Source organism: Eublepharis macularius, chromosome 5 (genome assembly GCF_028583425.1).
Source record: "Eublepharis macularius isolate TG4126 chromosome 5, MPM_Emac_v1.0, whole genome shotgun sequence".
NCBI lineage: Eukaryota > Metazoa > Chordata > Lepidosauria > Squamata > Eublepharidae > Eublepharis > Eublepharis macularius.
Genome location: NC_072794.1, coordinates 109,914,469 through 110,196,759, shown reverse-complemented (window position 1 = coordinate 110,196,759; position 282,291 = coordinate 109,914,469). Strand labels below are relative to the sequence as shown.

At 42.6% G+C, this 282,291-nt stretch overlaps 2 protein-coding genes across 3 annotated transcripts; one reads left to right on the top strand and one right to left on the bottom strand.

Annotated features, from left to right (window-relative positions):
- Positions 1–56,722: 56,722 nt before the first annotated feature.
- Positions 56,723–220,077, bottom strand: FOXP4 (forkhead box P4). Of its 2 annotated transcripts, XM_054979224.1 has the most exons (17): positions 219,989–220,077; positions 170,405–170,612; positions 139,774–139,863; positions 118,631–118,753; positions 114,308–114,394; positions 105,952–106,102; positions 103,088–103,277; positions 99,743–99,847; positions 96,275–96,362; positions 93,142–93,225; positions 90,214–90,415; positions 90,026–90,102; positions 86,497–86,598; positions 72,338–72,459; positions 69,924–69,990; positions 68,595–68,761; positions 56,723–66,236 (listed from the first exon to the last, which is right to left on the bottom strand). In XM_054979224.1, exons 2-17 carry the CDS (start codon positions 170,594–170,596, stop codon positions 66,092–66,094), a joined length of 1,992 nt encoding a protein of 663 aa, XP_054835199.1. In that variant the 5' UTR covers positions 170,597–170,612; positions 219,989–220,077; the 3' UTR covers positions 56,723–66,091. The 2 variants fall into 2 exon arrangements, with proteins under 2 accessions (XP_054835199.1, XP_054835200.1); XM_054979225.1 differs by lacking the exons at positions 139,774–139,863; positions 170,405–170,612; positions 219,989–220,077 and adding an exon at positions 127,185–127,277 and having other exon boundaries at positions 103,088–103,292.
- A 40,583-nt stretch (positions 220,078–260,660) lies between these two features.
- Positions 260,661–262,187, top strand: LOC129330392 (uncharacterized). Its single transcript, XM_054980420.1, has 2 exons — positions 260,661–261,248; positions 261,477–262,187. Exons 1-2 carry the CDS (start codon positions 260,661–260,663, stop codon positions 262,185–262,187), a joined length of 1,299 nt encoding a protein of 432 aa, XP_054836395.1.
- The last annotated feature ends 20,104 nt before the right edge of the window (positions 262,188–282,291 follow it).

Below are 282,291 nucleotides of genomic sequence, written 5' to 3'. Positions count from 1 at the left end.
GCATCATTTGTTGATGCAGTTTTGAGTGCTTCAGAATCTCCCCAGCTTTTAGAGATTCTTATTTGAGGTTAGTTAATAAATATGATACATAGAACCTTAGAGATGAAGGGAATAATGATCTAGAGTGTCCAATTTTGCTAAAGCAATGGGATAAGGCCTTGAGACATATACCTGTTGCTACTACGGATCTTAAGTTGCAATGTACTCAGCAAGAAATTATATTTAGGATATATTGGACACCACAGCGCCTCTTTACTAAAGGTTTAAGCACAGTGTCTAACTGTTGGTGATATAATTCACAAAATGCATTTCTTAAGCATATACTTTGGTCATGTTTAGTCATTCGGCCCTTTTGGGAGGAAGTTATTAGTCATATTAATTTTGTGTTAGAAAAATTTTGAGGATGTTAATGCACTGTTAAACTACTTGCCTGTCTCTTGGAATCCAACCAATGGTCAATGAAAATGGATCCTCCAGGCCTGTACAGTTGCTAAAAGACTTATACTTCAACACTGGAAAGACAAAAACTCACCTCCTGTAAATCACTGGATTGAAGAGCTTAATAAACTTATCAACATTTGAACGTATCACATATAGAAGGCAATTGCTCATGGACTTATTTTTAAATATTTGGAAATCTTTTATAGATATCTATGTAGAGATTTGCTGATAGCGCTTTTTGTAACCAGCTCTGTTTTCTTTTTTTCTCTTCTGTTTGCTTTTTAAAAAATTGGTTTTGCACTAATAAGATAAAAAATTAAAAACTAAAAAAGACCTTACTTCCTTTTTATATTCTAAGGCTGATGGATTGCAAAACATCCATCTCCGCCTTTGTGGTTTCAAGCCCTGAGCTATATCTCCAATGTACGTGAATCAGAAATATTACAGTGATTTATCACAATGAAAACTGGCCTGCCTTTAACAAGGCAACAGCCAGAATATTTTTTTGGTTCTAACTGTAAGCAACATTTAGAATATATACTAACACTGCAAAAACCTTACGTGCATAGGCATGCCAATCCTTAATCACGGGAACAGCAGAGCACACTTCAGTTTGCCGCTCAGCACAAGGCATGGCTGTAATAGATGGAATGGTGTTTGGCCAGAGTTTATGCCACAACCCCCTAATCTGTCTAGCATAATTACCATCCTTTGCACACATGCAGAAATTGCTAAAAACAACAACATTCTCAAATCACTCTATTCAAGGAGAGGTGGGGCTATAACATGGTGTGGTTTGCAAGTTTCTAACTGAATAACTCCACTGTTTTACATTTTCAGCTCAAAGATTTGATGAGTCACAAGCTATTTCAGAAAATATTGAAGCCAAAAGAGAGGAAACAGACCTTAACATTAGTCTTTTTGAAAGGGAGGGGAATTTTAATAATAATAATAATAATAATAATAATAATATTAATAATAATAATAATAATAATCGATTTATATACTGCCCTTCAGGACAACTTAATGCCCACTCAAAGCATTTTACAAAGTATGCCATTACTATCCCCACAACAATCATCCTGTGAGGTGGGTGGAGCTGAGAGAGCTCTGAGAGAGCTGTGACTGACCCAAGGTCACCCAGCTGGCTTCAAGTGGAGGAGTGGGGAATCAAACCTGGCTCTCCAGATTAGAGTCCTGCACTCTTAACCACTACACCAAACTGGCTTTATCCCTAGTGGCTTTAACACCAGTATTGATCATTGGAGAGGAATAAAAAGAGCTACCATCCCCTACCCCACAAAAGGCAAATTAGTGTTCTGGTTAGAGTTGAAAATTGGGCTTGAGATTAATTGGAATATCTCTGAATGAAGTAAGCTTTAGATCTGGTTCCACTAAGAATTTCTCCTTTACTCATTTAATTTGATGTGCCACAATGCCAGTCTAATTGGAAACTGAGACATGAAGACAGCAGCAACCACTATGCCACATTTATATTCAGGTTGTTTGAGACCATATTGTTAACTGAAGCAGTTACTGAAGTGGCTGAGAGCAGGGCTGCTGAGGTCCACCAAAAGCTTCTGGGAAACGATTCTCTCTAGTGCTTCCCATCTCACTCAGTCAGAAAGCATACTTGTTATGATGTCAAGCCAAATGAAGTGTGAAAGAAAGCCACTAGAGGTTTCTAGTTGTTGATGGAACCCTGAGATTACAGATATCATGATGTGTGATAGCATGACAGCTAAGGTGGCAGGTAGATTTATCAGAAGCCCAAGAGCCACCCAGACCCTGGGGATTTTGTACCTCCTAATCAAGAAGTCCTTCATTCAAACTTTGCCTCTGCCAAGAATTCACTCAGTAACCTTAGGCATGCTGCTTCCTGTCAGCCTATCTGCAATAGGGGCATAGCAAACAATGGTGGTGGTGGAAAATGCTGTCAAGTCATAGCTGACTTATGATGCCCTGCTGGGGTTTTCAAAGCCAGAGACTAACAGAGATGTTTCACAATTGCCAGGCTTTGCAACCCTCGTCTTCTTTGGAGGTCTCCCATCCAATTACTAACCAAGGCAGATGCTGCTTAGCTTCCAAGATTAGGCCAGATGCAGCTTGCCTGAGCTATCCAGGTCAGGGCTAACAAACCATACTGCCTCACTTTTAAAGATTGCTGAAAGATTGTGAGACTCAATGTGACAGAGCAGTTAGGATATCAGAGTAGGATCTGGAACCCAGGTTTTAATCCCTCCTCTGTCCAGGAAGCTCACTGGGTGACCTTGGACTAGTCACTATCTCTGTCTAGCCTACCCCCCAGGATAGTTTTGAGGATAAAACCAAAGGAAAGGAGAATGAGGCTGTAAGCAGCTTTAGGTCTCCATTGGGAAGAAAACTGGAATATAAATGTTCAGATAAATATTCATTGAACTTAAAAATGCTCAATAAAAATGCTAAATATAAGTGTTGTTAGTTACATTAGATGTATAGGAATATTTGATACCAATACTCAGTTTAAGCAGTGTCTTCAACTCTGAACTATTTCCAGTCCCTGCAGATGTTACAGATAAGAGGTCTCAGAAGGTGAAGGTAGACATTATATAGTTTTCAACTTGTGTCCACTAGGTCCACAATGAGTACTTTCAAGCAGACATGTGCCTCAGATTCCTTATTGGGAGCTCAATTTCCAAACACATGGGGCCTGATTCAGATCAGGAGTGTAGCATATGAAGAGAAGGGATTCTCAACCTTTCTCCTCATGTCACTTTCCTGAGACCTGAGACCTGAGATCATGTCACTTGGCCCTGAGACCTGCCATTGAGGAAACTTACATGTATCCCATCAGTACACGTGGTGTCCCCTGAGGGGCAAATGATGTATCCACAAGTCTATTTCAGGTATCAGTCTGAATCAGGCTCTCATACATCTTGAAGGCATGGACTGTCAGGACCTGTCTGCCTACCCAGTTTGGGGAAAGTGTGTCATGTTGCTAATCTCTCAGTTGATTTGCCTTTCTCCAGCAAAAAGCAATAATATGCACCACTCCCTCATGCCCCATTGTATCTAGTACTCATTACTTACATCTTAATCTTACCATCTTAATCCTACTCAAGTTCATTAAGAACATAAAACCCATTATTTTATGGAACTTACTTCCAAGTAATTGTGCACAGGACTGCGACTCCATAGTGTAATCCTAATCATATGTATGCAGAAGTAAGCTCCACTGATTCCAATGTTTCTACATTATTTATTGAGAAGCTTATTTTATACTTTTTGACTAGACACCTCAAAGAAATGGGAGGCTAACAACATAAAGACGTTAAACATTTTAAAACCACCAATCTCATAACATCAAGTCAAAGGGAGCATATAAATAACAGCTAATTTATAAAAATATATAAAGAAACAAAAGTCTATTTAAACAGAAATGTTTATATGTCCGCCCTCAAAAAGCCAGCAGCAGATCTGAGAGTTCCTCAGTCAGCAGTCCACCACTGAAAAGACCCTCTTATCAAAACCAACCAGTCTCACTTCTGCAGGTGGTCTCATACAAAGAAACAATTTTCAGGAAAGTATATATAGGAGAGGATACCTCCTCAGGCTTCCTGGACTCAGGCTATATGGGGTTTAAAAGCTTAAATCCTCAGATTCAGCTTCTCTCCTCCCAGTTTCTGGCTGCCATCTTCCCTGCCTGTATCCCTTCTCTCTACCATATAATCAATCCATCAATAAGGAATTGGTCTGCCTGATGATGCTCTCACCCTCCTGGTTTTCCACAAACTACAAAGCTGATTTATTCAAGAGGGATTTTTTACACAGGAAATAGGGCTGTACTGTAACAAAATGGTTCAATAAGAAGCTTTGAATAAAGACTAAAGAACAATGGCCTATATGACTGTGTACAGTTGTTACTTGCTGATGGTGTAAGTAGGTTCCTACTATATAATTTTTGCATCACTTAATGCATCATGTTAATACTTATGCTCTGCTTTACCTCCATTTCATATTTCTGGTTGGTTCCAGATTTCTACAAGTCAAATCCTATTGCTCCCTTTATTGGATGTTCCATCCTGTATTGTCTTATTCTGTTTAATGTACTTTGAGTCCCAGTGAAAAAGAGAGACTAGGGATGATGTAAATATTTTTAAAAAAATAAATATGGCCTTCTTTCCTGCCATTATAGTGTTACTGTATTCTGAACCAGCTACAGTCTCCACTCTATCTTCTAAGACAGCTCCCCACAAAGCATGCTTCAGTAGTCAGGAAGTTTGCAAGGCACGCACAGCTGCAGTGTTCTCCTGAAATGGCTCAGTTGCCAAAGGCAGGGGACCAATTAGACTGGTTCTCTCTCAGAGGTCGATGGATCCAATTGGTTTCCAGAGTACTCTGGGAACCTGAACAATGACTCTGCTGAGGCCCTGGTCAGACTTTCACCCTCCCTGTCTTCTCCCACCCTCCAGTAGGTCTCATGGTTTACCTCAATGTTGAGAGATTTGAATTACATGCTAATGTTTAGCTGAGATATTTCAGTGATGGTTTACTAATTGAATTTTAATAACTTCAATGGTACCTTTCTCATGTATTGGAAAATGAAATAAAATATTAAAAAATAGACAGTGGCATTCTTCTCATAACAAATCTGACAGAGCATACTATAGAGTCCATTTAAATGCAAAGAAAAAAGTAATACCATTGAATCATGTCCAACTCAGTTATTTATTTTTTATTATTTTAATATTTACTTATTTATAATCCATTTTTCTCACTGAGAACCAAGGCTGATTACACAGTGCAAGTGAAATACAATATAGTCAACAGTGAGGTCATTCACTGAGCAAAATACAATGTGGTTCAACAGTTAGGAATATTCAATGAACAGATACAATAGGGTGTGGTAGCAAAATATTTGAAAACAAGCTTAAAGCTGAGCAAAGAGATGAAATCTTTCCAAAAACAAAAGCATAACTTATTAACATGACATCTTTAACAATGTGGAAACTCTCCAATAGGAGTATATCTATAATCAGCTGACAGTACTCAGTGGCATAGTCTGTAGTCCCTGTCCCTACAAAGCATCTCTCTGAGCTATTTCTGATGACACAGCCCTATAATTGAGAAGAAAGTCACCCTGAATAGGAATATGCACTGAAAAGTTCCATTTTCATTTTGGTTAGAGGGGTTTTGGAATAGAGGGGTTTTGGTTAGAGGGGTTTTGTTCCATTACTAGTTTGTTCAGGGTGGGCAGGTGCCAGCTCAGATCTAACCCATTTGGGGGTTTTGGGGTTTTTTTTTTTTTGAAATCATGAGTTTCAACTTGTGTGTGTGCAAAGCAGCCACTGGCCACACATGCACAGAGCTACACTATTCTTCTTCAAGCTGGCATGGGGAAATGAGGCTCTGGAGCAGCAGTTTTCACACACAATAATATCAAAATCGCACAGAACACAGTCCTCCTCCTCAACTATTGACCCACCAAGTTTGACAGCATACAACAACAGGGTTCCATTGGGGAAGGTGTGTGTCAAGATGAGTGTTGGGCAGCTGTACACTGTTCTTTTTGGGGGTAGTTGGGGAGATGAGGCTCTATTTGTGCTTAGAGAAAAAACATATCTTCCAAAACCTCATCAATCCAACAAAATTCCCCTCAAGCACATGAAAACACACACAAAAATGGACCCCAAAAGTAGACAAGCGTTGGTGGGTGCATGCAGTGGAGGAAAACTTACAGACAAAGCAGCACCAGCATGGCTCACTGGCACAGTGCACGAGCAAAAGAGTGCTCCATTGCCAATTTGCACAGCGCAGTGAATTTTTTTTTAAAAAGTGCTTTAGTAACAAAGTCAAGAAATTATTACCTTTGGGCCTGCTGTTATGCTATGTTTCCCTGTATCTTGTGAGCAAATCCTCACCTAATCTTCCCTGCAGCAGCCCGGAGCAACCTGTTTAAACCCATGAAGATACTACTGGCTGCTGGCCGATCCTTGAATTGTGCGTAAAAGCTGGCAGAAAGAGAGGGCTAGATGTTCATTTTTCCTTCAATGGAAAGGAAGTAGAGGGAGGATGGCCCTCTTTCCCCCATATTTTTTACTAGTAGAAGGGGTGTCAGGCCTGGCTAGGGGATTCTCTCAGACTCTTCACTTCACCAAACACTGTCGCATGAGTTGAAGGTCTTTATTCAAGACTACTTCCTAGAACTGCACATGTACATAGAAATTGTCTGGAATGCTGAAGCAAAGTCTTCCCTGAGAGGTTATACCTCCAGTCCCCTCCCCCCAGTCCAAACAAGTCAGTTGAAGTCAGCGAGAGCCCTGAAAAAGATGCAAAGCTGAATTTCCCACAGTCGGTTCCCAAGCCAGACGTTCCCAGCTGTCTTGATAATTCCTCTCAGCCAAGTGACAGTGAAGGAAGAAAGCTACACTACAGAAAGAGCCCGCCCACCCCCAGTAGATATACATCCAAAGTTATGGCAGCCAGGCTAGCTTGCCTGCCCGACAGTGGGAGACTGGACAAGTTGCTGGCTGCAAGTCTCCCTTTCCAACTAAAACAATTAACCCAGAATTGAATTAAAATGAAGAAGAAACAACGATGGGCAGAGCTGAATGAGAGAGTCCTGTTGGTATGTCCAAAATAAAAGATCTGACTGGATCATTCCTTCCATGTGGAATACTGATCTGGAAAGACTTGGCTGTGCATGTGTGCAAGTGTGCAATGCACATGCCTGCTGCATCCGCACCATTTAACTTTAGGTTAACTCTTTTAATCAGAGAAGTCCCCAAAGCCAAAAGGCTTTCCAACTAAGATGAAATTCTTCCTAGTGCTCCTTGACTCACTATTTTAGAGGACTTCTTTGGTCACCATGGTGGCAGTGGCAACATGGCACCTAAGAAAAGGGCAGTAGCAGCAGAAGACCACTGAATGGGCATCAAACAGCTCCACATGCTTGGGACCTCCTCAGTATGGCTCGAAACTGTATAATCAAAATGAATGAATACAAGAAAGTAGGGGAAACTATATAGTAATATACAGAATATGGATCAAATTGATTGACTTATGCTTAAAGTATAAAACAAAGACTAATATATGGAGTATGGGTTAAATTGATTGACCTATATTGAAGGTATGCAATGTTTATAATGTACTTAAAGTTATGTATAATGAGGAATAAATTGTTTGTTCAATATAGAGGAGATCAGAATGAGTAAGATAGAGTACAGGTTACCAAAATGATTATTGAAGAATATATGCCAGAAATGTATTATCTAGTTGTTAAGTTAAATGGAAAGGGAAATGAGACAGCATTGTGATATAATAGGTAAGCTTAGAAGAGAGTGAAAGTATATGTTTAATAGGTAAAATAAGTTTGAAATGAGTAGGGGAAAATAGATAAGGGGTTGGAAAACTGTTGGAAGTCAACAAAAGGGGGGGGGAAGGGAGGGGGTTAGAATTGGAATTTTTTTTTTTAAAGAAATTGATTGTAATGGACATTAAAATATTTCTAATCCAATAAAAAACTTTAAAAAAAAAAGGATGACTCTCATAGGCAACCGAAGAGAGAGAGAGAGCCTGTCCTATACTCCTCACTTTAGAGAGCAGGGCATAGAGTCAGGGAGAGAGAGCCAAGGGTGCTGTAAACTTCCCTTGTCCCCATTTCTAAGGCTACTTGGGAGCTCCTGCAGAGAAGGAGGAACACTAGAAGGTGAGCACAGCCCAGGTGCCAACTCCCTTGTGATGGAACCTGACAGAGTGATATACATGCTCCATCTAGCTCCTGAGAGTAAACGAGCTGCAGCATTCTGCACCAACTGAAGTCTTCGAGTCAACTTTGAGGAGAGACCTATGTAAAGTGCATTACAGTAGTTTAGTCTCAATTAGAGGTGGGCACGAATCAAATTACAACCCAAAAAAAATGCACGAACCTGGCCAGTTTGTAGTTCGTTAACACACGGTTCATATTAATGAACCCCCACAGGGGTCTGGAACTCCTTGACAGAGGGGTCTGGAACTCCTTGACAGAGCCGTGTGTTAATAAACCCCAAAACTTTTTCAGGCCCAGTTAGTGCAGATCGTGAGCGTTGGTGACCCCAGACAGGGTGGTGCCACTGAGGAGTGTGTGAAATTGACAGTCACGTTCTCCTGCCACCAGCGAGCGGCAGGAGAAGGGGGCTGTCAGTTTCACACACCCCGCACCGGGTTCAGCCCATGAGCTGAAGCCGGCATGGGGTCTGTGAAGCTGACAGCCCCCTTCTCTTGCCTCCAGGGAGCAGCAGGACAATGGGGTTATCAGGTTAACGCACCCCATGCCGAGTTCAGCCCCTGGGCTGAAGCCAGCACGGGGTATGTCAAACTGACAGCTCTCGTTTTCCTGCTGCCCTGAGCGGGAGGAGAACAAGAGCTGTCAGTTTAACTCACCCTGTGCTGGGTTCAGCCCATGGGCTGAGGCCAGCATGGGGTCTGTCAAACTGACAGCCCCCATTCTCTTTCTGCCCAGAGCTGCATGAAAACAGGGACTGTCACTTTCACAGACCCTGCGCTGGCCTCAGCCCATAGGCTGAACCCAGCGACGGGTCTGTCAAACTGACAGCTCTCGTTCTCCTCCTGCCTGGGCGGGAGGAGAACGAGAGCTGTTAGTTTGACAGACTCGGCACCTGGTTCAGCCCACGGGCTGATGTGGGCTGAACCCAGCACAAGGTCTGTCAAACTGACAGCTCTCATTTTCCTGCCACCCTGGGTGGGAGGAGAATTTGAGCTGTCAGTTTCACAGACCCTGTGCTGGTTCAGCCCATGGGCTGAGGCCCGTGCGGGGTCTGTCCGTCTGACAGCCCCTGTTTTCCTGCCGTCCTGGGCGGAAAGAGAAGGGGCGCTGTCAGTTTAACAGACCCTGTGCTGGCCTCAGCCCATGGTGTGAACCCACCACCGGGTCCGTCAAACTGACAACTCCTGTTCTCCTGCCACTTGGGGGACAGGAGAACAGGGCTGTCAGTTTCACATGCCCTGTGCCAGCTTTACCCCATCGGATGAAGCCTGCGCGGGTGTTCTGAAACTGACAGACTTCTCCTGCCACTTCCAGGCAACAGGAGAAGGGGGCTGTCAGTTTCAAACACTCCACACCGGCTTCAGAAGCCGGTGCCAGGCGTTTGAATTCCACAAACTACAAACCATGAACCAATTCATGAACTTGTACAAGTTCGTGGATTTTGTGGTTTGTAATTCATGGAACAGTGACAAACCACGAATCAGGTGGTTTGGGTTTTTTTCGGTTCGTGCCCATGACTAGTCTCAATATTACTGTGCCATGAATCCAGGTGGCTAGATTGGCCGTGTCAAGGTAGGGGGCCATCTTCCAGGCTAATATGAGTTAGAATAAATCCTTTCTTTCAGCTGTTTTTACTTGCTTCTATAGCAGCAGTGCTGGATCCAGTATGACCCCCTAGGCTCTTAACTGAGTCAGCCAGGGTCAACTGAACCCCACAAAGGTCAGAAGCAGAATGCCCTTTAAGATCTCTGCTTTTCCAACCATCACTTTCGTCTCATCTTGGTTCAATTTCAATTTGTTTGCTTCAGCCAATTGATAACAGTGGTCAAGCAGTGACTCAGTACCTCTACTGAATCACCAGGGGATTTAGATAATGAGATATAGATCTGGGTATCATCTGGATATTGATGGCAGACCACGGTTCAGGCTGAATCTCCAATCCTGAAAGAAGACCTTTTCTCAAAAGCTCAGAGCAGAGGATTAAGTCCAAGTTGTAGCTTTTTCATACTTGGGGCCCATCACTATTTCAGGGCTAGGGCTGCCGAGGAAGCTATGAAATCCTGGGCTGGCTCCAACATGGAGCATTCAGATGGATATTGAAGTCACCCAGAACTATCAGTTGAGGTATCTTCATCACCATGTCTGAGAGCACCTCTGCCAGCTCAGAAAGCTGGGGAATTAGGTGGCCAGTAGACTAGCAGAATACTCAATCTATTCTTAGTTCCCTATGTAAGGAGCATACAGTCAATTCCTGCAATAGTTTGTACTGGGAGTCTGCAGAAGTTGAAAGTCTCACAGAGCAACACCACCTCCCCTGCTGGCTGTGCAGTGTTCGTGGAAGACCACATAATCAGATGGAGATAGCTGAGACAGGTGCACCTGCACCATGTCATTTTCTTCCAACCATGTTTGGGTCATGCAAGCCAGATCAATTTACTCCTCGTATAACAATGCAGTCAGGTGGGCAGATTTGTGTCACACTGATCTGGCATTGCATAGCATTAGTGATAAAGTAGAGGATGAAGAGGGCAAGCACCCTTGCCTGACATTGGCCATATTTGATTAAACTCATTGCCATATCTACTATCTCCCATCTGTACCAGAATATATATCATACATACATCCAGCTCTAGGTAGAGATAGCCACCATAATAGTAAAATATACACTCCAGATCCTTCTCATTCAACATGCTAGTAAGGAATGGATACCATCTGTAGATTAGATCCTTGTTCCTCCTCATTGTCCTCCTAGTAAAAGATTGGGAGCTAGGGGTGTATGTGTTTGTATTTGAAAAAAAAAGCATTAATGCTTCTCTGGTCAAAGAGAATTTTTCCATATCTTTGAAAGAGGCAGTGATTTGCCTATTATTTTTTTAAAAACCTTACATCTAATGAAAAGTTGCTGGCTAATTACAGACTGCAGTGTCTAATCTGCCCTTTTTAGGGAAGACAATTGACTGGGTGATGGATGAGCAATTCCTTTTTTCCTGGGTGACTCATCTGCCATTGACCATTTTCACTCTGGCTTTAGGCCTGGTTATGCCACAGAGATAGCATTAGTTGCTCTGGTGGATGACCTCAGCTTGCAGATTGAAAGGGCAATGCCTTCTTCCTAGTTTTGTTAGGTCAGCTCATTTTGATACTGAAGACTATGAAATTTTGTTGAATTGTTGAGTAGAGATTAGAAGAATAGGTGGTCTTTCTGTGTGACTGTTCAGAAGGTGGTTACAAATAATGCTAAATCAGTGGTATGGGAACTTTCTTTTGCAGTTCTTTGAGGCTCTGTATTGAAAACCATTATTCAGTATCTATATAAGCCCATTGAATGAAATAATCCAGAGCTCTGGAGTTGGATGTCATTAATATGCTGATTATGTTACATTGATATCACCATAAATAAGCCTCCAGGAGCAGCTGTCTCTCTGTTAGATCAGTGTTTAGACATCATGGTCAAGTGACTGAGGAGAATGTGCTGAAGCTTCGTTCTCACAAGACAGAAGTGATGGTGCCTGAGAAGGATGAAGTCCTGAATGGAGCAAGTCTATCTTTGACAGACTCAGTTAAGAGACTAGGGTACCTGGCCTTTTTATTAAATAAGCATGAGTTTAGTGACGAGTAATTTTTTTCAGCTACATTTGACAGAGAAATCGTAAAGTTGTTCATCTGACCTGCAATACATTCTCAATTACCTCTGATTTTTCCAAATACAAAGTTTGGTTGCCATTTGACCGAGGTAGCTGGGTGGAGAATCTCTGTAAGACCCCCCACTTCCCAGTTGCTCACATATACACACAGTCTCCTGTAGGAGCAAATGGAGCATGGCCCTGACAGTGCTGAATGGAGCTTAAAAGAGTTTTGCTTTGCAGCAACCTCATCCAGCTTACCTGAGAGTGGAATAGGGTTGCCAGCCTCCAGGCAGTGGCTGGAGATCTCCCGGAATTACAGCTGGTCTCCAGGCCACAGAATCAATTCACCTGGAAAAAAAGGCTACTTTGGGTGGTGGACTCTATGGAATTATGCCATGCCGAGGTCCTTTCCCTCCCCAAACACCACTTTCTCCAGGTTTCACTCCCCAGATCTCCAGGAATTTCCCAACTTGGAGTTGGCAACAGTAGAGTGGCTGCATGATTTTGGGTTTGTGTGGGGTTTGTATGAGCTCCACTTTGCTGCCTGCCCAGTTGCTTCTGCCAGCAGCTAGAATGATCAGAGTGTAATCATATTGTATTCCTTGTAGTGTGGCTGGCATCAGTGGCGCTTAGAGGAGTGTAATGAGCCACTCACTACTCCCAGAAGGAAACAGGATCATATCATTTCCTGAACAGGATAGATGGGCCAATCAAGAATGGTGTCTCTGCAGGACTTTGTGATACAGATTTTATTCTACTTGACTTCATTTATTGAATTTCTATCTCTCCACATCCAAACAATAAAAACAAAGCTTTTTTTCACTGTGAATAATGATAGTTAAAATTAACACTAAAACAAAGAGAATTGTACAGTATGCCAACAAAGAGCCAGGATTGGGTTGCCAGCTCCAAGTTGGGAAATTCTTGGAGATCTGGGGTGTGAAACCTGGAGCAACTTGGATAAAGTGGGTTTGGGGGAGGGAAAGGACCTTGGCATGGCATGATTCTATAAAGTCCACCCCCCAAAGTAGCCATTTTCTCCAGGTGAAGTGATCTCTGTGGCCTGGAGACCAGTTGTAATTCTGGGAGATCTCCAGCCACTACCTGGAGGCTACTATATCTATTTCTCTTCAATGTCAAAATACAAATATGTTGCTTATACAAACAATACAATCATGCTCATAAATACAATCATTGTACATAGTATGTAGATGTGGATTAGCTCCTCTGCGTCTCTCCAGGGTATGTTGGAATGAGTCAGCATCAGGTGAGCCACCAGTCCCTGAGGAAGTCGTCCTGACAAAAGCTGCAGCTAAGCCGGTTGCAGTTAGGACTGTCAGTGGCTGTTTGACTTCTGTACCAGCTTTGGGAAGATTCTGTAATCATAAGAAACAACATGAATTACAGAAGACTTGTATGAATGCACTTACCATCATACCATCCTTTTCGCCCTTGGAGTACTTACCTTGCTCAAAGAAGAAACAGAGTGGGGTGTGGAGCCCCCTGTGATTAATGAACTGATTCAAAGAGTTGTGGAGATTCAATTAGTACTATGTACAATGATTGTATTTATGAGCATGATTGTATTGTTTGTATAAGCAACATATTTGTATTTTGACATTGAAGAGAAATAGATATAGTAGTTTTGTTAGATATCCGGGTGTTTGTCACTCTATGTATTGTAATTTGTTGCGGATATCAGGCTTATTATTTGCACTACCTGGAGGTTGGCAACCCTAAGCCAGGATCATACCCCAAGAAAAGAGGCCTTCCTGATCAAGAAGGGTCTTCAGCAGTCTTCTAACCATCACAAGAGAGCTTCCCTCAGTGATTTCTCAAGAAGAGTTTCAAAATACAGGTTCTACCACTGAAAAAAACTCCTCTCCTTTTTAAATGAATCTGAGATTGGTTTGCAGTGGACAGAGATGTTGCCAGCAGCCTGCAGCCTGAATGAATGAGGCTGGCCTTTCCCCTAAATTCTTAACTAATTAGCAACTGAGGTTCAACAAGATTCTGGACAAAGCTGAAAGCATGGGTGTTGCTGTTTTAGATTCTTCCACACCCACAGAAATGGTATACACATCTGCAGGAAAATCAAAGATGGTAACACCCATAAGAAGATAGAAAAAGGCCATAAACTGAAAAACTGGGGATGTGAAAAGAGAAACTATTTCAATAACACCCTGTTCAGTCTAAAGTTAGCTGGGGTGGGGGTGGGGGTTGGAATAGTTCAGCCCATCCATTATATGGATAGTTTAAAATTAAACAATCTCTTTCCCAAAGACTAAACATTTTGGCATTTCAAACTTCAATTTGGCGGGGGAGGGGGGATTATACCTAGCACAAAATTAAGAAAGATAACATTGTACTAATCGATGAAATACTGTTGGAAAATATTATTTAGTGTTAATTCAATAAGGACATCGAGAAAATGGGTGCAGTACCTATTAAACAGGAACAAACAATAGGAAACAATGGAAAACTTGATGTGTCCAGAACAATGATCTCTAACATAGTGCCTAGCCTGCTGATGTGATGTGAAGGGGCCCACTTCCTTCTTATCCAAAGCAAAGAGCCAATCCTGTCTTTCCTCTATGTCACTGGAACAGGAACTGCTTCCAGAGAGGCCAGCAGGCATCACTGTTGTGCCCGCAAAGAACACCCATTTGGAAGCAGATGCTTCTATCACAGGAAAATGCTTGGCTCAAAGCCTCTTAACATTTTGTGACTAGTCACAGTGCCATTTTGTGGTGGTCCATGTACCCCCTGCCCCCCCATACACACCTTGGCAGCCATTTTATGGTGGCATTTGCTATTTGTTCTAGTCTCAAAATCAAGAAGGGCCCAAAGGCACAATAAAATTGGGGCCTGTGCGGTAGAAACTTTCATGTCTACTCTACTGGATATAGAGCTTCCTGGAGTTCTCCAGGAATTACAACTGATCTCCAGACTACAAGGATCCATTGCTAGGTTTGCCAGCCTCCAGGTGGGAGCTGGAGATCTCCCGGAACTACAACTGAAAATGGCTGCTTTGGAGGATGAACTCTATGACATTATAACCCACTGAGGCCCTATTGCCAGAACTGCTATTTATGGGGAAATTAGCTGCAGTCTGTCAGGTCCAGTGTATGTTTGAACTGTACTGACTCCATTTTCTAACGCTTCTAGTGTCTAAGTGCTTTCCCCGCAGGTGCACCAGTTCCCAGGCAGCTTTCCCACCGGAGGAGACTGTTTCGTCTAACACCGTTCCACCAAGCATTGGCCTTGACGGAGAGCAGCTTCCCAAGACTGAAAGATGTTGTTTTGAGAACTGTGGGGGGAGGCTGATGCAGATGGGAACTGTTACTCTGTACCTCATGCTTTGCCCTTCATTGGTAACAATGACTGTGTACCATCCTGAGTCTTCTACTCAGGACAGTGGACTATAATGGACCTTTTCTGCAGTAAAGTTTCCTTATTCAATCAATGGACTCTTGTTTGCTTTTGAAAGGGAACCTGTAGGAAGAGCCTTATCTAGCCACAAGCTGACATTTTGTTACCAATCATGCCTGAGTCGGGCCCAGCGGAATCCAAGGTAGTCCCGGACAGGGATCCTTTGTTTGATCCGTATGCGTCCCCCGACAGTCAAACAGCGCAACCCCAAGACTCTCAGGAACCGGTGCCAGCCGGGGCCGGAGCTTCGACTTCTACACCGCCTCTCATCGACCTCGGCAGTGAGGGGACAAGGCCGACGGCTGCCGCTCTCCCCTTGATCTCGTTACCCACCCCGTCGGAGTGGGGAGCCAGACCCCGAGAAACGCGAGAGCGCCGGGCCGGAGGACTACATCCAAGAGTTTCGATAGACGGGCGCCGAAGCCTAGAGACTGTCCCTGAGCTGGATAGCAGCCAACCGTGGCTGTTTTGGAACAGGACGACCGAACAGACGGACGGGAACACATCCCGCCGCGGCGCCCTGAGTTGGGATTATTCGGAACTTGCCCCATGGAAAGAGCCAACGGAAGTTCCTGAACAAAGTTGGGTGCAGATGCAAAGTCGCACCCATGCTGTAGATTCCGGCATCTCGGCAGTGACGGGTCTAGCCAAAGGAATTCTAGCAGCGAGATCGCGAGTCGATCAAGGAGATCCTCCGCCTTGGGGGCCGTTTTCCCCGGTGAGTACAACCGAGGGAGGTTCCGTGATGGGGCAACCGGGTCCAAGCCGAATGCAACAGTTGGAAGCTAGGCTGATCGATATGGAGGAAAGTTTGGCTCATGCCATTCACCTAATCTCAGCGATGGGGGCAGGAGAGAGACTATCACCTGAAGAAATGGCTGTACAAATAGCCACCCTCCAAAGCGTTATGTCCTATCCAGTGGAGGACACCCCGCAGCAGCCGCTGCCTTTGGGAGAGGAGGAATCCTACCCTGGAGAACCGGGAGAACCGCCCGCGGAACTCCCTAGATTAGACGAAATTCCGCCTAGCGGGGATACTCCAGCCGAGGTACCCGGAGAGACTCCTACGGAACCCCCTAAATCGGACGGGGATCCACATCCCGAGGAGACTCCAGCTGAGGTGCCTAGAAAAGGGGAAGAAGGGCCAACCCGTCCAACCGAGACGACGGTGATACCCCCTCCTGCTTCTCCAATAACGGTTCGGCCGGATCAGACGGAAGAGCCTCCGGCTCCTCCTGGGGAGGAATTGCCGCAACAACCGCTAGAAGTGGTCCCCATTCAGCAAACCCCGAGGGACGGTCTACCGGCACCACAAGACCAGCCTCTGCTTCCCAGAGTCACGACGCCGGGAGGGGCAAGCCCGCGCGGCCCACCACCCATCAGGCCTTCGCCGCTGCGGCCCCTTCCGCTTCGACCGCAACTAACCCCTTTGCAGCAACCGATACGTTTGCCACTTGATCAACCCGTATTACCACCTCCGAACCAACTGGTGGGGCCTACACCACTACGACCCCACCAACCCGCCCCTCAGCGGCCGGTCGTTACTCAACCGCACCGGCCACCTCCACCTCAACCGCTACTGCCGGCACCTCCGGTATTGCCACCACCAGCCCGACCAAGGTTGCAGCAGCCTGCCCGGCCACGGCTACAGCCACCGGCCCAGCCGAGGCCACCACCGCCAGCCCAGCCGAGGCCACCACCGCCAGCCCAGCCGGTGATGCCGCCGCCAGCGCAACCAGCGCCGCTACCACAACCGGGTCCCCAACCACTTCCCCTCGTACCTCAAGTGCCATTGATGCTTCCGACGGACTTCTACCCAGCACCGGCTCCGAGGCAAGACCTCCCGATGGGCTGGGTGAAACTGGAAGCTACTTTTGATGGGGATCCCTCCAAACTGGGATTTTTCCTAGTGCAAGTCGTGCAATTCTTCAACCGGTGGGGACACCTCTTCGGCAGCGAGGCCAGTCAAATTGAGCATCTTGGCTCCCGCTTACAAGGCAAAGCAGCGGACTGGTATGTAGGTCTATACAATATCGGGGCCCCGGAACTCAATACTCTCCAGGGGTTGGTGGATGCTATTCGAGCACAATACGAAGACCCCTTAGAGGAAACCAGGGCCCGGACAGAATTGCAAGCCATTAAACAAGGCAGCATGTCGGCAAGGGACTATATTACGAAATTCCGACAATTAGCTGCCAAATGCCCTAGGTGTGAGGAGTCCACCAAAATCATCCTGTTCAAGCAAGGGCTAAACCCGAGACTTCTGGACAGAGCCCTTATGCAGGACAATCCTCCTACGTTGTTAGGTTGGATCCAACTTGCATGCGAAGTCGAAAATCGCATTTTGGAAGTCCGTTTGGTTGAACAACAACAACAAACGGGACAAAGAAGACCCTTGACCTTACAGAAGGGAGGACGGGGAGCTGGATACGCCACTCGTGGAGCGAGAGATGCTAGATGGCAACAAGGGCTGTGTTTGCAATGCAGACAAGCCGGTCACTTTGCAGCACAATGCCCCTACCGGCCTGTGCAAAGACCTCCGCTTCAACTACGGCGTCCAACCCTTGCTCCATTTCCTACTCTCCAACGCCCGATTCCCGCGCCACGAGCGAACAGAGGCCGCAGCGCTTCCCAAAGGCCCGCCTCAGAAAGAGGGCTGGAAGCGGAAGAGGTTATGGAATACGACCCCGCTTCCCCAAACGCAGAGGTAAATCCAGAAAGCCCCCAGTCGGGAAACGAGATGGATCTGTCGTAAAAGGGCCCAAACGACAGATCCACCCCAAGCCCGTCCCTGCGCGGAACCGGCTACCTGGGTCCATCTTATTCATGCCAGTGACTTTACTTAACCCGGATAGGAAGATGCACATCCGAGTGCAAGCCCTCATCGACTCGGGCTGCTCAAGAGACATCATCGCCCCAGCCCTAGTCAACGGACTAGTTCTACCAACTCGTGAATTGCAAAATCCAGTAATTTTTGAACAAATGGATGGCACCAATATGAACCCTGTTACTACCGAAACCATGCCAGTAATCACCGGCATGGGCCAACACTGGGAGAAAAGGTCTTTTGTCATCAGCTCCACTGCCAAATACCCGTTAATTCTAGGCAGTAAGTGGCTATGTGATCACAATCCCTACATAAATTGGGCAGAAGGATGCGTCACTTTCAGTCACGCCAACTGTAAAAACCATCGTTGGAACCAAAACTGGGGTAGTGATCCAACTCACACCGAGAAAGCTCTTCTCACCCAAGAAGAAATAAACCAAATACCCGAACCGTACTGGCCCTTTCTGAATGCTTTCTCCGAAGAAGAAGCTGATACTTTACCCCCGCACCGACGAACTGACTGTGCGGTGGAAATTGTACCTGGAGCCTCATTGCCCAAGGGACGACTCTATCCCATGAGCCTCCATGAACGAGAGGAGCTCCGAAAATTCATCGACACCAATCTTCAAAGAGGGTTCATCCGCCCAGCCAATAGCCCCCATGCAGCTCCGGTACTCTTCGTGAAGAAAAAAGATGGGGGACTTCGGCTGTGCACGGACTTCAGAGGACTTAATGCTGTGTCCACCAACAACGCCTATCCCGTCCCGCTCATCCGAGATCTTCTCAACGTCGTGGCCCAAGGTAAGATCTTTACAAAATTAGACTTAAAAGATGCTTACTTCCACGTCCGTATCAGAGCAGGGGATGAGTGGAAAACCGCATTTAATACACCCCTCGGACAGTATGAATATTTAGTTATGCCCTTTGGATTGGCGGGAGCCCCGTCTGTATTCATGTCCATGATAAATGAAGTTCTACACGAATTCCTCTATAAAGGTGTAGTGGTGTACCTTGATGATGTATTAATTTATTCGGACTCGGAGGAGGAACACATCCAAATGGTGCAAAAAGTCCTGTCCACTTTGATGAATAATAAACTACCCATTAAGTTGTCCAAATGTGAATTCCACAAAACTGAACTCACTTACCTTGGATACTGTATCTCCCAGGAGGGGTTAAAAATGGATCCAGCCAAAATACAAGCGATCCAAGAATGGCAAACTCCCGCCACCCGCAAAGAACTGCAGTCCTTCCTGGGTTTTGCCAACTTCTATAGAGACTTTATAGCAAACTTTGCCCAAATCACGCTCCCCTTAACCGAATTGTTACGGACTAAAAATAAAGGGGACCAGACTAAAAAACCCTCCTCCAAGATACAATGGACATCCGATTGCCAAACTGCTTTCGAATGCCTGAAAGAGCAATTTGTAACAGAACCCATCCTCTGCCACCCCAACGAAAATTACCCTTTCATAGTGCAAGTCGACGCCAGCGATACGGCGATAGGAGGGGTATTATTGCAGAAGGGGGAGGATGGGAAACTACGGCCTTGGGCATTCCTGTCAAGGAAATTTTCAGAAGCAGAAAGGAATTGGAATGTGTGGGAGAAGGAAGCTTTTGCAGTAAAAGCAGCCCTCACTAACTGGAGACATTGGCTGGAGGGGGCGCGATATCCCTTCGAGGTCTGGACAGATCATAAAAATCTGGAGGCCCTTCGAAGCCCTCGCAGACTGAATGCCAAACAATTACGATGGGCAGAATTCTTTTCCAAATTCAATTTCACTTTAAATTACCTCCCGGGCAAGACTAACTTTCTTGCAGACGCCCTATCGCGCATGCCCCAACACAAGAGCAAACGGGAGGAGACTGTAGACACGGTCTTCTCACCTACGCAATTGGGAGGCGTGGTGACTACCCGCAGCCGCGCAAGCCAGCCCCTCCCGCATAACCAGGAGTGGAAATCGAAACTTAAAGCTGAGGTGGCAAAGGAGGGGGATAAGGCGCCTAAAAGCAAACTGGCTCAATCCCCACAGGGGGATTGGCTAGCGGGAAGCAAATTTTATGTCCCGGACAGCCTCCGACGGGAGGTATTACAACGATGTCACGATGCCCCCACTGCTGGTCATTATGGGTATCTGAAAACGTTGCATCTAATACAACGGCAATTCTGGTGGCCGGGCATGCGCAAAGACATTTCCCAATACGTTAGCTCCTGCCCCATTTGCCTCAGCGCCAAAACCCGAAAAGGGAAACCTCCAGGCCTCCTACAACCATTGGAAACGCCTAACAGACCGTGGGAAATAATATCTATGGACTTTATCACTGATTTACCCCTTTCGAAAGGACATAATTGCATTTTAGTCGTGGTAGATCTGTTCTCCAAACAAGCTCATTTTATTCCGTGTACTGCTATACCCACCGCTCGGAAACTGGCGGATTTATTCTTGAAACACATCGTAAAATTACATTCTTTTCCGTCCAAGGTGATTTCGGATCGCGGCGGACAGTTCGTTGCCAACTTCTGGCGGGAGCTTTTGCGAATGTTGAATATTGAGCAAGGAATCAGCTCAAGCCACCACCCACAAACCGACGGACAATCCGAAAAAACTAATCAGATTTTAGAGCAGTTCCTTCGTTGCTACATTAATTTCCAACAAGATAATTGGGTGGACCTTCTTCCTTTAGCTGAGTTCTCATACAACAACAGTGTGCATGCTTCCACTGGGGAGGCCCCTTTCAAAATTGTATATGGAGCTCACTTCAATCCCTTCCCATTGGACACTCCCCCTCTCCATTCCTCTAGTTCACCTGATGTATCTTCCTGGTGGGGGGAGGCCATGCAGCAATGGACTCTCATTAAAAAACACCTCGAAAAGGCCAAACTGGATTACAAAAAGTACGCAGATCGCCATCGTGCGGCCGAATGGGATTTACAACCTGGAGATCATGTTTATATTTCCACCCAAAACCTGAAATTAGCTCAGACAAGCCGCAAACTAGCGTTAAAGTTCCTTGGGCCTTTCCCCGTGCGCAAAGTAATTAATAAAGTGACTGTTGCTATAAATTTACCCAAGAACTTGCGCCATGTTCATGATACATTTCATGTCAGTCTCCTTAAAAGAGCTCCCACCGACGACAAGTGGCACATCAAAGCTCCACCCATTCCAACTTTGATAGACGATCAAATACACTATGAAGTGCAACAAATTTTGGACTCTAAACTCAAACGGAATCAGCTTTTTTACCTCATTAGGTGGAAGGACTTTGATTCTGGATACGATGAGTGGGTGAACTCTGTACATGTTCATGCTCCTAGATTAACCAAAGCTTTCCATACTCGTTACCCATATAAACCAGGGGGGGATCTATTTTAAGGGGGGCAGAATGTCAGGTCCAGTGTATGTTTGAACTGTACTGACTCCATTTTCTAACGCTTCTAGTGTCTAAGTGCTTTCCCCGCAGGTGCACCAGTTCCCAGGCAGCTTTCCCACCGGAGGAGACTGTTTCGTCTAACACCGTTCCACCAAGCATTGGCCTTGACGGAGAGCAGCTTCCCAAGACTGAAAGATGTTGTTTTGAGAACTGTGGGGGGAGGCTGATGCAGATGGGAACTGTTACTCTGTACCTCATGCTTTGCCCTTCATTGGTAACAATGACTGTGTACCATCCTGAGTCTTCTACTCAGGACAGTGGACTATAATGGACCTTTTCTGCAGTAAAGTTTCCTTATTCAATCAATGGACTCTTGTTTGCTTTTGAAAGGGAACCTGTAGGAAGAGCCTTATCTAGCCACAAGCTGATACAGTCTGGGTTTAATTACTGTGGATCTTAACCAGCTATACCAGAGTCCATTTTCCAGATTACTCGTGCAATAAAGAGGCAAGACTAATAAAGGTAAAACGTGTTTTACTAGTAGTGTCGCGTATGCCTACAATAACACACACAAGCAAGATACATACAAGAGCTAAGAAATAAAGAGTAGGAAAAGTAGAGCCATTTGCATGAGCAGGGAACCCACTTGAGATCGATGAATAGGGGTAATACGCACCTGGTCACAGCGTGGAATAAAGATGTAGCAGCGAAGCATGGCGATATCTAATGCCTGCACTAGACACACAGAGAGGCGGTCGGGGTTCAAGATAGGAATGGCGCATGCACCTCATGGCAGGGAAAGCCTGCTTGAGTACCCAAAAACATACCCTGAGGTGAGTGCCTTCCATGTGGTTCTCAAAAGGGGAAACAGGTTTAATGGGTCTACAACTATCACTAATGGGCCACTTTAGTGTCTGAATATATGATTGTGACACCTTGGGAAGAGGGACAAAGGAGGGGAGGGGTGTCCCTGGTGGCTTGATTGAATCTGCCAGGAAGATGGGGTTGTCTTGATGGCATCAGCTCTGGAATGTGGTGGTTGTATTGAGATGCGTCCATTAGGTGTTCTGGACAGCCGGCACATAGCTTCCATTCCAGGGCGGCTTCCAAGATATGCATAGCAGGGCGAGGCTGGCTGCTGTGGACGTGACAGGCATGTGTTCATGAAATGGCAGCCTCAGAATAAACTGTCCATGTTGATTCTTTGCTGCCTGGGAACATGGCTTCTTCCTTGGCACATCTTGGGCTTGCTAGCAGGCTTCCTAGTGGTGAGGGCAGACCCAGAGACCATCCTGCAAGGGGCTCTCCATGGGAACTGACCAGGGGGTGCCTGGCCAGGCTTGTGGAGACTCCCTCCAGCTGGCACTGTGCTGCTGGCGGCGTGGCTCTGGGCCCAGGTGAGGTAAGTGTCCAATGAGGCAGTAAACAGGCATGGGTGGCACAGTCTATTACAGCATGGAGAACAGGAAACAGGCATGGGCAATGCTGCCCCTAAACAGAGTCTTTGGTGGATCCTTAAAACAGCAGTGCAGGAAACTGACACAGTTCGTGGCAGGCCCCATAACAGGAGGAGGGGGGTCCCTGGCAACAGCCCCTCCCCTTGCCAAACCCTCTCCAGGCTCCACTTCCCAAATCTCCAGGAATTTCCCAACCTTGAGCTGGCAACCCTGGAGGAAATGGCAGATTTGGATGGTACACGCCAGGTAGGTTTGCCAGTCCCCCAAACCCCCAGGTGGGAGGTCAGAGATCCAGCACCTACCTTTTGGCTTCCTCTTCGCATGCATGCATTCCCGACCTGTGTGAGGATATCACTTCCAGGAAGTGACATCATCATGCGGGTCATGTGCTGTTGTGGGAGCACTCTCGTGCTCTGCAGGGGCAGAATTGGCCCAAATTTGGGCTGAATCGGGCTGCTGTGGAGTGCCGGAGTGCTGCCAAGCTTCGCAGTGGCTCGATTCCAGTCAAATCCAGCCCAAATTGGGCTGCTGCAGCACACAACAGAGTGCTGTGCCACTGTGCACAATGCAGGAGTGTGCCCAGGAGGCACATTCCCCTCCGCTGGCCAGGTAAGCAGGGGTGGGGGTGGAGGGTTGGAGCAGGGGATCCCTGCCCCCAGCAGGGGACTGGCAACCCTAACTCCAGGGCATCATAACCCTGCTGAGTTTCCTCCCTTCCCAAACTTCACCTGCCCCAGGCTTCTCTTCCAAATCTCCAAAACTTTCCCAACCTAGAGTTGACAACCCTGAACTGACAGCCTCCTGCTAGCTGTAGCTAGGACAAATTTTGCTGATGGCTATCTATTATTCTTAATATCTCATTCTCAACAGGAGGTGTCTCCGTGGAGAATTAGCTTGGTTAGCAGTAGTTCTCCATTACCAGAAGTTCTCCATTCATTCCTTTCCTAGTAAAAACTAGCAGAATGTGCTTAGAAAAGCAGAGTCCTCAGGGAAGGACAGTAGGACTCTATGAAAAAGTCTCCTTGTCCTTCCGGTCAATATCTCAGCCATATGTGGTCAACAGCAGGAATCACTATGACTGTGGTGACTATATGAGGCTGACAGCTGCTTTTCTTGGTCCTGACTCTGAGTCAAAAGTGCTCACTGAAATGAAGCTAACAGTGCCTTCTGTGAACGAGTGGGGAAAGCATTAAACAAACAAATATTTGACTCAGGAAATATTTTGCAATGTAAGGTAGGGAAGAGTGTTGGGATGGAGTTCAGCAGTGCTGGGGCTTTTTACATTTCAGTCCCATTTTGTAAAGGAGAGCTAAGCGGCTTTGTGCTCTGCAAGTTTCAAGTCCAATAGCACCTGCTCTGCAGTAACCACAGCTGGTTCTTTCTTAATCAAAGTTTAGCCCGAAGGAGCACGTTCCATTTCCCACCACCCTCCTAACAGACCACTCAGTTTCACAGCCTGTCCTGCTGCAGAGAGCTCCTCTAAACATTAACTGCACAGCCTGCTGGGAGGCCTGATACTAGTCTAGACTTTTGATCCACTTGCTGGCAAGACTTGGAGTGACCTGTGGTAGGCTCAACTGGACTCTCTGTGCTGCTTCCAGCAGACAAGAAGCCCTTTCTTCTCCAACCCTGCACACTGTGCTTTGTAAGGTGGCAACTGGCCACTAGCATTTATTTGGGTAGTTTGTTTATTATTGCATTTTGTTATTATTCTATTTTTGAAGCGGGCTTGATAAACTAACGCATCCCTCAATTTCAAATAACTAGTTCACCTTAAAACTTAGGGTGAGGGGAAGGGGGCTTAACTACTGAAAATAAAGATTCTTCTTTCAGTCTCTCAATTATGCTCTTGCTTAGTTTACTGAAAGCCCAGTATATCATCACTGCCTGGAATGACTAAAGTTGTTTGGATTAACTCTGGTAAAGCTAATAATAAGGATTCATCTTACTATATTAAAGGCAAACCATGTTGCCGATGACTCACTTCTTATCCCCACACATATGCAGTACAGTGTGCATGCATAGTGCTCATGGATAAGAAGTGAGCAGGGGCAAAACAGTTTGCCTCCCTGCTGCCTCCATAGGCCCAGAAAGGCCCAGAGTGGCTTTCAGAGGCCCAGGAAGACCTGGCCCAGTGACAGGAAGACCCAGCACTGCGGCGCTGAGCCTTCCCACTGCCAAGGAGCCCGCCACTGGCCACCAAGGAGCCAGCTGCCAAGGTGCCTGCTGTGGCATGGGGCTGTGTAGCTTGGCAGCCACTGGTGCACTGTGGTCCAGCCCAGTGGCCCAGCCCGGCAACCTGCTGCAGCCCAGCCCGGGAACCTACTGTTGCATGGGGCAGCCTGGCACAGCGGCCCATTGCAGCACAACCTGGCCAGTTGCACAGTGGCCCAGCCTGGCCTGTAAGTGTGCTGCAACCTGGGTTGCTTGGCTCATTCTGGTGCCGGATGGCCCAGCCTGGCCTGTTGGAATATGGCCTGCCCTGGCCCATTGCAGTGCAGCCTGGCCCATTATAGCACAGCACAGCCTTGCCTGGCCTGGCAGTGCCACAACACTGGTTTGCCATCCCTCCCCTTCGCAGTGCTACAACACAGGCTGCTTGGCTCATTGCGGGGTGCCTCAACTCAGTGCCCACTGCTAGACCCTTTTGCTAATACAACAGGCCGCTGCTGCCCCTCCTTGCCTGCAGATCAGCTTGGCAGGGAGAAAGTGGGTTTCTTGCAGGTGAGGGGAGGTGGTGGGAGCAGCATTTTCTAGCACCCATTTTTTAAAAACGGTCTCTGTTACTACTAGTATTATAAGAGCAAAAAATAAAGTTGTACATTATTTGTTTAGATATTGAGAACAATACTCAGTTTCTTGTTAGAACTGATTTGGACCTGTATATTAGGAAATCTTCTGCAAGAGGAGAGGAGGCTGCCAAAGAGTGAGGGAGAAGAGCAACCACCTGCCTGCCTGTGAGAGAGAAGCCAGCCTCTCATCCCCACCCTTCTCTGTGCCTGAGGTACTTTAAGAACATCTTGAAGTGCCTCAGTTGCTTGAATTAATGTTGTGCTCGCCTGCTGTTGTGGTGGTGAATGGAGAGTAAGTTGAATGATAGTGGACATAAGGAGGAGGGCCGGCGTGGGGTCAGGGACCTCAGTCCTCTGGGGACATGGGAGGTATGACAGTGGGAACTGGTCTCAGTGGAGAAGGGCATGGAGATATGGAATGGCTCGGTGCCCTTCTAACCTGCATCCCATCCTGAGAAACGTTGGTGATAGAGCTAGGAAAAAGAACCTTTCTTCAACACTGATGTTGTGCAATGCCAGGTCCATAAACAATAAGACCACAACGCTGCAAGATCTCTTTGCGGTGAGTGATGTGGACCTGGTATGCGTGACCAAAACCTGGGTAGGGAGGATGAAACAGTTGCCCTGGGAGAACTGACCCCCCCTATGATATTTGGTCCTCCACCAGTTCCAAATAGGAGGTTGGGGGGGGGTGGCAATCCTTGCCCGAGAGTCTTTCTCCTTCAGGGCCTGAGATTCCCGCCCCTGAGATCTCTGGCATTGAATGTGTAGGCCTGGTGTGGGGTGCCGAGGAGAGTTTGGCTATCTATCTGGTGTACCAACCACCTAGCACACCTGTCGTGCCTGCTAGAGGTGGTAGCAGGGTAGGCCTTGAAGTACTCCAGACTGATGGTGCTGGGGGACTTCAACATCCATGTCGATGATGCCTCCTCTGTGCAGGCTGTAGACCTGGTGTCTTCCATGGCAGCACTGGGACTCTCCCAATGTCTGTCAACCCCTACGCATCAAGCATGCCACACGCTAGAGTTGATCTTTGGGATGGGGTTAAATGTAGATCTGGAAGTGGTAGAACCAGTGCCATGTTCAGACCACTCGGTCCTGAAGGCTCGACTGGGGATACCACCACCACCCTCGCAAGGGCAATGAGCTGATTTATGTTCGCCCATGGAGACTTATGAATCCGATTGGGTTCCAGAATGCTTTGTGGGATCCAATGCTCCACTGTGGTTCGTTAGATGAGTTGGTGGAGGACTGGCAGTGCTTGATTGAGCAGGCGGTGGTGCCAATTCAGGCCCAAATCAGGCCAGATTGAGCCCGAATCAGACCAGATCAGGCTGCTGTGGAGCACAGCAGTGCTCCTGCGCTCTGCAGCAGCCAGATTTGGGCCAAATCCAGCCTGATTCAGGCCTGATCCAGCCCAATTTGGGCCCAAATTGGGCCAGATTGAGCGCGAATTGGGCTGCTGTGTAGTGCAGCAGTGCTCCCGCACTACACAGCAGCTTGATTTGGACTGAATCAGCCCGAATCTGACCTCATTCCAGCCCAATTCAGCCCCCTGCAGAGTGTGAGAGTGTTCCTGGGGGTGGCTGTGGCCCATAAGATGACATCACTTACTAGAAATGATATCCTCATGCAGGCCGAGTGCTATGCACACAAGTGCACATGAGGAAGAAGGAAGGAAGGTAAGTGCTAGGTCTCCCACCTCCCACCAGGAAGCCAGGGGGACCTGGCAACTCTAGAAGTGCCCAGCACTGGGATGTAGGGAGCATTGCCAAGCCTGGCCAATGCTGGGATATGTGGAGCCCAACCATGCCCAGAGGGAAGGGGTAAGAGGATTTGCCTCAGGGGATAAGGGGATTTGTTTGGAAGGGAGAGGTTTGGATAAAGGAATTTTCTAGGAAGATGGGAAGAAGGTAAGGGTGGGAGAAAAGAGACGAATCTTTGAGAAAGGGGTAAGAAACATGGAAGGATCTTTGGGACTGGGGTCGAGGGAGGAACAGGGAAGGAGCCTTTTGAAGGGAAAAACAAAAGAAAGAGGAATGGGATTACCCCTCCCTGCAAGTGCCCTACCTCAACCCAATGTCACCACCCCCACCACCCAGGACTGCTGGCATTGCAAGACCCAGTGCCCCCTCAATGTCACCCTGACACAATCCACAACATTTTGTTGTGGATCCTTCACTGTATTTACTAACTACCTTGGTTTGATGAAGCCCACAGCATAAAGCTGTAAGCAGGGCTAGCTTTTGTTGTTTTCAGCCTCCTCAGGAGGGAAAGTATGATCACCAGATGTTGCTAATTATTAGACTGGGCAAGCAGGCTAACAAAAGGTGGGTGGAAGAAGGCTCAGGGAGTTACACTGTAGGGCAGGACTGAAAGGGTGCTGGGGAACAAGGCCCTGGTGTGTGGTTGTTGCTGCAAAGAACTCCTAGTGACTGAAGGGATGTAAAATACTGCCTGTGTGAATGATCGATCGATCGATCGATCGATCGACCGATCGATCGACCGACCGACCGAGTGAGTGAGTGAGTGAGTGAGTGAGTGAGCGAGCGAGTGACTGACTGAGTGATTCATTCATTCATTCATTCATTCATTCATTCATTCATTCATTCATTCATTCATTCATTCATTCATTTGGTTTTTATATCTCTTCTCTTTGGTGAGGATCTCAAAGGGGCTCATATCAATAATCAGTTTACATCAGTTAAAATTTATTTATTATTTATTTATATTTTATTAATTTCCAATAAAAACTCAACATATATTTTAATTTTCAATTTAGGATTATACAGATTGTCACCAAAATGCAGCCACCTGAGGGCAGCAAATGAGTGCCATAAGGAAAGTTGAGATGAATTCCAAGCTAAAGTTAAATCAATATTTACACAGCTACACTGTCAATTTTTTAAAAAAAGGTTTATACTATTCTTATTTTCACTGAAACAGTGTGACATACAACTGACAGAAACTCTACCCAGCAACTCAAATCTGTTTCCTTCTTAGTTAGCAGGGAAGGTGTCATATATAACCACTGGCTGAGCTTCAGTTTCTCAATCTGTAAAAACATGTCCCTCTAAAAAAAAAAGACTAAAACCATTCTATCTCCAAAGTGTTCAAGACATTTCATCCTGCAGAAGCAATTCTAATCATTATGACTTCTGTTTGCTTTTGATTAGAATCATTGTGTCTTTTGCAAAACTGCATTCAAGGCACTGGGAGTACATAATAGCAATACAGAGACTTGTTGTGTGCTCATTTCCAGAATCCATGGTGGGATAAGTGGTCCTCCAAACTTGCCATAGCTGGAATGTGGTTGAATTCAGCATAGCAAAAATAGTTTCACTTTCTACTTCCGGGCAGTTTCGCTGTTGCTAGTTGGTGGCTTGGTTCAGTTCAAGATTCCCTCCTGATGTACCTTTGTGGTTGTAATAATGTTCCTTTTGTATACAGACTTTCTGTATTGCCTCCTTTTCATCATATAGGCTTGCTACCCTCCCGCCCAGGGTGGGGGAGCCTTCACCCCCTCCAGCCACCCCCTGAGCCTGCTTACCTGACCAGAAAAGGGGGAAGTCATGGAGGTGGCGAGAAGCATGTACACTGAGACCAGGGCCTCCACCAGCTGAAAAATGAAAAACAGAGAAGTATAAAATCTGAATCCCTCCCTACTAAGGTTGTCCACCACCTTATTGTGTCAAGTTGTTTCTGCTGCTATTGATTGCCGCCATATATTTTATATATTATATGTCAGTCTATGGAAGACAGGATACATTGAGGCTGGCTCTAACCCCTTGCAGCAAGAAATCCAGGCTCTTGAGTAAATGGGTTTTATTTAGATAATTAGGGTTCACCATACATATGTCCATAGGATACACAGAAGCAAAATAAAGGCGTCTGGCTGTACACAGGCTCCTTGTTAGGAATGATGCACTGAGTACATGATACATTATATCTATCCCTCTAAATGTTCCCCGCACCCTCATAGTCCAGCAGAACCTAATCAATAGCGGGACGGAAGGAGTTGTCCCAAGGCCGCTGCGGCAAGCCATCCGAGATAAGGGCTCCTCCGTACTGGAATCTGGAAAGCCACAAGAGAACAGGTGCACGAGGCTATTGCAACATATATCTAAGCTGGGTAACAACATGGAGGGACTGTGGGCAACGGACCTGACATTATATATTATATATTATATATTATATATTATATATTATATATTATATATTATATATTATATATTATTGATATATTATTATTGATTATATTATTATTGATATATTATATTTTTAACAATCTATGTATGGTTTTAACTGTATAAATTAATTTTAATGTGTTTTAATATGTTGTAATCCGCCCTGAGCCCTTCATGGGGAGGGCGGAATAGAAATCCAAAGAAAATAAATAAATAAATAAATAAATATGCTCCCACACTCCCCATTGAATCGGTGATGGAGGAATCACAGCGCGTGCTTAAGCACAGCTGAGTGAAACTGCCCTTTGGAGGCAGTTTTCATTCAGCTCCGGTTCAGAGCTCACAGCAACTTTTCCATCGTGCTCATTTTCCGATGTGACTGAGCAATCCCAGTGACTGCTGAAGCAGAACTCAGTGAAAACTGCCTCTAGTGGGCTGGTTTTCACTCAGCTCCACTTCAGTGCACACTGGGATTCTTCCATCCTGGAAGAAAATGACATCATTTTCTGGTGCTACAGGGGGGCATGTGCACATACAGGAGGTGAGTACCCTGCTGTCCCCCACTCCCAGCCCCCTGCATCCCTGCTTGGGCCTCTGGGGACCCTCACAGCCCTATCATGATACTTAACACTGGCAGACTTCTGAGACACAGAGATTCTTTATAGACTAGAGAAAATAAAAGTTAGAGGATTTTGACCAGACTAGAGAAAGTAAAAGTTAGAGGATTTTGACCAGACTAGAGAAAGTAAAAGAAGATTTTGGTCTAGTGTTCTGAGCTGTAAGGAAATCACTTCAGAGCACTTCAAGCCAGTGGAACGATCTTGTGAGACCGAGGGGGAGATCAACGAATTTAACTCTATGTGCCCTAGCAAATGGCAAAACTATGCAGCTAGACTAGTTTAATTAGCAGCTAGGCTTGCTAGGCCTCTTGCTATGGTGGGAGACTTCTCCCTGGCAAGTCCCTTTACCTGCCACTGCTTGGAGCACTGGCAAAAGAACTTGAAGATAAAAAAGCAGCGATGTTGCTATGTCACTCTTGGACAGCTCTAGGAATTGCTGGAAGCTCTATGGTTTTACCACAGAAGTGATGTATTTTTTTTTAATTACTAACACTACAAAAAGGGAAAAATGGGAACAGGGGGAAAGGGAAAAAACAACATATAAAAACACACACACTACATCTACAAGTATTGCTTTCCCTTCATACTACAATTGTTTAAAGTTAAAACTTTATAATATGCTATTAGATTGGTAGATCTTATAAAATACAAACTACAATCAGGATCAGGTCTTCTTCCCCCCCCCCCCCGCGTCTCAGTCGCAGCTCTCTCTGAACTGCTACAGTAGCTGTGCTCGCTCCCTCCTCCCCCCCTTCAGCTTCTAAGTCCTCTTCTTGTTGGAACTCTTGATGATTAGACACAAAGTCCCTTAGCTGTGCTTCAGATATTATCTTGTAGGCTTGGTCTTTATAACTAAACCAGATACCTTCCGGAAATAACCATTTGTATTTTATTTCACGCTTCCTCGGAAGAGCTGCAAACCTTGTATATTTAAATCTTCTTTTCTGAGCTAAAAATGGAACGTCCTTCAATATCTTAACCTTGTTACCCAGAAAGTCCAAATCCACATTGTACGAATTGTATAAGATGGTGTCCCGAGTCTTCTTAGATGAAAAGTCGATAATGATCTCGCGAGGCAGCTGACGCTTCGTTGCATATTTTGAAGATGTCCGACGGACTTCCAAAATGTCGCTTTTTAACTCTTCTTTAGTTGCCTTTGCGGATGTCGCCAGAAGTTCCAACACCAAATCCTTTAAGTTTTCACTTTCCTCCTCCTTCACATTCTGGAGACGCAATACCGTCTGAGCACGATCCACTTGTAGCCCTATCAGTTGATTCTCCAAAAGCTTTACTTCTTTGTTTGTTGCCTTCATGAGTTTTGCGTTTTCCCGAGCAGACTTATATAAGATGGTGTCCCGAGTCTTCTTAGATGAAGTCGATAATGATCTCGCGAGGCAGCTGACGCTTCGTTGCATATTTTGAAGATGTCCGACTGACTTCCAAAATGTCGCTTTTTAACTCTTCTTTAGTTGCCTTTGCGGATGTCGCCAAAAGTTCTGACACCAAGTCCTTTAAGTTTTCACTTTCCTCCTCCTTCACATTCTAGAGACGCAATACTGTCTGAGCACGATCCACTTGTAGCCCTATCAGTTGATTCTCCAAAAGCTTTACTTCTTTGTTTGTTGCCTTCATGAGTTTTGCGTTTTCCCGAGCAGACTGCTCTGCCCCCGAGGCTGCTTCCTTAATGGTTTTCACTTCACTCTCAATTGAGCCAACCCTTTGACCAATTTCATTCAGCTTATCAACAAAGGGCTTTATAGCTTCGACGACCGACCACTTAACCAGCTCTTCAAGAGACTCTCCTTTCCCCTGCAAGGCAGCCGAAACAGATTTGCCCATAGCAGGGCTCTGCTTTTTCGTCGCCATCTTAGGGGGGGGCGGAATCTGCCAACTAAGTTCCAAGACTCAATGAAGGGGAAGATATCCGAACCTTCTTAGCTTCAACTCCCACCAATCCTTCGCATACGCTTGAAATGACAGAAGGGATTCGCTACTTACAGGTTTTCACCTTAAATCTGCTTTTTGTTGTTCTCCATGGCCCGGCAGCACGCGATGTGCTGCGCAAGTCTGCCGGCCTTCATAGGAGCAAATGGGCAATTTACCCCCTGCATCGACTTCAGGGGGCTCTTCCAGGCGCGCTCCAGACCCTGACCCCCTCACTGGGAGTCCTGGGGGTTAACCCTCACAGGTCAACCGCCCGGTCAGGCTGCTCAGGCGCTTCCTCCCGGACCTGCGGAGAGGAGCGTCCGACATGGCCGGGAAAATGAAACCGAATCCCCACAGAAGTGATGTATTGATGTTGCCAATGTTAGACACCAACCTCTGTGTCCCCACCCTCAGCTGCCACACTATTAGCCGCCAGGGGCATTACTGAAGCAGACAGAAATTGTGTTGTACTACTCATTGTTTGTTGGGCAACCCAGGCTCTCCTAGCACCAGTTCAAATGGCTTAACACTCCTTATTAGGATTATCCTAACTTAACAGAGCATTTCTGATCAAAAGCTCTGAGGTAGCATAGAAAGTGTACATATATTGCTGAATTGTGGCACCTGGCAGAGTACAACACAGCAGTTTCCCAAACTCGGAGGAGATGCTCAGTGGTCCTTGTACCGTGGCTTGCACAATGAAGCAGAGGTGCCTGTTTGCAAAGCCAATGTCCTCACTTTTCAGAGTGTACAAGGTTGTTATGAGGAGTGGAATTTCTCTTTCCAAACTGATAGATCAATATGGGTGTTAGTCTGTCTGTAGCAGTAGAAAAGAGCAAGAGTCCGGTAGCACCTATAAGACTAACAAAAATTGTGGTAGGGTATGAGCTTTTGTGAGCCACAGCTCACTTCTTCAGATATGTATATTTAGAAGAAATAACTTTCAAACTAGAGAAATTAAATACATAAAATATTAACAAGAAAAGGAACTACAGAAAGAAAAGGCAATTTTCAGATGCTATTAGAATGCTTTGTATTAAAAAATTGTAATAAATACACTAAAGGCTAACATATAGCTATTAGCAGTCTTTAAAGAATGTTTGATTTTTACAAGCCGAATAAAATAATTGATATTAATAAATATATTAAAGAGAAAGAGTGATTATTTCATAATAAAAACTGAAATAAAAAAATTCTCTGCAAGGGTGGCGAGCAAATTTATACTTGCCCGCAGAGACTTATGGATCCGATTGGCTTCCAGAATGCTCTGTGGGAACTGATGCTGCACGGCGGTTCGTTGGATGAGCTGGTGGAGGACTGGCAAGTCCGGCTCTCTGAAGCCATCGACAAAATCACCCCCCGTTGCCCTCTTCGGCCCCATAGTCAACGAGCCCCTTGGTATATGGAGGAGCTGAGGCAGAAAAAATGGGAGCTTAGATGGCTTGAGCATGTGTGGCAATGATCTTGGGATAAAGAGGGAAGAACATCATTGGATCCTGCCGACTCGGTAAGTTACCACCTGGTTTTGAATCTCCCATTTCTGGGTAAGGTGATTGAGTGGACGGAGGAGAGACAGCTGCAGAGTTTCCTGAAGGAGACCTTGACCCTGGATCCCTTCCAGTCGGCTTTTGCCCAGGACTGCTGGTTGCCCTCACAGATGATCTTCGCAGACACCTGGATCGAGATGGATCGGCACTGCTGATATTATTAGACCTTTCAGCAGTGTTTGATACGGTCGATTATGAGCTTTTGACCTGCTGCCTCGCCAATATGGGGATACAGGTGATGGCACTACAGTGGCGGGTCTCTCCATGGTCAGGGACAGAGGGTGGCGCTGGGGGGAAATTGTCCTCTCGCCATCCGCTGGTATGCAGTGGGAGAAATTGTCCTCTCACCACCCACTGGTATGCGGTGTGCCGCAGGGGGCAATACTCTCCCCATTATTGTTTAACATCTGGTGTGAAGCTTCAGTCTTGGGTGTCACCAGTATGCTGATGACACCCAGTTATATCTGTTGATAGGTGGCTGGCCTGGCTTGGCCCCAGATGTCCTGGAGCATGCCTTTGTAGCCATAGCTGGGTGGTTGAAAGAGAGTTGGCTGAAATGAAATCCCACGAAGATGGAGATCTTGTATTTGAGTAGCTGGCACGTGGATTTGGGACCCCAGCTTCCTGTTCTTGATGGGGCGGTACTTGTACTGGCCCCGAGAGTCAGGAGCCTGGGAGTGATCCTGGATGCCTCCTTGAATATGGAGGCTCAGGTAGCTGCAGTTGCCCAGTCTTCTTTCTTCCATCTTCAGCAGATTCTGTGGTTGCAGCTGATCCAAAATGCAGTGACGTGTGTCATCACTGGAGTGCCGAGAAGTGCACACATTACACTGGCATTGCCACGCCAAATATTTGGTGTGGCAATTAAAGAAAAAGAGAGAGAAAAGAGTAATAAGTAAGATTACAGAAGAGGGAAAGGAATTATATGATCAAGGATTGATTGAGAGAGCATTCTACAAATATTATGCCAAGTTATATCAGAAAAAAATAGTGGATCATGAAAACATAAGAGACTACTTTGACAGGATTGACTTACCAAAGGTACCGGAGAAGTTGAAAGAGAAGCTTAGTGCTGAGATATCAATAATGGAAATGTTACAAGCAATACAAGCTACTACAGTTGGTAAAGCTCCAGGACCAGATGGAATTACTGCAAAATTTTATAAAGTGATGGCAGAGGACTTGAAACAACTGATGCAAAAAATGATGACTGGAATATTGGAAGGGGTCGAGATGCCAGATACGTGGAATGAGGCTAATATTACATTGATACCGAAGGAGACATTAGACTTAAGTAATGTTAAGAATTATAGACCAGTATCTCTAACTAATAATGACTATAAAATATTTGCAAAGATACTAGCGGAAAGACTTGGCTAGTGGAATTTATTGGTGAAGATCAAGCTGGCTTTTTACCGGAAAGGCAAATAAAAGATAACTTACGAGTGTTGTTGAATGCTATTGAGTATTATGATAAAAATCCAGGGAAGCAGGTTGGTTTTTTCTTTGTGGAAGCGGAGAAAGCGTTCGACAATTTGAACTGGGATTTTATGTTTGCAACAATGGAGAAGATGCAGTTGGGAGAGAAATTTATACAAGCAATAAAGACAATATATAAAAACCAATCTGCAAATATAATTGTTAACTCGGATGTAACCAAAAAGTTGGAAATAAGAAAAGGAACAAGACAAGGGTGTCCGCTTTCCCCACTTCTGTTTGTAATGGTACTGGAGATTTTACTCAGGCAAATAAGAGAAGACAATTCAATAAGAGGATTGAGGACTAAAGGATTTGTATATAAAGTAAGAGCTTTTGCTGATGACATAATGGTGATAGTGGAAGATCCAATAGAGTGCATGCCAAAATTGATGAGAAGGATTTTGGAGACGTAGCGGGTTTTGTAATTAATAAGGTGAAGTCCAAAATACATATAAAAATATGACTAAACAACAAGAAAAGGAGCTGATGGACAAGGTGGAATGTGAAGTAGTGAACAAGGTTAAGTATTTGGGAGTGGAAGTGACAGTGAAGAATATTGACTTATATAAGAATAACTATGATAAGTTATGGCAACAAATAGAGAAAGATATGATTAGATGGAATAAAATGAACTTGTCATGGTTAGGACGTATTGCAGTAATTAAGATGAATGTTCTTCCAAGAATGATGTTTCTACTACAGACAATACCTATTGTTAAAGACAGTAAACAATTTGAGAAGTGGCAGAGAACGATGTTAAAGTTTGTTTGGGCTGGAAAGAAACCTAGAGTTAAAATGAAATACTCTATGATGCGAAAGATAGAGGAGGACTACAATTACCAAATTTTAAATTATACCATGAAGCGATATGTCTGAACTGGCTAAAGGAATGGATAACATTGAAGAATTTGAAGTTGTTAGCACTGGAAGGATATAATAAACTATTTGGATGGCATGCATATCTATGGTACGACAAAATAAAAGCAGACTCTATGTTTTTACATCATTATGTAAGAAGAAGCTTGTTTGCTGTATGGACTAAATACAAGAAATATATAGAAGAGACTATACCAATGTGGATTATCCCTGCGGAAGTAGTAAACCCAAGAACAGAATATGCAGGGGAAGACTAGTTGACATATAAAGAAATTCTTGAGATACAACAGAATAACTATATGCTTTAAGGTAATGAAGAATTGCCATTCCAATATGGATGGTTTCAATACATGCAGATAAAAGACCTATATGAGAAAGACAAAAGAAAAAATGGTTTTAGACTACAAAACTGAGATTGAGGAGTGTTTGCTTCAGGGGGGGAAGAAAATAATTTCTAAAATATATAAGATATTACTGAAATGGTTTACGGAGGAGGAAGTTGTTAAAGTTCAGATGGTCAAGTGGGCAATAAACTGTAATAAAGACATTTCAATGGAAGCTTGGGAAAAGGTTTGGAAAAATGTAGTTAAGATTTCAGCATGTACCACTGTGCGTGAAAATGTATATAAAATGTTGTATAGATGGTATTTAACACCGAAGAAGTTGGCCAATGGTAATAGCCAGGTGTCTGATAAGTGATGGAAATGTAAACAGCATGAAGGTTCATTCTATCATATGTGGTGGACATAATGTTTATGTTTGTAAACCCATCCAATAAAAATTCTTCTTCAAAAAAAAACATTACACTGGTATTGCACCAGCTGCATTGGTTACCAGTAGAGTACCAAATCAAATTCAAGGTTTTGGTATTAACCTATAAAGCCCTATGCGGATTGGGAGCTGCGTATCTTCGGGACCGCCTCTCCCCATATGTGCCCCAGAGGACACTTTGATCTAGTGATAAACAGCTACTAATGATCCCTGGCCACAGGGAGGCTCACCTAGCATTGACCAGAGCCAGGGCCTTTTCGGTCCTGGCTCCAACCTGGTGGAACGCTCTGTCTAATGAGACCAGGGCCCAGCAGGATTTGTTATCAATCCACCAGGCCTGTAAGACAGAGCTGTTCCGCCAGGCATTTGGCTGATGCTGGGTAGGGCCCCCACTGGCCAAAATAAGATAGAACGGGGCTCTCCCTATTAGAACATCCACCTCCAAAAAAGAAGTTTCCTTCTTCTTTAACTATTTTTCAGTGATGGTTGGAAATGGATTACTGAACTGTTTTTGCTGCTTCTGTTTGTTTTTAAATATTTATACTGTATTTATTATGTTTTAAATTGTGGTTGTAATTTTAATGTATATAAATGTGATCCATCCTGAGCCTGCCAGTGCAGGGACGGCAGAATACAAATTTAAACAAATAAATAAAAAAGATCTCTTTGCACGGCAGGTGCAGGTGGTAGAAACAAAACCTGTACAGAGCCTTTGCAGCAACTCTGGCATTGCTTTAGCACTCCACACGAACACAAGTGTGTGCAAACTCTGGCTTTATGCAGTTAAAATTTGTTTCCAGTGAGTGTTAAAGCAATCAGAACCATATTCTTTTTGTACCATTTGACAGCTGGATACACCAGAGCACCCCTCTCAACCCAAAAGCTGTCACGAAAGTGTATTTTGTAACTGTACACCATTATGCCACATGCAAAGTGTGCCAAGGGCTGCCAAGGAGAGAAAATTTGCCCAGCTAGTTTTGAGGGGAGAAAACCATCTGGAGGATGTGCCATGGTCCCAAGCAAAATCAAGTACTCCATGTACAAGAACTGAGGACCGCTCACATCTGACTGTTGTACACAGTGGGGAATTCTGAATCAACTGATGTACTCTATAACATGGGGCCTGTGTCAATTCTTGCTCCTTCCCATTTCCTATCCTAATACCCCAAACTGACTTGTGCAATCATCATTGGTTCATTTATGTAGGGGGGGAAACGTGTGCACACATGCACACACATAATAAACCTTCTCTGCCACCCAACAAGCAAGCAGTGGCTATAAGAGCTACCAGGTTCAGACTCATGCATGGGAAACAGAGAGCTATGTGTAGTAAGGCTCAGAAGGCCTCCTCAGTCTCATTACGTTTTAGGTATATACCTATCAAGTGTGAATGTGTTACAGGTATTGGAAAATATAGGTTGCACATGCGCTGTACCTGCCTGCTGAGTTTACTGTTGGTGGCAGTCCAACATTTATTGCTGTGTAGTGTCAGAGAAGGCCCTTACCATGAAGAAATAACAAATAAGTAACTGGTGGGAATGTCACTGTATGATTCAGGTTCCAGGCCACTCAGGCATCTGTTTACATACAGATATCAACAATAACTCTAGGATGCCAACACAACAGCAATGAGTCTTCATAGGAAGCTTTTGCAGAAACCACTGACATTCAAGCCTTTCAAAATGCTCCTTCAACCAGACTTCCCTGTGATTTTGTTGAGAGGAAAGCATGCTTTGTACAGCAGATGCTTTCTCAATGAGCAGAAAAGGAGTTCCCTGTTGCTTTAAGACAGGGTCATTGAGATCATGTTCTTGCAGGCCAGGACCACTGTGAAAAATTGATATTATCCAGCTCCATATCAAAGGCTTTTATTTTATAAGCACATTCCAGGAAATATGGGATTTATTTTTAAAATCTGTTTTAAATGCAGTTGCAGGGCATGGGGGAAGTTTCCCATAGACATAAAGATCCTGTTGTCTTATACCACATAGGTAGCAGGGGTAAAGTTTTCACTGAGATGGTATACCCATGCCTGTGTCACTTCAGACATACAAAAAATCCCTAATTTTAGAAAAGTAGAGAGGGACCTTGAAGGGTTCTAGCTGAGCTCTCTTCTTGATAATTTAGGTTTATGCATGCTTTTTGCGAGTAGGGGGTATGGAGTAGACATGGGCACGAACCAAAAAAATGTAACAGACCTGCAGATCGTGGTTCGGTGCCGACGACGATCCCGAAATAACAAACCGCAATGAACATCTCGCGTTCCCGAACCGAGCCGGCTTGTGGATTGTGGAGGCCAAAGTGGGGCACGCTGGTATTCCCAGCTATGTGGGAAGGTGGGTGCTGGTGGCGGCCACCGGGCTTGGCAGGCACAGAGAGACGGCGATGAGCCGCCTCCCTTCAGGGGGCGGGGGGTCTGGCTGCTTGCCGGCGGCACCCCCCATGTGCCCGCCCGCCAGGCCGAAAAGGAGCGCGTTGGTATTACCAGCAAGAAAGGAAAGTGGGTGATGGCAGCGGCTGCTGTGCCTGGCGGGCACGGGGAGGCGGTGACGAGCCGCCTCCGCTCAGGGGGTGGGGGGGTCTGTGCCCGCCCGCCAGGCCAAAAAGGAGCGCGCTGGTATTCCCAGAGTTGGTGGGAGAGGACCTGTCATCATGAGGAGGGGGAGGGGGAATATCCCCCAGCATCCGCGGGTCCTCACCTGAGGGTCCCACCAAGGAACAGTGTGGCAGAGGCAGCCAACAGTACACACCTTTCTGCCTTGCCGGAAAGGATGGGAGGGAGAGGACCTATCATGTGGGGGGTAAGTGGGAAGATCCCACCCCCAACCACTCCCAACTCTACATTCAGTTCTCCAACCATATACCATTCTCTAACTAACATTCATTCTCTAATGTTTGTGCATACATTCTAGTGTCTTTTGCATTACTCTGATACATTCTGTACTGTTTGTCTCTTTCTCTGTTTTTGATTTTCAGTCTTTTCTCCATGGATGTGGCGTGTTCTGTTCTATTCTATATCTCCTTGATGCATTCGCATTCTATTTCTACTTCTAGAACGGTTGATATCTGTGTGCCCCTTTCTATCTGTTTCTCTGTTTCTCCCTCTCACCATCTGTTTGCAACTTTCGATCTTTCTCTGTCTCTTCCTATGTGATTCCACCACTATTTATCTGAATCACTCTCTTTCTACATATATATCTGTCCTTTATTATTTCTTTCCATCTCTAGCTGTCTTTTTTTCTCTTTCAATAACTATGTTGTTTTCTATTTTCCTTTCTCTATCATCATCCATCTGTAGGCTTTTGTGTCCATCTTTTTCCAATGGGTTTGTTGTTGTTTTTCAAAACATCTTTCTATCTGTATCTGTCTGACATGAGGAGGGGGAGGGAGAGGGGGAAGATCCCCCAGCAGCTACGGCTCCTCAACCAAGGGTCACACTGAGGAGTAATACGGTGGCAGCCAACAGTACCCACCTTCCTGCCTTGACAGAAAGGACGGGAGTTGTGAGAGACATTCCCACCCAGCTGAAAGAGGTCCCGTCAATCCCGTTGACAGGGGTGCCGCCACATTGTCAACCGACTGTATCCATACACAATACAATCGGCTGCACGAGCACAATCGAGCTGTGTAACCAAGGAGGGAGCAGTAACAGGATAGTCCCTCGTGAAGCAGGGCCTGACCTGATCCGCTGTCCTGCCATTGCGGAAAGTAGGGGATGGGCAGGGCAGGAGGCTTTGTTTGGATGGGTCAGAGTGGTTCCTGAGAGGGGGAGATGGAAACATGACAGCAGCAGCAGCAGCAGCTGACATTGGCTACCTTCCTGCCTTTGCGGGAAGGACATCAGTCGGGTGACCCATTCCCCCCTGCTCAGAGGGCTCTGCGTTTGCGATGGATGGGGGCACCGCATGGCAGAACTATATGTGCAACAGTTCCTGAGCTGCTGCGCAAGTGCCCAAAGGAAGCTTCCATCAGCAGCATCACCCACCTTCCTGCCTTGCCAGAAAGGATGGGAGGGAGAAGACCTGTCATGTGGGGGGTAAGTGAGAAGACCCCCCCCCCCGCAACCGCCAGGCCAAAGAGGAGCGCACTGGTATTCCCGGTGTGGGAGGGAGAGGATATGTCATTTGGACTGGGGGCCTGATCCCCCAGCCACCGCAGGGCCTCACCTGAGGGTCCCGCTGAGGAACAGTGCGGCGGCAGCTGCCTCCTGAGCCATCAGCCTTGAGGTTGTAAGCGGCGCTGTCCTGAACCCAGAGGGGACAACCTCCACCAGCGCCGCCTGCCGGAGCGCTCTGCTCTCACCAGCATCACCCTCAGGGCAAAATGATCCTCCCACTGACCCCCACTCAGAAGAGCGGGTGGCCCCCTTTCTCCCCCAATGGATGTTTCACTGGGTAAGGAGGGAGGCAGGCTCGGGTGGTGCCTCTTCAGGTCCTGAGTCAGGGCCGTCGAAGACAGGTGCTTTGGGTTTTTGTCCCTGCGCATCAGGACATCACAGGCACGGCACCGCACCACACGGGGGTCATCAGGAAGGGCCCAAAAGTGCCTCCATATGGAGGCCTTGTAATGCCAACCGCTAACTGTCCCAGGGGAAGGAGGACAAATGGTTACAGGCTGCGCTGCGGGGCTGGACACGGACGACGGGGTGAGGGGTGGACTGAGGGAGGGGTTTGGGATAGGGATGGGAGGGATCTTTCATAACACACATACCATTCCTCCAGGGATCCATCGCCCACCCACCCCTCCTCAAAATGTTGAGAGAGATTCTCTCCCTCCTGCGCAAAGACCTCTTGGGCCTCCACAGCCCACATAGGTGAATTGGGGGGAGTGGGAGGACTCCCTGCGGCCCCCGAGCCACACCCACTACTGCTTTCCACAAGTGAACCCGGAGGACTGCCATCGCACTTCATCCCACAACCATCCTTGACAGCCAACACAGGAAGACTCATTGTGCCACCAAACTAGAATTAAGGAGGACAGGAAAGGAGATGACTCTGTGTGCCCTCCGCCGCGGTGCCCACTGAGCTCGGCCCCAGGGCCTGGCAGCAGCCCTGGCACCAGAGGGAGGGAGGAACGGACTAGAGCCCTAGCCCACCGCTCCCACAGACCTGAACAGATCAGGCACTAATGTGAGCCCTCAGCCGAGGTACCCACTGAGCTTGGCCCCAGGGCCTGGCAGCAGCCCTGGCACCAGAGGGAGGGAGGGACTAGAGCCCTAGCTCACCACTCCCACTGACCTGAACAGATCAGGCACTGATTAATAATAATGTGAGCCCTCAGCCGAGGTACCCACCGAGCTTGGCCCCAGGGCCTGGCAGCAACCCTGGCACCAGAGGGAGGAAGGGCTAGAGCCCTAGCCCACCACGCCCACAGATCTGAACAGAACAGGCACTAATTACACTGTGTGAGCCCTCAGTTGAGGTGCCCACTGAGCTCGGCCCCAGGGCCTGACAGCAGAACTGGAACCAGCGGCTGGGGCTACAGCCATAGCCCAGCACACCAAGATGCCTGGGCAGAACAGGTACAGTGACTAAGAATAATAATAGTAATAATAAGAATCATAATTAAAATGATTAGGATTGTGATAATAATACAAATCATTTGGTAAGCCCTCAGCTGAGGTACCCACCGAGCTTGGCCCCAGGGCCTGGCAGCAGCCCTGGCACCAGACGGAGGGACTAGAGCCCTAGCCCACCACTCCCACAGACCTGAACAGATCAGGCACTGATTAATAATAATGTGAGCCCTCAGCCGAGGTACTCACCGAGCTTGGCCCCAGGGCCTGGCAGCAGCCCTGGCACCAGAGGGAGGGAGGGACTAGAGCCCTAGCCCACCACTCCCACAGACCTGAACAGATCAGGCACTGATTAATAATAATGTGAGCCCTCAGCCGAGGTACTCACCGAGCTTGGCCCCAGGGCCTGGCAGCAGCCCTGGCACCAGAGGGAGGGAGGGACTAGAGCCCTAGCCCACCACTCCCACAGACCTGAACAGATCAGGCAGTAATGTGAGCCCTCAGCCGCGAGGTACCTACTGAGCTTGGTCTCAGGGCCTGGCAGCAGCCCTGGCACCAGAGAGAAGGAGGGACTAGAACCCTAGCCCACCACTCCCACAGACCTGAACAGATCAGGCACTGATGAATAATAATCAATGTGAGCCCTCAGCCCACTGAGCTTGGCCCCAGAGCCAGGCAGCACCCCTGGAACCAGAGGAATAGATCCCTATCCACCAAAGCCACGCTCAATTGTACTTTGGAGAGTCTCTCTCTCCAAAGGCTAGCAAGTGGCAAGCAAGAGCTCTGTCCCACTCCACTGCTAGCAGAAAGTGAAACCCAGCCTGGGAGCCCATGGCTATTTATAAGCATGGGTCTCATTCAGCAACACAGGAGGTCTGTGTTTGGCCATCAGGGCTGCCTATCAGGGTTTGCAGGGATGAGATTGGAGTGCCCATGGCTGCAGAACACCCCCTTCCCCCTCCCTCCCCTGGGTGTCTTCTCCCAACTAGTAACTGCTTTGCAGCTCTGTGGTTGGAAGGAAGCCCTGCTGATCAAGGAAAGCTGGGCTTCCATTTGGGTTTCCAGGGTGACAGAAGGAGGGCAGACAGAGCTCAGGCATTCCCCTGGCTCCGTCGCCAGGGGAATAGATTGCTGGCGCCTGAGTGTCTGGCTTCCCGAACCGAGCCCGAACGCCCCGAACCAGGCCTCTCCCGACCACTGGTTCGTTGGCCGTGGCCGACCACGATCCGCCAGGTCACAATCGTGCGATTGCCATTTTCGTGGGTCTTTACGGTTCGTAATGCGGTTTGTGCCCATCTCTAGTATGGAGCTCTGTGAACCTGCAGTTTGAAGTGGTGCAGCCCGGGCATAGGTTTTCTATCTTGGCTGTTTAATCACTTACCTATTCCATTAGGTCACTGGAGGATAGAACCCTAGTACAATCTATCTGAGGAGAATATTAGGAAACTAAGACCTCTCTCCTTTCAGTGCTCAATGGCTATGTTGTTTGATACCTTCTTACCTACAGAGAGAATCATCATTTCCTGTGAAAGAGGAAGAGTGGAAGACCTTAACCCTCCCATTAGGGCTGTCCACCATCTTGCTTTTGAAGTAGTGCTTATTGAACGCTGCCATCTGGTTATTATATTGTTGCCCTTTGTATGATTGAATGTTTTAAAAATGTTTTTATATTGTATAAATTATCTTCAATGTGTTTAAAATTGTTGTAATCCACCATGAGTCCGCTATGTGGAGAGGGCAGAATAAAAATCTAAAGTAAATAAATAAATAAATAAAAACAAATTCATTTTCCTTCCTTTCTTAAGAGAACAAACATTCTTACTCCACATTAATCACAAATAAATAGCACTGGTTTTGGCACTGACATTTAATTTTAAAAATAATAATAAAGTGGCTGAGGCAGCTGGTTAGGATCAATATTTTATATATAAATATATGTTAAGAAAAGCCCTCCCACCTCAATCTTTTCTTACTCTTTGGTCACTTGCACTTGCATTGTGACTGGACATGAGGGCAAATCACATTATGCTGCAAATTAATCTGAGCTGAGCAATCTTTCACATTTACTCTGAAAGTGACCTGCCAAGAACTCAACCTCTACCGGTATAACATTATTATTAGCTAGTTGGAAGCAACATGTTTTCTTTGCACTTAGGGGCCAGAGTGGAAGGTTGGGGAGGAAGTGGGGAGGGGATTGGAGATCACAGATACCATAACCCTTGGTTAACACAGTTGTCACTACCACACTTTTTGTACTTTTCCATCTCTCAGAGTTAGAATACAGTACCAACATTTCCCTAAAAAATTGTGTAAATCCTAGACTACATGGCTTTGAAGGACCTACCATTGCTAACATAAAATTGCACTCCTTATTTCTACTCATTTCAACTAATAGAAACACAGACTGCTTACGACAGGTACCATGGTCAAATCCAACACCACCCTCTGGTGGTCAATGTTGGAGAAATGGGCTGGTCCGAAGGTAATGGGTTTTTCCAGTTAATTGTTCACAGTCAATTGCAGATTGATCCTCTTAAAGTTATAGAAAAGAACGGTGAGAAAATAATTTTGCCCAGATTTTTCAAGTTAAAATACTACTTCATAAATTGGTGGAGGAGAAAGACGGCAGGTAAAAAGAAGACATGCTGCTTTGCTGTTTTAGAATAATAGTTGAAAGTCAAGGAGGGGGTCAGTATACAAAGTTACTATTGGAGCATACTTTAGAAGGAGAAGATCTTCTAGTGTAATATTAAGAAACAAAAGATATAAAAAGAAATGGCCAGGTAAGAGGTGGCCTTAGGAAAACACAGGTCTATAATATAGCAAGTGTGGAATAAGTTTAATGTATAAGTAGTGAGTCAACTGGGACTGGCATTCTAAAAGATGCAGGGGGGAAAGAGAGTTTCAAGTGGGTAGTGCGAAGACACTATGACTTTAAGTGAGTGGTGCTTAACAGGTTCTACACATCTCAGAGGGCTTTGTAAGAAGGAGTTGAAAGATCTGGCTAAGGCGAGTTACTTGTTCTCTTTCCAATACATCCAGAGGAGTTAGCCGTGTTAGTCTGTAGTAGCAAAATCAAAAAGAGTCCAGTAGCACCGTTAAGACTAACCAATTTTATTGTAGCATAAGCTTTCGAGAATCACGTTCTCTTCGTCAGATGCATAGTACAGAAATTGGTCAGATATAGAAGAGGAGGGGAGGAAAGAGAAGATGCAGTTAGGGTTGCACCCTCCCCCTGCCCCCCCTAACTGCATCTTCTCTCTCCTCCCCTCCTCTTCTATATCTGACCAATTTCTGTACTATGCATCTGACGAAGAGCACGTGATTCTCGAAAGCTTATGCTACAATAAAATTGGTTAGTCTTAACGGTGCTACTGGACTCTTTTTGATTTTTCTCTCCAATACTGCTTTCTAAGTTACGTAAATAGTGAATAAAAGTTCATCTTATGTTGTACTGAATCCAGAAAGTTATTCATAAAGAATGTTATAGGTAGCTGTGTTGGTCTGTGTAGAATTGCAAGATTCCAGTCTAGTAGCACCTTAAAGACGTACCAGATTTCCAGGCTATGAGCTTTCAAGAGTCTAGAGGTCTGTGAATGGTTCTATCACTGTGGTTTAACCTGACAAAAGAACCATAACGTACCTTGATGAGCTTTTGTCAAAGGCCTGGAATTGGTCTCTTTAGCCTTTGGAATGGGACATCCTTCAGGAAGTGGGAGAGACAGTGTAACAGTGTGTAGAAATTCTGAACTGAGGACAGACAGAAGTAGAGAGCTGAGAGTTTTTAGCTGGACTGGAAAAATCAGGAGGTTCTATGGAAAGCTGGTACTCTTTGGGAATCTCATGCAGGATCAGTGCTGTTTCTGCCTGTTGTAGGAACCTATTGGTTACCATTACACTCTATATATTTACAAATAAATATTACAAAATATATGTTAAGTCCAGTGTTCTTTATTCAATTAAAATGAAACTCTTCAGTGTTGATCTAGACTTCTTATACAGGAGAGCGGGGAGCATTTAATCCTGGTATCAGAGATGACAACTATTCCAGGGACAGAAATGGTAAGTGAGCAAACAATAACACTTCTGGCAAAAATACCAGCATGGCAAGAACAAACCCAGTGCAGAAATGAGGCTTCTCAGTGGCAGTTTTACAACTACCTTAAAGCAACCGAGAAGGAGCCTGGGAGATGTGCATGAAGAGGCAAGAGCCCAGATGAATAGCAGGGACAAGGGGGCAAAGCTGACCCAGAAACCCAGCTGGGAGTGGATGGAGAAACAAGAGGCTGAAGAGCAGCTGGCAAGACCAGCCTATGGAATGTTGCAGTTGTTAGCTGGGGGGAGTGAGAAGATGGAGGACCAGTCTCTGGATTGGAAAGCTGCTGAGAAAGACTGCAGGAGATGAAGAAAGAGAAAGTACAGCCCACAATGGAAATAAGTGGTGGTGTGTGGGGGGGAGGGGTGAAAGCTACCGCCTAGACCTAAATGTGAGGAAAACCCTTTGTATGTTTTTTTATCCTATGTGATCCCCAGGAAGGCCTTCATGAGAGAGATCAGGCCTCTACAATTTCCATACCTCAAAACCAAGTCCTTAGAGAGGCTTAATCTAGTAGCTATTAGGGATGTGTGCTTCGTGCTTTGGGTTCGGTTTAAATACCCGAATCAGGCTCGATTTGGCTAGATTCGGTATTCCTGAATTGGGGCCAGCATGCTGGCTCCATTTCAGAAATACCGAAGCAGAGCAACCCAAAGTGATTCGAGTTGCTTCAGGTCACTTTGGGTCAACCGGGAGTACTTTGCTGCCTGTTTGCAAACAGCCAGCAAACTTTTGCAAAAGCTTCTTGCTCTTTCTTAGCAGAGGGGAGGGGGAGAAGGAGTGAGTGACTCATTACAACCTCCTCCTTCCCCCTTGCATCTGGCGGGAAGCTTGAAAGCAGCACTTTTCTTGCTCTTTTGCAAACTTGAAAACAGCAAGAAAAGTGCTGCTTGCAGAGATTCCTTCCAATTTCACAGGATGGGAGGAGGGAGTAGTATAAGGGGGAGGAGGGAGGGAGATCAGAGAAGGGAGGGGGGAATTAGGAGTGTCCAATCCCACTGTTGCATCCTCCTTCCAGCCAATGGATTTTCTGGAAGGAGATGCAGCAGGGGATTTAAATTGGAGGCTTGCCTTTGGGCCAGCCTACTTTTTTCCTTGGCCTGGCCTACACAGAGACATTGAGAGACTTCTACTGCTAGATAGACTCTCTGCCTCCATCTTGGCTGGACTTCTGGACTCTGGAGGACTGGACTGCGAGGAGGACTTCACCTGGAGGATTCCCTGCCTGGGTGACTGACTCACCGCTGGACTTCAGGACTGGTGAGAGAGTGACTCACTGGGTTTTCTCTGTGGGGGGAGGTGGGTTTGTTGCTTGTCTTGGTGAGTGGGTGGGTGGGGGAAGGGAAGGGATTTTTTTAAGCTTTACTTTTGTTTACTCTTTATTAATTTTTGTGGAGGTGGATTCTTGCTTTTGTGGGGGGGGGCTTTTTTGCTTTGAGTGGCTGCTGGCTGGGGCATTTGTTTATGGCGAGAGGCTGGTCTTGTTTTAAAGTTATTGTTGTTGAGGTTTCATTTTTCAGTTTTTGGTGGAGGACTGCTGTTACAGTTTTAAAGTTATTGTTGTTGAAGTTTCATTTTCCAGTTGTTGGTGGGGGCGGGGGCTGCTGTTACTGTTTTAAATGTAATTGTTGTTGGGGTTTCATTTTCCAGTTGTTGTAGGGGGGCTGCTGTTAGTATTTTAAAGTTATTGTTGTTGGGGTTGTATTTTCCAGTTGTAGGGGGAGGCTGTGTGTGCTAGGGAGGTGTAGGTGGGCTAGAGGGGGGCTGCTTGCTTGGGGCTCTGCTTTCCTTTGCTGAGCTTCAGTGGGTGGGCCTGAGATCTCTAATTTCAGTTTAATTTGTGTTTTGCTTCTTTGCCACAGGTTTCTGCTGTGTGTGTGTGTGTGCACGTGCGTGCATGCTAGGGTGGTGCTGGTGGGCTAGAGAGGGGCCTGCTTGCTTCGGAGTCTGGTTTTCTGTTTTCTTTGCTTGATTTGAGGGGCTTTGTTGGCTAGTTTTACAGTTGGTGTTTGAAGGTGGTTGGCAAATTTTACAGTTGGTGTTCGGACTTTAGAGTTGGTGTTTCTTAGAATAGTTGGTGTTGGTGTTTTAGTGTTACAGTTTGTTGTTTACTGCTGTTGTTATTTTGTTGGTTGGGGGTGGTGAGTTATAGCCGCTGTTGAGTAATAGCAGTGTTTGGGTAGCATTACTTTGGGTTTTCTAGAACCGTTTAGTTTTAAATAGTGTTTTTATAAGGTAGGCTAGCTGTAGGCCTTTGTCATTCTTTTGCCCTCTAAAGTAAATTGTTAGGGAATCTAGGGTAGTTTTCTCCATTTAATAGGCTTTTGTAGGAAAAGATTCAGTGAGAGTTGGGTAAGGGTCTGTTCAAGTTATATTCATATAAATAGGCTGCTCATTAGTTCTCCCTTAACTAGGTTTTCTCTGCCCACCTCTGGCACTCTTGAAGCCAGGCCGGGCACTGTTTTTGTAATAGGCTTCCATTTATATCAGGGTTTAGGGCCAGCTTGATTCCTGAAGAGGAATTCAGCTGTTTGTGTAGGTTTAGGTTCACAAAAATAAATAGGGCCATTTAAAAAGAGATTTCTGACCATCTCCAGGAACAGACCCACAAAACAAAGATCTAGGACAGGTAGATAGGTCTTGAAACTAAAGCTTTTGGCTTGTTGCTTGGGGGGTTGTTTAAAAAACTGAAGAGCTAGTCAGTGTAGGTTCAAGGAGGGGAACAGAATGAGTGACAGGAAAGCTGAGAGGGGCCCCGGGGGAAAGGCTAGGGCTAAGACTAGAGGGGTGGAGGGGAGGGGGAGTGCTGCAGCTATCCCCCCATCTGAGTGGAGGAAGCCCTCCCCTGAGCTGTTGCCATTCACCAGCCTGGCTTCTGGTGACAGCAAGAGGGTTCACAAGGCCTTCTTTCCTAAGGCAGCTGCTGGAGGGCCACCCCCAACCTAGGTGTTTGAGGCAGAAGCTGGCACTGGGCAGGGGCCTGCTGCTGAGGCTCCCCCTTCTCCAGCAGTTGAGACCTAGCTGCTGGAGGAGGGGCAGCATTTGGTGGTGTCTCCTGGGATGGATGTGGGGCACGTGACTTTTCCGTCCTTCACGCTCACCCCAGGGACCCGTTGGATGTTGGAAGACCTGCAGGAGGAACCCCCTGCTGGGCGGTCCTCCCCTTTTCTCTGAGATCAGCAGCAGGTCTCTCATGGCTGTGCAGGAGGAGAGAGTGCTGGAGGATGAGGAAGAGAGTGTGGTGGAAGAGCCCACATCTCTGCCCCTTCATCCTCATCCATCTGTGACTGCCCAGCCCAGCCGAGGCACGGTGGGTTTGCCCTGATCACCTCACAGGAGGTGTCTCCTGGGGGGCCCGTAAGCACCTCCCTTGTGTGGCATGGGCCCCCACTACCTCCAACATCTGGAATCACTTCCAGAAAATGGAGGACCCCAGGTTTGCCCAGTGCAAGCATTGTAGGCAATGGATCAGTTGCGGGAGGGATGTGAACTATCTCTCCATGACTGGTATGAGGAACCACCTGAAGAGGCAACATCAGGGCTGTTTCCACAAGGCTTACCTTGTTACCTTATCTCACAGATAACAGCGTCTTCTCATGCGATTTCATACAAGATTTTGCTGTATTCCGGAACACGGTAAGCCATGTGGAAATGGCCCAGTGGTGCTTCTTCGGGGGGGGGGGAGTTCAAGTGGCACCACACGGATGCCAGCTAGCCATGTTCTCCCCCCATGGGTTCCTGTAGGGCATGAATGCCAAGCATCTCTGACAGAGATGCTTGGTACACAGGGCACTAGTGTGCCCAAAGTGAGGATCCAGAAGGCAAGCAGGCACGTCATGTGCCATATCATCAACATGATTGCTGTAGATGGTCAGCCGTTCTCCATAGTTGATGACTTCGGCTTCCAGGGGCTGCTCCATGATGCCTACCCCTGGTACACGATCCTTGCTTGCACGACGTTGAGCAGGACCACGGTGCTCTCGTTTTACAGGGCTGCCAGGGACCACATGAAGGCACAGTTGTCCAGAGCTGCTGGGACAATTGTGCACTTCATGTCTGACATCTGGACTTGCTCTAGTGTGCAGCATGTGTACCTGTCACTTACTGCTCACTGGTGGCAACCAGAGGACCTTCAGGGTGGGGTGCCCAGTTTTAGGCAGGGATGGATGGGAGACCGCTGTGCTGGATACTGCAAGGCCAAGGCCTTGCTCCACGTCGAGGTTCTTGATGAGGTGCACATGGTAGAGAACATCGCGGCCACCTTAAGGAGGGAGCTGGCTGACTGGGTAGGCCAGGGAGGCATGTCCATGAGATGCATGGTGATGGATGGTGGCCACAACATGAGGGTAGCGGTGGCACTAGTGGGCCAGGAGCGTATTTACAGAGCAGCCCACAAACTTCACCTCATGGTGAAGTCTGCGCTTGGTTTGGGCTCCCCCAGGGAACCCCAGGACCATGCAACTCGTGAGCTCTAATGTCTCCTGCAGAAATGTTGGAGACTCACGGGTCACTTCTCACGCACCATGAAGTCCATTCACGAACTGTGCCAGAAGCAGGCCAGGGCAGGTGTGCCAGAGCATTGCCCAATCTCTGATGTTGTCACTCGCTGCAACTCCACCTATGCCATGCTGGAGCACTTGGTGGAGTAGCAGGCCACCCTCAAAGTGCGGCTCTCAGAGAGCGATGTTTGGAGGCAGGAGGGTGAGTTCAGCCAAGTGAACTGGCTCACCATCTCCCAGAGAGTGGAGGTCCTAAAGCCCTTCAAGGACTTCACTGTGGTGGTCTCATCTGACACAGCAACCCTGGGTCTGGTCAGGGACTACCTTGTGGAGCCCTGCAAGTTGCTGCCCACTGATCCGCTGAGCTACTGGCTCAAGGAGGCAGTCTAGCTGGACCTCTCCCTCAAAGCACAGCGGCTCCTCTCTTGCCTTCCAACAAGCATGAAGAGCGGGCACATCTTTTTTTATGTGGGTGACATTATCAGCTCACATCTCACTTGCCTTCTCCCATGGAGAGGTGAGCAGTTGATCTTCCTGAAGGTCAACATGCAGCTCTTCAATTTCTCAGGAGTAGACTTCCAGAGTGACTGAGGTGAGTCCTCCTTGTGGCCTGCATTATCTGTGAGTCTAGGATCTGGGGAATAGCACTCTTCCCATAATTAAAATTAGTTAGAGCACCAGTAGGAGGAGGGTGGAACTCAGCAGCAGAAGGGATGCACCCTGCAATTTGGCCCCCCCCCCAACCACACACACACAGAGAATGCATCAGCACTGGCCCAGTCCCTATGATTACAAATTTGTTCTGATAAATGTGAATAGAGGCCCCAGAAATGTTGATTGCCACTGGAATGGGAAGACAGGGAGAGACAGGTTAGGTTAGGTAAACTACAGTTTACTGTAGAAGGACACATGGAAACCCAGAGAAGAAGCCCCAAACTAAGCTATTTACTGTTGTTAAATATTTTAAAATTGCTGTTGTTATATGTTAGTTAATTCTCTAAAATGTTCAAATTTGTTGATTTTAAATGCTGATATTGATAACTGCTATCAAATGTTGTTGTTGAAGAGGTGGGGGGAGCGGGGAGGAATGGTGTGGGTGGGCACCAGCTGATGATGAAGGCTAGATCCCAACATTGCCTCATAGGCAGTGTTCAGCCTGAAGCTGGTGTGTGTGTCCGTGTGTGGGGGAATCCTTTGCAACTGTGGTCCACAAATGCCATTGTGTTGTGCTTGTGGCTTGGTACGGTCTGGTTCTGCTCTGTGGTGTTTTTCCACTGGCTGAACTCAGAGCCTGGCTGCAGGAAATGACAATGGTTCTGCTGGACTAAGTTGTAAGAGTGTCTCCCAGTTGAATTTGGTTTGGGTGGAATGAATGATGTGATTAAAATCCAAGAAATAAATTTAAAAAAATTTTTCAGACTTTTTTTTGGTGTGTGATTCTCTGGTGTGATGTTATTGTTTGGCTCAAATTGGACTGTATGTTGTGATTTCAATGTGCCACTAATGCTGTTACACACACCCTCAGCCCACTTGTGAGGAGGGAGGGCAAGGAATCCAAGAAATACATTTTTAAAGATTTTTTGTTGTTGTGTGATTCTCTGGTGTGATGTTATTTTTTTGGTTCAAACTGGACTATATGTTGTAATTTGAATATGTAATATAATGTAATGTACTGCTGTAATGTAATGTTAATAATGCTGTTGTATGGGAAGGGAAGGCAGAAAGTTCAAGAAATAAAGTTTAAAGAAATTATTTTTGTTGTGTTTATGTGATTTTTTGGTGTGATGTTGGGGGGTGTTTTAATCTAGGACTGTGTTGTGATTTAATAGTGATGATGTGAATTGATAGTTAAGTTAATACTGTTATTAAGAAATAAATTTGTTTAAAAAATTATGTGTGTGTGTGTGAATTGTGAAGTTTAATACTGTTGAGAAATAAAAAAAATTAAAATTATGTTTGTTGTGTGTGATTCTCTGGTCCGATGTTGGGGGTTGTAATCTAGGACTGTAAGTTGTGATTTTATAGCAATGATGTGAATTGATAGTTAAGTTAATGCTGTTATTAAGAAATAAATTTGTTTAAAAAATTATTTGTGTGTGTGTGTGATTCTCTGGTGTGGGCTGTTGTAATACTGTAAGTTGTGATTTTATAGTGATGATGTGGATTGTGATGGTTAATGCCATTATTGAGAAATAAAATTTAAAAAAATATTTTTGTTTTGTATGTGATTCTCTGGTACTGAGATAGGGAAGAATGGAGAGTGGCTGGCCAGCCAGCTCTGGGGGGTGATGGAGGATTTTGGGGTGCATGTCTTTGCTTCTGCTTTGCTTTCTCGGGGATGAGCTTGCATCAGGGGAGCATGCCTGTGCTGTGTGGCACCCACCCTGTGCATAAGTGCCCCTGGGAAGAAAAATTTTAAAAGTTCTTGTCATAGGGAAGAATGGAGAGTGGCTGGCCAGCCAGCACTGGGAGTGATGGAGGATTTGGCGGTGCGTGTCTTTGCTTCTGTTGGGCTGTTGGGGGGTGGTGGATTGTGAGTGGGACTGTGGCTGCAGCCATTGGCAGCCACAATCCATGAGTTTCTGCTGTGTGGGAGTTTTCCCAATAGTAGAAATATGGTGTGGGATGGAAACCACTTTTTTTGGGGGGGGGGGCAGAAAATGCCAGCCCAAACAGCAATCTCACTGAAACTTGGGGGGTGGGGGGTGGGATGAGAAGTAGGAGCAGGTCCCCTGAAAATTAGGTGCATTTTGCTTGAAAAATACCACCCCAAGCCCCCAAGAAAGCCTCGTTTTTCCCCATAGGGAATGATGGAGAGTGGAGGAGGATGGGGTACTTTCTTTGGGGGGGATAACATGCCCCCCCAAAGTCCAATCATTCTGAAACTTGGAGGATCATTAGAAAAAGGTCCCCACCAAGTTTGGTGTGACTAGGAAAGAAAATGGTCCCCCCAGGCTCCCAGAAACCTAGGAGCATGTTCCCCATTGAAAATAATGGCTGAATCTTTCCTAATCATACCAGAAGCAATATGAATCACAATTTCTGAAGCAACTTGCTGCTTCGGGAATCGCTTGATTCCAAATCTTTTTCCCGATTTGGGTAAACTGAATTTGGAAAACCAAATCACCCTGGCACTGCACATCCCTAGTAGCTATACATTATGGAAGTGAAATCGACTAGGAAATCTCTGTCCCAGCTGGAATGATGGAAAAGGAATTATTGGCAGCCAGCCTGGGTGAATCCAACCCAACGTAATATGTGTATGTTGTAGTCTGTCAAGTCACTTCCGAGTTATGGTGAACCTATGAATTACTGACCTCGAAAATGTCCTGTCCTTGACAGTCTTGCTCAGGCCTTAGTGTCAGCACTATATTCACTAGGGCAAGAAAGATGAACTATGCAGAAAGGGTCCGAGGCGTGATGAAGTCTGGATATATAGAGGCACCAATGAAGTCAGACAGAAGGCACTGACACAGGCCCATCTTATTGAGAAATTATTTATTGTGTAAGCTTCAGGGAAAGGTGCTCAAAAAGCCTTTGGCAAGCAACAGGAATTGCTATAGAAAATAAAGTCCATCTATGCAGCTCTCAGGTAAGAAGTATGGCTCATCCAGCAAATGGTACTGAGTGTAAACATTTGTAATAATTTGAAGGGGGGTATTTAACAGTCTAACTAGGTATCGAATGTTTTGAGGTTTTTTTCATTCACTTTCTAACTGGGGGTGGGGGAGGAGTGGGAATCATCCAAGATGAAAAATTTTGCCTGGTGGGAAAATTTATCCATGATGTGGATGATCTTTTTGTGTGAAAAAATGGTCCAGAAATATTTTAGTGAATAATAAATATGCAAATACTGAATTAGATATTCATTTTGTAGGTGTTACCTTCTTTTCCCAGAATCAGCATATGTTCTCTAGAAGTTTCCTAGGGACTAGAGGTGGGCACAGACCAAAATCCCATGGATCACCAGCCCATGGTCCATCAATTTTCAGACCACGGACCATGAACTTTTCATGGACCAGCCCCATTCATGGACTGGTTCATCGGTCCATGGTCCATCAGTTCTGGCAGCCCTGGCTCTGCCCCCTTCACACCCAGAGAGCCCAAACTCACAGAGAATCTTCAACAGCCTCTCTTCCAGCCACCCTCCAAGTTTGGTCAAGATTACATTTCGGATGTCCGAGTTACAGACCCCAAAGCAGCCGCCCCCAGGAAACTTCCAGTAGATACTAGAAGTTGCAAATGCCAATTGACTTGCATTGGCTAGCAGCACCAAAAAGTTGCAATGAGGCAAAATCAAACAGAAAAGGGTGGGGGAAGAGCCCCCTCACTCACCACACAGACACCTTCCCAGCCATTGCCTAGGGAATTAATTCTTGCTCTTTGCTCAAATAGAGAAGAATGGGAGCTCTCTGGTTGGCAGGCAGAGCTGTCTATCAAGGTTTTGAGGGCTAAGATTGGCTGCAGAACGTCCACCCCTCCATTGCAGAATGGAAGCTCTCTGCTTGGCAGGCAGAGCTGCCTATCAAAGTTTTGAGGGCTAAGATTGGCTGCAGAACGTACACCCCTCCATTGCAGAATGGGCGCTCTCTGCTTGGCAGGCAGAGCTGCCTATCAAGTTTTTAAGGTCTGCAAAAGGTCTGCGGATGTCCCCTCCATTGCCTAGGGAATTGATAGATTGGGACCTGGATGTCTGGATTCACAAACCACGGATCTGCCAAAACGGACCAAAATTCGTGAAAACGTGAGTCCCACAAACCGCGTGTTCATGAACCACTAACTGGGCTGGATTGTGTCTAATTTAGGTCAGTTTTCCGGACCGTACCCACCTCCGCTAGGGACCAATCCTTTGTTTGGTGGGGGGCGACTTATTTAGGTCTCTAAATAAGGAAAAAGAGAGTGGTTCCCTTTAAACTGCTGCTGACAATTTGAGCAGAACACTTAGAACTGCAAATGGTTACAATGATGTCAGATTCAAAGGAGGGAAATGAAAGGCGACACAAGCAGAAAGCATAATTCATTTAACCTCTAAACAGAAATGAATCAATTCATATTTTCCATGTGCGATTTCAGGGGGCGACAATTACTATTCCATCTGTCTCAGGTGGGCTCATTGTCCAACAACACTGTCCTTCTTTATGCAAGTTCCCAGAAGAACAGATTAATTGCAGAGGTCCAGATTACACAAAGCAATTAAGCAGAATGCAGTTATAGCTCAACATAGAGACCTAAAGGGAATCACTACCTGTTGAAGATGGTGGCTCCCCCCGCCCTCCACATATATATATATATATATATATATAGATAGCAGGGAGTAGCAGGGAGCCACCATCTTCAACACACTATATATATATAGTTACAGGAACATTAAAGTGCTAAGCAATGGTGCAAATATTTTCAATAGGCTAGAGAAGCATATAGAGAAGCTCGCAAAAACATATGGAAAGAGCAGTAGAACGGTCTATTATGGGGGACTGAAGAAGAAAGTACTTTTTTAAAAAGTCACAACCACCTCATAGGTAATTTAGTTTTATTGCATTTTATAATGCCATTGTCCATACAGATTACATGCAGCTAGATCTACTGTACAAGGGTTTACCGTCTGCCAGAGCAGACACACAGAAGTCCAGAGTACAAATACACAGCAATGCTATTTCCTTTGTACAGGATGGGAAAATGGCAGTGTGAAGCAGTAGAGGAGGATGGTTCAAAGGTTTAGACATCCTCCTCCCTCCCCAATAGCCTTCCCTTCACACTGACCTACCACCTGCCAAACGGAGGATCACATCAAACCAACAAATGGGAGGAAGAAAAATACCCTCCACAATACTAAGGTCATTTCATGTCCTGCCCTTTACTTGTACCTTCCTGGGTACCAGAAGGTGAAAAGACAGTGGATAAGGGCTGACATGCCACATTCCCCCACTCCTCCCACCTTATGTTGGGGACCAGGATGAGAGAAAAGAGATCCATTCACAAGATAAAAGGTTTAATTAGAAAAAGCCCCTGAGGGCCAAAGTAAAGTATTACAAATGAGCAAATCAGGTCATTTCTGGAAACGTGTTAACCTCTCATTTCCATTTAAGGAGATCACTGACCCCTCCCGCCCATGGCTCATACTGAACTGCTTAGTTGATATGATCTCAGAAATCACTAGTCATTGGTTCTTGGGTGTTTTCCTGCCACCTGAGATGCAGTAAGAGATTTGGAAGACAAGACTGTCAAGTGATGAAAAGCTCAGAGAAGCAGAGCCTCTGCTCTTTGGGAAGGTCAACAAGAAAACTGCTCCACCCAGCATATTATCAAGGGTGAAACAATGGGCCCCCAGCATTTCACTCCAGTCACAGAGCAGCAGCAGTGCCATCCATAAGAACTCCAAGTTGATAATTCTTTCAGCACTTCAGAATGGTCTAAATCTGAACCCTCCCTGCAAAAAAAAAAATGCAGAATGGCAACATTTCTGTGTAACTGAAGACCTGGATCCTGCACCTTTGACTTTCAGGGGATGGATAAAACAGAACAGGATCCTGTGGATTCTTCTGAGTGGGATTTTTGTCTCTGTCCTTGAAAAATACCTAGATTAAAATTATGTAAACAAAATACAAACAGAAACACGCACCTTTGGTTTAGTACAAAGTTTTTTTTTCTGATCCTACTTCTCCAACTCACAATATGCAAGGAGGGAAGAAAAAGGATTACATCTGTGTCCATTTTTTTGGCAATTGTCTCTCTGGTTCCTCCCACCCTCACCATTTCTACCAGCTAGTTTACAAGGGGGGAAAGCCCATAGACAACATAAGAATTGGAACAGCATCCAAGTCAAGTCAAACAGAGAGACAAGAATGGCTTCCTAAATTCCAGAACAAGGAAAACAAAAACCTTTCCTAAAATATTCCCTGCATTAGTTTCATCACAGGATAGTTAAACAGACAACAATAAACTACTTTTAGTAGGTTTTTAACCAGCATATATATCAATATATACATACACGCACTATCCTGCCACAAGTTGTGTTTGGTCTTTCCCACATAACTCCTTTAAAATCCATTTTGAGGTAACAACAAAGCCATGATATATTTGTAATGTAAGTATTACTTGTGGTTTGAGTGAAATGGTGTATTGTGGAAAGATATGTGTGAAAAGTTGTGTGTGCGAAAAACAAGTGTACCTAAAAGAAAGGTTAGAAATGTCATATTTGCAGGCAAAGAAAAGACCGCTAAGAGGCATGCTGATGGTCCAACAATTGGTGTGTGTGTGTGTGGTTCAAGCCAAATAAAACATACATCTATTCGATTCTGTCAAGATGACATGTGGAACAATAGCAATACAATATGAATTTCTGATGATGTAGAAAAAACCATAGATGCAACAGGTGTTTAAAAGATCGTCTCATATATTAATATTTGGACAGTTCCATGTGTGTACTTGTGTTTGCATATATTTGTGGGATGTATTTTTAAAAGTGGCATTGCTGAACAAGTGAAAATTGAACAGAAGTAGAATAGCACTTGGAACCTGCCACAAGAAAACAAAGGCTAGTTAGTCACAAATCTATGGAGAAGGCAAACACTTTTTCACTGCTAGACAAAGAAATAACCTTGCAGATGAAAGCATAACTTTGGTACAGGTTTGGCCAGAGGATTCAATGGGATATATATATCATTGCGTCTCCCATTTTACAGCCTTATTTTGTCAGAAAGGGGCTAGAAAAAATTATATTGATTGCCCAACTTATTCTACTAATACCGAGGAAATCATATCCTTCTATTACCTGGAATCCCTGGGGGCTCTTGACCTCTCAATTTATCTGGATTTATGCCAGTGTAATCGTTCAAACCCTACCAAAGAGCAGGGTTATTGTGTGCCCTAGAATTACTCGCACATTAACTATGCCTAATGTTGTTGATTGGTGCTAAAGAGTTTGTTATCAGTCTGAAAAGCCCCTTTATTAAAGTGTTCTCAGAAAGGCTGAACATTAAAGAAAATTTTCCTGGGTTTCAGGCAAAAGAATTCTAGAACATACAAAGCCCAAGACTGGACATAAGAGATTATGTAACGTAATTTGAATCAGGTTTAAACTACAGATTACAAAAGAAAATGTTGCTAATCATAGCCTTAATCTCTTTTTAAATGGTTTATACAATAAGAAAACCATCACAGTTAAGTTTCCCTTCTTTAAGGTGAAGTAGAGCCCAATAATTTTGAAAATCAAAGAAAGCCTTTGTGACACCTTGCATCAGTGGTACTGAACTACATTTTCTGGTCGGTGTCCCTTTAAGAGTTGAGTGTTAATCAAGTTTAAGCCAAATGAAAGAATATCCTGCTTGTTACTAGAGAACTTTCTTCTGTGAGAAGAGCAGACCATAGTCTACTGACAGGGACAGCCAACAGAGAAACCTGCCATTGATATGAATAAATCGGAGGTCTGCTGCTCTGTTGACAGTGTTTGCAGTTCTACAAGAGCTGAGCCTTGTTGTTTAATATATGTAAATAGCCAAAAAAATACACATGGAAACCTAATCAAAGGGGCCTCCATATGTGTGTGACAGAGTGTGTAGATGACCAAGAACTTATAAGGCAAAGATCAGAACACTCTTGCTTTGCAGTACCCTTTTTTATGGGGACAATGCAGTACCATTTTACAATGGTAAGCAATGTAAGAGAGCAAGATGAAATCAAATTCCAGCTGTAAAAAAGTGCTTGCCAATAACAAACCACAGCATGGGGACGGGGGAGAAATAAAGAGGAACAGCTTTACATTAAGTCATTTGAATGTCCACAGGTATAAGCTTGACATATTGTGACCCACTCTTCAAGATCTCATCTTTTATTAGCCAAACTTCAGAGGTACATGCTGGTTCCCCTCAGGACCAGGAATTGATTCAAAAGCTAGAGAGGTTTATGCCAAGCCTGTAGCAAAATCCTGGCTTCAACATGCAAGACGTATGTTTGAAAACAGCACATTCAATGTTTGAAACCTTGTTGATTGCAAAACAGGATTACATGCCAGTCTGGCATTCTGTGAGGCAGGAATTACTTGCTGAAGGAACCAAACACTAATAATTTCCATCACAGATGAGCATACATAGTTCTCCTTCTATGATTAGTTATATAATGGCATAGCTTTCACTGACATGGTAAACCTGTGTCTGGATTGAATCTTCTCAGACTGTATGTGGGTCTGACTATACAATGCCTGACTATACAAAAAATTGTTGCATGTAGAAAATGAAGTATCAACGAGAACCTTAACACTATCGTTTTCTACAGGAAGGGAATGTATGTACATTGTGAGGCCTTCTCCTCTAGTTTGTACTATGGCCCAGACCACAGGATTTCAGTTCAGCGAAAACTTGGTCTAATACTATTTTCTGAATATGTATACATTAATACTGCTGCATGCAGAGGAGCTATAATTGACAGAGAAGGGAAACAATGTATCATGGACTGGAAAAGCTTTCTTTTGGGTCAGGCCTTGGGATCCCTAAAAACACTGTACTTGTGAGTGGACACAGATCTTGCTTCTACTGGAAATGTAATACGTTGCCTAATCCAATGATATAGACATTATTGGTGGGAAAGTCAATACCATTGCAATGTAAGTTATCTGAAACCATCATGGCTTTTCCAACTGCAATTCAGTCCCTCTTTATGTATACTCTGATTCTGTTGGAAAGCTTTACAATGCTACCCACTTTTAAGCTGCAGGTATATGCGTATGCAGGAGGGGTGTTGCATGTCTGAGTAGCTCCCCTCAGAAGAAAAGTAGCAAGTTAGGGAAAAGAGTTTAGCTTAGATTTCTCCCTGACAATAAGCATATCCTGGAGTTCCCCCACCTCGCCCCAAAATCAGACAGCATTCAAAGATGGATTTCCTATCTGCAGCCTCAAGTGACACAATCCAGGCAAAGTTTTACCATTTTAATAGACTGGCTATCAGATAACCAACAGTAAAGGCATGATTTGTCAGTTATTTCTCTTCCTACTGGTTTGGGATAGTGGGTGGTAAACATATTACCCATGAGCACCATGTTCCCTTTCCTTGGACCTCTCCTTTTAAGTAGGTAAGGCGAACAAACCCAAACAGGAAGGCAAAGGTTTTGGTTTAAACAGAGACAATTATATTTCTAGAGAGATAATCCCACAAGGGGGAATGGTTACAGTTCAGACCTTGACTGTACACAGTACCAGGAAACACCATGTCAATACTGGCAGAACAACATATACTGGGCAGCCCAGGACCAGCTGCAGATGCCCAACACACAGAATCAATATTGTACCAGGTAGAAGTATAAACAGACTGAGGTCAGTGAGTCAAGATGGCAGCCTCTTTGAAGAGATCAAACTAGTAACTAAGCAGCTGCATCAGTAGGAATGGATGGAAAGGAAGAAATTTATAACAATGGGGAATAGCCACTCCACTTTGGGAGTTGTTTGCAGAGTAACTGAACAGAAGACTGTCTTGATTCATCATGATTCAATGGACCTAAGTTTATACACTGCACAGAATGAGATGGTAGATTTCTGGAATGTGCTATCTCAAATTGTAGGGATGTGTGGATGTCAATGTTTTCATGCTCACATGAAAAATTCCATATATATATATAATAAACTACTGCAGCAGGAAGACAACTACCAAGTTTTCTTCCTGCGGCACTAGTTAAAAGCTATTGAGCTTTGGACAAAGGTGAGGCATTGGAAGAATATGACATTGCCCCTCCACACATACCCCCTACAGTCCGAAACAGGGCAGTTCAAAAGTCCATTATTTTATTCTATGCAATGCATAGGGTGGCATGAGGAACTACAATGAGTCTGCTATTTTTGAGCAATATCTTTGTCCAGACAATGCCTCAAAGAACAGACATGGATCCCAATTATTTTGGAAGATGAGGAGGAGGGATAAGGATAACACCTTTTGTAATTAAAGAGACAATGACTGAAAATAAGAGAAAAATACCAACTGGTGCAGAAAAAAATTGCTGAAGAGCTGAAATGAAGGTAGTTATGATATATAAAGGAAGGATAAAAGTGTAGTGGGAAAAGGTTCAGAAGTGACCCATGGAATGCAAACTCTATCTAGAGTCCACAGGGTACCCTTGATTAAGAACAAACAGCAAACAAAGCAGCAATCCATGATTCTGGCCTACCTTCATTAGAGACGTACAAAACAGCACCTGTAAACTTTGGTTTAAATAATAATTTAAAAAATAATCAAAAGAAAGTGACAAAGGGCTAGGGGGTGTAGGATCTTTGTGAATTTATCTTTTTTGGCCAATGTCGGAATAAATCAGAAAAAAGCACCAGACAGAACAAAATAAAACAGAAGTGTTTTGGTTTATGCTTCTTGTCTAAGAAAGGTCTTTGGTTAATGGTTAAGCCAATTGTAAAACATTCTGTAGAGAGTAGCTAGGGAGGCATTTAAAAGTGGTCCCAAGAGGAAAAGTGAGGTGTGATGTGTGTTCAGACTAATGATGGATGGCTTCTGGAGTTGAGTTGGACCTGGAGTGATAGATGGATAAGTCATATAGGGCTTTGAGGAGTTCTCAGCTTCTATGTGGCAATCTTGGCTGAAGATCAATTGCTGGCTGTGGATAGTCTCTCTGAAGACCTCCTATATGCTTCTGCAATTTGATTAACATATCTTAAGCATGGTCGCCTCCAACTTACTGCAGCTTAAAGATTGCTCCTTTTTCACTATAGGTATATAGTCCACTTCCCTTCAAATTAGAGCCACTCAGTTCTTATAGGTGATGTCTCTAATTCTGCTATCTATTGGAAAAACTAGGAAACAGTAGGGAGAAATGTATGTTCAGCGGAGACCTCTAGTGTAGGCTCCAGGAAATGGAAACTCCAAACATTGGTAGTTTTCTGAATGAAGACTATGATATTCCTGCATTTGTGCAGCTGTAATTCAATAAAGAAGGGGGACTATTTTCACTCAACCTGCTTTTGACTTTGTTTAGATCTGATAAAACCCAGACCAATTAATCATGTTATTTGAAGGAATGCTTTAGTGTGGAAGTACAATTCCTTTGAGTTACACGGCAATACAATAGTTTAGATAAAAATAATCTCTGAAGCATAAAGCAACAATAAACTGCGACTTAAGGGTTAAACTCCTCTTCTATTAGTCAAATCCTTAAGGGAAAAAAGGGAGATGGGCCAAGAAGGTGGCAGAGATGGTGCCATGTAGCATACTGGAATTTAAGACAGAAATTTGTTAGCACGGTTGACTGGGGAGCCTTCTAGAAGATGTGTCCATGAGGAAAATGGAGCAGGCAGACTTCAGAGGACTCTGCTAAATGGCTTTAGAGAAGTTGCAAAGACTTCTTAGGGAGCACCTTTTACTAAGTGAGGCATCCACTCTTGATTCCAACCATTATTCATCTACCACAGAATCAGGGGTATATAGGAAGACTGCCATTAAGAGAAGGTAAAGTAGAGGTTAAAAAACACAAGGAGCACAAGTTGATTTCTTGTCATTCTGTGAACTAAACCTGGGAATTAAAGAGGGGGGATTATCATGGTCTGTCAGCTGTTGAAAGTGCACTTTAAATAGGAGTTTCAACACCATTAGAATGCACTGTATAGGGAGAAACAGACATCACTTTGAGTAGCTGAACTACCTCTTTACCCAAAATGCATTTATCTTCACTCTACTAAATACCCCCTGAATTGAATGGTGCTTGGAGCAATGAACAAGCATTGGGCAATTATAAAACACAGAACAGTGCAAAGGATTCTTAAGACAAATTAATTAGAAATATGATGTAATGCCCTCAGGGGCCTTAGAACAGGGAGAAATATCCAGCAAACTGATCTGTGCTTAACTCCAGTGTTCAAGCATGGCTGTGGCAGTTTACTGTTCTAACACAAAGGGCAGAAAATCCCATGCTGGTTTGGAAATTAAACCAAGTTGTCAAGTGCCAGCTAGTAACCAGACTATGCATTTTGGGTGAGCCTTCTGTAGCCCAAGTAGACCTTTAATGCAGGTTACAGATGAGGCAAAATACACACGGGCCTGCTTTAGAATCAGGAGCACAGTACCCATATTTCTTCACCCACCATACGCAAGCCCTACAGTCACTTCTGATTTACCTCAGCTTGCCAGTCTCAGTGGCAAAAGGAGGAAGCTTTTGGAAGCGGCAACAAGAAAGAGTTTGCCCTCTTGTGGAGGGAGGACAGAGGAAGCTTTGGAAACCTGTTGCTGTCTTGTGATAAAGAAAGCTACAAGGATATTTTTTCCCATATATTGTGACGCAAGGCAACGCACACAAAACTGGCAAAAATTAAAAGATGCAGGAAAATTTTTGGTTAACACTGCTTGTTCACCTGAATGATGTTCTTGTTCTACATAATATTTGGGAAACTTCTTGTTCCCTCTCATTAGTACCTTCTGTCTCTGTACTAATGACTAACACATTGGTTGTGGGGGCCGGATTTGTTTGCACTAGACTTCCTAATGGCTAGAAGGAGCAGACTGCTTCATCATAGCTTTGCTGTGTTTGGTCACAAATTAAGGTTTTGTTGACCTTACATATATAATCTCTCTCTCTCTCTATATATATTTATATATATATTGCTTTGAGTTTTGCATGGTCAACCAGCTCTTAGTTTGTTTCTACATCCACACACATTGGCCTGTTCCTTTTCCCTTCCCCATCCCACCCCAAGTGCTTCAGGTTTTGTTGACTTTGTGAAGACAGCTTCACTCACACCTACTAGGCCTTTTCACTTCTCACCACTTCTCCCCATAAACAAGCAATAGTCACACATTCTGGCCTCATCCTCAGAGAAGTGTTTGTTGTTGTTTTTTTAAATGGAAGGGACAGAATGGAAGCTGAAAGGAAGAAGCAGAAGCTGCAGAAGTTAGTCACACCCTGAATTCAGTCTCATGCGGGACCTCCATCAGCTTGATTTCCAATTGTCAAGGTATTGGCTTCTGGTAGTTTCACAATATGTGATGGCACAGAATGGGTATTCATCCCTGGGCTTTATTGATGAGTAAAATTTTGGACTGAAGACCAACTGTCCAGCATGACTGCTTCTTGAACTTGAAAGAGAGATGCACAAACACAGGTTGGAGAAAGAATAACCGAGTGATTTTGCATGCAAGAGACCCTTTGGCTGCTTGCTGACTTACAATGTGTGAAGTACACCCAGTTTGGGATTTTTTTTGTCATTGTTTCTCTCTCAGTCAGAAAATGAACAGAAATATCATGGCCACTGCAGGGGTTCTTGTTTCCAGCGGTTGTTCCAGAATGTATAGATCGTATTAGATGGATCATGGTGTTTGTGTGTGTGAAAAGATTCCTCCTAGTGCAAAGTTCTCAGTGGGATGAACTGGCAGGCTATTAGAAATGTTTTCCAAGGAAAAGTGGGGAACATTCACAGAGGCTCATGGCTTGGATGCTGCCCCCCGTTGGACTGGATGCTTCCAAATTCTTGATTTATGGAAACACAGCACATGAGCTGAAAATGACAGAACACAGAGCAGACAATACGAGACATCTTCTTTTTATCCCCATAGGGGTGGGGTGATGGGAGAGGGGAAAACAAAGACGTTTTCGGACAGAAACAACCTACCATCCTCGTTCACCAATTACAAATCAAAAAAAAAAATTTAAAGAAAGGAAGGGGAAAAGCTCAACTCTGGTATTTTTGTCTTTGTACATCCCCCTCTGTGAATGTCCTTGTAAGAGTCATTGGGATGTAACAGAAGAGAAAGAAAGGTGTGCCTTCAGCAATGGGTAGACTCAAGGAAACCCTTTTGCTTTGCAGAAGTGCCTTAAACAAGATAATGCTGAAGGTCACCTTGAGGAGGTGGGAGCCATTGCTTTGTCTCTGGGGAAGTGCGAGGCCCTAGTGAGGGGGAAAGGCCCTTAAGACAAGTCTTCCACTGGCAACTCCTCCTCCAGGTCTCTCTCATCAGGAATCGTCACATTCTGATTGGTTGTGGCCATAAGTGAAACAGGTCTGCTGTCATCCTCTGTTTCGGTCGGTTCTTCCTTCACATGGACTTGATGGCTGAAGAATGGGAAAACAGAGAAAACAAATAGAATCAAAACAGTACTTTCCTTAAAAGAAAAAGTTATTCAGAAGTCAAGTAATGAGCTTTCTGGGGGACTTACGTGACCAACTCATAATAGAATAAGCCAGTCAGAAACTGAATTTTGGCCAGTGAAATATAGATACTACAACTTTTTTTCAAATTCCCTAAATATTCATGTCTTAATAAGTTTCCTATGGAACAGAAATCTTTGTAGAATTTAGTTCAACTAAATAAGCAGTGGAGAGCTTCATGGGAATTTTAGTTCACTGTATTTCTCCAATAGCAATCTCTTCCAGAGGTTTAAAAGAAAAAGCATACCAACATGATGTACAAGCTTATTTATTTGTTCCCAGTATTATACTGATTTGACAGCATTAACATGTTCTATGTGTTTAACAAGAAGAAATTATTCACCAAACAAATTAGTTTTCTGGCTATCATTAATTGGAAAGAGTCCCCTTCCAAACTTTACTGCCCTTCGGTGGTCTGTAAAAAATGATTGTGTGTTCCTAAAGACACTCCAACAAAATTACACACAATACTAAAACTGGGCAAATTCTTTCCTCTTATTAGGAGCATACAATCAGATACTGGGGATCCTAAAAGACATCCAGCTACCCAGCATCCAGCATCTGAGGCAATCAAAGGATCCAGAGAATGACTGCCAGATCTGGTAACATCATGAAATAATTCTTGGGAATTTAAGAGAACCTGCCTGCCTGCTTTTCAAATTTTTAAAAGGTTCTCTCCATTGTCCAGGAAATAGCATGTCCCCCAGCCAATCTTAGCCCCAGAACCAAACAGGAGAAGGAAATTCTAAACTGCAGCCTTCCATTTACATTCATCATTTTGCACAGCATGTGTAGTGTGCTGCTCCTTGCATCCTGGAAAGGCACCTTTCTTGGATTATGCTTAGATGACTGAATGAATCTTGCGCAGGCTGCCCTTCTTGACAGAGTGGACTGATTAATTTATTACTACTACCTAGCCTTTCATCTGCCCCTTTCCCCCAGTAGAGGATTAGTCAGGAGGCACATTTGGTAGCTGGGTGGTAGAGTTCAGGAAGAGTATTATTTTCATTGTTGTTTGGGGTTGCATGGTTAAATATTTGGTCTGTTTTGATCTTCTGTCTTACTGATTTTGGGAAAGATCACATTTTTCATTGCTTAGGTTTGGATAGATAGGCTCCCTTTCCTCTCCAATGCAACTGGCAGGGTGGGTGGGTGACCCACTACACAGATACTCTGGAAGGTCTACTTTTACTTACAGTTACTAAGTTTGGGGGGGAACACTGCTCTAGAAAATCAGAGGCCATTTTTTCACAGCTTTTTCCACTATGCAGAGGGTTGCTAGGGGTACCTTATTCAAATGGCTGTTAAATTGGCCCAATTCACTTGAAACTTGACCAGTCTTTAGAAGAGAGGGTGCACTGGGTTCCCTAATATTTTAATAGAATTTAGAGAAAAAAGTCCTCTCAGGAAAATCTGCTATTTTCCCTGCATTCGAAACAACGGGCAGACATTTAATCTACTCTTAACAAAAAATGGAAATGGAACCTGACGAGCCTTCACAGCATGACAAAAACATTTCTGAGAATTCTTAAAACCAATACGTCTTCTCTTTCTTAAATTACAATATATAATTAAAGTGATAATTTTTCCAGTGCACACCTCTACCTCTTAACACCATAGTAGTGCTTAGGCACTACAACAGGAAGATATCTACATGTCAGCCTGTGCTGAAGGAGGAATCTAATTTATAATAATAACATTCAATTTATATACCGCCCTTCAGGACAACTTAACGCCCACTCAGACCAGTTTACAAAGTGTGTTGTTATTATTCTCATGACCCTGTGAGGTGGGTGGGGCTGAGAGAGCTCCAAGAAGCTGTTACTGACCCAAGGTCACCCAGCTGGCTTCAAGTGGAGGAGTGGGGAATTAAACCCGGTTCTCCAGATTAGACTCTTGTCACTCTTAACCACTACACCAAACTTAAGTTAAAGTGCTTTGAGTTGCAAATATGACAAGAATTACTAGGAAACTAACTTAAAATACCAGATTCATGTTTGCTCATTGACATTAGAAGCTGTCCATCTGTAAATTTACTTATATTTTGACTGTAGCCATTATAAGTTCAAAGTCAAGTTCTGTCATACTGTTTGGTCAATACTGTAGTTCATCTCTTCCATTTCAACATTTCTGGATCTCCATTTATTTTCCCTTGGCTATATATCAATGTTTCTTCTTGCTATACACCATACTTCCAAACTACATATTAATCTCCAAACATGGCAGCAAGAAAAAAGCAAGCCTATGAGAAGCAGTGCTTACCTATATTGTTGTGGTGAAAGTCGGGGGCTATTGCTGCCGTTACTGTTGACTTGTTCTACAGTGCTGCTTACGTCATCGTGACCAACATGCAGCATGCCACTAGTGGAACTTGTGTTGATCATGGTGGGGCTGTTCAGAAGAGGGAAGTTACTTTCTGCCAAGGCTGCCTGAAGACACACAGAATGCTACAGTAAAGCAACCACGCTACAGTAGCATTTGCTGATTACAAACTTATGAGGGAAAAGACATACTGTGAGCATACTCAAAGAGGAAAATAATGACTTCTACTCAGCTTTAGTTTTTCTAAGTAAACTTCAGCACATCACTGACGATGGGTTTGCAAGATAGTCTCGTTTCCCCTGAGACACTGAAAAATACAAGCTGATTGTAAAGCTCCTCTAGTTCTGGAAGAGCTCAATAAATTAGGAAAATGAGAACCAGGGTCTTATGAAAATCTTGTCAATGGACTTTCTTAATCTCAGTTTTATTGTTATCTAGAATAATGGAACCAGACCCTTGGGTCTAACTGTTTAAGACCGATGTCAGAAGGTGAGTTTTTGATGAGTGCCGATTAGGATCTTCATCTCATTGGCTCACGGTGACCAGAAGCTTAATTTGTTAGGACTGATTAAATAGTACCAGGTTAGGCTCATGTCTTAGAAAACATGCCAGCATTTTGTTAGTATTCCTTAATCCATCACTCCAGCATCTTTACTCCATATTTGGATGTTGCTCTTATTCATGTTCCTATCATGATCTTTCATCTCGCTAGCCTGTTTAGCCTGTTAAGCCAAGGCCCCCAACTTTATTATTCTAGAAGTGGTTTTATTCTATAGTACATTTTTGGGGAAATGGGATAAAATTTATACAACAGTTTTTTTTAAGTAATGCTTTAAAGTCACAGATAAAGTTCAAATGCTCGTCCTATCCAGAAAGGTTAAAACAAAAGAACTCCAAACCCTGCCCCAAATGTATATGTAATCATAGTAAAAGGGGCTTTCCTTTTAAATTTATGTAGAAAAGTAAAATTTCTTCCATGTTTAGAGCATCATGTTGGTGGTCATGACAATAAGCTTAGATGGCTTTAAGAAAATATCAGACAAACCCAGACCCATGAGGTCTATCAATGGTTATTGAGCTATAATAACCAAATGGAACCTCCATGTTCAGAGGCAATAATCCCAGGGAAGGTCCTTATTCTCGTTCTCTGCTTATGAAATCCCAGAGGCATTGTTGAGTCTAAATTATAAACACAGCACTCTTTCTGATACACTTAGTCTAATGGGAGCAGCATCGCACATAAAATCGTCTTCAGTAGTGAGGTCTTACCTGGTAGCTGGCATTAAGTGCTCCATAACTAAGGCCAGAAATCATGTTTTTGACTAAAGTTGGACTCCTATAAACAAAAGAAGCAGCTGTTAGCATTTCTATCCAAGCATAAGATTGGGATAAACAGAGGGAACAAGGAAGGAAAAGCAGCTGCAGACGTTCAGTGTTCTGTTTTCCAGACAGTGAAAATACATACTGCTGATGGTAAAAGATTGCAATTAGTCCTATTTTTTTCCCTTTTCTCATCTATTACTACCTAAAACTTTAATTAGTGCCAATAATGTGTTAAGCTCTGTTACCATCAGCCTGTTATGTCATCTCAGGCATGTCCCCAGACTGGATGTATTACTGTCAGGAAACTGAACATCCAGACTGCTACTAGAGGACAAATGCTGTGTTGCCATGCATTTCAGACTCTGAGTTGCAGTATTGTTACAAATGCCAGAGATTTCTTAACCCTATTGCTTAACAGCTGAGAAATACTTCCATTTCATATCATTTCTCTGTTCATTTCATGTAATCATGTTGGTTATATCAACACTAAATGCAACAGATTTTTCATAGTTACAGGATTTTTCATACCACCAGTGTAAACTACCAATTGCACACTATGTTGTCTATGCGACTGTGACAGATTGCACATTTTAAAAAGCCTGGAAGTGCTGTACACACATAGCTGCAAGACTGTTAAGGGTTAATCCCTCATAGAGTCAGAGAGCTTTGAGTGACAGGCTACTCCAAGGGATCTGATTGGGTAGCCTGAGCTGGAAAGAGGTGGGTCTGTTTTCAATCCTAGCAGAGAGTGAGTGTGAAGAGTTGGGAGATAAAGTACTAATGGAGAGTAGTTTTAACACCAGCAGGAGAACTGGGGAAAGTTGGCATGGAAGTTTCAGAAGTATGTACAGACTCCCAAATGGGCCAAAGAAAGGAGATAGATCATCTAGGGAGAGGAGATTTTCCCTACCCAGTCAAACAGGGAGGTAAGCTCTGGAGAGTGAAGAGATCCCTGGTCAGGTGTGGTTGGAAATTGCCTGAGGAGACCTTCAGATTCAGTTAATGACTGAGGGAAAGCATTGGTGTGTGAAGAGAAAAGGATTGGGGTACTAGTGTTGGTACTACCATTCCTAACTCCAGAAGAGAAAGAGAATACTAAAAGAAAGTATACTAGAGTGCCTGGGGAAATATAAGAGAACCAAAGCCTCAAAACAAAGTAAATAAACTAGTTAGTTACTTTTGGAATTTTAAAAACGCCTGTGGTGCCATTTCTGCTGTTTAAGGACAAGGGAACATCACAGAACCCACCAGTGTTATTTCCTTGCAAATGCATTCAGAAACTGCATAAACCACATGCAACATTGACACCAGTATTCCTTATTGCTATTATGCTTAAATATATAGACCTAAAATGATTTACATCATGAGTATACTAATCAACCAACGATGAAAATGATATCTGTAGAAGAAACAGGGTTGTCAGTTTATGCATTTCCCATCCCCTCCTCTTCATTTTTTCCTCCAGCCTTTCTTCCATTTCCTATCGAGTGCACTTCCCTCCTTGTAAAAGCCAAATGTAAACCTCCTTGAACAGTAACTCTAAACAAGTGGTCTCTAAATGAACGACAATAAAGACATGGGGAAACCTTTCTCTGCAACCCAGAAACACGTTTACTGACAATGGGGTTGTTTGGGAAAACAAGAGGAATCTGTGTTTGCACTGCACAGCTACCATCACACAAGGGATTGTGAGAGTGGTGTCCTATGTTAAAGTTCACTTAGACATTGAAACAGGCAATGAATGCATTAATGGATGAAGCAAAAACTGAAACGTGGCTCTAAAAAGTCTAAACCTACAATGGTCCCCTGTAAAAGTAAATGACCATGCAGCCCTATTCCTCAAGTTTAAAAAGGTTTGCACATTTTTCACATAATGTGTTATTCACTGCTGCAAGATGGGGTAATGACTGTTAGCTTCAATATCTCTAAAGAAGGAATGCATAAAATCATGTAGGAAGCCTATTGAAAACAGTTAGCCAAGATAGCGATATTTTACCTCCACGCTCAAAATACCTCCAAATACAAGATGCTGAAGACAAGCCTCAAGATAAGGGCTGGTGCTTTTGTTCACTGCATGTGAATTTTCTAGAAGCTTTTAGTGTATTACAGTTGCACAGATTATTGGACTATGTTGATATTTGGTAAAATCCAGTGGGGCTGTTGCTTAGTTTTGTGCTATACTGAGTGTGCAGTCCATAAAGGAAGGCTCATAGTGGAAATTTTGCTAGTCATGTGCTGTAGCTCCTTCATACTTCCTCTCTCCCCCTCCAATGCAGAAAGACCTTGGACCAAGTCACCCTGACACTGAGCTGTAGCACTTCTCTACCCAAGGAATCTGACTGGCAAACTGTTAGACACACCCTGTCATCTTTGGTGGCCTTCTCTTTTGGTACTCAAGTTCGTCTACAGTCCAGACGGCTCCCTTGACATTTTCCACTCGCACAAAGCACTTATGAAGGCTCAGGTTGTGGCGTACAGCATTCTGCAAGTAGGGAAGAAAAAGAAGGTCATCAAAATGGGTGAGTCTTGCACTGGATAATTTCTCTCCCTTCAAAAACTTCCTAAACAGAGTTCCATGTTAGCAATCATTTGGTTTCTACAAAGATCCTGTTACTAGCCTGACATTAATATCCTTAAATCTTGCTTTTAAGTACAAATAGTGAGGAGATGCTCCTGCCTTGCCATATGCTGAAAACAATATATACAGTGTAATAGCTGCATTTTTAATCTGATTGGTCCCCACTGTACATACTTTTACAGTATTATTCAGTTAAAGTTGTGGCTGACTCAGCACTGCCTCCTGAAGGCTGTCACCTCTTCATGTACACTTGCTGTTCCTCAGACCAAGTAATGACGACTTTTGACAGCATGTGAACATGCCTATGTGCTTCCTTAAAAATATGATCACTGGAATTGAGGTCTCTTGACCACAATGGGGAGGGACAAAATAACAATGGATGGGGAAATAAGGCTTCCCCGCGGACCACACACAGGGGCAGCAGTAGCTGAAGAAAATGTTACTCAAACAAGGAAAGGGCTTCTGTGTGGTAGAAAATGCTACAATACAGTTATTTAAAAAGTCAGGAGGAACACACAAGGAGGAGGAGGACCATTCCACATCAGGCACTGGGTCATTTGCTAACAAGCTGTCACAGAAAAAACATTTTGTGAGTATGGATCTTGTACACATTTCCTACTGAAGTCAACTGACAATGGTTGGCTGGTCTTCTTCTACAAACCAACCTACGTAATCTCTCATTACTGGGAAAATGTGGAGAATGGGAGGGAGAAGACAAGACGAGCAATGAATCCCCAACACTGCAATGCTTGGAAATCCTCAGGGTTTTTTTTTTTTTTTAGCATCTTGCTTGCAGCCCAACCCTCCTCTTTATTCTGTGTTGCCCATCTTTACATTTCTAAATGTAAAATAAAGAAAATGCACGTACACAGGCGGTGTTGCCCCGAGAGAGATACTGGCTCCCTTTTCCCCCTTCCAGTTCCCTGCCATTTGCTACTGCCCCTATTTCATTACCAATTTTAATTTGCCTCTAATTAAATCCTGTGTATTTTTCCGACTCACTTGCTAATCCATGAGGGAGGCAGGAGGCTGGAGTGGAATCTCTCCGAGCTATAATTACAAAGGGCCTAATCACGCCGGGGCTCTGCCTTTGAATAAATTTCCTTGCATTAAGGTTCTCAGATTCTCTGCCTTGCAAATGAGAATGACCCCAATTTCAGGATGTTGGCCTCAGAGGGTTTTTTTTTTATTTCGAGTCCTGATTCGTGATGAGAGACTAATTCGTTACGCTAAAACATTAACAGCAATTTAAGAGGTCGAACGGGGGCCGTATAAACAAAAGAGCTGGCCAAGACAACAAGGCAAAAAAGAGAGATGGGGAACAAACCCCCCATCTCAGAAAGTGTTACAATTTTACAAACTCAACAAATTGGACCATCCCTTACATTTTTGGTTACAGTTCATTTTCCAAACCAACATATTCTTCCCTCCATCTTGAATTATTTACCCAACCGAATATTGGCGATGATGCAGTCGTCCCTCTTCTGTCATGTTTTGGAGGACATGGTCAATGAAACATCCTCTCTCTACATTTTTGTTAAGATGGCAACAGCTTAGCCCAGAACTGTATGGGGCCTAGTGCTGTACACACTTCAAATAAAAGCTACATTAGCCACTAGCATACTGTTATAATTAAGCATGTCTAACAGTGGAGGAAATCCACTGTTATATAGTTATATATAGTTCACAAAGACCATATGGACTGACAGAAAGGCCAAGGGCATTCTCATGCTGGGTGTGCCCATGAAAAGTAATGATCGAGACATTGCATGCCATTTTCCATGGCCATTCATGTCACAAGTCTGTCCACAATTCTAGAAACTAAAGATTAAGCAACTTGAGTCATGGACTGCTCTGCTGCTGCCGGTTCAGAATACTGAATTGTGTTGATCTTCCTGCACCACCTTTCCAATGACATATGAATAACTCATGACGCTTCTCTTTCTTTCTGTGACACTGAAGTGGCCGCAATGAAAGATCCAAATAAGTCCTCAGATCTCAGTGGATCCATCAGAGTCTCACAGTTTATCTGACTCATGTCACAATAGTGTTCTTTTCGAAGGGAGTCTGAAATGACTTACCAAGCTCCCCAAAGGGAGCCTCATGTAAGAATGAGCAGTCCTGCAGAACGTAAGAGGAAGAGCTCAGGGTCTCACTAAAAATTCTGTAACCTGATGTTTTGACTTTTGGTAAAGCAAACTCCTGTATGGGATTGTAATTGCTGGAAACCACATTTGCTTCTATTACAAATGACCGCCTTTTATTATTGGCCCTGTACTGAAAAAGTTTTAAAACCCCAGCACTCTCTAGTACAGAAATCAGCAGATTAACAGGTAAGAGAGCATTTTTTAAAAACCCACACTGGGGATAATTCTAACTCTTATTTTATTAGTGTGGCTCTGCTACTGTTGGGCAGATGACTCTCTTAAAGTGTGTAGCTTTTTGTGTCTTTAATTTTTCCCTTGGCTGATGAGGTCCATGATGAACTCTGAGATCTCCCCCTGCCTCTCCCCAGAGCAATAATGAATTTTGGTTCCAAGGGGGTTTGTGCACAATGTTAACCACTGATCAGAGGGCTGTTGTAGCTGCTACCATTTAAGAATCAAGCATGCTTTTCTGATCAGACCCACAGATCCAAACTCAGGCTGCCTTAGCACCTGCCTTACTGGTGTTTTATTGGTCTAGGTCTGCACTCACAATTGAAAATAGAATCCGATCTTATCATATACATGAGGCCAGAAAGGAAATGGAGGAAAGGCAAAGATTTGCCCAAGGTCACACTATATGTGCCAGTGAGCCTTCCTTGAAAATTCCACTTGAGATTTTATGTCAAAATCAGCCATGTACGGATCAGTCCCATCCTGGTGGAAAATTCTTTTTCAGAATCAACCTCTCTGTTCATGGCTATTCTGGTAGCATTTGTTCTTCTGAAGAACCTAAGCTTCCCAAGCACGTTGTGTGGTACATGAACTCCTAGGCACCCCGCTTGATAGAAATAGAATGGTGCTAAAATGTCTTTTCTTTGCCTTGCTCCTGCAGTCCCCTACTCCAGGGGGGCTTCTTGCAGGATTTTAATGCGGCTTTTGTATTTTGACAGTATTTGTTTAATGCCAGGCTTGGCTGCTGTGTTTGCTTCTTATCTTTGCCTTTTCTAATGATGTTTGCTTTATGCCCCTGGCCCAGGCTTTCAGCTCCTGCACCAACCATTCAGCATTTCTCTCGGCTCCCTGCTATGTGTGCTGCGGCTGTCATAACCAACAAAATCCTCCTCACACCGGCCTCTTTGCAGGCACCTCTCGCTTTTCCTCTTGGCACCTGTTTACTTTGCACTCATCCAGTTCCTACTGCCCAAGTACCTCAGAGTGTTCTAAAAAGACAGCTATAGATTAAATCATCATAAAAAAAATAAAAACGCTTTCTTTGACAGACAGACAAACTATTTTTTTTTCTGGAACATGCCTCACTGCTTCACTTTCCTCAGCACTTCTCTAATAGCATCATTTTTCTTTAATTTTACCAAAGAGGAAAAAGAAAAAGTGTAACACATCTGGAATTTTTTTCTGTAAGGAAGAAACAGCCATTTTGAAAGAAATAAAACATATTTTAAAGCCAACTTTCATAGTAAGAGGCTTCTAAATAAAGTGTTTCCACCTATACTAGTAAGTTAACATTTCTAATTTACACAAGATATGAAGTACAAGTGAAATGTGCAAAACATCAGTGACAGATGCAGTAGTAGATATTTCTCTAGCCACTATTCACTGTTCTCAATGTCTGAAGCAGAGCCTAAACATTTGGATTCCCAGCCTATGACATTACCAGTATTCTAGTTATACATCTTCTGTGAGGGCACATTATTTTAAATAAGACTGACACATCACATCTGAAGAACAAGCAGTGGTTAGCATGTCTTAAAAATGTGGCACTGTTGTTTCTTTCTAGTGGACTCTGTTTGCATCATACACAGGTTGAATGTTTTTATGAATGTGATGTATTTATATGTAATGCTCTACCTCAGCCATTAGGGGGACTCAGTGTTTGACACACCATCTTCATAAGCTCTAAAGAAGATTGCACTTGCAGCCTTCAATTTGTTTAGAAGTACCTTTTCACAGACACCCCTCCTTGTTAATACTGTGGTTAATACTCCTTGTTTAGTAGAGAAAATAACTTTAGACACGTCTTTAGACACATCTATGATTCTATGATCTTTCCCTACTCTAAAACACAAACGTTCACAAGACTTACACACTTAACGGTCAAAGTACAAGAATCTAAATAGAGTCACAATAATTAACCTTATAATTCTTCACATCTAAGAGGGAACAGGTACTGCAGTCATGTTAATGATACACTCTTTATATGTTACTTTTAAAGCTATACTCTAACTCCCATGTAAAAAAAAAGGATGCAACTCAAATGTGTGCACAAATGCTTTTTTACTGTTGACGTATGTGGAGAAGCGACTAGCCAGAGGGAAAAAAGAGGCAGAGACACAGATGCTATAAGTGCCATTCATACATGCTAGGCACACACTTTCACTACGCTGGTTTTTAAAGAGCCGCACATAAAATAGTCTTTGGAAGGTCTCAGAGGGTTAAGTAGGCAAGATGAAGGTAGTGAAGCCAGAGGAAAATTCAGTGGTGCAAGACACTGGAATGAGAGAATGGGAGACAGGTTGGGAGCAAAGGTTCCAGACAGAGAATGAAATGAATGAGTGTATAGCAGGATTGTACCAGTCTTGCACATCCATTTGTCGGGGGTGGGGGAACTGCCAAGACAAGCTTTTGTTGAGGATCCGAACTATGGAACAAAAACCAGCTTATGAAAACTCAGAGGATGAGCCCAGCCTGGAACCTGGAAGCCATACAAAATTAAGTTACAGGCGAAGCAAGGCAATGGTTCTCATGCTGGGGACATTTAAGCTATGCATTTCCCTTCCCTGATGCCATTGTTCATGGCCGGCCACCCAGACACAGGCTCAGCACAGCAGCAGGAAAATAACTTATTTGGGAGCCCAGGGTCTGCCAACGGAAGGGACAGCACTTTTTTGGAACATGCAAGCAGGGATTCATTTATTTACAGCACTGGCATGTAAAGGGCTCTCAGGAAAGCCTGTTCACCTGTAGGGAACATAGAGTTCACATTGTGTAAGAAGCAAAAGCAGTATGGTTTCTGTCTAATGAAAACAGGTTTAATTCACACACACACACACGGATATGTTTTTTATGAAAGTTGAGACACAACACCCAGGGCAAGATTGGAATTCACAATATTCCAATCTTGTTGAATCTAAGCAGTTATGGGGATAGACAAGAAACCCCGGGAAACCATATGTATGCTGCCCTTAATTACAGGATGGAAAAAAGGCAGGATATAAATGTAACAACAAACAAATACAAATGTGGAAGAGATTCAATATATTCTCTGGATCAACAGCTGGAAAATGTAATGTACTAAATATAGGTCTTCCATCTAAGTTAACTAGAACACTTCAATTGGTGCAAAATGCTATGGTGCGACTGTTATCAGGAGTGAGCAGGAGCATGAACATCACCCCTATTCTGCAGTCACTCCATTGGCTACCTATCAGTTACCGTGCTCAGTTCCAGGTATTGGTTATCACATACAAAGCTCTTCATGGCCTTGGTCCAGCATGTTTACAGGACTGCCTATGTGCCTCCACAGCAATCTGAACAGGGTCTCCTGCAGGTGCCAGCCTGTACATGGGCTTTCTCTGAGCTAAACTACAAGAGACAAATTACACAAGGATGCTCATGTGAAGGGAGTTGCAATGTTAGTTAGGAAGCTGAGTTTTAAAAGAGATCGGAAGGCTCTGTCAATTTCCCCTCTCTACAGAGCCAGCAAAGATCTCCTCAGAGAGTTTATTTCTTCTTTGCCTCCTAGAAGGGGAGGTAAAACTGACAGAGCCTTGGGGAGGCAAAGAGGAAATTAGCAAACCCTCTGAGGAGCAATCTTTGCTGGCTCTGTAGAGGGGAAATTGACAAAGGGTTCCAATTTCTTTTAAAACTCATCTTCCCAGCTAACATTGCAACTCCCTTCACGTGCGCATCCTTGCGTAATTCTTCCCTTGTAGCTTATCTGTGGTGGCCCCTACCCTGTGGAATGGCCTTCCTGAGGAGGTCAGGACAGTCCCCACTCTTCTAGTTTTCCACAAATGATGTAAAACTGAAATATTCAAAAAGGCTTTTGTATCGTAGTGAAGGGGACTCAGATGCTTCGCTAATGAGTTAGGGACCATAGACTTCACCACTATGTTGCTTTACGTACTGTTGTTTTATATATGTGCTTCATGTTGTCTAATGTCAGTCCTAGAATTGCTTATGTTCTGTTTCAACATTTCTTCAACTCTGTATTGGATTCTTGCTAATGCTATGTCCTTGTAAACTTGTGTTTATTTATCCTATGGCTTTGTTTATGGAAATGTCCTTGATATTGACTGTACTAATCTCACACTGTGTAATCTGCCTTGAGTCTCAGTGAGAAGGCGGACTATAAATGACATAATAATAATAAATAAAAAGCTATACACCAACAAAAGGAGATGAATCACTCCAGGTTTCTAATGTGCAGAAGAGAATGATGGAAGCTGCTTTGAGACTCCAACAGGGAGAAACATAGGATATAAATGAAGTAAATAAATAATGTATTCTGTTTCCAACACACATTCATTTGAAGCACTTAGCTCTAGCTGCTGCTAGATGCAAAGTACTGCACTACATAATTGTCTGAGGAGTCTGGTTTTGATATTTGTTGAGTACACATACAGAGTTTTAGGCCTTCTGTCCTTTGCTGGCTCACCCATAAGGACATTTTGAGGTTCAGAGAGGCCATGACTATATTAAATGGCATGAAAGCGCACAGAACAGAGGACTTAAATACCTCTGGACAACAAAATTCTAGAAGTACATCTTTGGGGAAATCAACATTGCTTTAATCTATACATGCTGCTGTCCTCTCCTAATAGTATGCAAAAGACAAACAGTACAGCAGTTAAGGAGAATTAGCTAGGATTTCATTTTATTAGTAATGGAGTGATATCTATTTTATATTACATTTATTTAAAATTACTTTCATGCTTTGCATGTTTTTAAAAATGCTTTAACTTGGCCTCAGCATCAAGGAAATGGGTAGGATAAAAAGCCAAAGAGCACTAGTGGGAGAGATTACACTGTGCTAATATATCTTACCTAGGGTGGCTCAGAGTACAGCTGCAAGCGCACTCTCAAGACCTGCACTCTAAAACTGTAAGCAAAACATACCAGCACAATACCCTGTTAGTATCACAGCTAAGCACATCACATGCTGCCTGAAAATTTCACAGCGGTTGTATTCCCTGAAGCACTTTCGTATCTGGTGTTTTGAGAATGCGATTATAGCATAGCATAAGCTATTATAGCTAAAATTTGTTGTATTGTAAATAATTACATAGTAGGAAAAATTCCTCCTCTGGCAGGTGAATTGACTAAGTGTCAGCTAATAATTGTTTTCCAGACTCTAGTGACTAAGATTATATAATTCTTGAACAAGCAGGAGTGAAATTTCTTTCAGGTCTTTCATTTTGCACTTGAATAGGTTAACTATCTGCCTCTGTCTATGGGCGAAGTTCCATGATGTGGTGAGAAAAGCCTCAGCTCCAAAGCTTTAAAAAGATAACAATATTTTACATAGGTACAACACTGTACTGTAAGCTTATATTAACCAGAAATGCAAGAACCTTTCCCCTTCAGATCATTATTTGCAGTCCCTTGCTTTTCTAAAAAAACACGTTTTTATTGCAAAAGAAAAATGTTTTTATTGTAGTCCCTTGCTTGAGTAAATTTTTTTGGTATTTTTTATTTTCAGCTTCTTCCCACTGTTTTGTGGCAATATGCTGCTCTTCCTATTTCTGGATTCATAGGCATGATGGCACCAATTTCAGCTGCTGAAACTGGACAGGTGTGCAGCACAGCCTCTGAGGTGCATCTTTCAAAATGCATGCATCAATGGGGAGCCAGGATGAGCTACAGCTCCCTAGCCAGACACTCAGGTGCAAACCCAAGTTTCCTGCCATTTAATGTACTAACATTTGGGATAATTAGTGATTATTATAATTATATATATATAATTGTAACAATATATATATATTGTGTGTGTGTATATTATTTTATATTATTTTATATATATGTGTGTGTATATGTGTGTGTATATGTGTGTGTGTGTGTGTATATGTGTGTGTATATTATTTTATATATATATATATAAAATATATATATATATATATATATATATATATATATATATATATATATATATATATATATATATATATATATATATATATATATATATATATATATATATAAAATAATTGGAGAGAGAGAGAGAGAGAGCCAAGTTGAGCAGAGAGGTAGTGATATCAGACATCAGGGCAAAGAAAGATGGTAAAGAAGTACTTTAAAAAAAGTTTAAACAGTAAACATAAGCAAAATATATAAGAGGTACTGAAGGGGGGAAAGGTTATAAAGATAATGTGGCAGAGATTTATTAGGATGAGAAGCACATGAGTAAGAGAGTCAGGGTTACAAGTAGAGATGGGCACGATCGGTATTACGATTGGAAAATACCCCCGATAATGGCGTTCCCGCCATCGGGCCCCGGCTGATCGGTGCCGTCCACGGCAACAGATCCAGAGGTCGGGGGGAGGGGCGCTTGTTCGGGTCGAACGGTTTCTGTTCGGGATGCAGACACTCTGGCGCCAGCAATCTATTGCCCTGGCAACGGAGCCAGGGGAATGCCTGAGCTGTGTTTCCCCTCCTTCTGTCGCCCTGGAAACGCAAATGGAAGCCCAGCTTTCCTTAATCAGCAGGGCTTCCTTCCAACCACGGAGCAGCAATGCACTCACCAGTTGGGAGAAGAGACCCAGGGGAGGGAAGGGGAAGGGGGTGTTCTGTAGCCATAGGCACTCCAATCTCATCCCTGCAAACCCTGAGAGGCAGCTCTGATGGCCAAACACAGCCCTCCTGCATTGGAGAATGGGACCCAGGCTTATAAATAGCCACGTGCTCCAAGGCTGGGTTTCACTTTCTGCTAGCGGTGGAGTGGGACAGAGCTGTTGTTTGCCGCTTTTGGAGAGAGAGAGAGAGAGAGAGAGAGAGCGAGAGCGAGAGCGAGAGAGAGAGAGAGAGAGAGAGAATACAATTGTGCTGGGCTTTAGTGGCACCACCCACTGTTCCTGTATCTCTGGGAACAGCGGGGTGCCCTCCCGCTTTGGCCTCCCCAATCCCCGATTGGAAACAGGAGTTGATCGGTTTGGATCGGTGATTCGGGGTTGTCGCCGGTGCGGATCCATGATCAGCTTGATCGGTATTCTTTTTTGGATTGTGCCCACCTCTAGTTACAAGTACACCTGTGGGGCTACAAAGAGAAGAAAATTAAGGACAAACTAGATGAGATGGAAGGAGATGTTGGTTAGTCTCTTCACCTTTTAAAAGGTCTAAACAACTGGGGGCAAGGGAGAGAGAAAGTGAATTGACTGAAGGGATTGCTGGCTGAAAGAAGCATTTAACCCATCTTCCTCTCAATTCTTCTAATTTAAATTTGCTATTTGCCCTGCACAGATAAACTATTGCTCTTCCTTCTGTGAGACAAATAGCAGCAAGGGGAGAGGGGATTGAGGTCTAGAAAACAGTACTGTTTCCTCAACCCACTCCCCTTCCTCTCCCCTCATTTATTTATATTTATTTATTATAACATTTTTACCCCACCTTTTCTTATAGGTCAAGGTGGCTTAACAATAGCACATTAAAAACATTTACATTTACAGCTTTGACTTTTAAAAGAATCCTGAAGGAGCCCTAATTATGCTTTTCCTACCAACACACCTAGTTTGGCCCTGAGTACTGTGGTGTGCAGACAGATGAGGGCATAAAGAGAGGGGGGGAAAGCATGCTATGATGTGAGAGCACTATGAGGTAGGGAGAGAAAAAGTTTAACAGTACTCTTTTACTCCTGATACTGTATCTTAGCAGAAGTGAAGGAAATGGGACTGGGTATCATGTTGCATGGGGAGAAGCATGCTATACAGGATGCATAAAAGGAAACAAGTTTAGGCAAAAATTATATTGAATTAAAAATGGGACAAAAATAACTTTCCACTTTTAATTTGCAGTATGGACTTCTTGATTTAACAAAATGTGCTTTATTATAATAAAACATGACCCTTAGGCAATTTGTGAGGTCACCCCTGTTACAAATCAGGACAGACACAAAAAGGCACTAGCCATTTCAAAGAATTTGTTGCTTAAATATGCAAGAAGAATGAAGGGAGCTTTGCTTCCTATATTCCTGATTCAGTTTCTTAACACGTAAGTAGAAGTGGAGGAAATGGGATCAGGCACCATGTTGCATGAGTTTGGACATCTTTCTTCTGTGTGGATTCAGTCTCCCACGTGGATTCAGTCTCCCACAGTGTATACACAATTCTCCAGCTATGTCATACATACTACTGGGAAAGCAGACGAGCAGTAGTACAATTAAACCAAAATCTTGGGTATGCAACTTGAATCTTGGGTGTGCTGTTTAATGCAAGTCATCTCATCCTCTATTTAGTAGTCACACTTATTCTTAGGATCATGCACAGATCTTGAAAATTATTGCGAACGACATTAACCTCATACCGTAAGTACCAGTTGTTATGAAGGCTGGGAAATAACTGGTCATCCCTGCCTCGCCCAGCCCATATACAAGGGCCCTGCTGTTGTTTGTTGTCCTCCTAAGGTGAGGGAGGAAAGGAAAGATAGCAACAAAGAAGCGAGTGGAGTTTTTTTCCCATTTGCTTCATAGCTTTTAGACTCATTTTCTGAAGCCCAGTGTGTTCACATGCTTCACCAACATGGCAGGATTTACATGCAAAACTTGTAAAGGAGATAAAATGTGACAGAAAAACAAGACTGTTTGGCCTATGTTGAATTTAAACACTTTAGGATTAGAAATATCTCTCAGTTTGTATCTTCGGCGATTGTGTAATAGGGATACGGGCTGCGGTTCCATATTCTGATATAGTTAAACAAACAAAAGGAGCAGTCACGGGCAGCAACTAACAGATCAACCATCATTTTGCCGCCAGGCACAGGTAGTCCTAGGCAGCAGCATCTCAGAATCACCAGGATCCTTGCCCTGCTCCTTCTATTTTAACAGACCCCATGAATGAATCCAGTGCCTCATCCTTGCAACTCCTGCATGCTACCACAGAAGAGCCATCTCTCCCCAAAGATATTACAGGCAAGCTAGGATTCCCAACATCCCCCTTGGAATTGTTCCATATTAATTCACTCCCTTCTCACATATGCTTGATGCCACCACAACCCCCTTTTTCACTCTCAGAAAGTAACTCACTTGTCTCATGACTTACATTCGCTTAATTGAGCAGCAAGCTCTGCTTGGCTGTTATCAGAGTTTGATGGCTACACAATGACTCTGGCTTCCTGTCTGAGCGAGCGATTGTATCAGGACTTGCGTGTGACACTTGCAGAATTATGTCATGTCTGGAGGATGGAATCTTATCAGGGCTCCCACTGAAAGCCAGAGATGCGCAGCTGCAAAGACATGGCACCCCCCCTGCCCATGCTAGAGAGAGACAGAGGGCACTCCCCTCAGCTCTCTCACCCTTCTCCTCTCTCTTGCATTCCAAGGAGGATTTGTCTCTTCTGCGCTCCAGCTCTAACTGGATGCATAACAGAACAAGAAATGGGCAAGCACACAGATTGAGGCCTCTTTTTTCTTTTAAACTAAAAGGCAAAACTCCGGGCTACTTCACAGAAAGCACACACATACACATATGCAAAATACACTCAAGCAGACTTTTGCATGTTAAGAAAAGCCAAGTTCGGTGTAGTGGTTAAGAGCAGCAAGAGTCTAATCTGGAGAACTGGGTTTAATTCCCCACTCCTCCACTTGAAGCCAGCTGGGTGAGCTTGGGTCAGTCACAGCTTCTAGCTCTCTCAGCCGCACCCACCTCACAGGGTGTTTGATGTTGTGGGGATAATGACATACCATAATAATGACATATAAATAGAATGTTATTATTATTATTATTCATACTTTGTAAACTGCTCTGAGTGGGTGTTAAGTCATCCTGAAGGGCACTATATAAATCGAGTGTTATTATGTTATTATTAAGTATACCATTAAGAAGTACAGTTATATGTTAAGAAGTATTTTCTGTCATGGAGATTCATCATCAAAAGGGTTTTTTAAGGCAGTGGTGTAATTTAGAGACTAATAAGACTGCTAGCTGCCAAAAGAGAGAGAGATAACAAGATGAATGATAAATAAATAATATGGATGAAAATAAAGATACACATCATCATCATTATTATAGCAGCACTCAAGATCACAATTGTGATCTATGATCACCAGCATCACATGTAAACTTGAAACAGAGGGAAATAACTCCTTCCTGTTGACTCACAGGGAACTGGCTTGAGATTTAACATTCCAAAATGAATCTGAATAGGCCACATGTGAATGAGTTGGTGCCCATGAGCCCTGTTGGATGCACAAGCTCTTTTTCTGGGGCAAAGATTTTCTTCATCATGTTCTCCTCTCTCTCTCTCTCTCTCTCACTCACACACACATACTCACACTCACTCACTCACACACACACACACACACACACACACACACACCCTGGGGTAAACTCCCAGTGCACTGGACAGCCAGTCTGAACTCTTGATGCACTGGGAAGCCAATCTTCTATTTGCTACCTGCAGCAAAATATAAGCCCCCAAGTTGTCATTAACCTTATTTTCTATTACTAGCATCTCTAGCTTCCTTTCTGCTTTTCCTGTAGCCAAACCACATAAATGCAGGTACAAACCTATTCTGTAACCTTACAAGGGAACAGACAGGTCACACGTTGCTGATACCCACTCATACTTTCTATGTCCCCATCTCAGAGGACTGAAAGATTCTTGTAAAGGATGGATCAGCGTTCTTTGCTGTTTTACCACCCATGAAGAAGTTTAACTTATTTTTAGTTGAATGAGTTAGAATGACAAGGCCCAGTACAGAGAGCAACATTAGCCAGGGACTTTCCACTAGCACTTTTTGCATTCAGAAAGCTGGCAACCATTAAACTCAATTTCTCCCCCGAGCCATAAAAGTAGTGAAAAATGGATGCAGAGTGATTTCCCCACATCTTGTATTGACTGAACAGTGCATTTGTGCACAGTGCATCTTACATGTAGCAAGTTCCAAATGTGAATGGGATGGGCAGATCCCAGAAGGGAGCAAGCTCTCCCTTCAATTACAGGGGAAGAAAGAATAACAGATGTACAGGTAACTCACACGTTAATTTACCTGCCTCAACCTAGATTTGAAGCCAGCTTCAAGTATATACAGTACACTACAGAAGACAGAGCAGCACTTTTTTAAAAAAATCTGATTCCTTCTCTGCCACAGTATCTGAGCACCTTACCATAAGTTCTATCTAATGCTAAGTGGAACAGGAAACTGAACTTCAGAACAGCATCATATAAAGGCAAGAATGACTAGATCATCCTTTCTTCCTAAAATGAAACAGTTGCTAACACATTCTAAACAATTCTTGTATCCAGTCATACTGCCTCCTTAGAAATCCTTAGAATGTGGTACTGAATAAAAGCCTTGATGTCTGTCATTGTATATTATAACATCTGCATAATTCCCAAAATTATGCCCCTAACCAGAATGCAGCCATGATCCTGCTCAGACATGCAGCTGCCAAGAAACTCATTGACTCCCATCTTCTGGAGTTTCTGTTAATAAAAGTAGCTCTCATTTTGCTCCCATTGTCCAAACCTAGCATTTTGAACAGGTTTCCTCATTAAAGACAACAGTATTCCAGGGAAAGGATGTGTGCACGTTGAAACTATGTTAAAATCTTAGGCTAAGCTTTACCTTCCAGGTAGCTGTGTTTCTCCTGAAGTAAGCAAACATCCGTGTGAACCAATTGTAGATTTCATTCAACGTTAGCTGCCTGTCAGGTGTCTCGAGGATAGCCTGCATTAAAAAGGAGGGAATTAATCCCAGAGCATCAGCCCAAGCAGTCCTGGTTAAGTGATTTGAAGGCAGAAGGAGCCAGAATACACAGCAGGGCTTTGTACATTGTGTTTTCAACACATGCTTCAAAGTGCTGGACTAACAACAAGTTCATCTCTGTTTCCCACTGAATGACTGGAACATCAAATGACGACTTGCATATGTGAAACAGCCATCACAGATCCAACTTCATAGATTTCACATTGCAGGCTGTCACCTCATTATCTTATATATTTTCAGTGAAGGCGGTTCATTAATTCCACGAGAATCAAGTAAGTGAACAAGTAACATGCTTACATGTGTGAATCAGTCCAGCTGTAGAACCCAGATACCATACTTACCCCATGGCTGCAGACCAAGCAGTAAACACCAGAATGGACAGGCATTATGAGCGGAACAGCCAATGCTTACTTTTAAAGAGAGGGAGCCCAAATGTTTGGAAACCACAGTTTTGGTATGTCGGATCTCTACTCTTTTACCCAAATACACTGCAGCTGGTTTGGTAGACACTTAACACACACATTCTGTATGTGTGACACCCTGTTCCCCTGCAGAAAACAAGACCTGGTGAATACTACCTAATCAAGCAAACACTGGATGGGGATTTGGCTCACTCTGCCCAAATTACAGTTAGCAGAAAAGACACTAACTACCATGTTGCAATGAGGGGATAGTAAAAGTGGGAGCTTCCCAAAATGTGGAGGAATAGAGCTGATTGGCTGAAACAAACTAGGAATTCCACCAGAACAATTTATGCTAGAAAGCACCTATTCGTTCCTCCACAGAACTAGATTGAAGCTGGTCTTTGCAATCTTATTCCCAATTATGTAGATCAAGACAAATAATTTCATCCTAAACAGGCTTACTCCTGTCTCTCTTCCTCCTAACCAAGGTCACTGAGTTGACAAAGGCAACAGAGAACAGATAGCCAGTTGATTCGCTCATCTGCTACCCAACAGGGAATGCTTCAGGCACCTGGCATCAATCACATTTGAAAAGAGCTTCCTTAGTATCGAGAAGATACCATTACAGGAATAGAACCACCAAAGGTATGAAAGAACATGAGAGAGATTTATAAAACTGCAAATAATGAGGACAAAGTGCACAGAGAATTAGTCTCTGTCTTGCAGAACACTAGAATTTGAGGTAATGCACTGAAAGGGAATAGATTCCAGATACATTGCAGCAGCTGCTTTTTGAAAAGCATTTCTTCATGCAGTGCATGTGAATTTAGTGCCACAAAATGTAGGTGGTGGCCACTAGCTTAGGTGGCTTTAAAAAGGATTAGATAAATTCACAGATGCCACTGTGAGATTTATTACCACAGAAGCCAAAAATGATTCCCAAATGAAGAACAACAGAGATTAGACTCCAGTATGCCACACTTGTGAGCTTCCAGGGGCATATACTTGGTGCTTGCTTGATTCTGGACTAAACTAGTCATTTGATAGAATTCAACATATCTATTAACTTACAAAATCATAGCACACAACACCGTTTCTAATTCTTGGGGAGGGAATGAGAAGGGAACATAAAGACATTCCTGCTCTTTTGTCTTATTAATGGAGATCACATGTTTTCACTTGGAGCAGTTTATCTTGGAAGCCCTTGCCATATCTCAGCTGACCAGTGAGGTTAACCTCAGAGAGCTGAAACAGTAGGAAGAGAACCCTGGAGTCATTCTAATTCAGTCTCCTTTGCATGGGCTTTAGAAGACCTCTAATACCAGAAAACAGGCAAGGAGTGATCTTAGTATTTTTCTCATCAGTATATTTGTCCATGAAGAATGAAGGCATATATTTGATCAGAGGGGAATAAGTGTTAGAACTATGGAAAACTACTACAGCTTGTTCTGTAAACTAATTCTACAGTTCACAGAATATATATACCTCAACAGCAAGGAATAGAAGCCATGCTCAGCAGAGAATTTAACATTTGTCAAAGAGATGCCACTGGCAGCTCTGGAGACAGAAAGCTGCAATTCCTCTAAGAAACTGTGACATAGTAAGTTCCACCTGCCATGCCTGAAAGCATAGCTGGTATGGACTGTTACCTATCAGCTTTGTTGTATGCACTTTGACAACAGGAAACTTGTGAAGGTATGCTATTCCTCTTAGGAGCCAGTGTTGCATAGTATCTAGAGTGTTGGGTTAGGATATGACAACCCAGGTTCTTCCATCTCTTTCAGCCTAACCTGCCTCGCAGTACTGTGAGAATAAGATGAGAGAATAATGTATGCCTCTCTGAGCTACAGAGCTGGCATGGTATAGTGGTTAGCACTGGACTAGGCTCTGGGAGATCCAGGTTCGAATCTCTACTCTGCCTTGAAGCACACTAGGTGACCTTGGACTAGTCACGCTCTCTCAGCTTAGCATACTGCAGGATAAATGAAGAACAGTAGAACCACGTTCATTTCCCTAAACTACTTGGAGGAATAAAAATGTTCTAAATATTTCAATAAATCATGAACATTGTGGTACAGGATGACCCACTACCAATGCTGTTTCTAAACTCCCATGAAGCAGAGTAGCAAAGGAGGTACCCTGTATCTGGCTTGTGCTGTATAGACAGAGCCCACTTTTATCCCTGCAAACTATGAACAGGTATTAATCAAATAAATTACATTTAAATGGAGACTTACAGGTTAGTGATTTTGTAGAAATTATTTTGGAATTAATTACTTTGCTGGGAAAGTTTTCAAAATTCCTGAAGAGAGTGAAGTGCAGTATCTTGTTGGTATGAGTTCAGCACATCACCGCCATTTTTGTTTATGAATGACTGACTCCCTTCACACCTCAACTCCTTGCATTTCTGGCTGAAGCATCTCTCATGTGGGGGGCCAGAGCAGTATCAGGACAGAGCTATAGAAATAAAACTAAATTGATTTCTAGTCTGAGGAAATCAGGAAGCTGTTAACCTAGTCATATAAAGGCAGACAAAGAAGCATTGATACCATATATTAAATCAGAAACAAAACTAGCAAGTCCTGGTCTCCAAGCCTGTGACCCCAATACAAAGCAGACCACAGAAGAAGAGTGCATTACCTATCCCTTTGTGCACTGTACTAGAATGCTTAGTGTTAATTATCAAAGGGGAGGAAGCATACACACACAGACCATCTGAATGCTCAGGGTCACATAGCGGTATGTTAGGAGAACAGGGTGGTAGAAATTCAATGTTTCACAAATGCCAGATTTGCATCCAGTCCACTGAACCAAATTCTACTTTTCAAAGTCCAAACAGAACAGCATTCTCGTCTATACCATGGCAACCTCAACAAGTCATCATGGCGTGTAGAATTCAAGTTGAGCGTCAGCATTGCTCAAAAGCCTACCCTTTCCACATCAAGCTGATGCACTTGAATATTCTCTGGAACAAAGCTTCTCACCTGCCGGATAAGTGAGGCATATGTGAAGGGGGGGCGGACATCGGCATTTTTGTAAAACTCATGATTCTGTGCAAGCTCTAGGAGGAAGAAAGACAGTTATCAAAAAAGCATTCTCTGAATGTACAGCTTAAAGGACAATTCAAACAAAAGCAAACAGATACCACTGTGACTTTCTTGGCTACACTTACCTGAGGAGATTGGCGTGCAGAATTTCTCTGAGTTCCTCCTGCGAATGGGTCCTACACTGTGTAAAGTGGATGAGCTGATGACAGAAGGACCCTGCCGTAGTGGAGTAATGGGTGCGGTAGCAGAGGTGGGGGGATGAGGTAATCCATCAGGGAAGGTATCAGAAGTGCTCTTAGAGAGGGTGGCGCTGGAAACCAGGTTCAGCTGCTCAACACAGGATGGGGAAAAGTTCATGGTTAGAACCACTTCAGGAAGCAAAAGCTTATGGGTAGACAGATAGTACTTTTTGTTTGCACAGAGTGGAACATAAACTGGGTCACATTCTGCAAAGTTGAATCTTGAAACAACAAGCTACAAAAAGTATGAAAAAACCCAAAGCAATGGCAAAAGAAACCAAACCTCAGGAGGAATAGCTTTTAGGGAGGTCAAACTTTATATTTTTTATCTCACCTAAGTTTGCAATTGCAAATGGACCAGGAATAAAACATGGCAGTGCAAAAGAAAAGTGTCAGTATTTTCATAAGGAAGCTAAGAATAAAACATTTTTGAAACAGCAGGCTTATTTGGATAGGGAAAAAAGCATTTGTAGTGTAACAGAGTACTGACATTATCTCAGTAATCTTTACAACAAGCTTAATATTGATACCATGTGCTGCAGATGGAGGCATTTATTTTATAAAATTTCTATGCCACCTCTCCAGTGAACCTGTCTGATCTGGCTCACAATTAATAAAAACATAAAACATGATAAAAGTATTAAAACTCATCATTCAAAACAGAACACAATATAAAACAACATAAAACAGAAAGCCGCTTAAAATTGATCTTAAACACTCTCAGGCTGAAAACAGACTATTGATGTTAAAAAGATCAGCTCCTTAGTTAAAAGCCTGGGTAAACAAACAGTTTGGTCTGGCATCTTTAAAAAAAGTAGTGTAGGCACCAGGTGGGCCTCAAGAGCCAGGGCACTCCATGGGGCAAGGTGCCACTGCTGAAAAAGCCCCGTCTCTGCTTGCCACTTGTCTTATCTCTGAAGGCCAGGGAACACAGGGTAGGGCTTCTGAGGAAGGTCATAGCTGGCAGGCTGGACTATAAATGTAAATGTGCCTAGAAATAAAGCCTTAATGAGTTCATGGCTGAACTTACAACTTCCAGGCCCATGGCTCACACTCTTAACTACACAATATCTGCCATGGAAGCAATTGCCCAAACCTTCAAATAACTTTCAAACCAAGCTTGTTGCAGGAAGATGGTCAGGTCACTGCTAGTGCTTTCACTTAAGAAATAAAATGTATGGTATCACAATAAACATTTCTGAAAAAATATTGAATAAATGCTGCTTCAGCAGAGAGTACCACACCCAGTATGGTACTAGAGTAATCCATAGCTATGTTCCAGCATTGGCAGACCAGGATAAGCTTTTGGTGCTTTCCAGAGACTACATGCGATTCTACTTCTTACTAGAGCCAAAAGAGACAGTGGTAATCATACACAGAAACATTGCAGGACATAAGCATAGGAAAATGTGAGCTAACAGCCTAATATTTCAGCAAGTTCCCTGGGGTTAGGAATGCAACTCTGGGCAATGATGGGCATGGATTTGCTAACTCCCTTCCTCAAATTACAGCCACAGATGCTTTCCCAGGAACGGGAGGGACTTTCAGAAGCCACAGAGGAAAAGTGGGGGAATAAGGAAGACATATTAAATATGTTGTTAATAATGTAACTTCTTCCAGCAGGGTCACACACTGATGTGAACAAAGGAGAACAGGACCTCTGGAGGGCACAGATGTAGTGCATCAACAGCTCACTTTTCTTGAGATAGGTGTTTGTCACAAATGGGTTGGAATGTCTGATAAGACACTAAGACAGACAATGGATCAGGAAGGAACTGATGGCACATCCTGCTGGGAAGAGAACTCGTCTAGGGATAATTTGTATCAGCTTTAATTTCCAAACTGGCTGTACTGTTTTCAGTACTTCCAAACCCCAGATGCGCACTGCTTTCCAGCTCTCACTGGCCTCCACGACAATCCATGCAGTCAGCAGGACAGAAACAAGAGTAGTGTAATCTGTAAGGATTTTCAAACTGAGCACAAGTTTGGCATGAGCACGACCAGCCTTCTCACAGACTACTCTCTGCACATCTTAAGTTTGTGTGCTACAGCAGTTCTGCCAGCATGAACATCCACTGTCAACTATGTTACATTTAGGATGCCTCGGTCTGGTTTCATTCCGTTAGTGATTCTACTCCCCAGGAAGCAGGACTAGATCACAAAACTATGCAGTTTTAGAATGTCGTGTGGAGATGGGAGCAGAAAGCCTAGAAGAGCATTTGGAAGCTACAGCTAGATGAAAGGGTTAGCTAACTGGCAGCCAGCCAGCAGTATCTGGCTGGCACTGTGATTTTACCTTCCATGATCCCATCAAGAGCTAGTGGCTGATTCCGCACACATTGGATAATGCACTTCCAATCCTCTTTATAGATCATTTGGAATGGATTTTTTTGTGTGCGCAACAAAAAATCCACCTCCAACGATTGATAAAGTGCATTGAAAGTGCATTATCCAATGTGTGCAGAATCAGCCAGTATGTGTTAGAACTGTAGCAGAGGGGAGGAAGAAGGGGATGTTAGTAGAGGGGATGGAAGAAGGAAGACAATACCAGGTTCAATGAGAGCAGTAACATCTTGATTTCCTGCCCTCATATCATAATCCCCCTACTCCAAGGCCTAGTGGCTCCTATGTACTCCCCAGGGAGTAGCCCCCTTGTTACTCTTAACCTGGCAAACATTATCAAAGCTGTGACTGGTCTAGCTCCCAGCAATTTCTGCCAGAAGATTGGTAGTCCAGTTTATAATGCATATAAACAACCTAAGACAGTACAAGAGGGGGGAAAACTAGTTTGGGAATAACCAGAGCATTACTCACAGGCTGACTGAAGGGTTTTGGCTCTGAAGGTCTCATATGGAGATGGGCCATCATTGCCTGGAGACGCTCACTCTCTTTAGCTAGCTGTGGAGAAAACCAAGCAAGAAGTTTTTGTTTGGAGGAAGCTTATCCCCTGCAATGGGCAATTCACTTAGCCCACATACTTAGACAAGTGTCCTGGGCGACAGTTTCCCTAATGATCAAGCCCTTGAATGGCTCCTATCCATCAGTAGAGCAATGTACACCTCCTTCGCTTGCTCTATCCAGCCTCAGTGTGCACATGCCATCCTCTGTCTTGCCTAACATTTCATATGCACAATAATTTGACAGCACAGGGCTGTTTCCTTTAGCTCTTGCTGTGCTCTGTTCTTAGAGAACTCCTTTAAGGGGAAAGCTGCCATCTACCCTAATTCTCCAATAACACTGAATATTCCTGAGAGCCAAGAACCTAGCTATGGTATCACATTTCCAGACATCTAAGGAGCTGCCTTTTCCTGTTGGATATCAAGATCACAAAGCATGGTGGTGCTTGCTTCCTGCTTTACAAGTAGTATCATAGCAACAGTGGTGATCTCGCAGTAAGGGAATCATCCGTAAGTGCATGGAAGCAGAAGAACCACTGACAAATGTAGTCATGTACAGAGCTCAACCCTCCCCAAATGTCTTTCACCCTCTGCCTTTTCCTCTATTAGATGGTCTCCACACATCCCAGGTATCAGAAGAACCCTTATCTAGCAATCTGAGTTGCTGGATTACTTCTCCTACCTTTCCTTGCTCTCTCCTGCCTGTCCCTATCCCTTTGTCCTTCCCATACACCTGTTTTCTGTGAGCCTGTCAATTGTATATATTCCCGATCTCTTCTCCCACTACATTACACTTTTCACTCAACACTCCCATCATCCCTTTCTCAACCCACCCACTCACCTGCCCATCCATCTTTCCAGATGTGCAACATTGCTTTAATTGCATGCTCCTAGGATGTGTGTTTATTTCGCAGTGTGCGGAGAAGGGTGAAATATTCGTTGTGGCACAGGGAGAGCATCTGAGTGCTGCAGCAGCAATGGGATCTGACACCATCTCCCTTTGTGTCACCTTGCCTTTCTGAGGGCTCTCCTCAAACTTAGCCTCAGCTGCTCCCTGACCTGATGGGCCCCTATGCAGAGTCTAGGACACCCAAAGAGGGTATTTTCTACCCTCTTCACCCTCACAGCTTGAATCCCTCCCTAGAACAAAAGGAAGAGGGATGGTGAGCCAGGAGTTAAAAGGCAGCAGCCGACATTGAGTTGGCTGAAAGTTTGAGAGGCTCTGATGCAAGGACGCTCTGGCACTGTCGTGGCTCTCATTAGAGCTGACAGATCCACTCTCGTGATGCAGGCACTCTTGCTGTCGACACAGCAGGAGCTCTGCAGTGAAAACTTTATAATTGGGAGCTCTGGTGGCAGCTTCTCCTCTTCACGCATGGAGCTTTCTGTTGTCTTCAAGATTCACTCCCCCACACTCCCTCTCTAAGCTCCAGTAATTGCTTTCAACCTTTTGCTTTAGTAAGTATTTGGAACAGGATAGAATCACACATCTTGACTCAGGGTATGTAACTATCTTAACTCTGTTTTTGAGTGGTGCACTACTTTTTTTTTCTTTTTTTGCATGTTTGCTGCATTTGCTTCTAGGCACACTATTTGCAACCACTGGTTGAGTTTAGTTTCCAACAGAGGCTGCCAGAGCCCTGGATTATAGCTGCGTAGCACTTTGGCATTCTCCTTCCTCTTCCACTAACCTTGCTGCTGCAGAGTCATGTTCTAGAGAAAAGTGTTCTTTTCATCCTTACAGTACTTTGCACTTAATTTTGCAACATGGGTAAAAAGAACCCTTTGCCCCATCCCTCCAGAATCTATCATGGAAGTATCACTTTTGACAATTCTTAAGAGCTAAAACAGTCTGCAAAAAATAAGTGGCATTACCACTTTAAATCCTATGAAAAATTATGCATCATAGACTACTTGCTGATTTAACTGGTCCTATATAAAACATCCATAGATGCTCCCTATGTGCAAAGTCTTCTTTTATACTCTAATGTAGTGCCCCTCTTTGATTTAGCAATGTTGCATCTTCCTGGAACTTATTTACAGTCACTCTTGAGCCCAGAACTAGACATTATGGGATCTCTGTAGCTGCTGCTGAAAATAGAAGCCCTGCATCTTCATCCCCTCCTCTTCTCGCTCTTCGCTATATCCAGTAATAGAAAATCCATTATGTGATGCTGCATTGCTACAAAATTCCTCTTTTTGCTAACAGACAACAAAGTGGAGTGGTTGGAAGCGAGGAAATACACAGCATGGTGAGATTACTAGGTGTTATGCAGGTGAGTGGATCCCAAAATAAGAGACCTAATGGAAGAAATGTTGCTTATACTCTATTGAGCTGATTTTCACAATGGTTGCCAGTTTTAATAAGTATCATGCCATCAGTCTAGTTTGGATTCACGTGTCTCATATTATCTCTGAAGCTGTGAGGGGGAGAAACAGATTCCTCTAAACAACTTGGCTTGCAAGACAGGAACAATGAAGCCCATTCAACATTCATAGTAGAGTGTTCAATGACAACACAAATATAGCCCACCCATTTTGTTTTGCTTGTATTAACTTCACAAAATTCTCTCTTCCCTTTCCACGCCTTTGATTTTACCAGTGTACCACAGATTACTATCCACCATGTGAGCAGTACTAACCGATCACTAGTTGCCCATGTTCGCAGTCAGGTGAAGAAATGAAATGCAAACCAGATGGTACAGAAGCTTCTCTCCTATGGAAGCTTTCATCACTGAATCATTCAAAGAAGTTCAGCTGTGAATCTGGTTGTTGTTGGCTGTATCTAAATTTAAGCTTCTTTTCTCCATACGATCATGAGAATGAGTGTGGCAGAAAAAAGCTCAGTTGTGGGACAGAAATGGAGTTAGCTGCTTTAGTGGATGATCTGCATCTATAGTTGTTGATTGTTCACTACTGATTCTTTTAGACCTTTCAGGGACCTTTGATAAGACTGACAATGCCATCTTAAAAGCTCCCTGATATTGATTCATTCAGGACTTGGGCTTGAACTTGGATTGAGCTGAACATGGTTCAATTTACACACTCACCTGTATTTCCAGCTGTTGTACCACTTGCATTTGAACTCGACACTGAGCGGTGCTTCGGTCATCAAGTGCATGTTCTGTATTGAGGTGTCTAAGAATAGAAGACAAAAGTTCTAAGATTTAGCATGAGCAGTTCTCATAGCACATAACCCTTCTCCCACTTTGTCAATACATTACAATTCTTTAATATGTTAGCTAAGAGCTGGGCTGTTTCCAGATGGCTTACCTGCCTCCGGAACGTCATGCCATGTTGCGGGGAAAACGCGAAATATCGCGTTTTCTTGCGCGAGTTTTGCGTGACATCGCGCAAAACTCGTGCAAGAAAACGCGGTATTTCGCATTTTCCCCGCAACATGGTGCGACGTTCCGGAGGCAGGTAAGCCATCTGGAAACGGCCCTGCACTGCAGTTGAAAATCTGCTATGAAATTCTTATATTTCTTCATTTGTTTATCACATTTGTACCTGACAGAGAGCTCGGGGCAGTGCACATGGGCATACCTTGTTTTATCACCATGAACATTCTAAGAGATAGGCTGAGGCAAGAGACAGCAACTTGCCCATGACTCAGTGTTGAGCAAGGATTTGATCTCTGATATCTCTGATCCTAATCTAGAGCACTGGCATGGCCAGATATATGTTGGGGGAGGACAGAGAACACATGTGTAATGCAGATAAACCATGCTGGCAATATGTATACACATAGTAAGATCAATGTGTAGATTATTTAAAGTCTGAAGAGAAAGAAACAAAATTAGGAGGAAAGGAGTCACAGAAAGATAAAGTGATGTGCTTACACTAGCAGCAAAAGAATTCTGTGCTCCTATGTGCCAGTTCTTCCACTGTATTTAAGATTGCCAAGAGAGATCGGTTATAAGGACACAAAAGGCAATTTCCCCTATGTATTCCAGCAGTATTCCATTCTCTGCTGAAGGCTCACCCCTTTTTGTCCATTTTAAGCTCCATTGCTGCCAAGCTTGCATCCTAGCTGAAGCATCATAGCAGTTTTCTAAGTCTAACAAAGCCAGAAGAAGTCCAAATTTTAAATCGTATTTCCAAGTTTGTATTTTTTAGTTTTGAATTTAAGATTTATTAATGCAAACCAGTAAACCTGAGGTAGTGCAGGGAATAAAATAATTTTATTTCAGTAGGTTATTTCTGTTAACTAGGGATATGCATTTGGATATTTCTGGTCTGAATCTATATCTGAAAAATACCTTACTGGTTTGGATATATTTGGGTGTCCTGGTGATATTCAGGAAATCCCAGGACATATTTGGAGCCAGCATTTTATGGCTCCCAGGACAGTTTTTCTTCAATTTCACAGTGTGACTGGATCAGTGTCTTCTTGCCAGGTCTTGGTATTAAGCTTGCCAGGTTGGTTTCGAGTCTCTGGTTTAAAAGTGATTTGTTTGGTCCTGCAACTGTGTCCCTTGCTTAAGTTGGTTTGCCTTGGATTCTCTGGCTTGACATTGTTTGTGCTGAGCTTGCCTCATTGGACTGTGGTTCCACTGCAATTCTAAGGTTTGACATTGGCTCTGTTGGGCTTGCAGTGATGTCTCTTGCTTAAGATTTGGCTTGGATTCTCTGGTTCTATATTAGTTGTATTGGGCTTGCTGCATTAGCCTATGGTTCTGCTTGGATTCTTTGATATGACATTGGTTGTGCTGGGCTTGTTGGTTCCATTAGTTCAATTTGGGAGACTTTTGGCCAGTGGTTGCTTGCTCTTCTGTGTTTGGCTATTGGCTTCTTTGCCCTCAAGAAATCATGGAATTTTCGTCTCCACAGGAAACAATGAGGACAAGTAGGATGGCTGGGGGCACCTTGTTCAGAGCCAATGGAACTGGAACCCTTGATCCAATTTACTTGAAACTTGAGGGGGGTGGTCTTTAGTGGACAGGCAGGAATAGGTTCCCTGAGATTTTGCTTGAAAAAAAGCTACTCCACCCCACCCTGCTGCCTGCCAAAGATTCCCTATAGGGAACAATGGACACCAAAAATTTCAGAATTCCAAAAAACCCAAATCTGAATACTGCAACAGTATTGTGGACCTATATAACCCAGAATACAGCTATTTATGCCCTTCCTAGAATCCAAATCCAGAAATCATGTATTTTTTCCAGGTGCACAACCCTAATGTTAACAATATCCTAAGCAAAGTTTCCTTAAGATGCGTCATGAAGTAGTAGGATATGTCTGATTAATGTTGGAAGGATACTTCTGAACCAATCAAGCTGCTTATGGTAGCACAGCAACCCCCCCCCTTTTCACTTTTGCCCATCCACTTGCAAAGGTTAGGGTGGGCTCTGAAGGACCACAAAAGTCTCCTACTCATCTACCTCAAGTCCACTGTAGTTGGCACCTGTTGTCTAGTAACAGTTGCCTCTGGATAGTAGAGGGCAGGTGGAGGCTAGCAAGATTCACTGAAATACTCTCTTTGCAGAATAAAACTGAACACGCACATTAGACACGCAGGGGCTGTGTTTCTTGCCATCTCCAGCCTTTCCAAATGTCATTTCCAACCCCCACAACATTCTGTTCAAAGGCAGCAGGGTGGGTGGTGGAGGGGGGAAATGAGGTGAAGTGTATGTGCATGTGGAGGAGGGGGAGCATGTGTAGTGGCAAAGCATAGAAGGGAAAAAACGAACAGGCAAGAAAAGAAAACCCGTCAGTTTCATCTGATGTCTTTGCTAAAAATCCTGGCTACAAAGAGATCTAATTGCAAATGAACTAATTAAGTAAACCTCTGACGAAGCGTGAAAACAATTTGTTTGACCCTGACGCTAGCAGAGGGCTCTTAGACAGCGGAGTTAATCAGTCAGTGACAGAGCCCACAAGCGGTGTCAGCAGGCTGCCGTGCTGCCATCTGTTTCTCTCTAGTTTCAACCCCCCTTCCCTTTTTCCTAACATGTATGAGCTTAAACTTACTGGTCTGTCTCCTCTCCTCCACATACCCCATCATTTTTCTGGGTCCCAGTCAGCCTCCTTTCTTCTAACATACTCTCTCTAGTGGCCCTCTATCCTTCAATTTCCCATACACCTATGGTTCTTGTGAGAGCCAATTTGTGAGAACCATTTCTAACACAAAGGATGCAAGGGGAATCTAGCTCCATTTCAGAGATTGGGAACCAAGTAACAAGTACCAAGGTCGTTTTTTAAAAAAAGTCTAACTGTACCAGATGTCTCTATGTCAGTTGGGGCGGGGACAAAAATGGTCAACCACCTGCTCTGCAGAGATCAAATCTATTTTCTGACCTACCAAGATACACAAACCTACCAAATCACAGGTCTTCAATTTTGGGGAAATATCTCAGTGCTCTGCACAGATATAGTTAGATTTCATGATTTTTCCAGCACAACCAACCGAAGTTCTTATAAAAGATTTTTCTTTTTTGTGAATTTGAGGACTACAGCATGCGACACAAGGAGGCATAAGGGAAAGACCGGTAGGGCCAGAGAAGGACACCACCTACTTGACAAACTGTCCCAAGTCCTCACAGAGGGTTTCGCAACCTGGCCATTTACACTCTCCATGTCCATACAGAGGGTGAGAGCCAGGAGTATCCTCATGAGAAGAACTGCAAAGAAGGAGGGGGAAGGAGGATATAAAAAACATTACAGTCCAACTATACACTGGTAACACATTTGCTTTGTTGGTTGAAAGTTCATTCAGATCTCAGCAAAGCTCATTCAGATCACCCACACACCATTTATACTCACTGAACTGTCCCGATGCGGGTCCCCTAACCATCTGCACAGCTATTCTGGACTGTGTGCTCCCAAGATGCTAGAAACAAAATTCCTGCTACAGACCTGAAGGATGATCTTCCTCATTTCAATTCATTTTTCACCAACCAACACTTGAACTAAAACCTAGTTACATTGTGAATGGCTCTTACTATAAAATTATGCTGAAGTCAGAGAAGCACTTACAGCACATTGTTTCAAGACAATATTTGTATGGCCATTATAGGCAGATGTCAGAGGATACCATATTTGGAATTTGCTCGACATTTGCAACTTGAGGAGAGTCAAATAGTTGCTTTCATGACCTTGGCAGAGTTTAACTCAACATATCGTTATGGACATACCAACTATGGACAGAGTTTTGTTGTTGTTTTTACACCAAACAGTACAAACAGGCTTACTAGAATGCAGTTAACTTTGCAGTCTGAACGACTAAAACACAGTTTTTATACCAAAATGTTATTTGGGATGACGATGACATTTCTGCCTGGATAGAAATTATTATGATACAGTAAAATTTCTGAACATCTGTATATTGTTGCTGTAATTTTAATTATTAAAGCCTCTGGCATAAACAGTAAAGTCATGATAAGACATAATGGTGGCAAAGGATTCTCCTGTGCACCATCATACCCACTTTTTTTTCAAAGAACCTTCCCCAAACTTTTGTTTGACATAGCGTCATTAAAAAAGACGACAGAAGTTCCTGGGCAGATATCTAACTGCCTGGACTGGAAGAATCAATGCAGTACTTCTGATCTCTACAGTTTATATCTATTAGATGTTTTGTGCCGGTTTTGGTAGTCCACAAGGATCACAGGGGCATACAAACTGTGTAATTAGCACACAAGCATTCTGTCATGAGTACTGGGTTGTCCCATGGTCAAAATTTTTCTTCTTATTGTTCCTTGTTGAATTTTGAGCACAGAGTTGTTTGGATATTTCCTACTAAGTGTTTCACTATTATTTACCTGTGAAGTTGGTGAATGTTAAAAAATGTCATATCTAATGATGGGCAAACTTCACCTCATTCCAAATCATACCCAACTTGTTAGTTATGAGTACCATTCTCAAATGCTACAAAACCTCATTTTTAAATTAAATTAGTTCATAATTTAAAAAGAGCTTTGCGCTCGCACAGAATTAGTTTAAGTCTATTTTTATCTGATTCACAGACACTAATTAAAGCTCATACAGAGCTACACAAACAACCAAAGAGAGAGATTTTTAAAGCTCCATAAAATTCTGGGAAGCCCCGAAGTGTTATAAAGCCTTGGCGGGGGAAGGGGAGTTCTACAATTTCTGAGCTTGTGTGCTCAAGTTCCGAGAAACTTCTAGTTCCCAAACCAAATATGTATATGAAGTCTTTTATGTATTCCCTGTTAGTTATTCTCCTTTACCTGCCCCCCCATTTTCTTCTTCTTTTTAACTATTATCCCCACCCTACCAATTGCTCCAGTAACAGTGTGAAGCCAGGGATCTCCTCTGCGCCCAAGCATCAGAGTAACCTTGTGCTTGCCCACGATCCAGTTCAGCCTTGAAAACAATCCCTTGAGACTATTTAAAAAAAAATTGTCTTAGATGTTTCCCACAGAAGAATAGGGATGTGTAGTTTCCATATTGTTGCTGCGGCGGCTAACACACTACAGTAACAACAGGTCTTCCAAATGGCAGGTTTTCCCATTGTTGCCCCTGGCAAGGGCCACTCCTCCTACCTGCACCACCAGGGCTTTGTCAGTTTTTTAAAAAATCAACTATTGAATACTTTTAACAATATGTGTAGCAGGGTCTCTAAATTCCCAGTTTTTAGTTTTAAAAGTATCTAACCTATTTAGCCCCTTTCATTCTAGAAATATGCCTTTCCTTTTATACACCAAACTGGAGAGCCAGTTTGGTGTAGTGGTTATGAGCACAGGACTCTAATCTGGAGAATCAGGGTCGACTCCCCACTCTTCCACTTGAAGCCAGCTGGGTGACCTTGGGCTAGTAACAGTTCTCTGGAGCTCTCTCAGCCCCACCCACCTCACAGGGTGTTTTGTTGTCAGTATAATGATAACATACTTTGTAAACTGCTCTGAGTGGGCATTAAGTTGTCCTGAAGGGTGGTATATAAATCAAATGTTGTTATTGTTATTGTTGTTATATCTCCACAATGAAAAGGGAAAGAGAAGGGTTTAACAATAACAACAGCACTTATATACTGCTCTTCTAGACAGATTAGTGCCTCATCCAGAGCGGTGAACAAGTTAGTGTTATTATTATCACCACAATGCAGCTGGGAAGCTGGGGCTGAGAGAAGTGGTGAATGTACCATGAGGTTCTAGGGAAAAAAAACACTTTCCAATAGCCATCAAACCAGTAGCTAATAACCTATGTGGAAACATGGCAAATAACCTATGTACACACTCATTGCAGCTTTTATATATCCACAAACTTTCAATGCATATGTAGCATCTTTCTTTTCATTATGAGCAAACACAGAACATTTCAAGAAAATTATGCTCTCATAAAGTATGTGATCATTACAAGCCAAGCAAATTCATATTCTGAGCCAAGTAATTATGAATTTCATCAGCATCACTAACCTTATTTCACAAGGTGCTAAATTATGGGTGTGTTTGTACCAGTATGCTGAGAAAAAGGGGAGAAATTTTGCCAAGGGAGCCATTTTATACTAACATGTGGAAAGGTATCTACTTTATTCCATTTCCCAGTGGCTCAATGTTACATGTTAACATTAATTATGCTCAAGCTGCAATTCAATAGGCCTGAGTTTGTGGAGCCAATTTCCCCACTATCAGTGCCCCCAGTTGTAGTTTAAGCAGCTCCACATCAGAAGCAGGTACAATTAAAAATTTGATCCCATACCAGACAGCTGGCACTATATCAAACCACAGTATGAAAAATGTCACATCCACATATCTGAACAAGAGGCAAGGGCAGGCTGTGATGCTCTCTCAACTATCAGTGTAGCACTTCACCCAGTGGACTTGAGGTGCTCTTGTGAGACACACTACAGATTATCTATCTCATAGTTATGAGGCCCAGATAAAAGGCCTGTGAGCTTCTACCTGTCCCTCCTTTGTGCGAGCATGGCGTTCTGTCCATTGGGGAGAGGGTGATGGGAAATTGGAGGAGAGACCTTGGCGGCCGAAAACGAGGTAGAATTGGAGGTGTTGGTAGTCAGGTCAAGTCCCTCTTGCTTGATGTTGTCTTCTACAGGCTGAGTAGCAGTCACCTCTTTCCACAGCTGCTGAAGGTCTGATGGACAAACAGCTTCACACATGTTGGGGGGCAGAGCAGGAGAAAGCAGCAGAAGGCAGAAAAGAAAGAAAAAGATTAAGAAAAACAAATTCTCTAAACTCTTATCATAAAATTCATGATCGTGTGATTTTTTTTCCAGCTGGGGGAGAGCCCTGTTTATATTAGTCTCTAGCCTACTGGTAGTTCTCTTTATCGTTATTTACGTAATACTATTAATTGTGGTATTTCACAGGACTTTAAATCTTTCTGAAATGTAAAGCATGCATGGGCTGACTTCAGTCTTGCATACTTTGCTTATAAAAAGGGGGAGCAGCTCCATGGTCCAGTGGTGTGTTCTAAATTTACAATGCAGAAATGCACACTGAGGGTCTCTCAAGCAATCCAGAGTTTGCAGTCTTGTTGAGAATGTAAGAAGTGTGTTGCTGGATCAGACCATAGTCTACTTAGTTCAGGACTGTACCTACAAACACTACATGGTCCCAGAAATTGGCCAGTAATCCTCCAGTGCATTGTGGTCTACCTTCTGTTCACCCCAATGTAGAGGCTATATATTACACCATGCGCACATAGAAGAGGAGCAGATTTATAGGTCAAATGTTTCTTCTCTCCTGACTCAGAATCCTGCTGAAGTCTACTCAATAGGCTTACTCATAGGAAAGCGTTCTTAAGATTATACTGTTATGATGTCATTTACTTTACTTTGGTTGATTTTTTTTATTTGCCTTGCACCTGGGAGAAGAGCTATTTAGCAGAATAGAATTCAATTATCTTCTCCATCCAAGACAATAAAAGTGGATAAAACAATGAAGGTCAACTGTAATGTGTACAGGTGCCTTTGGATCTTTGAAATTCAAACCTCAGTGTCAAACTGATTTAGAGGTGTTGCATCATGCTGCTTAACATGACGTTTCAAATCACATGCACCAGCACACATCTTTAGGGAAAATTTTTAGAAGCACACAGTTCTCATGGTCACAAACAGTTGCAGACCTGGTGAATGTATCTCACTTTTGGCATTTCCTATACATCTACACAGGATGAAATGCAATACCAAGAAGCATACAACCCTTCTACTTGCTTGTTGCAACCTGAAGTTATGAGAAAGAACATCTGACACAACATAGTCATATAACTCCTGCCCAGAGCACAGCCATTTTATGTTACCTCATGCCTGCTGGAGCCAAAAGTTAAAATTTCCAAACAAAGACAACTGTCATACTAGTATGTGGCTGGAAACTGTTTGTATCTAGTTATTGTTATTTGATCAATGATTCTGTCAATGCGTTGCTTCCTGGTGCCCAGGAGACTGCAGAAGTATTGTGGATTCCACTCCTTCCCCTTTCCTAGCTCTAAGGGGTTCAAATTTACATATTAAATGTAATCAAAATACTGGGTTAATGGCATATTGCTCCTTGATTGAAGATAATGTATGGCTACTCTGATTAAACACTAAAGTGGAACTTAGTTGGCTGTTTACCCAGGCCATCTGGCTGTTTCCCTTATGTGTTCATAGTCACTGCAGGGCTAGGCCTAAGATTGTGAAGTATGTTGGCTCAGTATCAACTCCTGAGTCCAGAATGGCTTGTTTTAGCAACCCCCTACATGGGGAAGGCAGAAGGGTGGTGGTGGTGAGATTTGCTCAATGTCACAAGCTTTTTGTAAGCATGGTGCTATGTCCTATACAACGAAGAAACATGTCTGAAGAGGTATTTCCAACCATACATGGTTTTCATGCTACCATTCTTCCTTGGATTTGGCTAGCTAAATTATCACAATGCCTTTCAGAGGATCTGGTATACATTCTACATCAACATTGCTATGCCTTCACCCAAAGGATAGATATGAGCTGAATTTTGGTCATAAAGGTGAAATGAACTCAGATGCCATTGAAGTTACAGCTGAATATCAGAGCTATTTCTGACTTTCCATCTAAAAACAAAATGCCTGTACATCTTACAATACAGAACCGAACAAGCTTGGACAGATGACTGGTGACCCTGGGGGAGGGGGAGCTGTACTTAAATGCTCCTGTTATGACAACCAAAGTGTGTATGTTGTGAGTGGAGGGAGAAACCACTCCAGCGCGCGCGTGCGTGTGTGCGCGCACGCACGCGCACGCACACACACACACACCCTCTCTCTCTCTCTCTCACACACACACCCCTTAGGCCAATCCATTCAAAAAAGTAAATCTCAATCCCCCCCCCCCCGCCTCATTTAGCATGAGCTAGGTATATCTTAAGTCCAGGATCTGCTGCTTTCCTTATGGACTTCAGTAGCAGACAGAGGCACAAGATTTCTGCCCATAGCAAAGCTACTAGTCTGCTCACCCCCTCCTCCCAGACAGAAGCATCATCACATGGAAGATTCTTCTGATAGGTAATTACTCTGTTTCATTTTAAATACAAAATATTAAACACAGCATCTATTGTGTTAACATCAGCAACAAAGTGCCCCAGCATTCCCTGAATGTGAGATAGGACAAATGCCTTAAATTCTGATTTAATAATGATTTGCTGATGTCTGTTCAAAGCCAAAAACATACCAAATGTTAGGCCCAAAGTGCACTGCAAATATCCAGCCTTTAAAATTAACAGCCAGCCAACTGGCTATGTTAATCACTGGTCTGGGGAAACGCACTTTAAAGAGCAAGAAAGCTTACATGTATTACCTTGTGGAAGGGTCTGCAGAGGAACGGTGCCTTGTCCTGGCTGTAAACTGACCAGCCCTTGTCGCTGGAGGTTTAACAGGTGCTGCTGCTGCAGCTGCTGCATCTGCAGTAGCTGTTGTTGGAATGCCAGCTGCTTATTCCCTAATGGCTGCTGGAAGACAAAAGGAAAAAATCAAAACACATTATTTTCAGCCCTGTAGCACAGGCCTTCCAGGATTCTCCAGGGTCTTGCATAAGCAGCCCAGTCCCAGCTTCAGCCTTGTTTGTAGCCAGCACAGCTCACAGTCCTGATCTCTTGTCCTCAGTGGCCACACAGCACATAACCAAAAGCCTTTGATCTATCAGAGTAACAGAATGAAAAGGGTGGGGGAGAAGAGAGTGAGCCTGCTTGGCAGAGCACTGAAAATGCTGAGTGTCTTTGTCGGATGAGCATATCCATAAGATCTGTGTATACGAACTCTGCACAGAGAAACGGAATACCAGTTTCTCAGCTTTACCTTCCCTGAACATAACATCATAAATAAAGTTTATCTGGATCAGAACAGAAGTCAATCTAAAGCAGTACCCCTACTCACAACAGCCTAAAATCAGGGACCCTACAGCACCCATGAGCAACTGTCCCACTCAGTCCAACAAAACAGTCCATTAATTTCAGCTGCACCGGCTCCCAGTGGAGTTCCAGATCAGGTTCAAGGTGCTGGTCTTGACATTTAAGGCCCTTAGCAAACTGGGACCAGCATACCTTCGGGACCACCTCTCAATCTATACACTCTGGAGGGCACTTCACTCAGAAGGGAAACGTCTTCTGGAGATCCCCAGCCCCAAGAAGATCCGTCTTGCCTTGACCAGGGCCCAGGCCTACTCAGCCCTGGCCCCAACCTGGTGGAACTCTCTGTCTGAGACAACTCAGGCCCAGCAGAATCTTTTAACATTCTGCTGGGCCTGTAAGCAGGGCCGGATTGAGGGGGCAGGGGGGCAGCTTGCCCCACTGGGCGCGGCTGCCAGCCGCCGGGAGCACCCCAGAGCTGACGGCTTGCCACACGGGAGGCTGACCGCAGGGTTGGGACTGGGAGGCCCTCGCCTGCCCTGTCAATGGGGCGGCTGGCTTGCCATGCGCGCAGGACCTCCTAGCCCTGCGCTCAGCCACCCATGTGGCAAGCCGGCCACCCCAGTGCATGCCCGCACTGCCACTGCTGGCGCCAGCTCCATGGCGCACTGTGTGCTGGGGCGGCGGGCTTGCCGTGTCGGTGGCACGGGGCAGGCGAACCTCACGGAGGGCCTCTTAGACCTGTGCTCAGCCGCCCGTGTGGCAAGCCGCCCGCTGCCGCCAGCTCCATGGCTCACCAGGCGCTGGGACGGCCAGCTTGCACGCCTCCCGCCCTGAGTGATGATGTCACGGAAATGACATCATCACACAGCGCGGGAGCGTGTGCGCACTGCACACACAGGGGGAGGGCTGGACAAGGGTTGCACCGGGCACTGGCAACCCTAGATCCGGCCCTGCCTGTAAGACAGATGTTCCACCAGGCTTTTGGTGGTTGAGGCGGGTGGGTCTCCTCTCAGCCTCTACCAAGGGGAGGGGTAGACCCCCTCCCTTCTGGCTTTTAGCTCATTGCTGTGTATTAGCCTCCGTACACCCAGTGATCTTGCAGGACTGTGAAATTCGCTGTCTGTTTAAATTTTGCTGCCAGTTTTAAATTGCTTTTAGCTATATGTTATTTATTGTATATTGTATTGTGTTTTAATTGGGTTGTGATCCACTCTGAGCCTGCATTGCGGGGACAGCGGACTATAAGTCTAATAAATAAATAAAATAAATAAATAAGCAAGTGCTGTTGTCTTCATACCTGTCTATGGGCTTTCAGAGGGCATGTGATCAGCCACTATGGGAACTAGGGTGAATCTAGCACAATGGTTCTTATATTCCTAATTAATTATGGAGTTTTTTTAAGGGATTTTTTTTCAAAAGGCAGGCTCAAATGCCATGAAAAAAAATAATAAAGATAATAAGCAAGAACATATAGTGAGCAACTTTCCTAAGAAATTTTATATATTCCTTCTCCCCAACACAGCTTCAAAACTGCAGGCTTTTTTCTACCTTCAATGAGGAACTATTTCATTTAAAAACTTTTCTGGAAAACTAAATGGATTTAACCACTTCTGATAACCAGCCTTAACTCAACTGATTTATGCCAACTGAAGGAGATGAGAAATTCATTTCTCAGACAGGATGAAGGATAATAATGCAGCCATAACAAATATCTGTAAGCTTACGCTGGTATATAAATGACCACTATGCTTTCACACAGACTATGAATATATGGAGATTCGCATCACACATCTCCCTTCTCCCCAATATAGCTTCAAAACTGGTAGGTATGTTCAAAGAGCTGAGTTAGTATCTGAAGAGGAAAATACAAACAAGAAATAGGACAGCATTAACCAGAAGAGAGTTCTGAATGAACAAATGGGATTAAGGAGAGAATAGCAGTGATTATTTGCACATTTGTTTTTTAAATAATTGCTTTAGTACTAAAAGAAAAGCAAAAACTGCTGACAAAGTACTTGTGTATTATTTTATTTATTCAATGCACTTAAAATTAGGCTAATTGGGGGAGGAATATATAAATATTTTATTTCTCAGGGTATGACATTATAATTCTTCAAATAGCCACACTAAAGAACACAAGTCTGCTGTGATGCTTTTCTGGGGCTATATACCTCAGAAATTCCCACCTACTCCACTGGACATGGATTTTCAGAGAGAATTAAGAAGACTAAGGGGTGAAACTGGTGCCTGGGTTTACAAAGTATCCAGGTCTTTAGCTGCTAAATACAACATGAGGTAAACTGACAGGGGCAATAGGATTCACTTTTCAAAGAAACAAGAATGAAGTTTATTCAAAAGAAAAGCACAAAATGAGATAAACCTTAATTGTTATCAGGAAAATGTAGGATGCCAGGTTTAAAACTGTAGACGCTCAAGGAGGGGAAATCCTTCCTAGGCAGGTTTATTATATATTAGAACAACACTCTACAGCAAGTTAGTTACAAACTAGAGCCAGCAGAAAACCCTGATGTATACTATATGGATACTGTTACAACTTTTACACTCAGTTACCACAGCCAAATTTAACCAAAGACATGATAATACCTATCAAGTTCTTTAACCTATACTCCTCTTGAGCTAACCTTTCCACAGCCTCTCTCTCTCTCTCTCAACTACCAACTTCTAGCTGACAGACAATGCAATCCTAAACAAACTTGCACACTTCTAAGCCAGCTGTCTTCAGTGGATTTAGAAGGTTGTCACTCTAGGACTACATTATAAAACTCCAGATGCTGAACTCCCGCTTTCCCAGTACTCAGCTGTAAATGATTGTTTCTGGACACCGCTATCATTGGTGCTTGGGTTGTTGTTTTTACTGCTCTAGTGTCATCTTTGCCTGCCTGCCATAAGCCACACTTCACCCCCTATACCCAGAACATACTGCTGCCACTCCTTGTGCTTTAGTTTCACTCAAGTTCCTGCGAAAAACACAGAACATAGATTCCATGTCTGACACTGGCTGCTAATAGATTATGTTATATGAAATGCTTCATTAAATGCTAATAAATTTGATTCTAATCAGTACCTAGAAAATAGTTAATTTCACAAACTGCAAACGTCCTTGAACTGTCCTTTGGATTCAGCAGCCTTAACAATGCCAATTTCCTGAGCTATGTTTTAAGAAGAGAATGCTTAAATGTGCATGTGAGAAGCATGTATGTGTGAGCATACAGCAGAAGTAATATTTAGGCCAAAAATCAAGGATCACCCCTCCCTCTCCTGAAACATTCTGATACACATGACACATGCCTGAACATCTCTGTATAGTCAGCCACTTCCATCACCCATCCCTAACTGGTGTTGTGAGATAAGGGAAACAACCATGAAACAGCCAGAGTTGAAGGGAGCCAATGAACATGGCAAAAGGGCGACAAAGATGTCAACAACGATTGAGTGAGAACTGCATGCATCTGTATTCTGGGCAAAAGGCAAAGAAAGAGCAGAGAATGGCCAAAGACACTGTGACATCATCAGCCCTACAAAGGAGGGGGCCAGAAATGGGCTGGGAAGAGTTCTACCTTCCACCATCAATGGAGCATGTGTGCTTTAGCAGCCTCTGTACATCATCAGGTCTGGCCAACATAACTTTGGAGTGATTAAAGTATGAGTGATGTGGGCTTAGGATGCATAAATATTTTCAATAAAGTTTTATTTCATTTTGATCCTTGCCTGGGATCCTCCATCTCTTCATTACTGGATCAGGAATCCACAGGGCCAGAGCCCTTCCGTAGGGCTTGATCAACCCTGAGATAAGCAGCCACAGGTGCAATTCTGTACCTAACACTCCTTATGCTGAGTTTCCCTATTCTGTACTCAGGCACTCTGTAGCTCCAGCCACTGATAAAGCAAACCCTAATTAGGAGGACCTACTCTATGAAAAAAGAGCCCCGTGGCACAGAGTGGTAAGCTGCAGTACTGCAGCCCAAGCACTGCTCACAACCTGAGTTCGATCCTGGCAGAAGCTGGGTTCAGGCAGCCGGCTCAAGGTTGACTCAGCCTTCCATCCTTCCGAGGTCAGTAAAATGAGTACCCAGTTTCCTGGGGGTAAAGTGTAGATGACTGGGGAAGGCAATGGCAAGCCACCCCGTAAAAAGTCTGCCAAGAAAACATTGTGATGCGACGTTCCCCCATGGGTCAGTGGCTCGGTGCTTGCACAGGGGACTACCTTTACTCTATGAAAAGCAAAAGTGATACAACTCCTTATTTTATTTACTAAGGTTTTGCCAGCAGTGCTATAATCCTTAAACAAGGAAAGGTTAATTTGCAGACTCTCCACCCCATAACCCCTTTTGATCGCATTTTTTCCTTATACTGTCATTGTGAGACTGTCAGTGCAAACTTAAGCCAAATTACACCCTTCTCAATCCACTGAGCATGCAATGCATGCATACTCCAATAAGTTTAAGAGGCAGAATGTGATTTGAAGCAGCTTGAGTTTGTAAAGGTCTTCAGAAAAGGAAGAACTGGGAGAAAATGGGTCAGATCCAAAGGCCAAAATGTTAATCTTGTCTTCTGTCTAATCTTTGAAGCATTTGCTTGATAACTCTTTGAAGAATAGAATACATCATTGAAAAGTATGATATCATTTTGGATTTGGGTAGAATTCCTAACTAATGAATCACTGGGGACTCTGGCTCAGTCAAGGGGCATCACAACTGGGAAGAGATGTCCCCTACAAACTAGAGTGCAGGCAGAACTATAATGGAGGGTTAGTCATTCACGTGAAAGCATTTTTATTCATATGAGAGCTGCACTTTGAATAGCCTGCAGGGAAGCGAGGGGACCCCCAGAACTTTCTCTCGTTACAATCTACAAACAGTACTACATGGCCTAGTGCCTGCTTTGCCTCCTCCCCTGCTTTCTCATTCCTTTTTAGGCTTTCTTGCAAGCACAGGTTTCTGCCTATTACATCAGGGTGGTTGAACACTGCCCCATTCACTCAACTTCCAGGCTGTAAAACAGAAGGAAATTGGGAACGGATTAAGTCATTAGAATCCCCAGGGCATAACTTAAGAATTCTGTATCTTTTCTCATATATTTGGGCTATGAATTCTAGCATCCCTAGTGAAGGTAGCAACTTCTGGGAGTTTGAAACACAGGCAACTAAAAGGCGGAACGATGGGTGACGCTGGGGGAAGCCGAAGGTATATTGTTATCTAAAGTCATAGAAGTCAGTGGTGAAGCCAAGGAACATTTTTAACCAGTTCCCCTTAGATAACAGATCAGTTCAACCGTTTTCACATGCACATAATAACAGTAACATAAAAGCACAATTTTTATGACACTCCTAAAATGGCTTAGGAATTAAGCATTCTCATTACACAATTACATAATTATCCACTAGTGGAAGGAAACCTGGTTGAATTGGTTTGAATGCATTATAGCTAGTTAGACAAGTCAATTTGACTTATCAAGTTGACTAGGAATGAATGAGGAGAGTTTCTGGATGAGCATGTTTTCTGCATCCGACAGTCCAAAGGTTCTAAAGCAAGTGGGAAGTGATGATCTCACTATGCTTCAATGAATTTGGAAAATCACTTCACTATACCAAAATTAAGGACCATTGCTTACTTGCAGGAAACCCAGTGAAAATCCTGCAGACAAAATTACTGAATACACAGTAAAGTAATGCAATGTTTCATGTACCAAAATTATTAATTTGAGGGAATGATTTTGTTGAAAATTTAGTCTAGTTTGCCTTTAAAGATTGGCAAACTTTGGTAGTTTACTAGGTCTACCAATGAGTGCTGCATGTATAAAACTCCACAGTCCATTAGATACATTTCGGTCATTCTTCCAATCTACCTTGAATAAGCCACATTCCTAAAACATCTTTCCGAGATCACCAGGAGCTAAGACAATAAAGCTCCTTCTGATTTTTCCTAGTACCTCTCTCTCACCCTCCCCTGCTGTCAGAGTCTGTGGGTTTCTCTGGACACTTTCACTTTTGGAGGTCATCCACTGTGTACTTTTGATAGAACCAATGAAGTATGAAGCTTATCTGCCCAGAGATAAAAATCTTAAACACAAAGAAAGTAATTACTAAACCTTACTCTGCCAGCCACTAGCGCCCACTGGGCTTCTCCAATCTTTCCCATTCTCAGAGGCACACATGGAAGGTTTCCTGTACGGGTGCAGTCCCCAAATACCAGCTTCCCTATTCCTGTTCCTACTCTTTACTCCCTTGATCCCTGATCTTCTCCCTAGCGACAGGGTTTGAGTTCCTTAATGCATTTTGTCTGCACTCTGTTTACATTAGACGCAGCTGAGCGGGTGCAGCTACTGGGGTAACAGGCCCCGTCACTTTGATTTATGAGCACATCAAGAAGAGTTTCAGCGTGACACTCTGGACTGACAGGAGCACTTCATTAATCTGACGCCTAGGTTACTTGCTGGCCAATCCTTGTATGCTGCCCCCCTCCCAGACTAACTGTGCAATATCAGCTGGTGCACTGGGGCAACTGCCAGAGAGAAGACTTCACGTGAAATTTCTCTTCCCTTGTCTCTGGAAGCACAAATGACCTAGGTTTGTGATAACAATATTCCAGAGATACTAGACATAAGTAAGGTATAATTTGCAGTGCAGGTACAGTTCATAATTTGCTAGTGATATGATTTTAAATCACACCTTTCAAAATAAAAATGTTGTTCATTTAAAGGAAGCAGCAGCTTACAACACTAGGTTAGACAAGAGAGATGCCACTACTAGGATGCTAACTTCAAATTAGAAATTTAGGTCTGATGGCTTGCTCTACTAAATTTTTTGTGATTTTAGGCAAAGCACGTGCTCACTGAACAAGTGCTTAAGTGTGATTACATTGCCTTAAATATATGTTTTTGATTGGTATTACTTCTTTCACTGGGACTCAAAATATGGGGTGGGTTATCAGCTCAAAATCAACAAACAAGCAAGCAGATACATGTACACATACCTTCTTTTTCTCAAAGATGACAGATATTTCACATAGCAATGCAATGTTTTCAGTCAAACAAATTAATCCACCGCATTACATTCTCAAAGCCTATCCCAGAACTAACTGCTTCAGAAAGGAGACTCTCTGTGGCCTGACACTGAACTACAAATAACCAGACACTGGCAGTCCAGATGTTGCCCCTTGCTGCTCAGTTAGTCTAAAATCAACCAATAACTTTGAAGCAATTTGTGAAGCAGCAAATCACACTCGTTTAAAGCTTAGATGATGGAGCTCAAATATTACATGGTAGAAGATGCCACTCCTTCATATATCAAAAATACAGTATGAGCTGGACACCAGGTCAATATTTTGCCAAGGCCATTCTAAGGTATTATTTATATGTTATGACAACCAGCTGGAGGCACCTGTAGTGTACCACTGAAGAACATGCTCTGCCTCCCTTCAGTGTGACAGAGGGAAATAAAATCATATCAATTACATGTAGAAAGTGTTTAATCAATACAAACCTTTTGCTTCCAATATGTACTTGCCCTAAATTACAACGTTTGCTCTTATTAGTCTGAAATCTGGCACAGAGAATCCCTTGGATGAGTGATGCAATCATAAAAATATCATGCAAATTGGATATTACCTCAGAGAACTGCTTCCCCATTGAACTCAAAAGAAAATGACATTTGAAAAAATGCAATAGCAAATTCAAATTAATGAAATCTTTTGAACCAGAGTTAAATAAAAACTAAAACACACTCACTTCATTCCTATCCCTTTATAACTCCACCCAGAGACCAAACCTACACGAAGACAAGCTCACCTCTTTGGCTTGCTGCTTTCCAGCCTGCTGATGGGTCAGTAGCTGCAGATGAAGTTGCTCCTGTTGCTTCTTGTAGTATTCCTGCAGCTGGGGAAGAGGGAGAAGAGACGAATATGAGATATCTAAGTTCTCAGACATTTACCACCACCCTGCCATATACAGCAGTTTCAGAGTATTGATGGAGGTTGAAAAAATGATACCAAGGAAAGGATTGTTCCCTCCCCCACCTTGTTGTGCACCAAAGACCCTGCCTGAATAGCGGGCCTCATTACTATTTAGCTCTTTATTCGTTGATTAATCTTCTGACATAGCATCTAGTTACAATCTGGGCCTCAGGACTAATACGTGAAGAGCTGAAATCCTAAGAATGCTTTCCTGGGAGAAAGCCCCATTGAATAAAATAAGATTTATTTTGGAGTAGTGAGGTTAGCTCCCAACGTATTGCAGAAGTGTAAAGTATACTCTGACACTATTTAACAGGCTCAAGAAGCCACTGAAAATGAGAGACGGTGGAAATTTTTTTACACTTTTCTTCTTCATTGTTATCATTTGCAGCTGGTCATCAAACATTCTCATTTTAACGACAGAGAAATAGAGGCTCAGATACTTTGTTCAAGAAAAGCACTCCCAGGAACATCCATGTCATGTTCTAGCCATTGTATTACTTCAGCACTCTGAAGCTGCAACTGCTATTCCCTCCTCAGCTTCTTTAGCACTTCACCCTAATTTGGTGTCATGGGGATGAGATACCTCAAATTATTTACAAATCATTCATTGGAATGCTCAAAACCTTCACAGAAGCAAACTGTTGAAATCTGTGAATTACAGTCTACTTTTGTCATCTCCTTGCACATGCAGAACCCACAGTGAGATGTTCCTTAAACATCCTCATAAAATCATCATTTGCGTAACAGCAGCACTGGAAGGCTTTGTAGGCCACCTTTCCTATAAGCAGAGACAGAGAAGACCCTAGCCACTGCGGACCTTTGCTTTTTAAGAGAAGCAGCTGAGGAAGAAACTGCCACTTCCAAACTACAGGACTCAGAAGATTCTTGAAGGGGAAGCAATAGCCAAATGTAATGTTTTTCTAGAGGGTGTGGCAAATACATGTAAACAAATCAAGAGAGAGAATCAAAAAGAACATTCCCAGAACTGAAGAATATGACTCACTAGCATCTTGAATTACATGAGACCCAGGCTGTAACCTCCCCCTGCCTATCACTAGACAGTTATTTGAAGTAGGGGAAACAGGAAAAGAAAGAGAGAGGGAATGCGTGCATTTTTTGTTATTGGTTATAGCCAGACACTAACTGGATTGGTGTAGAATATGCACAGTCTATTTCATCAGACCCAGTGAAGTCTGTTCCCCTCAAGAGAGATTATGTAGGGTTCTTCCCAATATGTCTACAAAATGTCTGTTATTTGGTTGAATTAATGTTTAGTACTCTGACTACATTGATTTTGGTTTATCATGACTCTAGAAGCACTTTAGAACATGTGTTCCATCATTTGTGTGTGAATATTGTTGATGCAAGATAAAATCACAGAAAAAATTAAACCAAATATACATCTAAGCAATATGTTTAGTACCTCCACATTAGATACATAGAAAGGCAAATATTGTTTATGAATATTGACACAGTGCCACCACATGGCTCTTTACAGGCCTTCATCAGCAAAAAGGGAGACAGGACTCTGCCGCCAAGCAGCTTACAACCAGAATGATGACAATGGGGGAAGACAACACAGGGTGTGCCCATGCTTGGGATGGGGGTAAAGCATTAAGGCAAAAGCTTTAAAGTGCAAATGAAATGCTACATTGCAGATGGGTGTAATGAAGCCTTAACAGCCAGACAGGAATTTCAGGAGAAAAGTGACTAGCAGGTGAAGGCTGTTTTGCAATGTAATATGTTGTTTACTTCGTAGAGGCATATGTGGAAGTGTCCTTATTGCACTTCATACATCTAATGACACAGGTTGTTGCCCATGAAAACTCGTGTCACAATCCAGTTACTCCCTAAGATGCAATAGCACTTTGCATCTTTCATCTTCTATAAGAGTGTGCATAATCTTGTATTTTACCTCTCCTATTCAAAAACAGACGTGGACTGCTTCCACATGCCAATGAATGTTCATGTAGCTCTCACTGCTGCTGTGAATGCACTTAGGGGCATTAGCTGCTACAACACAGCATCTAGTTACAATCTGGGCACCTCCCCCCCCACACTTTTCTTGGCTCAGCCCGCACGGCCACCACTACCCCGCCAACAACACCACAGGACATTTTCATACTATTTCAAAAAATTAGTGACTGTGATATTGCTATAGCATAGTCATTTAAAAAAAAAAACCTCAAAGCATTTGGGAGGGAATCCTCCCAACGTACCACATACAAACACTTTGACTGCAATCTTTCCCAAAAGGTATTAAACCAGGTTTGGAAAAGATCAAACCAGAGCCGAGAAAAACCCGGATAGTGGCCAATTAGGGGATAATGTTGCTGTAATCAGAATGCCAAAATAGAGCAAAACATCCATGTAGAAGGAACCTTGGAAATGAGGGTGTGGCCTTTAACTGCTGCATAACATGACTGATTTCTATGGAACCATGAGGAAAACACTTTTGTTCAACGTCTCATTCCACTAGCTATAGCCCAGAATACTGAAAACTCTGTAAATGTGATTTAAGATTCCCAGATAAAGGAAATTGTTCAATGTGTGCTGAGTGACATTACACTAAGACTTCCAAGGTGATGCCAATTCCTGTTTTTTATGCTGTGACCTTCCAAATTAAATGATCTACAGATTGTTTTTTTTCCACAGGAGGGGGCCAGAACCATAGGAGAAGTCAGTACAGTCTTCCACAAATCTAGGAAAAAAGCTGGCTCCTGAGGAATGCCCCTGGGCATTCTGGGAAAGTCCTTATCAGCTTGTAGTTGACAGTGCTGACAGCAGAAACTTTTCTCTTTATGTCTGCTGAACAGGTTTAGAAAGCCTCCCTGTTTACCCAAAAGCCAATCAAAACCAGGTCTCTGTATGGTATTCAGAGTACATTGGGTCAAGAGGTGAGAGGTGTGATGTTTGGTTTTCTTCTCATGGAGAATGCCAGCTATTCCAGCCTAGGCTGTTTAATTTGCAGTCAAACGTGTTTCTCTATCTGGCTCCAGAGAGGCTCCAAGAAGGAAGGACCCCACCCAAGTTAGTGTTTACCCTTTGTTCTTTCCCTGGGGCCAACCTTGACTCCTTATCAGTATGTTTGAAGTAAACAGGTACCGAAGGCAGAAGGAAGGGTGTGGAGGATGCTATAAGTTTTTGTGTTGTCTCCCCCCCCACCCCCACCCCCGAGCAAATGTTTGTCCAAACAGTTGCATTTTGTTTGGAAGTTTTATTACCTCCTCCCTTGTTCTTACTATTTCATATTCACCTTCTGCCAAATAGAAGCTTGATTTGTGAAATATCCAAGTCAAGCTGCTAAAATGTTAAAGAGTTTTTCTTTCAATCCAAACATGCAATTCCAGCTTAGTGAACCAGTGCAGTGGGGTTCAGGGTTATAAAAGAGAGAACAGCTAGGCGCAGAGTGTAAAGTCCCTCCCTTCCCCAATTACTTGCAGCTGCAATCAAAAAGGAGTTCCTTAAGGGAAATAATGATTTGCTTAAAATAAAGCTGTATCGTTCTGTGTGCATTTCAAGGTTACCATATGCCATGAAAAATATAGCCCACAGCTAGAGTTGCCAACTCCAGGTTGGGAAGTTCCTGGATATTTCAGGGTATAGCTTGGGGAGGGTGGAGTTTGGGAAGGGGATGACAGAGATCCCCTGCAGACAATGACTGCTTTGGAGGGAGGCCTTTATGGCGGTATACCTTGCTGAGGTCCCTCCCCCACCCCTGGCTCCGCAGTTAGCAACTGTTTTTCAAGTTTTAACTGTTTCTAAAGAGCTCTCTCTTTTCAGAAGTGAAACTAAACAGCTTGACCTGTGCTAGGGAGAGTCCAAGCTGAATACTATTCACAGATTTAGTACACTGGAAAGAACGAATTTGTAAAGTGAAGCAGACTGGATTTGAAAATACAGGACTCGTACCCCAACTCCACCAAGATATGCTACAGAACCTCTAGGCAAGTAATTGAGGCTCAGCCTCAGTATCCTAAACACTAAAATCAGAATAGAGTCCTACCTCAGAATTTACAAACAGAGACATATATACCACCCCCTTCAATCATGGGTCTGCACGCATGCATGCACAAACATACTCAAATGTAGACACAAAGGTCAACCCTGTCACTTGTCTCCATGAAATGCCTGCTTCAGAAGCAGGCTGCCTTACCTGTTGCAGCATAATTGCTTGCTGCTGCTGCAGCAGGGCCTGGAGCTGGGGCGGAGACAGGATCTGCTGCATCTGTTGTGGTGTGATCATCTGAGGAGACATCATGGCCACAGACACTGGGACCTGGAAAGTGGGAAAGGGAGCATTTAAGGGAATTATAACGTGTTTCAAGCATTGGGTAGCTGTCACTTGCCTTTTAGGGAATGCCTTCATGAGCAACTTAGGTTCCAGTTTATGCTCCCATAATGCAATTCCAAAAGGGTAGGAGAGAGAGGGAACCTGAACCTGAATTCCTGTGTGCTCTGGATGCTTAGGCATACTGAAGGAGAATAGCAAAGATCTTCCCTTGTCCTCAGAATTAAGATGTTTTTCCCAATCTTATATTTTTAGAGTCCAAAACCTAAGACAGACCAAATATTGAGGTATGATGAGGACAAAAGTGCCAAACGAGGAACAGTCATCAAGCTACACATTTTCTTTTTGCTTTAACATCAGCAGAATTTTTATTCTGCCCACCCACTCCACAAATTAACGAGTTTTTGTCAAGGAGCTTAAAGTCTTTTAATGCTGTTTTCTTTTCAAAAGAGCTTGTATGTGTGTGTGTATGTTAAGGCACCATCAAGTGACAGCTGACTCATGGTGACCCCATAAGGTTTTCAAGGCAAAAGATGATCAGAGGTAGTTTACAATGGCCTGCCCACCTCTGTATAGTGTCCCTGGACTTCCTTGGTGGTCTCCCATTTAAGTACTAAACAGGTTAGGGTTGCCAGGTTCCCTTACCCTCCAAGTGGGGGGGAACCTGACACTTACACCTTGGGAAGTGATGTTTTTGCACCCTGTGGGAGTGTACCCACTGCGTGCTGACCTGGGAGGTTTTTGCCTCCCGGGCCCATTCCCCAGGGTCTTTCCCCCCCACCAGTCAGGTGAGTGGGGAGGGGCAGAGGCTGGGAACAGGGCATCCTTCACCCACCCACTCCGAAAGAGGACTGGCAGCCCTAAACCAGGTCCAACACCACTTAGCTTTTGAGATGCCTAGGCCATATTTATGGGAATATGCATTCATTCTTTACTACGCTAAGAAAAAGGATGCTTTAAAAATTCCTCTAGGTGTGTGTGGGGGGGAGGGGGGAGTATTATATACAAGGGCTGTCATCAGCACCATCCCATTGTAACTGTTTGCGCATCTAGTGCAGCAGTTCCAGCTGTGCTACTGAGTGCTGGGTTTTGAGTTCCTACTACTAAAGTGTGAAATGCTACAAAACGGTGCAAAGTGAGTTTGAACAGAGGACAAAACAGGCACACATTGAGCAATGATAATTCCATGCCTCTGAAAAAGACTTCTGTATATAGCCTGAGATTACAACCCACTTGCCCTGGCAAGTTATAGCTAAGTCAGAAAATAGAAACAGAACACGTTCTAGTAGCTCCAAAGGTTCCTGTCGCTGTGGCCTGTATTGCTTTCAAATTAGAGCAAGCACGGCTTTAGAACTGGGTCATTTCAACTCACAGGAGCTTGTAAGTGAGTCAGACACTACACATGAACTTCACTACACACTTGTTGGTAGAGAGAATCGGGGATGATTCACATAACCACTCTCCTTGTAGCTGACCACTAATTTCTGCTCTGCTCACTATGAACAATACTACCAGTAAACTGGCCATCAGAATCCTTCATCACAAGCCACACATTTGTACACAATTCTTCCTTCTACATTTGTCAGTGGCATGTAATGCTCCTCACAGCAAACAATTTTCTAAAAAAAACCATGAGATACCAGGGACTGCTGTAGCTATGAACTGAGTAGCTTGTAAATCAACTGTCACTTTAGATACATTTGTAGGAGAGAAAGTTCTTTCTCTCCAATTAAAATGGAACAGGCTTTATTTCTATACGCAATGACTAGAAGAAAGACATTGCAATGCTCATGACTCCCCCTAAGAAAACACATATCCCAACATTAATACAACTGAGGTGGATTCTCTTTCAAATAAGGTCACTGCAGTGAATCATGCGCCAATAACCTGCTATCTTTTTCTATAGGTATAATTGCAAAATATTGATTAGTTATCCCCCATTCATCTGATAAGTTTCACTCCAACATAGATTTCCTTTCCATTTCCCTGTTATACCAACATAACAAATGAGAATGTCTGTGCAACAAGTGAAGAATGGCTTCGCAACCATGAGTCCTCATTTCTCCAAACCTCTGAGCCAGGAAGTCTGTGCACAGAAGTTCTGCAATGACATGAGGGATCTCAATGCTAGCATCCTTCAAACAAAACCTCTAATCTCAGAGTTCATTGTATCTCAAATTCACTGCAATTTAAATATCTCCAGGAGACATTCTCAATGCTTGCCTTCATTTCCAAACAAGGCTGAAAATGGAAAGCAAAAAAATTATGGAAACTAGCCTGCAGTCAGCAAGCCACTATTAAGTGGTGCACAAACTACTGCTTTAGCTGTTCTCCTACAGCTTGGGGAAGCATCAGAGTTGATAGAGTGTCCAACTATTTATTTATTTGTAACATTTACACCTTGGTTTTCTACATTTGTTCAAAACAGCTCACAACACTTAAAAAAGCATACAAAACAACTCAAGACACAATAACATCCTGGAAATAAAATTGTTCAAATATACAACAGCATAAGTTGTTCATTGCACTCCACGCGATTTTACAATTCTTTCTCCAGCTATCCAAAGGCTTTAGTGAAGAGGCACCACTTTCTAATTGTCTAAAATGAATGAGAAAAGAGCACAAAACCCCTGCTGTAGAAAGCTATTATATCTTCCACAGAACTGGAATGGTTACCAAAAAAGATTTCTGATCCATACTTCAGAGAACTTCAGTTTCTGGATAGACAGAACCTGAGCACATAGAAATGATCTTCAGGTGAATGGGACCGTAAGTTAAAATCTGTTAAGTTCCTTCCAGCCAGTGAAGGGCTCTCAAATATCAGTATTAGCCATCTGAATTGGGCCCAGAAGTTTCTTGGCAGCTAGCACAGTCACTACAGAAGTAGTTATGTGCGTTCTTGTCTGCAAATTTTTGGGTAAAAGCATTCTATACTATGCAATTTCTGAACAAAGTTCAAGGGCAATCCTGAGAAGAACATATGGTAATCAGTCCTTGATGATACCAATGCATGGATAACCGCTATGAGGCTCTTACATCTAATATATATTGGCTGTGTACTTTCCTAAATGCTCATTGATATGATGCGCTTCTAAGTAGGATCAATCAATAAATGTAACATATAGCTGCCGAGATGGTCCATTTGAGTATTTATTGGGAAGATGTCGGAGCAAAAAACCCAAGGTCAAATGACCCAATCTGTTCTAGCTCTAACAAATTATTTTCAATTACCCATATGTTTGACTTCAAAAGGAAGTGCCTAGCAATAGCTTCCTTGTATACTTCTATGTACAACCTACTTAACCAGTGGTAACTGCTAATCCAGGAACACAACCAGATTACATACCTGCTCCAGAAGTGCTACATAACAGATAAAATGCCCACTTCTAAAACAGTAAGCTGCCTAATCAGTGTCACTACTGCCTTCTCTTGATTCAGACTAATTTTCATAGCCCACATCCATCTGACCACAGTCTCGAGACACAAGTTCAGGGCAAAGGTCCCCTCTGACTACCTATATAGAGTTGAGCATCAATTTATCAATCACATACCTTAAAATTAATGGCACTTCCTCTACCCACAATTGATACTTTCCAGTTAAACTAGAAAATGCATGAAGAAGTCTTGCCGACTTCAAAAGATACCATGGATTGTCCATGCCCTCCCACATGAAATATGCTGACCACAGTCACCCTGGAATTCCTTTGATCCTCCTTTCAACTATGGATCATCTGGGTCTGCATAAGTAGAGGAGTGAGCAAATCAGTGTGCAAATAGTCAATACTCTGTTATGGAGGGGTGGGGAAGGAGAAGGGGGCATGCTTCTGTCTCCAGAATCATCCTGCTTGAGTTTTTTTTAACCTATCCTGTTTCCATGAATAAAAGAAGGGAAGTGGTGGCAGAGAGAAATCTACATAGAAAGATTCCATTTAAGTAGTCTAATGATTCACTTAGCATTCTCACAGGATAGTGTGCCTGGTACACTTCTCTTCCTTCTAGCAAGGAAGTGGAGAGAGACCAACTTGAGCAGATGCATTAGCTTTCAATTAATAAAATAAGTCTACAGATGAATTCTTATTGGCAGATGGGATTATAAGCATGCGTTGGGTGAAGGGGGAAAAACCTTGTCAGTATGGAATTAGAGGTTCATGAAGGGTGTAACTAAACAGATGGACTGTATAGGAACTATAATGGCTGTTAGCATTTACACTTTAGAGCAACTTTTAAAGAGGTATCTGGGGAGGAAAAGCCAACACATGCCAAGAAACAGTCACCTTCAGCCTACTAGGATCACCATTCTGTGTTTTACAATAAAAGTATATAAATAGAAATTGTTACCACCGCTATTTTTAAGCAGGACTCTGAAGAGGCAGCACAGAAATATTCTAGATAAATAAATAATCAAGCAGTAAACAACTATAAACAATACTACTCTAGAACATAATGTAGTCTAAAAGTGATGGCTGCTTCAAATGTTATACATTCATACAAAGTAAGCATTACTTCACATGAGGAAAAACATGAAAATCAGAAATAGCTACGTGTGACAATTGTGTGTGTACCTATTTCACTGCACACGTCCTGGGAAGTTGAATTTAGCTTTGTGTCCATTAAATGGGTTTTTCTTTCCGAAACAGGAAATCAACTACAGAAAATGGAATTATTAGGTAGCAAACAAGTGCTGAAGTAACGCACCAGTCTTCACAGAAAGCAATGTTTGAAAACTACTCATTTTTGAACCATTTATTTATAAAATTTGTACCCTGCCTTTCTTTCCTCTCCAGGGCCACCAAAGAATATGTAAGAATATCTGCCCTGGGCCTGCTTTTGCAGGGGAGGGTGGAATAAAAGTTAAAAATAGTAAATAAATAAAAACACACCTAAGAATTCATCTTAAAAACCATGAAAACCAAACAAAAACACAATTAAAATAATTAAAACCAAGCTGAAATCCACATACAAAACCATAAAAACAATTAAAACATAGGACAGGAAGGAGGGATCACTGAGGGAATGCCAGATAAAACAAAAAAAAGTCTTCCCTCGCTGGTGGAAGATGGCAACAGAAATTGACAGGGAAAAGAGCTTGAGATTTTTCTTGTCATGACCAAGGAGACCCTCTCCATTTTTTAAACTTCATTTATACCCCCACCTTTCTTCCCAATGGGGACCCTATGTGGCTTACAGCATTCTCTTTGCTTCCATTTTGCCCTTCACAAAACCCTGTGACGTAAGTTAGGCTAAGAGCATGTGATTGGCCAAGGTCACCTAGCAAGCTTCCATGACAGAGCGGGGAATTAACCTTAGCTCACCTATATCCTAGTCTGAAGGGAGTTCCTTGAAAAAGGGAAGACATCTAGTCCGATGTCTGAAGAAGGGAGCTCTGACCCTCAAGAGATTATTGCTCTGAAAACCATGTTGGTCTCTGGGCTCAAATCCATTCTTGTCCATCGCTCTAGCCACTACCTTCTAATCTTAGAAGGTGGGGGCACCCAAAGTAGGGCCTTGGAAGATGGCTGTATCAGTCAGGTAGGCTCATAAGGGAGTAGGTACTCTTTCAAGTATGCTGGTCCAAAGCCATGTATGGGACTTTAAAGGTCAACATCAGCACTTTTAATTATGCCCAGAAATTGATAAAGAGCCAGTGTAGATAGGCCAAGACTGGAATGATACAGTCCCTACAGCCCACTCCAAATCCTGGCTGCAGCATTCTGCTCCAATTGATGTTTCTGAACTCTTTTAAGGGCAGCCCCACACATTACCACATTGCAGTAACCTAATCTAGTTGTAACCAGGGAATGCACCACAGTGGCGAGGTAATTTCTTTCTAGGAAAAGCTGCAGCTGGTTAACAAGTTGAAGCAGAATGCATTCCTGGCCATAGCTGTTTATCCAGCAGTAGGCCTGGATCCAAGAGCACCCCCAAATGACAGACCTGTTTCTTCCTTCATAGTTCTTCCTGACTGCCAAAGAACTCTTCCAAAAGGTTGTCCTTTTGTCCCCTTTGCATAACAATCAATTGACAAAAGTTAAATACCAACAAGCAATCAAAACCATATAAGATTTCAGAATCGTTGGTACCTTAAACACTAAAAGCAACCTCCTTATGCAAGTGTTACACTCTACCAGCCCAATTTTCATTTCAATTAACTTGGAAAACAGTGATAAAATACTGTTAAACAGAGAAGAACAAATGTGGCTTCTGCAAAGAGAAGTCTACATTCACATAACTCTTTAGAAAGAATTGAGAATAGCAATAAAATAAAGACAGGGACGATCCAATCAACATTACTGGTAAGGTTTTTATCAAAAATATTTAGGGAAACTCGCAGAAAGCCTCTAAAGAAATTTAGCAGTTAAATAATAGTTCTGTTGATTAATACCTGGTTTAAAATCCTCCAAGGTCGGCAATAAATGTTCATTTTTCACAATGGAGAAAAGCAAATAATAATTTCTCCAAGAATCTCAACTCTTTGTCCCCTTAATGAACAGATCCCACCAGGAATCAGCTGACTGGCGGAAAGCAGAAGGACAGAAAAATAGCAAGGCCCAATCTACTCTGCTTGGAGCAACTGCTGCCGAGCCTCTTTTATTTTCTCAGAGCAAATTTCAGCGTTAGTTAGCAATGCAGGAGCACGGTGTTTTATCATATCTTTTCTTCCTTCTTAAAAGAAGGGGTGGTGATGGCTTAAGGCATTTTAAAAATTGAAGGAAAAGCAGCTAAACAAAAAATTGCCTTTCAGGCCTGCCCATTTATTTATTTATCTTTATGTTATTTATACTCCACCTTTCCCCTCAACAACCTATGGTCACCCAGCAAACTTCCATGGCAGAGTGGGGACTCAAAGCCGAGTCTCCCACATTCTAGTCCAACACTCTAAATACTACACCACTCTGCTCTCTGTCATGTTATAGGATAAGCAGAACAGAGGATATAAAGCTGACTGACAGGTAAATGAACCAATGAGGTGGCAAGTTTTTATAGGTAGCCTGATTAGCAGCTTGATCTGCACAATAAATATGAATTACAGTCAGGTCCGAACCTAGGGTTGCCAGCGTCCAGGTGGTAGCTGGAGATCTCCCAGAATTACAACTGATTCCCAGGCAAAAGAGAACAGTCCTCCTGGAGAAAATGGCTGCTCTGAAGGGTCAACTCTATGGTATATTATACCCCACTGAGGCCTCTCCCCTCCCCAAACCCTGCCCTCTCCAGGCTCCACCCCCCAAATCTCCAGGAATTTCACAACCTGGATCCGGCAACTAGAGATGGGCACGAACCAAAAAAAAAGAAAAGAACCATGCGGTTCGTGGTTCTTTTTGTTTCACAAACACGAAATTTCACAAACTTGCCCCGGTTCACGAATCAGTTCGTGAAAATGTCACTTCCGGGCCAGCAAATCACCACTTCCAGGTCAGCAGAACGTCTGCAGGAAGTCCATCCCCTGTTGCAATGCCTAGGAAACTGATTGGCCAGCACCAGGCTGTCTGCAGTGATGAACCGAAAAACGAACCAAACGAACCAGCCTAAAGTTCATGGTGGTTCATCAGAAATGGGATCTGACAACCGCTGGTTCACGAACCACGAACCGTCCTGGTTCATCATGAATTTTGGTTCGTATTTCACTTCATGCCCATCTCTACCAGCAACCCTATCAGAACCAGAGGCTTTGTAAAACCAGGTCCACTTCTATATGCATCACCTGATCACTGCTAAGTCATTAGCTGAAGAACTTCCTTCAGGCCACTTTCATTGGTGTTTCCAAAAGCAGTAAACAGCAGGCCAAAGGCTCCTTTTTCTGACTCTGCAAACAACATTCTCAGCCTTCTGAGAAGAGAACCAGTCAACTCCACTATGACACACACTAACATTTTGCTATACAAGCCTCTCTTCTTCCTTTTCCCTCCTCATGCTTGCCTCTCCCCTTCCTAACCCTCTTCCCTAAAAATGGCTGTGTGCCTCTGGAAGAACCTGCCTGAGACTGACCAGCAACCTAGTGTTTGTTTTTAAATAATTTGTCTTCAGCTTGTGGGATGGGACTAGAGAATTTCAGCCATGTCTTTCATTAAACAAGATGGCCAGCCACAATTTGCACTCTATTGAATAATATGGAAAAACAAGCCTAATGTGCCTAGACCTGAAATGGTTCATATTTGGGATGTATTTTTTTTAAAAAGGCTGTATTTTTTCCACATATCCTACCGGAAACAACTACTGCAATCTGTAGCTAATCATAGCAGAGTCCTTCATTAGTGATCTACTGCATTTCCCCCGAAATGCAGAAAGAACTTCATTACAGACACCGCAGGAACATTGCTTCTTTCCTTCTAGTTAGTGGATCTACTCAGGAATAGCAAGGCTTGCCACAAGAATATCAACCCCATATCAGCAAGTGACAAGACACAAGGAATATTATTCTTACCTTTAATTTTACTCAGAGATTAAATCTCACTTGCGGAGTAGATCGAGCTCTCAAAGCAGAGGGAATTCCAGTTGGGAATTTTATCCCCCTCCAGGCCTGTTGGTTCAAGCAAGCAGGAGCTTGCTGACCTTTGGGGCAAGTTGCAAGGCTTATCTGTTTACTCAGGTTGCTGGCTTGAGGGAGGTGCCCAAAATTTCATTTGTCATTTCACACGTCACTCTGAGTTAACTCTGAAGTTATTTATTAACCGCCCTGGGCTTACTCCTAGTTTACTAAAGAGGCATTACCAACCAGAATCAGTCAATGAATCAAGGCTATGGGACCCCTCAGTCTGTCCTGATGAAACCCAGACTGGAAGGACAGTCCAAGTCAACAGTGCAGATAACTGCAACACTCTCCCAATCTTTACTTGAAAGCACTTGTACAAAGCCAAACATATCACTGAGACATCAATAGAGAAGAGCCATCAGTGTGGTACTTCACTGTATTGTAACTTTATTCTCATAGCAAGTCCATGTCCTCTGTGACCTGTATTTCCTTGATGGACAACTCTGCTGGTAATTTGTGTTTTGTCTAGCCAATTGAATGGGTGTTCCTACATGCATGAAGCAATGAAATCAACTGAAAGAAACTCAGGCAGCAGCACTAGGAGAATGAGAAAGAACACAGTTGATGCCCACTCACTAGAAGACAAGCATCACGCTAATTTCCCTTTGCTGTTCATCAGCCTGCAATGTGCTCTGAATGAGAGCCTGTAATTAATTGCTCATCTGCATCCCCCATCTGAACTCCCTCCCCACCAACCCCCAGCACTACACCGTGCATCTAGCTTGATACACGTTGGCTGGCATTTTCAAAATCAGAGGCATTCTAATTACCGGAGAGTTATAACACCTTCCATTTTGTGCCCGTCGGACTGACACCCTGTCAAGAGCAAAGAGACTTGCCAGAGGTTTTGACAACACTAATTGCCCCTATAATCTAAAAACACAAAGGAGAGGCGATTAGTCGTGAGGGCCGCAGCTTTCGATCCGACATGAGGTTTTCACAACGTTACAAGAAAACAAAAGCGGTGCTTTTTAGAGTGTGATGGCTGCTAACAAAGCAGAATTATATTTTCATACAAACCTTTGTCTACATCAAATGGCTTTCCCCTCTCTCGTAAAATGCTGCGCTGACACCAAGAATGGTGGAGGCTCCTTAGGAAGAGGGGCAGGAAGATAAAAATATACATAAGGTTCAGTTCTTACAAGATGGAGTATCCTAGGGAGGTTTCTTGTTCTTCATTTTTGACTGTATCATGGAAAAGGTGAAGTCATTCATCAATGCTACATCAGCCTATCCAGAGATGTGCTACCTTGCTTACTCATCTTCCTCTTCTGCCCAGTGCTACTATGAGAATTGTCAATATAGCAGCTATATCTCATCATAATAAGTGTTGGAGCTCATAATGTGCCTGAAAGATAGTTCAGTGACCAGCTCTGCAGAACCACAGGCCAAACATGCACAGAGGCTATTAACAGAACCAAAAATGTATTTCTGTGCAGGATAAAAAAGACAACTTTAGGCCTTCCCTTTCTGTGCACAGCAAGTTAACTGTAACATGTTGCATAAAAATTACAGTTCTATTTCATGGGGATTTGGGGAGTAGATGCAATCAGCCATCAATATAGTTGATGGCTGGTAGATATTGGGGCCATCAAAGTAGAAAGTAGAGGATAAAAACAAGTGGGAACCTTGAAATGGGAAGGTATAGGACTCTTCTGCAGAACACTGCAAGAAAATATTCTGTTTCTCCTTGGAGAGATGATGGTATGGCTCAGTGGCAGAGCATCTGCTTTGCATGCTGAAGGTCTTATGTTCAATTCCTAACATCTCCAGTTAAAAAGATCAGGTAACAGGTGATGTGAAAGACCTCTACTTGAGACCCTGGAAAGTTGCTGCCAGTCAGAGTAGATATTACTGACCTTGACAGAACAACAGTCTAGCTCTGTATAAGACAGTTTATGTGCTGGGAAATTAAACAAAGAAATAAGTTGTAAACCTGCTAGGTTATAAACTTCTCTTATGCAAGTGAGGCACCCTTTCCACAAACATAGGTTTTTATGATATGCTTGAAGAAAGCCTAGATCAGGAATTGGAAGCAGACCTGTCAATTTTGCCCGGCTGTCCGCAAAATCCAATCCTGGAACAGTAAGACTTAAAATAAACACAGGCTAAGATTTCCTTACATGAAAGTAGATTGTAGACTGAAAGTAGAAAGTAAACTGAACATCCTCTCACCCTGGCTTTCCACTGATATGCTTAATATTGTATGCCAGTTTCCATCTCATGGGATATTTTGGCTGAGTTAAGCAATATGGGCTGCTGCCTAGAGTTTTTTGTTTACGGAATTTAATGCTTTTCTTTTAATGGGATTTTACTGTGATTATATTATATGTGATGTTATCTGCACTGAGCCCACTTGCAGGGAGAGCGGACTATAAATTTAATAATAAATAAAATAAAGATTGGCTGAAGCAGCCTCTCAATAACAGCACAGTCTCTAGAACATCAGATAGCCACAGTTGGTCGTATGTATCCTTTCTTCTTGGACTTCTAGGTACATTTGCATTGCAAGAGCTAAGTAAACTAGAAGAAGGCTGAGGTAAGAGAAGCTTGACAGAAAATATATGGTTTTACCTCATTTCATGAAGAGACTGATATTGGTCTGCCATTCCTGGCTAATCACTAGCTGACCAATATGTACTATCAACTATCCTATTGAGAATAAGCACCCGGCGCGGAACTTACCCACGCCGGCATTTGCAGGGCCCGCAGGCAGGGAGAAAAAGGGGCTGGACGGCATCTCGGCCGTCCCAGCCCGGACGCGCGGCTCCCAAGGCAGGCTGGGCAACGTAGTTCTAAAGAAGGCAGCCAGCCAATCGGGGCAGACGGCTGGGCAGGGGAACCAACCAGAAGAGGGGAGGTATCCGACCTGAGAAGGGAAGTTTTCCTTCTCGTCCTCCCAAAAAGTATATAGGCTCGGGCCAGCCGGTGACAGTTCAGTCGGCCTTGGAACAGCGATCCCCACCCACCCTCCACTTGATTCAGATCTTGGGTAAGCGTTACCTTGGGGTTTAGTTAGTTACACATTGATGTCAGGTAGACTGGTTAAGTGTATGTCTTGTACTGTTTTATTCATTGAAATGTTTGAGGTTCACATTTTGTCAAGTTATTTTGTCACAACTTTTGTTGGCAGTTTGGATGTGGGGCACCGATCCCGTCGGGGAAAGACAGGGCCAGCTGGCACTGTTTCCCCATAGATGGGGATCCCCATAAGGGATCTCGGACCAGGCTTGGCAGTGGTAAGCCCAGCTCGGGAGGCTGACAGAGAAGGCCTGTGTCCAGGTGATGGGGGAGCCACACAGAGGCCACCGCCCAGTGTGACTCCCTTAACCGTCATTCCGGGTTTTCCCCCTGCAGCAGGCGTGCTGGAGGGGTGAGGTGTCATCGGTGGGCAGGCGGGCCAGCCGATGCTGGGATCCGTGCCCCTACGCAGCCATAGCTCCTTGATCCTGTAACCGATAAAGTTGTGGCCAATTTTCTCCAAACAAGCGTCAGCGTGGTTTTTTCCTGCCATGTGCATCCCTGCCTTTAGGCTGGCAATGCAAATGGTATTACTATTTTAAAAAGCAGCAGAGTAGTCTATTCCTTTAATAGTAATGTCTTGAGCTGCAGCATGCAAAATGGCATACCAGAACATAAGCACTAGAGCCCAATTTTGATAGCTTACAAAGTGGTTGCAATATAGGAACATGACCTTGGCGAAACAGTAATAGCTTTAGATCAAATAAATATACATTACTTAATATGCAGTCTGGTGCAAAGGCAAGTCAGAAAGCTACCATGTAAGATTACATGCAAACTGACTCCTTGTCCCCAGTCTCTTCTTATCTTTCACAAGAACTGTAGGCTCTTCTCCACTCTCTAAAGATTAACACTCCCAATAACAACAACAGAAGCATTGTGCCTGTAGACTGGGAGGCTGAATTTCTCTCTCCAAGAATGGTTTGTGGGTGTATGTGTGTCATAGCTGGCATCTGGCAAACAGTGAGCTAAGACAGGCAGTGACTCACTTGCTGGCCCATTGCCATTCCACAAAACTGCTTACTAACAGCTTTGGCCTCCTAACAAATCTTTGACAATGCATCTGAATGGAGAACTAAATCTCTCTGGGATGCTTTTCCAAGAAGGCTTAGCTAGAATCCCTCCACACCAGTCCTAGAGATGAAGCACAAGAGTGGGTGGAAAATAAATCTGTCAATGGAAGTGAGACCTATTGAAAGTCTGAAAAAAGTTAATCAGCCTCACTGAAGTTGATAAAGATTTTCAAGCAGAATAAAGAAAGGCACAGATTCTTAGGACAAGGAGATGGTGGTACCGAAGGAGGACTGGGGGGAGGGGGGTGCTGTCTTGGTACCCAGGATGGAATGTTCTATTTACATCAGGATAATACTGTAGGTCCTCAACTGTTTTGTCCTTGCCAGATGAAAACACCTAAAGTTAGGAGTGCAGTAAGATACCCCCAAGCTCAGTAAGGCAGAGACTGATCCCATACCCTGCATATCAATTTGTCTTTGAGGAACACAGAGTGTGTGAGGGGGGAGGGGTATGGTTTAATAAGCATGACTGTCACTAGAATAATGAATGCTACCGCTCATACTTAGAAATGATGCTGAAATCTCGTTTTTTGTGCACTTGTAAAACAGATCTCCTTTGAGTAAATACAAAATAACGCTCACCACCACATAAAAAAATCTGAGTGAAGCTAGCAAGCTATAGTAGATGTAAAGGTGACAGGTGTAGTTAACATATACAAATTGAGCACGCTCGAACAAATCTGTACACAATATGCTTTGCTCTAGTCTAACACACAGACACAAACATGCATATACACATGCACAAATTTAGGCTTCATCTTACTTTTTAATCCACATAAGTGAATCAGAGATCTAGCATTTGGACCTGTTTATTCCATCTGCCTGCCCCGTATATTACAGCATTAGGTCCTTCATTATAGATCTACATAGGGATGCAAAACACTATCACTACCACAGTTAGAAAATAAGGACCGACTGCAGTTAAGATCAAATGAAAAAAAATTCAGTACTGCAGCAGACACATAGGCCATTCTGCTTTTCTTGAAGTGAAGGAATGCAGAGGGGCCAGTATTGATCTGTCTTCATTACCCATTTCACTCAAGTTCAAATCAACAAAATACACTTTTCCACATCAGTGCCCTCCCTGCCACAGCAGACAAAAGAAAAGCAATTTCCTGCAGTTTGCTCCAAACTTGCTATTCTTTCCTTATACTATTCTTTCTTCTCCTGTTACAAACATTTTCTCAGGATGGCAGATTTGCTCCTCAGTCTTTCTTCAAAATGGACAAGGTACTAAGGAGAAAGGAATATAAATATCTTTGCTGTTGCAAGTTCTTCATAGCTATGCTATTGCAGAAAATTCAGCTCTTTCCTTTAAAAAAGTTTCTAGTTATGTAATAAGGTTCTGAAAGTCACATGAGCTTTGTGTTCTAGAGCTGTTTTACCAAAGATGGAGTGTCACCACTATTTAAATCATCATGCCTGAGAGTCTCTCTACACAAGACATCTTACACAAGTAGGATCAAATGAAAGATCTTATACTTGTTCTCCCATTGTGGATACACATGCACTGCTAGGGAGACAGAGTACGCTTGAATATAAGACCACACGGAAAGTAAGTCACTTGAGCATCCGCATGTAAGAAGTCTTGTATGGAGAGACTCTGAGGAATTATGCACTGTGCTGCAGGTAAGAATGCTTAGAATCTGACCATTTGGTGCAATACATACAAACACCACTCAATATACAACTATGCAACTGAAGTGGTACTTTGCACCCTGTTGCCCACTATTTCCTGCACATTCCTTCTCAGTAGGAATTGTATCTTGCATGAGATAGTCAGTAGGTCCTAGATGTAGAAAGATGTAGTAGGGAACAATTCTTTTAATCAAGGGAAGGGACATTTTTACTTAGCACAAGTCTCAGTTTTCCTCATTGCACAATAACTTCTATCCTCAACCACTATATGTATTATCCTCTCCTCCCAAGTTTCATTCACTACAAATTATGCGGGGAAAGCCATAAAGATGCACAAGCAGGGTAAAGCATAAACATCAAATGATTTTACACAAAATCATTCAATCTATATGATTTATTTATTATTGGTTAAGTTAGTTATTTCAACTGCAAAATATTTCCTAGGGCAGGAAATGTGTTACTTGAGACCACCACAGTCCATCACGAACTCATCCACAAATAGTGGTTGGGCTACAAATCAGCACTCTGTTGGTTCAAATCCCACTACTGCCAACCGCTTAGCAGGTGGCCTTGGGTAAGCCACTCCTCTCAGCACCAGCTCCCCAGCTAATGCTGGAGATAATAATATTACTAACTTTGTTCATCACTCTGAGTGGGGCACTAACCTGTCTAGAAGAGCGACATATAAGCTCAGTTATTATCATCCTCATCTACCACAGTGGAATGGAAAGGTGAAAACACTGGTAGAGAAATGGAATTGAATTTTCTATGTGGCAATTTCTTCCAACTATAAAACAAAGTTCCAAGCAATATTCTGCAGCATGCCATTCGCTTATACCATCCTGCCCTGTAAGAAAAATGAATTGTTTACAGGATGAATAGCAACCAGTTAAGATTCTGTTAAATCACCATAGGATCATGAGGATAGGTGTATAGTGCAACTGACTCAAAATGGCTCAATTGATTTTATGTCAGCTTGTGTGAACCTGTTTCCAAAATCTTATCAAAGTTTCATCAAAACACCTTTGGCAACTGTTGGGAAAATCTGCACATTGCTGGTCCAATACCCAAGAGAAAGCAGCTGCTCTTGTATATTGAGGATTTTTTTCTTCCATGTTTGAGAAAAGAAAAAATGATTAAGTGATTATGGCCCCCAACTGAAATGATTCTATGGATAAGCAAAAAATTGCCTTCTTCAAATAGCAGCAGACTTCCTGGATGGCAAGCAGTTTTAAAAGGGAATCAAGGGAATTTTGTTTCAAGCTATCCAGTCCAGAATTAACCCCCCCCCCAATCCACTTCATAGTAAACCAAGGAACAGCAAGATGACAGTGCTGAAATACTTAGTCATCCTGAATCACAGCCAAGGACAGATTTCTTATTTCTCAGAAATAATTAGATGCCCACTACCAACACTTACAGGACTGATATTTTCATACTTGGATGAAAATTTTCAGAAGTGGCTATTTGTCTCAACCTATGTCTGCAGCTAGTCAAGCAGAAATAGCAGTGACTGATATATAATTTTTAAAGGCCAATACAAGAAATCAAGGAGACAGCAGAGGTACAAGATTAAAAATAATATATAGAAAAAAAGCTTATGACTTCTTCAGTTGTCTTAGATGCTACCACTGACAGAGCAAATTTATTTGCCCTTAATCAAGGCAGCCACAATTAAGTTCAAAATCATTATACACAACATGTTTTAGTATCATGCTTCAGAGGCCTTGCTGCTAAGACAGCATAGCATGGACCTAAATTAACAAGCATCTTAGTACACGTGAGCTACAGGAAAGTGATTAGCAACAAGATATGTTTTTACTATTTATATCAAAGTCACCTGGCAGCAATCTTCATTGCACTGAAGATATGCTGCAGCACAATAAACAGGATGCATGCATGCCCATGGGTTGGACAACGTGACCTTTAGTTTCCTTGAAGCTAAAAGAGTATGCAGATGTTACATTTAATTTAGCTCAATTCAACAAAGCATTTATTTAAATATTTCAGATGTTGCACTGAGGTCAATGGAAGTTCAAGAGCATTCTTAAAAAAAAGGGGCACACTTCGTTTAGACAATATGGCTGAAATTTGGGGGAACGTATGTACAATGTCACCATTTCTGGTCCATGCAGTCCAGACAGTAGGGTGGATTCAGCCTGCATCAGGTTCCTTCTAGTGTAATACAGCTAGTCTAACATAAGTGAACAGGGCAGGGCTCTGGTGGGCCCTTCTGCAGAGACCTGCCATGACTATGTGAAGCTATCACCTGGATGAGTCTCCAAAGCCAGGCTGCTGAATTAGTGTCCAGCTGTGAATCCAAAATGGAACAGAGGTTCCTGAAGTCAAGAGGCAGGCAGCCAACTTGATCTTATTCATTAAAATTTCTTTACTAGACCGTATTTGGATTACACACACGCCACACACACAAAAAAACCTTTTTCAAGAGAGGTGAAAGTAATTGAACTTGTTTGACTAAACTTTCAGTTTTGAAATGAGCGAACTGTTGATATTTGACATGGTGCCATTCATTAAGACCAACAAAAGATTAAGATCAAAAGATTTTTGGCTCTGCTCAATATTCACAATGTGCATGTGAAGGTAGAATGCAGTGCTAAAAACAACTTGAGAAGGGAGGACGCAGCTAACCAATTTCTACCTTGGCTGTGCCTTCTAACTCATGGTACAGCTCAGTCCATAAATTGCTGGTTACACAGAACCAGCTCTTTCGACCATTTTCACGCTGCTGTCCTCTGCCTTCACCATATCCACCCCTTCCGTAAATTACTGAAGAGGAAATCTATCCTCACTGTCTGCCCAGGAGGTCCTATCACTCTTACTCTGAACTTGGAAACTGCCACTTTCCTTTCTGTGTCCAGAAGTGCAAGTGTTACAGTTATAGCCCCTTAATAAACTCCTCACAGCAGAAAAATTGGGCTAAGAGCTAGCACGCTGAGGGAAAGAGATAAGTCTTTTTTTTTTTTTTAATATGGGTTGAGAGCAAGCTTGGGAGACAGCCACTGCAACCTCTTCCAAGCAAGTGGGGAAAGTGAAAGTCTGCGGTTTTGCTTCCCTGAAAAAGCATCAGGGAAGCATTCCCACTCCATGTGAGCCCTGCTGCAGCCCAGCGTTTATATGAAGTACAAGTTCAGAATACTCTTATGTGCACTCTGCTCTCTATACTCCATCACTAAATCTAGACACTCGTCTTGTTCTACACCTCCCCACCCCCCTCACCAATATAATCTCCACCCACACCCTGCCTGGCAAAGCTGTCCTGGTCAATCTCATCCACACCATTCCACAGTTAGATAAACTTCCTTTCAAAGGCTCTGCTTAATCCTGTATCTCCTCTCATTCAGGTCCTCCTCCGGCTGTAGTGCTGGGACATGAGGAGGGGAGAAAGGCTGCTGAATTATGAGCTACTCCTGACTTATGTCTACAACTTTCACAAGTTTATTTGCAACAAAAAGGTGGAGAGGGAGTCAGAAGTCAGGCTCTGTTAACTCCGGGAAATCCAGCTGGAGGGACAGAGAGGAGACTGGGAAAGGCGGGAGTGGGGGTGGAGGAGTGAGAGCAAGGGGAACCGAAAAACAAAGTGCAGGAGAGAAAACAGACCACAAATGAGTGAGGGTGAAAGGGAAGATAAACAGGCAGTGACAGAATGAGACTAGCTTAGAAAGGCAAAGCTACACAACATGTGCTCATGCGTGCACACGCACACACTCATAGTCAATAGGAAAACAGCCAGTAAGGGGAGAAAAAATGGGAAGGGGGGGAAAGCCTGAAAGATGGGCATGCTCACACACACACAAAAATAATAAGGGGAGACACTCACACATTACAGGAATCTGACTTCACCCTTACTGCCTTTGTTCTTTCATGATATTTTCCATTCAGTGACTGCATTTCCTTCCTGAAAATGCTATTGGAAAAAGCTAGCTGCTGGCTCAAAAGAAGCCCTGATGAATTATTGCTGTTAATAATATCAGCAGTGATTCTGCCTTCTTCACTTTCAGTTAAACTCATTAATAGAGATGGCTGAAGATCTGCTATCTCCAGCAGGGGCCTACTCCTTTCAGACAGGTGTGAAGGAGGCCTGAGAAAAAGAGGAGGTGGAGGGAATAAAAAAGAGAAGGAGGGAAGTTTGAGGGCAGGTCGGGATTCCATCATGTCCCACAAAATCCCTGCAGAGATGGCTGGAAGAGACCCACTAGGACATTAAGAAAGTCTTCTCTGCCAATACAGGAATTTCCCCTACAATCGTCTGCTCTGCCTAAATTTAAAACACTTCAAATAATGGGCTTCCACAGCCACTGTTCCATTATGTGAGGGAGTTGGGCTTAATCCAAAGCTTATTTTAAAACACACATACAGCACTGAGTGGAAAATTCCCAAAAGAGCTTCATTTGAAACATCTTTGAATAAAGTGAAGTCATTTCACACATTGCAGGGATGTTGTCATCATGTCTGATGGAAGACAAGAACAAATGAAGCAAAGCTTCTTTGTTGAATGGATACTCTTAAAAACTCTGCGCTAGTTCTAATATCACTTTTCCAGAGGTACTAGTCTTCACTACACTGAAATAGTCAGACACCCTAATTATGATGACATGTTGAATTAGCAATCCTCCCCAAAGCTGACTTGCCAGTTTTGGTAAGCGGTCTATATAAACTTGTGTAGTTGTTCTGAAGATTTGCCTCTTCAGCCATCTTTGAGACACAAGTAGACAAAAACTGATACTGGAGTGGGCTCTTCATGCATTGGATATCAGGAAGCAAAATGAAAGAAAAAGCAGTCTGATCCTCTTGCATTCTTCTGGCCATGTTGTCATTCCCTGCCCATTGATGCAGACAGTACCAAGACCATCGTGTGGATATGATTCTCAGGGGCATCTGGATAAGTAGAAGGCAGCCTCCCCCCACACACATACACACACTCTTTCACTGGGTTTCTTCCATTGCCAGCAAACTTTGGAAGCAATTCAGTGTGGTATAGGCAGGACCTCCCGCTCCAAGAGAACACATGCTAATTACTTTCCTTTGTTAATTAAACCCACGTGGCTCTAATAAGGTAACCTGCTGTTCTCTGATAAATTTAATTAGCCTGAAGGGAGAGCCCCTCCACACAGCTATTTAAATTGTCACTTTCCATCCACTTGGGCTTTCTCGCTGCTTCCTCCTTTAGACTTGAATTTATGCTCATTTTGCAAGCCCTTTCATGTCCCAAACCTGCTGCCCTTGCTGGAATGTATATAGGCAACAACCTCCATCTTGGCAACATCTCCATGGATATTTGAAACTGAAAGCAGGATGCTTTTAGATTTGCAGCTAAGGAGCAGGCTGGGCAGAACTGGATGTTACAGGAGGCACACACAGCTGTTGTCTCTCCCACTTTTCCTTGCAACATCTATTTTAATACAGTGTATAATGTTATATCATCACGCTGTGCGTCATTCCCCACCTTACATAATTGGCTGATGCCAGGGAGGGTGGAGCAGTGCACAATGTGATTACCTCATATTGCATAATTTGTTAAATGAGATGTTATAAGGAAGAGTGGGAAAGAGATGTAAAGCAATGGCAGCTCTGAGCCTCAAGTAATTCTTACTTCTCACGTTCTTACTTATGCAGAAGCCAGTGTTCATTTAAGTGGACAGTCAAATATAAAAGTACCAGTTCTGCACCATTTATATAATGATAATCACATTTCCCAAATGTGAAACACACTATCTCATCTCTTCGTTTTAAAAATGTTTTGAGCATTACTGGTGGCAGTGGAATCAGAAGGAAGGATATTGTGTATGGTTGCTGTTAGAAAACAAAGCTCTTTTCATCTCCTAAAAGTAGTTTTCATTACAATCAAGAACATTGTAGCACATCAGTGAAAAATTTTTAGTTTGTTTTCCTAACCTCAATTATTCATCTCGATAAGTGTATTCAACAGGCTATCTCATGTCCTGTTACCCAATCCCACGTGTAAATTTTAAGGCACACTTCTTGTGAAGAAGAGAAACCAATTAATACACTACCTAACAGGGCATTTGTATCTTCCAGATATATTGCCTACAAATTCAGTTTGTAGGTAGAAAATCCACCCACTCCAGGTAAATCACAGTTGGTGCAGAGTGCCTTTGGGTCCTCTAGTAACTGGTTCACTATCTGTAAAGAATGAATATCCCAGGAGGTTTGTGAGTGAGGATCAAATTGTTTGTGATGCCGGGGATCAGTGACAGGACCCCTTTATGCATAATTTGGCTGCATTTTGGCTCTCTCTTCCCTTATTACCCTCTCCCTGTGTTAATCCCAAAGACCACCACAAAACCCCCTCCATCTGATTCAATCTCTATAGTTTCTTCTTTGTAGCCTGCTTCCTTGGTTTCTCGTAACAAGTATAGTGCCCAAATCTTCCTCTACGTCCAAGTTCTCAGCCTCCAAAATCCCAAGGACCTTGGTTTCCAATTCACTAAATTATGAGTCCATGACTTCTGGACAAGTGTCAGTCTTTGTTCCTTATTTGTGTAATGACAGCAACAGTGCCTCCCAAGAATAATACAATGATTGGCATGCAAGGTTTCTAGTATATGTCTTATTACTTTATCACAGTTGATTCAGAAAACTAATGATGCTTTTAGAAATCACATACTGCAAGCATAACTTTTAAGAGGCCTACTTTGCAAGAAAGCTCCCATCCTCACACAGCCTATCAAAGTCAGAAAGAAAGCACCCAAGTTTTTGCAACCCCTCACCTGGACAGCTGGTTGCTTATTTTCATTGCTGCTTGGAGAGGTCAGCCCTGTTGCCTGCTGTAGAAGGAACTGGCGTGCCACCTGGAGAGCCTGGAGAGAAAGAGATGGAACATGATGATGGGGGGGGAAAGTTATCCTCCCTTTTCTGGACTCCTCTCAGTGCACTCTGATGAAAATGTTATAAGCAATCAAATATATCTGCTCACATATAAGGATGGCAAAACACATCACACTGCACAGGACCTCTTAGACAGCCATGTTTTTCTGTTAGCATTCCACATGCATAAAGGAAGAAGGGCTGCATCTGTAGCCCTGGAAAATCTGAAAAACAGCCAGAAACTGAAAGCACTGGAAATTAAACTGGAGCTTTCTGCTCTGATACATTGGCAGAGTACTGAAGCAGTGGTCAGGAAGACACCAAACTGATTAACAGTAGCAAAAGCTTTATTTATGAAGCGAACAGACTAGATAGGAAGATAAGAAAATAACCCTAGCTTCCTTGCTAGCCAAGAATGTATATAGAGTTCTAGAAGAAGGGCCTAAGAATAGCATTCTGTAGGCAGACAAGGAAAAGCCCCTTTAAAATGAAGGTATTCGCCCTACAGTCTTGTATAGCTAGAATTTACTGCCCCCATAGGATCTTCTTTTCTCCTTGGTAAATAAGACATTGCTTACTCCAGCATGATATGAGTCCACAATGCTTTCTCCTTCTGTGCCCATTTTGTATGCAATGCAAACCCCATAGTAATATGTATCTATATCTTAGGAAGGCTGCAGTGTTGAAGGGCAAGCAGCTTCAATGGGGCTATAAATAAAAAATCCAGCGTCTTCAGACAACAATTTAGTCCCAGAAGAAACAGGATCAGTTCACATAGACTAAAGCTTCTCCCACATGATGTGCCACAACCATCCCCACAAATGTACATATATGCAGAAATATACCAAAATATCCAAGCCCTTCAGAAAGACAGTTAAAGCTCTCCAGCATCTAGCCCTGCAGTCGGTTCTACTGAAAAACGTGCTGCCATGATCACAGAAATCACCAGGAAACTGGCTACATCAAGAAAGGCCTGAATCACATATTATGTTCCTTGTGTCTATATATCTTAGTAACAGATGGGCATAGTATGTTCTGCAAATTGACAGTATGCTAACTATGGACATACGTTTATTAATTAGCTAGAAGGAGCTCACTTCTAAATTAGGAGGAACATTTCAGCTGTCTATTTAGTTACAATATTTGGACACCAACAAAACAGCTTACAGAATAATACAAAAATAAGCAAACCATTAAATATCAGAAACAAACACCAGGAGGTAAATCTTTACTAGTAATTAATAGGAGCTTCATTTCTAAAAACCCAGTGGAACATTTGTCTCTAGAAAGCAAGTGATAAGACCAAATGAGCCAGACAGAGGATGTTTCATAACTTTGGGGCAATCACTGAAAAAGCCCTACTCTTAGCCAATGCTAAACGCGCATCCACAAATGATTATACCCTTTGCTGGGCCTCATCGGCCAATCTTAGCATGTAGGGTGTTCATATGGGAGAAGAGATTTCTTAAGCTACATTTATAGAGTATCTTGAACTGTGCCCAGAAAAACACTGGTAACCAGTGGTATTGTAATATGGTTTGTTGTGTTTGTTCTGAACAAAAGATGAGCAGCCACATTCATAACTAATTGAAGTTTCTCTTTAATGTAACTTGGCATACAGTGCACTGCAATAGCTTAAGTTAGAGTCAGTAAGTTTTTATAATGGAGAGTAGTGTAGCTGGTACAACAACCAAACTGTAAAAGGTACCATAGCAACAGCAACTATCTAGGATTCCAGAAGTAATACCGGTTCTTTTTCCCTACCCATAAACCTGGTTTTTCCAGGGACAACACACTTTTCCCTAGCCAGCTGATCCACTGAGCCCATCCTGTCATGCCTATATTCATTTTAAATTTATTCACACTCATACAATCAAGGCATTCAGGGCATCACTCATTTACCTGATCAGGAGAAAGGGACAAATAAAGCTGCATAACATTAGTATATTAATGACTAGAAGTGTGCACCAAGAAAATTTCCGTTTCAGTTTCGGTTACTGGGGGGGGGGGGGAATGTTTCCAGAATAATTCCATTCCCTTACTGGTTTGTTCCAGCTGCGGCACTGCTGGTTTCATCTGATCTGTTTATTTTTTTTGTTTTCATGAGTTTTAGCCTGTTGAATGCACGTTGGCCACACATGTGCAATCACATGCTGTTCTTTTTAGGGAGGAGGGGAAACAAGGCTTGGGGGCAGCTGTTTTTGTATGCAACAGCACCAAAATCACACAGAACACAGTCCTCCCTCTAAACTATCAACCCACTGAGTTTGAGAGCATACATAAATGGGGTCCCCACCCCAAGGAATATTTAGGGAAGGTGTGTGTCAATGTGAGTGTTGCTCAGGGCAGCTATGCACACATGCACACTGGGGAATGGGGTGTGGGGTGGGGAAACAAGGCTCTATCTGCGCTTAACCAAAAATCACATTGTCCAAAACCCCATCAATGCAATGAGTTTTTCCTCAAGCACATGAAAACTCATACAGCAATGGACTCCCAAAGAAGGCAAGTGTTGGTGGGTGCACACAATGGTGGGAAACTTACTGGCAAAGCTGCACCTACAGGGCATGTAGAGCACCAGAGCATTCCATTGCCAACTAGCACAGAGCAGTAAAATTTAATAAAAAACATTCCTGCTTTAGTGACAAAGTCCATTACATTTACTACTACTACTACCACCACCACCACCACCACCACCACCACCACCTTCTGAGTTCTGCTGTTATGCTATGTCTCCCTGAGCTTTGTAGTTTCATTCCCACAATGAGAGGTGAATCCCCTTCTCTCCCCAGTCTGTCCTTGCATTGTGTGTAAAAATGCACAAAAAGGGATGGTGCACCTCCCAAGGCATGCTCCCCCCCCTTTGGGGGCACAAATTGGCCCAGTGCAAAGCCCGGGAGCACTTCCCAGGCCTGCATGATGACATCACTCCTGGAAGTGATGTCATCACACAGGCAGAGGAAGTGCTTCCGGGCTTCCCCAGGGAGAAAAACCCAAGGGAAGCGGTGGGTCCCTCCCCCCTCATCGGGAGAATAAGAGAAACTGACAACCATAATGTGGGGTCAGGCACATTTATAAAGCTTTCTGGATTTATTTGCATGACTGATTTTATAAGTATAGATTTTTTTAAAAAAATCTTGGAAACTCAAAAATATTTTTGGCAGCTAAGACTAAAATATAAATAACATCAAATAAACAGCACTTATACAATCTTTGGATAGGGTTAGACTAAGTGATGCACTGAGCCCCTTGAACCCTAAGGCTATAATGCAGAGATATAAATTCTAGTCTCCCAATACTTCCAGTGGCTAAAGAACACCACAAAATAAAAACAACATTAATACTCCTGAGCCTGACCTCAAAAGTAATAGGGGGTAGGTGGGTATGAAGAAAGATTGACCATAACCATGACCTCCAAAGAGGAAAAGAGAGGCGTAGAGAAAGGTATGCATGAAGACATGGAACTTGAAAAGAACACAAGCATGAAAAAGTTGTTCTGGTGATCACAGAGGTGGACCTCAGAGGGGAAAAAGCATGTGCTTGCATGGAGGAGCGGAGTTTCATTCAGGAGCCAAGAGCAGGCTGCAAGCAGAGAATAACCTCTAACACAAACAATCCTGTGGTACCAAAAGCGGCTGCTCCCAAAGCCCTGCTTCCTCATACGTTCCTTATTTTTGCTTTGAGAATTTTTTTTGGGTACATTTCTGAACAACAAAGTCATTGTAGCCCTGCCTGCAAGACAGGTTTTTATTACAGCACAGAGACAGGAGGGGGGAGCACAGGGGTAGAGGTCGGCGGGTCATAGCCCAGCTTGGCGGTGCTGCGAACAGCATGTGGGTTCCACTGAGCTGTCAACACCGCAGCCGTAAATCAAGGCTCTGGCTTCCAAAGGGCGGCTGTGCTCTCCCCAGTCGGCAGAGGCACTTGCAGGGTGTGTCCCAGAGAAAGAGCCGCTTGTTAATTTTCCACATTTCCAGCTATAAAGAACAAAGTTACTTTCCGTCAGGCATTTAAACCTTACATACTGTACCATACTCTCTCTGTTTGGAGGAGCAGCTGATTTTCTACACATGGATCATATTAGCATGTGCACACTTAGCCATACACAGTATAATTGCATACACTGCCACATATAAATGCAATACAGAGATTGCATTGTTGCAGCTATGAATAAGACCTGTGCATAACTTTAAAAGCATATACAACCTAATGTGCCAATTGGGCTATATATGTAGCACTGAATTGTATTCGTACAATATAAACATGGTATATATAACAATAGACACAAACATTACACATTGCTCATACTATACATGTCTCTCCCAGACATATATCCAATCGGTAAACACAGAAAGGATAAAATCTTTGTCACTCTTTTGATTATACATTGCATAATTACAAAGCATATATTAAATACACAATGCACTGTACATATGTTAAGGTAATTTTAAAAGGATCACTAATTGTCACTTTCAATATGATCTGTGTTGCACACTGCACATGGATCAGATATTACAGAGTTACAGAATGAAAGCACACTATATGTATGCATCTTTCAACAGAAACCAAAAACATTGCTGGTTGTTTTAAAGAAGAACAGACTCCCAAAGGAGACCAGGAATTTTATGAAAGTGTCATTAAACACAGAAAAGCAGCAAAACTTTGTTTTTACTGTTATGCACGATTTTCAGATTTACTCCTCTCACATTATAGAAGCACTTATGAAAGCCTGCCATAGCTATCTTGAGATGAAACATGCAGGGAACACACAAACATCCCACATTAGGAAAGCCAAAGTATAGCTGTCCATCAAAAAATAAAAAACCCTCCTTCAAAATCACATTTGTCAGACATACAGGACAAGTAGACATCACCACATTACGTATTTTTAAAACAGTTAGAAATGAAGGGATAACGCGGGCTGAAAGTTTAAAACACAAAGGTTAAAAATCAGAGCGTATAGGTTTACATATGCAAAGGATAATCAACAGCTTATTTCTGTTTTGTTTTATATATCCAGGAGATGGTTGCTTTCTTCTGGAATGAAAGTGAAGTTTCCTTGGAAGGGTTTACTAGACGGCCACTAGCCAATATGACAAAAAAAGCCAGCCACAATGAAATCCCATTCAAAATTCAACAGGTTTAAAGTTTCAGTTGCACCATCTGGCTTTCAAATACCTGTAGCAACAGCTCAGTGAACACTTTTATCCACTTCCAACATGTACCGAAAAGCCTGCTGACCTTTAACAGCTTTGATTTTGCAGTAACTTCTGCCGAAGATCTCAGTTTCTCTTCAGAAGGGAGACTTGTTGCAATTCGAAAGGTTTAGGCTTATATTCACGACACAGCAGCACTGATCAGATTGGATCCATTCACTTCCACAGCCCTACTGGCTAAACTGTGGGCTCTTAAAATATTGCTGACCCCACAAAGAAAAGAATATATATACATACCACAAAGCAACAAAACTAAGTTCAAGGATTGCTGTGAAGGACTTCTGACAACTTTACAAATGAAGAAACGTAAGTATCGGAAGAGGTAGTGATTTTTTCCGTACAAAAAAAGTCAGTATTGAGCACTACACAGGAGCTTTATTTAACCAGACTCCCTGAAAGGAACCTTTTGAAGTCTCTAGCACTTCACAAGGTTGCTTCCTAGTTTTTCTAATGTTCACTTTTTTCCCTTTACCAAAGTTCAAGAGGAATCTGAGGAGAGAGAAAGAGCTATGCTACTGCACAAGCTTCATACTGATTGGAAGGCCAGCTTGCCAGAGGAAACTGCGATGCCACAGCCAGCTGTATGAAGTCTCCAATAAGCCCCAATTTAATTGCATTAACCACACAACAGGAGCTTTGTTCACAAGAGGACAGTAAGGACAGCCCCCTGTTTTATGGGCTTTGGGAACCCTGTAAAGTCTCTGTGAGTTTATTAAGCTGGTAGCAGCTTGTGCAAGAAGAATATGGCTCGTGACGGGCGCCGGAACATGTCAAGAGGGCACCAAGCCAGGCTGGTACGCAGGAGGCAGCCTGAAGCCCGCTGCTCGATTAAGGGGATGCACAGCATGGTGCATGAGAGCTAAGGAAACTGCAGACAGAATGTAAGAAGCCCACCCCATAGGAGCTCTCATGGGGGAATTTAATTCACTCCCTGCTGACTCTCTCACTTTGTTGTGCTCTGAAGCACGAAATTACAAGATTTACAGGAAAAAATGACATGGCCTTACATTCTCACACTGGGGCCTCCCTGTGACAACTATGCAGCTCACCCACATGAGCTTGTACTACCCTCCCCCACCGCTAGACAATCATAGATGGGAGAGAAACGAGGAACAAAAAGTTGGAACATCTGCTGCTAGAAAGCAGAACCAGCACGAATGACACCCTGCGACCTTTTTACTTACTTAAATATTTGAGTGTTATTATCCAATACCCCACCAGGTCAAATTTGCTGTAAACCAGTTACAACACAGTTGCAATTCCTCCCCACAAGTGATACAAATAAAACACAAGTAAATGACCAAAGAAAATTCTGACTTCTTATAGACAAAGACTGTTGTATTACGAAGCACCAACATAAAACACTACTAAGTAGCTGCTGGGGATCCAAACATCTGCATCACAGCCAGGATCACATTAATGGGTCGAAACCACTTCTCACTATGCAGTCCATCACAATTTGGTATCATTGGAAAATTGCAGCCTTCCCTCCACCAATAACACTTCTACTGGTTTTCATGATGTCTGCCATTTTCCTGTACAAATGATATGAGCAGTGATGTCACATGCATCAGTGGTTCCCAACTACAGGCTTCACATTCTCCCATTATTTTAAGTCTAAAAAGGTATTAATATTTTTATCCTAAATTGATAACATTCTACATCGTATCAACATGTGACAACGCATCTAGTCCTTTAGCTCCCTTGCTCCCCAATAGGACTGAACAGCAGACCTCTCTCTCTCTTATACACACACACACACACACACACAGGTTACATCTAGAGATGGGCATGAACCACAAAAAAACTGAACCATGAGGTTCGTGGTTTGTGGATTTTCACGAACCACGAACTGGGGCCAGTTTATGAACCAGTTCATGGTTCGTGGGGTTTAAATGTCCCTTTCTGGCCACTTAGCAGCGGCAGGGCAAGGGGCATTTGACAGTTTACAGGGCCCTTTCATGCCTTGCAAGCAGCAGGGCCCTTTAAACTATCAGCTGGCAGGTGGCGGGGGGATCCCTCCCTCACTGCCTGCCAGCTGATAGTTTAAAGGGCCCTGCCACTTGCAAGGGGCAAGGCCCTTTAAACTGCCCAAACCCCAGCCCTAACCTCCAGCCCCATGGTGTCTTCCCCCTCCTCCTGCAAGGGGCGGGAAGGCCATTTTTGACCTCTTTCACCACTCCATGGGCCTGCAGGGCGGTGGAGGCCAAAAACAGCCTTCCTGCACCTCAAAATGGCAGCTGCAGCCACCATTTAAGCAGCAGGGGGGCCGTTTTTGGTGGTGGAGGAAGCCAAAAATGGCCTTCCCATCTCTCAAATGGCAGCCACGGCGGGAGGAGGAGGAGGACACTGCTGGCCCACTGGTCAAAGTAAGTGTGGGGCTGGGTCTGGGGCTGGGGTTTCGGCAGTTTAAAGGGCCCTGTGACTTGCAAGTGGCAGGTCCCTTTAAACTATCAGCTGGCAGGCGGCAAGGGGGGATCCCGCCCCCTGCCGCCTACTACCTAATAAAGGGACCTGCCACTTGCAAGCCGCCGGAAAAGTTTATATGGCCATTTCCCCCTTTACGACTCAAACAACCTAAACTGCCCCTTTACGACCCAAACGAACCAATAGACCAGTTCATGGAAGTTCATAGAAACGAGCTTCCACGAACCACTGGTTCACGAACCACAAACTGGCCTGGTTCGTGTGTTTTTTTGGGTCGTAATTCGATTCATGCCCATCTCTAGTTACATACCAGTTATGTATGTTATTTTTAATTTCTGCACTTTCCTACTCTCACCTGTTGTAGCACATATCTCTGTTGAATGGGGAGGGAGTGATATGCAAGAGCCCATACACTGCTTGTCCATTTTCCATTCTGGCTTGTTTGGACTGGCAAAGCTCTGCAGCAGCTCATTTGTCCCTATCTATACCTCTTGTGCGCATTTTAAGAGTTTTAGAAAAGAGCCTCAATGACAACATGTAGTATAGGATTGCCAGATGCACTGAAATTTGATGGGCCATTGCCCACAACACTAAAAAGCAAAGAGATTTTTGATTACTTTAGATCACATTCTACAGATCCAAAGGTTCCTTCTGTTTTTTCAAGGTAGTTCACTTTGTAGAAGGTGAAATCTGATTTCCCACTTGAGCTGAACCCTCTATATGCTCCACCCTACACTGTTCCTGAAGGTTTCCTGGCCCTCAGAAGCAGTTTTTCAGGAAATGCAAGAGGCAGTAGGAGAAAGGAGGAGGCAGGAAAGATCTATTTAGTGAGCAGAACCGTGGTTAGTTTTCTGCATCCAACCTCTTTGGTCTAGAACCAAGAAAGAGGACAATTGATGAAGTGTGATGATTACTTCTAAAGCAGACGTATTACAGTGATTGTTATGTTACTGACCTCGCACTCAAAAATATAGGAACTGCCAGTTGGAAATTTCTCTACTTTGTGAGCTACTTGTGAGCCTCTGTCCACATGAAATGATAATTTATATAGCATAAATAATGGCTTGGCACTATTATGAACTTTAACATTGTGTTTAACAAGCAACAATGCAAAATTCAATAAGAAGAGAAGAGAAAGAAATTAGAGATAGAAAGATAAGAATCTACATAATGAAGGTAAGTAACAAAATGTTTAAAATATAAGGAAAAAGTAACCAGTGAAAATAAATCAAAAGCTGATTATTTTTTGAAGTATAGGAGAAAAAACAGAGCAAAGTACAAGAAGCTTGCAGTGTGAATAAGAAAAAAAGAGTACTGCAATATTGTAGTTGGGTTAAAATAAGAAAATAATGCATTCGATCAATATTTGGCAAATGAAAGTGGCATGGCTTAAATAATCACGAAAAAGTATTAAAATCTCCACCAAGATCACTAATGTGAAAAGAAAAACAGTAACATCAACAGTAGCTGTTTTGACCTACAAGCTACACGAGCACAATGCAGAAACACAATTTATGAATTTTTAAAAATAGGACAATATGACAAACTGGGAGGAAAGAATGCAAGGGAAAAGTAAATTTTTAGTTCTAACAATAAGCATTCAGACACAAGAAGAAAAATTGCAAGACTATGACATGAAGACAACAAGGACAGATTGGAGACTGAAAGCAAGAATAAAACCAGAACTAAACAGAACCATGAAAACTAAGATCATGCAAATAAGAACCAACAGTACCTAAAGAAAGATGAAGTAGAACGGAATACCATTGCTGCTGGGTAGATTGAAACAAAGTAAAATTGTATGTTGAATAATAAGCATAGGAATCAAATTCTTAAGGATTAAAAAGAAGTTGAATAAAGGAAAATCCAAACAATGAGGAAGGAAATACAATCAAGCAAGTTAGAAATAAAAGAAAGTTGGGGGAAGATGCTAGCTAAAAGGAAAATCAAAAAGAGTCCAGTAGCACCTTTAAGACTAACCAATTTTATTGTAGCATAAGCTTTCGAAAACCACAGTTCTCTTCATCAGATGCATGGAGGGCAGAAAGAAACTGGTCAAATATAGAAGAGGAGAGGGGAGGGGAGGAGGAGAGGAGGGATGTAAACAACTTCTTTGATATGGAGATGCAAACAGCTCCTTTTGATGTGGGGATCAGTTTGCTTGTGTAAAGGTTCAAAGGAGTTTGCCGTGTTAGTCTGTAGTAGCAAAATCAAAGAGTCCAGCAGCACCACCAAGACCATACAATTCCACTGCAGCACAAGCTAAAAGGAAGTTTCAGAAGCAGTTTAAAAAAAAAAAAGTTGACGAAACTAAATTTCCAAAGAAATTTCACCTGGGACCATTAGATGATTAAACCTAGAAGCAGTAAAAGGTGAAGAGCTGTTTAAGAATGGGATCCAGAAGCACAAGTAAAAATCTTGGAAGAAAACAGAAGGATCACACAAAGCAGCAATAGAGAAAGAAGGAAAACAAGAAAATGAAGGCAGAGAAGTTTCAGAAACATGAAAGACAAAAATGACAGGAATGAACGGCATCTGATTTGTCATGAAAAAAATGAGCAAAAACTTGAGAAGTTAAAAACTGGAGGGAAAGAAGTTTTGAGAACAGGAGTGAACAGAAAATCAATTTTCCAAAATAAGATTAGAAAAGAAAAAATTAAATCTGTGGATATAAACATGGTGAAAAATATCAGGGGCTTTAAAGTTCAGAAAAGAAAAAAAAAGGAAATGTAACAAGAAAGTAAGCCAGAACTGAAAGGGAAAAACACAACACAAGCAAATTAATAATCTTTAAAAGAATAAATTTAAAGCAAAAGAAACTCTCTCTAGAGTAAGATGCAGGGAAAAGACACAGAAAAGGTAGAAAATAATGGAGGATAAGGAATCAGACTGAAAGTAACGAGGGCCATAATTAGTTTAGTACAAGATCAGACAGTAGAATCCAAAAGGAGAATAAAAGAAAGCAAGTTAAAAGAAAGCAAGTTAAGGGGAAGATAATAAAATAAAGAAGCAAAAATATATCTATTCTTAAACATAAAACTAGGCTACTATACTGCTTAAGCAAAGTGGTAACACTGATGCCTTGACAGAGAAATACCACATGCTTCTCTGTCTCTCCACAATATCCTTTAGCCAATTCAAAGATTTGATCCTACTATCTCATTGCCATGAAGAATAACATTCCTAGAATCTGCTATTCCAACCTGATGAAATAGCCCTGAAGTTCACTACTATATCTATAAATATGTCTACGCTGATTAATGAAGCCAAAGCCCTGTAAGAGGAACAGACATATCCATATTACTCTATGAAGTATCTACGTATGATTAGTTGAGGCAATATTTTTTTTAAAAAACCAAAAATAATATTGTAATAGAAACTTAACATCAGCTAGGCAGTTACCAGTCCCTTGACATCTTCTTGGGATGCAATGAAGCTCACAAAAAAGCATTTAGGTTTTACCCCACTCTATACCCTGAGGCTCAGGATAGGAAGTTTAAAAAACCCTGTAAAATAAGCTTGCTTCTAACACTGTATATCATAAAAAGATCCCTTCCACACCCCTGTTCATTAAAGACTTCTCCAAGTAAGATATTGCATTGCCTCTAGACTCTACCAAGGCTGTCTGAAGGAAGAGAGTTGAAGAGCAACCATTTGTACAAGATTCACCGAGACCTCCACCGACAAGAACAATCCCAAAAACACGGAAAAGAAATCTCCTAAATATGCAGGCTCCAAGCAGTTATAGCCTTTATAATTTGAAGATCTAGACTAGAATTATGTCTGCTTGTCTACAGGAAACTAGAATATTAGCATATATGATTATGACAAGCCACCACCAACAGGAGATAAGCAACCACATATTCTACACCAGCTACAGCTTTCTGAGTAGTCCTCAGGAGCAGACTCCACAGAACACAGAAACCACAAAGTTCTAAGACCTATTAATGTCAGTGGCTAGCTCCAACCATGAAAGAAAGCACGTTTCCCTACAAAATGAAATAAAAACAAGTAACACTATTGGTATTCATGTGGGTTAGGCTGCATACCAGAATAACCAGACAACCCCAGTAATCTGAGAAGCCCCTGTCCGTCCAAATTACAAAAACAGATCACAATCATTTATGTTCTCAATCTAGTCTTAGTGTTGCTTCCATTTTCAAACATTGGTTCACATGTCTGTTACGGGAGAACCAGTTATACTGGGGGGACAGCCTCCCAATATAAATAGGCAGAAAAACCTTGGATATTTTCTCAGCTTGTGTTAATGATATATTACAAAAATAAAATTTATCTTTTGTTAGAGCATGCATGTTTTAAAGTATGCATATCATCATGATATATAATTAGAAAAGGAAATACAATGAATCTCTTGTTCTTCTTCCATCACCTAATTACCCCCCCATCAAACCAAGCTGCAATAATGATTATTGTGAAGATTAGGATGCATTCCATGGTAAGTGCTAGAAATAGGGAAAAGAAGGCATTTTGAAGTTTGAAAGTTTAAGACGAAAACTTTGTAGCAATTTTAAAGTTTTTTAAAGTGCCAGGTTCTGCTGAGAGTTTATCTAAGACAACGTTCCATTTTTAAACATGTTATATTATTACATGTAATTATTCAGCAAATAGAAATGTACCGACGGTGATAGTTATGAGCAAGTTTCAGAATAAAGCATAAAAATGTATCAACTTCAAAGGCCTAAACACAGGATTAGTGAAAGTTTCAAAATCTGCTCCCTGAGCCCTCACCTCCCAGTTCTAATCCGCACCAATCAACTGCAGTTCTGGAAAAAAAATTGGAGCTTTAGAAGTATATTGGATTTGACAAAGTAAGCATCAGTTCCAACTTGTGCTCTGAATCCCAAGCCAGAGTAGTATGGATCCAAGTAGTTTGCTTGACAACAGTTTCTGTCTCTAGTTAGTTCTTCACTAGCTATTTCATGTCATAGCTACAAAACATCTAGAGCAACTAAGACTGTCGAAGGGACTGTGTACACGCACGTACAGCAAAGAATATCTACAATTAATCTGAGGTGTGTTTGGGCATTAAGAAAGTTTTGCCATTACTAGATCTCAAGAAGAAATAAGAGCTGTAGTGATAAAAAAATCTCACACTTCAGAAGCCTGAGGATCATCACTAGAAATAAACCTGCAGAATCTGCTATTGCCTGCTTTAAAATGTTATATGGGGATAACTGAAAAGGGCAAAATTTCCTTAAAGTTCCAGCTGACCAAAACATTGCCAAACTGTATGTTTATAGTCAGTCAGGATTTTTTTTCATAATAAATTAACAGCTGTTCTTCAGAGGAAAGTGACATAACAAAATCAAACAACTTTACTTTCTTCACAATGGCTGAATCCACACTTACCGGTATAGCGCTAAACAGTCAGAATGATAGCATCTTCCTGGAGCTTTTTCTGACATCATTGTGCCATGAGAGTGGCATTGTAGCGCGATGATGTCATAAAACGCGCGAGGAAGACGCTATTATTCCGACTCTTTAGCGCTATGCCAGTAAGTGTGGATTTGGCCATTAGCTTCTGACTCCAAAGGCAGTCTTTTTTTCTCTCTCCTGAGCAGGAATTGTTTGTTCCTTTCTAAACATCAGTCCCCCAAGACTCTTCTCAAGCAGTTTTAACAAACTACATACCAGGAATGCTACAAAAGGTCATTCACATAATTGTTTCAAGTTTTCCTTGAGAGGAATCAAAAGGAATTTAGAATCCAACATGAAGCTACTAATTGTTCATTATTTATTTAGGATATTTCTATGCCGCCTCTTTACAGTCCTGCTTGAGGCAGCTTACAATTAAAAACAAGCCTAAAATACAAACCATTAAAATATAAGAAGACTATGAAACAGCTGAAAAAATAAAATACTTGATTAAAACCTGGATAGCCCAGGCAAATCTCATCTTCTCAGATCTTGGAAACTAAGCAGAGTTGGCCATAGTTAGTAAATGGGAGACCTCCAAAGACAACCAGAGTCGCTATGCAGAGGCAAGCAATGGCAAACCACCTGATAGTCTCTTGCCTTGAAAGTCCCAGCTGGTATCACCATAAGTTAGCTATGACTTAATGACACTCTCCACTATTAAACAGATGTGTTTTAGTTTGATGTCTAAAATAAAGTAAACTAGGCCTAGACAAGCCTCAAGGGGAAGGGTATTCCAAAGGCAAGCTGCCACCATGGAGAATGCTGTCTCTACTCATCACCTGCTTCATCTCTGAACGTGGGGGAGCAGAGGGCAGGGCTTGAGAGGCAGACTTTAACTGATGGGCTGGATAATATGGGAGGAGATGGTCCTCCAAGTACCCCGACCCCAAGGTATTTAGGACTGAATTGCACTGAATTGTGCCCGGAAACAGATTGGTACCAAGTGTAGATATTTCAGCACGGGGTGATACAACCCCTGAAGCCAACCCCCTGGTAGTAGCCCAGCTGCAGCATTCTGAACCAATGAAAAATCCCTTCTACACAGGCCAATTTCAACGGTTTAGTTCTCATATTGCAGCATTTTTTCCATGACTATCTGCACCCAATTTGCCACCATGAGTAGTCACTCTGGCTACTATGTGGCTTTTCCACAGCATTCTTGGGAGCATTCATAGCCCAATTAAAAAAAAAAACATCTTCCCATCTGCTTTTTCCCTGTGCACACTCTTTATCCCATCTTTTACCATTCCACCCACTTCTGCACCCTCCCACCCTCTGCCAACCCATTTCTTCATGATTGGCCACTGTTGTCTATCCAGCCACTCCCTCCCCCTCTGGTCCATTCCTCCCCCCTCCCCTCTTTCCTCTCCATTTTCCTTTCCACTTGTTTTTAAAAAATTTTTAAATCCAGTGTAGGATCAATGCACCAATGGGCTAAGAGGAAGAAATCCAGGAAACAGATTGATCCAGCGTTCCAGCGATGCATTGATTCATTGTGTGTGCAGAAAAAAAGGGGGGGGGAGGAAAGGATGTGACATCACTGATGATGGCATTGGTGACGAAAGCACCAGCCCTCATCAATCCTGACACATTTTGACACTGTGCAGACTACAAAGAACAGCACCACACTGACCACACATAAGAGGCGCGAATGGGCCCAGACAAGCCGATTCCATGCCTTTCGGCTTGACTTCTGGACTAGTGAGGAGTTATGTTCCCGGTGCAGAGGGGTTGAAGTTTCCAAACCATTTTCAAAGGCAAACTCACATAGAGCACATTACAGTAATCTAACTTGGATGTGATCAGAGCATGGATCACTGTGGCCAGATTACGCTTTTTATGGCTGTAACTGGTAAAGCAGCCAGAGCTAGTAGATGGAGCTACATGCCACAAATGAAACCTGTAGCACAAAATATGGAGCAACACGGTAAGTATGGCAGCAACAAAACACAATTTCCCGTGCAATAACAATGTCTCCCTATTTTATTTACAGTAATTGCATGATTTAACAGAACTATACCACATGTAACCAGTTCTAGGAAAAATTATTTTGCAGGCGTCATATATGCTCCAAAGTCCATACATAAAGTGTCCAGTGCTTCAAGTGCTCTATTAATATTGCAACAGGTATTAAAGTGCAAATGCTTCCTAGCACCATGTACACATTAATTATTTCATACAAGCTCGCCTTATATTCCAACTGGAGTTGGGTATAGTCCAAGATTTGGTTCCAATAAACTGTGTAGTTCACAGATCACAAGTAGACCTTTGCGTGTATTCTTTAGGTGTACATTGATAATTCTGTGACATCATTATTCTAACGGAAGGTCCAGATCACCATTATATCCGTTTCCAAACTCTTTCTCAAAGAACACAGTTGTCAAAGTTTCATGCAGCTACCACTCCATATTAGTCATCAGTTTTCCAATTCTCACCACAATGGTGAAAATTGGAAAACTGATGACTAATATGGAGTGGTAGCTGCATGAAACTTTGACAACTGTGTTCTTTGAGAAAGAGTTTGGAAACGGATATAATGGTGATCTGGACCTTCCGTTAGAATAATGATGTCACAGAATTATCAATGTACACCTAAAGAATACACGCAAAGGTCTACTTGTGATCTGTGAACTACACAGTTTATTGGAACCAAATCTTGGACTATACCCAACTCCAGTTGGAATATAAGGCGAGCTTGTATGAAATAATTAATGTGTACATGGTGCTAGGAAGCATTTGCACTTTAATACCTGTTGCAATATTAATAGAGCACTTGAAGCACTGGACACTTTATGTATGGACTTTGGAGCATATATGACGCCTGCAAAATAATTTTTCCTAGAACTGGTTACATGTGGTATAGTTCTGTTAAATCATGCAATTACTGTAAATAAAATAGGGAGACATTGTTATTGCACGGGAAATTGTGTTTTGTTGCTGACAAATGAAACCTGAGCTTCTAACCACAGGCCTGGATCCAGTAGCAACCTCAAGTGACAACCCTGCTCTTTAAGGGGGAGCGCAACCCCCTCCAAGACAGGATAGCTCTGTAGTGTTCCTGAGCAGCTTCTCCATTGAATTCAGCACCTCAGTCCTATCTGGATGGATCTTCAGTTTTCTGTATCTAGAAAATTTACATGAATAACCAATTCTGTCAGACTGTACATGTTAAACAGGGAAGGTCACTTCAAAAACAACTAAATGTTATCTCCAAATGACCTTTACCATATAGCTAAGAGGTGAATTCCCTCAAGAGTAACTTTTTATTTTTAAAAAACGGACAACAATTTTCTTATTATTACATAGCAAAGTACATTACACTTAAACACAAAGTCAAGACAAATTCTATGGAAAAATAAATGGCCCTGAAAAGAGAGCTAACTGTGTATTATATGCCTTCCCTCTAAACATTTCAAATAGAACTTCCCATGTGGATGGGATGGAGGCACCTTCAATGAGTCACAACTATAAGAACATTTAATTTTTTAGATTTATCCAAAATACATAGAAAGTGATGCATAAGTGTTCCACCTTCCCCTCCTTCCCTTCACCCAAATAGACTTTCTAAAAAAGTCTGCCCATTATTTTTATACCATAAAAACCTCATAAAAATGACATTTTCACATTCCAGATTTAAAAGTGTGCTAGTGTTTTAATACCTATTATGGAACGACTATCAATACATGGTTCCATGTTGAAAAGCACTCTTGCATCTACCCACACAGTTTTATTTGATCAGAACCAAATGCTGTTACAAACAAAAAGAGTAACATATGGCCAGACTATTCTAGTCATAATGTCTTTCTTGAAAGAGAAACACACACACACTTTTCCTGCTCCAAACTGACCACTCCTTAGGCAAGATGCCACTTCCATATTGTGGTCTGCACAGGATTGCCCTCTGATGATACTATCATTCTTTCTATTAAATAAGAGCAGAAGAACTTGGTTTGGTCATTGAACCAGAGAATCTCTTCCTCTCAATTCCTTTCAAAGATCAGTTTCATGCTCACACAAGAAAGAAATGTCAACTTAAAACATTCTGGCATTCCATTTTCATCTTAAATATCTAATCATGAACCATGAGGAAAGGTGAGGTAAAATGTTTTAATAAATAAAAATAAATGCATTGCATGAGGTATATAAAATACAATCACATGGCTACATTGAATACAAATTTTACATGTTCACGTTACTCTTCCCTCCATGCATACCCTCTTAAATTCACCTTGCAGTATGAGATGGCTCCATTTTAAAGGTGATATTCATTTAACTGTTAAGAAACATAAGTCTTTCATAAAATTGTTAAAAACAAAAAACAGATACTGAGTGGATGAAACGGCTTTTCCAGACGAACCATTATTATATAATTGTAATTTGGAAAGATAGCCAGAAATCAACTGGGTCATCATAACATGGTATCAGCTTCTAAAAAAATGAGAGAAGATACTTTTGATGGTTTTTCTCATGTGCTTAACATAGCAGGCTGCCTAGCCAGTACCAATGGGCTTTTTTATACTAGGTGACCAGTTTATTTGAACGTCTAGAGCTATTAGGCCTGAATAAGAGACGGAAAGGATTTCTGAATTCCCTCTCTCTACAGCAAGTCCCAAGTTTTGAAAAGTAATAAATCTTGCCTTTGCATATACAAATACTGTTTTGGAGTGTGGGTAGATCAGAATATATAAAACACTCCCTTCTAATATTTATTCCTTGAGGCTTTAGGTTACATTTCAACAACATTTTGAAGCTTTTCTTTTCCAGGAACAAAGAAGGCCGAGCAACTTTTTCGTTCCTTTAAAAAAAAAAAAAGGTAAGCATCAAAGATATTCATAACTGCTACGGCCAAACCTTTAAAGAAATTACAGTGAGGCTTGCAAACAACTTACAAGAGCTGATCATATCAACTTTAATTCCAATACCACCACTAAATTAATAAGCTCCTGAATTAGACAGAAAGTTTGTGCGGAAGTACTTTAGATGGAAGATTTATTGTGCATTATCAAGAAGTGGGGAGAGAAAAAGAGAGATAAAAAAGTTCCTCATTCGAACAGAAGTCAATTTTTGGGATTCGGTTTCGTTTTCTCAGCCATGCCGGACGCTCCTCTCGGCTGGTCCGGGAGGAAACGACCGGGCACCCTGACTGGGCGGCTGATCCGCAAGGATTAGCCCCCAGGACTCCCAGGGAGGGAGCCAGGGTCCGGGACGCTGCGGGAAGAACTCCCCGAAATCAATGCGGGGGGGGAATTGCCCGTTTGTCCCTATGGAGGCCGGCAGACGTGCACGGCGCCTCGAGTGCCGTCGGGCAACGAGAAACGGCAAATAAAAGAAACAGGCGGAAGCCCGTAAACAAGCGAATCCCTTCTGTTCTACAAGCGTTCGTGAAGGAGAGGTTGATCTGAAGAAGACTCGTTCTTCCCCTTCGGTGAGTTCCAGAATTTTGTTGGTGCCCCCCCCCCCCAAATGGCAGCAAAGAAGCAAAGTCCCACTCTCGGTAAGTCAATCTCGGCTACCTTGAAGGGAGAGTCGCTCGAAGAGTTGGTGTGCAGGGCGGTGGTGGAAGCCATAAAACCCTTTGTTGACAAGCTGAACAAAACTGATCAAAGGGTGGGCTTAATTGAAAGCGAAGTGAAAACCATTAAGGAAGTAGCGGGGGGGGGCAGAGAAGTCTGCTCTGGAAAGTGCGTCACTTGTGAAGGCTACAAAAAAGGAGCTGAAGTTGGTTGAGAACCAGCTGATCGGGCTACAGATGGAACGAACGCAGACAATTTTGCGTCTCCAAAACGTGAAAGAGGAGGAAAATGAGGATCTGTGGGAGGTGGTCTCGGAACTATTGGCGATACCCGCGAGGACGACTAAAGAAGAGGTTAAAAGCGCCATTTTGGAGGTCCGTCGGGCTTCTTCAAAATATGCAACAAAGCGACAGTTGCCTTGTGAGATCATTATTGACTTTTCATTTAAAAAGATTCGGGACACCATCCTATATAACTCATACAATGCGGATTTGGACTTTATGGGTTTGAAAGTCAAGAACTTGAAGGACGTTCCATTTCTAGTCCGGAAAAGGCGTTTTAAGTATAAAAAGTTTGCAGCTCTTCTGAGGGACCATGGAATAAAGTACAAATGGTTATTCCCGGAAGGAATATGGTTTAGATATAAAGATCAGGCCTATAAGATGCTATCAGAAGATCAACTAAAGGATTTTGAGGATAAAAACCCGGAATTCTGCTGCACCGAGAACGAAGAAAAGGAGAAGCCGGAGGGGGGGGAGGAGGAGGAGAGCACCGCAACAGCGGTTGCACAGAGAGAATTGCGTCCGGGACCTAGAAGGGGGAGGAAAGTTTAATCAGAATTTGAAATGCTTATTCTCTGTATGATTAACCACTCCATCATTATCCTATGGAGCTATTTTTGTATTATGACAGTATGAAGGGAAAACATTGAAGTGTAGTGTTTAGTGTTTGTAGGTCATCCCCCCCTCTTCTTTTTCCATCCCCCTTTGTCCCTTCCCTTTCCCCTTTCCTTGTGATAGTCTTGTGTAGTGCTGTGTAGTGTTTTGTAGTTTGAAAAATAAAAAATTTATAAAACAAAAAAAGAAGTCAATTTTTGGAAAGTGTTGCATGAAGCACAACATATTATCCCTGACTCCAAACACTACCACTATACTGCCATTAGTCACCACCCTACTGGCTTTTACCATCTGCTTCTGGATCAAGCACCTTTTGAATTCCACCTGCTTTTTCTCTTTAAATATTGTGATTCCATTCTAGCTAGCATTTGTATTGCTCTGCAATAACTGCATGTCTTCCATGGGCACTTAAGGGATAGTATTTGTGACATCACCAAAGACAATTACAGAGAAGTTGCTGTGGAAAACAGACAAATGTATTATGGTACCTCCTTATGGATGAACATGTTTTTTATTTAAAGTCTTATTTCTTTGTGCTCGAATCACATTTCTTAGATGGATATCTATTTAGCAGACTATAACCACATAGACAAGGTTATTGAAGGAAAAGTTGTAAAAAGGTAGGGTCACATGGCCTTGAAATGCATAAAATCCTGCACCTGTACATGCAATTTTAGTGTGTTTTGTAGTCCCTCCCTTATACCATTTTAAAGTGATTCTTACTGTACTTCTTCCCCCACTCCTGTGCAGCAAGACTCTAGCTCATTTAATTATTTAATTCAGGAACCACTGAGAGAGGGGAAGTGCTCCTATGGGTGTTCAAAATGTGTCAGCTGTGCATGGGAGAGTAGGGATGGCCATACTGAGTTCACATTTAAAGCTAGAATTAAATGGAGACAGGCCATTCAATGTTGGCTCTGTAGCAAGACTAGCTGGGCCCATACTGTCCCCCTTCCAATCATTTCGAAGACTTTTGTGTCAAGTCTGTGGATAACAAATTGTGTTGACTATCAAGCAAATGAAAGAAAAGCAGTAAGGTCTCTGAAGGGTTAATCTCTTCTCCAGATGTTCTCAGCAGTGGCTCCTAGGGAAGTCAAGAGCAGTCAATGGGCTGTATGGCTGTCTTCAGTGCAAACCTGTTACCCTGATTATTGGAGAATTCTTTCTTTCCCTCTCCAATCCTGTTGTATTGAGTAGAGAATATGATGATTTCTCACTACATTGCCTTGATCTCTCTAGTCTCTGCTATGCTATTTCTTTCTAAAGATTAAAGATCTGCACTTGGGAAAGTGGGGTTCTGGAGGGGAGGACATAGCCCCCAAGTTAAAAACTCATTAATGTGCAAAGACTAAACTCTTTTGAATCTCCTTACAGGATGTTAGCACACTGGAGGTCTCTTGATGTTCCCACAGCAACCGCTGTGGGAGTTCCCAGACGCTAGGCAACCCTCCCATGACCCTGGCTGACCTTTCCCCTCCTGTGACCCTTGCCACAATGTAAGTGCGCACTATTGAATCCCAGGACGTTTTTCAGCTGGGCCCCACCAATGAAACTTAAGGATTTTATTTAACACCATCAGATTTGTGAGAGAAAGCTGGGAAATGATTCCTCCATTCTTTTCACTCTCTTCAGAAAGAGTATGCGGAAGCCTTGCTGGAAGTTGTTTCTAATACTCTGCTTTTTGGAAAGAGGTGGGAGTTGCACTCCTCACTTCCCCAGGGCACGGTCAGAGCAGCAGGATTACAATACAAAAACTTCATGTTTACTGTAGCAAAAGCAGCCTTCAGACTACAGAGATATACAGGCTTTTTGCTGAGAAACTAGACAGGAATATAAATAGACACTCCAAGATTATTTTCTAAACACATTTCAGGATGAACATGGATGGCACTCCAGAACATGTTGCTGAAGCCACATTTCCAGACTTAGGTTGCCTAAAATCAAAATCTCAACTTCTAGATCTCCAAAATGTGTGGAAGAAGTCACAAACCATGAAAGCTATTTTACAGAGACATGCCAGAGTGATTAAAAACCATAAAATGGACCCCAAGTTCCAGAATAAGTTTTAACTTATAGACCATAACCTGTATCTCAGCCAGAGAACACAAGCCTGCACTCAATTGCCCAGGAAACGGACACGTATCTATTGATATAATTTGGCAACCTATTCCAAGAGTAATCCATGATAAAGATTTTTACCCACAATTAGAATTAGCGGCAGCAGGCAGGATATTACCAAGTCTAATGACTGGATAAATAAAATCTGACCATTTCCAGGAATAAAATTGGCCACCAGGGAACTGGGCACTAAGATCTGGGATCAGAGTACTTCAGCCAGCGCCGGATCTAGGGTGGCCCACGCCCGGGGCAACCTTTGCCGGGCACAGCATGTGCACTCCCATTCTGCATGATGACATCACTTTGGTGACATCATCACACGGGGCGGAGCAGAGGCAGCGTGTGGGGCTGGGAAACCGCCGCGCCATTTGCCTCCCTGCAGGCGAATGGCGTGGGCGTCCTCGCAGCTCTCCACGCTGCTTTTGCCTGCCGCGCAGGGCAGGGGGCGACCGGCTTGCTGCGCACCCCCTGCCCTACAGGGCAGGCAAAAACAACGCAGGGGGCTGTGAGGCCGCCCGCGCCATTCACCAGCCCTGCAGGATGGGGCGGCCGGCTTGTCGCGCACCCCTGCCCTGCAGGGCAGGCAAAAGGCAGCGCGGCCACCCGTTGGAAGGGGCCATACAAACCATCTAGTCCAACCCCCTGCCCAGTGCAGGATCAGCCTAAAGCATCTCTGATAAGTATTCATCCAGCCTCTTCTTGAAAACTGCCAGTGAGGGGGAGCTCACCACCTCCCTAGGCAGCTGATTCCACTTTTGAACTACTCTGACCGTGAAAAAGCTTTTCCTAATATCCAGCCAGTACCTTTGTGCATGTAATTTAAGCCCATTGCTTTGCGTCCTACCCACTGCTGCCAACTGGAACAGCTCCTTGCCCTCCTCCAAATGACAGCCTTTCAAATATTTAAAGAGAACAATCATGTCCCCCCTTAACCTCCTCTTCTCCAAACTAAACATTCCCAAGGCCCTTAGCCTTTCATTGTAGGGCTTAGTCTCCAGACCCCTGATCATCGTCGTCACTCTCCTCTGCACCCTCTCGATTTTGGCCACATCCTTTTTGAAGTGAGGCCTCCAGAACTGCACACAATACTCCAGGTGTGGCCTGACCAAGGCAGTATAGAGAGGGGCTATGACCTCCTGCGATTTCGACGCTATGGCCCCTTTAATACAACCCAAGATTGAATTAGCCTTTTTTGCCACCGCATCACACTGACTGCTCATATTTAGTTTACAGTCCACTCTTATCCCAAGATCCCTTTCACATATACTACTGCCCAGAAGTGTATCCCCCAGCCAGTATTTGTGCTTCCCATTTTTGTGGCCCAGATGTAATACTGTGCACTTGTCCTTGTTGAATTGCATCCTATTCACAGCTGCCCACTTCTCCAGAGTATTCAGGTCTTGTTGAATTTTAATTCTATCTTCTTGGGTGTTTGCTACTCCTCCCAATTTGGTATCATCAGCAAATTTAATGAGAAGCCCTTCCACTCCTTCATCCAGATCATTGATAAAAATATTGAAAAGTACAGGGCCCAAAACCGAGCCCTGCGGCACCCCACTGGACACCTCCCTCCAATCTGATGAAATGCCGTTGACCACCACTCTTTGAGCACAGTCCTCTAACCAGTTCCCTATCCACCGAACTGTCCTATAGTCCAGTCCACAGTCTTCCAGTTTGCCCATCAAAAGCTTTACTGAAATCCAGATAAATCACGTCAACAGAGTTCCCCCCATCCAGTAAGTTGGTCACTCGATCAAAGAAGGAAACCAGGTTGGTCTGGCAAGATCTGTTAGGAACAAAACCATGCTGACTTCCCCAGATCACTGAGCGGTCCTTCAGATGCTTACAGATAGATCCCTTTAAAATCTGTTCTAATATCTTCCCAGCAACAGAAATCAGACTGACCGGCCTGTAGTTTCCTGGGTCATCCTTCTTCCCTTTCTTAAAGATTAGGATAACATTTGCTCTTCTCCAATCTTGTGACACATCCCCAGTCCTCCATGAGGCCTTGAAGATGATGGACAGGGGTTCTGCAAGTTCTCTAGAAAGTTCTTTCAGCACTCTTGGGTGCACCCCATCCGGCCCAGGGGATTTGTATTCATCCAGTGCAGCCAGATGCCTCCACAACCTCTCTGTCAATGTCAATTAGCCACTCAGGTGTCCTGCCACATTTTCTACTATCTCTAGATGTGCCTGAGTTCTTCAGGGAGAAAACAGAGGCAAAAAAAGTCATTAAGCCTGTCTGCTTTTTCTCTGTCCTGCATCAGAGTTTCTCCATCTACTCCCAACAGCGGTCCAATTGCCTCTTTTACCTTGTGTTTGCTTCTCACATATCTGTAGAAGTTTTTCTTATTGTAGCGAGCCCTGCTGGCCAGACCCAGCTCGTACTGAGCTTTGGCCTCTCTGATGGCTGATCTGCAGTGCCTAGTAACCCTCATATACTCCTCTTTAGAGGTCTGTCCTTCTCTCCATTTCCTGAACATTTCTTTTTTCTCTCTTAGCTTATTCTGGAGCTCTCTGTACATCCACATTGGTTTCATGGAGCCCTTACCATGTTTCCATCTTGCTGGGATAGTAAAGGCTTGAGCTTGCAAAAGCTCGTGTTTGAGAAGGGCCCACCCTTCACTCGCTTCGCTCCTTTCCCTTCCAGCACACTCCCCCACGGAATGACTCTCATCAAGCCTCTGAGTTCATCGAAGTTGGCCCTACGAAAATCTAACCTACGAGTCTGGCTACAAACTTCCTTGGCTCCCCACAGCAACTGGAATTCAAGGAGGACATGGTCACTTCCCCCTAAGGTCCCCACCACCTTCATCTCATCTACCAATTCTTCCCTGTTGGTTAATATCAATTCTAGTATGGCCGAGCCCCTTGTAGCTTCCTCCACCTTTTGAAAAAGGAAGTTATCGGCCAGGCAGGTCAGGAAATTGCGTAATTCATAACGCTTCGCTGAGCCTGTCTCCCAGCACACATCAGGGAAGTTGAAGTCACCCATAATTACAAGGTTCTGATGTCTGGATACTCTACCAATCTGTTCAAAGAGGGCAGCATCCGTTTCTTCTCGCTGGTCAGGTGGTCTGTAGCAGACTCCAACAATAATACCCTTTGTCCTTCCTCCCCTTATTTCTACCCATATGCTTTCCACCGGGCTGTCCACCCCATTCTCCATAACTTCTTGACAATCAAGCCCTCTCCTCACATACAATGCCACTCCACCTCCTCTTCTACCCTTCCGGTTTTTCTTGAACAACTCATACCCATCCACTAGCACATTCCAGTCATGGGAATCATCCCACCAAGTCTCAGTAATTCCTACTATATCGTAGCCCTCTGTTTGCAATAGAAGCTCAAGCTCTTCTTTCTTATTGCCCATACTTTGGGCATTGGTATATAAACACTTGTAGCCTTGTACCTTTGTTTGACCTTTCCTACCCAGGTGGGTCCCCTGTTTTCACTTCGTCATTGAAATCACCATGTCGATCGTCCCCTTTCCCTTGTGGCATCAGTTTAAAGCTCTCCTGATGAAGTTCTCCAGGTTCGTTCCATTCACATACATATGAGCACTGTGAACACGTACATATGTCAGCAATTGTTTCAGAATGCTTGTGGAGTTAAAAGAGAATTGTGCAACATTGTCATTGTTTATCACCTTTACCAAACTGCACTACAAAATGAACCCCAGCCACCAGTTCCTGGCTACAATCCAATTAGAGACCACATATATTAGATGAGAAAGGAAAGGAGAGTAAAAAAAATGGAACACAAAATATGGATGCTCTCTTTTCTTGATTGCAACTCACTTTTTTCAGAATCAGAATGCTATCAAGTGGATGAGGGCAAGATTGAGTCACCACTGACAGTGAAGTTACTTGTGGAATGAGATGGGAATCCAACACCATTTCAGCTTTTGGAGGACACAGAAAACATAACTGGGCATATGGTATTTTCATTCTTTCAACGCTACTCCCATCCGCAATAGGCACAACAAGGTTCTGAGAGGACTGACATGATGGAAGAAGAAAAAGTTGTTGGAACTTAATGTGCATGTGTATGTTTGAATCATGAGCTCTAAGATTCTCTCTTTGAATACATAACAAAGGAGTTTGCCAGTCAGAGGTCTCTCTTGATAACTGGTTAGCTAATTTTTTGCTGGAACTTCTGCTTTATCTTTGATAAGTGGAGATACTTTTGCAATCCATAAAGGAAGCTGCCTCAGAAACAGCTGAACTCCCCAACTTATCTGCATGGAGCAATCAAATTCTCCACTGGCCCATCCTAAATTTCTTCCTTCAGCCATCCTGAATTCAAGTTCAGCAATTCCCCTCTTCCACTTCCCATACACCCTCCCTTTTTTTAGCCTCAGGACCAAATGCGGGCCGCAGGTCACACAGTCTCCTTGTTCCTTTCATCTCTATTTAAACAAGCTCTTCAGCTCTGCCCGTTGCATGGAAACAGACACTCCGTCTTGTTCAAAAGTGACGTGCGCTCTCTTGCCAGTGCTGTTTGTTTCAGTCTAAACTCCTGTCAGATGCCTGACTTCTGACTCTCTCTGTTTATCTCTCTCTCCTTCTGTCACCTCATTACTCCACAGCCCAGCTCACGTTTCCAGGCCTTGTTTACCATAACCTCAGGAGTTGGGCACACTGTCTGCCCATGAAGAAGTGGAGAGAACATGTTATACCTGAACAACAGCTGGAATGACCACAACAGAACCCCACACTGTGATCTTCAAAATGCCTGCCTTGAATAAGTCTCTTCAGCAAACTGATATTCTCATCTGCAGGATCCTGGCGGTAGCTTCTTTATAAATTCATAATCGCTAAGATCAAGGAATCTTCCACTAGGACAAGCAGAGGCCCAGAAGCCAGGCATTTGCTAGTTCTAATCCCTGCTCTAATTCTCACTGTGGTTTGAGCAAATCATTTTGCTTCTCTGTGGTAAGACAGCTTACACATTACCTTCCCACATAGACCAAAATTAGCAAAGGCTTCCAAAATTCTAGGTGTTAGATCACTTGCAGTGACCCAATAGCATCTGCATGAAAATTTGTGAAACTGATCATCATGCTTACAAATGGCTTTTTTGGCACAAGCACATGTACAAAACATTGTCTTGAATCCTGAAACCAAAATTCAGCATTTTGGTGTCAATAACTATTCTCCTTCACGGAAAAAACATTTAACACCCGTTTTTTTCTGCTGTTTTGCAAAATCTTGGCTCTTATTTCTTTGTGGTGGAAGATGTCTCCAACTGATCACATAATATGTGAATACTTCCTTTTAAGTCTTTCCTTTACAGCCCACCTGTTATTTTTTTAAACTGTTCTTCTCCTGGTGCTGCCTTCAGAAATAACAGGTGGCAAGAGAAGGCACATTTGGGGTCTGAATCATAAGAACGAGACAGAAGTTGTCAGACAGGAACAGACCAGTGGCTCAATATCCTGGGATTCTACTGAAGAAGGTGTAAATCCTTCATGAAGTACCTAATTGTGCAAAACTCAATATATGGGGACATTTATTACTGACCCTAGCTGCTGCTCATCTTGTTCTTTGAAGCATGAAGATTGATGGCATCAGTGGTTCTCATCTGAGCTACTGTCACTGCAGATGCCATCTGTGTTCACAAGCTTCCTGTGTCTTTAAGTATTGTCTTGCATCAGTGAGTTCCACAGGTTAATTATATGCAGCATGGGGGGCAGGCACTCAAGGGAAGGCAGCAAACTTTATTTTGGATAATAATCTTTGCCAAATAATTTTCCTTTATAGATAAATTACGTGACTTGAGAAACAATTGTGGAAGACAGTCCCTTCTAGCCTGCCCTTAGCTATCTAAGAAAGAAAACACAAGAAACTTTGCTTCTCTGCCCTTCTATGTTCATTGCTACATACCTGTCTACAAGGAGGTGCTTCTGGGGGAGGACAGAGGTTGCTTTAAATTGTCATAGTCCTGTACAAATGGTTTGAGCAATCATCTAGAGCAGTGTTGGTCTGTAGCTTGCAGAGAGCCTCTTTCACAATTAACATCAACTAAAAAAGGCACATTTACTTTCATCCCCGGCATGAGGCCTGCACCTTAAGGAAGCTTGCAGTTTACTCATCCCACTGAGTGAGTATTACTGCTCTAGGGGTACTCGGAATAGTTTGCCTTGATCAGTCTTAGGCCTGAACTGCACAACAGCATACAAGTGTTGCAACTGAAACCACCACCACCTCTCTCTCTCTCTCTCTCTCTCTCTCTCTCTCTCTCTCTCTCTCTCTCTCTCTCTCTCTCTCTCTCTCTCTCTCACACACACACACACACACACACACACACACACACACACACACACACACACACACACACACACACACACACACCCACCCTCTGAAGAGAGGTATAGCAATGGACATTAAACTCAGAAAGAAAAAGTAGCAGCCATATTTAAAAATATGTATAGATATGTGGCAGACATATTAGCAGATTCTGCACTTAGTTTGTTAGGGTAGCCCCAGCCTGGCAATTAGGACAGGAAACTGAAGTCAGTAAGTTGTCAGTGCTTTCATTTTCCATTCCTTAACACTGAAAGGGAGAAGAGAACTGGTTCCAAATAAAGTTTGCCCTCACTTGAGGGATTCTATATTGATTTCTACAGTGCGACGTGTATGAAAAACAGCAAGTGTTTTTTCACAGGGATTCATGAACAGGATACTTGATTCCTGCAAGCTCCTACTTAAAAGCACTGCAGAACTGGTCCACAGTTGACCAGTCAATCCAAATATAAACACTTTTTCACATGTGTTTCTTCAACAGCATTGCTCCACAGATCAAGACAAAAGATATCTTGTGCCAGACACCATAATAAAAACGCAACTATGGCATTTACTTCATCTTAGAAGCTTATGAAGAGTCTGATACTTTAGTAGCGAGCACTGTAAATGTGAGATTAGTCCTAAGCATCACACACATGAGAAAATACAAAATTCTAAATAATGCTATTAAGGCAGGACCAAAAGCTTTTACACACTTGTGCAGAACCTCGCTTAACAGGGCAGCACATGGTATAGCCTCCAATGTGTTTTACCTGGCCCCAATGGAATATGGATTACAAGAGTTGGCTGGCACTTCATCCACATTGCTGTTAAGGGAAATGCAGTGCCCAGCTCCAAGACACCACGAAGACAGCCCTCCCTACAGCCACACACATGCACCTCTGAAGGAGGGAAGAACTGCGCCTCTTTCATTCAGCAGGGGTGACTCCAAGAAGCATGGCATGCATGATTACCCTTCAGATCAGGGGAACAGCGGCTTAACTGCATGAGAAACGGCTGTTATTCAGATAATGGATTTACACTGCTCGCTACTAAAGTATCAGACACAGCAATTTTTTACAGCTTTCACACTGGAATTTATGGCTCAGGGAGGAGTTGGGATCATTTCCTTATTTAGTACTTGAGGAGGAAAATTTATGTTTTTTCTAAACTTTTGTTTTGAAACCTAACTTGCAATTGCATGCACAGCTACACATATAACCTGTGAACATGCAAGCACCGTATAGAAATCATATGCAAATCATGTCCTCACATAAATGCATTCAAGAGAAACAAACATACAAAGGAAATCCCTACAGTGCCTATACTCAAACTGTCTCTCATAATCCCCCCACATGTAATACGATGGACTTCTTTACCACAAAAAAGTGCATATAAAAATACACACAGGCTGAAGCCCAAAGAGATGTATTGTATATAAACATACAGTATATGCAAATGTATATATGTCACATACTGTACATAAAAGTTTAACTCTATCCCATACTTTTGGAAAAGACATTGACATGGACTAGTAATCAAGGAAGATGTCAATCATGCATTTTCCCAATTCAGAGGGAAAGGAAGGACTCATGGAGGAAGGACTCATTGGTAAATGTACAGAATGTCATCTTGAAGTGCCATTCATGTGCATGTTTGGGTCCGGGGTGACAGTCAAAAGACAGCATTGTGTTGTGTGCGCACAAAACAATTTGGAACTTAGTGTGAGCAGGCATCATAATTGCTACAGTTAAGTCTTCAAAGCAAGTAAGACTGAAAGCATAGTAAACAACTTGACTTTGCATTATATGTTCTTTAGGGCTGATCCCCAAGCTTGCTCATAGTACTGCGCCGAAGAGATGGGACTGTAGCCAGACCCAGTTCTAAGCTAACTTACTTACAATGCTGGAGATATGCACAATGCATTAAATAATTACAAAAAAAGCAGAATGGCCCACTCTTGATGAGGTTTTCAAAGAGAATTCGTGGTAACTGTTTTAGTTATGAGTGGGCATATGTTGGATAGCAGCTATTTGCCTGCCTACACCAGGGACATTAAAACATTGCCACTCATTCTTCCTCTGCTGACGCAGGGAAAGATGCTTCTCGCTCAAGGTTGCCTTTATAGGGGTTCTACTTTACAAGTGCAAATGGAGGAAGATTTTTACTGACATCTGCATTTCATCAGTGGCAAACTGATGAACCAGTCTCTTCACATATCCTAATGCAACATGGAAGGAACAAAAACAGAAAAGCAGGGTGGAGTCTTTACATCAGTATTTGGCAGAAACAAGAGCCAAAGTTCAGGTCAAAGTGTACTGGAGTGTTAAATTAAGGCCCAGACAATGAATGTTCCTACTACAACAAGTTACCTCTAGGAGCAAAATATTAAAACATGGTAGAACAATGTCTTTGGAAGCAAGGTGCCAAATGTGGCTGAAGAACCAATACAGCAAACTACCCCCACCCCACCCCACAGGCTTATCCTGCCTCTCTATTTAACCCCATAAGAAAAAGTTGTGGAAGCCAATAGCAAAAAATTGGGACTTATTTTAAAGCACACTGTTTCTCAAGCAGGCCTGAGAGAAGTATTCAAAAGCTGGTTGAGCAAGAGAGCAAACAGGCAAGTCTCCACTACCTGCTGCTGCTGAAAATGCAGGAGTTCCACTGGGCTCATCTCTCCATTGGTTTCTCCACTGGATCCGCCTTCTCTTCCACACCCACCACCACCACCACCACCACCTCCATCAGTTGGGTTGTTTAGACTGCTGACCCCATTCTGACTGGAGGGAGTGGAACGTATTGTCTCAGAGGCAGATTCAACCATCATGACTTGCTAGCAGCACCTGCAAAAGAAAAGTAATAATATCTATAAGCGAAGGTTTGAGCAAACAATGTTGTTTAAGGCTCTAAGCTATACCAACTGTCTTCCCCTGCTGAATATGGATCACAATGTAGTAGGGCTGCCAACCACCAGGTGGTGAATGGAGAACTCCCAGAATTGCAAGTGATATCCAGATGACAGAGATCAGTACCCCTGGAGAAAATGGCTGCTTCAGAGGGAGGACTTTATGGTGTTATACCCTGCTGAGGTCCCCTCCTAAGTCTCACCCTCCCCATTGGGTTGCCAGGTCCCTCTACCCTCCCAGCAGAGGGGGGGGGAATCTGGCACTTGTCTCATGCCTCTGGCATATTCCACACATATGCTCCTGGTGCATGCACAATGATATGACTTCTGGCAGTGATTTCATTGCAACAGCCATGAGCAAGTTCCCATTTAGGGCCAAAATTGCCCTCAGCAAAGCGTGGGAGCACACATGCAGCTGGTGCAACAACAGCACTTCAGGAAGTGATATCATCACACCTCCTGGGAGCACATGTGCCAACCATGTTCCTGGGGTGCCTCCAGGAAGCTTGCCACAGACTCCAGGAAGTTTGCCCACCACCAGCAGGCACCTGGGAACCTTACCTTCCCAGGTCCCACACTCAAAAATATCCAGGAATTTCATAACCCAGAGCTGGCAGCCCTACACTGTGGTGACTTAAACTGGCAGGTATCAGAGGAGGACTAAAGGAGAAAATTGCACTGCACAGCTAAGCCATTAGAATTATTTACATAACTATATATTCAGTAGACACAGCCAGCATTACCTTTAAAAAAAAAAAACAGGAGAAGGTCATACAGAAATCTGGTATATCAACTGCTAGGAGCAGCTTTCATTACCAATCCAAAAGGGCTCCCCCAGAAAGAGCAACCTAAATCCACAAAAAACTCCAGAGGTAAGAATCACTCAGACTCCAAACGTACAAGACTTAACTATTAATATTACAATTTTTAAAAGATTGTTTTATATATATATATATATATATATATATATATATATATATATATATATATATATATATATATATATATCAAAGTGCAAAGTGCTAATAATGTGCAATAATTTTGAATATATTTACAGAAGTAGTAAGTCATTAAATCCAGTATAAATAGACATACAAAGTCAATAAACCAGCACAATCAATAAATAACGTGATCGGTGGTCACTCTCAGGAATTTCGTATAACGGAAAACATCACCTATTAAGGAACAAAGGAATATTTATTGATTCATGAACTTCTCACCAGTTGGACTTCTATAGGAATTATTTATAACTATTTATTGATTATACTATTTATTGATTGTGCTGGTTTATTGAGTTTGTATGTCTATTTAAAAAAATTAAAAAAAATATTGGATTTAGAGCGACTTACTACTTCTGTAAATATATTCAAAATTATTGCACATTATTAGTACTTTGTATTTTGATACACACACACACACACACACACACACACAATCTTTAAAAAAATGTAATATTAGTAGTAAAGTCTTGTAATTTTGGAGTTTGAGTGATTCTTACTTCCGGAGTTTTTTTTATGGATTTAGGAGCAGCTTTCATAGCAACTAACCTGGGCCTGATACCAGTTTGCTTGGACCAGAGAAGCCCTAGAGTATTAGAAGAAAGGATGTGTAACTTTATCAACAATAAAATATTTTTGTTGAACAACTCCTTAACAAAAAGTTTGAGAGAAGAGGACTAAAGGGCGACTGGATTATGGATGCCTTTCAAGGGATGGTAAATAAAATCTGCCAAAATACAATCTTTATATCCCCTACCTGCAGTCATTAATATAACAATTTCAAAAAAGGATTATATCACAGCAATTAAGCAGTCCTAGGATTTCCCATGTTCAATCACAATACTAATGAGTCTCTTACCTAGCCACGCAGAAGTGTTTCTTCAAACACGTTTGATGAAACTAACACCCTCACACACAAATGTTGCTTTGAATTATACACTTCCAGGTGGGGCCTCAAGATCTCCAGGAACTGCAACTGTTCTTCAGACAAGAGAGATCAGTTCTCCTGGAGAAAATGGCTGATTTGGAGGGTGAACTCCATGGCCTTATAAACCTCTGAGCTCCAGCCATTCCCCAGACCTTGCCCTCCCCAGGCTCCACTCCTCAATATCCAGGTGTTTTCCAAATTGGACAGAAAGACCATCATATAGTAAAATCTGTGGTGAAAGTGTCCCACAGATATGCAGCAGTTTTATTCAGCTAAGTTCTTGGCTAACTAAGCCTAGATTTATTTTGAAAATAGAGTCTAAAAGCTCCTAAACAAAACCAGAAAGGTTAAAAAAATCCATGAGAGAGAGGGGCTTAGGTTTTAAACTCAAACATCTGAAGTCTGCTTTGCACAAGACTTAGATTTACATGGCTGACAAAGTGGAGACATGGGTAAGACTGATCACCATCTTAACAATGGCCTTCCTTCTCATTAATAGAGACTAACGCCACAAGAGTAGCAATAGTGGGATAAGCAATGCAATAGCCTCAGGTTATGTCAAACAAGCAAATCAAAAAGCCATTTGTAATGTCCATTAAAGTTTATTTTCTCTTTAAAATGGAATTGGGGGAACTACTATAGCTGTACTACAAGCACATACACCCTTCCTACAGGAACTATTTATTCTAGCATCAGGTGTCTCTTACAAAGCAGTGAACAGGAAGGGGTCGAAAGGGATTATGGGTGTCATTTCAGAAACGGGTATACACATGAAACAGAGTGAGGCTGTAGAGAGAGCTGTACTACTTCAGGCTGCAGGCTTTCTAAAACGTTCCTCCAAATTAAAAGTAAATTATACCAATCACAGCAGGAAGATGAAATCTAACTCTCCTACAGTCTGAAGTGTTCTACCAGCTCAGAACTCTATCACCTCATTTCTACCACACAGTACTTGCATGTATAGCCAGGCCTCAAACCCTCCACATTTGAGACACTCCAGAGAAGCAGTCTCAGAACATGGGCGGGAAGCAAGCAGCCCTACGGTCTTTCCTCTCCTCTCATGTCCAGCCAAGGTCGTCTCCTTTGTTTGGAAGTGCAACAGTGTGCTTGGTGTGTTGTAAAACAAAGCAACAAAGTAAAAGAATTGCACTTGGATCCTTTCCACTCTTCTTATCCAATTTGGATATTGGTGTCCCAAGGGGTACAATGAGACACCCTCACTGAGATGGGGGATATATAGGCTTACCAGTTACCAGCCAGTGGCAGGCAATCACCTGGGGGTTTGCCCAGTTGCCCACTTATCACTGGCAGTCAGCAGGAGGTGGCAACACCCCCCCCCCAAAGCAATCACCCGCCACTGGAAGGCAAACCGGGAAAGTGTGTACTGGGTGTTAACAATCATACCCCTTCTCCTTATCAAAAGGGCAGCTTATGAATATGAAATATCATAAGCCCCTTCCTCATGTGCCATAAACACAAAACACTGCCTAGGCGGGCAGAACAAATGCCAACTCCAGATCGAGTTGGAAAATTACCAGGTGAATCAGATTGACTAACTGCCCCTCCATGCCCCAGACAAGCGCTTAAGTAAAATGAAGAGGTCTTCCAGAAGTTCCTGCTTTATCTCATCAACACCCTTCCATACCTTCCTCACCCACCTTTCTAATCTGGGCTATTCAGGGCCCTGATAAGCCCTTCCCATCCAGCAATCATGTGACATCAAGCACCCTTCTCATCTCCCAGATAATGCACAATTCAAGCCTTTCCCAATTTATCGTTTCACCTCCAGACAAGCCATTAAGCTATTGATTCTGGGGCAGAAGACATAATTCTGCCCCAGGGCACATTTTGTTTTCTAATTAAGTTGCCCCCAGCTATGAGAGTGTGTCCTTGGATCCTATGTAGACATGGGCACGAACTGCATTACAAACCAAAAAAACCCACGAACTGCCTGATTGTCTGTTCGCGAACCGGTGGTTTGTGATGGTCCATGGCCAACGAACCAGTGTTCGTTGGAAGCCCGGTTCATTGCGTTCGCCTGAGGTTTGTGAAGCCAGACAGCCAGGCACCATCAATCAATTCCCTTGGAAATGGAGCCGGGGAAATGCCTGAACTCTGTCTGCACTCCTTCTGTCGCCCTGGAAACCTGAATGGAAGCCCAGCTTACCTTGATCGGCAGGTCTTCCTCCCAACCATGGAGCTGCAAATTGGTTACATAGGAGAAGACACCCGAGGGGGAGGGAGAAGTGTTCTGTAGCCATGGGCACTCCAATCTCATCCCTGCAAACCCTGATAGGCAGTTCTGACGGCCAACCCCTTGTACACTGGGCCAACGTCAATTGGTGGCTCTAATTGTATTGAATGGGAGTTTCCTGGGGGCCTCGGATTGGAGAGGGTATAACTCCAAGATCCCCATTGCAATCTTGACCAAACTTGGGTGCTGGCTGGAGGAGAGCCTGCTAAACACTCCTGGGGAATATGGGCTCTCTAAGTCCAATGGGGGCCGTTCTGATGCCCACAAACCATGAACTGGTTCATCAGCAGGAAAAGTTCGTTGCGGTTCGCTGGTTCGAGTTCGTCGTTGGCGCTGAACCATGAACCACTGGTTCATTCAATTTTTTGGTTCATGCTCATGTCTAATCCTATGCACAACCTCAGATGCGTGTTTGAGCCTTTTTTCTTCCTGCCACCAGTCACTCAAGCTGTCTCTACACATGTCCTCTCTCTCCTAGACAAGTAAATACCACCCTCCCCTGAATCTCTCTCCCTCTTCCTCACTGACTTCCCAGTTAGCCTTGTGTGTGTTGTGTGTATTCTGTGCAATTGCTCCATTGCTGCTCCCTTAATAAAAACCATTCCTGTTGAACACCTGCCTGATTCATTCAGAAAGTTCTCTAAGGGAACAATTCTGGTATATATCGATGGAGATCTCAGTTACCCCCTCTCTCTGCATCTCCTTGAATGCTAATTCCCCCTAACTCATGAGACCGCCCCCCCTTAGGGTAACACGGGTACGCTCCCAGTAGGGTGCGACAACATCACTTCCTGAAGTGACATTTTTGTGCCGGTTGTAGGCATTCTCTTGTGCTTCACTGGGGCCAATTTTGGCCCCAAATGGACCAGAATTAGCCCCATGTGAAGAGCAGGAAGCACACCTGTGGCCAACATGATGACATCACTTCCCGGAAGTGACATCATCTCATCACATCTCTCCGAAAGCATGTGTGCGAAGAGACTTCCAAAGGTAACACCAAGGTTCACTCCCTCCCACCAAGACATATTACCAGGAGGCAGAAAAGGAACATAATGGAATCCCACCCCCTATTTTTTAAATTTAGTTTCTCTCACAATCAGACCACACTTTTATGTATGGCTTCATTTAGAGTGTCAACTGCTGTTCCTATCCACAATCAAAAGCATGACCAATGAGAAAAAAAATGAGTAAATTGACAGCAGGAATTATCTGTTCAGAAGATCCTCAAGGGGAAAGCCACAACAGTTGGTAATCACTTTGAAAGACTAAAAAAATCCTTAATATTTTAAAAGTAAATTAAATGCTTTTAAAATGCATCTTGACACTTCTTTTTAAATTTCTGGCTCACGGAACTGTTAGAACTCACTACAATCACATTCTCATGCTTCCTTCTGCAACCACAGAAGCGAGTAGTTTACTTTATACAAAATGAAAACAGATTTTCAATATATATTTCCCATGACTGCAGTAAGTCAGCAAACCATTATGCAAATATAAGGGAACAAACACTATCTTAAAAAATGATAACACCAATTCTTTTAAGATTAATGGGCTAAGTTTTGATTCTATATGGTGCTGCCATTTTACCCTAATAACCCTATCTACAGTAAATCTAACAGTAAAACAAAGTGCTAACACACAACAGACACACTGGGGTGTCTCTCATTTTAATTTTGTCTCTCAACAAAGGAAACAATAGTGGTTATGTCTCTTCTAAGGCAGCTTCTTCCCAAAAAAAAGCAAAGCTGAAGCACAAAACCCTTAAGGACTGATCAGACAGCCGGCCAGCAAGTTTGAAAGTCGAAGGGGAGGATGGGGTGGGGTGGGGTGAGGAATAGAGGGGAAGGATGTTTCCTTTTCTTTTTTCTACCTTTTCTGTGTGTGGATTTCCCCCCTTCTTTTTTGGCATGATAGACCGACAAACTGAGAACAACATAATTGCTGAAATGCAGCGTGTAATAATAGCTATTCAGAAGCTGATCATTCATATTAAACAGGGTGAACCAAGTTTCTCATTTGCATGTTTGAGATTATATGCATTTCAAAAGTCATTTCCGCAGGGTGTATGAATGACATTAATTCCCATGTGGAGTTGTCGACTCCCTCCTGTAGTCCCTCACACTATCATACACACACACACACACACACACACACACACACACACTTGCATGCACATGCTGAAAGACATACTTGTAGCTGTAGAATAATTCAAGGGCGCAGATGGAACTATATTTTTTGTTTTGTCTTATTTGCACGTGTGCACACACATGTGTATGTATATTTCAGGCTAGTACTGCATAACATGATATTGGATTAACAAAATTTGGCAGAAAATGTTTGAGGAGACTGAGTTGCAGGAGGTACAAATTACCAAACAATTTAGCAAATGTTTTAAGCCAACGAAATAAGAATATCATTCAGCTTTTGATGTTGTGTACTAACTACAATACTGTATGACAGAGCTTTCCAAACATGCACCTTTCAATTTTGTAGACCCCACGAGAGGGAACTAACTATCTGTTTACACCAAACAAGGGTGTGATGGTATAAGGCCAAGTGTCAGAAAGAGAAATTGCCTCTCAGAATCTCAGATCATACAGTCATTTTTCTTGAACTAGCAGAACTCACTGTGAGCACATCACATCTACTACTAACTCACCATTTTCAGCACCGAAGTTCTTTCCCCTCCTAATTTTCTTACAATTTATAAACTTCCTTCCTCGGTGTAACATCAGGGACATTTCCACTATAAATGTCTTAAAGCCCCTGGTGTATTATTTGTGAGTATGGAACACTTGTTAATATCAAGGAGAAAGCAGGAGAGACATTTCACATACATGTTCTCTTTAGTGCAAAATTTACTTATGACAAGCATTCTAAAGGCTAAGCCCATTTTATAGTTCATATATTACCATCCACTAACATATGGTTACCAGTTTCCAGGCGGGGGGTGGAGGCCTCCCAGAATTTCAACTGATCTCCAAACCACAGAGAGCAGTTCCCCTGCTGAAAATGGCTGCTTTGGAGGGTGCACTCCATGGCATATACCCTGCTGAGATCCCTCTCTTACCCCACCCTCCCCAGGCTCCATCCCCCAAATCTCCAAAGGTTTGCCAACCAGGAGTGAGCAATAGTTTAAATTTTCCCAGCCTAAGAAAATTTCCCAGTCTAAGAAAATTCATGCACGTAGGAGTACAACCATGGATTACCACTGTGGATCTGTCCTATATGAGCCAAATTTTCAATATGTGTGTGTGTGTGTGTGTGTGTGTGTGCGCATGCGCGTGCTTCTGAGCTGTAATCCTACAAGGCTCCAGAGCTTCCTGCTCATGCCAAGCAGTATGTAGGAGGAAGAGATTAACATTCAGAACATATGGGACATTTGTGATAAAATCCCTAGGTATTGTCAATATTAACATACCTTTTAAACCCCCAAAAAGAAAAGCCGAAAGTACCTGCCAAGCTTGCCTACAAACAGTGTTAAATATTTCTCTGGCCTGAGGAAAATGAAGCAATAATGCCAAAAATATTCCAAACCAAGCCATGCTATACTCATGCCACCCAAACATCCCTCTTCTCCCCAACTTGCATTGTAACTATACAAGGTACTACACATGGTACATTTTATACACCTGACAACCGACCCTATGCATGTGTCCTCCCTCCCTTTTTGTATCCTCCCTCCTTTTTTGTATGTCAAAGCATATTTTTTCTCTCCTTCCTTTTACAGCTCTTAATTTGAATTGTCAAACTTTCACAATATTTAACAATTTTCTCTAAGCACATGTAAAAGAAAAAAGTAAGCATAGTGAGAGCATATTCTGCAGGCTGTTTGATAACAAATGCTGTTTACAGTTTTAGAGGTATGTGGCAAATAGCTAACTTTTATTGATAAATGCCAGCAACATTTTTTTAATTTTTATTACTGGGGGATACAGAGGAAAGAGCAGCCTTATTCCCACGTCTGATGGCTGCCAAGAAAAACTTGACAAGCAACCCTAAAAGTGGCTTTAAAGCCAGGAAGCAGTAACTAAACCCTCAAGTTATTGCTTTTTAACACACCATAATTTGGAAAAAGTTTTAAATTATGACTTTTAAATATGTCAGGTTCCCAATGCTATCACACCGAGAGGGCTCTGTAAGCCAGAAGGTAGTTCAAGATGTTATGTGTGTCACATGGTTCCTGCCCTAATGAGCCTAAGGACTGCTTTACATGCTATAGTTTTAGAATGTTTATCACATGTATGCATAAGCATCTATGAGGGAGAGATTGTGGGATCCTGACACATTTCGACTAGAGGCGGGCATGAACAGGGCAAAAAAGAACACAATGTTCATTGCCATCCACAAACAGGGAATTATGAACAACCATGAACATAATAACCCTGTTCACAAACATGTTCGTGGTTGGCTGTTCGTTGGAGGGGGGGGGACTTGGAAGGGAAGAAAGTTCCCTGCACTGTTTGCAAACGGCATGGGGAACCTCCTTCCCTTCAAAGTCTCCCTCCTTCCTGCTGGCTGGAGGGAGGCAGGGGAGACTCTGAAGGGAAGAAGGTTCCCCATGCCGTTTGCAAACAGCGTGGGGAACCTTCTTCCCTTTAAAGTCTCCCTCCTTCCAGCTGGCTGAAGGGAGTCAGGGGGAGACTTGGAAAGGAAGTTCCCTGCGCCGTTTGCAAAGGGCATGGGGAACCTCCTGACAAGCAGCTGAGTGGGGGATTTAAATGTCCCTCTTCCTGCACTGTGCAACAGTAGGGAGAAAGAAATTTAAACCCTGGCGGGCTGCAATCAACACTTGTCAGGGTTTTCCCTAACAAGCGACTGAGTCCGGGTTGAAGTGCCCCTGGGCTTAGATTTGGGGTTTCCATGGCAACAGGAGTTCAGGCAGAGTTCAGAAGGTCTGTGCCTACTGTTGCCAAGGTAATTGATTGAAAGGCCCCAGACTGTCTGGCTTGACGAACGGGTGATGAACACCATGAACAGGGCTTGGAACAAACACATGTTCTTCGGGAACGGGGCCTCACGAATAGCTTGTTTGCAAACAGCTGATCAGGCTGTTCGTGGCTTTTTTTTTTGTTCATATTGCTGTTCATGCCCACCTCTAGTTTAGACATAACAAGACTGGGCTGGTTCACCTATTTCCTAGTTCATTCTAGTAACAGTTGGCCATGACACACAAGTAAACTACAACTAACAATACCCCAAGACTAATTCCAAACCATGTACTGCAAGTCAAAGATTTAAGACCAACTAAGATTAGAACCAGCAGGAAATGAAGGAGGAAACTGGAGACAAAATGGGATAAGGAGTCTATGGCACATTCTTGATTACCTCAAACCAGGGTTTAAGGAATTGAACTATGACATTTAATTCAAACTATGGTAAAATTGAAAGATGAAGCCATTTAAAAACAAAACAAAGACCTTAGATCACTATGAGAAAGGGGTATTGTAGTAGCAGATGACACATTGACCCTGATTCAATATATAGCTTCAAAATCAGCTTTCCTCAAATAGCTACAGTGTTCCACAGACCTTAAAACTCATTTCTGTACATGCCTAGTCCACTACCACAGTTTGTCTGACCCTTCAGTTTCCTTATATCATTGCAAATAAAAAAGTTGTATAATGAAACTTAACAGAATTGCCTTTCTATAAATACTTCCTTCCTGGAGTCATTTCGTAGAAAAAAAACTGCAGGAACTCATTAGTATAACTCATTAGCATATCTCATTAGCATTTGCCACACCCCCTGACATCACCAGAAGTGTGTCAGAAGGCAACACCCACCCCTCAGGCCCCTTTCCCCCAAAATCTCCAGATATTTCCTGAAAATAAAGCAGAATGAACTCAAAGCAGCTTACCCTCCTCTGGAGAGCCAGCCCCAACAGCCCTACTTGCACAAACTCACTCACTCAATAGTCACAAATGAAAATAAAGCAGTAGAATGAATTGAAGCAGCTTACCCTCCTTTGGAGTTCCAGGCCCAGCAGCCCAGCTCGCGCTCTCTCTCTCTCTCTCACTCACGAGTCACGAATGAAAATAAAGCAGCAGAATGAATTGAAGCAGCTTAGCCTCCTTTGGAGGGGAGGCAGAAGGGAGGAAAAGGAATCACGTGGGTGGGGCCCACGTGACCACTTTTCAGCTCTACCAGTTCCCCTTCCAAATGAGCCCTGCTTCCTTCTTGTAAAGACTTAAAGCACTAGAACTGCATGGTTTGCCTGATTTCTTTACTCATAGAATGGGGGCACTACTCTAGTCATAACACATGCTCAACGACTCATTTAATTGTGCTGCTATGGGTGCACTGTCCACCCAGGTGACATAGCTCTGGCACACTGAAATTGTACACTGCAGCTGAAAGCCCAGTTTAAATGAGATGCTGAATGCATGAAAGATTGCATGGGTGCAAACATCTTAGCTTCCAGCAACAAATTTGAATCAGGCCTTATTACTGACTTTTTTAGAATCCCTGAAAGGATTACAGAGTAGATTGCTGCTTAATTATAACTTACTTCCACAGTGTAAACACACAGAAATATTCCTGTAAGCAACTATTATGACAAGTGACACCATTTTGTCAAAATACAGAGGAAGAGAGGTGGATACACTCTCAAGCCCCCCCCCCATGGGCTTTTCCTAATAACTATGTGTATTGTCCCAAGTCCCTTGCAGATTAAAATTATAACAGCATAGATCAGATAGCCCTGGAACACATGTGATGTGTGGTTCATATCAAAATGGCAGCCAAATAGGAGATTACTAACAAGTAGGTATCCCAGGTCCCCGGCAGGGCCAGGGGGATCCCCCACTCCCATCCTCCACCCCCCGCTACTACTCACCTGAGCAGCAGGGGGGGTGGAAAGACAGGGGAACATGCCTCCTTGGCACACTCTCCAAATCAGCCCGCTGCAAAGCGCTGGAGAGCTCCTGGGCCCTGCTTGATATCATTGCATTGCCCCGAGAGCACTCCGGCACTTCACGCTTGCATGAGGACAGCAACAAAGATGAGAGCCAGGTGTCCAAAGATGAGAGCCGGGGTAAGGAGACCTGGCAACCCTACTAACAGGCTAGATATAAAGTAACCTGATGAAGCTTGTTTTCAGCAAAAGCATAGCCTAAATGCTGAGCAATTTCAATACAGATATACACATTTTTTAAAAATGAGCAATGCTAATTTTTCAACCTGTCTGGGAGAGGTAACCTCACATACAAGTATAAAACCACATACACACACTCAACACAAAACTTGGATGGTGGAAGGATCCTCATCTTTCAGTGATTAATTTAAGCTTTGAGAATGGATCATTAATTGCTGTTCTTTGTGGTCAGAATCAAAATAATTCATTCCACAATTACCCTTCCATTTCACTTTCCATATTTGTTTCAAAGAATACCATTCATTTGACAATGAAAGGGAGGGGAGACAGTGTAGAGGAGTAAAGAGAGAGATCCAATACCATATGGCAGATAGGCATATTAATTACCGCTGCTTTTTAATTAACAATTGCTTAATCCAAGCAGTAACATTTGCCTTGACATCTTTTGACTCTCTGCTAACCTGTGAAGTGTGCATGCCATGCCAAGTCATCAATTAATTTTTATTGACGTTTTCTTCCTCTAAACAGGCACAATACCAGGGTTTTCCAATTAACACCTCCGCACTCTCTAATTAGTGCAATTAACAGACTGATGGATGCCCGGAGTTTCCCTGGGAGGGAGAGCACAAAGATCAGCTGGGTTTGCTATGTGGACAGATCTCCCACTGGGAACAAGAACATATAACAGTGCACACTTGTTATCTCTTAGAATTTTATAATGGAGCATTTGAAAATATGGGCGTATGTTCTAAGAATTATTCTTTATGTGTGTTGTCATACACATCTGCATGTGTGCATATACTCAGATTCAAACCATAAAGTAAAACAGAATGTGCAACAAAGTAACATTTCATACTTTTTTAGAGGCATTACTTTATTATGGCAGTCATCTGAAGTCCCAGTTATTAAAGATACAGAACTGTTTAAACCTAGACTTTCAAATACACCATCTTTATGTAAAGCTTTCACACTAGCAAAAAATACAGACTTCATAATTCCCTTTAAGATGAGGATTGCCAGTCATTCCATGTTTTTAACAATCCAATTAAACATGCTGTTTTTCTTCTCAACGTGGTACTCCCCAGAGACACAACATCTCAAGTCCTCTATGCCTATTCCATTCCAGTTCAGCAGTCCCAGACACCTCAAACCAAAAAAGATAGGATCCGAGGTTCTTGCAACTCATTTTGAAAAGCATCTGTAGGGTAGTTTCAACCTGCGCATACCTTACTACAGACTCAGTAGACAAACTCACCATCCCATACCTTTGCACTCTGATCTTGTGAGCATTCAATAAATAACTTCTCTTGTCAAGTATGTATTGGCGTATACAAAGCAGCCAGAAAATCCACAGTTCCAAGTCTTCCTCAAATGGGTACCTCCCTAACTGTCACAGAATCTTCTGTCATCAAAGATTCTGTTCTCAACATACTTGCATTCAATTCCTTGCATGAGCCACCACAGAAGGGCAAATAAGCATCATCCATTCAGATTTTCTATCCCACATCTAAGTAACAATAAGTGATGAAAAGAAAGCAAGACATGACACCCCAGAAGACAATGAATTGAAGAGGTCTCAGTTTTTCCCTACTTGTAAAGCAGGTTTAAGAATAAATGTTCACCTTCTTTGTAAAAGTGGCAAGACATCTAAGGACTGAAGGCAGAAGGCAAAATACACTTCAAGTACCTGCTGTGTGTAGATTTATTTTTAAACCTTGTTAACCAATAGAAGGAAATATAGGCTGAAATATACATATTATCCATCACTTCAAGCATAGGTAGAAAAGAGCTCTAGGGAACATAATGCATGTGTGACTCATGCAGTCAAAGTTAAAAGACAGCAAACATCCATCTAGTCCAAATCTTTGGCCAAATACAGGATCATTCACTCATCCACTCCCTAATCGATCTACAGCAGAAGCTAGTGGTTTTTTGCAAACAGTTTATTTTAGTGTTGCCAACCTGCAGGTGGGCCCTGGAGATCTCCCTGAATTACAACTGATCTCCAGAGGGTAATCTCTATGGCATTATACCACAATGAGATCCCAGGAATCTCCAGGAATTTCCCAACCTAGAGTTGGCAATTCTGATTACTTGAATCACACATACACAAATAGTATTGTGTACTCTCTCACACACACACAGAATTGCAAGTTATTGAACAAAAGGAAGACTTCTGTTTCCAGATTATCAGACTATAAATGTGTAGAAGAGCTCTATACTACTCAGGATCTCATCTAGTTTTATCACTCAATCTCAGAAAAACGGAAATGTAGGAGGATCTCCTCTTAACCCTATTTATACACATACCGAGATTTTCAAAAGCATCTCAGGATTTTCTGCACCTTCCATGACAGCTCAGTTGAAGGTTGGCAATGAATGAGCTTTTAAACTACTGGCAGCAAATTGGGCTAGAGTTTATTTCTGGCTAGAAGGGAGAACCCACTCTTGTCATATTTTAATAACCATAATCTCAGAGATCCAAATTTACACACCTCTGGGCAATTCCCATTCAGTTACCAACTCTAATTTCAACCCCTCCTAACATTTCAACCAAACCAGTTTGCCCGATACATTCTTTCAGGCTCCAGACACATTTAGACAGGAAAAGTCTGAAGCCAGGAACAGCATTAGAACTATCACCCCAAGCCAAGTGCAGAAAGGTCTTTCCCCACAGTTGTGAGTGCCAGGGATGAACCACATAAACATGCAATTCTCTGAGGAAGAATATGCTACTGCATCTGGAAATTAGTAGCACTAGTGGAATGAAGCATTTACCTTCTTTGCTCAGGCTTGTTCTTAACATCATAGGAGCGTACATTGTTGCAGAGTTCCAGAGATGACTTTCAATATACTTAACAGGTTACACAGCCAAACGGTACAACAGTTGATTGTGCTAGGATAGGACTCAAGCTGCAACAGTAAACTTCCCCGAATCAACTATTTAGGTGCCCTTGGAGCAGGTAAGGCAAAAACTAAGACTTGTTCACCCATCATTGCCACCCTTAGCTAGACAGAAGCAGACCACAAGAATGGTGAACAGGCTTGCCATGACTGCATTTACTACTGTAGGACTGTACATACGTTATGGGGATGTACAGTCCATATGTATAGAAGAGGAAGAAAGATTGTGCTTCCTCTTCCCCTTCCACACAGCGAGCAAAACATTTAAAACTGCCTATGCACTTACACACAAAGTATCAGTCATCATGGTTAGGGACCCAACTGAGAGGGCAATAGCTATATATATCATTTATTATGTTTACAGTCCATCGATCTACCATCATGGAACTTGGTAGTATACAGAGAATTCCCAAGGGGAATCTCATCCAGGGACAGACCATATACCAGTTTAGGTTTCAACAAGGTTGCTGTATCATGCGCCCTTCAGCCAAAACTTGGGACCAAGTTAGTTGTTATACAAACTAAAAGTAGGGGAAAGGGCTAGGAGATCAATTCAGGTTGTTCCCTCAGTAGACACTGGTTGTACACAGTGTAATATGTGTAAAGCTGTTACGAGCAGCATCTCTTACATCAACAAGATTTTTTTTTATACCAAAAGCTTGGGGAGATGACAACGTAGTCTTCTGTTCAAAATTTCATTGTGAAGCTCCACCTCATCAAATAAAACAGAGTTGCACTTACTGTAGCTGTTCTTCATTGACATCTGTGCAGGCACACATGGGACTGTGCACGCGCAGGCCTGCCAATCGGTAGGTTTTAAAGCTAAAATTCTGCTAGGGGGAGCTCGCCTTCCCAGTGCGCATGCACAGCTTTTCCTGCCGAGATGGCACTGGGAGGCAGCACCCCCCACCCTACAGTTTCTCCTGAGCTGCCGACCCCTCAACAGGCGGAAGAGCACAGTGGGGTAGGAGGGATGGTATGTGTGCCTGCACAGAAGACACCAATGAACAGCAGTTACGGTAAATGCAACTCTGTTTTTATTATCCATCTTCTGTGCAGACCCACATGGGAGACTACCAAGCTTCTTACCTGGAGGTGGGTGTGATCTCTACTGAAACAACGAATGGAGTACAACTTGTTCCACAGCTGATTCTTGTCTCTCCAGCACATCCAGGGCATAGTGTTTCACAAACGTGTCTGACGATGACCACGTAGCTCCACTGCAGATGTCTAACAAGGGAATTCCCTTCAGGAACACAACAGAGGATGCCTGCACCCTACTTGAGTGAGCCTTCACTTCTAAAGGACAGAGCGAGCCTCAACATAGCATTGTCTAATGGTCGATATCACTCATCGTGCTATTGACTGAGCTGTAGCCCTAATACCCTTCTTAGGCCCATGGTAACACACAAATAAACATTTATCTTTTCTAAAAGCTGCAGTTTGATGCAAATAGAAGAGTAGAGCCCTGTGAACATCCAAGAAATGCAGGGCCTTCTCAGAATCCATAGATGGCATAGGCCTAAATCCATAGATGGCATAGGCCTAAATTTAGGGTCTTGTCTCAAAACCACCTTCCCTTGGTGAATTTTCAGAAGGGGGGGTCAGAGCGCAATGCTGCCAGCTCACTCACTCTTCTACTAGAGGCAATAGCCACTAAAAAGGCAACCTTCACTGACAAAAATCTAATGTCACAACTAGCTAAGGGTTCAAACAGGGAACACATCAGCTCTGCTAGCACCAGTTGCAAAGACCACTGAGGAATTAAGACTTGGCAACACTGTGGGAAAAGACTGTCTTCCCATCAATTCTGTGGTGGAATGCTGAAATGGCAGTGAGGTATACTTTAATGGATTAATTGGAGAACCCCTCATCATTGAGAGATAGTAAAAATTCTAGTATTTCTGAAATTTGACAATTAAAGGGTTCTAGCCCCTTCTGGCCCACCTAGTGATAAAATGCTCCCATTTAAATGCATAGGATTTTCTACTATTTCCCCTCCTAGCATTAAGTAGGACCTCACCTCAGTCACTCTCTTGGAGAGGGTCCATAATGCGTTATGTGCCGTGCTGTTAGCTTCAGTCTGGGTAGGCCATGATACTATACCCCTCTGTCCATCAGAAGATCTGGTTCCAAACCGAGGCAATACAGAGAACCCTGGGAAAGTTGCATCACATTTTGGAACCAGGGTTGTCTGTGCCAAAAGGGTGTTACTAGAATAATATGTGGTCTGTCCCTTGGAATCTTGCTGACCGTTCTGGCAATCAGTGGAATGGGGAGAAACATGTAAAAGAGGTGTCCCTCCCAGGTCATCTGGAAGGCATCCTCTAATGAGTTGTAATCTATTCCTCCCCTGGAGCAGAATCTCAGTGCCTTCTGATTCCCTTCCTCTGCAAATAGATCTATCTCGGGATGGCCCCAACTCTTGAACATCAGATTCAGGTAAGTGTCTGTTAGAGACCATTTGTGGTCCTCTGCATTTAACCTGCTTAGTTTGTCCATTATCACATTCAGGGTGCCAGGTAGATGCACGGCCTGTAGAGAGATACCTCTTTCTACTGCCCATTCCTAGATAATCATCGCTTCCTTGCACAGAGTTCTGGAAGTGGTGCCTCCCTGCTTGTTTAAATAAAACAAAGCTGTGCAATTATCTGTCAACACTTGTACCTTCTTTTGACTGATGGTATCTGAAAAGGTGATAAGGGCATAACGTATCACTCTTAGTTCCAACACATCAATACGTAATTGAGTTTCCTGTCTTAACCATTTCCCGTAGGTGCTAAGTGTACCACAATTAGGCCCCCACCCCATTGTAGAGGCATCGGTAGATGTAGCCTATCTGGGATAAACCGAATTCTACACCCTTTAGTAGATTCCCATCATCTTTCCACCATATCAATGATCTAATTACTGTCCTCGGAATTGAATGTCTCTTATTCAGATCCCAGGATTCAAAATCACGTACAGATAGAAACCACAATTGTAGTTTGCCATGTGTAACCTAGCCAGAGGGGTAACCAATGTAGTGGCTGCCATCAAACTCCAAAGGGTTTGAACGTTCAGAGCAGATTGAAACCTACAATGGTTAAAGTGCTCCACTATTCTTTTGATTCTATCTGCCCTCTCTTGAGGTAAGAAGCCTCTGTTCCCAGTGCTGTCCAAGACAGCCCCAATAAACTGCACCTTTCTGGATGGTGTAAGGGAAGATTTCTTCAAATTTACAATTAATCCCAAATTGTTACAGGTATTAACTACCAGCTCTGCATGTTTCTGTAGGAGTTCGCAAGATGAGGCAGTCAGAAACCAATCGTCAAGACAAGGATAGTTGGAACATTCCTGCTTCCTCAGGTAAGCTACTACTACGGCCATGCATTTCATAAAGACCCTCGTAGCCGTAGAGAGGCTAAAGGGGCAATACCTGGTACGAAATGCATGGCCGTAGTAGTAGCTTACCTGAGGAAGCAGGAATGTTCCAACTACCTTTGTCTTGATGATACTGGAAAACATTATTACTTCAAACAAAATGCAAGAAGTGTCTATGGAAAGGATGAATAGCAATATGGAAATATGCATCTTTTAGGTCCAATTCCACAAACCATGTGTCGTGCAGTAACAGTTGTAAAACCATGTTGAGAGTCACCATCTTAAATTTTTTGGTACATATGTGTTTGTTCAGTCTCCTAAGGTCTAATATGGGCCTCATACCTCCATCTTTCTTATCAACCAAAACCATTTTGGAATAGAAACCCCACAGACAGTCATCATGGGGAACTTGCTATATAGCCCCTTTCTCAACTAATTCCCCTATTTCTGCTTGAAACTTATCAGAATGGGAAGAAAAATCAGGGAGAGTCTGAACTGGGTAACAGACAAACTCAACTTTATAAGCAAATTTAACAATCCATAAAACCCAATTGTCGGAGGTAACTTCTTCCCAAGCCAAAGAGAAATTGGCCAGTCTATTGCCAAACATGACTGGCTGTTCCAGTCCTAGTCAGAACTGCTTCTGCCCTTGCACCTCCTTACTTGAGGTCACCTGCTGGCCCTGCCGAGTGCGGTTATTAGATCGCCTTCTCGGGTATTGTCCTTGTTATGACTGAGACTGTTTATATGAGTATTGAGGATACGGCTGGTAGAGATATTGTTTCCCTCTGTAGGGTTGCTGTTACCTGTACTGGTACTGCTGCGATGTTGGCTGTCAGGGTGGAAGTATGCCATAGTAGTAGTAGTTTATTTGCCATAGAGGTGAGCCATTTAGAGATCTTTTCTCTTTTGAGAAAGGTAATCGTCAGTTTTGGCTTAGAATAATGTAGCCCCTTTGAAAGGGAGATCTTCTATTTTATTTCCTGTCTCCAAAGGTAGAGCTGTGGAACATAGCCAAGCATGCCTTCTCAGGACCACAGAGGATGCCAAAGCCCTGGCAGATGTATCAGCTGAGCTGCGTCCCTCATTAATTTGCTGCTTGGAGAGCTTCAAGGCCTCTTCCTGGTTGACCTGGTTGATCTTCAGGTAATTTCTCAAGGAAAGACGACAGTCGATTCCACAGAAAAATTTGGCAGGATCCCAAAATAGCGGTGTAATTTGCTATTTTCACAATGAGAGCTGCGGAAGAATACAACTTCCTTCCCAATGAGTCCAGCAGCTTTCTGCTCTCTTTATCAGCTGGAGTGGTACGAGATCCCTGTCTCTGGTGTGCCTGCATCTCTTCCATCACCAGTGATGACGGAGGTGAGTGACTGAACAAAAAGGTGCAAATGTCCTCCCTGGTTTTGTAAAGACCTTCAGACCTTTTAGAAGGCAGATGGGTCAAAGCTGGCCTCTCACATATGGTATTGATTAATTCCACCAGGCCCTCAATGATAGGGAAGGTCACATTAGATGGGTTGCCTGAGTAAAGGTGTTGAAGAATCTTGTCTTTAGGTTTGGGGTAAACTGCATAAACTTCAATCTCCAGTGAGCACACCATCCGTAACATTTGTTCCATATAAAGGCGATAGTCCTCATTAGGAGTGATTTGGCCAGTACCCATGACCGCTTCGTTGGGGGGGAAGGGTCTGCAGCTGGGCTGGGACTACGTTCCCTACCCCTCTCTGAAAATTGGTAAGACAGCACTGACTCAGGAATATCATAGGGGGATCTAGAACCTCTGTACTCCTCAAATGTATCGAAGCCTGATGCTATCGAGTGCGTGCAATAAGGATCTCCAAGATCCAGACCATATTTCAATGGAGCATAACATGGGCAAGCTTCCTTATGAGAGCAGTAAGACTGCTGGTCCTCAGGATCTGATTGCCATGGTTATTCAGGGGCAAAACCCTCTTGCAATTCCCCTTCCTCAGCTGAGGAATTATATGATGGGGATCTCAAATGAAGAGATGGTGAGCAAGGTCTGTCCCTGTAAGACTGCAGATGCTTGGTCATGTGCTTAGCCTTCCTGCAGGGAGGCTGTACTAATTCAGATGCTGTTGCAGATCAATCCGCGTCCTTCATATCTGTGTTCTTCGGCTCCGAGACTTTCAGATCCAATTTTCTCAGATCCATGTCCTTTGGATCCGAGTCCTTCAGATCTCAGCCCCTCGGAGCTGGTCTTTTCATTTCACATCCCTTCGACTCCAAGTGCCTCGGATCCGAGCACTTCTTTTTCAGCTTCATCACTGTTGTTGGTGTCGGTTCGGACCTCAAAGGTGACTTTGATAGAGGTCTGTGGTCCCAGGAAGCCTCAATGAGACTCTGAGTCTTGAGCGTTTCGAGTCAAGGTCAGTTCCTAAATGGATCCGATGATGGAACTGATACCATCAAGTGGGCAGACAGGTGATAGATCCAAGTCAGCTCCATGGTCAGAGTTGAGGCTTGGTTCGTGGTTGAGCGGTCTCCGCTCTTCGGAGAAACTGCAGACGAAGTCTTAGGAATATCTAATGCCTTCATCACCCTCTCCCACAACAGAGCTTGGCCCTTTCTGCTCTGGCCTTGGAGGGGGGGGGGTGAAGTTTCAGCAGTATTCACAAGTTTGCACATTATGCCCTTTCCCTCAGGAACTTGAGACAGACAGAATGACTATCCTAGTCATTTTTATGGTGCAGGACACACACCTCTTAAAAAGAACTTTATCAGCCATAATAAAGAAGATCTTACAAATCTTTTTCCTTCCTCCTTCCTTGTAGCCACGAGTGGAACAAGCACAACCTTCCTGGTTGGCAGCGAAGAAGGAACTGGAGGATGGGGGGCACCACCTCCCAGTGCTGTTTCAGCAGAAAAAGCCACACATCTGCACTGGGGAGGCGAGCACTCCCTAACGGTCTTTTAGCTTTAAAACCTACCGATTGACAGGTCTGCATGTGTTCAGTCCCATGCGAGACTGCATAGAAGATGGACAATGAACATAGCCTGAAAAACAGTGATTTACCAGAGCCTCTTCACAAATAACTCTTTTCTACTTCTTTGCAAGAGGAGGTTTTACATCATCTTATACAGACACAACCAAAGGTATGCTTTGTTGCATGTTCACATACATGAAGACACTGACCAACCACATACAAATGTTCACATACACATTTTTCCCTTTAACTGCACAAGAAAAATGTTACATGAAGTATATTACACAACACTAGCTCCAGTTCCACAAGTTGTCTCCAGCATCTGTAAAGATGAAAAACTAGGACAATGTAAAGGAAGGAGCCCTAGTCAACTGACCACCCCAGATTTTAATATTAACCAACGGTGATAAAGATACCAAAGAAAGGAAGATAAGGCCCTAACAACAGTGCTAGAAGTTTCTACTGACAAACATTTTCATACTCTCAACCTGTGCACCAAAGTGTGGAGAGTGAGCACTATTCCTTGCCAGGTGCTAGGAAATTTTTAGAAGACAGTGCTTTAATCTTAAAAAGCTTTGGGTTCAGGAGGGGAAGAAGAACCTGGGATTGCTCAGAGTGGCTTCTTACCCTTTAATTAACTCACAAACACATGGAAATGTGGATGGGGATTAGAAAATAAAGTATGCAGGAGCTAAAATGAATTTAAAGTATTACAGTAAATTAGAAGAGATTTAAGAAAGCAAGGACGGGCTTAGTCCAAGCATCCCCTTTAAAGGGATCATACCTATAGATGCTTTCATCTACACTTTCATTTCAGTAACAGCACCTTTTTTATTTTGGAAGAAGTCACCTTTGAGGCCTGCCTGCATACTACCAATACTGCAATTTACAGAATGTGGCAAAAATCCTATCTGCCACCCCCTGCTCCTAAACTACTTCTTTTGTTAGTGTTACTTTCTATGATGATTTTCATTCTCAAACTCACAACACAGCACACTTAAAAAGATGTTCAGGTTTCATCCCTTTCCAAGTTCTCTTACGTTTTCCAAATCCTTGAATTTGAAAGAGGTAGTGAAAAGAATTCCCCAACAATGCTCCCACAAAAACTAGAGCCAGGGAGAGCAAGCTGCATGAATTTACATTTCACATCTTTCTTTCTCCCTTTTCACTATTTCTCTACAAAGACTGTGAAGCAAATTTGCACTGTAAAACTAGGGCTTCTATTTTTAACTGAGAAAATAAAAATTTAAAATCTAGTATAGGGAACTGAAAGGTTTACTAGCCAGTCAAGTCTATGCACAGAGTAAGAGTATTTACAAATTAGTATAATGAGAATTTTCACAGGGATAGTGCAAATTGTGAGAAAAAGTACCCCTAACTCTTTTTTGTCAGCCTTGAAGAATTTCTGCCTTACATCTTTAACAATCTGAAGCAAAGTCCAGTTAGTGAAAGACCTCTAGAGGCAGCACATCCTCTACTGGCTCATAAATCCTTATGGGCTGATGTTGGACTTTCATATTATAGTGAAAGGAACACAGCTGCCAATTGCAACATCCTATCTCTTTATTTTTTCCTGTATCAGGTATATATCTTAGGCATGGTCAGGAGGCATGAGCTCCGTCTCTGGTCCGCTGGATTCTGGATGAATGGATACAGTTAGTTTTTGCCATTTGTCGTAAGTTAAAATTGTATCTCTTTTATTCTACCCTGTTGTAATTGTATTTCTTATAAAACGCTTTGGGTCCCATTAGGGAGAAATAAATATACTTACTAGGTCTGCTGTTTTCCACTCCTACCCCAGCCCATCTTTTCATAGAACTTTATTACAGGCCTTTAAAATTGTTGCCATATATCCAACTCCTTAACAAAGAAAAGGATGCACAGATATGCTGTCTGATTATTGTGACTACCTATAATCCTGGAGGAGGAAGGAACCAAAAGAAACCACTTCGTCCTATTCTCCAGTGCCTCAAGACTGGATCATCATCTACCAGCCCCTTATGTGGCTTTAAAAAAAGTTACATAGCAATGCTTTCCAACTAGACTGTTAAAAAACTTGATTGTTTTTGTTTCCTTCCAAGAATTAAATTAAACAACTTTCAAAACCCTCCTGCAGTGCCAGCAGCACACCACCTCCAGCCACTATTGGGCCATTCATGGCACCAAGGATGGAACTGGAAGCCTCCCCCCCACTGCCCACCCCCAGAAGGAGCCTAGGCTGAAGCTGCTCACCTGCTTTTACTGCCTACAGCAGGCTGCAAAGGTGCCAGGCACTGGCATCTTGGCTTCACCCACTGCTTGCTTTCCACTGAGCTCTTGAAAAGATTAAAAAAAGAGCCCCACTCCATCTCATTAAGAAAGTAAACACAAGAGCCATCTAAGTGTCTAATTAAGCTTCTAATTAGTCCCTGCTTGTTACTAATGCAAATTAGATTACGCCGCTTAACTACAGCATGTCCACAACACCCTTGTTAATTGCGGCCTTTTGAAATTAAATTACTCCCTAATTAGCATATCAAAGCCATTGATTCGAAGCCAGGAAAGATGAGGGCAGAAGGAAGCTGAACGCCAAGTTTTGTTAATCAGGGACGGCTAATTAAATAGTGACGTTGCACGCGCACACACACACACACACACAGAGGGGCTCCTGTCTCACTGTTTGGGAGACTCAGAAAACCATAGAAGTATGTGACCAGGAAGAAGTCTGGATAGAGGGTGGCCAAGTCATCCTGCTGGGCAGGAAGAGGCAGCTGCTGGCTGCCTTCACTGATATGTTCACAGAGGACAGTGCTAAATTTCCCAAAGGCTATTGGAGGGGGAGAGAGTTGCACCCCAGTGGCTACCTCATACAGTAAGTGAACTGCATGTTCTACAGTACAGCTATTATTTAAGCCATCCTTGAGCTATGACTGTGCACAGGGAATAATTCTGAATTTATGTTAAGTCTCAACACCTGTACAGATTCCAGCCTTCAGCTCCTTTGCATCTACAATGTGCCTGACCTTGCACACTTTCTGGCACCAGGATGTCAACTGCAATCCTGTGTCAGACAAGATCAGCAAGCCAAACATCCAAGATACATTTTAGAAGTTATGTTTACCACCAAATGTATAACCAGGAAATACAGCCAATCATAGTGGCATTATATATCTGTCACACATTTTCAGGTGTACATTCAAAATACCTCTAAAAATGTGATGTCCAAGAAGAAATCCCAAGTTTAAATATGTTCCAGCTTTTTCAACTAAGTTCATACCCAAGTTTTTTCAGCTTCTCACGAGATTTTCTGAATCTTGCTATGTATACCAAGCTATACATCCTAAAATAATACAGGGACAGAGCAGCTTTAATTTAATCCTGATACAGACTACAATAAGGGTAGAGCAACAGACTTTAATTGTGGTTATGGCGCACACTCTGGAAAATAACACAATCTTGTGGCACTTTTGGTATGATTTATGTCATATACATTGTTATGGACTAGAATCTATTTTGACAGATGCATTAAAGGCCCTATGTTGTTAGCTATACAAGCATATAGAAACAGGCATAGAGAAGGAAAATTGTAAACAGTGGAGCCAAAATGCCACAAAAAATGGAAGATACAGAGGTGGAGAATTTCTATGCAAGGTTCAGCTGTAGACAAAATAAGTGACTATTCACAAGAGAACCTGGAGATAATGAACAATGCAATCCTAACTATTTATACCCTTCTAAGCCCATTGAAATAAAAGGGTTTCTCTGTCCTTAGAAGTACACTGGATCTCCCAGGGTTTACTATGCTGGGGGGGGGGGAGCTCCTTCTTCCTTTCTGTGGGGAGCACACTGTATTAGGGGAAGGAAATTACTGAAAATTTCCTTTGCTGAAATTTGGGTTCCAAATTCTGCCCAAGATGGCTGGCACCAGCACTGCTGTAAACACCAAAGCCTGAAAAAGGTGGAAGATTTCAGATTATCCTATTATAATAAAAAATGAAAGAGAAATGAAACACAGGGGTATGTTTCTGAAAAACATTGTGTTTCATGCGTAAACAATGCATAAACATCTATTTTACACAGTTAATACCTGGATAGGCACAATAAAGTTCTTTAATACCAGATATTTTCCCCATTCGTTCAGCAGACCTAAGTGATAAAGGTCCCAATTGTCACTGCAGGGGCCCCATAAGACTTTAACATAGCCCTGTAAATTACACAGCTGTCTAGCCTTCTAGCTAATCATAAAGATGTTCCTCGTAGCTAAACTCTAAAAGTTAAACATAAGAAAGCAGTTCAAGACTCTAACATTCAATTCTGGCTTATAGGAAAGGTGACTCTAAAAACTGATCAATTTTGGGGAGGATCAAAACAGAACACTTTTGCAGTCCTGGCCTTCTTGTTTAACTATAGCCTATTGTAAGATATTATGCTAGCCTACAAATGTTTCCAGTAAGTCCATGCATAGGACCAGACTATAAATCTATTTTTCAATTACACTAAGAATGTTTTCACTCAAACTAATCTTATGAATGAATACCCACAAATACGCCCTGCTTTCAATTACAATAGACCTTACTCCCAAGTAGAGATGGGCACAAACAGCAATACGAACAAAAAAAAAAAAGCCATGAACAGCCCCATCTGCTGTTCACAAACAAGCTGTTCATGAGGCCCCATTCTAAACAAACAGGTGGTCGTTGCAAGCCTTGTTCGTTGCTGTTCGTTAAGCCAGACAATCTGGCACCTGCAATCAATTCCCTTGGCAACTTAGGCAAGGATTGTCTGAACTCCTGCTGTTGCCCTGGAAACATCTATCTAAGTCCAATTTAGCTTGATTGGCAGGTCTTCCTTTCAAGCGTGGAGCTCCAAATTTGTTACAACAAGGGAGCAAAGACCAGGGGGGAAGGGAGCTCCCAGCTCTGACTTTGCAGACAGTGGAGTGACAGTTGCTGTTGGCATTTTGATAGAGGGCATTGGAGCTTGAATCTTCTTTGTGTGTGGTGGGATAGGGATCTACCCCTTCAAGTTCCAGGGCCGCGGCCAGGCTCTGGGACAAGCTATTATTTATTATTGGTACCTTTCCTGGTGCCTGCTCAGGTCAGGTTTCTGGGAGTGGTGCAGTAGGGATCTTGACTTGGATGATGGCTGCTGGCCCCCACGAACAGCCAACCATGAACATGTCCGTGAACAGGGCCATGTTCGTGGTTGTTCGTGAGTCCCTGTTCGTGGATGGCAATGAACATAGAACATGTTCTTTTTTCTGTTCGTGCCCATCTCTACTCCCAAGTAAGCACTGGATTTCAGCCCTAATAGTGAAATGGCTCTTTCCTGAACATTTGAGCACCTGCTAAGGATGTTTGAGCACCCACTAGTTCAGGTCATGTCTCACTTGCCACTACAAGCAGGAGGCAGGTCAAGCTGCTTGCAGGCAGTTCAAGACTGTTCAACAGGTTGCTTTCCAGAGTGCACATTAACCCCTTTATCCAATGCTGCTACCCTGTTACATTCCACTGCCAATGGTTTCAATATAGAATGGACAAAAACAGTGAGAATTATTTTTTAATAGTCTTACTGTTTGGGTTCATCGGTATGTCTCTTATCAACACTAACAACAACTATTCATGACAGGGGGAGGGAATCAGTTTTACCTATTTCACAGATGCAAAAGCAGCCACAAAGTAGATGGAAATGAAACAGCTAGTGTGCTGTTGCAAAGCTGCTCAGCACAGTGTTTGCATCAGGCAGCAAACAGCAAAGACAAAGTAAGCCAATCCAAGGCTTATATAAGTATGCTCATGTACCAAATGTGTTCACCATGGAGTTTGCAGCATTCCGACTGATTTCCCAATAGTAACAATGTTCATACAGGCATACAAATAGGAAAGAAGTAAGAGGGAATTCTAGTGCCATATTAGCTAATGCCAAAGTAAGGTAATATGAACATGAATTGTACAGGCATACATCACTATTGCTATATTATGAGGAAATGAAAATTTTGACATTCAATTTTACACAACAGAATTTTTTTATTTAAAAATTTTAAAATGCACAGCTAGTGGTACAGAGAAAAGGATTAAAACCCTTCTCCTTCAATGCTACAGCCCTCCCAACGGCTATTTTTTAAAAAATTAAGAAGCACTGAGAGATCCAGTCATGGCATGAGTATGGAGACCCATTTTGGCATGAGTAGAGAATCCTGGATTTATCTGGCCATTATCCCCTAGTGGAGAAACTACCTGGGCGACTGTGGAGGGCATTTTTCAAGAAAGCTCCCTTAAATTTGCAAGGAACTTATACCTGACTGTCCCCTAAAGACCCTCCAAGTTTCAGGAAGATTGGATCCCAGGATCAAATTCAATGGGCTCCTGAACAAGGTGTCCCCAGCCACTCTACATTGTTTCCCATGGTGAGAAAAAGCCAAGCGGGCTCTCAGGCAAAACCTACAAAGGCAAGGCTCCACCAGCCAAAGTCACATTTCAAAATGCACACTCAACCCAGAAAAAGCCCAACAGAACCAAACTGAAGTTCCCTCCAGACCCAAGTGCCCCCTGAACAAGCTCCCTCCCAGCTACTCATTGTTTCCTATGATGAGAAAATTTCCAAGCCCAAGAGAACCAAAGTGAAGCAAGGGAATCCCTCAGAATCAAAGTGAAGCAGGGGAGGGGGGCATCAAGCCAGATTATCATGTCAAACCCGCAAATTCCACCCCAAATAAATGGAAGCAAGGAACACTGTTGAAACTTAATCCAACAGAACCAGTGTCATTCACAGAAGCCAGGCAGAACCCAGGGCCAAATGGAGAACACTGCCTCTGCCTTACTCCCCCCTCTTGGAAAACAAATATGGGAGAAGCCTGAGAACCAGCCAAAAGGCTAAAGCTAAATTAGGTTAACATGGATTTATCCAGGCTTCTTGATCTGGGTTTCCGGATCTGGAATTGATCTGGGTTTCCGGATCTGGAATTCTCTAATCTGATCTGGGAAAGCCAGATTTAGCTGGATCATCATAAATTCAGGGTTTTTTTTCCAGATCCAGGGCCCAGATCGCACACTCCTAGTCCTAAATATCTCACACACTTTTGTACTCCTTCCTCAAGATAGTCCAAGATATGGGTGTAGGACACAGCCACGCTAGTCTTCTCTGCAACAAAATATATTTCTACATACAACCCTGGAGCAAATAATGCCACCAATGTCACCAGAGATACAACCATAAAGACTAACACTTTAACTAGTCCAGTTAAAGTGGCCCCTTAAAGACTAACATTTATTCCACCATGAGCTTTCATGAGTGTAGTTTTGGTCAACCCATTCAGAATCAAGCTTGAAAACATAGTGACAAAATTAACTGCAGGCCAAGAAATCGAAGGCAGGCAAGAAGATAAGAATGATGATGATCCATTCTCATGCCTACAAGTCATTTGCACGATTTTTGTAGTGCTACTTTCAGGATCCTTATTTAGTACCAATTATTTTGTTTAAAAATATCAGCACTATGCTCACCAGCAAAGGGTTACCATGAAGCAGGTTTCCAAACAGTTTTGTGTTTAGGCTTTCCATTAATGCTAGTGAAGCCTGTTGGCAGTTTTGAACCTTCATATATTAATACCAGCAATAATAATTTCCCATATCCATTCTGAAATGCTTGACAGTATTAGGTTTGTATCTACCATATTCATGTAAAATGATAAAAAGACACCAATTACTCAGAACTAAAATGTGCAACAAATACAGCAATACACATCTAAATGAACAAATTGCCCAGCCTCTACAGAAAGTTGTTTCAGATTCTTGAGGGGGAGCTATTAAATTTCCAGGTGATCAGACCCATGGCGATCAGATCCTAAGTCCTGCAACCCTTTCAAATAGTTAAGTTTCTCAATATAGCTACTCATATAAACATATAATTCTGCAACATAAGCCTCTGAAGCTCTGCTCTTAGTTGGCCCTACACTAATCTGAACAGCCACCACTTTGCAAAAAGAGTTCCACAAAAACACTTAATAGGAAGAGCAAACCGAGGTGATCTCTTTTGCGCAGACTTGTTAGTAAAATTCCTGCCACTGACTAGACTCATGGTTGTCTACCAGGATTGTCTTTTTACTGGCATTGAATATACCCAAAAGAGAGAAAGAGGGGTGGGGAAGGGGAGAAGTCCCCCCCACACACACACTTGAGTGAAAAGCTTTGGCGTGGTCAAGCCACCAGAGAAGGGGGCTCTGCCTCCTGAAAAGTTAGTGGGATAAGTACAGTATATTGAAGTCAATGCAGAAGACATTTCTCACTTCTCATACCTTAGACAAGAGCACCATTCTTGATGCAAAGGAAGGAACTGGGAAAGAAAAAGACTAAAGATAGAAATCCACTTTCTACTAATACTGTAGAGGATTGGCCTAAAACTTCATCGTGATCGCATAGTATTGAGTGTGTTATAGAATTGAGGAGTCTAAGTCTGAATAGGCCCACAGTTTCACAGGGATATAAGGAAAGGGAGAAAAATATTTAAATATATATTTAAATCTTTTAAAATATTATTTAAATAAACTTGTACGAATAAGTCAATACCTTTGATTTCCACCTTTTTGTTTAAGGAAGCAGAAAAGGGGACAAAAAGTTGAAGAGTTAATAAAAATGGGAGAAGGAATCTATTCATATACAGAGAGCCCATCTTGGGTGAAGAACTGAAATTTACAGCAAAAAAATTACTTCTACAAAGAAAAAGCACAGGTCAAAGAGAAGGTGCAATACATTTTTAATTGAAAAGGAGATTCAAATGAAATATCCAATATTCCCATTTGAAAGAAAATGAAAACCTAGCTAGTTTGCCAAGAAATTGCTAGGGCACTTTTTTTTTCAAAGTCTTCTGAGGAAATGGGGTGGAGAGAAGTAGAAGTTTCCTTTCTATATGAAGATACCATGAGAAAAGGTGAAGAGGAAGCCAGGGGTGGGGAAGGAACAAGTTTTATTCATTTATTTTACAAGGAGAGTAAAATAATAAAAGAAAGTTTTATAAAGTCACCATGTTTGGAACAAGCGGTAGAGATTGGGGGGGGGAGATTTTTAAAAGCAGCTAAGAACAGAAGGACCCACTGCAACCACCCGCCGTACGAGCCTCCTTCCCAACGAGATTCAATTAATTGATAACAAGAGGCATCAAATTAATTTTTCAAGGATGTTAGATTTTGATGAAGGAAAAAATCTCTCTGATTTTAATCGGGACGGCGTTTAAAAGGCATAAATGAATATCCCTTTCTAATCATCTGAGGCGCTGAGGAAGCGCCAAGCGGTTAACGTGCAAATTCAAACCGTTTAATTAGGGGGGGGCGGGGAGGTGGCAACATAGGGAAGGAAAACATTTTCTCTTTTAAGGAGCTTTTATGAAGAATTAAAAAAAGATATATTTCTCCAGCCATTATGTACTCTCATACCACAAAAAAAAAATCAGCCTGGGACAGTCAGGAGTTTTCATTGTTGAATAGAGATAAAGTCCCTCCACAACCTAATTAAATGGGAAAAATACAAAGGAGAAAAAAAATTAAACTCTGGGGAGGGAAAAAAAGAATGACTTGGATGCTTGGCCCAGACTATTCTTGAAATGTTTTCTATTAACAAGAAACTGCATGGATAGTAGAAAACTTAATGTTTTCTATTAACTTGTGCATGGATAACAGCGTACACAGTAACACTCCAGAAGTTAAGAAAACGTGTACATATATACAGAAAAATTATTGTAGTTAAAAAAAAATCTCTTTTCCCATCTTCATTTGTGTGTTTACATTTTATTGAGAAGCTGTTAATTACTTTATAGCTTATCAAATGGAATTCAGCTTAATGAAAGAGAGTATGAATGCACCAGTAAAACCAGTCAGATACAGACTGAAAGTAGTATAGTCCTTCATACGCTATACAGGGCAAGTCATTGCCAAGTACAGGGAGGAAAAAAATCCACCCCTTGAAAAATTCCCTGATTACCAAACTCCACTAATTACATCAACATTTAGCTCCCCTGCTTTACATCTTCACACTTGGCACAAGACCTCATTTGCAAATTCAATAGTAGATTTGGTACCTTTTTTAAGTCATTTCAAGCCCTACCTATACTTAATGACTTAATAATCACCATACAAAAGATTTCTTCCTCCAAGCAGTACAGAATCTTAGATTTCCATTCCTAGATCTCATCATGCCTTCCTAGAAAAGTGGGTGCAGGTGTGTGGACAAAAGGAAAGAATTTGCCCTTATGGACTGACTATGGAACTAAGTAACAACACTATTTTTGCTTGACTCTAGCCCGCTAGAAATGCTTGTAGGCACATCAGCAGTACCTAATTTAGAAATGAGCAAGAGAGCTTAACAGACATCACCCCACACAATATTCTAGCTGAGGAAGGGGAGGCAATCCTTTCTGCCAAACTGTGGCCCCTCAAATATCAGGAGGGAGGGGAAGAGACATAGAACTGGACTAGGCAGCTCAAGAAACAAATCCCCAGATAGCAGCGGCAATCATGAGCTCTACTACTTTAGCCGTAATTCCTTCAGAAAATAAGAATCAGCCTTTCATATGCTTTTCAAGGGACTTAATTTGAACAACTGGTTTTTTTTATTATTTTAAGTGTGTTTTCTTTTGCTATAACGGTGTCTTTAACGGCTAAGGGTTTTTTCCCCAGCATAAATCCTCAAGTTTCAGCACCAGGCAGGCATGGATCATGTAAATACTACAGAAGCACACACAACCCAGAATCTCAGAAAAAGAGGTAAAGTTTACTACTTATCAACTCCGTAGTAGTTAACAGCATTATCACAGCATCCGCAATTCAAATCCTGCCCTTTGTTATGGGGTGAAACATGCCTCTTGGTTATATAACTCCATGCCTGCTAATATCACTCCAAGTTGTATTGTCGAAGGCTTTCACGGCCGGAGAACGATGGCTGTTGTGGGTTTTCCGGGCTGTATTGCCGTGGTCTTGGCAAGACCACGGCAATACAGCCCGGAAAACCCACAACAGCCATCACTCCAAGTTCTTTGTACAGAAAAGATTTCAAAATATAATTTAATAAGTAAATTGCTTAGGAACTTAAATACCAGAAATCTACTCAGCAATGCTGCTCAGTTTTAGAGAGATAAAATTAAGGTGATAGCTTTTTTGTTGAACCAACTTCCTAATGAGGTAGTTCTATATAACCCAATGCTTGCACACACCGATTATAACTACAGATTCCCTCATTTTCCAGGACCAAAAGAGAACTTTTTACATTCAAACCACTCTGTTAACATAGCTTCCAAATGTGTGTTCATTGTTAAGGAATTAACAATGCATCCTAACATCATTTTCCTAAGAGAACAAAGTACAATTCTAAGTAGACCTGCTTAGGACCACACTGCAAAGCTATAGTTCTCCTGTGCACATAGTCATAACAAAGCATACTGACATCAGTGGGCTTAATTTCTGAGTACATGTATTAGCAAAGTCTTCAAAGAATCACTTCTTTCACCTCATGTACTCTGATGAACATAGCTTCCTTCACAAATCTCCAATATTTTTAATGTCAAGAAATTCACCTACTTTGCAATATTTGCAAGAGATGATGGCAGTGTGTGTGACAGTTACACAAATACACACAATTTCTTATGAAAGTGCAACAGATACATGGAAGCACATAGTTCTTCTCAAACTGTTGAAGTTTTAGGCCTTCAACTCTATCCATAGTTTACACCATAACAATAAGAACTAGGAAAAGTGTATCCATCCTAAACCTTCATAGAAAAATGCGGCCTTATCTGTGCTTATTGAGATTGGCTTGTTCCTATGTGGGGCTTAACATTTAATGATATTTTGTACTTGAAATATAAATATCTTGCTTTATGCTTGCTGGGAGGATGCCACACTGAAGATGACCCATGGAGGGAGAAAAAGAAGACATAATAAGAACATGGCATGAGGAAGAGACTGATGAGGTAGCCTATGCATCAGAAATAGGGCAGCAGAGAAAGATTCTCCTATAGTTCTTTGACTGGGTCTGTGAGGGGGTGGTGTGCACTAGAATTTTCTAGACAAGTAGGTTGTAGATATCTGGTACTTCTATATTTTAAATGAATTTCTATACAAATAACAACATTATTTTAGTATCATGAGTAGGCTTGCTAGGTCTTCTACTATGGAAAGAGGCCTCCTGCCAGCAAGCCCCATTTTCCTCCACCACTCCAAATGGTGGTGAGAGAGGGGGGGAAACAGCAATGTCACCAATGTCATATCACTTAATTCATAGGTTTGATTCATTGAGAGCTGCTGTAGCATCGTGGTTAAGTGGCTGGGCTCTGAGCCAGCACTACTGCCATGGACTCTGCAGGTGGCCTTGGGTAAGCCACTCCTCTTGGCTCTAGCTCCCCAGCAGTATTGTGGGAATAATAATAACACTGATTTTGTTAATCACTCTGAGTGTGGCACTAATCTGCCCAGAAGAGCTGTATATAAGCAGACGGTTATTATTATCGGTAGAGTTGCCTGCCCTGGCTACCAGCTGGAAACTGGAGGTGGGGGCAACCAGCAGCAACAGCATGACATCACCTCAGGAAAAATCTGGAAGTGTTGTTATGCATTCCTAAGAATTGCCAGTAGCTCTGTGGTAAAAACCATAGAGTTTTCAGCAATTCCCAGGGAGTTCCAGCAGGAGAAAGGATTTTTTTATTAAAAAATAACTAGTAGCAATGGTATGACATCTCTTTTAGGAAAACACAGACACATAGAAGTGACATCAGTCCTCTCTAGGAATTGAAAAAACCTCTATGGCTTTACCATGGAGTTTCTAGCGAGTCCTAGAGAGGAAAGACATCACAGTGTCACTGATTTTTTTTCTCTCTCTAATCATAGGCAATACAAATAGCCAGACTGGGACAGATGTGATTGATAAAGATTATTGCTAAGGCATTGAGAAACATGGTATCTTTGGGAACAAAGGATGTGCTGTATGCTTGTGCTTCTTCTTTCCCTGACTGAATCTCACCTTCCGTAATGGTTTGCTGTAGCTATTGCTCAGTATTACATCTACAATGAATTAAGTGTGGCTAGAACTACCAATATTGTTTAAAGTCATGGTTTACTAAACTATTTCAAACTATGGCTTAGAAACTGATGGTTGTCAACTCTCTTGGGCAATTCCTGGAGACTTAGGGGTGGTGACTGGGGAGGAAGCTTAGCTGGGATGTGTTACCATAGAGTCCACCCTCCAAAGATGCAATTTCCTCCAGGAGAATTGATCTTGGTAATCTGAAGAGAACACCAGGTCCTACCTGGAGGTTGGCAATCCCAGTCGGAGATTTGCAGAGCAATTCTAAGAAGTGTTACTCCAATCTAAACCCACTGATTGACTTCTTAGGATTGAACTAGTAATATCTGACCTGAACCCCTAAGACTTGTTCCTACCCTGCATTCTTCTTCCAACATGCTTACCATTTAGTTTCAACGTAATTCAGTGTTCTCAGGTCAACAATCCTGGACATGGTAACCACAGCTCACTGCCAGCAGAAACATGCAACTACCATGTTCAAGAAGGTTATATAAAATGAGCCCTTTGCCTAGCACTGCACTGTAGTAGTAGCAGCACAAAATCCTCTTTCCTAGAACAGTTTTTGTGCCCACAGAGTGGATGCAGCTCACCAGTATTTTCATCAAGCATGGAAAGATTAGAACCACTAGGACCAGCAACATTCAAAATGAAATATTCCTAAACAGAGGCTAAACCCCCCCCTGGCAAGTTTTTAAAGTTATTTCAGTGTCTCTCTCTACAGTGTGAAATAGTATCATTTTATTGGTGGCGACCTCAGGGTGCAAAGGCTGCACAACTAAGAACCTAGCTCAGTTCAGCTAATTGTTCCTCCAACATGGCAACAATTCAAATCAGCCCTTTCATTCAGCATGAAAAAAAACCCAAAAGGAAGTAGTTTACAGTTTCAGCTCAGGCTATTAAACAAATAACTGAGTTTCTCATTTCACCAAGAGGACTACATGTATGCACATGTTATATCTTACCAAACCTTAACTTCACATTCTTTTTACCTTTAAAAAAATGTAGCTTGTTTGGCATAACTGGCTTTGCAGAATATTAACTCCAACACAATGGCAGCAGAAGTGACCGTTCTGTTTTCTGTCTAGAATAGACAGGATATCATGCTGAGCATGGCCCAGAAGCCATTTCATCCTCATAGAAATAAAAAAAGAAAGGACCCAAAATGAACAGAAGCGGGTAGAAAATTTTCCTTTCATGTCCAACTGGTCTTAAGCCTATCTCTACCAAAACAATCTTGTGGCACTATTAAACTATTTTATTATGGCATAATTTTTTTCAAACCAGAGCTGACTTTGGCAGATGCATGAAACAAGTACCATCCATTGGCAGTTTAAGTCTTCATGCATCTGACAAAGTGAGGTTCCATTTCAAAGAGGCTTATGCAGCAATATATTTGCTATTCTTTAAAGTTTGTCATTCTGGCTTCAGGAGCTAACAGGGCTACCCCCATTGGAATCTGAGCTCTACCTCCGCAGCAGAAATTAAGTCTCCCTATCCTTTCAATCACTGACCTGCAGCTAAGAGTCCAAATGACAGCAAATTAACACCTATTGTGTTGGTGGCTTTTATGACAGAGTTATCACTCCCATTGGGAATTGGAAACAGACTCAACAATCCAGCTCACTGAGTGCTGAATAGCCAGATGGTGGTGGCCTTCCATGCCCATGGGTCATGTTGGAACATCTCCTCCACCATCCCCCTTGCCTTCAACAAGGTCCGTGTGGAATTGCATTTTCCAGATAATCAGCCTAACGTTCTTTTATCAGGTCTAAAGCCTACTGCACAAAGTGTTTGCAGTCAATTGATTCTAGGCCGGTGAGTTCAGCGCCAACATGAGACTTTATAGGCAATGTCTTCATTTTCACAACTCAATGTCTCCTCTCTTGAAACAGCATACATTAGTAGAGCTGCCCTGTCATTATGTGGAATTGTAAGGATAAAAATATATAAACGACTGCCAGGCACATTATAGACTCTAAACATGCCTGTGCAATGTCTAACATGCTGGCATTTTGGAGTGTAAAATCATACAAAGTCCCCATAAAAAAATACCCTAGATTTAAAAGACTGCTAGACAGCCACATGCATTGGTATACACAGACAAATCAGCAGCACATGCAAGATAATCACTCTATCATCCAGAAATCTGGCTGTATTTAAATGCCTGAGAAGGCAATAGTAAGTTCTATAGTAGTAGAAGACAAGATATATCCTCCTCCTAAAACATCTTTTTGAGAACTGATGCACTGTGCTTTTCAGCGATGCCTGAGGAATCTCATTTAAAGTCTTGAGGGAATGAGCTTGTGTAGGTTCTCTGTTGCCACTGCAGATGCTGATACAGCACAGCAGCAACAGGGGCTCCACAGGGTTAGGTTTTCCTGCATTTCCCCAGGACTCCTTCTGCCCTTTGCATTTTTGTAAAATAAAAAACAGCAATTGAACACCACTACATTGTTATAACATGATATTGAATTTCTGGTTTGATACCCAGTGGCAGAGGGGAAATGGTCACTGCACAGAAAGAGAAAATGGCTGTCATGTGGGCATGACCAGGGAAATCTGAACTTCTAAAAATGTCATCTGAGATCTGAGAAGGGCCATAATGAATATTCCTTGAACCATGTTTGGAGAAAAAACGCGGTATGATTTTATTCAAGTCCAAAGACTCAAGTCCAAAGAATAAAGCTTTTCTTGTACTATATTATTTTATTAGGATGAGAAATGTGTCATATATTTCCCCATGGGAAGAAAAAAAAACTATTATGTACTATGCAGGGTAGCCTAAATGTAGTTCTCCGGTGGGAAGTATTGAAATATATAACCACTACTAGCAATCTAAAGTAGCACAGTTAAGGAAAACCTTACCTACATGATTAGGTAGACCTAATTCCCAAGATTTAGCATTTTCTGAATACTCAGATAGAGTCAAAAGAGATTCTAACCCTAATCAATAAAAGCTTGTGAATGTCATAAACACTGATAGCCCCACTGTACCGTACCACCATGACAGCTGCAAAACTGCGCTCAATGCCACTGCTTTATTTATAAGAAAATAAGAACGAATTCACATGTCACTGCAAGAAACCAATTAGATACCACCAATAAGCTTACTATCACCAATTTCTGGTGCAAAATAATATTTCCAGATATTCAGTAGCAGTATCCAAATACTTAATTCTTTGCTTTTTTGAAGACAGGCATTCACAAACAAATTCATGTATCAGTTAATTTTATTGCATCATATTTCAAATAGGCTGTCTTTTCCAGAGTATGCAGTCTTTTTTGAAAGCCAATTACCCATCAACAAGCAAAGCCAGACACTTACTTCTATGAAACATCAGAAATGTTAGGGATTATGAATTCTTCTAATAGAAGGCCCCTGGTTTGGGGGGGGGGGGGGGGGAAGCAAGCGAGCACAGACTATTCCTGGAGAGAACCAAGAATGGCATATCAAAGTTTTTGGACAATGAAAATTAAAGTCTCTCTACTGAGACGTGACCATTTTTTACTAAGGAAGGTGAAAACACGACAAAAAGTCTCAAAAAAAGACTTCCACTGTTATCAGAGGACAAAAAATTAAGAAATGATTACACTATGTAATTGAACTACAAAATGATAATTGGGACAGAAAAGAGTGTGCACACACTGTATTTTTTCTTTCCTTCTATACAAGATAAAAAGGTCTAATATACTACCAAGAAATACTTCATTAATTCAGTCGGACTTCAATCTATTTATTCCAGATGGCTACAGAATGCCAAGATCGAACACACACTGATAAGAGTCCTCAATCTGGAAGTCTGCATTTCCCAGAATTCAGTAAACTGGAGTAACTCTACACAGGCCATGACCCGATCACTGCAGGACAACTAGTACTTCACAGAGAGAGATTTCAACAGGGAGAAAGTAAGAGGAGAGATGTGTAAAGGCCTTTTGCATCTTCTACAAGAATCTCAACAACTGAATTTTCAACACCACCATTCTGTCAAGGCAGCCAGCTAAGTTTCTAGCAAGCCATGAGGCAATTGAGACCAATCAAGATCTTGTGGTTTGCTTTCTCTGTAGCTATGGCATAGCAAGAAAGGTCACTACGTACAATTGTCACCAGAAGTCAAAATAGTGTCATGCGGGTTGATCTGCCACCAGATCTGCACAGGACTCTGTGCCAACACAAGTTGGCCGCAATATAGCTAGTGTGTGCCAGTCACTGATTTCAAGTCCCAAGCTTCCTTGGCAGCCCTTTCAGCACTTACAAATTTGATTCCACATCCTGAGCAATCTACAACGTAGAAAAGAAATGCTCCACAGCACATCTTCCTCACAAACACACCAGGGAGAAGTTTTGCTGCTTGGGATACAACAGTCTCACTCTTACTCTCTTTCAAATGTTCAATGTAGAACTGTTTGAGCATCTTGTGGCAGAAGAGATAACCACAGTTTATTTACCCAAGATTTCAAACTGAAATGCCATGACTACTTAATGGAAGATGCACAGGCTGAGAATGACAGCATCTGAAACAAACAGCTTTCTTTTCTAGATAGGGACCTCAGTGATGAAGACAATAAAAGCATGTTTGCACACCGCCACTTTTTGTTCGAGAGCTGCAAATACAGAGTTCTGTTTAGCAAACAGCTAAGGGGCGCACATTTTTCAACAGAACTCACGGTATATTGATCATTATGACTATGAGCAACATTGATGCACAGCATCAATGAACCAAGTTAACAGATGATACTGAGCAAATTCACCGTGTGACTTTGGGCAATTCTCTAGTTTGTTCCATATAGAGTCCAATCTCCACAAATCAGTCAATTCTGGCTCCGTATCAGCTGCATTTGGAATTACAACGGAGGATCCGCAGATAACACCACTGAAATAATCCACCTCCTACATTTTCCCCAACCACACTGGGAGTAGTTTTATTCTAATTATGATTTTAGCCCCTCCTACTGTTCATTGACATGGACAAGGTATGCCCTATGACCTTTAAAAAAAAGTGAACTGATATGGTGTTTTCATAGCACTATACTACTGTTCCCAAACTGCCAATAAGGAGCAAATTCATTAACCTTGCATCCATTTCCCACACAGGAACTTAGGCAACTCTCCCCCAGAAGGCTGCTCCTTAGTTTCAATTAAATCTTGATAGAAACTCCAAGCTTTCGCTGTCAAATGTAAATGTTTCCCTTAAAAAGCACACATTGGGAAATGGCATTAATTCTTAATGGCATCATACTGCCAAAAGAAATAAATTGTGACTGTGGAAGCTGTCACTGCACTGCCCAAAGATTGCAGGTAAGATGAAAACTAATGCTTTTCTTTAACAACATTGTAATGCCAATGATATATATATATATATTTAAAACAATTGCAGCAAGTATCTATACACTGCTCACAGATAACATGGTAGGAAGTTTCCGTGAAGTGAAAGCATCAACCAAAATATGAGAGAAGTTGTATAATGGAATGCCCCCGAGCAGAACTTCTGCCCTATGAGTAGCGTTAAAGCACATGCCACTCTAAAGGGATGGTGGAGCATTACCACAAAGACCGTCCACATCACTGAATTGCACATTTATTTCACAATAAGGTGGGGAGAATCACAACTCCATGACTGGAAAAATCAGGAGTGTAACATGGAAAGAACACACCCAGAATTTTATATTTTTGGTTGTAAGTATGTTTTAACTTGTTAAGGCCAATGACCATATATAATAAAATTTCTACCTACCTACCTACATAGAAAGAACAGGAGAGCCACAGATTGTTGTCATTGTCATTTGGAGCCAACATTACACTGCACAGACAACTGAACAGCAATTGTGCCATTATCTGACCCACATGGAACCATCCCTTATCTCAAGTTCATTTCCCAAACCAGAAAATGGGGACAACAGTGACCTGTCACACAGGATATGATAAAAAGAAACATGGATTTACGACAAGTGCTATAGAAGTGAATGTAGCAACCCAACTCAAGTACAGTGTATTTCATCCAGACAAGCACTATGAAATTATTTTAAATGCAAAGGGTTCTATCATATAGAAGACCAATGAGGTGGTGTCATATAGATTTTTGAAACAATTGTTAAACCTTGTGCAGCATAAAGAAAATGGTTTCACTTCACATTTTAAAAAGTCAATACTGTCTTTCTCCATACTGAATTCTCAGAGTTACGTAACATGAAACAAGAGTTGCAATAAAGCCAAAACTCAACAAGTTTCAATTACACATTTCAATCTCCTGTTTAGGAAAGTCTTGTCAGGGAGCAATCACAAAACGCCCTTCAGCAGAAGCATCATTTCCATACAACTGACCCTTAAAATGCCACTTTTGCCAAAGGGAGGAGGAGCTACCTCATTTGGTGTATCCTGCAAAGGTTTTTGACTGACAAAACACTGTCTCTTTCCATGAATGTTATACTTCCATCAGAAGCAAAAATAGGAAGAGGGATAAACCAAGGATAAGTTGAAAATAAATCACCTTCCTACTTGCAAGATATATTAAGAGTTTATTACAACAGCAGTCCTAAAAATATTAAATTCTATTTTCACACTCATAGAAAGTTTAAGTCAGCCAAACACACTCAAATGGAGAACAAAAATAAGTTGGCATTATGAATTGCTATCCAAAGCACATATCCCAGCAAAACACAAAGGCAGAGAAGAAAAGCAAAGCAACATCAATTAACAAACAGACACAACCTATCAGACCCCATGGCCAAAGCCTCAAGCTAGCATACCTGCTTTTAGCAAAGGGGTAGAGAAACAATTAAATATTTAGTGCAGCTGTACTTTGGGGGCTTTAGTTTGGCTTTCACTATCTGCTATGCACTAGTTAAAGCAGCTTGACCCAAAAAAGGGAGGGAGGCACGACCACTACAAGATACAACAGCAAAACACCCTCCAATATAGAGCCAAGGCAATGTCTTATGGCAATGCCTAGAACTTAATTTGAAGACAACAGCTGTGTCAAAATGAATGTAAGCATAGGTAACATTTCTCCCTGTAAAATATTTGGTTTCCTTCAACAGGTACCATTAAACAGATACAAAACTAGAAGGGAAGTTTGAAGCACCAACACAGTTGGGCCATCAACATAAGCCATCAGTCAACAAGGACTTTCTATTAGGCTCATCAAAACTGGGCTACTCATATCACCCCTCTCTCCTCATGATACCATCTTCTTGAAATGCTTTTAAACCAGAGAATGTGGTCCACAGAACAGAAAACCTAGTTGAGTTGGTTGCCCTTAATGAGTGCACTACCAATTCTTCACAGACAGAATATTAACAGGAAGACAGAGAAATTGGAACAACACTGTTCCCACTGACTTGATGCCTCAACCAATGGTTTAGGAACTTCATTCCAAACTAGCAAGAGATAAACAGTTTCTTGGGAAGCTAATGGCACACATTAGTAAGACTGCAGCATAACCAAACACCACTAATATAGCCAGTCAGCTGAGATTTAATGTAATTACCTTGAGTCTCACAGTTTACCATCCATAGCTTAAAATGCTTCCATATCTTAAACTGCTTCCAAAGGTAATATGGCTCTTTTCCCAAGTTAATGGAAGGATGTTTGGGCTTCAGGAGCTGTGCTCACTGGGAAAGCCTTTGCTGAGAACTCAGAATGTCTGGATCAGAACATGAATGTAAACCGGAGATGGAGCCATGCTAAATACTACTTTTTATATGAAACACACTAGGTTTAAGTGGAAATGCACATACCCAAAACAGTAAATATTTGGAAATTTCCAGATTAATTAAATTTGAACCTGTACCTCGGGTTGCCAACAGGCCTGGAAAAATGCCTTGTCCCTTTCACAGAAATGGGCAGTTGACACTTTCATGTTATGGAGGTAAGTAACATCCCATTATTTACCACCTTGCCATGAAAAGCTTGAGCTGCTTATTTCCACACATTAAGCCTCTGTTAAAGGGACAGGACACTTCCGTGGGCAATCCTGCCTGTACCAGGCTGCACATTTAACTTGACTTCACTGTACTTCAGTCCAAAAAGTAGGATTACTGCCCAATTCAATACAGCTTCATGTGTTGGAATCTTGAGATTCCAGGGTTTAAGGAAAGAAAAATATTTTGAAGGAGAGGAATTAAGCAACACAATCAAGCCCCACAAAAATTTCCACAACAGTGTCAGAAAATGACACCCCCTAAGTTCAGGACCTGAAACACAGGCATGCATCATCTAGTTGCATCATTAATGATTTAGCATTTAAAACATTGATGTGTTTTAATTTAAAATTTATTCATTAGCATTATTTCTACAAGTTCTAAGAGACAGGGATGGAGAAAGCTAGAAATACCGAGTAATATTTACTATACGAAAACCCTAAATAAGCTGAGCTAGAGGGGCATATCTGTGTGTATAATCAAGTTTCACTATGACAAGATACACCCAGCAACCTCTTGAGTCCCTGGTCAGTGCAATATTCAAGTGTTTAATTGGGAGCCTCTCTACACAAGACATCTTACACAGGGACACTCCAGTGACTTACTTTCTCTGTGTGGTCTTATATTCAAATATACTCTGTCTCCCTAGCAGTGCATGTGTATCTACAATGGGAGATCTTTCACTTGAGTGTCCCTGTGTAAGATGTCTTGTGTAGAGAGACTCTAAGAGACCAAACTGAAGATCCATGTTTATTCTCAACCAGAGGTAACATCTTTTACCAGCTTCAAAATGATACTTTGGCCAGTTAAAGTCACATTCTGGCTGGCACTGGAGCACTTGGAAAGCTTAGCCATATCACATTTTAAAAAGGTTGAAAAACACTCACCACAGGTGATAAACGAGCTTCAAAAGCAAATCAGCTATTTTTCAGGACTGCCTGAAATATTGCAAGTAAATTATCTGCACTGCTCTTTGCAGCCTCTTTGTGTTTTTCTTGTTGGGAAAGGTAAGGGAAATAAGAAAAGAATTTAAGATTCTAGCTCACCTCTGGTCTCTTAAAGGGAAATAAGCAGCTTCTAATGAAGTAACTCTTTCTGCAGGGATAAGATAAATTCCCTAAAACTTCTTTGATCACTCCCACATGTGTGAGCCATTACACAAACAGTTTCCATTTGAAAGGCTCAAATACTGCCAGATAAATCCAGAAGCATGTTAGCTCCCATCCTACCCTGAAGGAATACACTCTATACATATGACCTTTTGCTCAATAACGTATATGCACATTGGCCCTTATACCACCCTCATACAGGACATTGTTTTTATTCCCTACATCTTTTGAACATTCCACCAGTGCAGTTTCCTCCTTCTTATGTTCATACAGGCAAAAAGGGCTTTATGTTCTTCTAAACCATATCAGTGAGTACCCAAGTTATCATGCAGACTGGCATATAATAATTCTAGAGAAGCATTCATGTTAAAACAGAATTCAGGACCACAGACATACAGATTTTCCTGATATATATAAATATGTCACATAGCTCCCATTCTTTACAAATATACAGACTGCTCCTGCCTCAGAGATTTGCAGGACTTTCCCTTGTTCACATTTCATGAACTAATGAAATGGAATTAAGCTTCCCATTGGGAGAAGAGAGTCTGGGACAGAACCTTGCCCTCCCAATATGGAAGTCTGTCACTTAACTACTACCAGCATTCTAACTCACACCCAAATGACATCATGCAATACAATTTTGCCAGTGACACTCCACAAGTGTCTTTAAAGTTTGCATTTTTGTAAGTTCCTATAATTTAAATTCACCTCTTATGAAATATACAAATAGTTTAAATATAAATTCATTCAGGATGCTATGATTTAGAACAAGTCTTTAAAAGGTAAGAATTTTTTTCCCATTTGCCACTGTCATGGAAATGGGTAAAAGAAATAGACTTTGTCCCAGTGCAGGTACACAAGGGCTGGGGAACACGTGCAGCCTGATGCAGAGTTGATGTGGGATACTAATATTGCCATAAACACAAACTCAGCAGAGCATGATGCAGGATACGAAATTCGTAAGTCCGGCTCACAATGCTAATACTTCATATAAGCAGCATTTTGGAACTGACAGAATACTTACTTTGCAAGTCTTCAGCAATCGCCTTCCATACAGACAGTCCCTTCTGTCTCTCTTGGCTTATACACACAAACCTGCAAGTGCACTTGCACTTCTAAACTTCGCTCCTGTGTTTTAGATGCTTAACCCTTTCCGCAGAGAGGTTTTTGGTTTTTTTTTTATAGAAAAAACACATCCTTTAACAGATGTAAATTCAGTAATCAGCCGCACAGCCCCTCCCGGCTCCTCCACCTTTAGATCAAGAATCATTATAAGATATTTACAGAATTTGGCCTGTTGCACTCCCACTCATATTTCTTTAAAATCCTTTTCCAGATAAGATACAGTAGATTTTTCAAAGAAAGTAAGAACTGGTTTAAATTCTATGTGCAAACTGCACATACTAGAACTGAAACTCCAGTGTGGATAGAAGAACAAAGTCAGACACAAAAATATCATTTACAAACAAAAAACCAACAGAATGTTTCGAAAGCCATCGTTCTGACTACCAAGCAAAATGCTTGTGACTAGTAAAAGAGAATTTCTAAGACAAGCAAGAACCACAAAAAATACATCAGTGCACATATTAGAAGCAGGAAAAATAAAATTAACAAATAGAACAAAATTAACAAATTAACAAATAGAAGAAAACCTAATTTTGCAGTAGTGATCTCCGTTCCAAAGTATAGACAAAGATTATATCATCTATACAATAGATTTAGGAACAGTTGTCTTTCAAAAGCACGCCTCTTACCAACATGCACATTTTCCTGATATAGATTATTCCATTATACTTCAAGTCTTCACTATTTCCTATGAACAACAATTCAGGAGGTGTGTTTAAACCTGCCATGTGGCAGTTACTGCCAACATAAGAAGGAAATCACTCAGCCCTGGAGGCAAGTGAATTAGCCAAGTTTGAAAGGTGGCATCCTGTTCTTTGCACACCACCACCAAATGGGAAATAATTAAATCAAAAATGGTATCGCCGGGATTTGTTTTGAAGTTGTTGTCTTGAAATTATGTTTTAAAGAGTTTATTCCCTCTCGCAGCAATCTGAGATAAAGCAATACATTTTTGCAGGCAAAAAAAAAATGAGTTCCTGCATAAGGATGCAATAAGAGAGGCTATTTCAGCCCTGAAGGGCAATAAGCATGCACACAAACACACACAGAGTTTTGAATATGCTAGCTGACAATGAATTCCTGCAGGATCTAAATGCCAAACACCTATGTTACAGTGTTGCCTTTGCAGAGCATTGGTATAGACGAGCAGATCTGTGCAATGTTATTCCCTTGTCTTTTTGGAGAGAATGCCAACACTAGCAACAAAAACGCACCTGCTGGTAGGAAAAAGGAACTTTGGAGGAGAAATGCCTTTTCCTGCTGCATCACCTTTTGGAGGAAAACAGACTTCTGTCGAAAAAGAGAGAGCTCTTCACAAAGAACGGTAGCAGCAAGCTACAAAATCCTATTCTATCAAGAGAAGATTCACAGAAGAGAAGAGCATATTTGGGTGACCTCTTTCTCATCCCCTACCACACAACCACCCACCAATTTTCTTTAAGATAAAGGTTAAGAACTCTCCAACTCCACAGAGATTTCTCACACAAAGACTTTATGTCTCTTTAAAGGCAAAATACAACTACATCTTTCCCTCTTTCAACCCCCCCCCCTCCATGGAGCAGAAAGAAAAATTTCAACTACCCCCTCCCCATTCCAGCCCCACAGCGAGACACACAAACATTATCAGATTCCAAAGCATCCCCTCTGCCATGAGAAAAGAAAAGCTCTTAGGCTTCTCTGGGCAAAAACTTCACAACTGACTGCACATAGTTCCCGGCTTGGTTATTAGAAAAGAAAAAGAGAAAGCGCCTGAAGTGGTTATTTTATTTGCTCTTTGTTTTATAGATCCCCCCCGCCCCCCGCTTAAAGAAACTATCTTTTCTATAGAAGGAATCTGAATTAGGGATCTGCCAAATTTCTTTGTTTTTTTTATTTTAATCTTTGTTAAAGAAAAAAATGAGAATGCTAATAGATCAGAAACAATTACATCCTCTGCAGATTTATTAAGACTACTCACCCCAAAACTATTTACTCCATAATGACTTCCTCTAGTTCCAGACATGAAGAAACAACTCTTATTATAACCCTAAATTGCGACATTAGAAAATCAGATATGCCAGGCAACTTCATGTGCTATAAAGTTATCAGTCTGCAAAGAAAGGGGTTCCATGTCTATTTACCTAGCTTCTCTTACAATGTTTCACAATGCAAATGTGCACTTACTCTACAGGAAGGTTTTTGTCTAACACCAGTGATCACTGCCTTTATAATGGAACAGGATGAAATTTTTAAAAGCTTGGGCAGGGAAGAATTCCTTGGGCAGGGAAGAGACATACACAGACTTTTGATTTTTCCACACAGGAATACTCAAAGCTTAATAATACAAAACAGGATTTCACTGAAGAAAAAAAGTTCTTTCTCCCTTTATTATACTGATTGATTTTAAAATATTATTTGTACGAGTTTTAACTAAAAAGTTATTCCCCCCTCCCATTCAAGATTCACGTTAACAATGCATGGCCATGAATAGTCACTAATTTTTTAAAGAGAAAAAACTTTAAACAACTTTCTTTGAAAAAAGTTCAAAATTCAGGAATCACAGGGGCTTAGCAAGCTGCTTCACCTCTACGACACCCACATCCGTAAGGGGGGGGGCGGAGAGTAAGAAAAAGGATCGGAATGAGAATAATCTGATCACTTTGCCTATCTTTCTGACTTGGTTTGCACAATAAATTACATGTGCTATGTCTTTTCTCTCAGTTTCAAGGTATGGTTTTAAAAACAAAGGGGAAACATGAGGGGCAAAATATTTTTTTTAAAAAAAATGGAATTCTCTGAACATCACCCACTTGCAAGACCTAGCCTAATTTTAAAGTACACATACCTGAAATTAAACAAAAGGCCAATTTGTGTAAACTATATTTAGGCTACTGAGCGATATTGTAAGAACGTGACAAGGGCCTAGGGAGGTAACACACTGCGTCAATTTGACACAAAATGGCCTATTGGCAGCACAAGCCCCTTCTTGTTTAAGTGTTTTAAAATGCACTAATAAATTTTCAAAGTATTATACTATTTCTGTTGTGAGTTAAAAACCTCCTTTTAACACAAATTAGTAATTCTTTATTATACATCCCAAAGCTTTCCTAAAAGCATTAAAGTGAAGTTTTAACCCACAGCTAAAACTAGAATGACTGTGGCGTACAACAGCCTCATGTACATTTTTGTCTTCAAAGAAATAGTACCGTGAATTGAACACTTGATTGAAGTCGGCAATGGACCCTGGAATGGGATCTGTAGAGAAATTCCTTAGGGCTAGATTAAGGAAGAGACAAATCTCACTATGAGTTTGTCAAATGCGTTCCTTTTCATATTGAGCTTCAGAAGAAATTACAACCCTTATTAAATGAATTATTTCACAAGTTCTCAGCTATTCAAAATGTATTTTGAACTTGAGAAGAGTTAATAAAAACATTTTCCATTTCACAAATGCCAAATTCAAAGGGAAGTTTGAATTTCAGAACACTTGATATTTCCTTGCAATCTTACTGAAAATGTGGTTTATCAACACAAAAAGCATTTCTTAACAAGAGAAAAAAATACCGTGTAGTTGGGAGTCACTTGCCTTACACAGCATTTTCAAAACTTCATACAGAAGTGACATGAGAACATGTCTAGAAGAAGAGAAAACGTTAACTTCAGCAATGGTTGGGCAGGAAATTTGTCTCAAAACTATTTGCTCTATTGGAAGTTTGATAGTAGGAGTGGATTAGAAGTCTTACAGAACCCCATGCCAAGAACAAATTCTAAAATAGATTTTGCCTGAAACTTCTCAAGTGTCCAAAGAAACTAATGAACTTGCTCCCTTTGTTGTAAAAATGATGATACGCACTCACAAGGTTAGACAAAGTATGTAAAAGCAGCCAACCCCAACAAGAGTATTAAAAATTGTAATTAGGTCCATATATTTATGAAAAAAAACTTAAACATGTTAAAATGTTTTTTAAAACATAATTTTCCAATTAAGAGAAACCAATACAGGTAACAAGCGACTTTGAAAAATCATGAAGTTAAAAAAAAATGTTTTTCTCTTTTAGTTTAAATACCATGACAGGTTAAAAACATGTGTTCATCATTTTCTGCTTTTATGCATTTACATAGCTCATCCAACTCTTACAGAGATCTAGGATTGGCACCACATTAAATTGGCGATGTTGATGCATAAAATCATTTTCTTTGGATTTTAGTTCAAGTTTACCTCTTTGAGAGACTGAAAATTGTTTTAAATCATGAGTGGTCTTAAAAGAGAGACGATTCACTGACAAGATAAGTTTCAGGTCCAGTAGCACCTTAAAGATCAACTAGATTTTCAGGATATGATTTTTCTACCTGGAAGACTGATCAGAATGAAAACATTATCTGACCTCAATAAATATGTTCGTGCATTTCGAAAAAGATAAAGCAGGGAAGATTAAGCCCACTCAAGTCACAGAAGACTATAATTAAAAGTGTAACTATTGAGGGCATTTATCTTCCTCACTAGCGGTTTTAAACAAACTTTTAAGATCAGTTATTCAGAATATAATTATTTCAAATTCACTCCTCTCGTTTAAAAAAATAATGAGAAAAGCATCAAGGTGGCTTCTGGGACTTGTGAAAGATTTTCCAGCATCTCAGAAAGAAAAAAAAATTAAACATAAGAATAGACACAGAGAGTTGGTCTTCCCACTAGACAAAAACTTTCCTATCCATAACCAACTCGTTTGCCAGGAAAAATTTCTTTCCAAAAATTCAGCTGTTCCAGTTCAGAGGCCCCCCTCCCCATCATGTATACTCAAGTTGACCATAAATGTGAAAACCTTTGAGCCTACCCATCCTGTCAATCACAATAAATTGTAATTCACAGACACACTCACAGGACTGATTGATCTGCAGAAACCCCAAAGCGGTTTTGCAACATCTATTCCCCACCCCTCTTCACATTCACAAAACAAGTTTTTAAAAAATCCAGTCTAGCTGCTCACTCCTTCCGTCAATTTCCCCCATAGGCGAGAACCTCCTGTCTCTTCCTCCCACATTGTTCCCCCCATGAACAAAGAGGGAACCCTAGACGCTTTCCAGAGCTCCAACTAGTTCCCGATACCAAGTCCCTTGAAGTCCCACACCATCCTCCGTAGAATCCCAGCTGAAAAGTTGCTCCCGGCGGAACCGTTCTTTGTCTGGAGAGCTTCTCTTTTAAGGGTATCCCCAACTCTGACGCGTCTCCTTTCCTAAAAGCCACAAAGCGATCAAAAATACCGCGGCGTCGGGGGGCGGGGGGGAGGTGATATCGGGGAAAGGCCGGCCTCCCTCGAGAATTCGTTTTAATTGTAAGGGGCAACCCGAGAGCGGGGGGAGGGGGGGGGAACAACGCACAAGTCCCACTTTCCTGCTCCACACACCTGTTTTTTCAAGACACCTGGGGGGGGGGGAAATCCCACCATGGCCAGTTTAGCAACTTTAAGTAGTTACCCGGCGCAAATATTCTATGTAATATATTTATCTTCAAAGCAGAAAAGTCCGTTTAATTAAACAATTAAAAAGAGGAAGGAACTACAAAGGTCCTCCTCTCCCCTTACTGAAACTAAACAGCGTCTGAAGTTGGGGAAGGGAGGGGGGTGTTGTTGTTTCCAATCCCACCAACCTGTTTCGATCGACACGACAGCGCCTGGAATCGAGTCTCAACTTTTAACACCCCCCACTTGGAGCATGTGGCCGCTTCTTTGCTGCTGCTGCCGCCCGCCGCCGCCGCCGCCGCCTCTGTTGCTGCTACTGCCGCTGCCGCCTCGTCCAGTTTCTTCCCTTGTGGAGCAGAAATGCCTCCAGCGCCCAGGCAGCCCGAGGTCCCCCAAAGTTAAACACCTCGGAGACAAAGAGAGAAAGAGAGAGAAAGAAAGAAGGGAAAGAAGAAGCCGATACGGACAGGAGGAGGAGGAGGAGGAGGAAGCACTAACGCAGTTCAGGCACGGGCATACTTTTCTCTCGGCAAAGGCTTTGAACCGCTTTCTTCGCTCTTATGGAGAGAAGGGGGGGGGTCCGCTTCTTCTCCCTTCGCCCCGTCTGCTGCTCCGATTTCCTCAATGGAAGTCTCAAGGGCGGGCGGGGGCGGGTGGGGGAGTCACTCTATTTCTCGGGTCCCTCCTCTCTCTGTCCCATTCAGACGGGAGATCAGCCTCTAATCACAGGGGTTGTGTCTGTACGGGAGATGTGACTTGAGAGCGAGAAGGGAGGGGGGGGGAGAGTTACTTCCACTTCTACCATAATTCATCTAAAGCAGGTGCAGCTCGTTTCCCAGCCCGCGAGTCCTGAAAAGGAGAGGAAGCTGCAGCGAAAGGGGATCAAAGAGGTGAATGAGAGGGGAAGGGACGCTTTTGAACCGGGGGGGGGGGGTGAGTTCAGTGGAACGAGGCCTCGCTCATAAGCATTCGGGCGCCTTTAATACCTGCGATCGTTATTTCGGTACATTTTTACGGACTGAATAGACTGTAGGAGGAAATCGTAAGGGAGACGTAGTCTCTCTACCCTTGCCGCTTTCCCCGTTTTTGTGGGTCAGTGGTCCTGAATAGCTATTGTGTTAACTAATGCCTAGAGGCTCGGCTGATACAGAAGACTCTAGCGAATGAATGACCCGTCTCGCTGCTGTGTCCCACGTTACTTTTTAACCAAAGGTCTTCACGTGTACTTAAAAAAAAACTGCATGTGTTGTACATATGGCAACATTGGCCAACGTTCCTCTCTACATGCATACACAACAGAAAACTTTGTGTTTGCTGCCATGTTATCTGTAAAGTCATCTTTATCAAGTTATATAAATGAAAGAATAAGGTAGTTTTTCTGTATGTGACTAAAATCTGATTTTGCATTTCACATCTCGCAGCCTGGAATACATATTGATTTTAAAATGACTCCTTTACTTTCTGTCTGGAATTAAAAAGTGTTTACATGGGCACAGGCACACATGGGATGGTGTCCTCAAACTTACGCATACTTTCTTTGATAGTAAGCTCTGCCAACTATAAAGTGATTTATTTCTGTATGGCAAACCAGGATGGATAGGCATTGTAACATAATATGAACATTGGGGCTGAGATTCTACTTACTAATACTTTTTTCACTTCCCTAATTTTTTAAAAGGACTTTCTAAAGTCACCTTAAATTTGCTCCAACATCCAAGTATATATGCTTAAAATTGTGCTATGGAAGGGTTCCAGATATAAACCTAATTTGTTATGCATTCATCTTCTGGATCCTTTGTGCAGGACAACCACAGACTTGCATGTTCATTTTTACTGATCCCAGTCCCTCAATAGTTTTAGGTGAGTAGCCGTGTTGGTCTGCAGTAGAACAGCAGGATAGGAGTCCAGTAGCACCAACAAGATTTTTAGGTGCAAGCTTTTAAGAGCCAGAGCTCTTTTCTTCAGACACCAGTCCCTCAGTAACTCTAATGCAAATCTGCTTAAAGAATATGCAATATTTTATGCATAAATATTGTATTTTGTTTATATATTTAAAAGAAGTATATACTTTTGTAAAATTATATCTAAGTTGACTTGTCTAAAAGAGTAACAAAACAAATATAGAATAATTAAATTTAAACTACCTCCCCCATCAGAAGACAGCAGTCAAAGCAGCAATTTTTAAAATTCTCCACTGCTAAATCCCACCAAAATCTCAAGTAAATAATCAGCTTTCATCTGGCACCTACATGATATTAAAATAGGCACCAGACAAATATGTTTGAGGTTGATGTTCAATAGGTAGGGTACTGCACCAGAGAAGGCCCATCACTGGTAACTGCCCCAAAATGGAGAAACTCAAAGCAGGGCCTCAGTTGCAGATTTCATCAAAGTGGCACATTCTTGACAACTCTTGCAATGCCCCATTCGAAGACCATTCAGATATGGAAGGTATTGCCTCCATACTACAGATATGCTTATAGGGCACATGTGATGTTACCTTGATCCAGAACAGGGCAACCAGTTAGTGGGATTTGGGATTCAGCTGGCCAACCCATAGGCTGACAGTATTACAACAGCTGTTCTAGTGACCTGTTTGCTTCTGGATCGAATTCAAGGTGCTTTAAAAAAACCCTTTAAATGCTTCTGTGGTTTGGGTTTTATGTATTCAAAGGAACACCTTTCCCCATAGGAACCTGGACGGACCTTAAGATCATCACAATAAAGTTTGCTCTCTCTTCCCTCCTTAAACACATTAAGATCTGTGACTGCCAAGACAAAGACTGTTTTCAGTGACAGTCCTGTCCTTATGGAATAGCCTGCCAGTTGAAGTAAGGGCTGCCTAGTCATGTAAAGATGTTCAGGTGGACTCTTTCCTGGCTTCAGTTTAATGGTGTTTAATTGTATCAGTGTTTTTAATAAGTCGGATATAGGGTTGATTTTTAATATTTATTTTTTATTGTTAATTGCTTTGAGCAATGAGGAAAAGCAGTACGGAAATGTTCATTCATGCAACAAAATTTCTTTAAAAAAATAAAAAATGCTAAAAGTAGATGTGCAGCTGAAACATGGGAATTATTGTTAATGTATGTGCTTTTTGTTCCACTACCAAGCAGAGTCCTCTTGAATCAGTATCAATTGCTTCTCAGTGGACATCTTTAGGACTGAGGTGTAATCCTATGAATTTTTCTTTGGATCTACACTACGTTGAATATAAAAATACGTCTTTAAGTAATTCTAATTTAACAAAAACTGCCTTCCAAATAACATGCATAGGAATGGGTTTCACAGCTGTAACACTATCTAAACCTTGTCTCCAAGTAAGTATACATAGATCGGAGTATAACAACAGGATTCTAAGAGAATTTACTCAAAAATAAATGCCACTGGTTTCAGTAAGACTTACTTCCAATTGAGTTCCCAAATTTTAAACCTGTCCCTCCAGATATGTCTTTAATATCAATTTGATCTGCAGCAAACACTATGCCATAAAAGCTTTACCTGCCCATTTGTACACATTAAAGGGGCAGGATGCTTTCTCCTGGCTTGTTATCAACCTTAACTTCTAAACAAGGCTGTTAGGAATGTATCCCAAAAATAAACAATACGAGGGGTTTTAGGAGATAAGTTATGGCTCAGTGGTAGAGCATTCTGCTTTGCATGCAAAACAGGGTGAAAAAATATTTCTTACCCTCACTGTCTATCAAGGAGGACTCAGAAGAAGGGAGGGCCTCTTTGGCCAGCTGCTTACCAGCAATCCATAATGGCTTGCTTTTGATGCAGAAGGTCGTATGTTCAGTCCCAGGTATCTCAAGTTAAAAGGGTAACAAGTGAAAGACTGCCCCCAGAAACCTGGAAGCGGTGCTGCCAGTAGAATTGCCAAATAGCCAGGGAAAAGTTTAAGCCTGTTTTAAAGCAACAGGACAACTTTGTGGAAATGGGCAGCTAAAGCTTTTTATGGCTTAGAGGTAAATAACATCATGTGATAAATGCTGACGATCAAATGGGTATTAAAGGGACAGATAGAAGGACCAGTTTCAAAGTTGGCAACTTTAGCAGCCACTCAGAGTAGACAATACTGACCTCGAGAAACCAATGGTCCAACTCAGTAGATCAACTTCATATGTGCTAATTTGGCAGAATAATTTGGCAGCATGCTCGAGTGAAATTTAAACAAGTCAGAATGTAAAATTGCATTCCAGTTACACTTCATGTGCATTTTTGCCACTATTGATAAGAATCTGTATTTTATACCTGCTAAGTAACTCCTCTGCTCCAAAAACTCTTACTATCTACACCAGAAAAATGTACGCTAGAAAGTTACAATGCTTTTTAATGAGACTAGTCAAAGTACTGAATTTAAGAATATAGATGATGGACTGCACCTATCTTGTATCAAAGAATGTAAAAGACAAGGTTGCCAACTTTTAAACTGGTCCCCCGGCCTGTCCTATTAATACCAGTCTGAGCTGCAGCAATTTTCAGGTGCTGTTTGCCTCCATGCCGTTAAAATCTTCATTTACTGGTTTCTACACATTAAGCCTTTGTTAAAGGGATAGAACATTTTTCTCTTGTCTAGTTGGCAATCCTAGTAAAATATAAATGGGATAGGTTTTACATTGTTACTTGCAACTGGTACTATTCTAACATTGTGACTACTCAGAGGATAAAAGTTGATGCAGGAGAGATGAAGGAATGGTACACTGTTACTGAGACAGTATACAAATAAATTCACTGACCTCAATAATCATAGTGGGTTTATATGATATATGTAGAGGTAAGAGCATTGTACTAGGAGCTGGGAGACCCAGGTTTAAACACCCACTCTGCCAAGCTTGCTGAGTGACCTTGGGTCAGTCACAAACTCAGCCTAACTACCTCATAGTGTTGTTGTAAGGATAAAATGATGGAAGGGGAAATGACATTCTAAGCTGCTTTGGGAGACCATTGGAGAGAAAAGTAGGGTATAAATATTTAAATAATTAAATGAAATACTTGACGTTCTGACTAGAGATGGGCATGAACTGAAATATGAACCAAAATTTAGCATGAACCAGGCCGCTTCGTGGTTTGTGAACCAGCGGTTCGTCAGATCCCATTTCTGACAAACCGCCACGAACTTTAGGCTGGTTCGTTGGTTCATCACTGCAGACAGCCTGGTGCCAATCAATCAGTTTCCTAGGCAACAGGGGATGGACTTCCTGCAGACCTTCTGCTGACCCGGAAGTGAACTTCTGCTGGCCCAGAAGTGATGATTTTCTGACCTGGGTGTGACATTTTCACAAACAAAATGAACCAGTTCGCGAACTGGGGGCAGGTTCATGAAAGTTCGTGGTTCGTGAAATTTGACGAACCACATGGTTCAGGTTTTTTCGGTTCATGCCCATCTCTAGTCCTGACCTGGATAGCTCAGGTGAGCCAGTTCTCATCAGTTCTGGAAAGCTAAGCAGGGTCGGCCTTGGTTAGTAATTGGATGGGAGACCTCCAACGAAGACCAGGGTTGCAGAGGCAAGCAATGGCAAACCACCTTGGTTAGTTTCTTGCCATGAAAACCCCACCAGCAGCTGCCATAAGTCAGCTATGAATTGAGGGCACTCTCCACCACTTGTCAATACTTGACAATAGCCTCCTACAAAAATGGCGTGTATCAGCTGTGGGGATCATGAAAAGCTATGGAGAATGTTAAAAGAAATGGGGTGCCAGAACATCTTATTGTTTAGATGCACAACCTGTACTCTGGACAAGTAGCCACTGTCAGGACAGAATATGAGGAAACAGAATGGTTTCCAATTGGCAAAGGTGTCAGACAAAGATGCATATTATCTCCCTACCTGTTCAACCTCTATGCAGAGTATATCATAAGGAAAGCTGGATTAGATCTAGAAGAAGGTGGAGTGAAAATTGGTGGAAGGAACATTAACAATCTGAGATGTGCAGATGACACCACGTTACTGGCAGAAAATAGTGAAGACTTGAAATGACTGCTGATGAAGAATAAAGGAGAAAGCATCAAAGCAGGATTACTGCTGAACATCAAGAAGACAAAAGTTGTGACTACTGAGGAATTACGCAATTGTAAAGCTGATAATGAGGAAACTGAAATTGTTCAAGATTTTCTATTCCTTGGCTCAGTCATCAACCAAAAGGGAGACTGCACCCAAAAAATCAGAAGAAGAACTAAGAAGACTTAGAAGAACAGCTGTGAGGGAGCTAGAAAAGATCCTTAAAGATAAAGATGTCTCTCTGGGAACCAAGATCAAGATAATGCAAACTATGGTATGCCCCATTACTATGTATGGACATGCAAGTTGGATGGTTAAGAAAGTTGACAGGAATAAAATGGATTCATTGGAAATGTGATGCTGGAGAAAAGTTTTGCAGATACCATGGACAGCCAAAAAGACAAATAAGTGGGTATTAGTTCAAATCTCCCTAGAAATCAAAACTGAGGCTATCATACTTTGGTCACATCATGAGAAGACAAGATTCTCTGGAAAAGTCAATAATATTAGGGAAAGTGGAAGGCTGTAGGAAAAGAGGAAGACCTAAAACAAGATCTCTTGACTCAATGAAAGAAGCCACATCCTCCAGTTTGCAGGATCTGAGCAAGTCTGTTAATGATAGGACATTCTGGAGATCTTTCATTCATAGGGTCACCATAGGTCAGAGGTGACTTGCAATCCCTCTACTCACTTTGCCTGTGGTTTATTCAGGATTTAGATGTGCAGATTGTTTACCCCCACAGTCATGCAACAGCATTCTAATGGGCAAGCACAGTGTACCATCTGGAGTATCATGTTTCCTACATAGAATTATTGTGGTCTGAGTGCTGGGAAATACAACAGAAGTGCAGCCTTGAAAGAAGGCAAGGCAGGCAGGCTGTGGAAACAAGTGAGAAAGAAGTGAACATTTATTCCACAAAACTGTTGGTGCAGAAAGGATTTTGGGCCTCCATGCTGCAAGTGCATACTGCTGGGTGTATGGAAGAAAATGGCTCCAATCATGCATTTGTAGAGGTTTTCTAGTGTTCAGGGGAAAAGGACAAAAAGAGAATGTGGCTTCTTTGAGCTAAGCTACAAGAGACGAATTACATGAGGAGGAGCATGTGAAGGGAGTCGCAATGTTAGCCGGGAAGCTGAGTTTTAAAAGAGATCAGAAGGCTTTGTTACTTTCCCCTCTACAGAGCCAGGGAGAGCTTCCCGGCTAACACTGTAATTCCCTTCACTTGCTCCTCCTCGTGTAATTCGTCTCTTGTAGCTTGGCTCTTTATTAAACTTTCCTAAAGTTCCATTCCCCTCAAATCTCTCTCATTTTTTAAAAAATCTGAAAGATATATAATACAGACTCATGTGGTTTGTCATTGAGCTTATTTTCTGCTTCTGTTCAGAATGAGAAGAAACGGGGGGGGGGGGGGAATCATGAAAGCTCATTTAGAGTGGGTGGGTGTAGATAATAGGAATCAAAGAGTTTGAAGGGAAACTCTAAAATAACTGTTTGTTGTTGAATAATACCTGTTTACTTTATATAGCCTTCAGTGCCATCCCATCTCAAAGCCCAGAATTTTAGATGCTCACAGTTCATTGGTAGATGAAGCAGTAGTATTTTACCCAATATACCAACGAAGTACTGAGAGAGATGCAAAATCTTATCATAAAAGACAGAGGATACATCCCATTGAAATCAATGGAGTTTAAGTGTGGCTAGTTCTGTAGGCTTGTGGTCCAAAGCTAGAACAATTACAGCTAAACAAGTCCCTCACAAATTTTTTAAAAGTCCAGGGAAATTCTAGGTACTTTTATAAGGGAAATTTTAGGAAAATTAAAAATATTTACATGCCCTCATTTCCCCTGAACATCCCATCCGTCCCAATCCATTGATGTCACTAACCATGCAATCCTAAATAGATTTCTATAGACTTAAAATTATAAATTTAAGATTGCACTGTCAAACTCACAGTTTTACTCTATTTCCATCCTCTTTTTTTCCGAATATCTTGGCATTCTCCAAAGTTTCAAAGTGGCTGCATACAAGGTCATTTTTATTAATGTTTTCTAAAAATGTTGGCATCCCAGACTATGCAGCAGTTAAGCTTTTTTAAAAAAAAATGATTATATATTTTTTCCAACTCTTCCAAGGAACTCTGAGTGGTGCACATGGTCCTCTACTACCTCAGTTTTTTCACCAAAATCTTGTGATGAAAGTTAGGCTAAAAGATAGAACAATCAGTTTTAAATTAAAGATGTTAAACCAAATCTTGAGACACTGCTGACAATAAAAGACAGCAACATATTTAATTTTTTTTAAAAACTGTGCAATTGCTAAAGAGAAAAAAATATTACAAATACCTTTGATTCCCATATTTTTCATTACCTCTAGTTAGAACAATTATAATCAAGACCTATGATGTCTCCAGTCATGAGACACAAATGTGGCTGATTGCTAATTCGGCATAGTACAGGAAAGGTGACACATACATACAGTCAGGACTTTTTTTCTGGGGAAAGAGGTTGGGGAACTCTCACCCGGGGCAACTCCCGGCAGGAGATGGTGCCTCTGTGATTACACATGTGAGCGCTTCAGAAGCGCGCACTCCCAGGACCGTGTGATGACATCACTCATGGGAAGTGTCATCATCATACATGGTGTGGCCACCCCCCTGGGAGCACTGCAGCGGTGCCCAAACGTGAGGGTCGCAGAGCTGTCAAGCATGGCCCCTGCCCTGCTTGGCTGGCTTCCCAGGGAGGCTGTAGGGAGGGCATGCATGGCCACCAGACGAGCCGCAGGGCTGGCTGCAGGGTTGGGTGCACTGGTTCAGCTGATCTGGCCAGGAGGGCTGCCTTAACCTATGGCTTCAGCTGGCCGGTGGGGACGGCATTCAAGCTGTGGAGAAAGGGGCTCTTTAAATTTTAAACCCCCACCTTCAGCTGGCCCACAGGGAGTTCCCTGTAGGCCAGGTGAAGCCAGGTTGCAAAGGGTCCCTTTCCCCCATGGTGTGCAAGCCACAGAGAAAGGGGCTCTTTAAATTTTAACTCTGCCGCTTCAGCTGGCAACCAGGCTGGAGCAATCAGGTGGGCGAGTCCACCAGCCACGTGATTGTTTTGGAGAGGTGGTGGAATGCCGTTCCACCGTGTTCCAGCTGAAAACAAAGCCCTGCATCCAGAACTTTGCAGATCTACCTGAAGCATAGGGCTGGAACACTTGAAATGCTTACTCTGCAGTAGACAGAGTACAGACTTTGGAGAAAGTAGCTTAAATCTTAAGACCACTAGGAAATCAGCAGGACTCTGTTCTCCCTTTAAAAAAAATACTATTTCCTGCAGAAGCTTGTCCATCACCAAGAATATGAGCTTAATGAACTTCTAGGAACTGTAAGGGCTACGTGTAGATGAACCAACTCATGAAACGAGTTTGACCTTGCTTGTCCAATTCCTCTCTGTCAGTTACGCCTTCATGTCCTCAAGGTATCTACCACAATGTAATCCAGAATGGTAAATAGGCACTTATTTGGTCACCTGAGGCTAATAAAGATGTCCAAGAAGCAACCAGGAGCCTAACTTTTACAAAAGTTTGGGGGCATTTTCTGTTCTCTTTTTAGGCCACAAATAACTAAACTAGATGTGTTAACAAGCAGAGCAGTAAATGTTTTTGTTGGTTGCTGGTCAGTGTAGAGCTGCTATTGATGACTGTCAATTATGTTCAAGTACAGAAGAACATGGTAGCCTGCCTCATCATGACAGAGGAGGGCTAATGAGAGCACATTACACCAGCATCTGCACTGGCTTCCTATTGCCTTCACAGCATTGCTTTTGTCTTTATCAAGTGGCTTGGATTCCCAACTCTCTCTTAAGGGCAAAACAAGAGCTCTGAAATGACTACTAGAACACACACAACAACCTGTCTAAAATCAGTCAGAAAAGAGTGAGGTTTTTGCTGTTTGCCAAAGAGTGATAACCAGGGGTCATTTCGTAGAAAAAGAGCCAGAGGAACTCATTAGCATAACTCATTAGCATATGCCACACCCCTTGCCAGCACCAGAAGTGTGTCATTAGTATAACTGATTTGCATATGCCACACCCCCTGACATCACCTATCCTGGCTGTTTTGGACCCAATCCTGGCCAGTCAGGGCTGAAATTGGGCCCAAAATGGCAAAAAGGGGCTGAAAATGGCTGAAAAGGGGCCCAAAATGGTCAGGATCAGGCTGCTGCTGAGCGAGTGATCCACCACCCATCAGAGGCCCGATCTGGGCCGTTTCAGCCCCAATCCAGGTCGTAACGGGCCCAAAATGGCTGAGAGTCAGGTGGACGGGGCCACCTGTTATGTGACCTCTTTGGGGAACTGCCGGAACTGTGTTCCTGTGCATTCCCCCTCAAAAGGAGCCCTGGTGATAACTCACACTCATCAGACACTTTTCAGAACCCAAATTTTCCTTTAATCTAACTGGCAACACGGAACTCTCTTTTATTACTGTATCTACCCATTTTTCGTTTCCTGTCTCTACTGAGCTTTTTCAGAAGGAAAGAAAATGGTAGCAATATTTCTTGTCTGGTCCACTTTATGTCAGGATATGACTCAGATGTTGGTAACAATCCTCCAATCAAAGAGTAACACTCTAAGGAAATGGGAGGGGCAAGAACAAATGGAGAGGGGGTAGACAATGGGAATGGACTCTCATTAACCCTTCCCCCCAAATGCACACCTTGCCTAGCATATTGGCGGGCCCTTATCGAATGTGTATGGGAACCCACACATGGATCTGAATACTCCAAAAGAGATGCAATCTCTGCACCAGCATCAAGTTACAGCTGAATGAAGAACCTTGGATAACCACAGGTTTATTGGACCCACTCTCTTCTGCTTTCTTGGTAAGTCTGAAAAATATGGAATTTACACATATGTGGTGTAATTTAGCAAACATAGGATATATGCCAAGGTTTAAAAGTAATGCCAGTTTTGTGAATAAAATAGCAACTAGCTTAAGCAGAGTATCATCAGAATGGTTGCACTATTTCCTGTTCGCATAGACAATGTGTCCTTTTTTCAGCAAAAGAAATGAGCTTGTTAAGAAATTTTATTTCCATGTTACGCAGGCAGTATACTTACATAAAACAATTTATAAACATTAGCAATATGATACTTGTTGGCGTTCCTTCTTGCACTGCTTTTTTACAAATGGAAAGCGTGTGATAATCCACTTTTTCAACAATACAGTATCTTGGTAAACAATCTGGTTTTGAAAACACTGTATAGTTAAAAGCAACACTGGGCACATTCAAGCTTAAGAAAATTATGGCCAGAATTCACTATAGACATTGCCACAAAGTCCCCTTTAGTCCTATGCACTTTCTTGGGGAGTCCTACTGAACTTAATAGGACTTAATTCTGATGCAGAGGATAGAGCTGTGATCATTTGTGCTTGACTGTTTCTGGCTCATATTTTGCTGATCTCTTTTTCCCATCCCTGTTTAATTGCACAATGAAAAAAAGAGCTGCTAATGAGCAATAGAGTTGTTTGCATGTTTTCACCCAGAATTTTGTGAATTGTTCCGATGATATATTTCTATTTTTTTCTCAATAATTCTCAGTTATGACATCAACTTGGACATTGTCATTGTGCTTGGGATTGCCAAAATCTGTTTCAGAGTTCCTGTTCCTATAATAGTTGTCTGTCGATGAGATGCAGAGTTTCTCATCAGAGTGGCACAGAGAGAAAGGGAAATTTTTACTTCCTTACTGTTTGGTTCTTAAAGACAACAATACTATTCAAGGAATGAACAATGCATTGCAATTTAGTGTTACTTTAGTCTAAAACAGTTTAAATTATGGATTTAGACTTGACTAACGCAGCATTAGATTGCCTTGTAATTGTTCCAAGTCCCATTCACTTTTAGCCTTAGATCTTCATGCAGTGATCCACTTAGCTAGCATTAAAGTAGGACTAATTATCTGCAAATATCCAAGATGTGCTAACATTTCTAGTTTTGCTCTACATTTTTAAATGCAAATTTTCAAACTTGAAATACAAATCTCAATTCTGAGAGTGAAATTTTCCCCACTAAAACTGAAATTCATGTGCCATAGCAAATTTTGATTTTGGCAAATATTGGGTGTAAATGCTGGGGTTGACTATCAACTACAGGATGCCATTATATATGAGTTATGAAATACCAAAGCTATGAAACAGGCGCCTACACTAACATCCTATTAAGAATATTTTTTCTTCCAGTACTTCAGTCCCAGCCCCACTGCATTATGCTGTTTTACCTTGCTATTAGACTCAAATGTTGCTATCATATTTTGTAATCAGCTTACTGATTGACTAAATAGTTCTATTCCTACCTTGAGTCATAGTGAGAAAGGTGGACTGTAAATGAAAATAAAATAAACTCCTGGTCCATGTGTATGTATATGAAATACCAGAAATCAACCAACAAATACTATAATATATTCAATACTGAAATCAAACGTTAAAAGTCAAATATTGAAACTAAATATCACAGGATGTCAAACACAGATCTAAACTACTCCGTGCATTTCTAGAGACCATGAGGAGGAACCATGGCTTAGGGATAGAGCATCTGTTTGGTATACAGAAGGTTGTATATTCAATCCCAGGAATATTCAATCTCCAGGGGAAAAAATCAAATAATAGTTGATGTAGAAGTCTTCTTCTTGAGGTCCTGGAGAGGACTTGCCAGTCAGTCAATAACCTCGACAGACCAATTGTTTGATTCAGTATAAAGTAGTTTCATGTGTTTATCAGCTTTATTCAGCATTAACATTCACAGAGTTCTGAAGAGATTTTTTAAAGAAACAAATTCCAATAAGCTCTACTCAGAGCTTCCCCCGTCATGGGGAATTAAATGGACTTCTTTAGTTCCTTCATGTTGTTTTTAGTGTGTTTTCTTGCTGAAGGAAATGTAACACCAATATGTCCCTGCCATATGTGCATTTCATCTTGATACATTCTTTATAATATATGTACCCTAAAGAAAAGAACATGTGAGGGTTACTGAGACCCTCCTGGCTTACCTACCTCAGAAATGAAAAGTAAATTTCCAGAGAGAGAACACACAGAAGCAGTTCCATAATGCTCTCTCCAAACTCACAACAGCCTTCTTTCTGCCTTAGCCAACACCTGCAGATAGCCTTTATATAAGTCAACAATCCCATAGCACTGGCCAACAACTTTCCTAGTGCCTGCTCAGTGTTCTTAGAAAGTGGGCAGGGACAGGTGGGTCTATTGACTGGCAGGGCTTCTGATTGGCTGTGCAGATATTTTAAAAGTTGTTTCAACAACAGCTGTCACCAAAGCTCAAGGATCTTCACTACATTACTCCTTGTGTATGCAGGAAAATATTTCTGTAGTTGGCTTCACCTGTGGCAGCCATTCTAAAGCTGCCTGCAGGCTCAATAAGGTTGGGATGCCCTCGGGTTGCCAGCCCCCCTTATCCTTCTGGTGGGAGGCAGGGACCAAGCGCTCACCTTGTTTGATGCCTCAAGCAAGCACTTCCTACAATGTGATGGCATCACTTCCAGGAGTTATGCCCACTGCATGCTGGCCTAGAAGGTTTTTTGCCTCCTGGGCCTGTTCCCCAGGGCCTTTCCCTCCGCTGGCCAGGTGAGTGGCAGAGGGGGGGCAGAGGCTGTGAGTGAGGGATCCCCCACACCCAACAGGAAACTGGCAGGCCTAGGAAGCCCTGATATGAGTAATATTTAGCTCACTCCCCACACCTTCCATACACACACATGTATGCGCACTTTCTTGGCTTTAACCATTCAGATAAAGAGAGACTCTTCAAAGCTTCCATAAGAGGGAATCCTGTTCCAGTTCAAATGCATTAACACTAGGTATTACGCACAGCATGATCAACAAATTAGAAGATACTGAGGGACCCATAGAAAAAGAAATGAAGGAGTGCAGAAGCAACAAAGAAGCAAGAGAAATGCATAATATTTTATGGGTAAATGCTGGATTGTCATTACCAGCTCTCTTTCTTGTAATTCACAAAGGAGAAAGTGACTCATACCTTTCCAGTTGTGTGTTCCTTTTTGACATGAAGTTGGCACTATATGTCTTTGCAAGATAGCTTTAGCTTGCAATCATATGGCCAGGTGGGTTGCCATGGCTTTGTCCCTTGGCTACTAAATTCCAGTTGCGCAAGGCAGTGCAGTGGAATGATGCTATCAGTTTACTGTAAATGATGAGAAATGTTCTGGCTCTGCCTTTAAAAACAACATGCTCTACTCAGCAGTGGGTTAAAAGCCAACCCACTAGCCTTAGTCAACAAGAGACTGCATCATGTTTTCCTAAACAAATATTCACAAGGGAATGTGGTCCTCTCTACTGGCTCTAAATGCAGAAAAGGAATGAGGAGAGTCACATGAGGACCATTCATCCTGAATTCCCAGAAAACTGAGATTCATATGCAGGAAGACAGTTAAAGGGATGGGACAGCAGTGTACGTAAATTATTCCAAATCTCCAAGCATCAACAACTTTTAGCTGGGCTGGTATCAGGGCTTCTAGTTTTCTAGAGTTCAAACCAAGGGAGTGCCTTAAAATGATTTTTCTGTTTTTAGAAAGAGAATTTTGTCACACAATTTATAGTGCCATAAATGTGCAATTGTTTCATGTGAATCGCAGAGCAGCCACACATCTTTCCTCAAGGAGTTGTATCATATTTACTCAACACTCAGGGAGCCATGTAACCTTGTTGTTTATTTATATCATATTTGTATTCCACCCTCCCCACAAGCGGGCTCAGGGCGGATAACAACCTTAAAATCATTTAAAGGTTGTGGCATCATCACAATTTTTCTGCCCAGAATGCACTGTATTTTGTATCTGAAAACAGGTTCTTCCCTTAGAAAGCAAAGCCATAACCATTATTGATGCAGTCAAGGAATGTGATCACAAAAATTTTACAGGCACCTACTGGAAAGTGCTTGTACCATCACTGAAAATTCATAAAACAATTTCCCTTATTCAAGACACATCTGATCACTTTATTTTAATTGGTAATGTTTCTACGGTCTGAATAATCATCCAGTAGTCATTTTGAACAAATGTTGCAACAGCAACGATGCTATTGCCTTCCCTTGCACTGCCCTGCTATCTGAGGAACCTTTATTTTATGTTTAACTTCCCTGCTAGCTGTGGATAATGGAAGTAGATGAGGAAGGAAGTATGGCTGTCTTTCTATGCCTTCCTTTGGGCAGCAAAACTATTTTTCCACCCCCTGGAATGGTTTATACTCCTAACACTATCAAGGATGAGCTATCACACTGCTGGTTCTGGATCAGAGCTCGTACTACTGTTGACCTAAGGATAAAATCAGGGATTCTTTTTTTAAAATTGACTGGAAAGGTATTAATTTTCTTGTTTCTCTGCTACTAATCTTTTTTGTTTTTTTCCCAAATGGCTTTTGGCTAGGCACAGGGTATTCCCAGAAGAAAACCTCTTTTGGGTAAGCAGGCCAGAACAGAAATGCCACCTTCTCCACCTACCCTGCTCCATCCCTGACTTTTATATTCCCCCCCAGCCCTTTCACCTGGGAATCTTCAGTTCCAGATGGGGCTTAGTCAGCAGAGAGTCTGCATCACGTCTCTGAAACCTCAGACCAAAGGGAGAAAAGCTGGGGGCTCGGAGGCTGTGTTTGAGTATGAGAGAACAATGTAATTCCAGACCAATGAACAGCTGACCTGTGCACATTGCTTGCTTCGTGCCAGGTGGAAAAAGACCAAGGCTATAGTACCACCCGCTCAGAGCCATGAGCACTTTACCACTCACTCCTTTAGACACAGCAGGTCTGGGTTTCATTTTCCCTTTATCTGCTTTTCAAATAATGTTACTCATACAGATCAGGCTGTCTGTACACACCACTCATGGTGTTTGTCTGCATTGTTTCCTTAGATTTAGATTCTTCTCTCCTTACTCCTTTAGAGTCAGCTGTGAGTAATCCTTTTGAAATCGATGGGGCAATACACAGACTAAATAATGCTGCGTAAGAATATTCTTCACCCTGAGGTTTTATGTTTCTCCTGTTCTTTTTGTTTTTCCTTGTTGGGCCAAGTCTCCATTTAAGCTGCTTTGGGACAAATCCTCAGCCAGTGAAAAGCTACGTCAAGCCGATGATTTCATTTACACCAGGCAACTCTCTGATCCTCTGACTTACATTCATTTTGTTTTAATGATTGCCAAGGCACGTGAAGAAGCTGAGACTTTGTTTTCTTTTTATTTCTTCCACTTTGCTTATTGTTTTACCAGCTTCTGCCCTTGGACTGCATCTGTGCATTATTGGCTATTGCGCTATTGTTGTATTATAGCATTCATGCAGCACTGGATTTTCCTTTGTTAACAAGGCAATCCAGTTGCCAATGATTGCTGCAGCATAGTGATAGTGTAGTGTCCAATGACATATGGATGCAGCACTGGTTCCCTTTTCCTTCATCTCTGTACTGCCATTAGTGTTTTGTTCAACTTTCCCCCAGTTCGTTGTTTGTTTGTTAGATGTTTTACCAAATTAGCACACAAGGCCCTGATCCTGGGCAGATGTAAAACGACTAAGTGTGGCACAAGTACATGGCAGATGAACTAGTTCTGTTTCTCTATACCATCTACAAGAGCAACATTTTTCCTATAGAAAACATACCAGTTACCCATCCTATTTACTTTCTGCTTCTGTTTTTCCCCTCCTGGAGAGAAGATGCCTCTTAGAAGACCATAGCCTAGGATGTAAAATCTCAGTAATCGTTAGGCATAGAGGGACAACAAAGAGAGAGAGAAATCTGTGTGTCATCCCGGGGTCTTGGTTGGAGTCCCTGAAGGTTGCTTGACAAGGTCTGATGTGTGAATTACCATGTTTGTAATGCTGGGTCACAATCTTCTGTTTTAAATGTGTGCTTGGGAGGACTCCACAAAAAAGCATTTGGGACGCAGCCTGTTCCTTTCTCAGTGCAAAACTGCAGCAGATCAATGAATATTTTAACAAAGAAATATTTCATTAAAAGGGTTGATTGCTTAATGAACTGTCCCTGTGAGCCATCAAAATGCAATGGTTGCCCCCCTCCCCTTTTAACGAAGGCAAAGATTCATATCACGAAGAACTGGCTTATCAAATTACCGTAATAGCCTGTGTAGAACATGCACTCTTCAAGAATAGTTTGTGATGTAAACAAGGTACCAAGAACTGCTTGTGCGGTAAAATGATGGACTGTTACTTTTACCTGTATAGACTATCTCTAGCATCAGATTCATACAGGTTCATATCAGCATCACATAGTAAATAACGTCTATGCTTGTATTTCTACACTGCTACACCCTGGATTGGTTCTTTTAGAACATATCAACTGTTTTATTCAGAAAACACAGAACAGTATCTGGGTACATGTAAGAAAGTTCAGAATATGGAGTTATTTTTCAAGGCCTAGATCAAGAAAGCAGGCATTTGTGGATGAGTTTGTATTATTTTTCTCCAAACAATGTTGCTGCTATCTATTTTAAAATGCCTTAGGTCATCTTTGGTGTGTTTTTAGCTATCAAAAATTTACAGATATTTGCTCATGATTGGCTTTTACATGTGCTGATGCTGCTTCACAAATAACTCTTGTTGCCAACTAGCCTGGAGAAAATGCCTTGCCCCTTTAATAGAGGCCTAATATGTAGAAATGGGCAGGTGAGGTTTTTCATGGAATGGAAGTAAATTAGACTCCAACACCAGGGGTTGCCATAAGTCAGCTATGACTTGAGGGCACACTACATCGCTGTTAAAGGAAGAGGACATTTTTCTTCAAGCCAGTTGGCAACCCTGCATACATACACTTTTCCTTTCTCCCGATGATTCGAAATTGCTTTATTAAGGGTGTAATCCACTAAATACAGCCACTTTGCGATCATAATTCACTTCAACAAACACTTAACATGGAAGCTTCGTACAAATGTCACTGGCATTAATAGCAGTCCTGGTGGTGGTAGCAGCAGTAGACGCAACACTGGGTGGACTCAGAAACTATTTTATAAGTCTAATCAAATAGTTTTGGCCAATGACATTGTAAGTTTGAACTTCAAACTTTGTAGTATTAGTTGAGAGCACAGAAAATAGAACTATTTAGCTATGAGCCAATTTGGTGTAGTGGTTATGAGCACGGGACTCTAATCTGGAGAGCCGGGTTTGATTCCCCACTCCTCCACAAAGCCAGCTGGGTGACCTTGGGCGAGTCACAGTTCTCTGGAATTCTCTCAGCCCCACCCACCTCACAAGGTGATTGTTGTGGGGTAATAATAACACTTTGTAAACCACTCTGAGTGGGCATTAAGTTGTCCTGAAGGGCGGTATATAAATCAAATGTTATTATTATTATGTAAACCAAGTTTCCAAGTAAATCTTAGTAAAATATTTCCACTGATCTCAGCATTTAGCAATTACTCTTAGGTCTCATACCAAACTGATAAAATATCTTTAGAAGGTGGTATGTAACATGTTCAGAGCCACTCAGGTCTGTGTCCTGATTGGTAAGACACAACAGGACCAGGAAATGAGCAATAACCAGACTAGAAACAACAGATTTTCCATCATTTCTTTCATTTCATTTATCTGATTTATAGTCTGCCCTCCCCGCAAGCAAACCCAAGGCGGGTTACAACAACGTTTAACAAAAACACTTAAGGCAGTTAAGAAATATAAGCGTAAACATCCTATAAAATACAACTCTTAATTAACCAATTACGAATAAAACAAAACACTAGCATTTGTATTACGGGGCAACTGAGAAAAAATGCTTTGCCTCAATTAGAATGACACTTCCATTTTGTAAAATTACGGTTGCTGATTGGTGATTTCTTTGGTCTGACAACAATTCATCAAAATTTACAGGAAGAGAACATTAACATTATAGCTAACAAAGAAAGAGGAGACTGCAAACACAAGGATGGCTGGTGTTAGTGCAACTCTCAGCAGCCTGATAAAAGTAGGATTTCTGGGGGAAATTCCAAATTTTGCAAGCTGCAGTACAATCCAAGTTGACCAACTCCTTTTGTCTTACATTGAGATAATGGAACGGAAATACTTGGGTGAAAAATGGAAATAATCAACTCAGACTTTATTAAGCCTCTAAAAACAACTATTTTACAAAAATTCTCCTTTTCAAAAACCAAAGAACTTTTTCTTTGACTTGTTGAAAGAAGTATAGAAAATCCCCAGTGGGATCTGTCATAGCAAACTGGTCATTTTCACATGTCTTTAAAATAGCCCAATACTCACTGAAGGCTGCCGGCTTTCTCTTGCAATTTTTGATGCTATCTGTTTACAGATCGGAGGCAGGCAGCCACGAAAGTGCCATCATCATGGATGGCATCAAAAATTGTGGGAGGAAGCCGGCAACCTTCAGTGAGTATCGAGGCTATTTTAAAGTCGTGTGAAAACGGCCACAGTTACAACTCTGTTAGCTTTCAAACCCTCCTATGCTTCTCTAGGCAGGAAAGAGAGTTAGGATGTGTTCTTACTGGAATATAAGAAGCTACCTTATCTAGACTGGAATACTGGTTCTCCAGCTACTCCAGTTGCCCAGACCCAGAAGCCTTAGGAAGGCTGATTGCATCAGATCTTGGAAGTTAGGCAGGGTTGGGTTTGGCCAGAATTTGGTTGGGAGACCACCAAAGGAGGCCAGGATTGTTATGCCGAGGCAGGCAATGGCAAATCACCTCTGAATATCTCTTCGCTACAGGATTGCCATGTCTCCTGTGACTTCACAACATACACCCACAAAAACCCTACCACAGTACTGGATTTTTTGGCTGGCAGCACCTGGAAGAGAAAAGACTTCCTAAACAACTGCTCCATAAATTATAAAGCAGTATTAGAAAGAGAACAAGTAACTTGCTATCCCAGCCAGATCTCTCAGCTCCTTCTCTGCAAAGCCCTCTGAGACGTGTGTAGAACTTGTTAAGCACCACCCACTTAAAGTCATATTGTCCTCACATCTTACCTTTCCGCAAAATAAACATTACTCAACAATTCTCTCTTAGTCGTTGGGATGGTTTCCTCGGCCTTGTAGATCTACAGGGCATTACCAGCATTTCAGCCTCTGCTTTCTTTTGGTCATTTCTGTCCATGTCTGTTGTCCGATGCACATGATCACTGCCAAGCTTTCCTAATTTAGATCTTGCTGTATCTGTAGCCAACTCTTTTTTCTCCTTCTCTTTAGGAGTCAGTTGTAGATCTCTCCTGTAGATTTGTCTATCATCAGTTATCACCTCATAGGATCGAAGAGCTATTCGAGTGACCATAGCCTCATAACTAGTTTATTGTTCTTCACTGAAGTGCAAAACTATTAAATAAATCTAATGCCTTTGATCCAGCAATATTTAAAAATATAGCTACCTTTTTTTCATCAGCTTTCTTTGTAGCTCCATTTGCTTTCATAAAGAGGTCAAACTCTTGTCTGAATCTTTTCCAGCTTTCTGCTGCATTTCTGGAATGAGCAAGGGGGACTGGAGTTCTGAGCTGCTCCATCTTCTTCTATTTGTTTTGTTTCTTAGGGTTTCTTGCAGTCCTTGTTTTTCAGATCCTGTTCTGCAATATGCAACTAGCAACTTCTGGTACATAGTAACATTCTTTATGAATATCTTTTCAGATCCAGGATGCAGTACAACATAAAATGAACTTTTATTAACTATTTGCATAAATTATAAAGCAGCATTAGGGAACAAGTAATTTCCTACCCCAGCCAGATCTCCCTGCTCCTTCTTGTAAAGCCCTCTGGGATGTGTGTAGAACCTATTAAGCACCACCCACTTAAAGTCATAGTGTCCTCACAGACTGTAGACTATACTGCAGTGTACTGTCTGTTGCTGTAAGCATGCTGCTTCTGGATAGTTCCTCATCATTCAATATGTCGATTTGCTTGTGCTTTGTCTCAGTATTGTTCTCAGGTCTGTATTGGATTTCTGCTTGTTTTCAAATTTCTGCAATCCCAGCTGTTGATCATAGTGCCTTGGACTGTGTAATCTGTCTTGAGTTTCAGCATGACAGGAGAACTATAAATAATCAGGGCTGGATCGAGGGGGGCGGGGGGAGTCTACCCCCGGCGCCGCCAGGGAGGGGCGCCAGGACCAGCTGCCAGAAGCGTGGGGGTGGCAGTGCAGTTGGCCTCGCAGCCCCCCCCCCCGCACTGCTGTTTGCCTGCCCTGCAGGACAGGGGGCGGCCGGCTTGCCACACACACCCTGTCCTACAGGGCAGGCAAAAGGCAGCGTGGCCCCCCGCGTCATTTGCATGCCCCACAGGACAGGGGGCAAGCAAATGGTGCAGGTCGCCTCGCAGCCCCCCGCGCTGCCTTTTGCCTGCCCTGCAGGACAGGGGGCACGTGGCAAGCCAGCCACTCCCTGTCCTGCAGGGCAGGCGAAAGGCAGTGTGGGGGGCTGCGAGGCTGCCCGCGCCATTCACCTGCAGGGAGGCAAATGGCGTGGGCGGCTTCCCAGCCCTGCATGCTGCCTCCGCCGCTCTGCCCTGAGTGATGACATCACCGAAATGACATCATCATGCAGCATCAGGAGCGTGCACGCGCTGCGCGCTTGTGCGAGGGGTCAGACTAGGGTTGCCCTGGGTGCCAGCAACCCTAGATCCAGCCCTGTAAATAATGTAAATAATAAATAAAAATAAAACTGGGAATGCCAGGGATTGAACCAAGCCACTTATATAATAATAGCTCCTGCACCTAGACACAGCCAAGACCCCTGAGGTCAATGGCTTGAATTGGATTTCCGTTTCAGCAACGCACAAAGGCAGAAGGACAAGTCCCCTAGCTTTTATACCAAGTTGTCTACTGGAAGATTTCAATAGATACCTGCAAAAATGGATTTTGCAGTCCAAACAGATTTAAAATGTAATTGTATAACGCACCTTTAACCCTAAATGTGTATATGCAGAAAAGGCCTGTTTTAACTGGCAGTATTGCTCTTTTTGAAAGAAAAAGATCAACATGCAATTTTAAAAGGCCATGTCTAATTTTAAAAAATGTTTTAAAATGTATTTGTAAACATATCCAAAGTTATTTACTATCTCTTTCAGGTGGAAATATCAGTGTTAAAAGAGACAGACTTCAAAAGCAATAGACTGGTTTCAATTAGTATTGCATTTTTCTTCTTGTTTAGAAAGAGCATTCTTGATTTTTACACAAATAAAAGCAAATTTTGAGTTATTATCCTCTTTGTTAACAAAATTACAATCCACAAGGATGAAATCTTAAAACCTGAGTGCAGGATAGAAAAGATGGGAAATAAGTGAGAACGTGCAGGGTGAAGTACAGTCCACCTGGAAGTCTTCATATCTAAGAACCGAGGAACATGTGATTGGACTCCCCAATGTGTTTTTTATGCCAAAATGCAGCTATTGGAAGGTCTGGGTGGGGTCCATGATACAAGCCCCTTTTAATTCTATCCCCAGTATGATTTTCCCCACCCAGCTCAAAAGGTCTCTCTCTCTCTCTCTCTCTCTCTCTCTCTCTCTCTCTCTCTCTCTCTCTCTCTCTCTCTCTCTCTCTGCTGGTAAGTTGGCACTGGCAAGTGGCAACCTTTTCAAGGAGTGCTTTCCTAATCCCACTTCATCATGTAGTCATGATTCTTAATTTCCACTAAAGATCGCAGAATATTTCTACTGTTCATGTTCATTTTAGGAAGAAAAAAATATTTCTAGTTCTTGCATGTGTGTAGGGGTGTGTGTTATACTTCTGCATTTTGAACAGCTTTTTGGTTTATTCTGTGTTTTTATTTATTCTGACACAAGCCATAGATCTGAGTTTAAGAGAGAAGGGTTAAGGTTTTGTCATTTTTCAGATCTGGTAGGAGGAGCTGCAAGTTTTGAAGGAATGAAACTTTTGATCCAGTTATTTCTCCTTGTCTTGGTAAAAGGAGATTTAAATTGTTTCCCTGTATGAGAGGATGCTGAAGCATGCAAAGCCCTTGGAGATCCTGAGAACGCAGGTGTTATGGGTATTTGCATTAAGTTTTTTTTCTATCTCTAAACCGACTATAATAATGATAAATTTATGGAAGAGAGGCATATTTAAATGAATGAGACATGAAAGGAGGAGGGGGAATAAAAGGAAAACCATCTGGATCAGAGTCTCCTTCCAGCTCTGAACACATTTGTGCCACTAGTTTCTAAATGCACAAATTATGCAGCCATTTCACGGGACACTTAGGACTCAATTTGCAACGCGGCAGTGGGGGGAAATTGGGCACATAATTCCCCCTGAACAATAACAGGGAGTTGTGTGGTTAATTTAACCCAAAGCCTGTAGCCAGTTTGCACTCCATCAGAGAACGCTGCTGCAGGCACATTCCAGTGCACAACCATGAAGCAGGCATCCGGCATGAGATGCACTCCTGTGTCCTTGCCCAGATTGGAACCAGAGTAGCAATAGTGTTTTTAGCCTGTGTTTTGGATGGGCTACTAGCTACTTAAGCTGGAAAGTAAGGGTTTATCTCTGATGAATTGCAGCACTTTTGTAGGAAGCATCTTTTTTGTGTACTTTCATCAGGTGTGCCTCTCCTTAAGTCATGGGAAGATTGTGAAATAAGTGCATTAAATATTTCCAGGAGCTTCTACATCAGTAATATGGATCTTGGAGATATATAGCTTGACCTCTTCCCCAAAAAACCTGTCAATCCCAGATAACAGAATGAGCAGAGGAAGGAAAAACAATAAACCTGGATAGTTGTGAGTTGGAAGGAAAACTGGCTGGAGAGATGCCTATGCAGTCGTTGTTTACTTTCCAAGACAGTGGCGAAGCAAGGTCAGTTTTGCGCATACATAGCCACACACATACATACAAAAGCGCTCCTCACACCACTGGAATCCAGCAGCTGGGAGCACAGTGGCAGCAGGCTGTTCTCATTACAGACCAATGAGGCTGTTTACTCACCCAGCTGGAGATGGTTAGAGAGTGATAAATAATGAAAGAGAAAACATGATTTTCCCCTCTGTGGTTTCTACTTGTGTAACCATATGTCACAGCTCAATACGTCGGCATTTTTCTAATTCTTTTTTTCAGGAAACAGTTGATTCTTCCCATACAGTGGCTAATTTTTTTCTTTTTTGGTTCAGTGGCAAATGTTTTTTAGGTTTGGATTTCCTTAAACTTGGGCTTCTGTCTGCTCCAAGAGTTTACTGGTCCTAATGACAGCAATCTTTTAGTAACTGTGTTCCTTCTTTTAAAATACTTTTCAGAGTTGTCCTAGCAATGTAGATGAAAAGGTAAATGCCCAAATCCCACATGTGATGGGTGCATTAGAGATAGGTTTGCTGACAGAAGCTCTGTTCCTTTAACAGATACGTGACAGACAGAAATTCAACAAGTGCTGCTTTCAGCAACATGCTGGGGCAGTGATGGGGGAAAGGCTGCACTTATTGAATTTCTTCTTGCAATGCATCTGTTAAAGGGCACACTTTCATGAAAATTGTTGACAACTCTAGATACAGATAAGGGATTTAGCAGCAGCAGATATCTGTTTTTAACTGGAAAAGCTCCAAACTAGTATTTCTGATTAATACCAATTGGAGACAGATTTTTCCTGTGTTTTAAACAGCTGCCCAATGGCCCAGAAAGGTAGCAACTAAAAAAAAAAGTGACATGGGGAAGAAGCCCAGCTGCTTCCTGTCAAGGAATGTAAAAGGCACAGGAACTATGTGGTTTAAAAAGTTGGCAAGTGACGGCACTGAAGGCTGGAAAATGATGTCCCCTCTGAGATTATGTATCACTATGCCCAGGTATCCTGGGATCAGACCTGTGCAGACCTATCAGTTCACATTATGGAAGGGTCCAGTTTCAATTGCTTAATATATTACTGTGTCTTGCGTTTGGTGTTGGATATGACACCTAATCTGTGTAACTACAATTTGGGAGGCTGCACTGGGTTTGAATTACATCATCCATTAAGTTTCACAAACACACCTCCTCATTGAGTTGATCGAATTTTTTAATTTATGAAAAACGTCTCTGCAGAGATATCATGACCATTATTCCAGGAGTGTCTGTGTGGGGTATAACTTTCCACTCACACACAAACACATCCGTGCACAGCTAGCATTTCAAACCTATGATCTCTGCCTTCTGTTATAAATTTTCCAATGTTCCAAGGTAACCATCTCCTTTATGTTAAAGCCACAAAATCTCAGTAACACACAAACCCAGAGGCAGGTCAAGTTTGTTTGATCAACACAGAAGATATTCAACATGGAAGTCAAACAGGGTCAAAATGGTGCTGGGCTGAGTACACAGCACCAGTAAATCTTCCTTGTTCCCTTCACTCATTTCTGGTCAATTAAAACAAAGGATAATAAATCCACTCCAATTAAGATAATGTCTGGTATGTGCAACTCTGTTTGTTCAACCCAGAATAAAGTTTCAGAGCAAAAAAAAAAAACCCTGTCTGTATCATCATCCAGTCCAAAGAACAGAGGTCCTTAACTTCCATCCCCAGGTCTTGTGACTCATAAGATATGTATGGGTAAAGATGACTAACGTGGTACTTCAAAGAATAATGTGACCATCATGCCATGGAATGCTTTAACTCCCTATTTCTACATATTAAGCTTCTATTAAGGGGACAGGCATTTTTGTCCAGGCCTGTTGGCAACTGTATTGGCTAGACTCAATTTATAGAATATCTCCAAGTCAGCCACACACATACCTGAGTCCTGCCAGTGCTCTAGGTACAATACTGTCAGGGGACTGAGAGACTAGAAGGCTGCATTTCCCTATGACTCATGCACTGTAGCTTGATGTTTCCTGTTATGCTGGATTTAGATGACTTATGAATGCAGAATGAGTGGGGAGTGGGGGGAGGTCATTTATTTTATTTTATTTATACCTCTCCTTTCTTCCCAATGGTTACCCAAAGCGGTTTACACCACTCTTAGAGCTGCCAAGTCCCTCAGTGGGGGAGGGGGATCCCCTGCTCCCAGCCTCTGCCCCCAACACCACTCACCTGACTGGCAAGAGGAAAAGGTCCAGGGAATGGGCCCAGGAGGTTAAAAACCTCCCAGGCCAGCACACGGTGGGCATGTTCCTGCCAGCAGCAATATCACTTCCTTAAGTGACTATTGCATCCAGCAGCATCACAGGGGCCCTCTGTGAAGCTGCTTCCTGCACTTCACAGGGGCCCTCTGTGAAGTGTGGCAGCATGCCCACTATTGGGCTCAATGATGTCACTTGTGGAAGTGACATCATCGCGCCCACTGGGGACATCATTCATGCCCACATGAGAAGTTCTTCACGATAAGTGCCAGGTTCCCTCCACTTCTGCCAGGAGGGCAAGTGGACCTGGAAATCATAATTGCTCTCATCTCCTCCATTTTATCTTCCCAACAAATCTGTGAGGTAGGTTAAGCTGAGAGAATGGAACTGGCCCAAGGTCATCCAGCAAGCTTCTATGGCAGAGTGGGGATTCAATCCTGGGTCTCCCAGTTCCTAGTCCAACACTCTAACCACAATGCCACAATTTCAACTAATAAAAACTGAGTACTGTAATAATTATGCAGATGTGTATATTTTTGCATCTTTGCATATATTCCTCAGTTTTGGCTAACCGGCTCTGTAAGGCCCTGCACCTATATCCAGGTCCCAGGTAAGCTTGTCAATAGGCCTGAAGAAAAATGTCCTGTCCCTTTAATCGATGCTTAGTGTGGGACAAGGCTGTCAAAACTTTTCATGGCATGGAGGTAAATAACCCTATCAAGTAAATAATATCCTACTAAGCCTCTATTAAAGTGAGAGGACATTTTTCTTCAGGCCTGTTGGCCAGGATTTGGCTACAGAATGAAGAGGAAGGAGGAGCTGGATCATGGGGAGGGGGAGACTGAGATAGAGGGAGAAAGACTGAGGATGTTGAGGGGGGATGACATGGAGTTCTCCATCATCGGTCCCACCACCACTAACCAAACTGTGGGAGCACTGTTTGTTAATAATAAAGAGCCCTTAGGTTTTCCCAATCCAATACGGAGTTAAAGAATTGCTGAAACAGAACATAATCAATTCTAGGACTGACATTAGACAACGTGAAGCACAAGTAGTATATAGAAGTACATATTTAAAGCAACAGATAATATGTAAGGCAACATAGTGGTGAAGTCTATGGTTCCTAACTCATTAGCGAAACATCTGAGACCCCCTCCCTATAATACTGCCCTCCTATCTGAGTAAAAAGCCTTTCTGAATAATTCAGTAATAATACTTACTAGCTGCTAGAAATGTATTGGTTCTATTTAGCTTGCAATGCCCAAACTTTGCAGTTGCCTTTTCTTCCTGGATTTCACACTGCTAGCTAACATTGTCATATAAAAAAGGCATTAAAAGATATGTGCAGAACAAATAACCCTGCAAAATGGGCCATATATTTAGGGATCTGGTCATTTCATTCTTCAGTGATGCTCTATTTAAAGTACTTTTACTGTGTACAAAGTGATACTCTCATAGTCCCATTATGAAATATATATATATATATATAGTTCTCAATTTAGATTGATGTTTAATTAGAGGATAGATTGATGTCAACTGTTACCCTGGAGCTGGATCTGAACCAGTGATTTGGAAAACGAAAAGCTCCACTAATCCATTACCAAAGCATTGAACTGTTCCATCCCTAATCACACATGCACATAAACCCTTTTAAGGACCAACTTGAACTCAAGAAGAATGACACCATCATTACATTATATTAGGGTGAAGTTTGCCCTTTGACTAAAATGTGCAAGTGGCAGACAAGCAAGGAGCTTCAGTGGGAGTTCTGCATATGTATTAAGAGGAGAATAAAAAGAGGCTTTGGTGGACTGAGGTGTAGAGAGCACATGGGACACTTGTCACAAGATCAAGACAAAACCATTACCATCAGAGCAAAGCAGAAGAGACAGTGTGTCAGATAATAACTGTTGGCAAGGGTTTTTGATTGCATGTGTAGCATGTATTCCCTGCACGCTTATGCTTCACAGAAAACCTTTCAAGGTTCTGTATCTCAGGGAGCAAATCCTCACCACATGCTGGGATCTATGAGTACCACTCTACTGCTGAGCTGATCATAACAGCTAGCTGCTTTCAGTTTTTCCCATACTTGTGTCTATAATGCTGTTTGCAGGCCCTTCCAGAACACATCACATGGAAAATCCAGCCCACACAGTCTGAAAATGAACTAGAAAGCCTTACAGAGTTTAGCTGTCAGGAAGTTTTTCTATCATGGTGATAGAGCTGGGGGCTGGTCCAGTTCTGACAACATGCTGCTCCTACCCAAAACAAGTAAGGATGGGTGGAACAGGGTGGATGGTGCAACAAGGCTGCTGGGACAACTGGAGGTGGGTAGTGACACTCGATCGCCTGAATCTAGGATGGGAGTTTAGGATGGGGCTGTCCATCTACTTAAGCAAGGCTGTCTCTCTTATCTGCAGCCATGTTTCTAACTCAGCCAGAAAAGCCATCAAGGTAAAACTGTACCCTCACATCAAGGATATTGTGTGATGCAGAAATACCTGCAGATTCTCATACCACTCCTGAAATCATACAGATATTTGCATGGTGACAATGACCATGTGCTTGGCAGTTCGACCATCTCATTGCATCTAAAGTACTGCTGGACTCCTGATTTATTTTGCTGCTACAGACTACCCCAGCTACTCTTCTGGAATCATTGTATGGAGTAACTCTCAAGAGCCAATGGTACATGGACATAGTAGATTTCAGCTCATTAAAATAAAGGTTTGTTCAGCTGAGCAATGACGATATGTACTTACAAACATGTACATTCAAAAAGGACAAATATACATACATGACACCAAGTATAACCTGTCATGGAAACAATTCCAGAAAAGGAAGGTGTTTAATTTTTTTTCCTAAACAACATTTGTTCTCCCACATATGCCATGTATTATATAATGGTGTGTGTACAATGATTTCAGATACGGATTGACCACAGCACACCCCAGGCTCTGGAAATCACTTGCAAGGGGTGCTGGTTTGGGGTTCAAATCCTATTGTGCAAATCAGCATTTACACTCTGTACCATGTATAACTTTTCCAGAAAAAAATCCTGGGCATGTTGGTAAATGAAATAAATGCCTGCTAACAATTGGAGCATTCCATTTATTTTAACTAATCAACAGTCCTGGCTCTGCTAAATGTGCATTTCAATCCTAAACACTTAAGTCCCATTGAGTTCAGTGGGAATTACTGCCAAGCATTCAAAGGATTTGTAGCCTGAATAAAATGGGATTCACTTCTGAGTAGACCAACTTAGAATTGCTTACAAGAGTATCTTCATGATACAGGAAACTATGATGCGCATGTGTTCCCCCAGAATGTTGATCATATTTTTTTCTGTAATAAAGAATAGAGATTATGTTAACACCCAGGAACCTCAACAAAATGTGATTCTCAAGGGTATGTTTCTCATATTTGTGTACAGGTATTCCCCCTTCAAATGCTGGGTAAAATGCACAAAAACCATGCAAAGGGGGGAAAGGGGTGCTCTTTCTCATGGCCTAGTAGTACATAGTGGTAAATGCTAATGTGCAGCAGACCTATGACTTAACCAAAACCATGCCCCTGAACTTTTTCATTAATTTAATTTAGAAAAAATGGCTTTGTTGTTTATTTGTATCCTGATTTCTGAGTCGCTAGAACACAGTATTCAAGCATAAAGTCTAGAAACATTTTAATGACCGGTAAATCCTCAGGTTCCTACCATAGACAAGAATTTCATAAGTTGCATGCACCACAGTGAACATTATGTAGTCCATACCTAATTAATATAAAATCATGCTATTTATTGGATTGGTGGGATAAAAATACTATTTTCAGCCAACACTGGCTCCCAAAGGATATTTTAAAAAGTCTAAATACCAGTTAAAACACATAATTTAAAAGGGGTGTTGGCAGTGACAGTTCTACTATTGTCCTCATTTGGGCACAATGGTAGGATGAGTTGTTGTCTCCTCTCCTCTGGACATTAATATTTCTTTAGATATACTCATTCCTCTAAAAGATTTCATCCTGTTAAGGAAATAAAAGGATATTTAATTTTTACCCTCCATATAAGTCTTCTCATATCTGCCACCAGTCAATGTGCTTTCCTTTACATCCATCTATTTTTTGTACATTGCAGATTGCCTTTTCTTCTGTTTCACTCTTTGTTGATCAAGAGCAAAAATTTGTCCAAATACAAAGAGAAAAGGATGCACAGGACTTGGGAAACCGTGTGAAAAAATATTCATTTTGTTTCAAGGCTCAGTTAGAATGTTTACTGGGGAGTTTTCATGTTCAGCTTGACTAACTTTTATTGAGAAAATCTGCTTAACCTATGAGCCTGGTACTTTTTTGTAATTAGAAAGGCTTTCGACTTCCAGTTTCCAAACAACCAGCCTACTTACAATCCCCCCAAAATGTTTCTCCCGGGTCTCAAAATCATCTTCTGATGATTACTTTGCAGTCCACAACCAATATTTTGGTTTGCTTTTCCATCCAACTTAACATTTTCAATAATAACAAAGTTATGGTCAGAATCTATAAGCCACTGCACTACCATGGAAATAATATCTAAAGAAGCATCTGTTGATTAGCTGTGGCCGGATTTGATTCTAGAACCCACATTATAGCAGTCAACAGCATTCTATCCATCAGCTTTAACCATTGTGTGTACTGCAGTCACAGATGGACAGTCTTATCCCATTTGAGTGCTTCAACAAAGATCTTCACATATGGTTCTCCTCTGAATTCTCCAACCTTCAAAATTCACCACTAGACACAGGGACTTCCCTGTGGTGGTATCTCAGTTGTGGGATACCTTTTCCAGAGATACCTGGCACCCACTTTATTGTAATTTATTTATTTACTTGATTAATACTGTTCTCTCCCACTGGGGAGAACAGTGGGGAACTAGGGTGGCTTACAGCATTCTCCACTTCTCCATTTTATCCTCACAACAACCCTATTTGGTAAGTTAGGATGAGAATGTGTGATGGCCCAAGATCACCCAGCGAAGTTTCAGGGAAATTCAAACCTGCATCTCACAGATTTTAGGTCAACACTCTAGCCACTGTTCAGTGTTGGCTTTGACAGTGTAATCCTTTGCACATCTACTGAGAAGTAAGTTCCATTTTATTCCTTGGGGCTTGCTACCAGGTAAGTGTTCTTAGAACTACAGACTTATGCTTCAGATCAAAACACTGTTGTTCTCACTGTTGTTGTTTATAATTATTTGTTTTATGCTACTGCTACCTCTTTGCTGTACTTTAACAACAATTTTTTGGTATTGGTTTTACAGATGCTGATAGTGAAAATTTCTCTCTATTCAAATATACAAACAAATGAACCGCAAGATTCAAAATTAGGAGGGAAAAAACAAGTGTAGTAATAATTTCACTTGTACCTACTCCTTTCATTTCTACAGTTTGAGCAGCTACCCAAATTGTAACCAGAAACACTGAGTTGGAAGTACCATTTTTAATAATTGTTGAGACGCAAGTCTTCAAAAATAAGGTGGATGAAGACCATGGACTGAAAATTCTTTGGGGCTTCCTAGCATATGTCGACTTGTGTCTCCAGATATTTTGGTGTTTCTCCTTCACACAACCTCAGCAAACAGTACTCAGCCTCTGGCAAACCTACAATGTTGCATGAAATGTGAAGGAAAGGGCTAGCCTGCATATAACAAAAGGAGATCTGTGAATAGACCTATCAGCAATTTTTAAAACTGCTCATAGCAATCAGTTCAGATCAGGATCATGGCATGTGGGAGGGAATGAACCCTTTCCCCTCCCCCAGAGTCTGCAAATCTTACCCTTATTTGCTGAATGAGAAAAGCATACTACAATATTCCCTCATCTTTAAAACAGCAGAAATGGCATCAGAAGCGATTTTAAAATTTCAAAAATAACTTACTAGTTTATTTACTTTACAGGAGAAAGGTCAGGTGAAATCAGGGGTTGAAAATTTCTGAGGTAATTCAACACACACACACACACACATACATATGAGAAAATCAGAACATGCACAGACTTCAGTTTTTATACTTTTCACAAGATACTTAAAGGCTTATGTTTTTAGGCTTTCATTCCCTTGTTTTTTCCCAAGCACTCTCGTATACTTCTTTTAGTATTCTCTTTCTCTTCTGGAGTTGGGAATGCTGGTACTCACTTTCTAGTACCCCAGTCCCCTTCTGATCACACACACGAGTGCTTTACTTCAGTCATTAACTGAATCTGAAGGTCTCCACAGGCAGTTTCTAACCACACCCGACCAAGGATCTCTTCACTCTCCAGAGCTATCTCCCAGTTTAACTGAGTAAGGAAAAATCTCCTCTCCTTAGAAGATTTATCTTCCTTTCTTTGGCCCATTTGGAAGTCTGCACCTACTTTCCAAACCTCCTTGCCGACTTTTCCCCAGTTCTCTTGTCAGTGTTAAAATTACTCTCCATTAAGACTCTATCTCCCCAACTCTTCACATTGATCTCTCTCTCTCAGCTAGGACTTAAAATAGATCCTCGTCTTTCCAGCTCATGCTACTGTATCACATCCTTTGGAGTAGCCTGTCACTCAAAGCTCTCTGACTCTGTGAGGGATTAACACATAACAGTCCTGCAGCTGTGTGTGTACAGCCCTTCCAGGCTTTTTAAAATGTGCAATTCGTCACACATACAGGTACAGTATGGGCATTTTTCTGTCCCATCCCCCCAACAAGAAAATAGCCCAAAGGGGTGCCTGAGATCATGAGACCATCCTTACACTGTGGCTCTGATCCAAACTGCTCCTTTCCTGGCATGGTATTTAGTGTTTAAAAAGAAACCGGAAGAGGACTGTTTCATTTGTTGTTTGTATGTTTCTCTGTTTAGAAAAAAATGCTGCTGTAATCCCCACAATTATCACCCCCCATGCTGTAATTAGACCTCTTCAAGAACCTGCCCAAGGCAGCTTCAAAAATAATACAGAATAATTACAACAAAAAAGATATTAATTAAAATCCAGCATTAAAAACCCAGCCCACCATAAAAACAGATCACTGGCAATTTAAAATAACAGTTTCCATAGTGAAATAGTGTTAAAAGATCAACTTCTTAATTAAAAGCCTGAATGAACAGAAAACTTTTGGCCTAGTGTCTAAAAGAAAGCAATGCAGGCACCAACTGAGCCTCAAGAGGAAAGGTATTTCATAAACAAGGTGCCACTACTAAAAAACCCTCTCTCTGGTTGCCACCCACCTCACTTCTGAAAGCAGGGACCCAGAGGGCAGGGCTTGTGAGGTAGATGGTGGTCCCATTCCTTCGATGGGAGCAGGGCATCCTCTGCTCCCTGCTCCCAATGCCTACTGAGGAAGAAAAAATATTTAAAACCCGGTAGCATCATGTACAGTGTCATGTCACTTCCAGTAAAAAACCAAAAGTGATATACTGTTATCAGGAGCAAGCAGGAGCATGAACGTCACTCCCATCCTACAGCCACTCCATTGGCTACCTATCAGTTACCGCGCTCAATTCAAGGTATTGGTTATTACATACAAAGCTCTTCATGGCCTTGGTCCAGCATACCTCCATGGCCATCTCCCTCCCTATGTTCCTCCACGGCAGCTTTGCTCATCTGAACAGGGTCTCTTTCAGGTGCCAGGCTGCTCATGGGAGAAATCAACAGCAGCCCGTAGATGGGCTTTCTCTGTGGTGGCTCCTACCCTGTGGAACGACCTGCCTGAGGAGGTCAGGAGAACCCCCCCCTCTCCTGACTTTCCGCAAACAATGCAAAACCAAATTATTCAAAAAGGCTTTTTACTCAAATGGGAGGGTTGTATTGTAGGGATGGGGTCTCAGATGCTTCACTAATGAGTTAGGGACCGTAGACTTCATCACTATATTGCCTTACATATTATCTGTTGCTATAAATATGTACTCCTATGCACCACCTGTTCTGTTTCAGTATTTTTCCTTCTCTGTATTGGATTCTTGCTAATCCTATGTCTTTTTAAACTTGTATCTATTTACCCAATGGCATTGTTTATGGAAATGTCCTTGATACTGTATGGAAATGTACTTGATACTGATTGCATTAATCTCATACTCTGTAATCCACCTTGAGTCTCAGTGAGAAAGCTGGACTATAAATGACATAAATAAATAATAGAGTGGCTCTAGGAATCACCAATCCAGCAATTCCTAGAGCTACCTATGCCACGGTGTCACTTCTGTTTCTTTTTAACTAGAAGTTATGTGATGATACGGCCAGTGTCATGTCCCCATGCTCCCACCCACAGCCCTTCCGCTATTTGCTAAGCACTTAAATGATCTTAAATGATAGGATAGACAATACAGGAGGAGGCAGTCCTTCGAATTCCCTGGTCCAAAGCCATTTAAGGCTTTAAAGGTAAGAACCAGCACTTTCAATTGTGCCTAGAGACAAATGGGCACCCAGTGCAGATCATTCAGCACAAGGAGGATACAATCCCTGTATCCTTCCCCTGACAATAACCTGGCTGCTGCATTTTGGATGAGCCGGAGTTTCCATTTTTAAAGGCAGCCCCACATAAAGTGCATTACAGTGATTTAGCCTGGATGTGATCATGCTTTTGAGGAACAGTCAAAGCTGGCATATCAACTGAAGCTGATAAAAAGCACTACAGACCACAAAGGAGATCTGGGCCTCCAACTGCTTTTAGATCTCATGTCATCACATCTAGTTTGGCCCTTTAGAGCCATGTGATCTCCAAACATTCATTTGTAAGTTTAGGCAGCAAAACTGTTTCCATCCTATGAAAAAGTTGATGAAAGTTAGGGAATTTTAAAACTCAGTGTCTTCCATCCATACAGCTGATTTCTTGGCTACTGATTTTTATTACTTCCTGCAATAATCTCTATTTTTCCCCATCATAATATCTACATACTATTTGAAAGTTAAACTGATATGGCATCCTTTTCTTTTAAAAAAAAACAACACTAATTATAAGGGAAAGTGAATAAGTGAAGTTAAAATTTATGGAAACTGGCAAAGTATTAGCAATATCAATATTATCATATGACAAGCTGGCTGGTAAGAGATCTGTTTAGAGCTCCACCTCCCCTTATTATTTCAAAATGGGTCAGATCATCTCATCAATCCCGCACTTCTTCTTTTTTCCCTCAGAAGGATAAAAAGGGCTGGCACACTAAGGGGATCAGTACACAATTATAGCTAATAGCATCGCATTCACTCCTATTATTCATTTCTGTAAGTCAGGCAGCTCTCCTATGCCATATAAACTGCATTCCTGTCTGTGGGATGGTGCTGTACTGCCTCTCCTCCTCTCCCTCCCTTCCCCTTCCACCCCCAAGGGAACCCCAGTGCTTTGCTTGAGGGCACTGAGTGAATCATCCAGTAACACAGAAATCTCCAAGTCCTCTTTAGCAGTCCCAGGAGGAGAGAGATCTGAGGGAAGTCAGCAGAAAAGATGCCTGCAGCAATGTCAGTTCTAGAACAGTCGGGCTGACAGGATTCTGAGCGGGGATTAAGGTTGGGATCAGGGATGCAGAGGAAATGAAAAAAGATTCTGGCTTTCAGGCGTGCTTCTGTTATGTTTGTCTTGCTGTTTGTTCTGAAGGAAGATTGACTCCCTGGACATTTGACTTTAAAAAGCCTGAGATCACCTTCATGAAAGGCCCCACTGTTTGCCTAAGTACCACGTAGCTGCTGCCACAGACAAAGACTTGTGTTAACAGAATATAGCTAGTGACATTCAGAAGCATCAGAGCTTCTTAGGACCAGTTCCTATGTGTACATCCATCACTTGATTACCTCACACTTTATACCTGGCAGTTGGAAGAGTGAACCGTAGTGTGTTTGAAAAATCCATGTGTTGAAATGATGGGAAGAGATAACTGAAATTCTCTCTGAAATGGCTCATAAGTCATCTCTTGATGCATATCCAAGTGTGAAGCAGTCCTTGGTCTCAGCATCCATCACTGAAGCAGCTTATCCTCAAGTGTGGAAAACCAGGGGACTGTCTCGAGAAAAGGCTGTAGTAAGAGAGGGAAATCTGTGAATCCTTGCCTAGACATATTTTAAACCACCAATAGGAGCTACAATTATCTGTAGCATTTTAGCCTTGTGAGGTAGGTTAGACTGAGTGAAAATGACTTGCCAAATCTAGAACTCTTACCTTCCAACCTGTACCATTCCAAGACCTTGCTCCAAGTACACAGAGCAGGTCATGAAGTGATACCATGTTTATGAAAGTCTCTGTGCAGGGGAACCTACCAAATTTTAACCCTGTACATTTTTAGATACCAGGCCATGTCTTCTTCTCTTTAATTCTTACAGGAAATTTGGCTTCTGATTGGTTTGAACATTTTTTGGAGTTGAGCTTAGTCTATGCCAGTAGTTCTTAACTTTTGGGGGGCCATGAACTCCTTTGAGAATCTGATAACAACTATGGATCTCTCCCCAGAAAAATGCACATAAATACATACATGCAAAGCAGTAACTAATGCACAAAAATGAAATTAATAAACTAAGGCCAGCTGTGTGCATGAAACATATTTGAGGCATGGTTTTCATTAAATCTGTGGATCTGCCAGATCAGCTACTGGTAACATACCAACTTTGATTTCTTTATGCTACACAGTAAATACATGCTATTTCTTTGTCTACTTAACATACAGCATCACAAATATTAAACAGTGTTATAATAACTAGTCTGGAATGAAAAAATTACAATGAATATTTGAAAAGATAATTTTTTTAACATTAAAAAAGACAGAAGTCCATAATCATAATGGCAGGGGACATTTTCTTTAATTCAATCCACGGGAAACTATTCTAAATGTAACAACATGGCAACAATGACAATTGTATGTTACCTGTCCATATACAATAGCATCCCATGTGACCCTATACTTGTTCGGAGTGAAACAGTAACTTAATAACATAATTTGACCCAAAGAAGGATTGTTTCAGAAAGACAATTTTCAAAGTAACAGAAAGGAAACCGAAGGGGGGAAAACCTCTTTTTTTGTGCCCAGTCTACAGACTCCCTGGAGCCCAGCCATGGACCACAGCTTAAGAACCTCTGGTTTATACTATTTTAAACTTTCATTTTTAGGAAACATTTCCTGCCTTCAACGAGGGAGGGGGTGGGACTTGTACAGTATCATTCCACCAGTTAGTGCTGTCCCTCAGTCCAATCAGCTTGGCAGTGGTTAGATAAAAACAAAACATATCAGGGTGGACCAGAGTTGAGACTACATGACTCCCATCTGCCTCCAATGCACATAAAGTAGTAGGTACTAGGAAGATGCTCAGTTTTCATTTGCCTTATCGCTTACTGGACTCCTTGTCATTTACAGGCATGTTGCTGAACTTATCTATGATTGCTGTTTGATAAAGCCTGGAAGGAATTCTACCATGCCCATAACCTGGCTAAGAGGATGATAGGGTTTTTCTCATGTTTACACAGGTTTCTGTTCTTCTGGTCATCATTGTTGGTGGTATTGATCTAGCTTTGCTGTCAGAATTGCAGGAACATTGTCTTGGGAGTAAGTCATGATGGGCTCTCCAGAGACCCACTTTTGGGATTGAGGCTTTGAATATTTGGTCACCTATAACCTCACTCAAAGGGAGGGAAGGTGCATGATTGACACACTTCATCTGCTATCATGTACCATTACTTCTTATCAAGTTTATCCAGCAGTCAAGCTGGACAGTCACCTCTTGTCAGTAAACAGGCTGTTTCAACAATTAGTTTTGTTCATTCTCTCATTACAAAAAAACAATCCAGAAACTATTCATTCAAGTACAGGTGTGGCCTCTTTCTACCCAGTTTTCTGTGTGTCTCTTGTTCTTCCTCCCTCTGCCTTCCCACCATGCACTCCATTTGTTCTTGTCTTTAGCCTTTATTTTTGAGACTATAAACCGCCCTGAGCACCTACATAAAAAGGTGGTGACATTTTAAATACAAGCACAGAAATTAACATAACTCATCTCAAATTGATTCCACAGACATCATCTTCCTTTCTAAATGCAAAAAATTGGACATTCTACCCAAGGGACTGTGTGTGAAGAACCCACTTAAATCCACTTACTGCACAGACTACAGTGAGAAACTGTGCAACGCCTTATCCAGGAAACTCTTAATTCACCTCATTGGACTGATGTACAGCAAGCAACAAAGAATCAAGCAAGAGATCTCTGAACTAGACTCTTCCATGAAAAACAATCCCTCTACACAAACCAGGAGCTGGCAGATGTTTACCAAAACCAGAGAAACTATCTATTGTACACTACTTACTGAATTACAGAACAAGAAGGAGAAGCAATTCCCAAAACTCCTGCATGCAACAGGGAACAGGACCACTTTGGATCCACCTAGCAACATTATCAACCTCTCCAGCCACAAACTGAGCCCAGCAGAGGAATCTGTCCTCTCACGTGGACTATCTTTTTGCCCAGCCAGACCCACACAAACCATACAACTCTGTGGAGACCTGGAGGCCTATTTTAGATGCCTAAGACTGAAGGAATTCTTCAACCATTCTGCTGAACAAAACGATGAACAAAGCACTGAACAGACACCATCACAGCAGCAATCACCCTCCCAACCCAGCAATGCACAATCATCGTTACAAAGCTCCAGAAAAAAGAATTCCACATGGACACCCTCTGAGGGCCACAACTCCTCATTGGACTTTTACATTGAATGCTTCCGTCAACATACCCAGGCTGAGATAATTGACAAACAACACCACTTAAAGCAGAATCTCAGCCATGCAGAAAGAGATGCCATAAACAGCCTCCAAAATAATTCTGGCATCGTAATCAAGGAAGCTGACAAAGGCGGCGCAGTTGTCATCATGGACAAACATAACTACATACAAGAAGCAGAGAGACAACTTTCCAACATCACATTCTATAAAACACTACCTTCTGACCCTACGGAGCAATACAAAAGAGAACTCAATAAAATATTAAAGACACTCCCCATGGACATACAAGAACGTATCCAAATGGACACACCCCAGGAACCATGACCAGGAACATTCTACCTACTACTCAAATTCTACAAACCAGGTAACCCGGGACGCACCATTGTTTCAGGAATTGGCACTATCACAGTAGGAGTCTCAGGATATATGGACTCTATCCTCAGGCCCTATGCCACCAGCACACCCGGCTATTTACGCGACACCACTGACTTCCTCAGGAAAATACTGTCCATTGACATCCTACCAAATGACACCATCCTAGCAGCCATGGATGTGGAGGCTTTGTACACCAATATCCCACATGCAGATGGACTGCAAGCCATCAGGAATATTATCCTGGACAAAACCACAGCACACCTCGCCACTGAACTTTGCCACTTTGTACTCACTCACAATTACTTCAAATTTGGTGACAGCTTATATCTACAGGTTAATGGCACAGCCATGGGCACATGCATGGCACCACAATATGCTAACATATTCATGGCGGACTTGGAGCAATGCTTCCTCAGCGCCCATCCACTGAAACCACTACTATACTTAAGATTCTTGGATGACATCTTCATCATTTGGACCCATGGGAAGGAAGCCCTTGAGAGATTTCATCAGGACTTCAACAACTTTCACCCTACTATCAACCTGAGCCTGGACCACTCTACACAACAGGTGCACTTCCTGGACACCACTGTACAGCTACATAATGGACAAATAAATACCACCTTATACCGGAAACCCACCAACCGATATTCATATCTACATGCCTCCAGCTACCACCCTAAACATACCACTCAGTATGTTTATCTACAGCCAATCCTTACGTTACAATCGTATCTGCTCCAATGCTCTTGATTGGGACTCCCACTTAAGAAATTTACAACAAGCATTTTTGGGGCTACAGTACCCACTAAATGAAGTGAGGAAACAAATCAACAGGGCCAGACTAGTACCCAGAAACAGCCTGTTCCAGGACAAACCTAAAGGAACTAACAACAGAATACCACTGGTTGTCACCTATAGTTCCCAGCTCAAACCCATCCAACGTATCATCGGTGATCTACAACCCATCCTGGAAAATGATGCCTCTCTCTCACAAGCCCTGGGTGGAAGACCTTTCCTTGCCTACAGACAGCCCCCCAACCTTAAACAACTTCTCACTTACAACCATGAATTGGCTAGCAGAGTCACCAGCACAGGTACCAGACCCTGCAACAGACCAAGATGCCAGCTCTGCCCTCATATCCACCCAGGAAATACAATTACAGGACCCAATGGCATCAACTACACTATCTCTGGCTCTTACAGCTGCTCATCCTCCAACGTGATATATGCCGTCATGTGCCAACAATGACCATCTGCTCTGTACATTGGACAAACCAGCCAACCTCTGTGCAAAAGAATAAATGGACACAAACCTGACATTAAAAATGGCAACATCCAAAAACCAGTGGGAGAACACTTCAATCTACCTGGGCCGATTCCAGATGGGCAGAAATCGCGTTTTTTTCTCGATTATATTCGCTCATCGGCCATCTGTTTTGTTTCGCATTGCAGCGTGTGGTCCCGTAGTGTCCCGTAGTGTCCCGTGCCGTCCCACTCCCGGCTGTTCGCACGGGCAACTGTAATCGCCGGGCAATGGTTGTTTTTTTTCTGTCACAGTTGACGTCGGGGGCCCTCGTTGGCCCGTGTTTGGATTTTTAAATTTTTTTTTACATATTTTGCGCAACTGCGCAATTGCGCAGCTTTGTCACTACGCAACGCTGACTAGGCAGCTGGCGATTGGTCAGCGAAGTCTGCCCGCGAAGTTCTCTGAAAGAATATTGGTTGCCGATTCTCTTCTGGATTCTCTTTTGTTATCTTAGTGCGTCGTGAGCTGTGGAAGCTGACATGGCGCCCGAGAGAGAACTTTTTCTCATGATGGCTCAGCTGGTGATTCTCCTGCTGCAGAGCTCGATGGCGCTGTGCCAAGCGCATCTGTGGCACATTATGCGGAAGAGAAGGGCTGCCACACTACTTTTCCACTGTGACAATCCGGCCACAACCACTCGAAGGGCCGCTTTGCGAAGATATTGGCTTCGGCAGCGATGGTATGCGCTTGCGGACATTAGAGAACAGCGGGACTGCTGGGTCTATCCCCGCAGCTGGGACTGGTGGGAGCGCATAGTGTTACGTGTTTGGGACGACCAACATTGGATCCAGTGCTTCAGAATGAGCAGGGGGACCTTCACGGAGCTGGTGGGTGTGCTTCGCCCGACCTTCGAACGGCAGACTACTAACATGCGTGAGCCCGTCTCCGTGGAGAAGAGGGTGCCTGTGGCAGTGTGGTGCCTTGCCACTGGTGCATGTTACCGCATTGCGGCGGACAACTTTGGTATGGGGTTATCAACTGTATCCGATGCTGTGTTGGAGGTCTGCTTCGCCATTGAGAAGGAACTGCTTTCCAAGATGGTGTGCCTCGGGGAGGAGGTCGGAAAGGTGAGTGCTGGGTGCATACTGGGTGCCATTGCCAATTAGGCTGTTGCCGATAAAAAGTTTTTGTGGGTTTTTGTATTTACGCAGTAGCGAGATTTAGAACTTCGAGCTAATGCAACTATGCTTGGCCGGTCGCTGCCCACAGTGGTAATTTTTTGGGGTGTGTGGTTTGGCAATGTTGCGTGTGGACGACTTGGGGTCAAGACTGATCCTCTTTTCTCTGTGTTTCAGATCATGGATGGGTTTGCTGCGCTGGGGTTCCCCCATTGTGTCGGGGCAATAGATGGAACTCACATCCGCATCGGTCAGCCCCGGGGGAGGCCGGACCAATATGGAAATCGCAAGAACTTCTCTTCTATCTTGCTGCAGGGGACAGTTGGCCACACCGGGTGTTTTGTGGATGCAGAGGTGGGCTGGAGTGGCAAGAACCACGACGCCTTTGTCTTCCGCAACTCGGCCAACTGTGCGGCAATGGACACTGGGGTTTTTGTCCCGGAAAATCCAACCCTGACTGTAAATGGTGTATCTGTGCCACCACTGATGGTCACGGATGGTGCTTATCTGATGCGGCGATGGCTTATGAAGCCTTATGGAAAATTTGCTATCACGCAACAGCAGAAGTTCTTTGACCGCTGCCTGGCACGGGCAAGAAATAAGGTGGAATGTAGTTTCGGTCGTCTGAAGGGACGCTGGCAGTGTCTCCTGCATCGACTGAAGGCCAGAGAGGAGAACATGGTGACCATTGTGACTGCTTGCGTGATCCTGCACAATTTGTGTGAGGCCAAAGGCCATGGCATGCTGGGTTCACTGCGGGATCCCACGCCTTTGACAATGCCCGGCGATGGTCTGGAGTACGGGGAGAATGACCGGGGAATGTTGGAGGAGGGGAAGGAGGTTCATGATGCGATGGCGGCCTTCATGTATGCAAGGGACAGGCGGTGATGCTCTGGTTTTCCTTGGGGGGGCCGGGAATGCATGACCAGCCACTGTTTCTTTTGCGATGCAGATTCTCTGGTGACAATAAAGAGTTTAGTTATGAGATGAAGATGGCCTCGCAGTTCTTTCCAGTGACCAACTGAGCGTGTGTAGGCAGCGGACTTCTGGGGGGGTGTGGCAGTGCAAACCCGTACTCGGATGTTCACACTGGCAGCCTATAGCGTGCAACAGAGCGCCATGAAGCGCAGGTAAGATGGGACGGGAAATGACGGGTGTTTTCGGGTTGGATCGGAGAAAAAGCAAAAGCACTCGCTTTATTAGTGCCCATCTGGAATCGGCCCAGGACATTCCATCAAGGACTTAAAGGTCACTGTAGTTCAACAAAAACCTTTCAAAAACAGAATTCAACAGGAAGCTGCTGAATTGGAATTCATATGTAAATGTGATTCAGTCAGGCTTGGATTGAACAGAGACTATGAATGGTTACCTCATTATCAGAAGTAACTGATTTTATTATCAGAAGCTACTGATTGCATCTACTCCCCCCTCCCCTCTCCACCTATGTATCTGACCAGTTTCTTCTTACCCTCCATGCATCTGACGAAGAGAACTGTGATTCTCGAAAACTTATGCTACAGTAAAGTTGGTTAGTCTTAAAGGTGCAACTGGACTCTTTTCAGTTTTGCTACTACAGACTAACATGGCTAACTCCTCTGGATCTATGCACATTTAAAGCGGATATTCTGCTTCTCCATCCATATTATCAATAAAATGTGAACACCTCTAGATACCAGGTTTACATTTGTGAAAAAGTATTATTCTCTAAACACAATGTACCATGCCATCAGTACCCTTGGTAATTTTATCATCAGTGTTCTTGGCTTTCACTACTCTAATGTTCAAGTGCCACATATTGCCCTTCACTATATGTCCTTCTGTGACCATAATATTACACATGAATCTTTTACATACAATGTGACTGAAGCATCTTCTCAGAAACTTGCTTCATACCATGACTTCACCACCTCCGTTTGTACATATGCACAGATGTAATTCCATCACATCTGGGGGAAATCTGGAAAAATATTCAAGAATAGTAATTCTTTAGGGGCCATCAAATCTAGAGCATGCTTATTTAATGATATGAGCAACATATGGAAGCAATGTGCTCGCAGATTCCCGACCTCACAGAGTCAGGAATGAGAACAGAAAAGTGGATTGTTTTTATGGCCCAGTTAAAATGGCAACAACTGTTCTAGAGCTTACACTTAGTCAGTGTTCTATGCTTTCTCTGTACTGCAAAATCAAAAGCACAACAGCTACTTTCACAGAATCTTTACTAACTCTATTGTTAGAAGCATTGCTTCTAACAATACCACTGCTTAGGTGACTGTCTGAACACCAGCTGAGATATTTGAGAGACAGTTGTAGTCTCTGAAGTTTCAGTAGGCTAGGAAGCTTAAATATGATTGGAAATATCATGCACTAGGCAGAAAACCTGTCCCTTCTTCCTGGAACCAATCAACTTGACAAAGGCACTCATTAGTTCATTTTGAGGTCGGTTCTTTATCTGCCAGAGTCACAACTGAGGCAGAGCCCTTTATCACCACCTGAGGGCAAAGCCAGAGGTCATTGTCCTTTCGTGTATTCCTCCAGTGTAGGACTGGCAGATAACTCTACTTTTTAAGTGATGTCTTAGCTGTTTGTTTGCTATTTGTGGGGTAGTGAGGAGATATGAGTATGTTGGTTTTTATTTCCTTCTTGATTGGTCTTTTCTTGACCTTTGTGAAGATGTGGCTGCAGGTAATATCAGGTGCTGCACAAGTAGAGGTGGACACGGTCTGCAAAACGTATCTAAATTTGACACGGTCCAGCCCAGTTCATGGGACTCACTTTCACGAAGTTTGGTCCGTTTGGGCCAGTCCATCGGTCCGTGGTCTGTGAGTCCAGACATCCTGGCACCGATCTATCAATTCCCTAGGCAATGGAATGAACGTTCACAGACCTTCTGCAGCCCTTGGAACACACCAATCCTAGCCCTCAAAACCTTGATAGGCAGCTCTGGCAGTGGTCCTAGCCCTTAAAATCCTAGCCCTTAAAAACCTGATAGGCAGCTCTGGCTGCCAACCAGAGAGCTCCCATTCTTCTCTATGTGAGTAAGGAGGAAGAATTAATTCCCTAGGCAATGAAGGCAGCCCTGGAAACACACCAATCCTATCTCTTAAAAACCTAATAGGGAGTTCTGGCTGCCAACCAGAAATCCTAGCCCTTAAAAACCTAATAGAGATTTCTGGCTGCCAACCATTCTTTTCTATGTGAGCAAGGAGCAATAATTAATTCCCTAAGGCAATGGAAGGGAGGAATGTTCTGCAGCCTTGGGAACACATCAATCCTAGCCCTTAAAAACTTGATAGGCAGCTTTGGCTGCCAACCAGAGAGCTCCCATTCTTCTCTATGCAATCAAGGAGCAAGAATTAATTCCCTAGGCAATGGCTGGGAAGGTGTCTGTGTGGTGAGTGAAGGGGCTCTTCCTCCCCCCTTTTCTGTTTGATTTTGCTTCATTCAACTTTTTGGTGCTGCTAGCCAATGCAAGTCAATTGGCATTTGCGACTCCAGGTATCTACTGGAAGTTTCCTGGGGCGGCTGCTTGGGGGGTCTTTAACTCGGACCTCCGAAATGCAATCTTGGCCAAACTTGGAAGGTGGCTGGAGGAGAGCCTGCTGAAGCCTCACTGCGAGTTTAGCATCTCTGAGTGTGAAGGCGGTGGTCCTAGGGCCCTCGGAAGTGATGGACCATGAACCGACGAACTGGTCCATGAACAGGGTAGGTCTGTGAAAAGTTCATGGTCCGTGGTCCATGAAACGCAACGGACCATGGGCCGATGGTCCATGAAGTTTTTCCAGTCCATGTCCACCTCTATGCACAAGAATAGAATATACAACTGGAGACCTGCAAGGACTTTGGGGGGCACATCTTATCTTTCCCTCCCACACCACATCCTCTTTCCCTTCCCTGGCCCCACCATGGCCTCTCTCCCTTTTCCTGCTTCCTTGTCTCCTTCCCACTCATCTTTTTCTGCTTTGTCTTCCACTCCCCCCCTCCCCGAAGCCTCTCTCCTATAACCCAGTTACATGGTACCACTGAGCCGGACTTGTAGATACTTCACTTTTCCCTTTATCTCCTTCCCTACATTATTTCTTCTTTCCCTCCTCCTAGCAGTCTCCATAGGCTCATCTTTCCTTATGCCCTTCTCTCCTTCAAACCCACTAGACACTTTACCTTTTATCTGCCCTACTCTTCATCTATATTTATTAATTTACTTCATTTCTCCACAACGTGGACCCAAAGCAGCTTTGCTCGTTCTCCTTGGCTCCCTATTATCCTTATAACAACCATGAGTAGTAGGTCAGGCTAAGAGTGTGTGACTGGATCAAAGTCACCCAGTGAGCTTGCATCACATAGTGTTGATTCTAACCTGGGTCTCCCAGATCCTATTCTGAAACTTTAACCACTACACTACACTGGCATTTGTGGAGGTGGGGCTGTTGAATAGTAGCAAGCCACCAGGCCTGGATGAGTCATGCAAGTCATGTGGTTTCAAGTTGCTTGGTGGTTGCTTCTGGGCCTGGCCCCAATGAATCCTACATCAAAGGCCCTGCTCCCCCCCGCCCGCCATTTACTGACAGAAACCAAGCCTAGAATACTGTCAGAATAGTTATGGCTGCCTAGCAACAGCCCTGAGGGCATAGGGTTAATGCCACGGGCTTATTATTTTGTAATAAAAAAATTTGTAATGAAAAAATACAATGTATTTTTTTCAGGTTTTCCTGCAAGGCTGAGCATTTTTCAGGCATGTAGGAAGATTTGTCTTGTCCAATCTCTGGATTTAAATATCCTCAGATCTTCGCCACTTGGCTATTAGTATATAAGATGATGTCAGGAGGAATGAAATTTTGAGGAGACAAGCAGAAAGACATTGCGTGGCTTGCTGCCTGTCTAATCTCAGTCTCATCCTCAGAGATGTGGGTGAGAGGACTCAATAATCTCGCCACTTTCGCATTACTGATGTATAGAAATGAGGGATAAGATTTCCTTGTTGTATAATTCCGTTAGAAGACATGGTAGATCTGGCATATGTGACTGACAACTAATAAAGTGCGGGAAGGTGTCTATAATTCTCTGTTTTTCTCCTACAGTTTCCCAGTGCAGATGACTGCCAGCCTTGTTCCTTGTGTTGAGTTCCAGGGCCAGGTTGGGCTTCCTGCTGCCGAGCTCCCTAGTAAATGCCCAGCCTGAGCATGCAGAGGTGATCTCAGGCTTGGAGTCAGACACCTCTGATTGATAGTTGTGAGAGACTTCCGCATCCATGTGGAGGCCACTTTGTTGGATTATGCTCAAGATGTCATGGATGACATGGCTACCATGGGTCTGTTCTAGCTTTTTATGAGCACAATGCATGAAAAAGATCATTTAATCTTTTTTTCCTGAGTAGTTACTTCGTTGCCTGGTAAGGAGACAAGAGATACCAGTTCTATGGTCAGACCACTATCTGTTGAAGGCACAGGAAGTTGCAGCACCTCATTCCTGCAGAAGTGGTGGGCTGGTTAAAAGTGGGATGGAAAGCATCTTGAACATTTTGGGCAGAAAACATCAGCTGAATATGACAGGATAGTACAGGATAGTCTTATAGTATACATTGCAAAGGTGAGGGTGACAGCAGCAAAGGAACAATATTTTCCCACTACCATTGTGTTAGGTAAATCACATCCAGCTCAATTATTTGAAGTAATCCAGCATTTGATTGCTCTAAGAATAGAACCCAAGAATGGTAAGGAATTGGCTAATAGCTGTGATATTTCTGTACAATTTGTTGCTGATAAAATCTTCAAATCTGTTCCAACTTGAATGCCAGTTTGGGAACAAATCAAGTAACGATGCCTGAAGCAACGTCTAGTCCCTATTCTATTTCAGTTTGGCATCTTTGAATGATGATGCCAAGGGCCTAGCTGACAAAATCTTGCAGGACTAAGGTGAAAGAACCGTATCAATGTTTCCCTTATAGAAGTGGATTTTCTGAAGATTTTGAAGGAAGCTCCCATCCACCCTCTTTTTAAAAAGACCTCTTTGGATAATTTGAATGATTTAAGTCTTTTTTTTTTAGTGGACCATGGCTGTTCAGGCACTACAGCCAATATTACACTGATTTTAAGAACATTAATTTGGTTAGGTTACCTATTTATTTCCGAGTTCAATGCAAGGTGCTGGTTCTTATCTTTAAAGCACTTCATGGCCTGGGAAACACATACTTGAAGGGCTGTCTGTCCCAGTATGAACCCATACAACTTTTTCAGTCCTGTGCTCAGTCTTCCCTCTATCCCCTTTCACAGGCTTTTAAAACTGCCACTGCTCAGATTAAGACCTTTATGGGTAGTAACTCCCATATTGTGGAATGGCCTTGCTGAATGTATTAGAAAGGCCAGGGCTCATTTCGAGGGAGAACGCACAGGAATGCAGTTCCGGCAGTTCCCCAAAGAGGTCACATATCAGGTGGCCCCACCCACCTGACACTCGGCCATTTTGGGCCCGTTTCTGCCTGGATTGGGGTCAAAACGGCCTGGATTGGGCCTCTGACAGGTGGTGGATCACTCTCCAGGTCATCAGTGGCCCGATACTGACCATTTTGGGCCCATTTTCAGCCCCTTTTTGCCATTTTGGGCCCAATTTTGGCCCTGCCTGAATGGTCAGGATTGGGTCCAAAACAACCAGAATAGGTGATCCCAGGGGGTGTGGCATATGCAAATCAGTTATACTAATGACACATTCCCAGCAATGACAAGAGGCATGGCATATGCTAATGAGTTATGCTAATAACTTCCTCCAGCTCTTTTTCTACAAAATGACCCCTGAGAAAAGCACTCATGCTGTTAAGTTTGAACAAACAGCACAAAGCAAAAATGTCTAAGAAGGTATTCAGCCAGAAGATCTGTTGTGTTTTTTTTCTGGTAGTGTACCTTTTATTTGTTTTAAATTAATTTGAAATTATATCATGGTTTAGCTATCATTGTTAGCTGTTCAGAGTCCATCACAGGAGAAAGGTAGCCAAAACGTATCTTAAAGAAATTAGACACCAATCAACACACAGCAATGGAAGGAATACCATGATGATGTCACAACAATCCATTCCATACCCTGTCTCACTCAGAAGTCACAAACACATAGAGCCCATAGTATTTCCTCTAGCATCACAAATTCTATAGTCTAATGTGAAAGAGAGCAGCAACTTACACCTGCAACCACAAACACCAGGAGTGCATTTTCATAAATGGAACAGGATTGTAGTAAACCAGAATTGTTTGGGAGAGTATGCTTATAAAGGGGAAAGGGTTGAAGCTTATTTCCCTGTTTATTTTACGCATTATCTTGTTTTTATTGCATTGCCTTCTAATTCTTGTAATTCCATTTTTGCAGTCTTTACAGTATATCTTTTATTGCATTATTTTCTAATTTGTGACTCAGCAAGAAAGACAGACTATAAATAAAGAAGGTAAGTAAACAGGTAAACAAATGCATTTGAATCTCCTGGCATTCCACACAGCAGCAGCCTACAAACAACTACTTCCCTTTGTCATGGAAATTTCCAAGACCACCCAGAGAAAGAAGCACCACATTGCAATCAAAATATTCAGCTGGCCCAAGGGCTGGGAGGAGGCCTGCAAATACCTCTTATGGGGGTGGATCCAGTGGAGTGTTTCTGCAGACACAAAGACTTTCTCAGGTTCCTTCTCCCCTGGCAGCCCCAAATTCCCCCCCATCCTGTTCCTGTTTGTAAGAAATGGAAAAGTTTTTGCAAGGGAGACAGAAGGAAACCAGTTGAACGCTGACTAAAAAAAGTTATGACAGCACACTCTCAGGAGGCAATTCCTTGAGGTCCCCGGCACGTCAGCATGAAAGAACGCTATAATAAAAATCAAAGCAAAGTACACCTTTTGGATGTCCAGCTGGTCACAATACTCATAGATGGAATATTAGAGCAGGAACTGATGACAGTGTATTTACTTTGGTATTCAGTTAAAAATACCAAATTTTACCTGATTCGGTAAAATTCAGTATTACCGAATTTAAAAGGGATTACTGAATCAGATTCAGGGCAAACCCACATGTCTTGGCGTGTCCCGGTGTTGCGGTAAACGTTCGCTAAACTTCCGGAAATATAGCGTCTTTCTAGCGTGATTTCTGACTCATTGCGCGATGACGATGAGTCAGAAATTGCGCTAGAAAGACGCTATACTTCCGGAAGTTTAGCGAACGTTTACCGCGACGCTGGGACGTGTGGATTCAGCCTCAGTAATATCAAATGTATTCGGTAAATTCAGTAAACTTCGGAAATCATGGCTGGGCTGTTCCTTTGCTAAGGAAAAGCACAGAAACACTGCTTCCCACCTTTTCGAACCAGATTTGAGGAGGGAAAATTGGGGGGGGGGGATGAGGCAGAGGCAGAAGGGAGGGGGAAGGGGGAAGGGAGGGGAAGGGAGTGGCCAATCCTTGCAGGAGCTCTCCTTCTCTGGCCAAACAATTGTCAATAAGGAAAGTGCCTTTTTTAAACTGCCCTGCAAGGAGTTAAATTAGGTAGGCTTGCCTCAGAGCAGCCTCCATTTTGCTCTAGCCTGGAGATTAAGAAACACTGCCTGCTTGCTGCTGCTGGCTGTTGGCTCTTTCTCTCTCTGTGATTTGGAACTCTGGTCTTCTTTGGACAGTGACTGGATCCTGACCTGGAGTGAGTGGATTCCTGCTGCTGGCTGCTGAGACCTGAGAACTTCTGCTGCTGCACCCGGAGGACTTCTGGAGCATTTCTGCTGCTGCCTGGTTTGAGAGTCTTTAGACTCACATTTTTTCTCTTTTTATGGGGAGGGGGTTGGTCTGGTGTCTGGGATGGATAGGTTTGAGGAAGAGGGGAAAGTTTTTTTACTTTGCATTTTAAAAACTGCATTTTTACTGTGCAGGGTGTGCTATGGTTGGGCTTTTGGAGGGTGGGGCTTTTGTTTGGTTATATTTACTGTTCATTTTGCTGCTTATTCTTTTGGGGGGGGGGCTTTTTGTTTTATCCTGTTGTGGATGATCCTGTTGTGGGTGTTGTGTTTTACAGTTCCAGTTAGATTTATTAAATTCACTTCTCTTTTTGCTGATTGTTCTTTGTGGGGGCTGTTTTCCCCTGTTGTTGGTGCTTGGAATGCTATTTCTTTATAGTGTTCATTATGTTTTGCTTGGTGTTTTCTGTTGCCGTAAGTTTGGTTCGGTGTTCAATTGTTGTTGGTTCAAGGTTGTTGTTCTTCTGGGGGAGGTGTTTGCTGGGGTGCTTGGTTCAGTTTATCTTAAAATACCTAGTGGTGTTTGAGTGGACTTTCAGGAGTAGATCCCCTGCAAATTTGGATTTTTGCTTGCAAAATGCCACTCACAGCCCCATGGATAGCCCCCGTATAGCTTTCCCCATAGGGAATAATGGAGATTGGAGGTGGCTGGGGACACCTTCTTTGAGGGGCCATAAAGTGACCCCTAGGGTCCAATCTCCCTGAACCTTGAAGGGTCCTTAGAGGACAGTGAGGAGTAGGTCCCCTGCAAATTTGGTGGATCTTGCTTGCAAAATGCTACTTCCAACCTCCTGGATACCCCCCGTAGTTTTCCGTATAGGGAATTAGGAGATTGAAGGTGGCTGGGGACACTTTGAGAGGGAGCATAACATCGCCCCCCCCCCCAGTTCCAAACTTTATGAAACTTGGGGGGGGGGGGTTCCTGCAAATTTGGTGAAACTTGGTCAAAAATGCCCTCTCAGGCCATTGGATATACCTGTATTGAGTTTCCCATAGGAAACAATGGTCGAATTTTACAAATTTGCTTTGTATTACCAAACTGGAGAATGAATTCGGTATTCAGGGAATGCCATTTTTTCCCTGTTTGACATTACCAAAACTGAATTTACCATTTTTTTCTTGTGGTTACAATGCAAGTGAAATATAATATAAGTGAAATATTATACAATGCAAGTGAAATATAATATAATCAACCGCTGAGACACTCACTGAGCAAAGAACAATAATGAACAGTTAGGACATTCATTGAAAGAGATACAATAGGGTATAATTGCAAAAAAATTTAAAACAAACATAAACCTAAGCATAGAAATGAAATACTTCTGAAACAAATTTACATGGCATGTTTAGCAATGTGGAAACTCCCTAGTAGGCATGTATCTACATCAGCAAACAGTGCCCAAAGGCATAGCATATAGTCTGTGTCCCTATGCATGTCCCTGAGCTATCTTTTATGACATAGTCTATAATCTAAGTAGAAAGCCTTCCTGAATAATCCCGTTTTTGCATAGTTTGCAGAAAGCCAGGAGAGTGGAAGCTTTCCTCCTCAGGCAAGCCATTCCATAAGTCTGGGGCTACTACAGAGAAAGCATATGTGCAGGCAGCTGTTTTGCCTAACTGTAGGGTGGGATCTGCAGAAGACTCTGACCAGGTGAGCAAAGCTGCCATGGCAGAACATAGGGGGAAAGGGGATCACATGGATATGAGGGGGCAAGACCATGATGGGCTTTGAATGCAATAAGTCATAACTTTGAATTGAGCCTAGTAACTGATGGGAAGCCAATGGAGTGACTGCAGAATGGGAGTGATATGCATGCTTTATCTAGTTCCTGAGAGTAAATGAGCTGCAGTGTTCTGCATCAGCTGGTGTCTTTGAGTCAACTTTGAGGGGATACTTACGTAGAGTGCATTATAATAGTCTAGCCTTGATGTTACTGTGCCATGAATCCAGGGGGCCAGATTGGCCATGTCAAGGTAGGGGGCCATCTTCTAGGTTAGTCTGAGTTGAGAGAAGGCCTTTCTTGCAGCTGCATGTACTGGCTTCTCTCACAGCAGTGCTGGTTCTATTATAACCTCTAGGCTTTTAACTGAGTCAGCCAGGGTCAACTGAACCCCATCAAAGGTCAGAAACACAATGTCCTTCAAGATCTCTGCTTTTCCAACCAACATCAGTTCCATCTTGTCTGGGTTCAATTTGTTTGCTTTCAGCCAATTGACAACAGCTATCAAGCAGCGACTTAATGCCTCTACAGAATTATCAGGGGATTTGGATAATGAGTTATACTAACTGCATGCAGATTTCATGATAAACCACAGTTTATAAAACTATGGTTTGATTAAATTCTAGTTTAGTGTGATGTCTAAATGTGATTTGTGGGTAAGTAGTAAAATGGGGATTATATAGCATAGTATGTGTGTGGCTTGTTAACTGTGGTTTGTCTTGATACCTGAATGAAGAAATCCCAATTCAGTCAGTAGCACTGCCCTCTCAGCTTCCTGCATACAGAGAGGGAAACATGGTGCAACAGAAAATCTTTAATTCAGCTTTCATAGTGTTTTTTAATGCTGCTCCTTTCCTCTGCCTTTTCCCTGCCCACACCTCAGTGATGACTCACCAAACAGGAATGTATTCAAAGACTTCAGCCTCTCCTAAGGAGAAATTTGAAATAAAATGGCAAGATAGTTAGGAGAGAGTTGTAATAGATTATTTTTTTCAAGATCCCTTAAAGGCCAACTAAATTTCCAAGGTATAAGCTTTAAAGAGCTTTCCCTTTGTCAGAGCATTGACCCTCAAAATCTTATACCTTGGAAATCTAGTTGGTCTTTAAGGTGCTATTGGATCCAGATCTTCCTCTTTGACTGCAGACCAGCATGGCTATCTACCTGAAATTAATTTTTTTCAGAGTACATTGAGGGGATGCAATTAAGTAGCTTGACGTAAAGGGAGAAAGGATGGCTGACAATTAGTGAGAAAGAGTTGAGTATACAAGTTTGTTTAAGAACTTAAAAGTTCAAGAATTCAACAAAGTAGCTAGGCAGAAAGGGGAAGCAGACTAATAAACCTTAATCAAGAGTGAGGAGAAGGCTTGGTTTACCATAGAACTCCCTCATCTAGTTTCCCTGCCATTTATTCTAGCCAATGAATAGCAAGCTGGTTGCATATGCACTGCAACAAGACTTTACCAGTAGCCTGACAATGCAAGAGAGCTTGTGATTCTGCTTGAAACAGGAAAAGAAGGCAAGCAGCTGACTTAATGGGATTAACAAAGTATAGTCTGTTAATGTTTGTCTAGTAGGCTAACCAGAGTTTGTGTAATATGTGATGGTTTAAACAAATCACAGTTTATTGTGACATCTAGGTTACAATGTCAGAACATCACTATTTATTTATTTATTTATTTATTTATTCATTCTACCCTCCCCACATTTCCAGCAGGCTCAGGGCGGATTACAAAATACATAAACGTTAACATATATAAAACAGTTATTGTAGTTAACAATTCTAAAAACATCCAATGTACACAGTTAAAATACAGTTATAAATATCAACATAGCGGCACAGAATTCCACGGATCAAGTTTAAAACAGCTTCAGAGCACCTCTGCGTTAAAGAGTTTTTAAAAATGGGGGTATTGGTGGTGGGGAGGGCCCAATCCCTCATCAACCGGCCAGGGGTCTCCATCTAGCACCGTCCATATGCCTGGCGGAACAGCTCCATCTTGCAGGCCCGGTGAAAAGACAACAAATCTTGCCGGGCCTTGGTCTCTCAGAGCGTTCCACCAGACTGGTCGATGCCAGGCGGGCCTCCCTGTGGCCAGGGACCTTTAACAGATGTTTCTTACTAGAATGGAGTTCAGATGTTTCTCACTAGAACAGAGTTCTGGGGTTCATATGGGGAGAGGTGATCTCACAGATACACCAGTCCCAGTCCGCATAGGGCTTTATAGGTTAATACTAAAACCATTGTATTACTATGCCATTGTAACTTGGATTTATACTGCTGTTGGGTATATTCAGTACTATTCTAAGCAGGTCTACTCAGAATCCTACTCAGAGCTATTAAAATGGAGCTTACTCCCAAGGAAGTGTTCTTAGGATGGCACTGTTGCAGGTACACAAACGAAAAGAAAGTTCTTATTTACAGTGTAAAGTAAATGTTCCTCTGAACATGCTTCCAGGAGACAAATATCAGACCATGACTTTGTGGCACTGTTAACTGCCAAAGGATTATTCAGTATACAAGTAAACGAAGCCTGGAACCAAAACTGTCACTCAGGAGTTCTAAACTTTGAGGTTTTATTGTGCTGAAAGCTTTAGGAGGCCTAAGTCTCCTAAAGCTTTCTGCACAATAAAGTGTTGATCTCTCTCTCTCTCTCTCTCTCTCTCTCTCTCTCTCTCTCTCTCTCTCTCTCACACACACACACACACACACACACACACACACACACACCATTCCTTCAAAGTTTTTTTCCCCTTAATCTGTTTGTCTCTCAAAACAGTTTAATACTCTTCGCTTCCAACAAAGTTGTTGGCAATTCCAAGAGAACAACCAAACTGAATGCACATTTTGGCATTGTATAAAGTATTGGCTAAGCTAAAAATGGCTAAAACAACAAACACACTGTAGTAATAATAATAGGCTGTGAATTTCCCACACATTCACAGCTTTCTGAACCATGCTCCTGTTTGTTCACTCAGCATTTATAACAGAAGCAAATATAAATTCTATGCCCTCCAACTTATTTCTCCCATTTCTTTTTATCTCTTATCTTTATATATGCCATTAACTTTCTTCCCACTCCCTTTTTCCTACTACCTCCTCCCTCTCCTGACTGATTTGAGCTCTTTTGTTATGTCTTCAAATTGATGGCCCAGCAGACACAACTCTTTCACTCCATCATTACCGTCTGTGTAATGTTATGGCAGTTCTGTGGTGACTCTTTAGCCTGGGCCTATCCTCTGCGTTTTGATGGCATAATACACCTTGCCAGCCTCATCAGAATATCAACATTGTACCAACAACTGTCTTCCATATCTCGCAAAGGTGGGCTATAAATCTTTTGTACTCAAACATAATTCTCCACTTTGCCACTCTGACTCTCTCATTTTAGGACTCTTTTTCCATTCCTAGATACAAAAGGTTCTGAATTTTTTTCTCTTTCTACCTTTCAGTTTTTTCCTATCCTTTCCCCCTATTTTGATACGTAATATTCAATCCTCTATTTTCAGGGGGGCTTTTTTCTCTCTCCCCCTCTCAAGTTTTCTTTTAACTTTCAAGGTCAACAGGGACAGACAATGCCACCAGTGCCTGTTTGATATGTGAGCGCTATTGGCGTCCATTGCCACGGTTTCCGTGGTAACACAGTAACCATTAATTTTCAATTAAACTAGACAAAAAGCCCGATGACAGCTCCAGGTCTGCTGAAGATGTCAAGAATCCGTATTAATATACAGCAAGAGAGCATAATTGTGTGTCCATCTTCCCGAGCTACGAAAATGGGGGGATAATTACCAGCTAGAAAGCCACTCTATAATTTTGTTCTTACTGTCACCACAACCCTACATATTAGCATAAATTAAAAGCAGGGTTTATTGTTACCAAAGTGCATTGATATTTCGAGGCTATTTTCTTCCTTTTAACTGTTTGTTGTTGATGGGTGATTCCTGGACTCATGGCAGCTTCTACCTTGGAAACATTCTAGATGTAGAAGAGGTCTTGAAAATATCACCAAGGTTGAAAGCACAAAGAAGAATTCGAAGAAAGAGAGGATATGGGGAATTAAAATTTCTCTTCCTTTACATCTCTGCAATATGGTGATTAGATGTGTCATTACTGTACAGTTCTTGATTTTAAGATGCTTAGATCTTGTACATCTCCCTCCTTTGGTAACTCATCCATACTTACCATTTACATCCTGGACAATGTCAGAACCACAGCACTTTCAAAGCATTTTATTACACTTCCAAAAGTTTTCAGTCTTATGTTCAGAGATGAGACCTTTTCATTGTTCTTCATATACCTTTAGCTTGAGGTGTCTTCTTTCCCATCACTAAGCAAATCATTAGTCTCTTTAGATTTTTAATTAATGGTTAATTGCTTGGCCACTGTGTGACACAGAGTGTTGGACTGGATGGGCCATTGGCCTGATCCAACATGGCTTCTCTTATGTTCTTATACTCTCCATTAGCAAAGATTCCAAAACTCAGCTAAAGACTTAACAACAACAATAATCAATTTATATACTGCCCTTCAGGATGACAACACCCACTCAGAGCAGTTTACAAAGTATGTTACTATTATCCCCATAACAAAACACCCTGTGAGGTGGGTGGGGCTGAGAGAGCTCCAGAGAACTGTGACTAGCCCAAGGTTACCCAGCTGGCTTCAAGTGAAGGAGTGAGGAATCAAACCCTGTTCTCTAGATTAGAGCCCCTCCACTCTTAACCACTACACCAAACTGGCTCTCATGACTTCTCATTCTCTATATCCTTAACTTTGCAGACCTTGGGACTGAGAAATTCCTACGCTCTGCTAGTTCCAATTTGAGAAGATGCTTGCTTATTTCCAGCTTTTTGTTCCATTTTTCTCTCAAGCAAGTCAGCTGGTGTTACATGATTAGCTCCACAGTTTACAGTATTGTTATTACCTCCCTCTTCAGGACTCACCTTGAAGTTGTAATGGATGTAAGTCTCTAACTGCTGAGTTTCTAGTGACAGAAGCCAAATTCATGAATTTAAGTGAATGAAAAAACAGGTTCCTTGTATCATATCCAGAGAAAGCTGTCCTTCAAAAGGGAATTTAGTATAATTACCCTTAAGGGAGCTATCCTCACACAGTCAGTCACAACACTGACCTGCTGGCTAGGATCTGACAGGGAAATTACAGGCTGTGTACTCAACATAAGGGACTTCCTCCCTTCTCAAAAGAAAGATAAAATGCAAGAGTTTTGAAATTCAGCATCTAGGTTTTAAATCTATTTCTTACAGGGTTTTTCTTCATAGTCAAATTAGTACAACAAATATCCAGTTTGTATGAATCACTGAAATGAACATGGGGATAGAAGACTAGGTGGCCAAGTAAAGTATATAGGATATACTGTACTTAGTATTCTATTATAAATACAATATATTCACAAGCAGAAGCACTATGGCCCTGGACTTGATAACAATGGAATCCACCACACTTTAACATGAAGCCATGTTGTTTCCTGAGAATGACCTTGGAGTATTCCTTTCTTCACCCCAGTGTATAGCTTGTCACCATAAAAGCTCACCTTTACATCTGCCATAATTACTGTTGGAGCAGTTATGGGGGGGGCAGGTAGAACTACATGTTACCTTGACAAATTCTGGCTTCCTGCATGTGGATGAATAAGGGGAATTGAAGTGAGAGGGGGTGCTTAACCCTTCGTCATATTTATTCTCCCACACAACCCCTTTCTCCAAACTGTTATTTCTCCTGCTGAGCTTAATTCCAGTTTTGGAGTTCAGTTGGGGTGAAATTAGCAAAAAACAGTTTGAAGGACTGGGCTGATGGGGAGGAACATCCAGCAAGGAGAAAGATTAAGTGTCTCTCCCAACTAGATTCTCCCCTGGCACCCCTTCCCCCATAGTGTTATGAGGAAATATAGTTTCAAGTGGGTAGCCATGTTGGTCTGTAGAAGACCAGTAATCGGATCCAGTAGCACTTTAGAGACCAACTAGATTTCCAGGGTGTGAGCTTTTGACAGTCAAAGCTCCCTTCCACATGGAAAGGAAAAAAAGTAGGAGTCTTTAAAGGCCAGGTAGAGGGTGGGAGGGGTATTGCAATTAGATTGTCAGGAAACTGGCTATAATACATGTAATTGGCTTGATGATGATAACATTCGATTTATATACTGTCCTTCAGGACAACTTAACACCCACTCAGAGCAGTTTACAAAGTATGTTATCATTATCCTCACGACAATCACCCTGTGAGGTGGGTGGGGCTGAGAGAGTGCTGACCCAAGGTCACTCAGCTGGCTTCAAGAGGAGGGGGAATCAAACCCGGTTCTCCAAAATCCCACAGCTATTAACCACTACACCAAATTGACTAGAACATAGATGCAAAGTGTGTAAAATTAGCATCTGTAATGTGAGAAAAATCCTGTCTCCCATTTTAACCTTGGGGGAATCCACCGTTCCAAATTTGCAAATAAACTCCATTTCAGCAATCTCACATTGTAATTTTCCTTTGAAATTTCTCTGTATGAGAACGGCTACTCTTAGGTCAGCAATGGAGTGGCCTGACATATTAAAGTGTTCTACAGGTTTTTGAATGTTGTGATTTTTTGTATCAGATTGATGTCCATTTATTCTTTTACAAAAGGACTGACCAGTTTGTCCAATATAGAGAGTTAAAGGGCATTGCTGACACTTAATAGCATATATAATGTTGCAAGATGAATAAGTGAATGAGCCTGAGATGGTACAGCTGACGTTGTTAGGTCCAGTGATTGTGTTGTTGGAGTGGATATGCAGGTGGAGTTGTCATTTTGGTTTTATTGCAGGCCCTGGCCCCAGGGTTCATCATGACCGTAACCATGTTGTGAGTGAGGAGTTGTTTAAGGTTGGGGGGGGGGGGGGCTGTAGGTGTTGAAAATCCACATTGTTGAAAGTCCACCTTGTCCTTATAATGTATAAGAAGAAATCAGAATGAATTTTGTTGCTTCTTCACAGGCCAGTCATAATTGTTTGTTAATGCTGATGTTACTGTTTCATTGGGAAGGCTACTGTCATTCTAACAGTGAGTTGCATTCATGTTGTAGACTGTATTAATTGTACTGTATTTTAATGGAATTTTTGTAAGCCACCTCAAGTAGTTTGTTCAGAAGTGGATGATAAAAGTCTTAAATAAAAAAAGAATACTCTCTAGACCTCTATCAACTGTTAAATGCATACTGAGAGTTTTGTAAAGGTATTCCTTCTTTGGAGATTTTTGAATAAAGTTATTGCCCCTCTTTTAAATTAAAATGATCACCCTAGAAAAATGGCTATTATCATTCAAATGATGAGATGGATGTTCATTTTCCTGTTTCTGCAAATATAGTCTTAAAAGTAATGCTGTATACATCACTGGTCAATATCTTTGCCACAATGAAACAAAGCATCTGAATTCCCTTGGCTGGGTGGTGGTGGTAAAGAATGGCCATCTCAGCAACAGAAAATGGTAGAGTGTAAGATGCATTTAAATATTCCTATAGCAGTTCATTATATCATCCCAGAAAAGAAGGAAATCCATTAACAATTTTAAGCAGTTCTTGTGTAAGCAGACCAGTTATGACAAATGCACTTGAAGAGACCAGAGAAGATAACTGTCCTTGGAACATGAGCCTGCTTACCTTTCCATCTGATCTTTCAAGAAATTGCTGGTATAGTTAAAGAAAAAACATGGAATGTGAGTTCTTAGCTCACCTACAAAGGTGGAATCTTTTCTGTTTCCTGCCATATTTTGTATAGAGCTGGTATGTATTAACAAGTTGTGTTTCTTTCCTCAGAGCAGTTGTATAAACAAACTGTACCATTATCATGACTGCAGCAGCTTGGAAAAGGTAGCCAGAAGCACAATAGCTACAGCCATTTCCATGTAAACAGAGAGTCCACATGAAAGTTTCTCCAAGTGGTTATTTACCAAATGCACAAGAACATGGGGGAAATTAGCACTACTAACACTGGCAAAAATGCAAACCAATTCCACCTGCTTGACTAACTCTAAAACTGGGGACAAATGGGCATATAGGAGAATGATGAGGATACAGCATTCTGCCAGGGCATGGGAAATACCTTTAAAAGACTCACTTCTTACTACATTTGATGCCACTGTTTAAGTTTCTCCTGGACATTTTATACATAAACTTTATCTGCAATGCCAGAAAAATATTTTCACATGCGACATTCACTGCGCATTAAGCATCTTGCACACACAAATATTCTTGATGCAGGATAGAAGGCAGAAGTGAGTCACTTTGTAAACAAATGTGCCAATGTAGGTTTTTCATTCACATTACAGAAAGTGCCAGGCTGCAGTCCTGAGTAGACATGGGCACAAACAGCAATATGAACGGAAAAACCCCACGAACAGCCCGTTTGTCTGTTCGCAAACAAGCCATTCATGAGTCCCATTCCAAACGAACAGGTGGTCGTCACAAGCCTTGCTCGTTGCGTACAGCAGCCGTTCATCAAGCCAGACAGTCTGGCGCGTTTCAATCAATTCACATGGCAACGGCAGGGACTGAACTCTGTCTGAACTCCTTCTGGCTTTCCTTCTGGCTTTAACCCTTCAGCTTCCGGCAGACAGTCCAGTTTTCGCCACTCAGAAGAGAAATAGGCAGCAAAGGGGGGGGACCCATGGATCATACCTTTCCTGGGGTGCAATCTCTCTGAAACTTGGGGAGTCTTCAGAGGACAGTGAGGACTGTGTCCCCTGCAAATTTGATGGGTATTGGACATTGGGAAGGTCAGTTTTGTAACCCCTCAAAGTAGCTTCCAACAGGCAGTACAGTTTTTGCCACTGTGAAGAGAAAATAACAACGAAGCGGGCAGCACCGGCTCTCCTGGTGCGAGAGGGATGGAGAGAATCTCTCCATCCTGCTGACACTGGGAAGGAGCAGCCCGCAGCGCCGGCTCTGCCTGCTGTCAGAGGAACGAGAAGATTCTCCTAGTCTCTCTGGCAGCGTGTAGAAGGAGCCCCACAGCGGCGGCGGCTCTGCCTGCTGTCAGAGGGATAAGGGGAGTCTCTCCTCGGCCCTCTGACAGCTGGCTGAAGCAGCCCGGCAGCGGTGGCTCTGCCTGCTGTCAGAGGGATGAGGGGAGTCTCTCCTCGGCCCTCTGACAGCTGGCTGAAGCAGCCCGGCAGCGGTGGCTCTGCCTGCTGTCAGAGGAATAAGGGGAGTCTCTCCTCGGCCCTCTGACAGGGATGAGGGGAGTCTCTCTTTATCCCTCTGACAGTGGGCAGAAGCGGCCCTGCGGCGCCGGCTCTGCCCACTGTCAGAGGGATGGAGAGAATCTCTCTGTCCCTCTCGCACCTGTCAGCAGCAGCCCGGTGGCGCTGGGGTGGGGCAGGGGGTGGGGGCTGGGGCTTGTGGGGGGGGGTTTAAAGGACCCTGCCCCTTCCACGTGGCAGGAAAGGGCCCTTTAAAGGGATCTTTAAAGGGCCACGAACACGAACACCGAACATGTTAGTTAAGGGGACATGTTTGCTTCTGTTTGTTGTTTGTTGTTCATGGATAGCAATGAACAACGAACAGGGTGTTCATAATTTTTTTCCCGTTCATGCCCATGTCTAGTCCTGAGATTCACATTATGCTTCTAAATTCTCAATGAAATGGGAGTTCAGGCAGCCACAACTTCTCCTGTCTACTTCTTCCCCTGTTCTTTTAGATCCCTCACCTCCGCAGCAAGCAGGGCTCCAGGTATACCTTACAGCACTTAGGGAAGGGAGCAGATAAAAGACCAGTATAAGAGAAACCTAAGCTGTCTCATCTTCCTGCTTTATCAAGTATTTCAAAATGTATTTCAAAAGCAGAACATAGCAAGTTAGCAACCACTGATTTAAACCTTAGCCTCATATATGAAAACACTTTTTCATCCCAGAATGGCCTTTAATCACGTGTCATTAGGATAATCTTTTTACAGTACAAAGCTTTCCAATTAATGCTGGGTCAAGTTCAGAAAGAAAAAAATAGCACAACATATATGCTACTATTAGTTGGATAGCCACCTTTTTTGTTTCTTGCCTGATCCAGTCCCCTTGACCTCATGCAGAAATTCAAGAGTGCAGCTTTTCCCAGCTTGGAGATTCAGTACTGGGGAAAATACTTTGCCAGTTGAATTCCTACTTAACAAAGTCTCTCCTTTGGAAAAACAGTTAGCAGTGCTTTTCAGTTGTGCTATTGTATTTGGATCTTGGATGATCAGAGCTGAAAGGATCCTGACTCACTGCAGGAGTTCTGACTACAAGTTCCTTTCTAAACTATAAACCTAGATCCCAGTATCATCCTAGCATGCAACCTCACAAAAAGCAGCTTGACTCCTTGCAACCTCTTCTGAAATTCTGCATTGGATAGAACTTTTGTATGTTTTACCATGCAATATCAGCTGCTAATCTGGCTTTGACCAGATGACTTTGCTGCCATGTCTAAAGCATGCGTGGGTCAGAGACAAAGTAAACGAGAACATGAAATTGGCTTCGCAGAGCTAATTTTGATAGCAATGTTGGATAAGGC

Excerpts from the sequence above, each read along its gene's own strand:
- FOXP4 (XM_054979224.1), bottom strand. The coding sequence starts at position 170,596 with ATGATGGTTGAATCTGCCTCTGAGACAATACGTTCCACTCCCTCCAGT. Across the intron at positions 118,754-139,773 it reads ATAAGCAACCAGCTGTCCAG|GTCCCAGTGTCTGTGGCCAT; the intron begins GTGAGGGGTTGC and ends CCCACTTTCCAG. Across the intron at positions 86,599-90,025 it reads ATGCCTCACTTATCCGGCAG|GCTATCCTCGAGACACCTGA; the intron begins GTGAGAAGCTTT and ends TTTTTAATGCAG.
- LOC129330392 (XM_054980420.1), top strand. The coding sequence starts at position 260,661 with ATGGCGCCCGAGAGAGAACTTTTTCTCATGATGGCTCAGCTGGTGATT. Across the intron at positions 261,249-261,476 it reads TCGGGGAGGAGGTCGGAAAG|ATCATGGATGGGTTTGCTGC; the intron begins GTGAGTGCTGGG and ends TCTGTGTTTCAG.